Raw genomic sequence first — 281,805 nt, 5'->3', positions numbered from 1 at the left:
CACAGATGTCAAATTGTTTTGTTCATCTTCCATAAGGATGAAAAACACTTTTGTCTATAAAATGGGCTTATACAAATTCATGTTGAATAGTCTATACCGGTGGAAATGATTTTGTTTCAGGCCAAGATTTTGAATTGGACATCAAATGGTAGCCAACACAATTTTAAATAAAGTGTTTATTGTACAAATATAAACAAAAACATCCTTATAAATCAAAAACATAACTGTATTAATATTACATCTTGAATCATTAACACATTCTGAAAAGAAAAATTGGTTTTTAAAATGTTGGTTTCTGAATGTCTCTTAAATGTCTCTTGGGAAGTCTCTTGGGAAATGTCTCTTAAATGTCTCTTGGGAAGTCGTGGCCTAATGGTTAGAGAGTTGGACTCGTGATCCAAAGGTTGCGGGTTCGAGTCTCCGGCCGGCAGGGATTGTAGGTGGGGGGAGTGAATGTCCAGCGCTCTCTCCACCCTCAATACCACGACTGAGGTGCCCTTGAGCAAGGCACCGAACCCCCAACTGCTCCCCGGGCGCCGCAGCATGGCTGCCCACTGCTCCGGGTGTGTGTTCACGGTGTGTGTGTGTTCACTGCTGTGTGTGTGCCAAGTGGGTTAAATGCAGAGCACGAATTCCGAGTATGGGTCACCATACTTGGCTGAATGTCACTTCACTTCACTTCACTTCACTTCAAATTCTTGAAAATTGATGGTTTTATAAGTTGGCGATTTTGTATAAATTCATATGATTTGCTTCAAACTAAAATGGATGTTTTTAAAGAGAAAACTAAGCATGACAGACTAAGCATGCTTGGCTTATTTAAATTTGAATTAGCCACAATTTTGCCAAAACATAAAGCAGTTATGAATTTCTATGTGAATGTGTTGTTGTGGTGCAAACTATTACTTGGAAATCCAACTATTAAAGGAAGAGTACCCCCAAAATGAAAATTTGCTTAAAATGTATTCATTATTGTGAATTATTGTGGTGTTTATTTATCTGCTGTTTGGACTTCCTTCTGACGGAACCCATTCACTACAGAAGATCCATTGATGAGCAAGTGATGTAATGCTAAATTTCTCCAAATTTGTTCAGATGAAGAAAAACTCATATACATGGATGATGAGTAAATTTTCAGCAAATTTTCATTTTTGGGTGAAATACAAATGGCCTTTGAGCTTGCTGCTCAACATTTAAATACTTGGCTAGTGTTTGCTGTAGCAGTAGCTGCGCACTTCAAAAACCCTCCACCTTCCCCAGCTCCACCTGTATAGATCTGCTACGGAGTAATTATGTATGCTATGGTGGTTATGTTAAATGTGCAGCAGCAATATTTCTTACATGCTCACAGCAGCATGTTATGGATGTATTGGCAGTAGCAAGTCTCGGTTCTTGCTCTGCCGCAGCAGCAGCGTAGCAGACCTATTCCTCCAAAGACCAAATACTTTAACATTGTCATGTACATTACCATGCAAATCACAAGAGAGTTGTCATGACAGAACTACTCAATTAAGCATGGTGCTACATTTCTAGAGAAATGAAGTAACACCAGCTGACTATTTATTTGTATTTTTGTAAAGGCCAGGCTCATTGCAAAATTATATTACAAATGTGCTTCATGCAAGTTTAGCGAGTGTTGCTAAAAGTACATTCAATTTTATCTTAAACAAGTAAAAGTGAATCAGGCAATGTTTTATATTGTTGTTTGTAGTATGTTTCGTGGCAGTTTGGAAATGAAATGTCCATTAAGTGGCTCTAGAAGGTTAATGCTTGTTTTTTCACATGATGATGTTACAAAGTACACATGGGCATATTAGGATTATGGGACTCCTCCCACAAATGACTTAAACCTTAAAGTTTTTATCACCAGTTTTCATCTACACATCCCTGTCACACAGGTTTATTTAGGACTAAATGCTGAAGTAATTAGTATGATCTTAAGGGCTCTTTAATCATGTATGAATGAGTCAGCTGAGAATGATGGTTACAATATTATGCTATGCATTAGTATTTTAAAAAACATTAATCCTCAGTCTTGTATGAAGGGCATAGACCATTATGGAATCCAAGCTTTTCTGAGCGACTCCTGTTATGGAAGCAAGAAAAACTCATCGTAACTCATCTGTCTGGATTGTGGCCAGACATTAAGCTGCAAGACAGGGCTGTGAGGGTTTTAGCGAGAGAAGCAAATAATATTATGCTCAAATTCTGTGGTTAGGTATACAGATAAATACAAAGGTTTGTTTGATAAAGCAAAACTGACTGTAAAGTTTTGATTATGAACTATGAACTTTCCGGTTATGGGTTAAAATATATGCTGTTTAAAATGAAATGATAAATATTGTTATGCATGCTATTTAACACTAAAACACAAAGCTGATTTTAATCCTTGACACTGAATTCCTTTTGAACACTGCTTAAAAAGCTGTGATGGAGATAATGAAGCCAGACAGTTATGTAACTCTGTATATAAAAATGTATTTGCTTACATGTGTGGGAACATTTGAATTTTGCTGCCACCCTGCTATTTCAAAATCTTCCCTTACATAAAGCAATTGTAAAATGACTGGTGTATATATATAAAATACATTCAGATGTATATTAATGATTCCCCAGAGAACCATTAATTTACTAGAGGATCTACATATGCCTCATATGGTATTTTACTGCAAGATTCTATTGTTTGTCCTCATGTCTTATTCCCATGGACTTTTCAGAAGTGGAAAATTTTTTATTTTGAACTTTTAAAATTCTATAGATATTCACTACTGTTTAAAAGGTCAGGGTTAAATCATATTTAAAATATATTCAAATAGAAAACTGTTATTTTAAATTGTAATAATATTTCACTATTTTCACTGTATTTTTGGTATCAGATCATTTCTGCCTTGTGAGAATAAAAATCTTTTTTCAAAAACATAAAAAATTGTTATACTGACTTCAAACTTTTGAACGGTAGTGTAGATTTAATATTAAATCTTTTATTTAATTTAATCTTTTTTCCAGTATAGGCTTATAGGCTTTCGCTGGAGTCAGCAGTCAAATATATGGCAAATAGCTATTTTGTAAGATTAATGAGGATACCTTAAAAAATGCTATTGCTCTTGACGCCTGTGGAATATTCGAATCTGAGCCTTATTTTAAGACACTGGTTTGGAAATATCAGTCCCACAGGCAGAAGCGAATAATGCCAAGAGTTAATCATGGGACACAAGCCATCAGTGCATGAGATGTATCTTAGTATTAATATCCTGAATGTTATGATGATAGCATCTTCTACCTTTGCTTTTGTGCTTCACATGTTAGCGTTGGAACACAAAGTACCAGACATCTGTATAATTTGCCCATTACAGAAGCGGCTCCTTTTGAATTCTGTAGATATTAGATAGTTAGTGAAAATACAATCAAATGACTATCATATAACTGGACCTTTTGTTGGTTGCTTTACGTAACAAGCTTTATCTAAAAGTAATGCATAAAATTATCATAAACTGCAAAATTTGATTTCTATGGGAAAATATTCATAGGTTATATATTGATGTTAACGTTTTTATTTTTATTTTTTTTCTACCTGCATTTCAGTACCTGTTTCCTCTTCCTGCTTTGGGAAATGTACTCCATTATAATGTGGAACAGAATGGGACAGAAGTAGATGCACGAAATCATACAAGGGTAATATTTCCTTGATAAAGGAAAAACTCCAGAAATGTAATATCACAGTCATGAATACATATTCTTTACACTCATTACATCCGCAGTAGTGGAAAAAGGTCTTCTAAAGATCAAATTAACAGAGAAGAGTCAATAGGACCCATTTACTCAGATCTGCAATGCATTATACGTAATTACACAGCAGACACTTTTACCTTGAAAATCACAAGCAATCACATGCAATTTCATGTAATCCAGATATGCCGGACTGTGAAAAGCTGAGAAAAAGGTGAAAGTAAAGAAAGACATGCCTTTATTTAATATTAGATTTATATTTGTCTATGCAAATTAAATGAGTAGGATGCTCATTGACATTCTCTGTGCAGTTTATTGATTCAATGCCATGTCAATGTATTGATGTCCACTGATGCATCTGTGTTCAATAAACAAAAGAGTGAACAATGAGAGTGAAAGAAAAGCTCTTTGACTTAGATGTTTAAAAGCAAAATAGCAGCTTTACTGAATAATCACATAGCAGATCTGGCAATAAAACACATGATTTGTAGTTTATTGTTCATTAAGGGGTGCCAGTTTTTCTCTTTGTGTTTAGCAATGAAGAAACTAATAAGACATTGTTTTATATTGGTAGCACCTGGTGTGTTTTTCTTCCTGCTATTATAACTGGAGATTTCTGCTGCATTAATGACGTCCAAACACTCGATCCACTTTAAATAACCATCTCCCTCGTAAATAATAATGACTACTATTTACTTTCTGTTAACATCTGACCTGACCCTTAGCCCTTTGTCCGCATTGCAGCAGCTGGTTTTGCAGTGCTGTCCTCTCTTGCGCTCAAAAAGAGAACCACAAAAATCCGGACGGCAGTCCAACTCTGGCTGCAGTTTGTTATTGTTTACTATGTAGTCTTTTGGTTATTATTATGAAGCACATTCAATTTCATAAGCTAAAAATAGTTTATTTTGCTGCTTGTCGTGGCGGAATTTTTTAAAAGACTTTGTTAAGTTCTCAAGTTGCATTTTAAAATATAGTGAAGGAATGCACACCTGCGTGTCATTCATATTTAATCCACAAATTCCCAGGTAATTTTGATAAATGTATCCCGAAATAGATGGTACGAAGTTTAAGTAACTTCAGTATATGACCCGCAGGGACCGTAGAAGATTCGCCATGCTTCCGAGTTTAAATGAGTTTTGCACATTTTCTCAGCTCCTGTGAGACTTTCTGGAAAAACAGCAACATTTCCCAGTCTGCGGCCCTGAAAAGATGTGATTTCACAGTGATTTAGGGTTCTCAGTTTGTATTGCTCAGCAGGTCTCTGTTGTCACTAGACTGGAATGAATGACGCTGGATGTACGTTGGAGCTTGAGGGTCAGCGAGCATCTCCAGTAAATGCAGAGTTGAGTTTCGTCACAGCCTGATGTCCAAAAAAGACAATCTATCAAAATCTGAAGCTTCGATTGGGTTGCATGAAAGCTGCTAACAGCACAATCATTTAAAATGAAATCTCTCCCTGAATGGATAGGTCTGGCCAAAAGACATGGAAAAGAGTTAAAATGATGGGCCTTAAAGCTCTCTCGCTGGAATCAACAGTCATAGCGCACTCTTTTTAGGCAGCCTAAAGCTTTCAAGCTTAATTTAACCTTGCTTTGGGCCAAACTCTACTTAAGAGACTGTTTTACAGTCAATACTGCATGGCCCAAAATAACACACTTTCATCCATAGCTTACAGTGTATATATTTAAAAATATTGGTTAGTTTAGTCAATTATATAATATATATATATATATATAAAATTAAAATAATAATAATAAAATAAATTAAATAAAAACTTTTTTTATAAATGCAAAATATTTTTGGAATAGATTTCTAAATTCTTGATTTAAAACTCAAAAAAGTCCAATGCTATTATTTCATACTATGTATAGTTTAAATCTATAAGCATATTTACTGACATACCGCTCGATATTTACTGATATAAAAATTATTATTAAACTTTATTTGGAGTACTAATTGTGCACAATGCCTATTTCTTAATATTTAGCCGAAAATGTGTTTTAATGTCACTATTGATGAGGATTGTATGATTTTTTAAAAATATCAGTCTTTAAAAGAAAGCTATTTAAAGTGTAGCTGAAATATATTTGCAATAGTTCCACTTCAGCTCAATCAAATATACTTCAGTGTATCTTTTGTTGGACTTCGGCACTACAAAATTATATGTTCCAATTTAGCAGACGTTAAGTATACCAGTTTAGTATACTAAAAGTACAATTGCAGGGTATTTTTTATTAAGTACACAAATATGTAATGTATTTGTAGTATACTTAGCATGAAATAAATGTATTTCGAATACATTTTAGTATATTTATTTTTCACTAGAGATTGCATAGTTCAGCTCATAAAAACCTATTTTGATTCTTAATGGTTTTACTATATAATCTACTACACTATCTGGGAGGACATTCTTTGGTAATTTCCCCGCAATGATAAAGTAAGGAATGCTGGAGCTATACAATGAAAAACAACCAAATCATATTCCAGGAATGAGATCAAATTCAATTTGGGCATTTGTAAATAAATCAGACGTTACAAAAATAGGCTGGCTAATTTTGTGCCGTGTTGCATCCACGTGTTCTCTCCAAGACAAGAGATCAGAGGGACATTCTACAAGCCACTGTTTTAATGGCCCTGTTTATTTTGCTCATATATTATCTTGTTATATCACTAGAAGATGAATGCAGTGAAGTCTGGAGATCATGAGACCAGCTTGTGATTGAACAGTTCTGTGTGGCTGCATTCTGATTGTTTTCGGTTTGTTTGAGCGGAGTAGCAGCTGTTCCTCTGTACATTGGACACCTCATGATTTGAGGGATAAAAACATAGCATTATTGTTGCGCTGTAATGTAAACCCACAGAAGAAAATCAATGCTGTCTTAAAGGCTTTCAGAGTTTTATATGAGGAGACACTGACTGTTTTTTATTATTATTATTATTTAGACAAATGGGTATTATTCAGAATAATGGGGATTATAGACCTTAAAGTGATACTCCACCCAAAAATTTAAATGCAGTAAAATAATTTATTCCCTCTCATGGCATCCCAGATGTATATGACTTTCCTACTTCAAAATAAGCACAAAGATTTTTAGAAAAATAATCCATCTTTGCGAATTCATATAATGCAAGCGTATGACAGTTGGCCAGATGCAATGGCTTTTATTGTTAAAAATAATGTATAGTTTTTTTTTTTACACACATCTATCGTTTTGCTTCAGAAGACATTTATTTATCAACTGGGGTCGTGTGCATTATATGGATTCACAGAGATGGGTTATTTCTTTAAAAATATTTGTGTTCCTCTGAAGAAAGAAAGTCATCATACATCTTGAATGGCATGAAGGTGAGTAAATGATGAGAGAATTTTTATTTTTGGATGAGATATCCCTTTAATGATGTAAAAATGTAAGAATACAATATGTATAAAAACTGAATGCAAAGCATTTGCACATTTTTACCTATGAACTATTTTTCTTTATTTATAATATTATTAACTTGTTTGCCAAAAACAAAATATAAAATGAAATAAAATGGTCTGTATGTGTGGTGCATTTGGCCTACTTTTTTTTTTACTTTACTTTTAATATTTCTGAGGTTTCCTTGTTTAAAATATAAACCACTTCTTCATGCAAATGTTGCTTCAGAGTGGAATTTTAAAGAGAGTTAAAAAGTCAGTACACCTACAAACCTTTGAAAACCTCAGTTTCATTGAAAGCAGAACTCTAATTTTACTACAATATTCTTTGCCATGATTAATAATATTTCATTACATCTCTGCTCAATTCACTCAGCACAGCTTGGCGCAAACACCATAATGGTGCTGTGTCTGGCATGACTAATTTACGGTGAAACAAATGACAGAACTCCATTGATTCTAACCGTCTGCATTACCAGACAGGCACGGCTTATAGCTGTGTAGCTGAAGGGGTTCAGGAGTGACTTTGGGGCAGGGACAGAGATCAAGCCGAGACAATTAAGGGTTAATCTCCTGAGGATGTTAGACTGATCACACCATACTTCCCTCACTACCCGCGGCTTTAAACTCTGTGAATAGTCTCTCTTTTCCAACATCACCTGTTACCACAGTGTTGAATTGTGGTAACGGTGTTATCATCAGAAAATCGATAGTGACTGCTATAGGCGAGTAAACAAGGTCAGACTGAACCACGTCTGATTCATCCGGGTCCATTGATAGTCCAAAATGGACTTACTGGAAAATTATAAGGGCTGGGTTTTAGTTGGGTTAATAAGCTTAATTCGTCCACGCTATGACCTGGAAGAACTGGTGACGACAATAGTATGATCTGTTCAGGCTGCTGCTTTAACACATTGGTTGCTTTATAAAAAATGAACTGATTCATGTACTTGTTTGAATAAAAATCTAAAGATAATTGGGAAGATGAGATGCACGCAGTGCGCTGGGGAGGATTAACAACTCTTATCAATGGTTGCATTCGAAATGCATGTAAGATGACTAATTGAATGAATGAACCATGAGGGCTAATGAATATGCATGGGGCATAAGAATTACCCCTTAATTAGTCCTGGATGCTGAACAGCGAAGTCTGAAGTCTTTTTACAAGCTCTCAAAGCTCTACATGAAATGACTACTTACGTAGCCTTCTGTATTCATAAATATCAGGACTCAATTCAAATATAAATTAAATATATATAGCAAAGTTGAATAATAATACCAATAATAAATTATTTTTTAAAATGTTTTAAATTTAGTCTTGATGTTTATCATCATCATTATTGTAATATAGTGCAAGTGACCAAGGGACAAAGACAATTGCTTTAAAAAAAATCTTGTAATTATTAATAATTTAAAAATGTAAAAATAAGACTATAAATAATGAACTTACTTAGATATATTCTTTTGAAATCAATATACATCTTTAACAATTTACATCTTTACTACTTTGTTAGCTCATATTAGCTCAAATCCATTAAATAATATTACAATTAATAAAATTAATTTCATGTTAGTTCATGTTGTTACCAATATTTTTTAACAAGACAAAAATACAGCTTTTTTGTTTTTGTTTTTGCATAATGGATAATCCTATACGGTGGGAAAACGCAAAATAATGCTACTACAGTAGCCTACAAGTCTACATGCAAATATGGATGGAATAGCCTAGAGATCAAAACTAGATTTATAATGATTCATCAATGTTTAATTATTTTAATATAATTTTTCAAATGTGTTATATGTTCACGTGTTATAGAGAACAAAAAGTCTTTCTTCAAATGTTATGTGAATGTATTTTCTAACATTTCAATAAATTTTTAAATGCTTTATGTGTGTGTATGTATATATATATATATATATATATACATATATATACATGTATTTTTTAAATATATTTTCAGCAATATGCAAAAAATGGCCAAAAATATATTAGTTGAAAATATATCAATCAAAATATATTTAAAAACATATTTTTTCCCGTATGAGATATGCAAGTAATACATAGACATAGTATGCTTTTTTTTTACTCTCCCACAAATAACATTTAGAGATATTTCAAGGCTTAACAATAAATAAAACAGAGGCTTAGCAGAGGGAAAAAACGGAGTGTTTCATGAGTGCTGACAGCTCTGCATACACTGCGCGGTTGTTATGAGCTAGTTTTTCATCAAAGGGATCATCCCACGTGAACTGGATGTGTCCTCTGTCAAGAGCAGCAGATATGGATCAACTACTAAGAGGAACATTCAGATGCTGTGCTTCCATGAGAATCAGGCCAGCAAGACCACGTCTTCCCACCGAAACATCTCCCCTCTGAGCTCCAGCAGGCAGAAGCAGCTACTAATTCCCATGAGATAAACCACATCATGGCTCACGGCCAGGTGGAACCACGACCGACTGTATGGAAAACACAATTCCTAATTACTCTGTTTACATTATCAATGAGCTTTTTAGCTTGGTTCAACCCATAAATACACTTTCCATTACTGTTGCTAAGGACAGATAAGAGTATAGTGCACTGTTTGGTTTAATTTATTTTAAAGACAGAGTGTCCTCATTCACATTCAGACAGCACTTTCATGGGAAATCTTTGGGAATCATGATGATTAAATCCTTTTAAAATAAATAAGTGGTCTCAAATTAAATGTCTGAGCTTGGAGGATTACGTTTTTAAATTTGAATAATATGAAAACTAAAAGAATTTCAAATCACATGAGCCAATATTTTATTCACAATAGAACATAGATAACATAACAAATGTTTAAACTGAGAAATTTTACAATTTTATACACAAAATGAGCTCATTTCAAATTTGATGCCTGCCACAGGTCTCAAAATAGTTGGGACGGGGGCATGTTTATCATGGTGTAGCATGATAAACATTCTTCTTTTCAAAACAGTTTGAAGATGTCTGGGCATCAAGGTTATGAGTTTCTGGAGTTTTGGTGTTGTAATTTGGCTCCATTCTTGCCTGATATAGGTTTCCAGCTGCTGAAGAGTTTGTGGTTGTCTTTGACAAATTTTTCCTTTAATAATGTGCCAAATGTTCTCTATAGGTGAAAGATCTGGACTGCAGGCAGGCCAATTCAGCACCCAGACTCTTCTACTATGAAGCCATACTGTTGTAATAGCTGCAGTATGTGGTTTTGCATTGTCCTGCTGAAATACACAAGGCCTTCCCTGAAATAGACATCATCTGGAGGGGAGCATATGTTGCTCTAAAACCTTTATATACCTTTCAGCATTCATAGTGCCTTCCAAAACATGCAAGCTGCCCATACTGTATTCACTTATGCAACCCCATACAATCAGAGATGCTGGCTTTTGAACTGAATGCTGATAACACGCTGGAAGGTCTCCCTCCTCTTTAGCCCGGAGGACACGGCGTCCGTGATTTCCAACAAGAATGTCAAATTTGGACTCGTCTATCCATAGAACACTTTTCCACTTTGAAACAGTCCATTTTAAATGAGCCTTGGTCCACAGGACCTGACGGCGCTTCTAGACCATGTTCACATACGGCTTCCTTTTTGCATGATAGAGCTTTAGTTGCCATCTGCAGATGGCACGATGGATTGTGTTTACCGACAGTGGTTTTTGGAAGTATTCTTGGGCCTAGGGCTGGGAGATAATTCGATAATGATAATTATCGCGATATAATTTTCCTCGATAAAATGATATTAAGAGCTCGATAAATGTTTGATATAATATTTATGCACCAAAAGTGGAACGAAACAGCGTGACTCATTTAAATCGTGCCACACTGACCGTTTAGCCCCTCGGATCAAAGTTCAACCTGCCGCACGGCGCAAGCTCGGAGCTCACTAGAGTAGATGAGATCTAGTGTGAAGCGCTTGAATTCAGAGAAGTACACAAACGACTCTGTGATAGTTTAAAGTTTAAAGCCAAACAGGAGAAACACTGTGTGCAACGAGACAGTCAGAAGGCTTTTCAATCTACACATCGCTATTATTTACCATGGATTTAGTAACACTCACTGCACCATGGTATTGTGACAGAAATGTGTGATTTTCACATTTAATTTTATTATAGGAGTAATGGTATATAATTATAGTATATACATGTGGTTAAGCTATAGCATGTGTGCATTTATACTGAATGTTTTTAGACTACTGTTTTTCATACAAATAGGCTAACGACGTTACCTAAGAACCAGTTATATGTTTTTCCATGGTATTGAGGTGCTATATGTGTGGTTTTAACTTCTTATCATGATTTAAATGTATGCTACCATGGAAGACCAATGCTTAATAGGTCGGGGGAAGTCGTGGCCTAATGGTTAGAGAGTCGGACTCGTAATCGAAAGGTTGCGGGTTCGAGTCCCCGGCCGGCAGGGATTGTAGGTGGGGGGAGTGAATGTACAGCGCTCTCTCCACCCTCAATACCACGACTGAGGTGCCCTTGAGCAAGGCACCGAACCCCCAATTCTCCCCGGGCGCCGCAGCATGGCTGCCCACTGCTCCGGGTGTGTGTTCACGGTGTGTGTGTGTGTGTGTGCATTTGTTCACTACTCACTGCTGTGTGTGTACACTTGGATGGGTTAAACGCAGAGCACCAATTGCGAGTATGGGTCACCATACTTGACAATACGTCACGACTGACTTAATAAAAAAAATAATAAAAAAATAAATTTAACCATATAAAACCGAGGTTGCTAAATTTTTTACAGATGATTTACTGATTTTGATTATGAACAAAGATTTACCTCTGCATCCTAACTCAAGCTACTATAAAATGTGCATTTCTAAGAGACAAAAAGTGATTATTATTAATATTATCAGGCAGCTCAAACCTGTTTCTTGATTTGAAACAATGTCACTCATTAGAACACGCAAACTAAGAAATTAATTTTTCTATTTAGATATTTATTTTGTTAAGGAAAATTAATGGTCTGATTTGTACAACTTTCACTTTGGAGCAAAAATCTGGCTTTAAACTTGAAAGCAATAAAGATTTGACATTTATCATGATAATTATCGATATTGACTGACATGAAAAAAATTATCATGATATATATTATATATATATTATCGTGATAATTTTTTGGGCCATATCACCCAGCCCTACCTGGGCCCATTTAGTAATGTCAATGACAGAATCATACCGATGAGTGATGCAGTGTCGTCTGAGGGCCCGAAGACCACGGGCATCCAACAAAGGATTTTCGGCCTTATCCCTTGCGCACAGAGATTTCTCCTGTTTCTCTGAATCTTTTGATGATGTTATGCACTGTAGATGATGAGATTTGCAAAGCCTTTGAACGTTGTTTTTAAAGTATTCCAAATGAATGATGCATTTATATAGCGCTTTTATTGTGTATTGTGTACTCTTTACGAGAAGCGTCATGGGATTTTTAGTGACCACAGAGAGTCAGGACCTCGGTTTAACGTCTCATCTGAAAGATGGTGCTTTTTACAGTATAGTGTCCCCGTCACTTTACTGGGGCGTTAGGACCCACACAGACCACAGGGTGAGCACCCCCTGCTGGCCTCACTAACACCTCTTCCAACAGCAACCTAGTTTCCCCAGGTCTCCCATCCAGGTACTGACCAGGCTTAACCCTGCTTAGCTTCAGTGGGCAACCAGTCTTGGGCTGCAGGGTAATATGGCTGTGGCTTTACACACGCTTTCACAGATTGGAGAGCCTCTGCCCATCTTTACTTCTGAGAGACCCTTTTATAGATAATCATGTTATAGACCTGATGTCAATTAACTTAATTAGTTGCTAGATATTCTCCCAGCTGAATCTTTTCAAAATGTCTTGCTTTTTCAGCCCTTTGTTGCCCCCGTGCCAACGTTTTTGAGACCTGTAGCAAGCATCAAATTTGAACTGAGCTCATACAGGGGATAAAAGTGTAAAATGTCTCTGTTTAAACATTTGTTATGTTCTCTATGTTCTATTGTGAATAAAGTAGTGGCTCATGTGATTTGAAATTCTTTTAGTTTTCATTTTATTCAAACACTATTGTCAAAAGCTTGGGCTATTTTTGTTAACATTAGTTAACTACTTTAGTTAACATGAACAAACAATTAAAATAATTTTAAGGTCATTCCAGAATTTACTTATTCATTATTAAAAGCAAAAGTCATGTCTGTTTTGTTTAAATATTATTTAATGGTCCTGAGCTGACATGAACTGTGAGTTTATGTATTTTCATTAACTAAAAATAACAAAGACTGAAAAATAATGTAACATAGTACTTATTGATGGACCAAATATAGCTAAACATATTTTTTTGAAATGATATTACAATTTAAAATAACTGTTTTCTAAAAAATAACTGATATTCTAAAAATATATCATTATATCAAAAGTATCATTACTCCAGTCTTCAGTGTCACATGATCCTTCAGAAATCATTCTAATATGCTGATTTGCTGCTAAAGAAACATTTCTCATTATTATAAATGTTAAAAACAGTTGTGCTGCATAGTATTCTGGAAGCTGTGATACATTTTCTTCATGATTCTTTGATGAATAGAACATTTGAAAGAACAAGTGTTTTTATTTATTTATTTGTTTATTTATTTTTTATTTTATATTTAAGTAACATTTACACTTCCCTGTACTTAAAATGTACTTACCTAAGAAAGTACTGGGGAAAATAGAAGGTAATTACATGGATAGGTTCCAGGATAGTACCTATATTACACAATTATTGTAACTACTAGATCAAGTACATAGTATGAACTTGATTTTGTACCTACATAGGCTATTCTGATTCTGATTCTGAAGTACATATGTGCATGCAGAACAATGTTTGTAAAGTGCTACTGGAAATGTACTCTAACATTATAAATGTCTTTACTGTTGCTTTTGTAACATCAGAAATGTCATGAGTGGACATAAACATATTGACATAGCTTTGCTCTTTTATTTTTTTTTATTTTTTTTTATGTAACATAATAACATTTTTAGACCAGACTGTTCATGTTTCTGTTTGCTCAGCTTTACTTTTAAGCCCAGTAAACCAATTAGAGAGACCACACTGAAACCCTCTGCCCACTGCATTATCTACATGAACCTATGAAGCACGACTCACTGAAACGGACTTGAGTTCAGCTCAATTCAACAGATGGAGCCGTTGTGTAACAGGATAGCCATGTCATTTTATCTTCAGCGGTCATTAAAAGAAATCTTCAAAAGAACTTTTTTAAATATCATGGCCTCTTTTAGCACTTACACTTTACTCATCACCTACATTGAATGCTATTTTTTAAAGTGTTTATTTGAATTAGAGAGTCTAGATATAACAGTGGTGTTTAAAAAACAATGTTTCAAAATACACAAAGACAAATCTCCACTCGAATCTCAATAAGCCTCAGAGTCTCCTGTGTAAATATTAGCCTTGATCTGATCTGCTCTGTTAGGACTGTAATTACTTTGTTTGAATATCAGCATTGATATGCAGGTTTGTGTTATGGGGTTTGGGGCCACGGCCCCGAGAGCATTCATGCTCTTCGTCAAACGTGGTGATTTCGGCGAGAGAAGCCGTGATCCTGCAGTATCATAGTAACTCACGGCACGCGGGGGACTGAATCAGCACTCCCCGCTGCCAGCTTGGCTCCATCCGCACTTTTTTCTTCCCACTCGGGATAATTTACTTTCATAAGAGGTGTAAAAATCCTAATCGCTGAAGATTGGTTTTATAGACAGCAGGGTATGCCACCCCCATGTTGTTCTGGGTTTGCCTGCTGGCTCAGTATCTTTCTGTCAGCATTCACACATGAACAGACTTTTACATAATCAACAGAAGTGTGGAAATATTCATTCGATTTATTAATTTATTTAATCATTTCGATCCAATTATCAAATCGAGTAAATATAATTATTTTGCTGGCTAAAATAGCTTGGAGACAGCAAAATCTAAAAGTTTTGTATAGTAAGTAGCTTTGTTCAGGGTTAAACTTCAGTGATTTACTGTGGTAGCCTGATAAAAATAATGCGCAATAGCAGTAAAGAGAAACATTAAGTCGATATGACACACGAACTGTTGATACATGAATTGAAATAAAAATAATACATGCATTTGAAAGAGAAGAATAAATATATATATATATATACAGTATATACAGTCATGGCCAAAAATATCGGCACCCTTGGTAAATATGATCAAAGAAGGCTGGGAAAATTAATCTGCATTGTTAATCCTTTTGATCTTTTATTTTAAAAATTCACAAAAATCTAACCTTTCATTGCATAATAAGAATTTAAAATGGGGGGAAATATCATTATGAAATAAATGTTTTGTTGGACACAATTATTGGCACCCCTAGAAAGTATATTCCCATTCATATTCACAATTTTGAGCACTCCAGAGTGATTATGAACATGATATTATCCAGCCATGGCTTCCTGTTTCACAGAAATATAAATAAGAGGGAAAACAAAGCCCAAATTCCCTTAATCATCCATCGCAATGAGAAAAACCAAAGAATATATTTCTGATATGTAGCAAAAGATAATTGAGCTTCACAAATTAGTGAAGTGGCTTTAAGAAAAGAGCTAGAGAAGTGAAAATTCCCATTTCCACCATCAGGGCAATAATTAAGAATTTCCAATCAACAAAAAATGTTATGAATATGCCTGGAAGAGGACGTGTGTTTATATCGTCCTAATGCACTGTGAGAAGGAGAGTTTGAGTGGCTAAAGACTCTCCAAGGACCACAGCTGGAGAATTGCAGAAAATAGTTGAGTCTCTGTGTCAGAAAACCTTAAAAAACAAATTGTCAAACAGCACCTACACCACAGCACCACACGTTCGGGAGGGTTTCAAGAAAAATTCTCCTAGCTCATCCAAAAACAAACTCCAGCATATTCAGTTATCAGACACGACTGGAACTTCAAATGGGACTGGCTTCTATGGTCAGATGAAACTAAAAAATAAGCTTTTTAGCAGCAAACACTCAAGATGGGTTTGGTGAACACAGGGATAAAAAGTACCCCATATGTACAATGAAATATACTGCTGTATTTTTGATGTTGTGGGCCTATATTTCTGCTGGAGGTCCTGGACATCTTGTTTAGACACATGGCATCATGGATTCTATCAAACACCAACAGATAAAAAATCAATAAGTGACTGACTCTGTTAGAAATCTTATAATGGGCCATGTTTGGATCTTCCAACCATACAATAATCCAAACACAAACCTCAAAAACAACACAAAAATGGGTCACTGGGCACAAAACCAAGCTTCTGCTATGGCCATTCCAGTCCTCTGACCTGAACCCTGTAGAAAATGAGTGAGGTGAACTGAAGAGAAGAAGCACTGTCATGGAGCTGGGAATCTAAAGGGTCTGGAGTGATTCTGGATGAAGGAATGGTCTCTGATCTCTTGTCAGGTGTTCTCTAACCTCATCAGGCATTATAGGAGAAAATGTAGAGCTGTTAAACTGGCAAATGGAGGTTTCAGAAAGTATTGAATAAAAGGGTGCCGATAATTGTGGCCAATGTGTAGTAGAGAAAAACATTATTTCATAATGATACCCCCCCCCCCCCCCCCCTCCATTTTAATTTCTTATTGAAAGGTTAGATTTTTGTCAATTTTTTAAATAAAAGATCAAAATGATTAACAATGCAGATTAATTTTCACAGCCTTATTTGATCATATTTACCAAGGGTGCTGATATTTTTGACCATGACTGTAAGGACAAAATGGCAGGAATATGCAATTTACTGTTACTGGCTCTTTTAATGTGACATTTTGTATTATTATTTTTAAATGTTTTATTACCATTATCATTAAATATTATTTTACTCTTTTTTTTTACAACTTTCTCCTTTGAGGTTGACTTATATAAGTTAAGTTATATTTAATTAAAATTTTTAATGACCATTTACCACCTTCTCTCTGACCTTTAAAAATTAAATGGGCTTTTTTTTTTTTCTGCTGCTGTGCCCTTTTAAGAAATGACCCCTTTACATGTGAAATGAGCAACGGCTAAGACACAAGACACAGGGTTGCTATAGCTTTTAACTGCCCCATCCTTCAATAACAGCCTCTTTGCAAAGCTTGTATCACATTGTGACAGATTCGTAAAACAATCAAAGTTGAAAAGGAAAATTTGATTTCTTACAATAATGACCCCGTAAAACATTCATTTCTTGACAGCTGGTCCTTATTCAGTTTCATCAAGCAAATACTTTGAAATGACTGCAGTAAGTCTTGGGTTTTACCTCAGTTATTATGAATTTATGATGTTATATCTGACGATGTTCTGTTCATGCAAGAATGATATCGGTCTCACAGTCTATTTTTTTTGTGTTTTGACATTTATACAACCAGTGCACGTTGTTAATTCCCTACAATGCTCACAATGTTGAGACTGAATGTAATGGTACTTCAGAACACTATTTTGTGTAGCAACATTGCTTAAAATTCTAAATCTAATTAGTGAAAAGAGTAATACATCTCAAAACTATACTTAGCACCTAAAAAAGTAACAAAAAGTGCTGTGTAATTTATTGAAAGGAACCATTTAAAGTGAAGGCCATTTCCAATCCTTGTTTCAGACCTAAAACATTAGCCTGCAAATGAAGGAGACAGGAGGTGAATTGTACATGGCTTTAAATAATAAGGAGTTCTTAGGATGAATTAATTTCACAGACTGAGATTCAAGCTAAACAAATTTATAAATAAAGGCCACTGATGAAAAACTTTGCACTGCCATGAACGTGGAAGAAAGTAAATAAGCTTAATACTAAATTAATTTAATTTCCCTGTGATTGAAGTATTGTGGTTCATCTCCTACAGGATCTCTCACAGCCAAAGGGAGATAAATCCGTGAAATGTAGATGGAATGTCATCTCCTCGCGTGTGATGAAACGAGTCACGTGTTCTGCTCCGATGGAGACCTCTAGCCACCGACTCATGATGAATGACTTTTTGTGAGTCTGGCAGAGGCTTGTTGAGCATACAAAGACTGCAAAAAAACAACTCAGCAATCAGCAGCAAATCACTACGAGCCGTCAAATACATGCTATAAATATCCCTGGGTCTGAAGATGGAGCCCAATCTGTAATCACACCGCTCAGTGACATCACAGGAATGACCGCTTATTGATTTCCACCACACAGGAGGCTCTGAAATAATTTGGTCATAACGTTCATATATTTCTGTCATATAAATGTCAGTCTGTCTTCTAAGAATATATAGGCTACTTACAAGGTGCTGTATCTAAGCTTTTGACTAAGCATAAAAATACCATAATATGTTTGCAGATATGTAAGAAACATGCTAAATTAACATACTTGTTTATCTGAAAAACAATGCTACAGTCAGTTATTCTCCTTTGAAAATGTGCATTCTGTGTCGGAATGTCTGTCTCTGTTTTGTCGCCCACTGCCAGTTTACCCAATTGTATTTCGGCACCCCGGGTTGCCAGTTGGTGGAAAACACAGCGTATTTCATTTCAGTCATGGAAGCTGCCAAGGAAGGTGCGCTTGTTCCTGTTGGTGTCTTCAATCTGGAAACCTGGGTGTCTGAGGAGGAGGGGGCAAGTGAAAAAAACCCTCTCCAATATTTAGAATTTGGACTGTGATACCTAGTTCAATCACTGGATGTCAATCCTTCATACAGCACCTTTAAACAAACAAAGCGTCTCTTACAACTTACTCTCCACAGGGGTGCCGCTATGGATTCTGGGCCCCCTGGACAGCATATTCACTCGGGCCCCCGCATTCCAGGGTGGGGGTTGGGTGGTGGATGTTGTCCCCTCCGTACAGATTGCGTTCCGTGTTCCTCTCGAGAAATCACGTTCAGGGGAATCCCCCTCGGTAGAAATCGCAGGCCCTTAGAACCCCCCCCCCCCTTTATAATTTCTTGATTCTCCCTAATTCCTCTTTTTCATCTTTTAAATTTTCCTTTCTAAAATAGCTACCGCTTATATACACTCGGAAATTCTTGCAGTGTTGTGAATATTAACAGAGATCAGTCATTATTCAGGTGGCTACACAGCATTTGACCACTGGGTTTAAAAAAATAATAATAATTTCAGGTTTAAGAAGTGTTTTAACATTGCCTCCACTACAGATGAACACATTCATTTTTATTTGAATTATCACTCGGTCGGTTCTTTAACCATGCATTACTATGTCTTTGGAAGGCTTTTGTCTTTCAAACACAGGGCATGCTCAAATTCACGTTATTTCTTATTTACATGCAGGCATTCTCAAACTTTTTTGTCATCTGAACCCCTTTCACCTAATATATTTACTTGAAGTATCTCCTGAGATTTTAAAATAAATATGTTAATATTCATATAAATATGTCAATAACCACTGTCATTGGTTAATGATCACATGACATGCAGGTAAACAAATAAATTCCATTTGTGTTTTACTTTGATTGATGTTATTTTAAAATGACATTTTAATTTGAAATGTTTATGATTTAATTAGCTTTTCATTAAACTCACGATCCCCCTGCTGTTCCTTTACGAACCCCAGTTTGGGAAACCTTGACATAATATAATGTTTAATAAACTTCATGATGTTAATAACATTTATTCATTTAGCTGACGCTTTTATCCAAAGCGACTTACAATTGCTATATATGTCAGAGGTCGCACGCCTCTGGAGCAACTAGGGGTTAAGTGTCTTGCTCAGGGACACATTGGTGTCTCACAGTGGATTCGAACCCGGGTCTCTCACACCAAAGGCATGTGTCTTTTCCACTGCGCCATCACCACCCAATAACAACAAATATAATATATTTCCTTTCTCTTGATATATTTATATCAATATGGTACAAGATTATCCTATTTAAATCAATTAGATAATTTAACAAGTTCAAAAGTAATCAAAAAGTAGTCTGAATATATTACCTAAAATGTGTAATGTAATGGATTACGTTACTAGCTACAATTTTTGTCATGTAATTTGAAATCAGCAATGGACTACAATTTGAAAGTAATCTAGCCAGCAATATATAAATTCAACCATTTTAATATCAGTCTGGATCCCTAATACCAATATATTTATTATCTTACATTCTTAAACTAAAGGTTGCAAAGAGATTTTTTTTTTTTTTTTGGAGCGATCCCAATAAAATAAAAAATTTTTGGTTGGCAAAAGAACCTTTCAGTGAAAAGTTCTTTAAAAAAATGTCTGTGTGAAGAACATTTATTCATTTATTCATTTAAAGTACTTATTTCCACTATAAAGAACCTTTTGTGCAAAGGAAAGGTTCCATGGATTGGAAGCATCAATGCCTTTATTTTTTATTAAAGTATAAAATCTTTTTAGAAAATAATAATGTACAATATTGATACAGTATTTGCAAGATATATGCCCAAAAACTTGTATCACAATTGTGCATCTAAAAAAAAAGTACATTTATATATGTTTTCAGATCTCTTTTGTTGGTGCCAACTGTACGGCCCACCCTGAGAGACTTACACAGATAACACACCTGCAGCGGCGCATTTTTTATCTACCGTCTCTCCTCTTCATCCCGTTCCCTTCTCAACACCCACCTCTCAAGGGTTTATGTGTTTGTCCCTCGCTAAACTGTTTCCCCTGTGCGTGGGGACAAGTCTTTTGCACGTGGTCATATCTCCAGCAAGAGCCTGCAGACAGAACCTCTCTCCACTCTCCTGTCATGCTGGGCTGATAAAGGAGGTGGCTTGCAGCCCTGGGTGATCTGATTGTTCCACCTCAATGAAGCTATTAGAAGTGTCCTTAACGGTGCTAATGCATCTAGAACATTCTCTACTGTAGGAGAACTCCTATTATTCTCCTTTTAAGCTCTCTCTGGCTGAGATTAAACACAGACCGTCATCTAGGATCGAAATATGGAGTGTCTTATGTTATTTCAGACAACCTACTGATTTGGAGATGCTCTTTTGTGTTTTTTCCTCTTCTTTTTCCTGTGATCTCTCAATGGCATTGTACAAAACGACAACAGAATGTATCTTTTTCAAACACGTCCAACAAGTAAACAGATTTATGGCTAGATTCATATTCTCTCAATAACTGTCAAAGCAGGTTTTCTGCAGCAGCTGTGAGTCTGTTATCAGCCTGGTCCAGGTTGTCCATGTGTCCAAGTTCAGCCGCAGCCAGTTGTCCATAGAGACATTACAAAACGTGCAGGAAGTGACAATTGGCTCTTTTTTTATGCAAATGCTGGTCACACTTTCAAGCGCATAAATCTAGGCTCCAGAATGTAAAAAGAAATGCCAGCATAAAAAGCATACCACTGATTTAATAGTATTTCAGCATAAAATCTGCATTGTATTTACTACCTACAATCAAGTAAAATCAGGTACTAAACACAACAGAAGACAAGACCTTTATCACTAGACAAGTGGATGGTGGGAAATGGGGGAAAAAATAACTAAATGTAACTAACCATATATTACAAGGGTTTTTTTAAGGGTCTAAGAAGCCCTTAGAATGAATGAATACTTGAAGTTCCCCTGATATTTTAAGTTAATAATTCATAACAAGTAGTAATTTCAGTAATATCAGTTTGCACATGTACTTCCACATTATTATGCGTATTATTATTAGTAGCAGTAGTTTTAATTAATTATAAAAATAAAGTCAGAAATATAATTATGTTTCAAATTATAATTGTATAATAAAAAATAAAAAAGGAATATTTGATAATTACATATTGCGTACTTCACTCTAAAATAAAATATGAGTATCATGCATCCCAATTATTTATTTGAATTTTATGTTCAGTATGGTTAATTATTGATTTTCATCAACTCACTGAACCCCTATTTGGGAAACCCTGGTGTATAGGATGTTAAAATAAGTAGGCCTATAAATGTTTTGAAAAATTAAGAAAAAGTGTTTTCATCAAATGTTGCTTTTCTTAGCAAAATCCACAGTATTTTGGCACAAATGTATCTACCACTTGGTAGAAGCTAGTCATACTTCATGAAGCATACAGACAGTTTCACTTGGAACAAGGATTATGTGATTTGTGCCAAAAACAATGTGTCTTTAGTTTGTGGTGCAACATAGTCTTATTATATACACAATTATTTATAATATATTCATTATTACATATGAAAGACTGTTTCCATAGAGTAAAAATAAAAATAGTAAATAGTAAATTAAGTCACTTTATGAGATTAAGTCAAAATTGTAACATTTTTGTATGATAAACTTTTTTTTTCCTGTGTTGAGTCTCACAAATCCAATATCAAATTGGGGCGCTGAAACAAAACCAAACAAGAACCACTGGCTATATCATCCCTCCAGGCTGTGAATAGTAAATTAAATTATGAGGTCATGTTAAGAAATCAGAAATGTTCGGAGCAATAAGTCCCAGGCAGATTAGAGCACATGTTATATGTTAAATTAACAACGTTTTATTTGTCACATATGCATTCAGTTCAATAGCAGCAAAAAGCCTTCTCCTACAAGTCTTAACGGAGACTATAAGAAAACAAACAACAGGCTGGAGTCACAAAAGGTCAAAATTTGTAGCGAGCAAATCTAAAGTCTAAAAAAAGATTGTACACAAAGTTGCACAAGTAGGAAGTGAAACCGATGGTGGAGAGTTCAAAATGTGTTGCTGTATCAGATGTCTTTTTGCCCTTAAATGTGTCTCTAACGAGGCTTTTTGAAACAAATCAATGGATAAACTACTTCAGCGCCACATGGTACTGCTCCTCTGGCAAAACACACTGAGAGTTAATTCCCAGGAACAACATAATTAATTCAAGAGCATGGCAGCATTTAGGAATACACAATGTTCACGATTAAGCACAAGAACAGCCTGTTAAATTGAGTTCAGTGTTTCATTTAGGATTCTGTTTGGTGAAGCATACAAGACACAAGTGTACAACAACAGGTCTGTTTCAACCAAAATAATTTCTCACATTGAGCATATATTTTTTTGGCAAGAATCAGAAATGGGTCTGTTAAATGAAAAACACAAATGTCTCCTTGGTCACCTCCTGTAGTTAAATATATCCATGGGGGAAAAAAAAATGTGGCACAGTTTCAATTAATATTAAACGCCAATCTGTGCTGTTAAATATGGACGTCCATGTGTGACATTCACACAAGGTGCTGACAGTGTGCAGATCGCTGTAAGCTTTAAACCAATCCCCCCTTAATTTCCCATCTGATGAACTAGGTGAAAGTATGCAAATCTAGATCAACATTATCTGCCACTTTGATATTAATAAAGTTCAAATTCCACTGAAGTCTTGTTGGTCTGTCAGCAGATTGCATAACATAGAGCTCATTACCGGCTTAAACAACATTAATACTACGGTAATACAATTGTGTATCCCACTAATGTATTAAACCCATTGGGCTCTTAATGCAGAGCTAAGTTATTGCTTAGGCATTGTTTAATCAACAAAAGAAATGTAGATGAGGTCAGCTCACACTGACTGCTATTGATCCATTTAAGCATCCATAAGGCTAATTGACATAGATTAGAGAAGTGCTTTAGTAAGTTAAAATGCACCATGTCCTGCAGGACAAACTGCATTTAATGGGTTTGCTTTGTAATATGTTTTCACACAGAAATCTATAGAAAAACTTTCCTCTGTGACACTTAAAGCTGATGTGGCCATTGCAACCCTGCTTAAAACTGCAGTATATTTCAGTCACTCTGCTGTAAATACCCCTATAATATTCAGCTACTAATTAGCCAAAATGTTTTTTTTTTTTTTAGTGATTGATTCTTAAAAATCAATACTATGAAAAAATTTAAATTTAATGTAAAACAGAACAACTCTGCTGTTGCTATATATATATATATATATATATATATATGTTACATACGCTGTTACGTACGTAAGGTGCGTAAAGTTTGCGTGTAGTCTGTTTTGTCTGTGTTCCAGACTCCATTGGTCCACCAGCCTGTCAATCTTCGTCATGGAGGATGACGCCCCGGTTCACGTTGTCCAATCATCTCACGCCACCTGGTTTAAATGTCCGTTACTGTCCCGCGTGCGGCAGCTTCTCGCTCACTTCTGCTCTACTTTGATGTTACGCTCATATGCTTTTTGTGACCTGTATAATAACTGTTATTTTCCCTGTATATTGTGTGTTAAAATACGTCTCAAGAGTCCTTAGTCCATATAGTGTTTGTTCGGTGTACAGTTTTTGTTTATTGCTCCGTCTTTGTTAGTTTCCTACTGTGCATATAAGGTTGGGAAGGCGTGAGCAGGTAAGTTTGTCGCGCGACATACATTGTACAACACGTAGGTCAACTTTGATGTATTAGACACACCAGGTTAGGAGGGAGTGCCACTCGCTGTACGTTTTGTTTTTCCTCTTAGAGTAGTTTAGTTAGGGCGTTGTAACGCCGAAGACTTTTTTTTCTACATTTGCTTTTTGGTAGTTGGCTTAGACCATAAAACTGGCTAGCTGTGTTTTGTTTTGTTTAATTTCTTTTATTTGGCACCTCTCGTGCTCCTCCTTCCCATCTTCTTGTTGTTTTGTTGACGTTTTGTGGTACCCTGTTTTTCTTGTAAATACTGTAAATACTGTCTCTCCAAGTTTGCACTGAGTACTGCACAATAAATTGTATTCGTAGAGTTTTGGCAAAAATCTTGCTCTTTATTTCGCCTACCAGCATTCTAGCACATGTATACACACACATCTAAATGTTGCTTCCCCATTTTCCCCTAGTCCAGCTAATTCTAAACGCGTAAAGGACGCAACATTTTATGGGGGCTCGTCCGGGATCCAAACGATTTCAATCCTGGTTGTTAATTTTGTGTGTGTGCGTATGCCTGTGTGTTGGTTTGTGCGGTAATAGAGAAGAAACGCTCGTGTACAGTACTATCGGATATAGTGAAAGCGGCATAACAGAAAATATGAATATCTTTGATTTACAGTCATTTATTGATAATCCAACATTAGATAAATTCGACAGGTATAGGAAGGATGATTTGTTGAAAATTGCTGACCATTACGGGATCTCTGTGGTGAGGCAAGCATTAAAGAAAATAATTAAAGGTGTTGTTTTGCAGAAGCTGGTTGAACTAAATGTGCTTGTGTTGCCATATGCGGATGATGGCGAGGCCGCCCAGTCGGCTGGAGATACGCGCCCAAGCAGCCCTGTTGCGTCGGAGAAGGTGCTGAGCGAGGCTACCGAGGTAGAGGTGGAGTCCGATGCCAAGGCCGCCTTGCCGCCCTTTTACCCTTTCTCTCCGCCTTCTGTTGGGTCTGAGAGCGATGTGCGGCTTAAGGTCCGACTCGCCCGTATGCAGATGGAAGTGCAGGAGCGGGCTCAAACGCGTCAGGCCGAGATGGAGCTGCGCCTCAAGGTCCGCAGGTTAGAAATTGAGGCTGAAAAACAGGTGAAATTGAGACAAATTGAGTTGGAGGCGACGAAGGTTACCTCTAGCACAATTGTGCAGTCCAGCCCTGTGCCTTTTGTGAATGTTGCAAGCGATAGTTCAACAGCTGCCTTTGATAACTTTGATATTAGTAAGCACATTGCTTTAGTGCCTCACTTCAGAGAAGCCGAGGTGGACACTTACTTTACCGCTTTTGAGCGTATAGCATCCGCGCTTCGTTGGCCAAAAGAGGTATGGCCTCTTTTGTTGCAATGTAAACTTATCGGGAAAGCTCAGGAAGTTTGCTCCGCGCTACCGTTAGAGGAAAGTTTGCAGTATGAGTCTATGAAGAGCGCTATTCTCCGCGCTTATGAACTGGTACCCGAAGCCTATAGACAGCGTTTCAGAAATCATAAAAAGACAGTGCAACAAACATTCGTTGAGTTTGCCAGGGAGAAGGGAATTCTTTTTGATAAGTGGCTAGCGGCAAGTAAGGTGCAAGATTTTAATTCTTTAAAAGATTTGATGCTTCTGGAGGATTTTAAAGGCTGCTTGTCTGAACGAGTGGTCACATATTTAAACGAACAAAAAGTCACGTCTCTGTCACAGGCCACCGTTCTTGCAGATGAATTTGTTTTAACACACAAGAGTGTATTTGTCTCTGCTCGATCCGACAAGATGTTGGCCCTGCCTTCATCGCAGAACTTTAGTCCCCGTGTTAAAGTTAGTCCCCCACCACAATCTAAAGAGACAAGAGAGTGTTTTTATTGCCATAAAACAGGGCATATAATTGCTGATTGTTTGTCTTTAAAACGAAAACAACAAGGGCAGCCAAAGCCAGTTGGTTTCGTAAAAACTGTGCCCGTGTTTTCTGATAACGTGCAGAAAACTGACGAGGTTGACAAAAATTTTAAACCGTTTGTGATGAAAGGTTTACTGTCAATAAGTGGTAGACCTGATGACCAAACAGAGGTCCAGATTTTGAGAGATACTGGTGCAAACCAGTCCTTCATTGTATCTGATGTTATTCCGCTATCAGAACAGACATCTTGTGGTTCGAGTGTGCTAATTCAGGGCATTGAGATGGGCGTTGTAAAAGTACCGCTTCACCGCGTACATTTACAGTGCCAGTTGCTCACAGGATTTGTTAAGGTTGGGGTACGATCTTCATTTCCTGTGAAAGGAGTTGCTTTCATCCTTGGTAATGATTTGGCAGGAGGAAAGGTAATGCCAGTAGTAGAGGTGGTTGATAAGCCTGATTGCTTTATTGGTGCGGATGACATAGCTGATAAGTATCCGGATATATTTGTAGCCAATGTTGTGACTCGCGCACAATCGCAAAGAATAGGTAATGATATTACACTGAATGATTCATTTATAGCGCCGCTCTTTGCTGAGGAAAGTATTTTGTCCGAGCCACAAGTTGAGGAAAAGGGTGAAAAGTCTGGTAGTTTGGTGAAAAACGCAGTGTTTACTGTACCTGTTACACGTAGCCGATTGGTCACCGAGCAGCGAAATGATCCCTCTTTGGTAAAGTGCTTTTCGGCTGCTGAACATCCAAAACCTGTGAAAGACAACAAAGCTGAGTATGTGTTAGATAACGAACTACTCTTACGTAAATGGAGGCCCGTTATAGGGATGAGTAGTGATTGGGATCTGACCTGCCAAATTGTGTTGCCGGTCGCATACAGACAGCAAGTGTTATGTCTGGCTCACGATCATGATCTGTCTGGTCATTTGGGGATTACAAAAACATATAACCGAATTTTGAGGCATTTTTTCTGGCCTGGCCTGAAAAAAGATGTATGTAATTATTGTCATACTTGTCATGTTTGTCAAATAACGGGGAAGCCAAATCAGAAGATCCCTCCTGCCCCGTTGATTCCGATCCCCGTAATTGGTGAGCCCTTCGAGCATGTCATTTTGGACTGTGTGGGCCCTTTACCCAAAGCAAAATCAGGAAATCAGTTCTTGCTAACAATCATGTGCTCTGCAACTCGATTCCCAGAAGCAATTCCCCTGAGAAAAATTACGTCTTCTGCTATTGTTAAGTCGCTGATCAAATTCTTTTCCACATTTGGACTGCCTAAAATTGTGCAGACAGACCAGGGAACGAATTCTCTCTCAAAGCTGTTCCCGCAGGTGTTGAAAACTTTGGGAATAACGCACAGGGTTTCCAGTGCGTATCATCCCGAAAGCTAGGGAGCAATCGAGCGTTTTCATCAAACATTGAAATCAATGTTACGCAAATACTGCCTGAGTTCTGGTAAAGACTGGGATGAAGGAGTCCCCTTAGTTTTATTTGGCATTCGTGAAACTGTTCAAGAATCTCTTGGTTTTAGCCTGGCAGATTTGGTGTTTGGGCATGCAGTGCATGGCCCGCTCAAAATTTTAAAAGAGGGAATGTTGAGTGAAGAGACGTCACCAAAAGAAAACATACTAGATTATGTTAGTCGTTTTAGGGAGCGATTACACACTGCTTGTACGTTCGCGAAAGAATCATTGGGTGAAGCTCAGAAGAGCATGAAAAAACGCTTCGATAAAAAATCTGTCACTCGTGTAATCAAACCTGGAGATGAGGTTTTGGTACTTTTGCCAGTTCCTGGTTCCGCTCTGTCAGCCCGCTTTGTTGGTCCATATGTGATATCTAAAAAAACTAAGCGACACGGATTATGTAGAGCATACTCCTGATCGTAAACGGAAATTTCGAACCTGTCATGTTAATATGTTGAAAATGTATAGTTCTAGAGAATCACCTAATAGAGTTGCCGAGGAGATGGTTGGTGCGAATGCTGGCTCACTTACGGCATCTGCTGTGATTGTTTCCAGCACCACTACCGAGAATGACGAGGTAGCGTTGTTTTCCGCTGGTGAGTCACTTGCCAGCGATGGTATTTTTCTTCGAAATGCCCAGATGAGCCCTAGGCTTTCTAATTCTGAAATATTGCAGACCCTGCCAGTTTTTCTTACTAACCTAACTGAGACACAGAGACAGGACATTATTAAAAGGATTAATGATTTTCCCATGCTGTTTGGTGATATTCCAGCTCAAACGAATGTGTTACAACATGACATTAAGATCACTTGTGATTTTTTAATTAAACAGCATGCCTATCGTGTAAATAATACAAAACGATCGGTAATGAAAGCGGAAGTAGAATACTTATTAGAAAATGGACTAGCTGAACCCAGCTTTAGCCCGTGGAGTTCTCCGTGTCTCCTTGTCCCAAAACCCGATGGTACATTTCGGTTCTGTACCGACTATCGGAAAGTAAATTCTGTTACAGTTCCAGACAGTTATCCCCTGCCAAGAATGGAAGACTGTATAGACAATTTAGGTTGTGCAAAATTTGTAACTAAATTAGATTTATTAAAAGGGTATTGGCAAGTTCCTCTTACCTCTCGTGCTGCTGAAATCTCCGTCTTCGTAACGCCGGATGATTTCCTACAATATAAGGTCATGGCATTCGGATTACGAAACGCTCCGGCAACTTTTCAACGTCTTGTCAATACTGTGTTATCAGGAGTACCAAACTGCAACGCTTACCTTGATGATTTGGTGATTTATTCCTCTAATTGGCAAGAACATTTGACCCTACTTAGGACAGTGTTTGAACGATTAGTCAATGCCTCTTTAACTATTAATCTTGCAAAATGTGAGTTTGGAAAGGCCACCATTATATACCTGGGTAAGATAGTCGGTCAAGGTCAAGTCCGGCCTGTCAGTGCAAATGTTTCTGCTATTGCTGATTTTCCGGTGCCTACTACACGACGAGAATTACGTCGCTTTTTAGGCATGGCCGGATATTATCGTAGTTTTTGCCGAAATTTTTCAACCATTGTACATCCTCTTACCAATTTGTTAAGTCCTGCGGTTGATTTTGTGTGGTCTGAGTCTTGCCAGCATGCTTTTGAGAGTGTGAAGAACCTACTAATCAGCGAACCGGTACTTAAAGCGCCAAATTTCTCCCGGCCTTTCAAACTTGAAGTTGATGCTTGTGCCTTAGGTGCTGGCGCCGTACTCCTTCAGGTGGATGATGCTGGTCTAGATCACCCTGTTTGTTATTTTTCGCGGAAATTTAACAAACATCAGATCAATTATTCAACCATTGAAAAAGAAGCATTGGGACTTCTTTTAGCATTACAATTCTTTGAAGTTTATGTTGGTTCGTCTCCGCTACCTGTGACTGTATATACCGATCACAACCCATTAGTTTTCTTGTCAAGAATGTGCAATCATAACCAGCGGCTCATGCGATGGTCACTGATTGTTCAAAGTTATAACTTAAATATAAAACATAAAAAGGGTTCTGAAAATGTGGTTGCAGATACGTTATCTAGAGCTTAAATCTGTGGGATATCTGATGTGCTTTATTTTTATTGTTTATGATTTATATTTAAGTCTTTAAGGGGGGAAGTGTTATGTACGCTGTTACGTACGTAAGGTGCGTAAAGTTTGCGTGTAGTCTGTTTTGTCTGTGTTCCAGATTCCATTGGTCCACCAACCTGTCACTCTTCGTCATGGAGGATGACGCCCCGGTTCACGTTGTCCAATCATCTCACGCCATCTGGTTTAAATGTCCGTTACTGTCCCGCGTGCGGCAGCTTCTCGCTCACTTCTGCTCTACTTTGATGTTACGCTCATATGCTTTTTGTGACCTGTATAATAACTGTTATTTTCCCTGTATATTGTGTGTTAAAATACGTCTCAAGAGTCCTTAGTCCATATAGTGTTTGTTCGGTGTACAGTTTTTGTTTATTGCTCCGTCTTTGTTAGTTTCCTACTGTGCATATAAGGTTGGGAAGGCGTGAGCAGGTAAGTTTGTCGCGCGACATACATTGTACAACACGTAGGTCAACTTTGATGTATTAGACACACCAGGTTAGGAGGGAGTGCCACTCGCTGTACGTTTTGTTTTTCCTCTTAGAGTAGTTTAGTTAGGGCGTTGTAACGCTGAAGACTTTTTTTTCTACATTTGCTTTTTGGTAGTTGGCTTAGACCATAAAACTGGCTAGCTGTGTTTTGTTTTGTTTAATTTCTTTTATTTGGCACCTCTCGTGCTCCTCCTTCCCATCTTCTTGTTGTTTTGTTGACGTTTTGTGGTACCCTGTTTTTCTTGTAAATACTGTAAATACTGTCTCTCCAAGTTTGCACTGAGTACTGCACAATAAATTGTATTCGTAGAGTTTTGGCAAAAATCTTGATCTTTATTTCGCCTACCAGCATTCTGGCACATGTATACACACACATCTAAATGTTGCTTCCCCATTTTCCCCTAGTCCAGCTAATTCTAAACGCGTAAAGGACGTAACAATATATATATATATATATACATATATAATACTTGTAGTGATTATTTGTATACATATTTAGTGAAGTGAAGTGACATACTGCCAAGTATGGTGACCCATACTCAGAATTCGTGCTCTGCATTTAACCCATCCAAAGTGCACACACACAGCAGTGAACACACACACACCGTGAACACACACCCGGAGCAGTGGGCAGCCATTTTATGCTGCAGCGCCCGGGGAGCAGTTGGGGGTTCGGTGCCTTGCTCAAGGGCACCTCAGTCGTGGTATTGAGGGTGGAGAGAGCGCTGGACATTCACTCCCCCCACCTACAATCCCTGCCGGCCCGAGACTCGAACCCGCAACCTTTGGATTACGAGTCCAACTCTCCAACTCTCACAATAAAGCTGACTTGACTTGACTAACCATGAGGCCACGACTGCCCCACAGGTACAAGTAGCCTATGAAATTTACCTAACATTACTGAGAGTAAAAATAGGTTCTCATATATTTCATATTTTAGTGTCTGACAAATTACAATAAATGTTATTTGTTTATTTATTTAATTGTTTATTTACTTATTTTTTTAACCTGATAACCTCTTGAATAATTGGTTATATGGAGGCCCGTCTCCACCACATAAACAAAAACACAGAAAAGAAGAAGAGAGATGTTTTAAAATATAAATTAAATCAAAATTGTGACAACACTGTGAGATATTGCTATGATATTATGCCAAAATGCAAGATACATAGTCACAAATTCACAAATGAGCAAATGATGCCTCTCGCTATTATTAAGATAAAAAATAATACATGTAAAACGAGTCATATATGCTTACATGAAAGAGAAAGAGAGATGCCTGCAGCCTTGTCCAGCACATGTGCCAGCGCATGCCCCTCATAAGCTTTTATATTGCATTTACGTGTGTTTACAGCCTCAAATAAACCTTCTGTCCTGTCTTCGGAATGTTCGTCTGGAAAAGTGCAATTATCCTGCAGGTTTGTGTCATTCTGGATGGTGGTCAACCTGCAGTGAACTCAGATAAGCGGTGATCTGAAATTGAATCACACACAAGAGTGTGCCTGCATTGGAGATTTCCACAGACATATTGACTAGGTTGTTTTCTTAGAGGAAAGCAGAAGGTGCATGAAGCATTCAATGTCTATAAGATTAGAAATAAACCTGTTTACTTGAATCTGTCATTAAATTAAACAATTACAACATGCTGCACACAGTATATGTGTTTGGGTCTCTTGGCACTCGGAGGTTCAAACTATGCCACTGAGTACAATAGTTCCACTGATTATGACCGGTTTATCATGTTAGCACTTGCTGGCAATTACAGAAAATTAAAAGAGAGCTCTTAAATGACTGGGGGTTATGCAAAATAATTCCTAGGGCCGTGAAAAATTATTATGATGAATGCCCGCTTGGACCACCACATGTTTGCCCTTCCAGCTGTCACAGTTAAACAGCTGTTTAAGGGCCTTTTTGATTATCTATTTAGATTGTTTTGACCTCCAGCCAGGTGAATGGCCAAACTGGCAGTATCGTTTAGGTAAATTGTCTCCCAAGTAAAATAAAATGAGTAAGTAGTGCCATTATGGTATTGCTCTGAAAGAGACACTCTGTAAACTCTGAGACAACCAACTGAATGAGACTGCCAACTAAACCATAAGCAGGACAGCAAGTAATTAGATTTTGCGAATGAGCATAGATGATGTCTCTGTTCAAAGGGGAGTTTCAGTATTTGTCTTCTTTTGAAAACTGGATTTGATTTGCAGAGTTAAAGAGGATTTTTTTTTTCTGTCAGAGAGCCAGCAGTATGGAAATCTTTGAACACTAGCAACCTTGTGATAAAGCAGGACAAAAAACAGACAAGAAGAAGAAGAAAGGGAGTCTAGTAATTGTTGTAATTGATGTAAGTAATTGTGACCCCAGACTCATTTCTACTTCAAAAGAGCGGATGAGTACAAAACTCATAATTTGTCTTAACAATATTTAATAATGAAAAATTTTACTTGATTATTTAGCTGATACTTACAAAACTGCTTTTTTTCATTCAGCGGATGAATAAGAAAAAAAAAATATTCAATAAACATTTTATAAAATGTAGAGAAAAAAATTCTAATAAAATAAAAATAAATAACTTTTGTGTGAGTATGTAGTTTAAAAAACGCTTTCTGGATTAAAAAAGCAAATACTTAAGATTTTAGGATTGAATCAGTGAAACATGCCAAAAACTTGATTCAGTCCTAAAATCTAAAGTATTTTGCTTATTTAAATCTTTTTCTTTTTTTTCTTTTTGGCCATGCAGTGTGTGTGTGTATGTGTGTGTATACTGTATATATATGCATATATATATATATATATATATGCATATATATATATATATATATATATATATATATATATATATATATATATATATACACACACGTATACAGTGCCCTCCAAAAGTATTGGAACAGTAAAGACTAAATTGCTCTGTTGGCTGTGGAGTCAAGACATTTACAAATATGATTAAAAGATGAATATGAGACAAAACTACAGAATGTCACATTTTATTATTGGGTGATTCAACACAGATGTTTTACCAGCTAAGAAGTTCAGCACGTTTAGAGTTTCATCCCTCTATCTGATGTGAGCATAAGTATTGGATCAGTTGCCTCACAGGTCTTTCTAAGTGATCAGCTGTGTCCTGTTGCATTAATTCTTCAGATATTAAAAGCAGGAAATGTGTCGTATGAGTTATATCCATTACTTCTGTATTCTGAATCTTGCAATCGATGATGACACACACAAACCAGGATGAAGATGAGGGAGCTGACTTTGAGAGAAAAGCAAGTAATTTGGATGATAAAAGAAAATAGGAAATCTGTTAGAGCTCTAGCAAAAACAAAGGGCATGGAGAAATCAAGAGTTTGGAAACCACCAGCAACACCAGCAACCAACAACGACCAGATCGGCTGAGAAAACAACAGTTGATGATGACAGACAAATCATAAAAGCTGTGAAAATGAACCCTAAAACACGTCTGTAAAAATCACCAACAACTTCCAGAAAGCTGGGGTGATGCTCTGACTATTTCCTCAGGAGACTTTGACACAGAATTACAGATGCTACACAGCAAGATGCAAACCTCTGACCAGCACCAAAAATAGAAAGGCAAGATTAGAGTTTGCAAAAAAGAACAAAGGTGAGCCAGAAGAGTTTTGGAACTGTGTTTATGGACCGATGAGACAAAGATGAACCTTTATCTAAATGATGGGAAAACAAAAATGTGGAGAAAAAAAGGGAACTGCAATGATCCCAAGCATACAGCCTCATCTGTAAAGCATGGTGGAGGTGGTGTCATGGCATGGGCATGCATGGCTGTCTCTGGAACAGGCCCTCTCAACTTTACTGATGACTTAATGTATGATGACAGTAGCAGAATTAATTTGGAAGGGTACAAAACCATCTTGCCTACCAATATTCAAGAAAATGCCACCAGATTCATTGGGAAGTGCTTCATATTGCATCAGGACAATGACCCAAAACACTCTGCCAGTTCAGTCAAGGAATTTATAAGGGCAATGAAATGGAAAGTCTTAGATTTCCCAAGTCAATCTCCAGATTTAAATCCGATCGAACATGAATTTCACCAGCTGAAGAGGAGAGTAAAGGCAGAAACTCCCCAAAACAAGCAACAATTGGAATTGGCTGCAATAAAGGCTGGGAAAAGTATTTCAAAGGATGAGACCAAGAGTCTGGTGATGTCTATGGGTCACAGACTCACTGCTGTGATTGTGTGCAAGGGATCTGCTACTAAATAATAATTTTTAATCTTTTATACCTGCCTTATGTTCAACTGTGCCAATACTTATGTAAAACATGTATGTGTTGAAAAGGCTAATAATAAAATGTGACATTCTGTAGTTTTGTCTCATATTCATCTTTTAATCATATTTGCAAATGTCTTGACTCCACAGCCAACAGAGCATTTTTGTCTTTACTGTTCCAATACTTATGGTGGGCACTGTATATATATATACAGTGCCCACCATAAGTATAGTGTGTGTATATATATACACACACTATACACACACACACACACTGCATTGGCAAAAAAAAAAATATATATATATATATATATATATAAAGAACCGAATCAAACAATAGACATTTATTCATTGAGAAAAATGATCTAGTGTTTCATATCTGTGCGTGGCAAAAGTTTGTGAATATTTGCTTTCAGTATCTGGTGTGACCCCCTTTTGCTGCAGTAACTGAAGGTAAAGTTTCTTGTAAATGCTGATCAGATAACATGTAGGAGTTTTAGCCCATTCCTTAGTGCAGAACCACTTAAACTGTGATATTGGTGGGTTTCCTCCTATGAACTGCTTGCTTGGGTCCTTTCACAACATTTTAATTGGATTAAGGTCTTTGGCAAATTCCAAAACATTAACTTTGTTCATCTTTAACCAGTCTTTGGTAGAATGACTTGTGTATTTGGGGTTGATGTCTTGCTGCATGACCAGCGTTCTCTTGAGACCGTTAAGTTCTTAAACGGATGCCCTGACTTTTCCTTTAGAATTTGCTGGTATAATTCAGAATTCATTGTTCCAGCAGGCTGCCCAAGCCATGATACTACCACCACCATGTTTCACAGATGGGGTAAGATTCTTAAACTGGAATGCAGTGTGTTCTTTTCTCTGAAAATAATAGCTTCTCATTTAAACCAATAAGTTTTATTTTGGTTTCATCCATATATTAAACCTTTCTCCAATAGTCCTGGCTTGTCCACATGATCTTTAGCAAGCAAATTTCTTTTTGGAGAACAGTGGCTTTCTTCTTGCAGCTCTGTCATGCACACCACGTTGCTCAGTGTTCTCCTGGTGGTGGGCTCATGAACATTAACATTAGCCAATGTGAGAGAGGCCTTTAGTTGCTAAGAAATTATCCTGGGAACTTTTGCAACCTCGCACACTATTACACGTTCTGCTTTGGAGTGATCTTTGTTGGTCGACCAATTCTCGGGAAGGTAACAGTGGTCTTGAATTTCCTCCATTTGTACACGATCTGTCTGACTGTGGATTTGTGGAGTCCAAACTCTTTAGAGATGGTTTTGTAAACTTTTCTAGCCTGATGAGCAACATCAACTCTTTTTCTGAGGTCCTCAGTAATCTCCTTTGTTCATGACATGATTCACTTCCACAAACATGATCAGACTTTGAAAGATTCCTGTTCTTTGAATAAAACAGGTCACGTACTGACAATAGGAACTGCACTGACTGAAAACAACTGCATAGATGGACTCTAATTTCACCTTTAAATTAACTGCTAATCCAAGAGATTCACATACTTTTGCCACTCACAGATATGCAATATTGGATAATTTTCCTGTATAAATAAATGACAAAGAAAATATTTTTGTCTCATGTGTTTGATTCGGTTCTCTTTGTCTACTTTCAGGACTTGTATAAACATCTGATGATGTTTTGGGTCATATTTATGCACAAATATAGAAAATTCTAAAGGGTTCACAAACTTTCAAGCAGCACTGTATATTGTAAAATAAATAAATATAGATAATAATAAATATATATTGCTTTTCAGGGTGATATTAAAAAAATAGTTCACCCCAAATGAACCCTGTCATTTACTCATCCTTGTGTCAGTCCAAACCCATAGAACTTTATACTTCCTACAGGGGTGAAGGACGTAACTGCAAGCTAAAAAAAAAACACATAATAGTACTCTATATGGTTTGTTTGCTAGTTATTTAAACGCTTTGTGTGAAAGACTGACTGAAATTCAAATCGTTATTCATGCAAAAACAGGAGAATGTCTATTTTTTATATACAGTACCCTCCAAAAGTATTGGAACAGTAAGGCCAATTCCTTTATTTTTGCTGTAGACTGTAAACATTTGGGTTTGACATCAAAAGATGAATATGAGATGAAAGATTAACATTACAGGTATTTTCATCTGGATCTGATACACAACTTAGGAGATAGCACCTTTTGTTTGAACCCACCCATTTTCATGTAACCAAAAGTATTGGAACATGTGACTGACAGGTGTGTTTTGTTGCCCTCGTGTGTCCTATTAATTGATTATTCAAACATTAAATAACACTGAATGGCTGCGCTCAGTTTCAGATCCGTGCAGACTGCATTTATAGTTAGTTAGATGTGTAATCAACATGAAAACCAAAGAGGTGTCTATAGGTGAAAAACGAGCAATTGTGAAGCTGAGAGAAGATGAAAAATCAATCAAACCATTGCACAAACACTGGCAATAGCAAGTACAACCATTTGGAATCTCCTGAGGAAGAAAGAAACCACTGGTGTACTAAGTAACACACCTCAAACGGGTAGATCAAGGAAAACATCTGCAGTTGATGACAGAAACATTGTGACAGCTGTAAAGAAAGACCCTAAAACAACTGTTAGTGACATCAGCAACAACCTCCAGAGGGCAGGAGTGAAGGTATCACAATCTACTGTTCGCAGAAGACTTCATGAACAAAAGTACAGAGGCTACACCAGAAGATACAAACCACTCATTAGCAAGAAGAATAGGAGACGAGCCTCAAAAATTCTGGGACAAGGTTTTATGGACTGATTTTATGGACCAAAGTAATGGAAAGGCTAAAGTTTGGAGAAAGAAAGGATCTGCTCATGATCCCAAACATACAAGCTCATCTGAAACACAGTGTACACAGGTGTACATTATAGTACACATTACACAAGTAATGCAATGGCTTGGGCTTTCATCGCTTCTTCTGGGACAGGCTCATTAATCTTCATTAATGATGTAACACACGATGGCAGCAGCAAAATTAACTCAGAAGTCTACAGAAATATTTTGTCTGACAATTTACAGAAAGATGAAACCAAACTGATTGGGAGATCCTTCATCATGCAGCAAGATAATGACACAAAACATAGTGCCAAAACAACAAAGGAGTTCATCAGGGGCAAGAAGTGGAAGGTTTTAGACTGGCCAAGTCAATCTCCACACTTAAACCCTGTAGAGTATGCATTTTACCTGCTAAAGAAGAGACTGAAGGGAGTAACCCCCCAAAACTGAAAGAGGCTGCGGTGAAAGCCTGCAAAAGCATTACAAAAGAAGAATGCAAAAGTTTGGTGATGTCAATGGGTCACAGGCTTGATGCAGTTATTGAAAGCAAAGGATTTGCAACTAATTATTAAGTCTTTTTCACTTTAATCTGTTAATTCTATCTGTTCCAATACTTTTGGTTACATGAAAAACAAAAGGTGCTATCTCCTAAGTTGTGTATCAGATCCAGATGAAAATATCTGTAAATAAAAGCTGAAATGTTAATCTCTCATCTCATATTCATCTTTTGATGTCAAACCCAAATGTTTTCAGTCTACAGTTTTCAGTCAGTTTGGTCTTACTGTTCCAATACTTTTGGAGGGCACTGTAAGTGCTTACAAGTGAGAACGGAAAACAACATATAAGTAGAAGGAGAACAAATTGCTCACAAATCTCATTGGTTGACTCGTTTTAATATGTAAAAAGCGAGATTTGCAAATTAGGAAAATCACTAGAGCCTCCTTTAAGGACCAACCAAAAACAATAATGGTAAAGTGTGTAATAATTAGTACTAATGACTCACATTTTTATTATTGTAGTGTTTGCAGTTCTGTTTGGTGATGCTAGGGCCACAGAAATGACAAACTTCACCAACGTCACCAGATTTATGCTGTATAAATTCAAAGCACATGTATGTGAATTCAATTTCATATGTGACACAACCAATAATCAAACATATAAATCAATATCCTTAAAATTTTATCAGCAACACTTGAAATGAAGTGCAAATGAGCCTAACAAATTTAATTAAACAGCTAATAAACTAAACTAAGCAGCTAATAAACTTGTATATCCAGTCTCTGTAAAAACATATTACTTCGCGGTTACATGTTTGAATCCGATTGACAATATGTTATTCTTTAGGTCACTGCATTTGGCTTAGTATAAATAGTACCAGGGAGAAATACAAAAAGATAAACATCAGAAATGTTTCAAGAGAATAGGACAGCTGCTCCGCATTTGCTCTTGTATTTGTAGCAGAATTGTTTCTTATGGAAATGTATCTGGACTGTATATGGATGCGACATGTAGTCACACTGATACTGAAAGAAGAAAACCTGATTGAGTGCAATAGAGGTTATATTTTTACCAGAACATTACGTCACCTTTGTTCAAACCGATCCTCCAGTCTCAAGGAAATATGGCTGTCTAGACTTGAAACGGCCTCTCAGGATCTGTAGTGTCAGCAATGGTAAATGGGGGGTAAAAAAATTACCCTAAAAAGAGGGAAGTTGAGCAGGATGATTTTGTGGCTATGTGTGGCATTTCTTTTTAATTTTGCTGAATTAGATATTGATTACCACAGGGAAATTCTGGGACCTTTTTTTACAGAACAATTCTGCTTTCATGGAAATCTCATTTAAATCGAATGATTTTGCATATTATACGAGTATTGGCAGCTATAACCACTAATTAATTAATCATATTATACATGATTTTCATGCATGTACACAAACTACTGTATGACACATGGGAAAAGCATATTATATTATGTTTATTATATTATATTACAGGGGTTCTCAACTCTGGTCCTCAAGGTCCACTTTCCTGCAGAGTTTCACTCCAATAATAATCAAACACACCTGAACAAGCTAATCAAGGTCTTCAGGACTGCTAGCTACAGGCAGGTGAGTATGATCAAGGTTGGAGCGAAACTCTGCTGGAAAGTGGATATCGACGGCCAGATTACATTATATTACAAGTCAAGTCAAATTAAGTCAATATTATTTGTATAGCGGGTGGCTTTATATCAGCTGTACAGTATTTAGACGGGGAAATAGTTTGTCGAAATAGTGTCATTCTCCTCTGGCCAGACAAAATCAGCCGTTTAAATCTAGGCTAAAGCAGAATCAGATTGTGCAAAGGACTCATCTGGTTCCTGTGGTCTTGTCCCGATGGCCGTCTTGGAGACAGGGTCTTCACTGGGGATCAGTCTCTGTGGCTTGTGTCCTGGCTCTAGAGGTCATCTCTAGGTGCTGATCCACCATCTGATCTGGATACAGTCTGGATCTGGGTGGCTACGGTGACCTCGGAATAAGAAAGAAACAGACTAATATTAGCGTAGATGCCATTCTTCTAACAATGTAACAAGTACATCAGGTGTTTTGGGAAGTGTTCCCAGTTCCGGATGACCTAATTAATGCAGCCTAACAATCCTTTTGAATTATAGAAATGTGATAGTGTATTATGTGTTAGCCAGGTTAAAGAGATGGGTCTTTAATCTAGATTTAAACTGACAGCGTTTGTCTGCTTCCCGAACAGTGTTAGGTATATTATATTATATTATATTATATTATATTATATTATATTATATTATATTATATTATATTATATTATATTATATTATATTATATTATATTATATTATTAAACCAAGAAATTATTATTATCATTCCCCAATTTTGCTCTCATACTATTCAAAGTTTAAGGTCAGTAAGATTTAACTTTTTTTATGTTTCTTTATTTGATCAATTACTCAAGTAAAAACTGGTAATATTGTGAAATATTTGGACCATTTAAAATAATTGATTTTATTAATAATATTTATAGTTTTTGTGACAACTGTGATACGTGTGACATGATAATATGTGATTTTCAGGATTACCTGAAATATAGAAAGTTCAAAAGAACAGCATAAATGTCTGTAGAATAAAAGAGTAAGAAAACAGCCAGACACCAAACTTGTATAAAATACATGAAATAAAAAAAAATACAGGGATACAAATTCTCTGGCTGGCTGTGGAACCAATAGCATGTTTAAGTTATTCCTATTGGCGAACAGCCTTCACGAAAAGAGAAGTCGTATTTTTAGCATATGAGACATTTAGACATGAATTAGTGACTTAGTAAGTGTACAACAGCCAGGAAAATGATTGTTTTTCTCTTTGTTGTCTCATCAAATATACGTGTAACAAGTAAGTACAAATACTTTTTCATTCAGCAGTGCAATATTGTAAAATATTATGTACTATATTTCAAACCTGTACAGTTGAAAAAAAATTTTTTTTTTGTGTGTGTGTGTATGCTGTACTTGTCTTCTTCCAATTATTTTCTTATTTATGCATAACTCTAGCAAAATTTAGAAATGTATTGTCTATGAAGGTACTTTACAAAGTACTTTAAATGTATCTCATTTTAAGGATGTTAAAGATAAAAAATATTAAGATTTTTTTTTTTACATGCTATAATGAATACTGTTCTATGTATTGTTGTGTTTCTTGTGCTTCTCTTATAGGCCAATGGGGCGGAAAATGCACCTTTTTCTTTCTGTTATCATTCACTTTATATTATTTGATTAGTTAAATAGTCCATTGTGAAAGCGGTCTGTATGAAAGAATGTGGAAAAATGTGTAAACAAATGAGAAATCTAATAATTTGGTGCCTTATGAATGATCAAACTAACTAGTGTTCTCTCTGTTTATGAGCTGTAGCCTGCAGCGAATCATCAAAACTGGTGGTTGGACAGGTTGGGGATACAATTACTCTTCCATGCAAATATGACATTATCACTAATGACCAGTTGAACATTTGCTGGGGGAGACATCTGTCATGGTTCAGCTGTGAGAACACTGTTATCTCTTCCGATGGCTTGCAAGTGACCTACAGAGAGTCATGTAGATTCAGTTTGGCCAGTGGACTGGAGCGAGGGGATGTTTCACTTACCATCAAGGCTGCTCAAAAGAGTGATGCTGGGATGTACGTGTGCCGTATCGAGATCCCTGGACTTTTCAATGACATTAGTTACAATGTCTATCTGTTTATTAGCAATGGTAAGTAACTGCTCGGTTTGATATCAATGTTGTTGTGCTGACACTGTGATGATGTGCAATACTCCTGTTCTTCCATAAAAGGACTGGATCCAAAGAGAGTCATCTCAGAAACACAAATGATTTTTGCAACGGCAAATCAGGAAAAGCAAGGTATGAATGTCCTTATTTTTGCAGAAGTGCTTCTCAAGTGGTCTGTAAGACTTTTGTTGCTGATGTTAAAAGTCATACATCCAAGGACATGGAAAACATAGACAACAAAGATGCTTTATAGAGATTTGTCACTTAAAATGGAAATTCTGTCATTTACTCACCCTTAAGTTGTTCCAAACCTGTATGAGTTTCTTTCTTCTGTTGAACATTGAAGAAGTTATTTTGAAGAATGTGTGTAACCAAACAGTCGCTGGTAGCCATTGACTTCTATAGTATGGGAAAAAAAATCTAAGTGCAAATAGCTGCCTTGTTGGCAAAGGCTATTTATACTAACTCCGCCCACCAACGTGTGATTCGGATAGTCAATACTGCAAAAAGAGCTTGTTCAATTTCGCTTTTAGTGGCTTAGATGGGAAGGCGCAAGCTTTTTGGCACGAACGACCCGAGTTCGAACCCGCCTTATGCCGAACATTTTTCTTTCTTTTCAAATCTCATATCGCATCGGAAAGGCATTGCCCAAAAAAATACTACGAAAGTCAACTGTTTGGTTACCAATATTTCTTTTGTGTACAACAGAAGAAAGACATTCATACAGCTTTGGAACGACATAATGATGACAAAATTTGAGTTCGTTTTTTTGTGAACTGTTCCTTTAAATTGATCAAAAGTGACATTAAAGACATTCATAATGTTCTATTTTAATTGAATGCTCTTCTTTTGAACATTCTGTTCATCAAATAACCCACAAAAATTTTAAGCAGCTGTTTTCAACAGTGATAATAATGTTTCTTGAGCATCAGATCAGCATATTAAAATGATTTCTTAAGAATCATGTGACACTGAGGACTGGAGTGATGACCGCTGAACAAATTAGAATTTAAAACTTTAAAACTGAAAACAGTTATTTTAAAATTCATAATATTTCTACTGTATTTTTTTAATAAATGCAGCTTTGTTTACAAAAACATAAAAACCAATAACCAACACACTTTTTGACTGCAGGTATGAATATAATCATGACCACATTTAATCAACACTGAAAGTGATTCAGCAATATAAGACAATACATGAAACGAGTAAATTTAAACGTAATGATTTATTTCAGAAGCTACTGACATCTACATGGAGGAAGCCGTTGCAATGGTCCATACTGCGGTATTGCACAGGCGCACACATTAGCAGTTCTGCATTTGCTGTCAATCTGTATTTTGTCTTGAATATGTTGTTGTAGGTAATTTATGTATGTATGTAAATGCATATTGATTTGATATGTTTTGGACCTGAAGAAGGTGTTACATGCGTGCTGTGTCTCATTCTAGGATACAATGCAAAAATGTGTCATAAATACTGTAAGAGTGGGGGCCATTGTCTTCATCCCGGGTTTAATCATTGCACTTCTGTTCAGTAAGTAAAGTAATTAAATTTAATGGTTTAGCTCTGGAGAAGTCTTAAATACTTAAGAAAGCTCATGAAATCTCTCAAGAACATGTACAGATCACATTTCATTCTAAACTCAAAAGAGAGTATATAAGAAATTATAATGAGCATAATAAAATGTTTTTTTTTTTGTTTTTTTTTGCAATGTGACATTTTTGATGAAGCATAATTTTGAAAATTACATTTTGTATTGTTGAATATTATGTTGTAACGGTCAATCTCATTGTCATGTATTTTTATTGGGTCATCTTCACTCAAATAAACCTCTGTATCCAACAATTATATACAGGGGGTGACATATGTGACCTTGTCAGGTTATCATGTTCGCATATGCCATATTCACCCAAATAAATCTCTGTACCCAACAATATATAGTTTGGAAAGTGTATTGAACATTTTATTTAATGCATGAACAAACACTTGCTCATTCCATATGGCTGTGTGGAAACTTCTGCAGATCCTTGTGCTGCATACAGCGTTAAATTTGGCTCTCAGAATGTGTCTCCATGGCTGAGTGGAAGTGAAAGAGGTGACTTGCGGCCCGTTTTGCTTACTGTGCATTAACACGTCTATCTGAACTCTTTGCCCTCAGGACTGCGGCGCTCCAGGGAACACACCAGCTGCATGAGAATATAAAATCTAACAGACTTCCCGGCCCAACAACCACACAAAGGATATGGTGTGGTAGTTCTGAGGTCACTATGACTGTGTAAAAACCCTATGCATGGTAACATGGAATTTTTTTTTTTTTTTTTTTGTTCTCAGTACCTAATATTTATAAAATAATTGATCAGATTCATCTAAATCTTAGATAACTTATTTACATTATTGTGTTGTTGTTCTTTATTTTTCACTGTACTAGGCTAGCCTATGAAATGTTTGTTACTTGTATCTTCATTTGTAACGTCTTTTTGTAAATAGCGTCCAAACTCTAATCTAATGGCATGCATCTCTTTCGCAGAAATCAATTAGTAAATGTCCAAACTCCACTTGGGATTAAAGTTTTGAGTGTTTGTTTGGAAACGCAATTTGATTTATCACACAATAGCGGCCTCTAGTGTTCAATGCAGTTGCATAAAAAATGTCAACCTAAAAGTTTTAATAATGTACAAAGACTTAAATCTTAATAAACAAAAGCAAAAAAAAAAAAAAATGGTTTTAATGTTAATATGTTTTCACACGTCTCTCTTTCGTTATTTGAATTTGACCACAGAGTAGCAGGTCACATATGGAAGTGAAACTCTAAAAAAGAAGTCTGATTGCACATTTAAGAAAAACTGAGAAGGTGTCATGTGCATGTTGACTTCCGCATAAAGGGTTATCATGTAAGAGAGATGAGGTTGTCTTGAGCATTACTTGCAGAGAGGGAGAAACCTTTTCATCATGACTGATCTTCACAGCTGGTTCTTTTCATCCTGGGTTCTCTGTTATCTCACAAGTGAGTTTCAGATTTATATTGAAATGTGGTTACAATCAGTAATTTGTGACAGTGAGGAAAAAGTCAAATTAATATTTTAAAATGTTTTATTTATGTAGCATTTAATTATGCAGTAACCCCTAAAATCATTTTATGCAAACAAGGCACATTATCTAGAATTTTCTAGGCTATGTTAACTTCATAAATGTTTGATATAGATTAAATTTTATGATCTAAATATAAAATTCAAGGTTAGTAAAAGAAAACAAACTCTGTCTCTTTTTTTATTTTTATTAACAAACAAATTACATGTATATAACAAACATTATACATGATGTAAACAATTATACACTAGAGGGGCTGTTTACTAATACAGATTTATACAAAAATATTAAAGCGTTTACAAACTTTCAACGTTTTAATTGCCTTTTGTTTCATAGAAAATCGTATAGTATCAATATAATGCTCCATTTCCTTCCTAAAAGAAAAAAAACTAGTTTTTTTGCTGGAGAACTTACATTTGTGAATATGAAATTTTGCATATAAAAGAATAAGATTTATTATGTAAACGTGATTGTGCTTTTCTCTGCTACTCTCTGAGATACCAAATAATACATATTTCCAAAACAAAATAACTGTCAATGTTTTGTACAATAAAATCACAGATATTTTGCCAAAATGTTTTTACAAAGGGGCAATGCCAAAACAAATGTGCCACAGTTTCATGGCAACTGACACAAAGAGCAACTAAAATCAATATCAGATTAAAATTTTACCAAATAATATTTGGCTGGGTAAATCCTGTGTATAATTTTAAATGATACTTCCTTTACCTTGTTCGTAATTAAATAATGATTAGGTATTAACCAAACCTTTTTCCAAATAATATTTTCTGTCAAGTGATTGCAATATGAATAAACATAAGGAAAAAGCACAATGTCTCGTTGAAATAAAGCTCTTACGGAACTGTTGTGTGACTTAAGAGAAAAACAAATGTTACCTATATAAGAACTTATTATATTAGGCAGAGACCACTGTTGGATGTTAATTCTTGTCTGATGTTTAAATAACATACACACTTCAGGAGAAATAGCCCCAAAAACTTTGGCATAGTCCCCTGGTATCACAGGAATCTTATAATGTTCCAAAAATTCACCATAAGTAAAAAGAAAACCATTTATATTAAATAAATGATCCACCAACATGATGCTATTATCAAACCAGTGCTTCAGAAAAATCAATTTGTGTTTATATAATATATCCTTATTGTTCCATATATAGTACCTATGAGGTGAAAAATTATGTTTGCGGATCAAAGACCATGATAAAAAGGCCTGACGGTGAAATTCTGCTAGTTTCGCTGGTATTTTATCAATATTATAACTACAGCTAAGAAAAAAATTTATACCACCAAATTTTGAGAGAATATGGGAGGGAATAAAACACCAAATGGAATTAGGATTTCTTACAATTTGTTTAAGCCAGTTAACCTTACATGTATTATTTAATGTTGCAAAGTCTAACACATTTAGGCCACCATTTAACAATCTCTGTCTCTCTCTCTCAGTTTCAAAATGCAGCGACGTCATTGTACAGAGTTTCGAGGGTGAGAGTGTCATTTTGCCATGCAAATATGACAGCAAATATCATGGAAAATGTCATATATGCTGGGTGATAGGAGACATTCCCACTATGGGTTGTGGTAATGAAATTATTGCAAGTGATGGAGATAAAGTGGTGAGGAAAATATCCTCCAAATTCGAGCTGGCGGGAGAAATACAGCATGGAGACGTGTCCCTGACAATCCTAAACATTGAAAAATCAGACTCTGGCAAATATGGATGCCGCATACATGTGCCTGGACTTTTTAATGATGAGATGTATTACGTCCACTTGATTGTTAATGACGGTAAGTGCCAAAACACTTGAAATTACTAGTGATCCCAGTGATTTAATTGTTTATAACAATCATTCTGCTAGTGTACTACTCCTATTGTATTTTATTATTAATTTATTTTTACATTTTGGGAAAAAAACAACTTTTTTTTCCGCAAGGATTAATTAAATTGATCAAACCTGACAAATTTATATGATGACTGCTGCTAAAACAACCAGCTGGAATAAATTACATTTAAAACTGAATTTTATTAAATTAGAAAAAAAAATTGTTATTGTATTTTTGATCAAATAAATTTTCTTACTAACCCCAGACTTGTGAATGGTACAGTGTAGATGTAGAAAACCTTAAAAAAAAAAAAGATTTAGAAAAAGGTCGTAGCCTACAGTTTTACAGTGAAATACACTTTCTTCAAAGCACTTATTCCAACAACATGGGAAACTACATTCATGTCGTGCAGCACATCTGAGCATGATACTACAGGAGTTTTCAGCCCAGCCATGACTTGTGTACTTTATATATGAATATGTGATTTTATACTGTCTTTGTGAATCTGTCATGGCTGAATGATGAAAACATCACACAAAAACAAGTCTTAAATAATGAATAGATTAATAACGACGTTATCTGCCATCATTCCGTCATCACAGAGTAGATCAGTGCTGTGTCAAGTCAGTCCTGTCAGCAATTTTGTTGCTCATGTGAGAGTGTGAACTTTTAAAAAGGAACATTGTACATCCTGTTTCAAAGCACCTGGTCCAACCACACCAGAGCCTTTGGTAACCACTATGTCTGGGCTTATATCCTCTGAATCACAGACCACTGAAACTTCAGGAGGTATTATGATTTTAACCCTGGCAGTGAATCTATAATGACTGAAGAAAAGGTTTCATTTCTGAATAACTAATTCAGTTCTCATTATTATGAATAATGATCAATTTTGGCGAGTCAGAAGTATGCACTTGCATGTTGTACAAATATTTAGTCATTAAAGATCTCTGCTTTTTAAAAAACATTTAAATTGGTAGTTTAAAGAACATTATGTAACATTATCCTTTTATGTAGTACAAACGAACACAACACAAGAGAGTTCTTCATTCGCCTTTTCAACAAATCCTGCAGAGAGCAGCACTTTTGGACTGTGGTTCTCCGACACAACATACGGTATAAGACAGCAAATAATTTTATGATATTTATAATTGTGTGTAACAATTGAGTGCATTTGTGAATATGCTGATTGACCATTGTTTTTCATATAAAAAGAAACCTCATTTGATCATCATGAATCGTCCCCCGTGGAAAAAAAAGATAGTGTGAGTATTTCACTACAATAGAAAGCCTTAGATGTTTTTGAAACATATTTGAAAGAATGCTCATTTGATATCTTTATACTGATTTGTGTTTTAAGGTAAATACATCTGCGGTGATTGTGCCTGTTATCCTGTTACTGCTGGCTTTGATAGTCATTGGTGTCATTCTGATATGTGAGTCCAAAGTGCATTCGGTCAATGCACATTTTTCAATTTCACAGCGATATTCGTTGAGTTTGTTCATTAGAAAATGAAACTGTGCTTCTATTTTCAGTGAAACAAAAGAAGAAAACCAGAGCTGCGGTAGACATGTAAGTCAATCCTGGAAGTGCTAATTATACTGAATTTAGAATGATTCAAAACATTAACTCCAAAAGTTATTTTGATTAAAAATGATGAAAGCAAATGGGAATTTACTGTTGGCATGATACTGCTAAAATACAACCACTCGTCACTTTACACGTACTACCGTTCAAGTGTTAGGGGTCAGCTTTGCCATCACTGGAATAAATTACAATTGAAATTATATTGCAATAGAAAACTGTTATTTTAAATTCAAATAATATCTAAAAATATTGCTGCTTTTACTGTATTTGTTATCAAATAAATGCAGCCTTGCATTTAAAATACATTTTAAAAAATCTTACTTACCCCGGTCTTTTTAAACAGTAGACGTCTTATAATCTTGAAATTATTTAGGCAATAATATTGTGCATATTATCATTAAAAACTAAATTAAGTGATGGGTGAAATGCATAACAGCATCAAAGCAAGTACAGTATGAGGTCACCTTATGTGAACTTACATGTCATGCACTGTTGAGCCAACTTAAAATTTTAAGGCAACCAACCTCAGCAGATTTTTGAGTTTTCTCAACTTGTTGTTTTAAGTTTAAACAACAAAAAGTTGAGAATAACCTACAAAAATAAATTGAGAGAATTAAAAAATCTGCTGAAGCTGGTTGCCTTAAAATTTTAAGTTGGCTAAACTTTTTTTTTTTTACAGTGTGGCCATTGCTGGTCATTAAACAAAATGTTCCTCATACTTTTTCTCCCTCAGAACCCAGAACTCAGAGAACTCTGTCATCTACAGTAACTCCGGCAGCAGCGTGGGCCTGTACAACAGAGAGATGGCTGTGGAAAACATCTATCAAATACAACCTGAAAATGAATATGAACAGTGGCATTAATTCACATTTACTGTTTACCTTTAAGTTGATCAGTGTGGACTTGTTGTCTTCTGTTGTATTTACACTGTGTTTATAATAATGTGACAGCTATTGCTGATCAGAGAAATTATTGCTCTGGACTAACCTTACTCTGACGTCTAGCGGATAACATACTGCAACACTATATTATTATTAAAACTTATCTAAGTTAACTAATCTAAGTTTGAATGTTTCACTGTGTTTCACAGAGTTTACACCAATTAGGGGCTGCCAAAGTGTTGACGCGGGTTCAGGGAAGTGATTAAACCGAATACAACACAAACTAAATATGGTAAAGAAGGTCATCAACATTCAATAAGTTGACAAAAACAGTCAGATCAGTGTTGATACTATATTTTCCATTGATAGTGACAGATAAAAATGTCTTTGTGATTCATATTTGCCAAAAATCATCATGCTGGATCACACCTCTTATAACACTCATAGTTCACACCCAGAAAACTTCCTTCCACCATAACAAACCAAAAACTTTGTATTAACTACAATGCAATTTTTCAGAAGTATGTTCCGCAATGTGTGTACATACAGAGTAAAGGATTTGTGCAAATCAGTACATTTTAACAGATTTGATCATACATTATTACTGTTTAAAAGTTTGGGGTTAGTCAGATTTTGTCATGTATTTTTGAAAGAAGTCTCTTATGCTCAAGAGGCTGTATTTATTTGATCAAAAATGCAGTAATATTGTTAAATATTATTACGATTTAAAACAATAAGGGTTTTCTATTTGAATATATTTTCAAATGTCATTTATTTTACTCCAGTCGTCAGTGTCAAAGGATCCTTCAGAAATCATTCTGCTGATTTGCTGCCCAAGAAACATTAATTGGTATCAGCGCTGAAAACATTTATGCTTCTTATAATTTTAGTGGATTATTTTTTTATTATTGAATTTCACATTAGATTTTTTTCACAATACATTGAAAGTACAAAATTATTTTTTGTAACATTACTGATGTCTTTACTTTCACTTATGATCAATTTTAATGTGTCATGGCATTATGAAAAAGTATGAATTCATTTTTTTTTCATGTAGCAGAAATAGTATGAGTAGTTTGCTTGTTTAAATTCGGTGAATACATTTCAGCATTTACTAAAGGATTCGACAGACTGATTCGTGAATCATGAATCTTTTCACAGGAATCAAACCGAAGTCGTGCTGTAGGCTATATTTTTTGTCAGCTTCATACGCGAGGACAATTGAACAGAAAGACGTGTTTTCGTGATTTTATTTCTATCTCACCTTATTCAGTTCTGGTCAGGATTCACAACTCTGGTCAAAATCAGATACGATTCTTTCTTGCTGTCATGCTTATTGCTGTATTCAGTCAAAACAATAAATAAAAACTTATCCATTCCAGGGAATTTACATTGATTCAATAGAGGTATTGTAGCTCATTTGAGAAACTATTTAATACTATTTAAGCGTTCTAGATCGTTTAGCCTTAGCTGTATCTGCATTGCCACACAATCATTGTCACTATTCAGGCTCAAAATACCTGAACAGTCTTTAGCTGTTCTAGCTGAATAGTCTCACTCTGTCAGTGTTTGTTCAATATTTAGTCAATTCCTTGAGTCTGATGAAGAATTAGCTGGTTTATCCTAAGATCCAGCTGTGACTGCATGAACATTTGTGGCACTTTGTTTACCAACAATAGCAAACACACGTGCCACCATGGACATGGCTGTGCTGTGTGCAGGCCCACTGAATCATTCATGGAGCCTGTTTACTGCCACATAGCTAAGATATCCAGATAAAACTCCATCACACAATGGCCCTGTTCTTTGCCCGCACGACTCCGCCTCCAGACGAGGACTGCAGATGGGTCAGTGGCCCTGTCCTTCTTGGAGATGTCACAGGCGCAGAGCTGGAGAACACAGCCACTCTTTCACATGCGCTCCTCTGCATAACCCTGGTGCCTCCCAGCACGAGGCAGTGTCGCCTGAACTCCACACACTGCTCGGAATGGCTGCTCCTCCCTGGTTATCAGTACTACGCTGGATCCTCCTCCTCACCATTACAGGCAAGAAATGCACTATAAACCTTATAATATTTACCTTATAACAGAAGTAACAGAAATTCAAAATACACTGCAAATAATAATAATAATTTTCATAGCTTGTTTTCCAGTACAAATATTGATGTATACTGTAAACAAACTTATAAAACAGCATAAGATGTGATTGTTTTCAGAAAAAATAAACATATATATATAAAACTTACATTTATTTTTATACCCCAGTGTATAACCCAGTTCTTATTTTAAGCATAATCAGAAAATAAACTTAATTTAGGATAGGCTATATTTATAAAAAAATAATTAGGCATACACTGCAATTTTACTTATTTATTTTAAATTTTGTTTTGATTTTTTTTCATGCTTTCATAAGTAAAACATATTAGAAAATTAAAGAAAAATTATAAACAAAACAGAAAGATTTGGCAAGATGGTTAAAATTCACACACACAGACAGACATGGGATAACAGGATACTTGTAACATCGCTGTTACAAAAATAACAGCGATGACAGCAAACAGTCATGACAATCTGAATAATAGTAGTAGTATTTAAGTAATATTAACATGCATAAAAATAATAATAATAATAATGAAAATACTAAAGATGGTGATGATAACAATATTCTGTGATGACGGCAACAGTAATATCAATAGAGATAAAAGTAATAATAATAGTAACAATAGTAACAATAATGTAATAATGGCATATACCCAACACATACCACACCTATTTTAACTTCTGTGTTAGTGTATTTTTATTTATTTATTTTTTTTTTATATATATATATATTTTTTTTTTTTCTTCCTTCTCTCCTCCCATTCACGATGAGATAACTATATGTATATATGTCTAAGCTGAGGTGGTGCATTAAAAGAAGTGGTGTGGTGCATTAAAATCAGCATGCGGTGCATTAAAAACGTATGGTATATGTTGGGGGCAAATCTGATTTAGTTATATTTATATATTTTAAGTATATTTAGTGTTATGATCTTCATTAAACCGTTACCGTCCTCATACAAAACATCATTCCATCAACAGCTCAATGTTTCTAAGATATTAATAATAATAATAATGAAAATAATAGTAGTAATGAAAATACTTGTAGTATTACTAAAACCTTGTATAAATATGTATAATAATATGCGGGTAAGTAAATAATCAGAATCAGCGTGTCACATTTGTAAAAGTTGAAAGAGGTCTGATCTGGAGTGTTGTGGTTCCGAAGTATTGTAAGGAGGTGAAAAATATTCTAGGGAGCAAATTTTTCCAGTGTGCTATGTGAATAGTGTTTCGGGATTTCCAGTTCAAGAAGATAGTTTTCTTGGCGATGGCTAAAGCTACAAGGAGTGTCCTTTTGTTTGTTATTTCCTGATTGAGAGTTGATAAATCACCTAGTAGACAGAGTAATGGGGATAATGGGATGCGGCAGCCCAGGAGGCAGGATAGGGATTCAGTGACATATTTCCAAAAGCGTTTAATGGGTGGGCAATGCCATGTGGCATGGATATATGTGTCCGGACAATTTTGTGAGCAGTGCGAGCAAGTTTCTGATGTGAATCCCATTTTAGACAGCCTTTCCCCCGTATAGTGTGTTCTGTGAAGAGTTTTATACTGTATATTTGTGTGTGTGTATTTAAAAAAAAACATAATTTTTCATAAGTGACTCATTCTATGTGAAGGGAAGTTTAACTTTTTTATTGTTATATATATATTGTTTCATTAATTCATTATATAAACTAATGCAATGTATCCACATTCATATCTAAAGAAACCTCTCTTTTTTTCTCAGGTGAATTCAGGTAAATTGGGACATTTTTTGCCACTGAGATGACTTGGAAAAATGGTCCTAATTAACCTGAATTCACCCCCCTGTTTTTTTTAATTATTATTACTATTCATTACATGAACTAATACAATGTATCCACATTCATGTCCAAAGGAACTTCTGAAATGTTGTTCAACTTTTTCCATGCAGCTCATGGGTCCTCCGTGTTGGCATTTCTCGTGACGGAGGGCAGCACAGTGATTCTGTCGTGTCATTACTCAGTGAAGCACCACGGCTTGAGCCACGTCTGCTGGGGACGGGATTGTGGAACGTTCTGGTGCAACGACATCATCGTACAAACAGATGAGTATGGCGTCATCTCCAAAGTCTCAGACAGGTACAAGCTCATCGGAGACGTCCTGTCAGGACAAATGGACCTGGGGATCCAAAAAATACAGAAGACAGACAGCGGACCGTACTGCTGTAGAGTGGACATAGAAGGGTTTTTCAATGATAAGAAGGTGTCATACACGCTGAGGGTTATGAAAGGCAAGTAATGCAGATGCTTTAAAGTTGGATAAGATTTGAAGAGCTTTGTATTTTAATAAATCTTCATGCATTTTCATTTTTGAAGCTCCAACAACTGTGCCTCCAACAACCACAACCCCTATAATTACAGAACCACTGGAGACACAGACAGGTGAAGTCCATTAAGGCAATTGTTTTATAAGCTATTTCAAAAGTTGTTGAAATATATGCATATGCATTTCCAGAACAGTAATCTAAACATTGTTCAATATAGATGGTCCAGAATATAGAGTTTGGTGTATGTAAGTGAAGACTTTTTCTTTTAGAGCAACAGAAAAGCTAAATTTGAAAACAGTATATTTAAAAATGTATTGTATTGAGTTCAGTCTGAAAGAACACAAGTTATGTGAGCAAAATAGCCCAGATCTCAAAATTGAAAAATAATGGTTTTGCCTACAGTGTCATGCCTTAGAAATAATTTCTGCTAACTGCTTTAACAGCTAATTCCTTTATACGTGATGATTTGCATCAGTGTCATGTAAGTTTTTTTCCTAGACCCTTGGTTTTACCATTCAGTCAAACCACAATATATGATGAATCACCAGTTGCATTTCAGTTGCACCTGTACAGAGTCTTACCGTGTCATGAGAGACCACATATAGCAATGACTCACATTTTAGAGACCCTTGTGGGTAGAGATAATGGTTCTCACGCATCAACCGGTATGAGTTGCAAAAGCGATTTCCTGAGTTTCGCTCTGAATTTCCTAGTGTCTTCACTATCAGATCAGTCCAGAGGAGCAGACTCATCATTCTCTGACATTTCCTGGCAGAATGTCACCCATGTGCATTCTGGGGCTATGGTGAGTTACTGGTGCTTGTACAAAGTATAAGGAAAATGAACATATCACTGTTAAGATTCTAATGGAACTTCCTCTATACGCAATTATCATTTTAGACTAGTCAATGTGATTATCAATTACAGTAATCAATTCAATAATAAATACTGCTGTTTAAAAATCACTATCCATGTTAAAAAAATGAATTATTATACATAATAAAGAATATTGTGAGTAATATTATGAGCAACCTTATGAGTCATTGTATCTTGCAACATATAACTGCCAGCATGCTGTATAAAGTTTGTTACATCTCACTTATCTATTACTTATATACAAACAATTTTGGGATCAGTAAGATTTTTTTTTAAAGAATGTAGTACTTTTATTCAGGATGCATTAAATTGACCAAAATGTGCAGTAAAGACAATGTTACAGACAATTTCTTTCAAATAAATGCTGTTCTTTTGAACTTTCTATTCATCAAACAACCCTGAGAAAATGTATCATAGCTTCCACAAAAAATTTAAGCAGCAAAACATTGATTTTTAACATTGATAATAATAAGAAATTGTTATTATCGATGATTTCTCATTTGATCATGTGTCACTGAAGACTGGAGTAATGACTGCTGAAAATTCTGATTTACATCATAAACATTGCTATTTTAAATAGTAATAATATTTCACAATTTACTGTATTTTTTTGTTTTTTTAATCAAATAAATACAGTCAAATTAAAGGGTTTCCATATAAATAGCAGGGTGGAAGTAACATTTAAATCATTTTGCTGAGGAACTGAGACTTTTTATGACATCTGTTTATATAACAGATTTTTATAGCACTTAAAATGACAAAACTCTTTGTGATTTAAAGATGGAGGAGCCGATCTCTAGGATCACGCTGCAGATAAACATCCCGGTTCTGTCTCTATCTCTCAGTCTGCTACTGCTACTCTTGGGAGCACTGGCCCTTTTGACCTTCAAACGTACGTATAGCACTCAGTTATGAATCTACTGGACGTTTGTTTAATGAAAATGCTGTTATAAGTAAGTTGAGAACATACATGTATCTTTACTGAAATTAGTGTATATTCTTCTTCAGGTGGCTTTTATGGGAAGGCCTTTGACAATGGGTGGTAAGTGCGTGTGATTCACTTTGAGAATACCACAGTGCCCTTTGTATTATCATAATGACTGCTGTGTTTTGAACCTCAGTTTCTCAAAGGAGCCCCGACACATTATTTATGAAATACGCACAAGAAGACCAGTGGAGGAGAACATCTACACCCTGGAATAGACACAAAAACCACCAGTTTTTTTCCTTAAGACATACACAGAAATGGCCACCCAAAAATGGATGGAACTAGGGCTAACATATTCCAAAAAGGTTTATTTTATAAGTAGACAAAGACAGACTTTTCATTTTTGTGTGAAGTATCCCTTTAAGTGTGACGACTTCTGTATTTGTTATTGTAAATATATGTCCTACAAATTTTTCTTGTTTGTTTTCTTATTTACATTAAACATTTTATAATATTTGCTATTGATTTTGTTAATTTGTCCAGCCAAACACAAATAATGCACAAATCTGAGCACTTCTCACCACCATATCCATCCGACTGGCTGTTTGATCCATTAATGTATTGGTCAACAGAACACTTTAAGTATCTGATCTTCAATTTTAGCAGTCAGGGTTCCTGAGTTGAATTAGAGATGATAGCAAGAAAATGCAGATGGTACCACGTGAAGAACCTTAGTCACTGGAGACAGTAAATTTCAAGTGTAAACATCAAGATACAGAGGAAATGGAGAGAGCAGCTGGTGCCATCTAGGGGATGTCATAAAATATAGGAAAGAAATGTGAAATGGATTTATCAAAAAACACATAAAACTTCTGAAATGAAAACTGAATTTAAACACATATAAGCCTGTCTCTGAAAACACAGACAATATCCAATAGGGACAGAGAACTGTGTGGTAATGTTAATAAGACTCGTGGCAGCTGCTCTGGATCCAGAGCAGGTCCTGTAACGTCCTTGACATGTGTTTCTGCCCTGTGCACACTGCAGCACGTGAAAATATGATTCATTACTTTATAGAATTTCTTCAGACACTTAATATTTCCACCAGAAACTTGTGTCTGTGTGCTTATTAGGTTTTAATCAAATGACTATATTTGAAATATTGTCTTTATTTTTGTCATTTTGTAAAACATTGATGTGTTTTGCATCTATTTAAGTGTCAGTGTCATCCTGTGATCTGCTGTTCTGTCAAGTTTTACTCAATTTGTGACCAAGTCTGTCATCAAATCAAACTCCTGCCTTTTGCTTCTTCCAGTGATGTTAATAGAACATTTGTTTATTTAGTTTCATAGTTTTAGTTATGTTGGCCTTTCCACCATTTGTAGTTGTTCATGGTGGTAAAGGTGCAGTAGCTTTGGATAATACATCAGGCCCACACGTATAAATTCAACAGGATTCATTAAGACAGGAAATCAGAGTTATACAAAAACACACAATCAACAATATAATTTTTTTTTTCCTTCACTCTCAAACAAAAAGGTACAAAGCTGTAACTGAGCGGTACCCTACAGTATATGCAGAAGCTAAAGTTATATTACACATTAGTACCTTAAAGGTACTAGGTACCTATTTTGTACCTATTGTTGAGATTGTTAACATTTATTTAATAGGAGATGTGGTATTTGATTAACTTATTGCTTTTAAAATATTGTTATATTGTAAATTATTTGAATTGCACTATGATTAGTAATGTAAACATTTAAATAATAATTTTGCCCAAATAATTTTGTTGAATTTTTTAGATGTGCAAATGATGAAACGATCTACAGTATACAGTAGCACCTGTTTGACATCTCTAATCTTACTCTTTTTTTAATGTGGAAGTGGTTTCACTATATCACAACATTTGAAAGACACACACAGGATAAGTTTGGACAAAATTTAAGCTGGAGAGACAATAAGCAAATCTATCAATCAATCTATCAAAAACCTATCAAGCACAGTGACACACAATATTTCAACCAAACAATAATGATCATTCATGTAGGCTACTTAAACAAACAAAAAACAGAGAAAAATTGAGCTCCCACCCACCTGCTCAATGTTCAGTGGATCACTGCAGATATCTTCAAACAGCCCTGATGATCAATGATTAATCTATTCTTAGAGTGTTCCTTAAAACATATTAAAACCGCTAAAGTAGAAACTTGCTCGGTTCAGTGCAGTATACAAATTGTCTAATAGTGCTTTATGGTGTAAAATTAATTACCAGAATCCCCCAGTATTTAGGGTTTTCCGGTGACACAGGTGACCAGCATGTTTAGAAGAAAGAGCAGTTCCAGATAGAATATTATAATAATAATTAGTATTATTATTATTAATTTGTAACATTACAAATAAATAAATAAAGGAAATTGACATTTCCCAGTATGTTTGGCTATATTTTGTAATAGCTTTTCAGTAAATACATCCTGGACTACATTGAGTCAAGAGTCAACATTGTGCTTACATGCCTCAAAAAGTGTTTAGACATTTTAGCCAATTAAAATGAATGTCATTGCATTAGATAAAATCAAATCAAGTGGAATCTGCAAACAAATGATGCTAGAGCTTTACTCAGAACCAACACTGTGCTATTCTTACAATTAGCCTACTTTTAAACAACTACGAATGTCAGGATCACGCAGGTTCAGTTGTAGCGCATCACATTACATTAAATTTAAAAAATAAATAAACAACAATAATAATTACATGAACAGTTGAGTGCTGTTAAATGGTTGTTAAAATGAAGTTATCTAATAATAGTAATAATAATATTTTTTAGTTTTTTGTAAAAGTTTAATAAAAAAAAAAAAGCTTATATTGTTTTAGTGCTCGTGAGAATCTCCTGCTCTCAGCTAATGAGCGCTTATGATATCATAGAGGAGTTTTAGAATGTTGCGCGGGACTATATAAAGCGCGAGACTCACCTGCTCACTTTGTGGCGAGTAAGGAGTATTGTTAACAGTGTTTACAGTGTGTATTCAGTTGTTGATAGCGTTTTATTTTGTCGAGTATGAGACAGCGACAATCTCGCAGAGAGAAAGCGAAGGGTGGCGAGTGTGTGCACGGGGTCAATCCCGGTAAATCACTTACACTCACCGACCACAATGCGGAGGTCCATCCTCGTTCCGACGAGAAGCCTGTGTGTCGGCCAGGAGAGACAGGAGAAAGAGAGGGAGACGAGACGAGACGAAGAAGAAGAGGAAGAAAAAGAGGTTTCGGAGGTTTGCCTCAGTCTTCTTTGACAAAATGTATGTCTCGTCCCAAATCCACCAGAGCTCAGGTGGAGCAGGTGGAGCAGGGTGAGGTGCAAGACACTGACGAGGCCCCACCAGGAGGTGTAACGTTACTGATGGTAAATGACAAGCTCTGAACATCAAAAAGTCTCTTAATCATTTACACACAATGTAAACATCACAATCACACATGATAAAAATGCAGACCAATTACTTTATTCCACAACACGTGATAAAAGTTTAAATATAAAAAGCAATATTTTGAAGAAGTTAATATTTCAAGATTTCAAGTAGTCAAATGTTCCTCTAAATGAATATTTTATTGATACCATTTAATTAAATCAAGCATTTGGTTGATATTCCCCTCTTTAGATCAGACTTCTCTACAGGACGTCATCTGTTCTGTAGAGGACAATGATCATCAGGAGCCTCCTGCCAGTGCTCCTGAAGTCCTTCCCGCTGCCGAGGACCAGCAAATGACCAGCCTCAAGATCAGGACAGTCCAGTCAGTCCGTCAGCAGACGAGAGTGCACCACATCTGCTGAGACAACTGGACTGTGATGAGATCGTGAGGGTTGAGGGTGAGTTTACTGTCATTATCCAAAATATAACTCACACATGCTATTCTTACAATGTATTATTTTAGGTGTATGTGTATAAAAGAAAGTATATCAATGAATATACAAGTATAGTGATTATATAGAGTATAGTGAAGTATAGAGAATTACAAACAATGTTAAAAAAGGTTTACAATAAGTATGGCTTGCCTATAACTATAACTATATTTCAATAGACCACATTTGCTGGAAATACATCATCGGCAAGAAGATGGGGAAAGGAACATGGCTGTGTATATGAAGCGACCCACTGTGAGGATGGCCTTCAGGTGGCTGTGAAATTCCCAGCAAAAATAGAGAACGAGCTGTACATCAGACTTGTAAGTGAACTGTGCTCTCTTTGTCATCTCCTGTCAGTCATTGTTTGCTGTTTATAACATTTTGGATTAGTGTGAATCACAGTGTTCAAATAATCAATATTTCAAACAGACTGAGCAAAATCCTCATTTGAGAAATGATTTCCATCTAACCATCACAACAACTCTTTCTTCCAGCCTAACCATCCTAGATCAGTGCCTCTGGAGGTGGCCCTGACAGTCTTGGCCAATCAAGGCCCCAGCTGTTGCCACATTATAGAGTTAGGCCCTCACCCTGCATGGACATGTACAATTTTTGGCTGCATTATGACGGGCTCTTCAGTGAGGGGATGGCCCGTCATTTCATGCAGCAGGTTATCGACGCTGCTGCCGTGTGCTGTTCCCGGGGGGTCCTCCATCGCAATATCAAGATGCCGAACCTCCTGGTTAACATAGATACCCTGGAGGTGAAGCTGATTGATTTCGGCTGTGGGGACATCCTGAAAAGCACATTGTACAAAACCTACAGTGGTATGTATTATTTTTCAAACATGCAGTTTGGGACTTATAGTATACTCTAATGAATGAACTAAAAACTAACTCTTTCCTCCAGGAGCAGCAAGGTTCTGCCCTCCTGAATATTTTGAGAGGGGCGAGTACTATGGGAAACAGGCAACGGTGTGGTCACTGGGAGTGCTCCTGTTCCGCATGATCACCAGCTTTTTCCCCAAGAGCAGCGATATCAGTCTGATGGACACTGATATCTGGTCCCAGCCAGGCTTCTCCAATGGTGAGATCTTCATTTCAACAATTTGTATTTAGACAAAACGGCTTTATAAAAGAAGTCCTTGTGGATAATACAGGAATCTTTCTCATCTTACAGCTTAGAAAGTGTAAAGTTAAAGGTAATAATCAGACATCTCTCTATTTTTCTGCACAGAATGCTGCCGTTTTATCCTAGGATGTGTGAAGAGCGACCCGGAGAAGAGGCTTCATTTGGAGGAGATGCTCTTCCATTACTGGTTCAAGGTACTGCGTCAAAGACAAGCTAAAATTATTTTAAAGATATAGTGTTTGTTTAGTTTTTGGCTTTTTGATGGTTTAGTTTGATTGTCTTAATATGGACATCAGCTAACTTTCAATATTTGCAGTAACTCATATAGGCCTAGTCAATCCTCATACACTGCATGGATAATAAGCTGTTTTACCTAAAGAAATAGGTTTGTCTAATTTGTATAAGTTGTAATTGTATAATTGGTAATTGTGTTTCAGGCCCCCCTGTAAGTCATGGAGGAAAGGGTCTGCCTCACGTCTGGCGGGCTGACATGGGTTACCCCTCCATCCCTCCAGCCTTCGCAGTCTTGCAGGGCTGGCAGGCCTTGGTAGCGTCTGACGCCTTGGCCTGAGGCAGTAGTTTTAGCGTCTTGCGGAACTACTTTCCTAGGGATGTGTAATTATTGTAAATAGTTAGTGTAGTTTTAGTTAGTTAAGTTAGCTCTCCATCCCTCCAGCCTTAGTGTCTTGCGGGGCTGGCAGGCCTTGGTAGCGTCTGGCGCCTTGGCTTGAGGCAGCAGTTTTAGTGTCTTGCGGAACTACTCGCCTAGGGTTGTGTATTGTAAGTAGTTCATTTAGTTTTAGTTAGTTTAGTATTTCACCATCCAATCATATTTCTAAAAATGGAGTCACCTAGAGCTTCCCAGAGCTCCCTGTCAAGCCTGTCCCACAAGTTCCTGGCATTGCTGCCATAGAGGTTCCTGCCACTCACATGAAGAAAGAGCCCAGTTTCTCAGCCACCTTGAGCCCAATGATCCTGTCAGGGCCGCTGCAGAAATCCTTGTGAAGGCCACTGTCACTGCCTCTCCAAAACCTGCAGAGGTCAGAGAGAACCGAATCAAAGGCACCGCGAGGTTACGCGACATGGTACCCTTTCAGAGCTGCCCTGGTCCCACAGCTTCTTGCTTCTTCTTGTGCTGCAACTCCAGAACCTGCAATGGTTTCAGAGCTCTGTCTCATAACAGCTGAATTTGGAAAGCTTCCTGTCATGTGTGCCATGAAGGTTCCTCCCATGATGGTGTTGAGATTCATGCCACGGCTGCCAAAAAAACTCCAGCCAAGCAGCCTCAATCTTTCTTGGCATAGCCTCAGCCAGAGTTAAAGCTGCTCCAGTCCCAGAGCTCCTCTCTCAACCTCCCTGGTCCCTGAGGTTCCTGCTAAAGCTGCTCTGGCCCTAGTCAGAGCAGAGGATCCTCAGAGGATCCTCTCATGCCCCAAGTGTTTCACTGGTGTGATTCCTCCATAAATATTTTACAACTGTGTGTCAAATTAAAACACATTTTTGAGAATAAACAAAAATGTGTTATTTTATTAGGAAAACATGATAATCTGGAAATATTTACAATTTCCAATTATGCTTCAATTCTAGAGAGGTTAAGCCTCTCGTTTTACCAGTTTTTATTAAATAATAAATTTTATCATGGTGAATGTTTGATAAACTCACCAGGTAAGTAATGTCCGGTAAGTAACATCTCAATAAAGCAATAAGCCCCAAGAAGCCGTGGTTTACAGTGAATTTATAACAGCTAAGGGCAAGTTTTCACAAAATAAAACAAAGCAAATAAAATGTAATATTAATAAAAACATTATTCTTCCACCAAACAATGTAGTTCCTCAGAAACAGTTGTTGTTGCAACAAAGTGGTTACTGAGATGCAAAAACATGAGCAATTCAAATGAAACATATACAAAACGTGTCACTCAGTGGGACATTTACCATCAAAAGACTTGTGACACTTCATTTCATAATGCTTATGAGATCGCAGATAGTCATAATGCAAAAATTAATTATTTTAACTCTGTAGCCTGTAATATTGATACTATGAAAATAAACAGCAGATGGCAATAAAATGATTTCGACAAAGGAAATTAGAAACAAGTCTGACAGGATCAAGTCACTCATTTGTTTCATTTCATTATTCCAGTTTTAGGCAACTCATTGAGTTAATATTTCAACTCGCAGTAATTTCAAATAAACTTTATTTTTACATAAACTGAGTCTGAATTTATCACATACAATAAAAAAAAAAATCTCTAAATGACAGAAATAGCCTGTCTCCAACCTTCAAGCTACCATCTTTACACAACTTATTTGAACAAATACTCGCTGTACAATACAGTATAACAATGTGCCTTCAGAATACAGTGGTTGCGTTCATTGTTTCTTTCTAAATGTCCCAAATACAGTGCATTAATAAATGTATACACATTTCAATTTTAGAGGAATGCACAGATTGTACAGAATTGTACAGATTAAAAAAAAAAAGAGAGAGACTGCAGAAAAAAAACAGCTACAGTACACAATTCATTTCCTTGAGGAATCTTTTGATTAAGAGGAAGAAAAAAAACAGGCATCTTAAGGCTTATGTTGAATTAGATGGGCCTTCGTCAGGAAGTATAAAGGTCTGCAGAGTAAATACTGCTATGTCATACTGCCCTTTTATATTTCAACTGAACAAAACACTGATATTTATAACCGTCATCCAAGAAAGTCTATTCTTACTATCAAAACAAGTCGAGAGGAAAGACAAGAAAAGAAAGAAGCGGGAAGCTGTTAGCCTCCAGTTCCATTCTGTCAGTTTGAACATGAATTCTAAGAGGACGTCCGATACACATAAAACTCCTTTTTGAAACATTTGCATCCTTCAGAATGTCTCAGCAACTCATTCTGGAATGTACAATGTTGATGGGTCAGCGTCTGTGACTGCCTGCATATGATAGTAGTCGGCATGTCTTCATTAATGGGCGTCTACGCCTGCGCGCCTCGTGTGAGGGCAGCAGGGTTCCTGAGAGGCCTGCCAGTGTAAGGTAGCAGGTGGTGCAGAGAGAGCTGAATGCTGGCGGTGGAGGTGAGGGGGGAAAGAAGATCTTCCCCGGATAACTTTCAGTTCTCCTCAATGAGGGTGATATCTAGCTCAGTACAATCCCTTTCGAACACGCTAGTTTGTCCCCCGTCACGCTCTTCGGGGTCCTCCTCCTCTCTCTCCTCCTCCTCATCACTTTCACTTAACGGCCCAATACTCGTCCTACCCAGGCCTTCAGCTGGTGAACATGAGCCTCTGAAGTCTCCAAAAAAAGGCTCAAGGCCCATACAGACATCCCCGCCGCAGGCCAGTCTGCCACGTTCCATGTAACTGAGAGGGTCTGTGCTTCGAGTCTGAAAACAAAGAGAGAAATAACTTCAGTAAACACTGGCAAAGCAACAATTTAAGAGACTTCCAAGCTACTTTTTGTAACACAAATCATATATTTGAAGAGTTTTGGTCACATAAAACAAGCAGAAGCCTCTGCGTCAAAGGGCTGTTTCTGCAGTGGACTGAACTAACATGTTAACGTTAAGCTACTTAGCTAGCACCCACTTACCTGCCTTTTTAACAAAGAATACTGGGCATATGCCAAAGCACCTAATTAATATTCAAGATCATTTTTATGCCCCATGAAAAAGTTTTCAAAGTGGAGTTGGCAAGATAAACATGACAAAAACACAAAGCTTTACAACTGTACAGATGCTACAACAACAGCACAGAGTTGCAAATTATAGGGAACTAAACATCTCAAACCAAATGTGATGAGAATTTTCATCAGTTTGTGATAAAGCAAAACACTGTAAATCTAGTATTCGTTTCATGAGATTTTTCAGTGGCCCTCCAGTGTTACACTTCTGAAATTAGTCATTTTCAAACCAAATTGAACATAATACACACATATTTTCTCTCGAACCTAAGAAGTAAACTATTTAATAAACATTTAAAGTTACATCAGAACATTCTAATTTTACCAAGATACTCTAGACAAAAGTGTCATGTGGTTGACTTTTGAAATACAAACATTTCCTTCTGGAAAATGAGTGTTTCTTGTCTAATTTAAATTAATTACCTAACTAATTGATTCTTCTAATTAGAAGTCAAAAAAGATGATTTATGTACAATAATTTTAATCGTTAAAATCACCAAATATCTTTCTTGTTAATGATTTTCAGTTTTGTTCAAGGTATAATATATAAACCGAGAATTTCAATCACTAAACTAATAACTAAACAAACTTTTATAACACATGCTGACATGTTCAATATAATTTATTAAGTTGGGTATCCACCTTATTCATCATATTTATAATAAAACAAATACGCTTAAAAATATAATCATATCATCAAATATAATTTTCACCTTTAAACAGTGTATGATGCTTTCAGAATCTTACAAATATATGAAATATTTCTATATATTTTTTTAAATGAACGTTTTAATTAAAGTGTTATAATAAAAGTAAATTAGTTGTCAAAAGAGAATATGGTACAAACTTTGCTACAGATATACAATTTTCCCTTTTTGTTAAAAATTCCCTTCACCACCTCATAGAGTGATATGATTCATTTTAAAAACAAACTAATTTTATGATCTTTCCCACAAAATGTGTTGTTCCAATGTTCAAAAAAAAGTACACTAACTACCCCCAACACTACAGTTTGTTTCTGTAATTATACAATATGGATTGCTTTATGTGAATTAGGGGTGTGCTCAAAATATCGATTCTTAGATACATACCGATATAATAAAAAAAGATACAGTATCGATATTCTAGCCCTTAGTATCGATACTCCGCCCAGCCATTAGGGGGCGCAGTGGCGCCCGCGAGTTTAAAAAAAAAACTCATGGAAAATGTTAAAGCAAGATGTAGCATTTAAAGGTGCCATAGAATGAAAAACTGTCTTTACCCTGGCATATTTAAATAATAACAGTTCTGTACATGGAAATGACATACAGTGAGCCTCAAACACCATAATTTTCTCCTTCATATGTAAATCTCGTGATTAAAAAAGACCACTGAAAAACAGGCGAATCAGAACATAACACCGACTGTGATGCAACAGTCGGGATCACTACGCCCCCAACATTTGCATAAACCCGCTCTTGTTCTAAGCCGGCCGAACCATCAGAAGCTCTGCAGGTATTGTAAATAAACAAGCGCGGACAACAGCGAAAATAACAAAATAAATTTTATGTTCCAGGCCGTGCAGGGGGTGTGAAGTGCAGGGATGGGTTGGTGTCTGTATTCAGAAAGGCACAGAAAGCAAATAACGCGAGCCACTAAAGGGACATGGTTAGCTCCTTGCTAGCGGTAGCCTGTGACAGTACATAAGATTTCACTCTCAGTAAGGAGAGATGAGGATGATGGCGAATGACTTACAGATCCTGAGCACCACTGACAAGCATCTGATCTTGTGAAATGTGTGGTAAGTACTGTTGCTCCATAATGTAAACATAGTTTGTGTGATCGCGTCTCTTGAAAGTGAACTATAACGCGATCGATGGATCGTTCAAAAGCAGTTTCAATGCCTCGCATATTAATAACGGCTCCCTGATGCCCGCGTTTTATATACAGTATAATTACCCGACGATATAACTGCGAGAGAAAGTATTTAAATATATATTTTCCTCCCTGTGCTTCCTTCTTTCTGATGAGCCGTACTGTGAAACAGCCAATCAGAGCAGAGCTCATTATTATTCATGACCCTGCCAAATAAGCCAATAACAGACCGTTTCATTCTAGGGAGAAATCCTAGGGTTGTAAATGGACATGTAAAATCGTTTCTGGAGATTTTTTGCCCTTACCTAAGCCACATACCTTCTGTGTAGATATCAGAGAACAATTTAAAATACTGTATCAATGCATTCTATGGCACCTTTAAGTGATTTCATAGTGAAATGTGTTATGGCAGTACATGGTGTCACAAAAAAAGAATTATAAGAAGATTTAATAAGAAGTTAAGAATAATAAGAAGAAGATTTTGTGCTTGTGTGAGCTCAGACTGTACCCTTGGAAAGTTAAATGTTGACTTGTGGTAATTTCCAGATTAATACAATTTGTGTACAATTAATCAGAGCACTTAAAGTTGCAAATATTTAAGCAAAATGCACTTTGATATAATGCACTTTTGTCTTCATTAAATTGAAGAAAAATGCAGAGTTCTGTTTGTTGAGTAAATGTGTTCAGCATTAACTAATTGGCTCTGGCCCATGTATTTTTATTGAATCGTATCGAATCGTGTCACATTGTATCAAATCGTATCGAGACAGCTCTGTGTCGAGGTAAGTATCGAATCGTGACCTGTGTATCGAGGTATGTATCGTATCGCCAGGTTCTCCAAGGTATACAGCTAGGGGTGTGCGATATGACGATTTTTGATCGTGGACGATAAAAATGTCTCCACGATCTGCTTTTTAAGAAATATCGTAGTATCGTGCTACCGCGCACATTGTCAAATACAGTTCTGGCGCCGCCGTCTCTATATACTGTACAACACGACATACAGCAGTAGAGTTACTCAGACAGGACACTGCACTTATTCGCGATCGCAAAAGTACATTATTTGCATACAAGCCTTGCTGGTTAAATGTTTAATTCGCGCGCTGGTCTGACGTGCGCTTGTTCTGAGCACATACACCTGAAGCACGCGCACTAAAAGCCTGTCTAACAGCACCTGATTACTCAACTAAGTTATATTTTGCGCTAATACTGTCAAAACACACAAGGTTTACATACAGACTGAGTTGGTTATCTCTAAAATGAAAGTAAATAGTTAAGAGAGAAACGGATGCATGCCTGTACTGTATATTAGATGCGTGCAGCTCTTAAAGGGACAGGACACTAAACATGCTGTCGACTGTCATTAAAGGGATAGTTCACCCTAAAATTGAATTTCTGTCATTATTTACTCAGTGGAAAACCAAACAGTTGCTGGTCTACATTGACTTTGATAGTAGGAAAGAAAAATCCTATGGAAGTCACTGAGGACCAGCAACTGTTTGGTTTTCCACCTTCTTCAAAATGGCATTTATAAATGTTCAGCAGAAGAAAGAAACTCATTCCGGTTTAAAACAACTTTTGAGTAAATGATGATTGTATAAAAATACAACATTATGACAGAATTGACAGACAGATGACAGAATATAAATTTTTGGGGGAACTATTCATTTAACGTTAACAAAACAACAAAACACAGAAAAATCACTCACTATTCTTGACTGAAAAACTTTAATACAGTTGCTTTAGGAATCAGTCTATCTAGTGTTTTATTTTTATATTTGTTCATTCAATTTCATTGAATGCTCTGCTAAATACACCTATTGTACCTGGAAATAAAGCACTGTTTGTTTTATTTGTATATTATGTGTATTTGTAATGTGTATCTTTGTTCTTATTTTTTAATAAGAAAAATAAAATAATGACAAAGATTTTTTATCTTCACCCACTTTGGCCTAAATATCTGCCATGCATCTTTGTCTTTCTAGTTTGGCTGTAATGCTCAGACAACTTGTAAAACCAAAATAGTAAAACTAACAAAGAATCGGGATAAAAATCGTGAATCGTGATATTTCTATAAAAAATCGTGATATGATATTTTTCCCATATCGCCCACCCCTATATACAGCCCTAATGTGAATGTACCCTATATGTATGCAGCTAAAGTTAGATGAAAGTTTGAACTGAATCAAATTGAATAGAATCAGGAAATTTGTATCAATACCCAGCCCTACTTTAAACAATGCCATCCATCCATCCATCCATCCATCCATCCATCTTCTTCCACTTTATCCGGGGCCGGGCCGGGCTACTTTAAACAATGCCATATTTTATAATTTCTCTTTTTCTATTTTGTACTGTAAGCTGCCTCCTTTTTTCCTAACGGAAAAAACAGTTCTATCAGATGTGCCAAATGCTCCTGCTTTCCAAATAACCTAACACCAGCTGTATCTTCAGAATGGTAAGGAACAGCATACCTGTGTCATTTTGATGAAATCTAGCACAGGCCGTGCACATGGTCTGTCTGGGTCCCTGCGGCGCTTCAGGCCTGGTTTGAGCAGGAGCAGATCGCAGGGCTGAGAATGGCACCGTGGAAGTTGAGGAGGAAGAGCACGGCGCACTGAAGACGGAGTGCTGCAGGCGGATGAGGGTGAGGCGGGCACCGCCGGAGGGTGAGACGTGATTTGCGGGGGCACCGGAGGTGGCGGCAAGAACTGGGTGGCAGCTTCGCGGATGAGCACGGGAGAGAGAGAGAAGCGCCTCTGCGGAGGAGGTGGCGGGTGGAGCGGCGAGGGAGAGGAGGAGCATGAGGACGGCGAGGGGAAGAAGCAGCAGCAGGCACCGCCTCCGGCACCGTCACTCGGGTCCCAGGGGAACGTCCATGGAAGCGGGGAATCTGGGGAAAGGGCCAGACTGAAAAAGGTGGGGCTGGAAGAAGAATGCAGTGAGGAGTTGAGCGAGGAGCTGGGGGCACGCAGTGGACATGGCCCCCCCGCGCCCCCTCCACTGTGGCATCGGCGGTTCACTGGTGTCCAGACCTTGGAGGCGCTCGGCCGCCAGGTGTACCGGCAGCGTGAAAGGTCCTCTGGTACAGACAGCGAACGACAGTGGCGTTTGGGGGGTGGCGGGGGGGGGAGGGGGAGGCCCGGGAAAAGACAGGTCCGTCACAGAGGTGCTAGGGGCGAGCGGACGGTTCAGGGCATCCCCCTCCGGCAGGTGGCTTTCTGGAGGACCCAGGGGCACAGGGCCGGGGGGGAAGCTGGAGCTGAGCACCCCCTGCAGGCTGGCCTTCGAAGGAGGGCAGAGCTGCCAGTAACTGCTCTCTGAAAAAGGACAGACTGAGTTTTAGGAGATAATCATTCATTGATTCATTAAGACATGAGAAGACATTAGAGGCGAGCGTATTATGGATTTTTGTAGGCCCAAACCCAGAAACAAGCATTCTAGCACTTGCGGTTTCATAATTCTGAAGTCAGTGGGTTTTTCGAATGAGTTTTTGGTTAAACGGTTGAAATAGAGGTTTTCAAAAGCTAAAAATATTTTTACATTTTATTCTACGACAAGCTTTCCCTGGTAAAAAAGTAATATATTTAAAATGCATTTATTTCATACTAAGTATAGTTCAAATTTATGAACATATTTACTGAATGCTCGAGACCTACTGAAATAAAAATGATAATTACACTTTATTTGGAGTACTACTGCAAAAATGTCCAATTCTTAATATTAAGCCTAAAATGTGTTTTAATGTCACTATTGATGAGGATTGTATCATATGACCTTTGAATAATATCGGTCTTTAAATGCAAGATGCAAGTGTACCTGAAGTATATGTGACCCGTTCTGGCGAAATGAGTCGGAAGTCACACGGGCTAATTTTGAGCTATAGGCAAAAGAAGTGAAAAATTTCAGTTTTGGTCGAATTTGAGATTTTCACATAAATGAGTTCATTAAGCCCTCTTCTAGCGATTCCAATGCTCCAAATAGTAATTAAACATCTAAAATGATCTTTAATTGTACGTTTTCGTACCTTTTTCTCTGTGCACTTCTGGACGACAGTTACTGCTTCTCACCACAAGTTGTAAGTCTATTGTTGCAAAGCGCAGCATTCCAGCTTTGTTAATATTCAAATCTAATTCTCGATGACAGGAGTCCAAACCAGTGAAATATGATTTTCAAACCCATGCTGATGACGATCGTGCTGACTGACATTTGTAAAGCATAAGTGCATTTGCCTTTCCACGAGCACCCGATCTCCCTTATAAAGTACATTATTGCGAAATATGTATTGGCGAGATTCACATCATAATCTGTTATGACTGACATGAACGTTTAGTTAATATTTGGGGGAAAATCTGATTTGTTACATTATATTTGATCCATGCATTACAGTAGGTCTTAATATAGATCTGTCTCAATGCTACCTTAAAAGAAAGGACGGAATCACTCGCTGCTCTTGATTAAATACTGTTTATTTGCATCTTTGTTCTTGTTTTAATAACAAAGATAAAATAAAAATAGCTGTATTGTGATTAATAATATAGTAATTAATATTTAGAAAAGAATTGGAGGAAAATATGCAATATTCAGACCTGCAAACTCATCAGAGAAAAAAAGGTGACAGTGTTTTGGGGGGGTGGGGGTGCAGAATGGGCGACGCCGACACTGTGAACGCATTAGCCTTGCACGTTCGCCAGATTCTAAATAGACATTGTTTACAAGTAATGCGGCGCATCCAATGCAACAAGACGTCAAATTGCTTTGTTACACTGTATTACTCTCGCATCAGCTGTTGTCTAAACAGTTTAGACGTATTGTCAAGTATGGTGACCCATACTCGAAATTGGTGCTCTGCGTTTAACCCATCCAAGTGCACACACACAGCAGTGAGTAGTGAACAAATGTACACACACACACACACACACACCGTGAACACACACCCGGAGCAGTGGGCAGCCATTTATGCTGCGGCGCCCGGGGAGCAGTTGGGGGTTCGGTGCCTTGCTCAAGGGCACCTCAGTCGTGGTATTGAGGGTGGAGAGAGCGCTGGACATTCACTCCCCCCACCTACAATCCCTGCCGGCCGGGGACTCGAACCCGCAACCTTTGGATTACGAGTCCAATTCTCTAACCATTAGGCCACGACTTCCCCGCATCAAAAACGCGTTAAAAGTAGGGCTACATCCAGCTGACTTGAATGACTGCTGCGCACACGACAACCTCCATAACGTGTCGTTAATCAGGGTAGCTCAGAATTGGAGTAGTAGCCAGAACTCAGGGCAGAGCACCTGGCTTAAGTTAGGGGCTAATGATAAGGTTGCAACCTATCTGAAATACTATATACTTACGTAGCAAGCTAAATGGTTAACTTTAGTTAGCAAGACGGTCAGACAATGCAGGAATTAACATTACAACTAGCTAACAATGTTAGATGGCTAGAAAATTTGCTAATCTTACTAACGGAAATTCCAGCATTGGATCCGCTTGTATTGCTTGCTATTAAGCATTTTGCTCGAAGCATAGGCTAACTGTATGAAAAAAAAACGCTAACTTAGCTGACGTTATTTGACTTAAGCAAACAAATATCTGTTGTTTCGCTCCAAAAAGACTGATTTACCTTGAATTCAATTTCCATCAGAGTTTCCACATTAGGTCAGGTGTCTCTTGACAGGCGCGAACACAGATGGCAGTGTGTTTCAAGATCCTGAACCAAGCGCTGAGATTCCGATTGGTCCAGAAAAAATGTAATTTATAAGAATTGTCCAATAATGGCCTACATGGCACGCAAGCCCACCCCCACCTCCCTCTCTTGACAGGCGCGAGCTCAGTAGAGATTCCGATCGGCCCAGATGTCAATTAACGCAAGACCCCCCCCCCCCCCCCCCCCCCTCTAAAAAAACCTCTCCGGTTCTACACGATTAACGTGAATGACCCAATTGACAATAAAAGCGGCGATTGTCGCCAAAAAGCGACAAGTTTGCAGGTATGAATATTGCTTGGTGATTTTTCTCAAAATCAGATCTGCTGCTTCTATTGCCTTCAAACGGCTGTAGCTCAGTCATTTTTTATCCAATTCCAACAAGTCATATATCATTTTGAAGATATTTTAAGAGAATGTGAAAATAAAAAGAACTCATTTTTGAAAATTTGCACATTCCGACTCACTTTGCCAGCACCGCTCACATATTTGCAATAGCTCCAGTTTAGCACAATCAAATATACTTCAGTTTATTTTTAGATTTCAGCGTTACTTCCGCACAATTAAAGTGCATTAAGTAGAATATATAAACATAACATTTTTCTTAAATATATACATGCATATGTTTGTATTTATATATACACATAATAAATATATACAGTGCACACACGTATATTATGTAAACAAAAACTTCATTTGGATGCAATTATTCGCGATTAATCGTTTGACAGCACTATAATGTAAATATATTTGCAGAATATTTACCTTGAAATAAATATATTTCAAATACATTTAGATATATTTATTTTTTACTAGGGTTTACTTGCTAACAAGTGGGACTACAGAGGTTGTCGGGGACATTAAATGTCATCAAAACAAAGAGGTTAACGCTTACGCGCTATTCTAATTCAAACTATTAGGGATTTTTTTTTAATAAAGACAGCTGTCAGAAGATTAAAGGTGGTGATGTCAAAGTCATGTGACACTGGTGTAGTTTGTTTATGGCCTTCAATATTCATAAATGTTGTGTTAATTTGTGAAGATTATCATGATAAAATGCACAAGAGTCATACTTTTGTTGATGATAGAGTTTATTTTCGCCAATAATCCAAAAATCTATGGAAAAGTCCTTTTGGGTTTTTGTCGAGGGTACGAGGCTAATTTCTGGGTTGGCATACAAAAACACGTCATCACTGCAGCAATCTATTTTGAATTTGCACACAAACCAAAAATATGACTTATTATTACAAATGATAAATTGCAAGAAATTATATTCCATATGATAGCGTTCTACGGAGCGACTAAAGGGACATGGTTAGCCGCTTGCTAGCGGTAGCCTGTTGCACTACCGTACATAACATTTCACTTACCACATAAACAGAGTAGGGATGTAACGATTCACTCAACTCATGAGTCGATACGATTCGATTCGCAATTATTATTATTATTTTACAAAATGAGATTTAAGACAAATTATAAATTAAATGTGTCCTTTTATTATTGCTTGGACAAAATACTGCACGTTTCTTTGTGAAATTGAAATATAACACTATAATAAATAATATACTAACATATTATTGCTCTTTTGTTGGTTTTGATTGCTTCTATTCTCCTCATTTGTAAGTCGCTTTGGATAAAAGTGTCTGCTAAATAACAAAATGTAGATATAATGTAAATGTAAATAACAAAACTAAATTGACATTTTAAAACAAACCCCCAAATCAAATAAATAAATAACACAAATAAAAGAAATCTCCTCATATGAACAAAATATATCATATAAAGGCTTTGTCTGTGCTCTTTCCATTTAAAATCAGAGGCAACCACTGCATTTGAATCATGATCCAAGCAAAGATGCTAAAATAAGACTGTATTATTTCGAAATTTGAAGCAAAAACAGAATGGTCTGACTTCAGTTTTGTGAAACTATACATAAAAAACATCTGCATGAAACAGAAACAGCAAACGAGCTGAATGAGATGCAGATTCACTCTCTGTCAGCAGGTGAGAGAAAAAAATACCATCAAAACTTTAGTAAAGACAGTAAGTTACCCTCAGACATACATTCATAAAAACGCCTACCCCTGATTGTATCACAATTTGTTTAGCATCTCAACTGATTTGAATCGTGGTTAATCGTTAACTTACATCCCTAAAACAGAGTAAGGAGAGATGACTGATAGGATGATGGCGAATAATTTGCAGATCCTGAGCTCCACTGACAAACATCTAATCTTGTAAAATGTGTGGTAAGTACTGCAGAGTAAAAAACAAGCACGCGTCCATAAGCGATATTAATAACGGCTCCCTGATGCCTGCAGTTTATATACAGTATAATTACCCAACTATATAATCGCAGCAGAAGATATTGAAGTATATTTTTCCTCGCATCTCGTATCTAGTCCCTTTAGGGGTTCCATTTTTTTAAATGGAAATGTCCTAGCCTTATGAGCATTTGATTATGCTAATTGACGAACTGTTAATATTATGTTTATTATATTAATATGTTTTAGCACATTACAATGATTATATGGCTTGAGTTAAGGTAGCTTATCTTCTGAATTAAACAGTTGTCTGTATGATAATACAGATTGAAAGCGTGAATCCCGTCTCTCTCTGTTTATGGGTGTTTGTGCATGCATGTGGGGGAGGGGTGCGATTTTCAAATAATATATTTGCTTGGAATGCCCACGTTCACATTACTCCATGTTTCTTCGCTTTCAAGTGTAATTAACATAAAGCAGTCCTGCCCACTGATAGTTGCTCAAATATATCTCACCGCATATTTGTAAGCAAAATCTATACCATTTGACATTTCTAATGCAGCATGGTATATATATATATATATATATATTATGTTCAGGAATATTATATAACATATATGGAATACATACAATGTACATATTTGCATACTACTGTTCAAAAGTTTGGTCTGCAGTTATTTGATCAAAAATACAGTAATACTGTGAAATAGAACAATTTAGAAAAACATTCACACAAGTAAGTTTCTGTTACATGGTTCACCTTGATTGTGTTTTAACTAGCAGCTATTATTTAGAAAACCAATGAGGTTGTAGGGCTTATGGGAGTTTTTACATTTGTTCTAAAAAGATTAATGGCATTATGCTCCATACTTAATTATTTTACACTCAACTCAAACTAAGGAGCTAAAGACTTTCAGATACTCAAGAGATAGGTTACATACCAGGCATCAATCCATCTGTGGGCCGGCAGGTTTCGGGGCTCTGGCGATGAAGTAGAGACTGAAAGAAGTTTTTTAAAAATTATTGCTTTAAGAGACAGATAAATGGTAAAAATAGTGAAAAATATCTGTGCTGAGATCTAAAACACAAGCTTTACCAGTTTGCTGTCCAGAGGTTGTTGTTGATGCTGGGACAACGTTGTTGTTTAAGATTTAACGAAACCATGGCATGGCAAATTTGAGGAGAAAGGAAAGGTAGGAAAGAGACTGATGTGAACTAGATAAAGCTGAAGCACTGTCCACCAAACATCCAGGACACGCTGCTCGCTCGATCTCACTTGGGAACCATGATGATGTCCTCACCTGGGACACAGAAGAAGTCAAATAAAGTATTAGATACAAAATAGGTTGGATTATTTCTTAAGATATAAACATCAATTTTTTGTTCTTCATCTCTTTTGGTCTTTAGATGGTCTTTTTCGACTTGTTTTTGAGTCACAGTATGTTATCATGAATGCTCAAAGGATCAAGAAAATTTAGATTTCTCATGATGAAACCCCTTTAAATAAATGTATGTGAATACTAAATGACTTGTTCTAAATTCAGGACAATACAAAATGGTGGAACAAAACAAAACAAAAAATGTTTAACAATAGCACTTTCTCATGCAAATCTCTGGAGTTACTTAGCTGCTGAAATTGTAAAACTAAATAAATAAATAATACAATTACCAAAACTGCAAAGTATTCCTGATCTGCACCAACATAAAATGCTTTTTAATTTCCTGTCCGATTCAAAAAGTTGCAGCCACTCACATATAAGACTTGTCATGTTTACAAGAAAGAGTATAAATTCTTGATAAGAGTCCTTCCTGTGTAACTATACTTTGCAAGAAAATGCACAGAATTATTTTTTTTTTTGCTTAATTCTTTTAGGTTGTATTTATGAATTTTTGCCCGGCTAGATACATTTAAAAGACTATACCAAATGCAAAAGATACTAAAAGGAAGAATCAAACAGCACTCGCCATCTCCATTCTGAAAAATCATTAAACACTAGGGATGCACGATATTATCGGAATCGGCCGATAATGGCTTTAAATGTAAATATCTGCATTGGCCTGACATGAAAAATAAAGATTCACTGATTTATATCACTGCACTTAATCTGTAAAAGCACGTACAGAATGACGCGTTCGGTGTATAAACAGTAATAGCACATGCAGTGGCAGAAGCGCAGCCTCCCCCGGGGTCCTAACGCCCAGTCGGTAAGGAGATTTAATCTGTAGGGGGCGCTGCTGGCCTACTTCTAATTAAATTAAAAGTAAAATAGCCTATACAAATAACATTTAGACTGTGTTTCTGATTAAACAAAGCAGTAATTGATGTCATAAAATAATGAGTATGTTTTGATTTAATGGTCAGAAGCTATATCTTAAATGAAAAAAAAAATCACAAACATGACACGTTTAAATTAAATAATTTTATATTTACTCATTTATTCACTGATGTGTAATATGTTTTATTTTTTAAACAAATCATGAGCTCTAAAAGATTTTCAGAATTTTTTCAACTCTTTTGTTTTAGACCATCTACAAATGTCAAATCCTAAAAAAAATGTAAATGTTGTAAATGGACATGTAAAATCGTTTCTGGAGATTTTTTGCCCTTACCTAAGCCACATACTTTCTGTGTAGATATCAGAGAACAATTTAAAATACTGTATCAATGCATTCTATGGCACCTTTAAGTGATTTCATAGTGAAATATGTTATGGCAGTACATGGTGTCACAAAAAAGAATTATAAGAAGATTTAATAAGAAGTTAAGAATAATAAGAAGAAGATTTTGTGCTTGTGTGAGCTCAGACTGTACCCTTGGAAAGTTAAATGTTGACTTGTGGTAATTTCCAGATTAATACAATTTGTGTACAATTAATCAGAGCACTTAAAGTTGCAAATATTTAAGCAAAATGCACTTTGTTATAATGCACTTTTGTCTTCATTAAATTGAAGAAAAATGCAGAGTTCTGTTTGTTGAGTAAATGTGTTCAGCATTAACTAATTGGCTCTGGCCCATGTATTTTTATTGAATCGTATCGAATCGTGTCACATTGTATCAAATCGTATCGAGACAGCTCTGTGTCGAGGTACATATCGAATCGTGACCTGTGTATCGAGGTATGTATCGTATCGCCAGGTTCTCCAAGGTATACAGCCCAACAATGTACTGTCAAAAAACCTTCATTATCTTTTATTTAATTCTATGAAATAAGTTTTTGTTAAAAACTAACCAAAATATGATCGGATATTGGAAAAATCCAATATCGTGCATCCCTATTAAACACACCATGAGTCCAGCATGAAGCAGGAAAAAAAAACTATAATTTCTCCTCCATTACTTTCATACTACAAACAATACTCTCTATAAAGCAGACACGACAGCAGTCTTTATTAACTACGCACTGCCTACAGCAAACATATACAATTCCCTTTGATTAATGAGTGCTATACTCCTAAACTGCTGACTTCACACTGAAACAAACCAGGAATTTCAGGTGACTGCCTTGCATGTATTCAAAGTACCTTCAAAACAACACGGAAAAATAGGCTCGCGAACCAACCAAATACACAAAAAAAGAAATTACAAAAATTTATTTTTCTTCCCATATTTCAAGAAACAGGCCAAATCTGGCAATTCATTTATTATAATCAGGTTAATGTGTTTGTGATCTTACATGAACAGAATGTGACCAATTCGAATTAATATTTAAATATTCTTGTGCTTTAAACTCAGTAATTCTTTATTTCTCTTTTGAAGTATCCTCAGATTATGGTTTAATTAGAGAAGGCGACTGAAGTTCACGCTTTCCAAACCCCGCTAAGGACTGTAACCCTGCAGGGCACAGGCCCAGTCTGCTAGCGCTCTCCCATTACAGCACACATGAATAGAGACTGCTTGGTGACAGGTGTCTGGGAAAGCTGCACAGTCAAGGAACCGGCTGTTCCGCTGGCCTGATGCCACTGTGGGAACTCCTACAAACACATCCTTCCCTGTCTGTGTTCACGGACACACAGAGCATTAAAACCACTAAATCATCCGACATGACTGTCCTGGGTGCACGTTATTTAAATCAGGGGTTTACAGGGGGCCATACAAGAGTGCTGGGGTCAGTGGAAAATGTAGAGAAAAACAATTAATTAAAAAGATTAGATTAAAATAAGTAGAAAAACAACTAAATAATAGTAACTAAATGACATTTGGTAGAATTTGAGGGTCCCTTGAACGAGATGGATGAACAAATATAGAGGTCCGTGGTCTCTCATAGATTGAAAACCTACGATTCTGTCAATAAAGTGCACACCAACTCATTGATTTAAGTTAAGAAAGAGCTTTAAAACCACATCGCCCAATGTGACTGTATTAAAGGGTTAGTTTACCCAGAAATGAAAATTCTGTCATAATTGCGTAATCCGCATTGTTTACGTTCAGTAGACAGCGTGCGCATGCTGAACGTAAACAACGTTGTTTATGTTCTGGGGTACTCTCCAAACTGGCAGAATTACTGAATAAATTATGTTATTATTGTTTTCTTTGCGTACAAAAAGTATTCTCGTAGCTTTGTATAATTACTGTTGAACCCCTGATGTCATATGGACTATTTTACTGATTTCTGTGCGTTGATTGTGGTAATATCCTTGCTGCCAATGAGAGGGTCAGAGAGCTCTCGGATTCCATTCAAAATATCTTAATTTGTGTTCTGAATTTGATCGAAGGTCTTACGGCTTTAGAACGACATGAGGGTGCGTAATTAATGACAGAATTTTCATTTTTGGGTGAACTATCTCTTTAATATGCTAGTGCACTTCATTTAAATCAGGGGCTTACAGGGGGCCACAAGAGTGCTGGGGTCCATGGAAATTTTTGAGAAAAACAATAAAAGATTAAATAAACTTTAAAAAAAAATTAAACATGAAAATTAGTAGAAATGCAACTAAATAATAGTAACTAAAATAGTTATAACTGACATTTGGAGGATTTGGGGGTCCCTCGAATAAGGTGCCTGAACAAATATTAAGGTCTGTGGTATCTAAAGATTGAAAACCTACAATTTAATCAAAGTCAAGGCCAACTCATTGAACCGTCGGTAGTAATGACGTGTCGTGGCGGTCACGAGCAGATTCGGGTTCGGTTCCTCCGTTGTCTTGGTAACGCGCTGAGCGGTCGCGCCTGATGGAGGCGATGTCGGGGGGAGGGGAGCCTGCTGCCTGTCATCTCCATTATAAGCACATTAAGCGTGACATGTAGCACAACATACCCTTCGTCTACAATTCAAATCATTTGCTGAGATAAAAATATATACATTTCCCGATCGCACCGACGCCTATAAATCAAATCAAATCGCGCTGAAGGTCGGTGTAGGCCACTGGGTTACATTTCTGAAGCGAGCGCGTACGGTTTGCACGGGACATTAGCCAAATTTAGCCATTCTGAGCATGCATACACATTAAGAATATATTGATTTTTGCACGCCGAAGGCAAGCGAATGAATTGAGACTATAAATAAGCATCGGTCGACATTAGGAAGCAGAAAGCGGTTTCACATCGCGTGCACCGGTTGTACACTATTTGCATTTTGCTCGATTTTGCAGATTACGCTAGGATATAACACACCTAAACCAAAAACTCTAATTCTGTATTTAACATATAAATCGCGATTCATTTCATGACAAATAAAAATAAAAGACTATATGACAAGCCAATCAGGAACAGCCGACCCGGGCTATAGCTAACGCGGTGCTGTAACGTAAACAGGCCTATTAAAGAAATAACGATTTAAGATGTCTTTCCGTCACATACAGTGCGTTCCGTTCACCAGTCTGCAAAAGCGAATTACTGCATCCCTGCCATGTGCTGCAGATTTGTTTACACGCGTTCATGAAATGCAATTCTGCCCCACGAACCGATTTCTAGCCGTGCACAATGAGCCTGACTGCAGCGAAACTAGATATTATATGAATAACACCGCATTTAAACGAAGATGCACTGGTGATTTTCGACGATAATGGCTTACCTTGAATCAAACGAGAGTGGTCGATAAAACCCCAGGCCTTGAATGTGACTCTCAACTGAGATTCAGCCGACTCGGTAACGTTACAACAAGCTAAAGCAGGTCGGCTTGCGGTCTAATACACTGCCCTCGCCTCGGCCTGGAAATACATCTGTATACAATCCCCGACTGCTCTGCTTTACAACAAACATACCTTTGAAATAACACGCTGGACCGAAACAGACGATTCAAAGGATCGTGTAAAATTGAGGATTGGTTTGCAATTGCACGCTTGGTCGATACAGACAGTCTTCTCAACGTCGCCCACTAGGGAAAAATAAGTGCTTGCCTTCTATGGAGGAATCTGTAAATAACATTCAGGGCATATACGGACTCAGGTTCATCTTACAACCCGCGGAAGGTGTACGGGAATTGGTAGATGAGAGCAAATCTTATGAGGTGAATAAATGAACGCAATTAAGCTCGGAGAAGTCAAACAATACAGTTCAGTGAGGGAACTTGACTGAGCCGATCCCGAGATAACACGACACTCAGAATCATGGGAACTGTAGTGATTTCTCAAGGTTTTTTCGTATTTTTGTGAATAGCTCTAAATTTAAGAGTTTGTTTCCAGGATTAATTTACATTTAAGACCAAATTATTCTTAACGTGGCAAACAATTGTATACAACTCTAGAAATTAACATACCTAATGAACTTCAGTTCTTTGACTTAATAAAAGCAGAAAGATACTACGTTATTCGTTTAATAACGCATTAGGTGAGATCTAATGGGTAAAAGCATACAAAGAAATTGTAGCAAAACAATTTGACATCTGCAGAGTCAGCTAGCCAGTCCATATCTTTATTAGTTTCCCCCCCCCCCATTCATAGAGGTCCACACACACAAAATAAAAATAAAACTTCTGAACTTCCTGTTTTTAGAAAAACAGTGACGTGACAAACAGGAGGAAAAGATAGTGTTAGGAACACAGAACAAGAAATAGAACCAGTGCTTTAGAAGGGAAAGGAACTTGGAGGAAACCAGAAAGTGAGGAACAAAGTAGCAATAACAGGTACGTGAACAATATTGAAACCTTCATCTGGAGAGGATGCCTTGATTACAAAATACATAAAGTGCAGAGCATACTGAACTAGGAGACGGTGATTCAAGTGTAATTGAAACATGGCTGTAGAACAAGCTTTGCACCTGATCTGTGCAGAACATTGGCATGATTTGACGAGACACTACGTAAATCTCCAGAAAGGCTCTTCATGCAGCAAAGGCGCCTGGTTTCGGTTGTGGTCAGTCTCGAGGAGAAATCGCAACCATCCTAGGACGTTCTCCTGTGCTGTTAGGCAACTGCTAAAGGTGTAGCCCAATCCGGGCTGAGAGGTTTGGCTCTGGTGGCATGGGACTCCAACCTGAACAGAAGAATCTCAATTAGCACTGAAACCATGCATTGTATTTTACAAGAGAACTCCATTGACCATTTAAGTCTGACCTGAGTAGCATTAGAATACAGCCAAGGACCATCGGATGATAATTCAGAAGGTTGTGAAACAATGGACGACATGGTATCCGGCTCCATTTCCCACTTGGTGCACTCCTTTTCACCACCGTCGCACAGCTCTGTATTCATCTGCTCAAGCAAACTCTGCCTAAGAGGGTTTAATTTCGCAAATTAATAGAATTACTGCAAAGTTTAAATCCGTCTTTGAAGACTTACAATTGATCAACAGGGTCTTGTCCCTCCGTGTCTTTCTGGGAAGCAGATGGTGGGTCCCATGCATGAAGCGCTCTCCGCCAGAGACGGACTTGCATATCCCAAGATCTGCGGCTATATTTGCGGTATTTGTTTGGAGTGGACGGGTGAATCCCAGGAACACGCAGACACCTGAACGGTTAGGAAATAGAATAACCAGGAGTCTTTCAATACAATCAGGAGAACATTCAGCAAGAAAAAAAAAGGTTAAAGTTGTTAGCGTCTTAATTTCACCAATTCTCACTTTGTAACCTGCTGAGCATAGTTCTGGTAGCCACAGGTGTTCTTTCCATACTGAATCTGTTTTTGTCTACGCTTCAAAACTGCCTCATTGGTCTCGAATTGTGCCGGGTCAGCATTGTTGGGGCACCACTGTCGCCCTGATGGTGACCTACAAAACAAGTTATTTAATCAGCTGGCCCAAGAAGGTTACTTATTTTTTAATAAAAGCAATAAACATACACTTTATGCACATATACCTATATATACACACACACAATTTTATTTAAAATGTATCACTTAAAAGTAGAATTTCATGTGTACACACCATTTATTAAAAATGTTACTTTTAATGGAAGTATTGGTCTAAAAATATTACATTACATTTTGAATTTTGTATGCATGTATACAAATTGTATCAATTCATAAATACTATTCATTTATTTTCAATAACCATATTAAGAGACCTGTTGATCCCATCGATGTCTTCTGTTCCAACAGCAACACTAGCTGTAGACATCTTCAGGATGCAGCGCTCAAGAATAGATGACCTGAACAGAGAATCAGCCACTTAAATGGTTAAAAACCTCTTTAAATTAGTTGTCTTCTGACTGGTCTCATACAAAGCTTTTAAACCAAAACGTCAGATATACAACCAAAGATCATTGAATAAAACAGACCTGCGAGGCTTCTGAACAGCAAAAGTCTTTTCTCCATTATGTGAAGCTGACTGTGGGGTTTTAGAGCAGCTGGGAGGGGGATTCACAAGTCAGTCTCGAATTTGCACTTTATGGCCAAAACAAAAACGGGGATATTTACCTGACAAGACTGTCATACACTGAACTGCAGCCTGGTAGAAGCCAAGGTTCTGGGCTACATGGGAGAGAGTGTGTTTTAGTCTTGAAGTCTTGGGCAACGTCTGTTGACCACAAATGAAGAGGCAGACCTCTAAAATACAAACAAAAGACAAGCTTCAGCAACACATAACGATATTTTAAATGCGCAAACTGAATTTTAAACATACAACCGCGACTCAAAGGGGCTTTGAAGAAGGCTCTCTATGCGCGTTGTCATGATTTTGGCTACAGCCACACAACACGTTTGCGTTTGACAAAGCTTTTATCAGCGGCAGGTGTAACGGGGGCGGGGCTCTACAAATGAGACAGGTTAGGCCACCAATCGATCAAAAAGAATCAAAACAATTTATAAATAAAATAATAAATATCGGCATAACGATTTCACGTGGAAGGAAATAATTGCGCTTTTATTTTGAACTGAAAATGTCTAGCCTACAGTGTTTGATCGCTGCCACGGAGAAAAAGATGTAACGTTAGCTGTCAAAAACAAAGATGTAGCTGTCAGATTTTACAGTATATATTTCACTTGTTTGGACACATACCTTAGTCTCGGCAACAAAATAACTGGCAGATAACATGGTTATGCTAGGCCTATACTATATAACGTTAGGTGTAATATGTCACTAAACAGCCTATTTTATTTATTCAGCAAAATGTAAACAATAAAACAGCTATGAAACACAAAACTATTCGTGTAAATCACGTTAAACGTAACAATATAAAACGTGTTTCGTCCAGTTAATATTGTGTTTAAAGTTGTTGTTGTTTTCCATGATCAGCGACAGCAATTTGATGATCAGACATCGGCTTGAAATAGAACGGCACTTGTTTACGACAGCCACACACTTTACGGCATCACGATAGCAAAATGGCGTCTGGCAGTGGGGTGAGAATTTTGTTAAGACTTGTTTAGATTTCCTTCTTTGTTTAGCATTTTAATCTATCCGCTTTCTTTGTCCATTGTTTATGAACTAAATCTGTTCTTAATTTCGACTTTTAAAAAGTGTAGCTGTGAAAAATGAAAGCTGGTTGAGGGTTGCGTCGCCTGATGGTTTTGTTGTTTTGTTATCGTTTAGAAAAACAAGAACATTGATTTATTTATCTATGAGACGTTTTGCAATCTGGTATCTCTAGTATTGCTGGCCGACAGCCTTGTTTAACTCTCGATATGATCAGATGGGTTTTTAAATGTTCGATCTTGTGCACATGCTTTCTATGCATTTTCAGCAGATTTCTGAATGTAGCTGACGTGATTCCTTTGTTTAACATGTTTATAATAGCATCTGTTTGTTTTTTGTAGTCCAAGAATGATTTTCGTCGTAAATGGGACAAAGATGAATATGAAGACCTGGCCCAGAAACGACTCACAGAAGAGAGAGAGAAAAAAGATGGTAAGCAAAACAATGTTGTAACCTTTCATTTATTTATATATATATTTATTTATTTATTTATTTATTTATTTTTCCCTGTGTATAAGCTTTAAAGAATGCATTTTATTACATTTTATGTTAGATTGTCACGTATAGGGTCAAATAAAATTGGATCAGATGACAATAGTTAAAATAGAAAATAATTTCTAGCAGTATTTCTTATGTTATCCGTCTTTTCCCTTCTCCAGGCAAGCCTGTGCCCCCCGTCAAGCGGGAGCTTCTCCGCCACAGAGATTATAAAGTGGATCTGGAGTCAAAATTGGGGAAGACAATCGTCATCACAAAGACCACAGCACAGGCTGAGATGGGAGGGTGGGTATCTGCTATACGATGACTGTACTAATACTACAACAGTATGAGTTTATGAACGTGAGTGGGCTGTGCAATTAATCAAAATCATAATCATATCATGATGTGAACACGTGTCATTTCTAAACTGCAGAAAGCACTATTTATGCAAAGATATGGTGCCCGCAAATATTGTCAATAAAGCCGCAACAACTACTTCAGCTAATCAACATCTCTTTTGATAAGGCTTTCCTGGTTTCCTTTTGAAAAATGTTTCAAATTTAAATTCATAAAACCAAAATGCATTTATAAATGTAAATTGTCAGGAAATATTATGTCAAAATGGTGATTAAAAGTCAAAATGAAATATAATAGTGATTAGTGTTTTATTTTTTTTATGTATTGTTGAAACATGTTATCCAGATTCTTTTCATTGGCTGACAATATTTCAGGGTTTTGTGCTATTTCTGTTGATCTAATCATGCATTTCCTTCCTCTCAGGTACTACTGCAATGTCTGTGATTGTGTAGTAAAAGATTCCATAAATTTCTTGGATCATATCAATGGTAAAAAACGTAAGTATTGCAGTCTTTGTTCGTTTCTTGTATTTTATGCAAAGTATTCATATTACATATTATATATATATGTAACCCATGTAGCATGTGTTTAAATTTTTACTCACTATATGTACAAATCCTAATGTGTGATATTTAAATGAATTTGTATACTATCTGTACGTAACAGCTCTATGTATAAATGTGATCCTGGACCACAAAACCAGTCATAAGTAGCACTGGTATAGTTGTAGCAATAGCCAAAAATACATTGTATGGGTCAAAATGATCAATTTTTCTTTAATGCCATAAATCATTAGGACATGTTCCTTGAAAATATTTTGTAAATTTCTTACCGTAAATATCAAAACTTAATTTTTGATTAGTAATATGCATTGCTAAGAACTTAATTTGGACAACAGTAAAGATGATTTTCTCAATACTTAGATTTTTTTTTTTTGCACCCTCAGATTCCAGATTTTCAAATAGTTGTATATCGGCCAAATATTGTCCTATATATCCTAATAAACCATACATCAATGAAAAGCTTATTTATTCAGATAAGCATGATCTTATTCTTTCAGATGATGTATAAATCTCAATTTCAAAAAAATTACCCTTATGATTGGTTTTGTGGTCCAGGGTCACACATACTTTAAAAAAGTTTTTAGTAATAATTTTATTATCCTGCACTTGTTACTTTTATAATTAGTTGATAGCTGTTGTGTTTCTGTAGAAAAGTCAAATATTTTGTAAGCACGTATTTTCTCAATACATTTATTTTGCCATTACACAGATCAGAGAAACCTGGGAATGTCCATGCGAGTAGAGCGCTCTTCATTGGACCAAGTTAAAAAACGTTTTGAAGTAAACAAGAAAAAGCTGGAGGAAAAGCAGAAGGAGTACGATTTTGAGGAACGAATGAAGGAGTTGCGAGAGGAGGTCAGTGTTAAAATGGAGGTTCATTTACGTATAGGTGCCATGCGGATATATGTCTTGAAGACCAGTGCATCTTAACTCACAATTGTGAATAAAAAATATAATTTTTGGGATGTCCAGTGCATGCTTTCTGTAACATGGTAGGTACTGTTGTGGCACGCCGGGGTTGTTCTCGTCTGTTTCTCAGTCAGCGAAGTCAGAAAGGCTCAAAACAGCAGAGTTTCAGGTGTCAAAGGAAGACTTTATTAACAAAGTAACAAAGCCGAAGAGTCAGCCGCCACATCCACTGTCTCTCTGGTCTTTGTTTGTTCAGATGCTCCATTTTATACACTCTGACAATGTATTGACCTTGGTTCTTTCAATTTTTTACTTGCCATATCTTTTTTGGCTCGCCACCAATATTTTGCCGTCTCCTCCATCCTTTATCTAATGGTGGAATATTGCGGAAACTCCCTTTTTATATATAGGGCCTCCCCTTGTCTGGAGGTCATTTCATCCTCTTTGATGTCTGGTGGCCTTCCCTGCACCTGGCATCATGTAAACTCACAATGAACTAGCATGTGAACTCACAATGACCCACAGTCTATGCTACTTTAACATATTATTCAATACTTTGATATTACATTCTCTTTTCAGTAATATTAATAAGATAATAACATTTCTGTATTTTACTACTGAATTACACAATAGTACTTGTCTGAAAAAAACCTAAATCTTAAAGTCACACACAAATGAAGATTTTCTATTAATTTACTCCCCATCGGGTCATCCAAGATGTAGGTGGCTTTTCTTCAGTAGAACAGTAAATAATTTTTTTTAACCATGGTCCAGCAGCTATTGGCACTTGAGATTAAAAAAACAACTATATATTGATGTTAGTCTGTGCATGGAACATTATTCCCTGTAATTCATAGCCTCAGGCAAGCAGTGTGGAGTGATGTCCGTTCAGTGAATGAATCATTCTTTTGAACTGGTTCTTTTTGGACTGGATAAACCAGTTCACTAAATTGGCCTGAACTGTCACTGCTTAATTGTGTAAACAAACTGGTGAATCGGTAATTTGAACCAGTTCTTTGAAATGAAATGTCCGAAAGAACCAGTTTGCTGAAAAGAATCAGGCTTCCCCATTTGCCTGAGGTTATGGATTAAAGATAACAATGCTGTAAATAATGTTAAGTTTCTTGCACAGACCAGTCACTTTGCTTCAATGTATCAAAATGTCAAAATATCATCAGGACTCAGGAGCTATAGGTATTAATTTTGTCTTGCCTGTCAATGCCTTTTTATAACTTAAGTGCCGGTAGCTTTTGACTTGCATTTATGAATCACAAAGGACCACGGTTTCAGCTAAAAATCTTCTTTACTATTCTGAGGGTGTGTAAATTAACAGCATACTATAATTTTTTTGGTGAACTATCCCTTTAAGAATATTTTTTTTCTATTTATCAATATCCAGAGTTGATAATCTATTCTTATTTTTTCTTGCTCTTGTTAAGGAGGAGAAAGCAAAAGCCTACAGAAAAGAAAAGCAAAAGGAAAAGAAAAGAAAGGCAGAAGACGATCTCAACTTTGAAGATGATGATGAAATGGCTGCTGTGATGGGATTCTCAGGTTTTGGATCCTCCAAAAAAGGCCACTGATTACTCCTTATAATGTTTGCTCACCAAGGCCTTCTCTGAATAGGTATCTCTAAACTGTATGAAAATTTGGAAGAACTTCATTATTGCTTTACAGGACCACACAGCTTTTTATCGCACATTCTGTTAAATACTTCCGATTCTACATGTGTGGGTAACCTGTTTTTGGCCCTTGATCGTAGAACATCAGCATAATTTCGTCAATCTACACCGAACTCCTTGTTATAATGAAGTTTTTGTTATAACATCATTGTGTAAATAGGGCTTCATTTGCATAAATGTTTTATGAGTTGTGTCTGAAGTTACCCTCTTATACTTTCCACACAATGAAACAAAAAAGGTTCAAATAAAAACATGACCTCTTTTGAAGACAAAACTTGATGCTTCTATTCCCTAACGTCTTGGTAGATGTGGGGCATTCAAGGGAATAAAAAAAAAATGTTAATTGTGTAATTGTAGAGGGTTTTTTTTATTATAAGGAGACTGATAGATTGTAATTTGTGGTTATTTTACATTAAAAACATTATCTAACATCCTTTCAGAGTTTTCTACTATATTAAAGTACAAAACAATACTAGCTACAGCCGTGTGTGTACACTACACACACTGCCTATTGCAAAAGTATTCATACCCCTCCATTTAAAAAAAAAAAAAGTTTCATTTTATTTTGCTGCCTTGTTAAACTGCTTTAAATTATTTTTTTCCTACATCAATCTACACTCCATACACCATATTGACAAAGCAAAAACAGAATTGTCACAACTTCATAAAAGTATTAAAAATAAAAAAAACTGAGATGAGTACATTGCATAAGTATTCATACCCTTAACTAAATATTTAGCTGAAGCACCTTTACAGTCTCGAGACTTTTTTGTTTGACGCGACAAGCTTTGATCATCAGCATTTGGCAATTATCTGCCATTCTTCTCACCTCTTCACCTCTCAAGCTCTTTCAGGTTGGATGGGGGCATATGCACATTTTCAGGTTTCTCCAGAAATATTTGTTTCGGTTCAAGCCCAAGCTCTGGTTGGGCCACTCAAGGACATTCACAGAGTTGTCAATAAACCACTCTTGCTGTGTGTTTAGGGTCATTGTCCTGTTGGAAGGTGAACCTTCTGCCCGTCTGAGGTTCTGAATGCTCTGGACTGGGTTTTCATTAAGGCTATCTCAATATTTATCTCAATATTTTGGTATATTGAGCTTTTCTTCTACTCTGACGAGTCTCTCAGTCCCTGCCACTGAAAAATAGCCCCACAGCATGAGGCTGCTACCAGCACACTTTACTTTTGGGATGGTACTCTGTATGTGATGAGCAGAGTTGGTTTCCTTCAAACATTATTCTTACAATTGAGGTTCATCAGACCAGAGAATCTTGTTTCTCAGAGTCTGAGGGTCATTTAGGTGCTTTTTTTTGCAAATTCCAAGTATGTTTTCATATGTCTACACTGAAGAGAGAATTGAGTCTTGCACACCGCCATAAAGCCCAGATTGATGGAGTGTTGCAGTGATGTTTGTCCTTCTGTAGATTTCTCCAAATCTCCAAATATGATCATGGAGCTCAACTAGTGTGACCATCAGGTTCATCATCACCACTCTAACCAAAGCCCTTCTCCGTCAGTTGCTCAGTTTGGCCAGGAGGCCAGCTCTAAGAAGAATCCTGGTTGTTTCAAACTTCTTCCAATAAGGGTAACAGAGACTACATGCTTCTGTGAACCTTCAATGCAGCAGAATTTTTATGTGAACTCTTTCCCCAGATGTGTGGCTTGGCGCAAACTTGTTTTTGAGCTCTCCAGGCAGTTCTTTTAACCTCAGTTCTTTTGGGCTTGGTTTTTGCTCTGATATGCATTATCAGCTGTTAGATCTTTTATTAAGAAGTGCCTTTCCAAATCATACCCATTCAATTGAATTTGCCACAGGTTAACTTCATTCGAAGTGTTGCAGCATCTACAAGCAATATGAATTCTCCTGAGCTAGTCCCAGATAAGGGTATGAATACTTATGCAATGGAATGATATAAGTTTTTTTATTTTAATAAATTTGCAAAGATGTTAAAAACCTGTTTTTTGCTTTACCATTATGGTGTGTGGAGTGTAGATTGATGTGGGAAAAAAACAATCTAAAGCAGTTTAACATAAGGCAGCAACATAACAAAAAATGAAGGGGTATGAATACTTTCGCAAGGCACTGTATGTATGTGTATATATATATATATATATATATATATACATACATACAGTCATGGCCAAAAATATCGACACCCTTGCAATTCTGTCTGAAAATGCAACACTTCTCTCAGAAAATTGTTCCAGTTGCAAATGCTTTGGTATTCACGTGCTTATTGTTTTTGTTTGCACTGCAACAACACAAAAAATTACTCAAAAATGGACTGGACAAACTTATTGGTACCTTGTCAAAATTGTAAGAAATAATTGCTTTTCAAGCATGTGATGCTCCTGTAATTTGTATTTAGACACACCTGTGGCAAGTAACAGGTGTGTGGGCAATATAGTAATCACACTTGCAACCAGTTAAAATGGAGAAAAGTTGACTCAACCTTTGTGTTGTGTGTCACACTGAGCATGGAGAAAAGAAAGAAGTGTAAAGAGTTGTCTGTGGATTTGAGAGAAAAAAATGTGGAAAAGCATGGACCATCTCAAGGCTACAAGTCCATCTCCAGAGATCTTAATGTTCCTGTGTCCACTGTGTGCAATATCATCAAGAGGTTTACAGCCCATGGCACTGTAGCTAACCTCCCTGGACTTGGACGGAAGAGCAAAATTAATGAAAAATTCCAACAAAGAATTGTTCGAATGGTGGATAAAGAACCCTGATTAACTTCCAAACAAATTCAAGCTGATCTGCAGACACAGGGTACGACAGTGTCAGCTCGCACTATCCGTCACCATCTGAATGAAAAGGGACGATATGGTAGGAGACCCAGGAGGACACCACTGCTGACACAAAGGCATAAAAAAAGCAAGACTGGAATTATCCAAAACTTGTGACAAAACCACAATCCTTCTGGGAGAACATACTGTGGACAGATGAGACAAAAGTAGAGCTTTTTGGTAAAAGACATCATGGCTTTGTTACAGAAAAAGAAATGAGGCCTTCAAAAAAAAAAAAAAAGAAAGTCCCTACAGTCAAACATAGTGGAGGTTCAAAGATGTTTTGGGGTTGCTTTGCTGCTTCTGGTACTGGATGCCTTGACTGTGTGAACGGTCATGAAATCTGATGATTACCAAAGAATTTTGGGGTTCAACGTAGTGGCCAGTGTCAGAAAGCTGCGTCTCCACCAGAGGTCATGGTCTTCTAGCAGGACAATTACCCGAAACACACTTCAAAAAGAAATGGTTACAAACAAAGTGCTGGAGAGTTCTGAAATGGCCAGCAATTAGTCCGGATCTGAATCCCATGTGGAGAGATCTCAAAACAGCAGTTGGGAGAAGGCATCCTTCAAATCTGAATGACCTGGAGCAGTTTGCAAAAGAAGAGTGGTCCAAAATTCCAGTAGATAAGAAACTCATTCATGGGTACAGGAAGCGATTGATTTCAGTTATTTTTTCCAAAGGGGGTGCTACCAAATATTAAGTTAAGGATGCCAATAATTTTTTCCAGTGCATTTTTTTGGGTTCTGTGTGGAATTGTATCAGATTTGACGACTTCTGTTTTTTGTGTGTGTGTGTGTGTGTGTTCCAAAGCAATAATAAAAAAACATGAGTACCAAAACATTTGCAACTGCAACAATTTTCTGAGAGAAGGGTTGCATTTTCTGACAGAATTTTAAGGGTGCAGATATTTTTGGCCATGACTGTGTGTGTGTGTATGTAAAAAGATACTTTAAAGAGGTACATACCATAGATACTTAGTTCATTTTATAACAGTTTTAATTACATTAGTTACAGAATTATTTACTTTACTAAAATTCATACAACACATATAATAAAACTTTCTAACTTGACTAATTACCAAAACTTAAATAAAGGAAAAGTTTTAGCAGCCAATGATTTTTATAGTACATCACCACCAGGTTGTACTATTGGCTTGCATACATTTACTGGCAAATGAACATGTATATCTGGCAAAATAATCAATAACAAAGAATAAATCAAATTCAGAATATATTTTGAATACATTAATGCCAGTTCACAACATAAATATTCCAACAAAAGACCAGCCAAAAAGTTAATCCATAAAGGGAAGCAGCTCACCTCTTCAGACTGCACAGACACATAAGGTGCCAGTCGGTTCTGTCCTTTCATTAGCCTACAATACCATTGCCATTGTGCATAGATAAAGAAGAAATATAATGTGTCTGCTGTAGCAAAAATAAGGAAAAACTGAGCATCAATGACTGGTTTGTGATCTCCAAAAACAAACGTGTAGCCATTGAGACTGTAACATTGAGTTCTTAACAATCTTAAGCATTGGTCACAAAATGCTCAAGTGATTGAATTTAAAATTAGCAATAAAAAAAGGAAAATATTTTTTTAAAGAGCCACTCCAAAAATGTACAATGTAACAATAGTTTCCACTAAAATAGACAAAAAGTGTTGCAACAGAATTCAGCGTGGGAGCTCCTTAAAACATTATTGACATGTATAAACAACAGGATGACATTACTCTGAATCAAGACCGCTGACTTTACCCTAAAAACAGATTTTAATACACCCACTGAACCACCTCCTATTTCGAAAGCAGCCAGGAAATGGAAATAATTGTGTGACAAGTTAGGGGCGTTGTATGTGTTTTGTTGCATGACATCAAGTACATGTAATATGATAATCATATCTGAACATCCGTTTTCAGGTTTGTGAAGCAAATACACTTTACAGCTACATCAAAGTGGATATTCAGTGATGGAAGCACATTTACCGAGATATTTCCATGAACTAACCTCTAGAACAGGAGCAACTGAAAGCTTGAAGCTCATAGTTTCCAGTTGTGGGTGTTAAATGCGAACAGTTCAGGGACTGAACCAGTCGTCCATGTTGCAGATCACGAGCCACATAATCATTTACACCATCTGACTTTTTGTTAGTTTCTTTTGCAAATGTGGTTCTTAGATGGTAAATAGCAGCACCATTCCCATAGTACAATAATGTGGCTGCTAGTTTTAAAATAAAGCTACAAAAATTCCACAATTAACCAGTTTTGTTTTTTCTTAAAAAAAAAAAAAAAAAAAAATTAAAATGATAAAATACAGGTGCATCTCAATAAATTAGAATGTCGTGGAAAAGTTCATTTATTACAGTAATTCAACTCAAATTGTGTATTAAATCAATTCAATGCACACAGACTGAAGTAATGTAAGTCATTGGTTCTTTTAATTGTGATGATTTAGGCTCACATTTAACAAAAACCCACCAATTCACACACATCTCAACAAATTAGAATACTTCATAAGACCAATAAAAAAAACATTTTTAGTGAATTGTTGGCCTTCTGGAAAGTATGTTCATTTACTGTATATGTACTCAATACTTGGTAGGGGCTCCTTTTGCTTTAATTACTGCCTCAATTCGGCGTGGCATGGAGGTGATCAGTTTGTGGCACTGCTGAGGTGGTATGGAAGCCCAGGTTGCTTTTATAGCGGCCTTCAGGTCATCTGCATTGTTGGGTCTGGTGTCTCTCATCTCAGATTCTATGGGGTTCAGGTCGGGTGAGTTTGCTGGCCAATCAAACACAGTTATACCATAGTCATTGAACCAGCTTTTGGTACCTTTGTCAGTGTGGGCAGGTGCCAAGTCCTGCTGGAAAATGAAATCAGCATCTCCATAAAGCTTGTCAGCAGAAGGAAGCATGAAGTGCTCTAAAATTTCCTGGTAGATGGCTGCGTTGACTGTGGACTTCAGAAAACACAGTGGACCAACACCAGCAGATGACATGGCAGCCCAAATCATCACTGACTGTGGAAACTTCACACTGGACTTCAAGCAACATGGATTCTGTGCCTCTCCACTCTTCCTCCAGACTCTGGGACCTTGATTTCCAAATGAAATGCAAAATTTACTTTCATCTGAAAAGAGGACTTTGGACCACTGAGCAACAGTCCAGTTATTTTTCTCCACAGCCCAGGTAAGACGCTTCTGACATTGTCTCTGGTTCAGAAGTGGCTTGGTAGCCCTTTTCCTGAAGACGTCTGAGTGTGGTGACTCTTGATGCACTGACTCCAGCTTCAGTCCACTCCTTGTGAAGCTCTCCCAAGTGTTTGAATCAGCTTTGCTTGACAGTATTCTCAAGTTTGCAGTCATCCCCGTTGCTTGTGCACCTTTTCCTACCCAAATTCTTCCTTCCAGTCAACTTTGCATTTAATATGCTTTGATACAGCACTCTGTAAACAGCCACCCCTTTCAGGAATGACCCTCTGTCACTTACCCTCTTTGTGGAGGGCGTCAATGTTCGTCTTCTGGATCATTGCCAAGTCAGCAGTCTCCCCCATTATTGTGGTTTCAAAGAACAAGAGATACCCGGAATTTATTCTGTAGAGATGGTCATTAATTGAAACTCAAATGTAAATATTCAAATTTTTTGAGATACTGATTTTTGACTTTCATGAGCTGTAAACTCTAATCATCAAAATTAAAACAAAAAACTTTTGAAATGTTTTACTTTACATGCAATGAATGTAAAATATATGAAAGTTTCACTTTTTTAAATAACTTACAAGAAAAAAATTAACTTTTTCACGACATTCTAATTTATTGAGATGTACCTGTAGTTGTTAATTATCAGTCTGAAAGTTAAATTCAAATTTAAATGTTAAATGTATATTTAAATTATAAGTTAAATATTTAACCCCAGAAGCATCAACTAATGGCGAATGAAGCTCTGAACTAAAAGATGAAAATAAAAAGTGACTAATGAAAAAACAAAAAAGATTTGTTTTGTAAACTTCTAAACTTTATCAGTTCAGAAATCAGTCATGAAGTACTGCTCGTACATTTACTTTGCTTGTGTTATGTAACTAGGAAAGGTTCATTTGCACTTAATGGCTCTTAAGTCATTTATCAACATTGAAAACCAAAATTTAAGAATCACATGACATGTGGAACTGGCAAGATATAGATAATGAGGCAGATAATCAAAACATAATAATGTAGTTTTAAACTTGCATTGTGTGTCTAGGATCTCACCGAAGATTAAAATGAACATCAGATTGAGTCCAGTAGTTCATAATGTCCAGTGCTTATAGTCTGAGGGGTCGAAGATGAATTATAATAAATTAAGAAATAGACTCTTTTTTTCATGAAGGGGCTGTACTTCCCCTGTTTGTCACAACAATCATTAACAGGAAGTCTATGGGGAAGTGGATAATCATTCTTTCTTTTCATACTGTGCTCAGGCAAATCCGGGGTGTTGGGCTTTTTAGTTATTTTTGAAAATGTTGGTCGAATTTTGAGAGATTCTCCCGCTTCCACAACTGGGTGATTCTGTCACTGAAGTATTATCTCTTGATTTCTTTTCTTCTTTGATTTTCTTTTTTGATTTTGCACCAGTCTCCTTGTGTTGTCAGTAGACATAGTGTCAGGCACAGTGTGAACACAGTGAGAGTGGCAACATTTTTTTTTTTTTTTCAATGCTTGTTGATATCTGGGATTTGATATTCGTGAGTAAGTGTAGCGCGTTTGGAATAATGAGTTCTGATAGTATTCCATCCAAATCAGAGGTTCTGAGCTGGGATTCACAACGGTTAGCAGACTTTCTGAAGAAAGTAAGTTGCTTTCTCTTTCTATGTTTCAATGTAAAATATGAAGTGAAATTGAAAACCTATCTGTTGTAATTCATGTATTATTAAACCGTTTCTTTTATAGATCAGCACACATACTATGAATTTGATACATTTGTTATGCATCAGTGAATCTTGAATAGAGTTGAATGTACTTCTACAGACCTATATTTGATATTTAATATTACATTGTGTTGGAGATTTATGTCTTTGAGTTATGTCTTTGAGCATGTACATTCAGCTGACATCATTTCTTTTTCTTTATCTTTAGCGGAATCTAACCGGGTGTGATAAGGTCGTGACACGGTGTAACATCAATGGACAAAGGTTCCTGGTATGTATGTCTTAAAAATTCTAGCAGTTTTGGAATGTCACAACCCAAAACTGTCACAGGTCTGTTCTGATAGCAGACAGCTGCGGGAAATTAATTAAATTCAAGAGGCATTTAGAAATCAGAATTGACCATTTTCAGCATATGTAATCATCATTTTATATGTCATGATAATTTAGTATAGGCCTAATTTTGGCCCTGTGCAGTTTGTGGTATTGTGAATGAAATGTGTTTGATTTTAAGGATGTTTTTGTTTGCATTTGTAAAAAAAAAAAAATAAATAAATAAATTACATTTTCTTAACTATTTATATTCATTATGGAGCACAGATAAAAATTTCCCTTTACAAAACAGATGTCTGTGGTCTGACTCAATGTGGTATCATTGTTTCCCTTGGTCCAGCAATTCAGGAAGTGCTGTTATTAGAAACTAACTACCAAGTAAACTGTTAACCTCTAAAAACTCCCTCAAGATCTATTTGCAACAACCAATTCCTAATCAGTCATAAATAAGTTCTAAGTTCTAAATGTGTTTGTGTGTTTATATCTATGTTCAAATGATCCCTCAAATGATTTTGAATCATTATAACAGTGAATATGTTTTTAACCCGAACTGATGCAGTGTATAGCATTTATTGCTTAAACAACCATGTCGGAAGATGTACCCATGTACCTAATCCAGGATGACAGTGCCAAGATTGTGGCTCAAATTGTGAAAGATTGGCCACCACAGAGTCCTGATATTAAAATCATTGAAAGTCTTTGGGATGTGCTAGAGTCAGCTTGTCCAAAAAAACACACTCTAATATTCCATTGGACAGCCTTTAGCTTTGATAACATTGTGCGTTCGTTATGGAATTGATTCGATGATGTTATGTACTGTCACAACATTAATTTCTGGCTCAGATGTTGTATTAACAATGGGAGAGTCTCTGTGACCACTCTATAAAGTCAACTCCAGGTCAGAACAATGAAATACATACATGAAAATTGTTCCTCATGTTAACTGAACCGTTATTTCACGGTTTGGGCCCTATGACATTGTCATTCTGGAATATGGACCTGTACATCTTCCAACATGGTTGTTTAAGAAATTAAAAACTGCACACTGCATCAGTCAGAGTTAAAATAATTGTTACAAAACATGCCAGAAATATATTAATCAATGCAATAATGATCCAACCATAGACTCTTCAGAATTTTGCTCATTTAAATCCAAATGGTACATATGTATATATATATATATACACTACCAGTCAAAAAAAGTTTAACAGTAAGATTTTTTATGTTTTTTTAAAGCAGTCTCTTCTGCTCATCAAGCAATTTTTACTATTTAAAATAAACAGTTTTCTATTTGAATATATGTTAAAATGTAATTTATTCCTGTGATTTCAAAGCTGAATTTTCAGCATCATTACTCCAGTCACATGATCCTTCATAAATCATTCTAATATTCTGATTTGCTCCTCAAAAAACATTTATTATTATCATTATGTTGAAAACAGCTTAGGTTTTTTTTTTTCAGGTTTCTTTGATAAATAGAAAGTTCAGACGAACAGTGTTTATCTGAAATAGAAATCCTTTGTAACATTATGAATATCTTTATCATCACTTTATCATCAATTTAAAGCACGCTTGCTAAATAAAAATATTCATATCTATAATTTCTATATATCTATACCCCCCGCCCCCCAATAAATAAATAAATTATACTGACTACAAGGTTTTGGAAGGTAGAATGTATAATGTTACAAAAGCTTTTTTATTTCAGATAAATGCTGATCTTTAGATCTTTATATTCATCAAAGAATGCTGAAAATTTACTCAACTGTTTTTAATATTAATAATAATAATAAATGTCTCTTGAACAGCAAATCAGCATATTAGAATGATTTCTGAAGGATCATCGAAGACTGGAGTAATGATGCTGAAAATTTAGCTTTGATCACAGGAATAAATTACATTTTAAAATATATTCAGTTAGAAAGCAGTTATTTTAAATAGTAAAAATATTTCACAATATTACTGCTTTTGCTGTATTTTGGATCAAATAAATGCAGGCTTGGTGAGCAGAAGAGAATTCTTTAAAAACCATTAAAAACTGTTCAAAAACTTTTGACTGGTCTATATACACACACGCACACACATACAGCCAGTTTGATCCATTTAAAATCAGTCTGTATATATTTTTTCAGAGTATGTCTGACAACGACCTTCAAAAGTTCCCTAAGCTTCATGCGCCGTAAGTACTGGTTGTATTTTTTGTGCTTATTTTGCATATTTGGTGTTCTATACTGGGTGAATAGCAATTATATTTGCCATAAATTATAGAATAATATATCATATCCAGAGTATTCAAATACATACTTTTTATTTGTTTATTTTAAATCTTTTTAAAGCAACTGTAGGTCATTATTTTGCCATATTATTTCACAGTATAAAAGTGTACATCAGGTAGAAATGTGCAAGAACACCATCGATGACATAGTGACATTAAGAGGAAATACTGCACAGGAAATACAAACTAGAGAAGCAGATGTGACAGGAACCATTGCATTGATGCAGAAATTGTTTTGCAGAGCATGTTCGGTGTGAAATAGTTGAAAACAACCACACCTCGATAACACTTAAACAAGCAGATGTTATTGATTTTTCCCCAAAAGAGTATTTGGATTTAGGTGAAAGACAGTGACTTCATGGTAAAGTGATTTTTGTTAGTTTATTAAGCATTGTCAGGTGCACAGAAATGAGGACAGAAAATTACCACATCCTGCTTGAGCTGAAACCTCAACCAGTACTTAAAGCAATAATTGCATTCGGTTATTTCTCTTACAATGCCTATAATCAATAATGTGCCAGTAATGGAAGTTAAACTTTGAGGATGTGAAACTGGTGCTCTCTAATACTTTTAGGCTCATCTCCAAGATTTGTCAGGAAATCACCAAACAGAAGAAGAAGGGGTTATTTCCACCAATTCCAACAATAAGGCCAGTACATCTCTCCCATCACAAATATTGTGTTATGTATGAAATAACCATTCAAAGTTTGGGGTCAGTAAGCTTTTTTAATGTTTTTGAAAGAAGTACCTTATGCTTACCAATGCTGCAGTTATTGGTTAACTTCAAAATAACTCTTTTCTATTCAAATATATTTTAAAATGTAATTTATTCATGTGAAGCAAAGTTGAATTTTCAGCAGCATTACTCCAGTCTTCAGTGTGACATGATCCTTCAGAAATCATTCTAATATGCTGATTTGCTGCTCAAGAAACATTTCTTATTATTAATAATGTTGGAAATGGTTGTGCTACTTACTATTTTTTGGGGAACGTTTCTTAAAAAGTTAAAGAACAGCATTTATTCGAAACAGAAACATTTTGTGTCATTATAAATGTCTCTACTGTCACTTTTGATCAGTTGCATATTATAAGTGTTAAACTACTGACCCCAGACGTGTAAAGGTTAGTGTGTACTATATGACTCTATAAGTATGCGCTTACACAGACAATAAGGCTGTGTTCTTGCTGAACCTTTAAAGGTTTGTTGTCCCAGATATTAACATCCTGTCATCATTTACTCGCTCTCATTTTGTTCCAAGTGTGGAAAACTTACTTTCTTCAACACTATCATTTTACAAGATATTTTGAAAAATGTCTTTTGAGGAACTTTTTTTTTTTTGTCTATTGAAAATCTTTTGACCCAACTGTCCATCAATATTGAACCCAATTTGCTTTCATTGTATTGACCAAAAAAAAAAAAAAAAAAAGGATTATCTTTTTAGTTCCACAGAAGAAGAAACTTCACACAGGTTCGAAACGACATGAGGGCGAGTAAATTTAATGATTCATTATATAACCACCATATATAGTACATCTATCGTCAGCAGACACCTAATTATCCTTAGTGTTTTGTAACAGGCCATCACCAGTTCCCAGCTTCCCACAACCACCAGGTATGATATAAAGTGCCATATATTCAATGCTACAAATAACACTTTTAAGATAGTGTCTAGAAGAAATCTGCTCTGACTATTTTCAGTTGAGCACCATGAAGATCAACCGTGGGACTCTGAGGAGTTTGTAAGTCTCGTATTTGTGTTTAAAACAGTTTTAAAGTGATCAGCATCACATCTTACCGGCAGAACACATGTATTCTTTCATCCTTAAGGAGAGTGATGATGACTACGAGAATCCTGATTCGAATGATGAAGGTGAAGCTAGCGGTGGAGACTATGAGTCCCCAGAGTCAGACAGTGATAACAGCTATGAGCCTCCACCAACCGAGCCTAAGGAAGACTCGGCCCAGATTTGTCCCGCAAAACCCATGGAAAACAGCGATTATATTGGTATGTAGAACTGGACACTCTTCCATCCTAATGTTGTCTCAGTCTTTGGAAAATTCATGATAGGATTCCTCGTTTTATCAGATAATAACCGCACACGTGGAGTGAGCAGAAGTCAACCGCCTGTCCCTCCAGAGCGCCCGGGCCCTGGACCCGCTCTCCCTCCTGTAGAGCGGCCAAGTGTGAGTCCTTCATATTTCCAAACAGTATGCGTCCCTCTTCATCTCTGGTTTTCATTTTTTGAGACTTCTGTGCTATAAACTCAATTTTATGATTGATAGGTTGGACTACCTATGAGAGAAGAGCGGCCCCTAAAAAGACCCCCAGGTAGGGAAGTATTCTTATTTTCAGTGAAAGATAAACTGGGTGTGATGTTGTTGAACTTATCCACCTTTTCTATATGTGGTTTCTACCCTCCTGTGCTCTAATAGCACCTGCTGTGGACCGCAGTAAAAAGCCAGGAGCTCTGGACAGAGGCCAACCTCCAGCTGTAGCAGGTCAATTTTAGCAAATAATAATTGAGAAATAATGCAATTCAGATTACCTTGATATGACCTCATGTCAAAGCCATCAATAAAGATAATGTTGGCAGCGTCTGAAGGGAAGGCTTTGATTCTAAACTGTATTGTAATTACAGGTTGTGTGTTTTAACAACCCTAAAACTTTGTTTCTTCACAGGTGGAAGAGGCACATGCTCGCTTGACAGAGTAAGTTTGTTAAGTTGTCCTACCTTGAAATATAATTTGCCACTATGTGTGTGTGTGATTTTTCACTTATTTTTTTACATCACCAAGTTGCGTTTATAGTACATTAGTTAATTAATTATATATTATTAAATGTAGTATAAGTATAAATCACTGTGTGGGTGTGTGTGTGTGTGTGTGTGTGTGTGTGTGTGTGTGTGTGTGTGTGTATAAATAATATTTATGACTTGTTATTATTATTACCACGAACATACTAATAACTTCATTTAACCTCTTGTGTGTGTATACTTTTTCCTAATATTTTGTCTTTTCATTTTTTTTTGTATATAGTAGACCATAATAACTTTATATTTCAATGGTTCTGTAAAATGCTATTTCTTTAATCATTTATTTTTTTCCTGTAGGCTGTCCAACCACCAAGAAGGTACAGTGGCTTCCTTTAATTTCCTCTCTTATAGATAAAACAGAAATAACTGCACATGCCGCTTCAGTATGATAATATTTAGTAATTTACTATTAAAAACGGTTGACATTCTCTTGTACGTCTGTGTACATAGAATCCACTATTTATAGCTGCTGCAAATTACTGTAAAACTCTTTGTTTTAGGGGGGGAATTTGTCATTTTTCGGGATGTTTTCATTTGCTTTTATTTCATTTGCTTCAGACTCCCTGCAGTGGAGCCACCAGGAGACCCAATGAGAATTTCCAAACCCTCACTTCCTCCATCAGGGGTGCGCAGAAGCACCTCCTCTGTTACAACAGGCTACTCTCAAAACAGGTCAGATTCATAAAAAAGAAATTAACTTTACACCGCACCATTCTTTTCACAAAGAAAAAGACTGTAACCTGTACTTTGCTTGTCCAACAGACAACCTGACCACAGAAAAGAGGTAATCACATTAAGCACACACACACAAATATATATAGCGAGAGAGTAGATAGATAGATAGATAGATAGATAGATAGATAGATAGATAGATAGATAGATAGATATGTTTGTGCAATTTACATAATATTCAGTCACTCACACTTCATTTTAATGTTTTTTCTTCAACAGTTTCATGACGACAGTAAGTAACTTTATCACGTTTTGTGTGTTTTCGTATTTTGATGAGATGGTTATAAGCTTTATTATCATCAGTAAAGAAAAAAATCTTAAAACCCTAATTAAGTTTAAGTTTCAATTCTTACAGCTGGCAGGCACAACTCCAACACATTCCCACTGCACACCAGGAACCCTTCACCAAGACCGCCAGGAACCCATGGACAGTCCTATCAAACAGACAAGTATGCATTCAAATGAGAACAAACTGTAGGCGGTCAGATTTCACACTATTCAAGAAGCTATTGTTGAATATTAGTCACTCCGTTATATTTAACTAGTTTTCGGTCACATTTCACAGTGTTCACCCCAGTCGATCACTACCAGCAAAACTGCAGGAGGGTGAGCATGCATTGCATTAGTTTGATTAATCTTACTATACATTTAATGAAGATAACTAATTAAATTCTTTATTTTTGTCGAATGAAAGCAATGAGCGATCACCAGAGAAGTGCAAGAGCACCACCTCCTCAAATAGACATGGGGGGCAAGCAGGTACAGTAGGTTGAAATGCTTGAGCTTGACACATCAACCAGCAGATGGCGCCTTTGTATTGCATTTAATTTCCTTCTAGCTGCTACAGGAGTCTTCTTTCTAGTACAAGTTAAAAACAGTTCACCCAAAAAATACAATTTGGTGAAAATGTACTCACCCCCAGGACATCCATGATGTAGATGAGTTTGTTTCTTCATCAGAACTGATTTGGAGAAATTTAACATTGCATCACTTGCTCACCATTGGATCCCTTGGAGTGAATGGGTGCCGTCAGAGTGAGAGTCCAAACAGCTGATAAAAACATCACAATGATCGACATGACTCTAGTCCATCAATTAACATCTTATGAAGCTGCGTGTTTGTAAGACACAAATCCATCATTAAGGCTTTTTAACTTTAAACCATTACTTTTGACAAAAATAGGAGTCCATAATAATGCTTCCTCCAGTAAAAAAAAAAAAAGTACATCTCTTGTTGTTCTGTCACATCAAAATCCACCAACATATTTGTTTAAAACTGCTTTGGCCCGTTTTTGTTTAAAAATAGTGCTTGATATGTACATATTTCGCTCCTGATTTAGACGAGATGTCTTTTTAACTGGAGACAGCAATATTATGGAAATTTAAGATATGGTTTGAAGTTAAAAATGTCTTGATGAATTTGTTTATTACAAACACAGCTTTGCACTTCAGTAGACATTAATTGATGGATCGGAGTTGTGTGAATTACTTGTGAATTATTATGTTTCTATTAGTCTGTTTATTAGTCTCTTATTTTGACGGCACCCATTCACCGCAAAGTGATGCAATGCTAAATTTCTCCAAATCTGTCCCGATAAAGAATACCATGTTCTAAGACAAATTTTGTTTATATCACTATTATGTCTTTGTAAAATATGTGGATTTAATAAATCATTATTTTCTCGGATAAGAAAAAAAAAACAGACAAACATTGCTCATTAATCATTGTCAGCCCTAATAATATTATTTCTCCATTTATAGGACATGGATCCAGCTTGGTATGTGGGTCAGGTCACCCGAGGTGAAGCAGAGAGCTACTTGAAAAGAGTTAACAGGGTGAGACCTTTGTGTATATGGCATTTAAAAGTTTGCATTCTTACATTCTTCTCAACATTAGGAAATATAAATGTCACTCTTGATATCAGGTTAACAAAGTTAATCTGTTGAAATGTGCCCTCTTTCAGGATGGGACGTTCCTTGTGCGAGACAGTTCAAATCGATCTTCAAACCAGCCCTACACGCTCGTGGTCCTGTACCAGGATAAAGTTTTCAACATTCAGATCCGCAGATATCAAGATGGCTTTTTGCTAGGCACTGGTCTGAAATCCTCAGAGGTATGAAAACTTGTTTTTTTTATGTTCTTAATCATAGCTACATGCACAATGACTAATGTTTGAAACACTATTGTTTTTGGCAGACTTTTGAGCGGGTCAGCGACATTATCAGCCAGCACAAACACACGCCACTCCTTCTTATTGATGCTAAGAACCGAGAAGCAAGCCAACAGAACCAGTGTGCTCTGATCTATCCAGCTAGATATTAAACATTTATTCTACATGAGACTAACTTACAGTTAGTTTCAGTTATTACATTTCATTCAGTTTGTTTTTCTCAAATAACACCTTTCATAACTGTCAAAAGGTCTGTAAAAGTATGACTCTGATAGTCTGTACATTATATAGGCCTACGTGTTTGAATGCATAGCTGCACATTCCATAGTACTGTATATGTGTTCATATTAAAAACAAAATGATAAATCAGTACTTTATCAATATTAGGACAGTTTTCGTTATCAAATGTCTTTGTCTATTATTTCAATTGTTCCACGATTTTAAGTTTATTTGTGTGATTATGAAATATGAACTGTAGCCTATATTGACATGGCAATAAAGATTATATAATTCTACAAGAGCGTGTGGCGTGATGAACTGATTGAGAATCACATTGCTTTAACTATCAACAAGGATTTGTGTTTTGTTGCTTATTTCTGTGAAATCATTCTGTCTGCCCATTAATAATTTGAGGACTCCCTTTCTAGAGGAAAAACGCAGGTCACCGTTTCCCTAATGCTCTCTATCAAACTGCTTAGCCTCGATGTACTCAAGAAAGAGGATTCGGTTTCATGACTTTTGGAATACGACGTCGAAGCAACAAGCTGCAAAAAAAAAAAAACCGCATAGACTACATAGAATGTTCGTTCCTGAAAATGTGTCATGCTAATATTGTGTCTGATATATATTTGTTATATGGTTTCTAAATATTTAACTACACTTCGACTAAACATTAAAACCGATTTACAGAAGGCTAGTATCGTACCCAGTTTATTCAGGATTGTTGCTAAATCTACTAAAACAAACCGAAAATGACTACTTGTTTATTTAAAAAATAATAATAAAAAAATACAAATGGATATGAGAAGTGGTTAATTTAATTGATCATTCTTATTAACACGAATCTGAGCAGAAAAAAACTATCTAAAAACAATAATTACAATAATAACAATAAAAAAGAAAGCGGACATGGTAGCACTCCTCCATGATACAAGAATTAGCTTACTCATAAATGTAAAATATTTATTTAAATCTTCATTTTCCCTCCAAAATCATGTGCTTTGAGAGATTTAAGATACACATCTGTCCATTGCTGCAGTTGAAGGTAAGGGTAGCCTACATAGGTCTATTTACGATCTGGATGTGATGGGAATATTTCTTTGGCAAACTAAATCCATATCGTAGCGATATAACACTGTTCACACAAAGTCACTTTCACACCAAGCAGCTTTGGTACAGTCAATGAAGCGATTCACGTGACCGAAATCTGTGTGGGGAACTTTTTCGTCCTCACGAAAATATTGAATGGTTTGACTAAAATTCGCTGAACAATGCTAAATGTGAGCGCACCTTAAAGGTGGTTTGGATTTGTTTAAAAATAGCTTTTAATTGACACCATGCACCAGATGGCTAAGGTTAAATCAAAACAGGCTACGCCTCCGAGACAGTAGAGGATTCGCTTGATCGGCGCGCGGAGGAATGGGTGGCGCGCGCGCTCTGTTTTAGAATGTAAATTACGATCGAGACACGCATGGCTCAAATTGAATTCGCATTATCTCAAGTGAAAGAGCGGGGGGGTGAAACGAGGGGCACATTATCCCCAAATGCTTCAAGGGATCTTAAAAAGTAAACAATTAACTAGCCAACTGCATAGTGCATCTTTAAAAGGCCTATGTTCATTTCACTGAAACCTGCACGTGAGTATCAACTTAAAATTACATAAATTTGTCAGCACATTGAACATTAATTGTTTCACAGTCCAATTTCAACATTTAATCTATCTATCTATCTATCTATCTATCTATCTATCTATCTATCTATCTATCTATCTATCTATCTATCTATCTATCACTCATTTCACTGTAATATCTCATTAATAGGTTTAAACACAATAATCTACTTTTATAGTGTGAAATATTCAGGTAAATTGTGCTACTTTTAACTGCCAAAACTGTTTCATTTTACCTACATTCAACATATGTGACAAAGGCCAACAAAATGTTCTGTTGTGTAATGATATGAATGTTAAGAACTATTTATATTTTCATGTAATATAAGACTATTTTAATTTAGGAATTTAACCAAGTTAATCCACCCAAGTCACTCATGACCCCCCCCCCACACACACACACACACACACACCACCCCTCAAACAAATGAGGGCTGAGGTGTGACCGTAACAGCCAATCAGAGCAAAGAGGGTGTTACAAAACTTGTATAAATAGTTCAGGTGAGACAGGTGTCAGGCTGTGATGCACCTGACCAATCCACCTGTATTAGACAGAGGCAGCAGAGCAGGAGGTGTTTTCTCGGTGAACGACAGAACAAAAATAGGAGGAAAGCATGACGTCATTTGTCTCTCAAGCCCTTTCACCCCAGTTCCACAGCATGGGGCAGGAGTCCCAGGAGTTCAGCCTGTACAGTGACAACTTCTACAGCACTCAGCCTGTGCCTAGTCCACAGCAAACCCTGCCATCCGCTTACGATTTCGGAGAATACGCCGGCCAGACCTCCAACCCTTACCTGTGGTTCAACGGACCTGGGCTCAATCCAGCTCCGTGTCTCAGCGGAGGGCCTCAGCACTACGGGATGACGAAGCCTTACGTGGCCGCAGGTGGAATCGGGGGCTCGGACGGTGGTTTCAGCTGGTTCTCCCTGCCCTCTCAAGAAGATCTGATGAAACTCGTGAGACCTCCTTACTCTTACTCAGCACTTATTGCGATGGCAATACACGGAGCCCCAAACCGTCGCCTCACTCTCAGCCAGATCTATCAGTATGTAGCTGACAACTTCCCCTTCTACAACAAGAGCAAAGCCAGCTGGCAGAACTCAATCCGGCATAATCTCTCGCTCAACGACTGCTTCATGAAAGTGCCCAGAGATGACAGCGATCCAGGTCAGAACATGTTTAAACTTCTTCTGTGACTGGTTTTAGTTTAGTTCTAGATAATTTTTCAACTGGGACAAATAACAAAGTTTCTTTATTTAACAGGTAAAGGAAACTACTGGACCCTTGACCCAAACTGTGAGAAGATGTTCGATAATGGCAACTTCCGTCGCAAGAGGAAGAGAAAGTCTGACTCTCTGGCTGAAGAGGAGGGAAAAGGCTGTTCTGGACCGGACTCAGCTCTATCGAGTCCTAAAGAGCCTAGCGACACCTCAGAGAGAGGAAACTCTCCGATCTCCACAGATCCGACTCCGTGTCTCAATGGCTTTCTAAGTCAAATGGGTGATGTGGCTTCAGGTTCGAGAGAGGCTCTTCTCCCATCTCCTCTAGCTTTGCCTTTGAGCCAAAGATCTTCTCCACCTGGAGCATATGGCTCGTACTCGCCGAGCGCTACCGTGTCGCAATGGGAAACCCACATCCCTCATCCCGTCCCATCCAACGTCTCCACTTCGCTAACTTCATACACAGACAGCTATAGTGACTCTATGCTCAACCAGTACACCAGCCAGCTCTATCCAGTGTTGGGCTCCTCTGACTTGCTGTACTCGCGGGAGGGAACAGAGGTGTAGCATGGGACATAGCACCGTCAGGTATGAACTGTGGCCGCAGGCACTTGAGGGAGCGGTCGGCCTGCATTGTGAGCCAAGTTCCTGAGTCAGCAGGTCCGAGTGGATGCAGAGGAAATTCCCTCTATCAGACAGTTATGTGAATGCCCTCACACGCTCTTCTCAGACTCACCTGCTGAGATCAACTAATTCATGTTGCAGCTGAAAGACAACAGTAATTGCCTCGGGCTACTGCTCCCAGTCCCTTTTTTATGTTGTGGTTTTTGTTATGTTTTTGCAATTCTGTTAAACTGAAGCCTGGAACATATGTAAATACACAGATTTTTGACATTAATATGAATTTGTCCATTTTTCTATATTTTGTAATTGTATTGTTCACTTTAGATATTTTGTGATTGTAATATATACTGTATTTGCCAAAATAAACATGCATATTCGCAAATTCTACCGTGCTGTTATATATTTATGGTTAAAGGGATAGTTCAACCAAACAGTGTTGTTTGGTTAAGTAACAAACTATCACAAATGGTTTTTGTTCCTAGAAATTAATCTGAAGTAAAACAAGAAATAAATATAAGAGGAAAACCTTCAACTTAAAAAATAGATATGTTGCCTTCACTCTTAAAAATAAAGGTGCTTCAAGAGGTTCTTCAAGTGATGTCATAGAAGAACCATTTTTGGTTCCACAAAAAAACATTCAGTCAAAGGTTCTTTAAAGAACCATCTCTTCCTTACCTTTTTATAATCTGAAGAACCTTCTTTCACCACAAAGAACCTTTTGTGAAACAGAAAGGTTCTTCAGATATTAAAGGTTCTTTATGGAACCATTTAGACAAAAAGGTTCTTCTATGGCATCGTGAAGCACCTTTATTTTTTAAGAGTGTTGAAAACTAATATAAGTTGAAGTACTAAAATGACTAAACCTGAAATAAAGATAAAATAGAACAAAACTAATAAAATGACAAAAGCACATAACAAAATTAACTTAAAATGAAACGTAAACTTAAAATGAAACCTAAGTGAAAAATAAAAGCTATTTTAAATTTTAACAAATATATAATTGTATACAATTAAATGTTAAAATAACACTGTGCCGTTAAAATTCTGTCATCATCTATTCACATTCAGGTTATTCCAAATCTGCATGATTTATTTCTGTTGAGCTCACAAAATATTTTGAAAAATTTTAAATATTTTCTATTGTTGTTATTGCATACAGGCTTAAAACAACACAAAGATGAGTAAATGATAAAAGAATTTAAATTTTTGGATGAATTGTCTCTAATATTTAGTACTATTGTGGTTTCTATTGTGTTTTTTCTGGATTAAACTTCATACAGAAAAGTAATTGTCCACTACAAATTAAAGACTGAAGCACTGTATAAGTCATGTATTCATTTACTTAAAAGCTAAATTAAAACCATGAAATGAAAAAACCCAATGAATGAATTTGATGAATGTTCACTGAGATGCAACGTACATTCTTAAAAACCATTGGATCTTTTCATTCCACAAAAAGTTCTTTAAAGTTGAAAAAAAAGGTTCTTTAGATTATTAAAATGTTTTTCACACTAAGAAAAAAAATAATTTAAGAACTGTTCACTGAAACTAAACTAGTTTTTCTATGGCATCGCTGTAAAAAAAAAAAAAAAAAAACTTTTGGAACATTTATTTTTAAGAGTGCATCACAAAACTTTCACCCGTATTTAAATCAGATTTATCACGCTTATCAAAATGTGAACGTCAACACTTGTGGCTCAGTTAAAGTGACAGAATACCTGCTCTCTGCCAATAGAGTCAGTGATCCATCCCACACTAAAGGAGACGTGAGGAGGAAGATCACCAAAGGAACCGTTAAACACGCCTTAAACACAGGAAGAAACAGCCATCATTAGCAGCAAGAGAGCAAGTTGTAATTATCAGTGCTTTTGGCTGACTTAAGCCCCGTCACACTAAAGAGGAGGTCAGGCAGGAGAAAAGACTGTGATAGGGCCAATAATCACAAATGCCTAATGTGTAAAAAGCCAAGAACACCTAATGAGACCAATATGAGATTGTCACTTCAGTTGTCAACACTACCTGCAATCTGTCATTACAGCCACTGACCCACAGTAAAAGAAAGGTGAGGGGAATACAGCTGAAGGAACCGTTAAACAACAAACCCTAATCGAGAGGGAACGACTGGTTTGACAGCCAGAGGGACAAAAAAAAAAAAGATATATGAAACAAAAGCATGTTCCTCAGGGTCTCGAAGTCTATGGTTGCAAACAGCTACTCAGATGAAAGACACATATTCCTTGCAAGACTACAGATCTTTGTTGGAATCAGCCGAGCTGTAATGTAACATTCTATAATTCAGAGTATTTCTTTCTTTATAAACATATCTGGTAACATGCGAAAAGAACTCAATAAAATACTCCGGGCTCTATACAAGTTAAAGGGATAGTTCTCCCGAAAATGAAAATTCTGTCATCATTTACTCACCCTCCACTTCTTCCAAACCTGCATGATAAGATTTTCTGAAGGATTTTGAGAAGCAAACAGTTGAGGATAGCCAATGACTTTCATAGTGTTTATTATTATTATATTTTTTTTTTCAGTGAAAGAAATGGAGAATTTAAAAGGAGATATGTGAAGCTTATAATTTTATAAAAGCACTTAAATTTTTTTGTGTATAACAGTGGTCTAGGATTTACCATTTTCATTCAGAAATTGCAAGTAAATTTCACAAATAATTACAAAGATATGGCAATCAATGGCTGGATATCTAAGTGGTGCCCGCAGACTAACATAGGTTTCATAGACAATTGGAAGAATATTTGGGGCACACTATAGAGACTGTGTCTGTTCCCCGAACTAGAAAATACAGAAAACATCCAAACCAAAGTAAGAGTAACAATTTAATTGATGTTCAACAAATAAAAAACAGATATAATACAGACAAACAAATGATAAAGCTCGCGGCTTATTGAATATTAGATCCCTTTCTACTAAAGCACTTTTTGTAAATGATATGATCACTGACCATAAACTAGATGTGCTTTGTTTGAGAGAAACCTGGCTAAAACCAGATGACTACATTACTTTAAACGAGTCTACCCCCCAAGATTACAGTTACAAACATGAACCGTGTCCAAAAGGTAAAGGGAGAGGTGTTGCCACAATTTATAGCAATATTTGCAGTATTTCTCAGAGGTCGGGTTTCAAGTATAATTTGGTCGAATTAATGGTGCTTCATATAACGTTATCCAAAGAAACAAGTGTTAATGATAAATCCCCTGCGATGTTTGTACTGGCTACTGTATGGAGGCCACCAGGGCACCATATAGACTTTATTAAAGAATTTGCTGATTTTCTATCTGAGGTAGTGCTGGCTGCAGATAAAGTCCTAATTGCTGGTGATTTTAATATCCATGTTGATAATGAAAGTGATTCGTTGGGATCAGCATTTATAGAAATTCTAAACTCCATTGATGTTAAACAAACACGTTTCAGGACCTACTCATTGTCGAAATCATACTCTAGATTTAATACTGTCATATGGAATTGATGTCAGTGAAATATTGCAGCAGAGATATCTCAGATCATTATCTAGTTTCGTGTATATTCCATATAGCTACAGCTGTAAAGCCAACTCATTGTTACAAATATGGTAGAACCATCACTTCTACCACAAAAGACTACTTTATAAATAATCTTCCTGACTTATCTCAATTCCTCAGCATATCCAGTAGCTCAGAACAACTTGATGATGTAACAGAAACTATTGACTCTCACTTTTCTAGCACTTTAGATACGGTTGCTCCTTTACGCTTAAGGAAGATTAAGGAAAAGAGTCCAACACTGTGGTATAATGAGCACACTCGGGCCCTAAAGAGAGCAGCCTGGAAAATGCAGCTGGAGAAAAACTAAATTAAAGGTATTTCGTATTGCTTGGCGGGAAAGTACCCTATCCCACAGAAAAGCATTAAAAACTGCTAGATCTGCTTACTTTACGTCTCTTTTAGAAGAAAACAAACACAACCCCAATTATTTATTTAATACAGTGGCTAAATTAACAAAAAATATGACATCAACAGGTGCAGACATTACCCAGCAGCACAGTAGTAATGACTTTATGAACTACTTTACTTCCAAGATCGTCATTAGGATATGTCCCAAAAACCTTCAATCTGGCTGTTATTAAGCCTCTCATTAAAAAAACACAACTTCTCAAATCTCCCTTTTCTGTCAAAGATATTAGAAAAGGTAGTATCATCACAACTATGTTCCTTCTTAGCGAAAAATGATGTATGTGAGGATTTCCAGTCAGGATTTAGACCGTATAATAGTACTGAGACTGCTCTCATTAGAGTTACAAACGACCTGCTTTTATCATCTGATTGTGGTTGTATCTCTCTATTAGTGCTACTGGATCTTAGCGCCGCGTTTGACACAATCGACCACAACATTCTTTTAAATAGACTAGAAAATTATGTTGGCATTAGAGGAAGTGCACTAGCATGGTTCAAATCGTACTTATCTGACCGCCATCAATTTGTGGCAGTAAATGAAGAGGTATCATACCAATCACAAGTGCAGTATGGAGTACCTCAAGGCTCAGTACTTGGCCCCTTACTTTTCACGCTTTACATGTTACCCTTGGGAGATATCATTAGGAAACATGGTGTTAGCTTTCACTGTTATGCTGATGATACCCAGCTCTATATTTCTTCGCGACCTGATGAAACTTATCAATTTGCAAAACTAACAGAATGTATAGCTGATATCAAAAACTGGATGACTAGCAATTTCTTACTGCTAAATTCTGAAAAAGCAGAGGTGTTAATTATTGGACCAAAAACTTTTGCATGTAATAACCTAGATCACTGTCTAATACTTGATGGCTGCTCTGTAAATTCTTCGTTATCAGTTAGGAATCTAGGCATACTTTTTGATAGCAATCTTTCCTTCGAAAAAACACGTTTCTACCATTTGTAAAACTGCATTTTTCCATCTTAAAAATATATCTAAATTACGACCTATGCTCTCAATGTCAAATGCAGAAACATTAATTCATGCATTCATGACCTCGAGGCTAGATTATTACAATGCTTTATTTGGTGGTTGCTCTGCACGTTTAATAAACAAACTCCAGCTGGTTCAAAATGCAGCAGCAAGAGTTCTTACTAGAACCAGGAAGTATGACCACATTAGCCCGGCTCTATCAACACTGCACTGGCTCCCTATTAAACATCGTATACATTTTAAGATCTTGCTAATTACCTATAAAGCCCTGAATGGTTTGGCACCTCAGTATTTGAGTGAGCTCATCGCATTATAGTCCTTCACGTCCCCTGCAATCTCAAAACTCTGGCCATTTGATAATACCTAGATTATCAAAATCAACTGCGGGCGGGAGATTGTTTTCCTATTTAGCGCCCAAACTCTGGAACTATCTACCTAACACTGTTCGGGAAGCAGACACACTCTGTCAGTTTAAATCTAGATTAAAGACCCATCTCTTTAACCTGGTTTACACATAATACACTATCACATTTCTATCATTCAGATCCGTTAAATGATTGTTAGGTTGCATTAATTAGGTCAACTGGAACCGGGAACACTTCCCAAAACACCTGATGTACTTGTTACATTGTTAGAAGAATGGCATCTACGCTAATATTAGTCTGTTTCTTTCTTATTCCGAGGTCACCGTAGCCACCCAGATCCAGACTGTATCCAGATCAGATGGTGGATCAGCACCTAGAGATGACCTCTACTGCATGGACACTTAGATGAGCCCCAGAGACTGATCCCCAGTGAAGACCCCATCTCCAAGACGGCCATCGGGACAAGACTACAGGAACCAGATGAGTCCTTTGCACAATCTGATTCTGCTTTAGCCTAGATTTAAACGGCTGATTTTGTCTGGCCAGAGGAGAATGACACTATTTCGACAAACTATTTCCCTGTCTTAACGCTGTAAAGCTGATATAAAGCCACCCAGCTTTATATCAAGCCAATGTAAAGCTGCTTTGACACAATTTGCATTGTTAACCCTCTGGGGTCTGAGGTGATTTTGGGGCCCTTGAGATGTTTTGACATGCCCTGATATTTGTGCTTATTTCAGCTACTTATAACATACTATTGACCAACATGTATGTTTTTTTTGTATTCAGCACAAACTGTGCTACAGTAATATGTGACCAAGATGGATGTACATATTTCCATTTTTTAGAAAAAAAATATTATGCGTGGTTATTAGTTTTGGGGAAAAACATGGAGCTGAAATAATGCCATAAAACCCACACTACATAGTCCTGAATAAGACTTTTGAGTAATCAGTCTTGTAGGCTAGAATATTTACTTCACAATTATGTGAAAATCATTCTGCTTAATCATTCACAGAAAAGAATATATTAATTTAAATTTTTAAAGACATGTTTTGTGATCGAAAGCCAATATGCGAGGGAGTGGTTATGACCTTGAATATTAAGTGATTTTCACCTGAGAGACAAAGTGCCCTCCCCTAAAGGCTGCTAATGGGCCATCAGTGTGACTGTGACTGAGGCAGGTAAGAGAGTGTGAGGAGACTGAAAAAATGTTGTTTTTTTATTATTTGTATTTTATTTACAAAACAGTATAATTAAAACACACATAATGAAGGTCAAAGACACACTGATCTAACCACAGAGATGTGAAGAGACTTTGACTCATTTCTGCAACAGATTCTGTTCAACAAGTGAAAAAGTACCTGACATTTACTTATGTCCATGGATTCAAGAAGGGAAAAAAAACAATCAGTAGTCAAGGATCTTGTTCTACCATAGAATATCCGTGTAGTTGAACATCAAACTGTGTTCCTCTGAGAGCACTGTACCAACATCAGAAGAAAGTCATCAGCATTCATCTGTGGTTCAGGTACCTGATTCAATAAAATACAAACACCCAAAAACCAAAAATATTTGTGAGCATGTTAAAAGCACTATACAAATAAAATTGACTTGACTTGACCTAACTCGTTTGTTCCCTCAGGGAGTGAATCTGCATTCACTGAATAGTAGGATACAGATCCGATAGAATATGTGACATGCTGCTTGGTGGTTCTTTTATGATTGTGTGTCAAGACTTGGGAGTGCAGATACTGTAAAAAGAAAGAAAATTTGAATAGTAAATTGAAGGCCGATTCAACAAGCTGATAATTTGGACCAGTTGGTTTACATAAGTATTCTGTCCTCGGTGGTCATGAAAGAAGTCAAATAAGCAGAGAAATGCTGAGGAGGAGACCTGCTGACTAATCCCTCCCGTGGGAATCGTCTCTCAGCCCCTCTCCCTCTGACCGAACGAACGGAGGGAAACTGCCTCGTGCACGGCTTCCACCGTCTCATTTGGATGAGGAATTTGTAGGTAAGATGGAAAGTAAAGCACTGATGTAAAATAGGAAGATTAGAGAAGAGTGAGTCAGCTGTTATTGACTGGTTTCAACAGGGTTTCACCTTTCAGTTCCCTAAACCGGATCCCTCCAACCTTCCCCTACACAATACAGAGGGGTTAAAAGTCTTAAATTTGATATAAAATGTACAGTGTTTGACAAATGTAAGTTCTACTGAAGATTCTGCACTACTTCTAATAGGTCACTAATCACTAAACCTTTGCAACAGATTCTAAAATTAATGTTGATATATCAATTTGCAGTTATTTTTCTAATTAACTTGACTCAAATATTTAATGCTGATAATACAATATGTAATGGAAAAACACATTAAGTTAATAAAATGCTGAATAGATTGTTAAAGTGTATAAAACTTAATAAAAATAAATATATAACTAAATAAACACAATTAAATAGATAAATAAATAACTGCTTAAATAGTAAGGCTTTACTGTATACGTAAAGATAAAAATGCCTTCTTACATTTGTACAAAAAGTTCAGATATTCTTCTTTCCATTTAGTTCATTCTAAATATCCATGTTAATGTTTCTGCTTATTTTTGTAATTAACTTTTGACTTAAATTGTTGTGCTGCTAATATAATTTGTAATGAAAAAAGCATTAAGTTAAAAATGCTCAATAAAGCATTTTTACTAGTTACATATTATGAACCCTTGACTTTGCTTTTATTAAAATGGGGGGGGGACTTTTTTCTACTTTTCGTTACATTTATTCAGTTAGTCTAAACCAGTTCAGATTCAATGTAAAATTTTGAAGAATGAATGTGCTTCTGCATGCAGCAGGACACAAGTCTATAACATTAGGAGTTTGAAATGTATTTATATTTAAATGACATTTTATGTTATATCTAAGCTACCTCACTCTATCTAATAATGAACCATAATAATGCTGCCTACTGGAGTAAATACCCTACTGGAGTTTTACCAGGGTGAATGGTGAAGATTTAAGGCCCAGCGGCAGCGCATGACAACTGTAAGACAGTCAGCCCAGTCAGAGCTGATATACTGATATGACAATCATCTCTGCCTGTAACATCCAGAGTCCCTCCCTCCCTCCAGCTCTTGATTCCTCAGGTGTTTATTGTCAAAACACACGATTCACTGTCTCCTCACAACAAACTGACTCTACATTTAGATGTGTCACTTTGATCTAATCGATTGAATCTCACAGCATAGAGAGTGTGCCGTGTGTTTACAGCCAGGTGCCTCAGCTGCTGTCTCCTGCTCTCATCTAGATTGGATTCATGCCTGTGGCCTAATGTATATGTGATACTGTAAAAACAAATGCTGTATATGTTGCTTAGAGTTCAATAAACCAATAAAAATGTCACTGGTGAGGGTTTATTTACCACATTTGGTGAGGGTTATTGGGGTTTTACTTTTCAGCTAACCATTTTTAGTTCACAGAGTGTTGTAAATGTAAAAATAAAACCTAAAAAAACATTAGAGAACATTCTATAGGTTCACTTTAGGTTGTTGTTGTTGTTGTTTTTGTTGTTCTGGAAAATTTAGCTTCGGTTACAAAACCTACAGAGAAAGCTTCTGGAAATCAACCACTAACTAACTAATGAATTAACTAACTAACTAAATAAATAAATGCAATTTGTGATACCTAAGTGATTGTTTATTCATGTATTTTGTGGCTGATATAGAATTTTCTGATTCTGATTCTGATTCTGATATAGAATTTATTCCTGTGATGGCAAAGCTGATTTGGTCAAATAAATAAATAAATTAACCAAATGGCAACTATATGTTAATGTTAGAGGAATGCTTTGTGTTTGCTGGGACTGGATCTGGTGACTGCAGTGACCATCTGATCTGGATACAGACTAGATCTGGTGACTGCAGTGACCATCTGGGCTGGATACGGACCGGATCGGGTGGCTACGGTGACTGGGAATATGTCCCCGGGGCTCAACCAGGTATCCGGCCTCTGCCGACGATCAGACCAGATCTCTGTATCTGATCTGGATACTGTATACGTATATAATAAGAAATAAGAATAAGAAAGAAACAAACTAATATTAGCGTAGATGCCATTCTTCTTATGATGTAACAAGTACACCATGTGTTATGGGGAGTGTTCCCGGTTCCAGTTGATCGAATTAATGCAGCCTAACAATCCTTTAACGTATTTGAATAATAGAAGTGTATTAGTGTGTTATGTCTAAGCCAGGTTAAAGAAATGTGTCTTTAATCTAGATTTAAACTGACAGAGTGTGTCTGCCTCCCGAACAGTGTTAGGTAGATTGTTCCAGAGTTTGGGTGCTAAATAGGAAAAGGATCTGCCGCCCGCAGTTGATTTTGATATTCTAGGTATTATCAAATGGCCAGAGTTTTTAAAACGCAGCAGACGTGGAGGACTATAATGTGATAAGAGCTCGCTCAAGTACTGAGGAGCTAAGCCATTCAGGGCTTTATAGGTAATTAACAAGATTTTAAAATCTATACGATGTTTGATGGGGAGCCAATGCAGTGTTGATTGATTGATCTTGATTGATCTTTTATTTGACATGGACATACAATGACATAGGACAAACCATATGTATTAGTATGAGTGTTATAGCACACATGCTAATTTTCAACACCTGTCCACGGGAGGCTTTTGTCAGTCCTTGTCTTGTGTTTCCCCTCCTCTCGTGTCCCTATTTGGCCATCCTCGTTCCTTTAATTAGTAGTTAATGTGTCCCCAGCCCTGCATGTGATTGCCCCACACCTGTTTCTGTTCTTCCTTGCCAATTTCCCAGTGTTTATAAGCCCTGTGTTTCCTAGCCCCTGTGTCCGGTCTTAACGTCATTTGATGTTCGTCTCTCCCCAAGCTCCTCGTCTCACGGTGTGTTCAATAAAAGGGATTATTGAAACTTCCGCGTCTCCGCACCTCCTTGTATCCCGAGAGGGAACGTGACAGCTTTTAACAAAAGAATACAATATCAGATATACAATACAAGAGAAAGAAAGAAGAAAAAAAAAAACATCAGAATCAAAGACTATTAATAGTAGGCAATTCATGTGAGCACTGTTGCTTTACTTTTAGCCATTGCTTAAGTCCTCTTTTAAAAACATTTCCGTTGGTCTCTAGTTTTAAATCAGTGGGTAAAGCATTCCAGAGATTTGGCCCCTTTACTGAGAAAGCAGACTGACCAAACGAGGTCTTACACTTCGGGACTAGACAGTCACCTCTAACAGTGGCTCGTGTGTTCGCCCGATAAGTGCTTTGACGCCTACTTACCAGTTTAGAAAATGATGGTGAGACATGATTATTTAAACATTTGTAAACCAATGTAATGTAATTAAAATCAATAAAACTTTCAAAGCCCAAAAGCTTATGCTTTCTCAGAACATCACAATGATGCCATCTCATGGGTTTCTTGTCCATAATTTTTATTACCTGTTTGTAAATTGAGAAAATTGGTTTTAATTTAGATTTTTAGATTTTGACAGAACCAGGCTAATATGGTCGTACTTCCTGGTTCTAGTAAGGACTCTAGTGCTGTATTTTGGACCAACTGTAATTTGTTGATCAAGCATGCAGAACAAAGATTGATATCAAACAGCACACCTAGGTTCCTAACTGATGAAGAAGAATTGACAGAGCAGCCGTCAAGTGTTAGATAGTGTTCTAGGTTATTACATGTGGGGTTTTTAGGTCTGATAATTAACGCCTCTGTTTTTTTCAGAATTTAGCAGTAAGAAGTTACTCGTCATCCAGTTTTTTATATCGACTATGCATTCCGTTAGTTTCTCAATTTGGTGTGTTTCACTGGGGCCGCGAAGAAATATAGAGCTGAGTATCATCAGCATAACAGTGAAAACTAACACCATGTCTCCTGATAATATCTCCCAAGGGTAACATGTAAAGCGTGAAAAGTAACAACCCTAGTACTGAGCCTTGAGGTACTCCGTACTGCACTTGTGATCGATACGATACCTCTTCATTCACTGCTACGAACTGATGGCGTTCAGATAAGTATGATTTGAACCATGCTAATGCACTTAATCCACTAATGCCAACAAAGTGTTCTAGTCTATTTAAAAGAATGTTGTGGTCGATAGTGTCGAACGCAGCGCTAAGATCCAGTAGAACTAATAAAGAGATACAACCACGATCAGATGATAGAAGCAGGTCATTTGTAACTCTAATGAGAGCAGTCTCAGTACTATTATACGGTCTAAATCCTGACTGGAATTCCTCACAAATACTATTTTTCTCTAAGAAGGAATATAATGATACTACCTTTTCTAGTATATTTGACAGAAAAGGGAGATTTGAGATCGGTCTGTAATTAACTAAATCTTTGGGGTCAAGTTGTGGTTTTTTAATGAGAGGCTTAATAACAGCCAATTTGAAGGTTTTGGGGACATATCCTAATGACAGTGATGAATTAATAATAGCCAAAAGAGGATCTATGACTTCTGGAAGCAGCTTTTTTAGTAGTTTAGATGGAATAGGGTCTAACATACATGTTGTTGGTTTAGATGATTTAACAAATTTATACAATTCTTCCTCTCCTATAGTGCGATAGTGTATCTGATGCGATACTGTAGCTGACGGCTGCATGGTTGCAATTTTATCTCTGATAGAATCGATCTTGGAAGTAAAGTAGTTCATAAAGTCATTACTGCTGTGCTTTTGGGAAATGCCAACACCTGTTGATGCTTTATTTTTCGTTAATTTAGTGACTGTATTGAATAAATACTGGGGGTTATGTTTGTTTTCTGATTACGAAAAGTAATCAGATCTAGCAGTTTTTAATGCTTTTCTGTAGGATAGGGTATTTTCCCGCCAGGCTATACGAAATACCTCTAGTTTTATTTTCCTCCATCTGCGCTCCATTTTCCGGGCTGCTCTCTTTAAGGTGCGAGTGTGCTCATTATACCACGGAGTCGGACTGTTTTCTTTGAACTTCCTTAAGCGTAAAGGAGCAACTGTATCTAAAGTGCTAGAAAAGAGAGAGTCCATAGTTTCTGTTACATCATCAAGTTTTTCTGCGCTGTTGGATATGCTGAGGAATTGAGATAAATCAGGAAGATTACTTACAAAGCAGTCTTTTGTGGTAGAGGTGATGGCTCTACCATACTTGTAACAAGGTGTAGAATTTACAGTTTTAGCTATATGGAGTTTACACAAGACTAGACAATGATCTGAGATGCCATTGCTTTGCTGCAGAATTTCAACACCCCTAACATCAACTCCATGTGACAGTATTAAATCTAGAGTATGATTTCGACAATGAGTAGGTCCGGAAACGTGTTGTCTAACCCCAATAGTGTTCAGTTGTCTATGAATGCTGATCCTAATGCATCTTTTTCATTATCGACATGGATATTAAAATCGCCAACAATTAAGACTTAATCTGCAGCCAGTACTAACTCAGATAGAAAATCAGCAAATTCTTTAATAAAGTCTGTGTGGTGCCCTGGTGGCCTGTATACAGTAGCCAGTACAAACATCACAGGGGATTTATCACTAACACGTGTTTCTCTAGATAATGTTATACACAACATCATAACTTCAAACGAGTTATACTTAAAGCCTGCCGTCCGAGAAGTACTGAGAATATTGCTATAAATTGTAGCAACACCTCCCCCTTTACCTTTTGGACATGACTCATTTTTATATCAGTAATCTTGGGGGGTGGACTCATTTTAAAGTAATGTATTCATCTGGTTTTAACCATGTTTCTGTCAAACAGAGCAAATCTATTTTCATCATTTTCATCATTTTATCATTGATCAAATCATTTACAAAAAGTGCTTTTGTAGAAAGGGACCTGATATTCAGTAAGCCAAGCTTTATCAATTGTTTTTCTGTATTGTAAACATTTTTTATTTGTTAAACATCAATTAAATTGTTACTCATAGATGTTTTCTGTATTTTCTAGTTCGGGGAACAAACACAGTCTCTATAGTGTGATATCTGAGTGAAGGAGTCTCTATGTGCTGAGAATTAACTGACTTCTGTGACGTGAGGCGGCTAGCAGACGGTCGGTTTAGCCAGTCTGTCTGCTTCCTGACGGAGCGAGAAAAAACAAAATAATAGGCACGAATAGAAACGCTAATGGTTTTAAAAGGCGAACGATCAAATTAGTTAGATTAGTTTGATAGATAATACCAGAAATATGGTGGGAATTAAGTTATATATTATCACTTTAAACAACAGAGAGTGAAAGTAAGGTAAAGATTCAATAAAAAGGCAGAGCTACAAACGCAAACCTCTCAGCAACACAACAGACAGGGACATACTGAAGCAATCGATCCCAGTGTCATACACACGTTCCTTCATCTCCATTCACACACAATAGCTCCAGTGCTGTCTGGCCTTGTTGAGGTGGCTATTGAGATCCGATGAGCTGTCTCTTATCCAACGATGCTGTAAGTGTGCCTTCTGTTTACTGAAAAATGCCACATCAATGGGCTAGTGTTGTTTGTAAACACAAGGCCCGATGGGGAGATAGATGGGGACAACTTGATTAAAGACGCCCCATGGCCCCGTCAAGTGCAGGTGTGGAGAAAACCTGTTGCATCCATCTGAGCAGATGTTTCTGAGGAGATGTTCATGGTCAATGTAATAAATGACAACAGTGAAAAGTGAAGGTGAATGTTCTGCAGCTGTAAGAATGAAGCAAAGGGCTTTTATATGCTGTATGATAAATCTGGAAAGTGCATGAATTGAAGAAGGATAACATTATCAAATGAATTCATTTTAAACAAATGACATTGTGATATTAGTTGAAAGTTGTATTCAGTTGTCCAGGCCTTTATTTACAAATAAGAAATGATAGAACGAGAGACGGTTAAAGTGTTTATTCTACGTGAATAATTTACTAAATACTAAAGAAATTAACACTGTCCATATTACTTTTGATCAGTGTAATGCATCCTTGCTGAATAAAAGTATGTCTTTCAAAAAAAAAAAAAATTACTGACCCCAAAAAAATGTTTGAACAGTATACATAATAAAATAAAATAATAAGAATTAAATCACTTTAAAACAAAATACATGATTAAGATTACATAATACATTATTTCATTATTATCTGAGTAAGTCTAAGTTCCATTATGGTATTCAGTGTTTTGAGTAGGCTATTTGTGAATGAATGTGGGGTTGGACTGTACATATTCAGTGAGCTTTTCTGGTTTCTATTGCTTGTGTAAATGGTTTCTGTCACATCAGCACGGTTGCATGTTGTTCCTTATTCTGAGCAAAATCGCAGAAACCCCCCAGTAATTCTTGGTAAATGTCATGTTTATTGATGATCAAGATTTGGTTACAGCTCATCATGTCTGTGCAAAACTGTTACATTCACCATGACGGTATTCACGTGTCATAGCAAATCAATGCATGCGTTGCCTAGGACACTGTGCTGTGTGTGTGTGTGTGTGTGTGTGTTTGATTTAATATCTCGGATTGGCAGTTCTCACAGATATAAACTTTGTTTGACATGACTAGTTTTCCAGATTCTGCTATACAATAATTACAATGGCAAATTGCATGAAAATATGGAGGGAAAATTGGTGCTGGAATGAAACCAGGAATGGGGATTTATGATCTTAATTGTCTGTATGGCTTTACTAAACTCCTGCCAAAAAAGAAAACATTCTCGTGATTAAGACGACCCGAAGGAAATTCGTTTAAAAGAGAGAATACACATGGCATTTGTGCAAACAGATTATATTAAATAATACAACTATTTTTTAAAACTCGAAAATTAAAAAGCACAAAACTAAATTAAATTTTAAATAAGTTAAATATTCAAATAACGTACATATTAAAAATAAACCGTAATCTGCATTCATTAATTTCATAAGTGTAGCCTTATGGCACAAATGGCAGTCTTGCTTTTGAAGAATTTCCTTTATGTTGCCTTGTTGTTTTTTATTTTGCAGAGAAGATATGTAATAAAACAAGTTCCATGTGGTAGCTTTTTATTTTCGCCTTTTATATGTTGAACACATTTATTTATTTATCTATCAATCAAACAATAACTATTTATCAAGACACAATTTTCATTTATATTGTTAATTTTTATCGGATTTATACCATGAACATTCCTAAAAAATCTTTACAAATAATAATATATCATAGCAAAACCATAAAATACAAAACCAAAAAAAGTAAAACCTGAAGTAAATGTTTTACACGATTTTCTTAAATGTAAAAACCATTTAGCCTCATAAGGGTTTCTAAAATGAGGAACAAGCCATCGTTATATGTGAATTTAACATAAAACTACATCTTCTAAAGCTGTGGTCAGTCAAGTCAAGTCACCTTTATTTATATAGAGCTTTTAACAATGTAAATTGTGTCAAAGCAACGGCACAATATCAAAAAGGAAAATAGTGTGTCAATAAGGTAAAATTAAAAGATTTAAAAAGAAAGATTTTCAGTTGAAGGCATTTCATTATTGAATTCAGTGATGTCATCATCCAGCTCAGTTTAGTCCCAAGAACATTCAAGGAAGGAAAAGTGCAAGCGAAACTATACAGAGTGTTCTTTCTTAGCGCAGATCATTGTGTAGGCAGTGAATTGAACATCAGTCCTAGATTACATTAGATATGAATAATCCTCTGACTGTGGCACATGTCCTGCCCCAGCATGCCTCATTTTCGTTGATTGCTTGTCGTACCCCTATAACCCAGCTCTCTACCCCTATAGAGAAGCACCAGTCCCACGGGTTTCCTTCAGGACACCTGAGAAAGGTCGGGTACAAAAAACAACACAAACTCTCACACCTTCAGACGCTTTTGGCGACAGAATCCCGGCTTGTCGTCGCCTGGCCAGAGGATTAGTTTTACTGAGTGTCAACAGATTTGTCTCACTACCAATAAATATTCACACCCAAACATCGTAATCAGAAAAATCAGGCAGGAAGAATTATGCAAAATCACTCTGTTGAAGCGCAAGGATTATTATTCAGATCTCCAAACTGTCTATGAAATGTGACACTGGAATATGTGGTAGGGAAGGCCAGAGAAACTTCTTTTCAAGCACCAGTCCACATGATTCCTAACTGGGGTCTTTACAAGTCTGTGCAGGTGGACATGCAAACGTCTCATTTCCATATGTTCAGATCTTCAAGTCATAAAGTACATCAAGAACTTGCATGGAGTTACAGCTAAACTAGATCTCAGACATGCATCTACATTACGTTAATGCTGTTTTTCCCTCTTAATGGAGGACTGGGGTCTTCTGTTGAAGCCTGTGGCTACAGACGCAAGAGTGTGATAAATCAGAGTATCACTTTCTCTACCCGTCTGTCATTCGCAAGCACCGCCAACACGGCTGGCCACATGCCATTTGCCTAACTTCCAAAACCATAAAACTCTATAAAAGTCATGCCGTTTAATTTTTAAAAGAGGGGAGCTGTGCTTTGCATGTCTGTGTGAAGTATCTCCATAAAACCCCACTCATTTATGAGAGGAGTAGCTTGAAAGTTTTATAAAGACCCAGTTATGAGGGTGTTAAAATAGAATGACATGAATTTGTTTTCCATCGCTCTTGGGACATTCCGTATCGTACATGGAGCTTCTGCACGTGTCGCACAGATGCTTGTCACTTGCGGTTTCTCATTTGTCACCGGTGGCTTTCTCTTGTTCGACCCGTTAGATTTGAACGCGGATCTCCAAATGGGCGTGGATGGTGCACTCAAGTGTGAACTGGATGACAGGACTGACAGGAGTTTATGAACTGCAAAGCTGTCAGAGGTGGAGAACATGCCCCCACAAGCCCCCGGTTGCCCCAAGGCTGTCCTGATGGCACACTGACACCCCAATAACCCGATGCACACACACACACACACACACTCACACTCACTCAAGCAAAGGCTTTGGAACACGAGCAAAAATGTCACTGTTATGCAAATGGAGGTCAAGCGGCTGCTTTTTATGAAGATCTTAAAGAGTTGGTGATCTTAAGCCTGACGTGACATCTTGGTGCTCTAAACGATACGCTTCAAACCGCTCAAGCTTTATAATTCACTGCCCTCTGATCTTCCTATTATATGTCCATCTCTCTTCTCTTTTCATGTACACATTTTGGCCTCTACAATGAGCAATTAAGCATAACAGATAACCCTTTAATTGTTTTCTACGCAAACACTATGTCTTAGACTGAGCAGTTAGACCTTTTTCACAAAACCCATATGACCAAAGTTTTTTACTTGGAAAAGTCCTTGAGATATTTGATGTTAACTTTTGATTCACTTTAGTATCGCTAAATTGTAACACTGTTCTTTTATATTTTTTCTTTTCTTTTTTTCTTTTAATACTACTAAGCGTTAAAATTATATATAAAATAAATTAAATATAAATACATTTTAATATTTTACAGTATTATGTATATACTTATACTTTTGTTACATAATATATAAATTAAAATTAAAATTAAAACTCCATATCAAATTCTACATAACATACATAATATAATTGATATTAAATCTGTTGGAAATGTTTATATAGATACATATAAAATGTACTTGATATATTTTAATTTATTATGTATATATAATAATATTCAATAATAATTTGTATTAATATATAATATAATTATATTTTGTATTATATTTTTGTATTTTATAAGATAGATATTTCTGCATATTAAAATGTACTGACTATGCACTGTTCAAAAGATTGAGCTTAGTAAAAATTTTTACTTTTAAGTAGAATACTTTCATTAATATTCAACGTAGTGTCAGAGACATTGTTTCTAGAGAAATAAATGTTAATATTTTACAGTATAATGTATATTATTTACAGTACCTCACAGAAGTGAGTACACCCCTCACATTTTTGTAAATATTTTATTATATCTTTTCATGTGACAACACTGAAGAAATGACACTTTGCTACAATGTAAAGTAGTGAGTGTACAGCTTGTATTACAGTGTAAATTTGCTGTCCCCTAAGTGAAAATGTCCAAAGTGGGCCCAATTAGCCATTTTCTCTCCCCGGTGTCATGTGGCTCGTTATTGTTACAAGGTCTCAGGTGTGAATGGGGAGCAGGTGTGTTCAATTTGGTGTCATCGCTCTCACTCTCTCATACTGGTCACTGGAAGTTCAACATGGCACCTCATGGCAAACAACTCTCTGAGGATCTGAAAAAAAGAATTTTTGCTCTACGTAAAGATGGCGTAGGCTGCAGCACGGTGCACTGTAAAAAAAATCTGTCAAATTTACGGTAAAAAACTGGCAGCTGTGGTTGCCAGAATTCTACCGTAAAAAATATGGTAGCAACGTTTTAGGTTTTAACTTAAATTTACAGTTAAATACCATAATTTCTTTAACTGATATAATCTTAATATACCAACCTATTAAAGTACTGAAATCTGTTTTGTTCCTTTGAAATACACTGATAACCACCAAATGCAGGTGATGATGAGAAAGTCACACGATGAGCCAAAGCCCATCACAAGCAACTTTTAAACAATAGAATATACAGAAGGTGCACAGTGTCATTCACACAAGCACTAAACACCATCATGGTGAGACTCCTTAAACTGAAATATGCTATAAACATTAATTTAACAACATTAGATGTAACATACAACCCTAATAAACATAACTGATAAGAAAAAACTAAGAAGAAACATAGTTATTTCAAAGAAAAAACGTCAAATTCAAAGAGAATTTGAAATGGAACGCAGGGAATTCTGGGAACGTCAGTTTACGTTTTTTCCCTGTAAATTTCACAGGAACTTTCCGTTAACCATGTAACAGGTTTTTACCGTAGCATTTTCACAGTTTTTTACCGTTAAAATCACGATCATTTTTTACAGTGTGGCCAAGACCATACAGCGGTTTAACAGGACAGGTTCCACTCAGAACAGGCCTCGCCATGGTCGACCAAAGAAGTTGAGAGCACGTGCTCAGCGTCATATCCAGAGGTTGTGTTTGGGAAATATACGTATGAGTCCTGTAGACGACCACTGCCTTGCAAAAGAAGCTGAGGGTAAAGGTGATGGACTGGCAAAGCATGTCTCCAGACCTAAACCCTATTGAGCATCTGTGGGGCATCCTCAAACGGAAGGTGGAGGAGCGCAAGGTCTATAACATCCACCAGCTCTGGGATGTCGTCATGGAGGAGTGGAAGAGGACTCCAGTGGCAACCTGTGAAGCTCTGGTGAACTCCATGCCCAAGAGGGTTAAGGCAGTGCTGGAAAATAATGGTGGCCACACAAAATATTGACACTTTGGGCCCAATTTGGACATTTTCACTTAGTGGTGTACTCCCTTTTGTGGCCAGAGGTTTAGACATTAATGGCTGTGTGTTGAGTTATTTTGAGGGGACAGCAAATTTACACTGTTATACAAGCTGTATACTCACTACTTTACATTGTAGCAAAGTGTCATTTCTTCAGTGTTGTCACATGAAAAGATATAATAAAATATTTACAAAAATGTGAGGGGTGTACTCACTTCTGTGAGATATTGTTATATAATATATAAATAAAGGGTAATACTTATGAAAACTCCATATCTGTAACAGCACGGCCAGGCTCTCCGCCCAGCCAATTACCACAATCCACGTCACCTGAGTTCTGATCACACGCTCCTGCACCCCATCACCATCATCACCCAGAATCACACAACAAAAGCACTCACCTCCAGTCACTCTGTGTCCGATCTCGTTAATCCAACGTGGACTCCATTCCTGCAAGCCAAACTCGATGAGTATTACCTCCTATACATTACCTGTTGTACTTACCTCCTGTTCTCCGTCCCGTTGTCTCCCTGTGTCCAGATTGTTCCTCTCCGTGGTCAGTTTCTCAGTCGCCCCGATCCTCATCGGATGCTCTGCTCCTCGCTCCTGGAAAGCACAAAGACAACACTCAGTTCCTTCCCCATTGGCATCCCAAGCCTCTTCTAAGCAGACTCTCACCTCTCATCCCCAGCCGCACTCATCCACTGCACGATCTCTGCAAATAAATTCACTGTGTGTTACACTTACCTCTGTGTCCGGCTGCGTCCTTAATATCAAATTCTACATATTTAACATATTAATAGAATGTATATTAAATATGTTGGAAATATGTGTTTTACATTATATATTTTAATTTATAATATAATATAATGTTTGTATTGTATTTTGTATTTTTTTTATATTTATTTCATATTATTAATACTGTATATTAAATATATAAGTTAAAACTTATACACTGTTCAAAAGTTACATTTTTATTTTTAAAAGAAATTAATACTTTCTACAAACTGATCAAAAGTGAGAGGACATGGCCATGATTTCCACAAAGAAATTGTCAACAAAGAAATGATTCTATAGCACCAAATCTGCATATTAGATTTCTGAATTCCTGATGCAAATTAGGCTTTGCCATCACAAAATATTACAATAGAAAATATTTCATAATATTACTGATTTTAATTTATTTTTAACAAATGAATGCAGCTTTAATGAGTGTCAGAGAAAATCTTAACAATTACAAAAATCTGAAAGGTAGTGTAAATAGAATATCATTTGGAAACTAAATATTAAACATAATTGAAACTGTAAATGGAATTTCTATCCCAAGACAGGAAAATGCATGAAGTTTCTCCTCTCTCTCTCTCTCTGCGGTGGGACATAACTGTTGTCTGTCACTCCTGGGTGGAAGGAATCAGCGGGTGCAGGAGGTCGGAGGGTTTACCTGCCTCATGCCCCAGGCTCAGAATTATTGCTCAACAGAATACGGTGAAATCAGTAAATCTCCTGCTACACCTGCTTAATCACCAGCACCTGTCTAGAATAGAAACTGTCCCAGACTTTAGAGAGAGGGGAAGGAAAGACGGGCCACACAAGAACATGCTCAGAACTATAGTTCCAGTAATGCTACAGTTGTACACACAGCATGAGTCCGACGTGTTGATGAATAAGAATGATATAAGACGTAAACCGGTTATAGCTGGCAGGGTGAAGCAAGGTGAAGTGGGTGAGAGGTGAGGGGGTGTCACGGCGGCGCGTGCTGGTGTTCGAGCGGGGATGGCAGGCAGCAGGTGCATTATTGATACCCAAAACATGTGCAAGGACAGTGCCAAGCCCTGGAAAAGGCATTTCAGCTAAGATACTCAGAAAAGTAGATGAGCCGGGACCTGCATCTTCCTGCATTTCCATCTCAAACAGCCAACTTTGTACGTTAAACATGTCAACAAAGAAATAATAAAAGGAAAAAAAAAGAAAAAGAAAATGTGTGGAGATTTGGGAGATAAAGAAAAATAAATGATAGACAAGGGTATGGAAGAAAGCCAACTGTACTTTGGTTTTCTCCATCTTTCAGTTATTGCAGTCTCACAAGAGGCCTAAAATCACAATGTCTTTTTTCTGTGCTGTGTAATAGCTTGACATTAGAACAAGTGCTAAATTAACCTAAAAATCTAGAACTAAATACATAATCGTGCGAACTTCTTTTTGTATAACTAAATTTCCATTGTGCAAAATGTACCTATAATGCTGTTGTGTTGTGGGTAGCTCAAGGCTGTCGCTATGGGTTGCTAAGTTGTTCGGAGTGGGTTTTAGCTTATTACCATGTGGTTGCTAGGGTGTTTTGGTTGGTTGCTATGTGGTTTAAGCTGGTCTTTCAACCTGTCCAGCTAACAGGTGCCTAAAATCCCTCTAAAACCAGCTAATGAAGATCGATTAAAACTTTAAAACAGTTTTTGTTTTGTTTTGTTTTCCAGCAGAGTGCTCCAAATCTTAATGATGTTTTGTGTTTTGTTTAGTGTCGTTTCATTCTTCAATCAGGGTGTTTCATATTTAAAGTCTCAATGATATTCTGTTCTTTGTTTGTTTTGTCCTTTTCCAGCTACTATGTGCTGCAAATCTCAATGATGTTTTTGTTTTGTTTTAAAGTTTAAATGACATTCAGTTTTTTGTTTTGTTTTTTCCAGCAGGTTGCTCCACATCTAAAATCTTAATTATGTTTTTTGTTTTGTTTTGTTTGGTTCTTCCAGCAGTGCGTTCCACATTTAAAGTCTCAATGATATTCAGTTTTTTTTTTGTTTGTTTTTGTTATTTTCCAGCTATGTGCTACAAATTTAAAATCCCAATTATGTTTTTGTTTTGTTTTAAAGTTACGATGACGTTCAGTTTTTTGTTTTGTTTTTCCAGCAGGGTGCTCTACATCTTAAGACCGAAGTTACATTTTTTGTTTGTTTGTTTGTTTGTTTTTTATTTTCCAACAGGGCGCTCCAAATCTAAAACCCTAATGATATTTCATTTAATTTTGTTTTGTTTTGTTTCGTTTCATTCTTCCAGCAGGGTATTCCAAATTTAAAGTCTCAATGATAATCTGGGGGGGTTATAAAAAAATGTGTTACAAATCTATAATCTCAATGACATTTTTGTTTTGTTTTAAAGTTTGTGACATTCAGTTTTTTATTTTGTTTTGTTTTTCAGTTGTTTGCTCCAAATCTAAAGTCTCAATGATATTTTGCCTAGATATGACTCAAGTTAAAACATTTTTTTATTGTCTTGAGTGTCCTCTGCATGAAAATTGTAAATATGATTACATAGATAGAAATGTAACAGCTCACCTCTCCTCACATGACTTGAGGAATCGTTTGTGCCCGTTATACAATGGAGCCCCGTTTACACTAATGCGTTTTCGTTTTAAAACGGCGTTTTAGAACGATCTCCGTTTACACTACACAACCGAAAACGCGTGTCACATGACCATTCATGCAGGTACATTCATAGATTCGTATAGTTAGATTCCCTATTATTTAGATGGCTTCAAAAGTCTCAGTTTTCGCCGGAGTAGTGTAAACGATAGGCGTAACTGTAGCAAAAGTTGTGTGTTTTAAAACGAAAACGCACTAGTTTATAAGGGGCCTGAGTTTTGTGCTGAAGTTTAATACTTATGCCTTAGGGATTATTCAAACAGCAATAGTGATGCTTACCTTTGCAAGAACCCCTAATTTGTGGTGTTACAATGCAGGCAAACAATATCACATCTCTGTAACTAAAATAATGAATTACTTGAATTTATATTTTTCCATTCCTTTTGGTTGTTTATCCTCCAGCACCCATATTAAACACTGGCCACACTTTGAAGTGTGTACACTAAAACATGGCTGAACTTTAAAGCTTGTTTGGTAAACTCATGGCACTGGCTGCGTCACCATCCCCCTGGACACAGGTGACTCACATCAGAACCCGTCCCGCTGTTGGGAGTAAATAGGCAAACACATGACTTGGAATGTGGCTCACAGGAAGGACATATGCATGTCCTTGTCACATTTTTTCTCTATGCATTAGTACAGTATCTTTGCCGCCAAGATCTTTCTCCATTAAGAACGAATATGCAGTTCAGTAGCCAATGCCTGACGCCGATTACACAATTTTGATAAACATCAATGTGTATCTCAGGCACCAAAACACCAAACATTTCTCAAAATCCAATCAGAATTCATTTGCATTTCCCACAATGGCTTTGAAAGACAAAAATCAGCATTGTTCATCATTGTTGTTCTTTCAGCACATACGTTCCTCCAAGTACCTCCTCAGACCTGGCGGACTACCTGTGCTCCTGGTCCCTCAAAAGACAAGAAAAACATGTATAATCCAGTACAATTATGAAATGTGAAGCAGAAGAAGCTGTAATATCCATGTCTTCCATGCGTGGTGTATTTATATGTCTTTATCATGGAAGCAGTGGCAGTAATACGAAGCACCATCCAGTTCTCAGGTTTTGACAAACTGAGGGACTAAAAACCCCTCTCTTGTGCTTTTATACATGATTAGGGAGTAATATGTGCCAAAAAACAACAAACATCATGGGACTAAGAGCATTTCAGTATTAAATATTTAAGATGTCAACACAGCCCGAACAAGCACCAGGAATCTGGGCCTAGAGAGACGAAAGAGACAAGCAGTGGAGTTATCAGTTTCAACACCTAACACACACTGTGTGTTGCTTCAGCAAACAAAGACACCCTACTCTACTTATGGTCATATTCTATTACAGTCATGAGTTTTATATGAGCATGATGAGGGATCTATCATGTCTCGATACAATTTAGAGCATAAAAAAAGCAATGAACTTCAGTTCAGTGATGAGTGTGTAAAATGGTTGGGGGTTACTAGAAGTAACCTCGAATTGAAGGACTGTTTCTGGAATAAAATACTGCCACCATGTGGACTGTTGGTAAAACCACTGTTATGTAGAGCCTCCTCTTAAATTGGTTTGCCAAACTTTGTTTCAGACCATTATACCGCCGACTTTATGTACTACTTTATGGGCAGATTATTCTATGTTTTTATAACTACAATACAAAGTACACTCTAAAAATGCTGGGTTAAATACAACCCATTGCTGGGTAAATATGGGACAGAACACATGCTGGGGTTTTTTTTTCAAACCAGTTGGGTTAAATTACCTGTTTTATTCAAAGAACAGGAATCTTTCCAAGTCTGATCATGTTTGTGGAAGTGAAAAAGAGTTGATGTTGCTCACCAGGCTAGAAAAGTTTACAAAACCATCTCTAAAGATTTTGGACTCCACAAATCCACAGTCAGACAGATTGTGTACAAATGGAGCAAATTCAAGACCACTGTTACCTTCCTGAGAATCGGTCGACCAACAAAGATCACTCCAAAGCAGAATGTGTAATAGCCTGAGTGGTTGCAAAAGTGCCCAGGGTAACTTCTAAGCAACTAAAGGCCTCTCTCACATTGGCTAATGTTAATGTTCATGAGCCCAGTCAGCCCACCACCAGGAGAACACTGAGCAACGTGGTGTGCATGGCAGAGCTGCAAGAAGAAAACCACTGTTCTCCAAAAAAGAAAATTGCTTGCTAAAGATCATGTGGACAAGCCAGGACTATTGGAGAAAGGTTTAATATATGGATGAAACAAAATAAAACTTATTGGTTTAAATGAGAAGCTATTATTTTCAGAGAAAAGACCACACTGCATTCCAGTTTAAGAATCTTACCCCATCTGTGAAACATGGTGGTGGTAGTATCATGGCATGGGCAGCCTGCTGGAACAATGAATTCTGAATTATACCAGCAAATTCTAAAGGAAAAGTCAGGGCATCCGTTTAAGAACTTAACGGTCTCAAGAGAACGCTGGTCATGCAGCAAGACATCAACCCCAAATACACAAGTCATTCTACCAAAGAATGGTTAAAGATGAACAAAGTTAATGTTTTGGAATGGCCAAAGACCTTAATCCAATTAAAATGTTGTGAAAGGACCTAAGCAAGCAGTTCATAGGAGGAAACCCACCAATATCACAGAGTTTAAGTGGTTCTGCACTAAGGAATGGGCTAAAACTCCTACATGTTATCTGATCAGCATTTACAAGAAACTTTACCTTCAGTTACTGCAGCAAAAGGGGGTCACACCAGATACTGAAAGCAAATATTCACATACTTTTGCAACGCACAGATATGAAACACTAGATCATTTTTCTCAAATAAATGCCAAAGAATATTTTGGGTCATATTTATGCAGAAATATAGAGAATTCTAAAGTGTTCACACATACATACAAAAACATTTTAATGTGATTTAAAAATAATAATGTATGAGGCCAGTAACTATGCATGGCATTCTATGCAGAATGCATTCCATTTTGATTTTTTTTTTCCAAGTTCATAGCACTGCATTTTAAAATGAAACATGCCAACTTTTATGAATAAAAATGGCAAAACCAGTTAAATCAAGATCAAAGAAACAAGATCATGTGAAACAGAACAAAAAAGAGAAAGTTTATTTTGACATCTCTTGGAGCTCTCTGGGGTCCACTCTCCCAAAGCAGTTATGAATGACGAAAAACAAACCAATCAATACATCAAACATAACAGAGATCAAGAGTGTCAAGCATTGAGAAACACAACAGGCTAAACAACAGCTCCATCCACTGTCCGGATACATGAACTTCACACAAATCACATTAACTGCCATCATACATTTGTGCTTCTTTCTGCAAATGAAGAAGTCCCCAAAGAATCCAGAATTGGTTTCAGTCTCTAAATGACTTGACCGATGCACTGGTGAACACTCGACAGTCACTCCATTCTAATTTGATCTGATATTTAAAAAAAATCAAAATAAAACATCCTCAGATTGGTTTGGGCAAAGACGTGACCTCCTCCAGACACTCATCATAGGCTTCTTTATATTCATCATGTGGTTTGACCATGATAACACAGGTGGGACGCTTCGATCCAGCTGATGAGCCCAAATCCTGCAGAAAGAGGAAAACAAACACATGAGTATTGTAACTCTGTACTGTGTATTTTGATTGAGAAATATTGTACAGCGTTCTGATGAACTTACAACTTTAGATGGCACATAAGCATAGGGCAGGTTTCTGTCTTCACACATGATTGGTAAGTGGCAATACACCTCTATGGGAAGAGTGTCTCCAGCAAGCACCACAATACTACAAGATGACAGAAAATGTGTTAAAATAAAGATTACTGTGGACTAAATGATGCTGAAACATGAGGAAAAGAAACCTCGCCTTACCCCTTCTCTCCTTTGTTGATAAACTTCTGTACTTCTTTTACTCCTCGCCGGATCTGTTTGATTTTAGCCGCTTTGTAAAATAATGAAGAACATGTATATGAATACCCGACTGCAACCACGTGGCGGTCTCTTTAACGATAAACTATACGTTACACAGCCATATTTAACACATTTTATTCAGATAAAAAAATGCTATAGCTTAAATGGGGAAAAAAAGTTTCAAAACACATTTTTACCTTTTTTGACGCACTTGTAGAGCTTTTTGCTTAGTTTACGCGACGCAAGCGGGTTTGCGATTGGGTTTACATTAGCTATTAATTCTTGATAGGATTTCTCTGTTCCCCCGGTCTCCTCTTCGACAGTTTTTTCCTTCTTTACCTTTGTCATGTTTCGCTACAACAAGAGAAACACACGAGAGCTTAACTTGAGGACGATTTTTCTGTTGCTGGACAACACACGTGTTCTTCCGGTGTTTTTTTCCACACGCAATGCGGTTTTTCGCGGCACGTACTGAGAGTAACATTTGTAAACACTGACCCCTAGTGCACAGAATGAACAAATGTTGAGATTTTATTCAGTCAAAACATGTCTCGCACACATACACTCAAAACTAATCGTCTGCAAAATTTACAAAGAATACTTCTGAAAAAAACGTAGTTTAAAGAAAATAGCTTACAGTTTTTCTTCTCAGCTACAAAAAAAAAAAAAAACTATTACAAACAAAATAAATACATCTAAATACTTTTTATGTTCATTTTATCTCCCAAATAACATTCAGTTCAGTTCCACTTTGGATACATGTATATCTTGCATGTATATGTGCATTTCTCCCCTCAAAAAGAAAAATCTTTTAGCATTTGGTTTGGGTACTGGTGGCCTATAACACTTACTTGACAAGTTTCACAACAGACAGACTTTCTGGTAACATTAAAATAACATTCTATGCATTAACATTAGTTTAATGTTAAAACTAATATAAAGTAGAATGAACAGTATATTCTTAAACTAATATCAATCAAGATCAGTGAATGCTGTAAACATGGCTGTTCACTGTTAACTTGTGAAACCTACTTCATTAAACATATAGAATCTTATTATAAAGTGTTATTTTCTTATAAAAGTCATTACTGCTTTATCCCTTAAGCTCCAAAACTACTAATCACTTACATAAACCACCATGACAAGGGTGTAAAGTGCATTTTCCAGGTCTATTTAACACTACGATTCTTATTACACTACAAATGTATTCAACACACAAAAGATAATCATGAATTTTTCCAAACATTAAATGGGCATTGGACATTCTGTAAATTGGGGGTTCAAAACTAAACAAAAAAAATTACAAAAAAAAGCTTGATCAATCTGTGTAGATTACACGTTAGGAAAAAAAAGATAAATACATATAAATAACCATTACTTCAAAGAGTAAGTCAGACATGTAGTTGCCTAGAGATGTAAGAACAATGGTATCGTACGTACTAAGAAAGAGTGCGTTTAAAAAAACCTAAGCAGGAGAGGACTGTCACTGCTCCTGTGTCTTCACAGCTATACCCACATGGGCATGGCGAATGGTACGTCCATGCAGCATGTAACCGTCTTGCTTCACCACAGCTATGGTGCCGAGCTCCACTCCCTCTGCTGGAGTATGACAGACTATTTCATGCTGATATGGGTCGTAGGTGGATCCCACAGGGCTCATCTTCTCCAGTCCATGCTTGGTGAAGATGTCCTGCAGCCGTCCCTGTATGTGTGCCATGTATTGTGTCAGCTGCTGCACTCCATCTCCCTCCTCAACCTTCTCCAACAGGTCTGCAACCTCCACAATGTCACGGCAGAAACTTTGAATCCCTATGGGAGAGCGTAATGTTTAATGTAATGCTGCTTTAATAATGCAATGTGAACAGCTATAATGTGTAGCTAAATTAAAGTAGGTTACCGAATATTTTGGCAGCCTCAACAAATTTCTGTGTTCTTCTTCTGACATTGTCAGAGTCAGCTAGGGCTCGTTTGTATCTCTCCTGTGAAAAGCACAAAGTTAATAATTACCAAAAGAAAAAACAACCAAATTACAAATGAAACACTGATTAAAACTAATGGCCATTATAATTTAATTACAGGAATTAAAGTAATTAATACTGTGTAATTACAAAGTATGCGTGTACGATGCATACTTAATATTCACTAAAAATGGCGTATTATCAATAAATCAATGAAACTGACCATTGAAAATGCTCTCAAAATGACCAAATACTGACCGGGTCAATGTAGCAGTTGATAATTATCCCTTATTAATGTTGCATTTACTCCAGAACACCATTTAAATATATATTAGTATATAAATTAGTGTTGTTGTTTTTTTAAATGAATATGATTGGTTTCTTACAAAGCTAAAATAGTTTACAAATACCTTTTTTCCACCAGAATGGTTCACGATCTGAAGCCAGAGACTGTTCTTGGCTTGAGGAATGAATGATGATGCAATGCTGGTACGTGTTGTTTACCTGATTATAACCAGGCAAAAAAACAAACCGTGCTTGTCCTGCTGGTTGTGCGGGCAGTTCAGCACATCTATTTGGTGTTCACAGTACTTGAAGTGATTCTAGCATACTGGCAGATTGCATAAACTTCTGGTACTCTTATCTGTTCTTTTTGAGGATAAATTGAAACTGAAGGTATAAATTAATTTGCTCTTTCGCACATCTCGCACAGAGTGAAATCATTATCACATTGCTCAACAAGAATGCCACAGGCAGTATCAGCATTTCTCAACCCACCAGCAAATTTTTAGGGCTTGAGTTGAACTGATCTTTCCAGCCCAGAACCCCCCTTTTTGCAGTGGAAATGCACAGAGTGGTTTGAGAACAGATACAGGCTGGAAACCCACAGTGGAACCATGTTGGGGATGAACAAGGGGTAAAACAGTGCCGAATGTGAACTTACTGTGAGGTCGTGAACCTGTCCTTCCAGTTTTCTAGTTCTCGTCTCTAAGGTCCTGACATGTGTCACAGAGTGACTGTGGTCATCATCTCCATCGTCACCATGGCAGTCATCACCAGCACTACGATGTTCTGCTGCAGTGCTGAAGAGGCCCTCGACGGACCTGGAGGAAAGAAAGAAAAAACTCAAAGTTGTCAAATGCTCAGCGTGATCTCCACTTCAAAATGTGCATAATCCCATCAATGGGATTATCAAACAGATGATAAAAATGTTACAATAATCCACAAGTAATTTACATAACTCAGTTCAATAATTAGCATTTTGTGAAGTAAAAATTAAGAAACTAATACATCATTAAGGTGTTTTACCTTTAAACCTTTCGGCCAAAATACAAGTCTGATAAAAATGTAAAAACTGTAACTTGAATGCAATGTAAATCGCTTTGGATAAAAGCGTCTGCTAAACGCATAAATGCAAGTCTATAATCCTTAATAAATGCATTCTCCAATGAAAGTTAATCCCCTTTTGTCCTCTCACATCAAAATCCACCAATAAACTGTTTTTAGATGTAAACAGTGCTTAATCTGTGCACACTTCACTCGACATTGGAGAAAGCAATATTATGGATAATTGACTGATTTTTGCCAGAACCAAGGGTTTTGAGTTAAAAAGGTGGATTGTGGATGAATTCTTCTCTTTTTTGTTTTACATGTATCTTTTTGCTTCACAACTGATCAATAGGAGTCATGTGGATTATGTTTTTATCAGCTGTCTGGACACTCATTCTGATGGCACCCATTGGGGCTGTCGTGCCTAATGGATAGAGAGTTGGACTTGTAACTCGAAGGTCGTGGGTTCGATTCTCAGGTCCGGCAGGGATTGTAGGTGGGGGAGTGAATAACCAACACTCTTTCCACCCTCAATACCACGACTGAGGTGAGACCATTGAGCAAGGCACCAAACCCCCAACTGCTCCCCGGGCGCCGCATCAATGGCTGCCCACTGCTCCGGGTGTTTGTTCACTACTGTGTGTACACTTGGATGGGTTAAATGCAGAGCACAAATCCACACACCACTTCCCCTCCCCCCTTCACTGCAGAGGATCTATTAGTGAGCTAGTGGTAAACTAAAAAAAAAATTTTTTTAAATTTTGTTAAATTTCTCCAAATCTGTTCTGATGAAGAAACACACTCATCAAGATCTTGGATGGCCTGAAGATGAGCAACTTTTGTTTATTTTGGTTATTTACACTTACAGGATTGTGGTATTTAGCTTTGTGCCTAGCATAATTATAACATTTTCTGCTTCAAAAGATCTGATTGACATAATAATATTACATGAAACCAGTAACGTTACAAAAAAAAAATCTGATTTGATCCCAAAATATTTTTTATATTTTCAGAGCTTTAGTCATTCCCATTTGCTGTTCTTTATGGTAGGATTCAATAGATATAAAGGCTGATCAAGCCAAAACCCACTTGGATCACATGATATCTGATACTGTTTTACTACAGGTTGTAATAGTATTGTTACATTTAATAGCTCGTAACTAAGAAAAGACGAAACGTTAAAGCAAGACACAGATATTAGATATTAGAGCTGACAGATGTGATTGATGGACAATCTTGCTAAAAAATTAAACATGATATAAACTACCAAACGACCCACGGTCGACGTGTTCGTCGTTTCTGAACATATTTAAACTCGTCTGGGTTGTATTTATTGGTTAGATTGAGGTTTGAGTCCCGCTAAACCGCTAACTCACTCGTTAGCCAGTTAACGTTAGCAGTGACGCTAACCCCACAACACTTTAAACGGTTAAAATGGCGATAATATTAACAAAATCCTGTTTTTCTCGTGTTATTAGCACATTTGTCTGAATATTACGCTATAAATCATGCTTTACCTGTTGACTGCACTTGGTGTTAACCTGCACAAATCGATGGAATATCTTCTAGTTACGGACAGAAAGCGCACGGCCATTTCTTCAGTAGCTTGTTGTGTGTATGTGTGTGTGTGTGTGTGTGTGTGGTCGGGTGCGCGTGACCTGCTCGACGAGTCAGTAGGTGCGTTCGACTTGAAGCACGGCTACAGACGGTGGTCAACGAGAGTAGCCGCTTGCAGTCAGGGACGGAGTTGAAAACGGAGTCGTCAAGTCGGACACTTGGAGATTGAGGTCTCTGCAGAGTAAAAGAGGGCGTTTCTGAATTTGTGGGTGTTTTCAAACTGCTGGGAGTTTCTCAATCATACAAACAAAATGATCCCCCTTACCTAACCCCACCCCTAAACCTACCATCACTATGACGTCAGCCAATCAGGACACATGGTCTAAAAACGCCCTGATCTGGTAACTCCCATTACTTTGCTGCAGAGACCTAGGCTGCGTCCGAAATCGCATACTTCTCTACTATATAGTATGCGAAAAACAGTATGCGAGGCGAGTAGTATGTCCGAATTCATAGTATTCGAAAAACAGTAGGCGAGAATTACCCGGATGACCTACTACTTCCGCCCGAATTCTGTAGTAGGCATACGATGGACACTTTACTATCCCATGATGCCACGGGAGAGGAGGCGTCATATTCGAAAAATGGCGGAAAGCGGCGACGCGGCTGTTTTCAAGTGCAAGTACCTCATGAAAAACGTTGTTCATTGTGGTTAAATTGCACTTATTTAAAATAATCAAAGTAAACGGCTGACTTATTAAAGTTTAAACGTTGTAAATCGATGAGATGACTTCATGAACATGGCGGATGTAGTACGTCCGAATTCCATTCATACTACCCTCATTCATACTATATAGAACGTACTTTTTTAACGGTCGAGAAGTACGTTTGAATTCAAATGTAGTACCTACACAAGTAGTATGCGATTTCGGACGCAGCCCTATACTTGGCTGAGTCAGCCGGCTGCTCTCGAAACGCTATCGCGGTACTTTGATGCCACACGTGACAGTGACGTGTGGTCGGCGCCGGTTCAAGTCGGACTAAATTTCTAACCGTCTATTGGACTACTCATATTTACTCTCAAAAGAAAGTTTTATTTTATTTTTAGACTACTATAAAGCATTTGACACATTAGAACATGAGTTTTTATTTCAAGCACTAAATAGAATTGGTTTTGGTGACTCCTTCTGTAATATGCTCAAAATGCTGTATATGAACAGTAGTAGCGCCATTAAATTGAGTAACGGTACCTCTCCCAGATTCTTCTTAAACCGTGGTGTTAGACAGGGATGTCCAGTATCTCCCTATCTTTTCTTAATTGCGACACAATTTCTTAGTTTACACATCAAAGCAAGCCATCTAAAAGGCATCAATATTGGCAATACGGAGATAATTATTAATCAGTTAGCGGATGATACTGCTCTGTTCTTAGAAGACTCTCTGCAAATACCAGCAGCCTTACGTACTCTTCATCTCTTTTCTAAAGCCTCTGGCCTACATCTAAATCTTAATAAATGTGAACTACTTACGATAAAAAACAGTATGTTCTCTTCAATTTGTGGCATTGCTGTTAAAAACTGTGTTACATATTTGGGTATACAAATAACAAAAGATAACTCTAGATGCTCTGCTAATCTGGACCCAATTATTATAAAAACAATGAAACGCCTGAACTGCTGGCTGCAGAGAGACCTTTCTTTGAAAGGCAGAGGTTTGCTTGTTAAAGCAGAAGGTTTGTCTCGCCTTACTTATGCTGCTCAGTCACTGTACATTGATAAGCACACGTGTAAAATTATTGATGGAATCTTAGTTAAATTTTTATGGAAAAACAAACCCCATTATTTGAAAAAGTCAGTGATACTGAATTCTCAAAAAAATGGTGGCTTAAACTTCATTGATTTTAGTGTACTAAATAACACAATTAAAATAAATTGGCTTAATCGATTCCTTAAAAATCCCTCTTCTATTTGGAATATTTTCCCTCAACTTGTCTTCTCGAAAATTGGTGGTGCAGAGTTTGCTATAATGTGTAATTATGATATTTATAAACTCCCTGTCAAGCTATCTAACTTTCATCTACAAGTTCTTTTGGCATGGACTCTCATATACAAACACAATTTTTCTCCTCATCGGTGTTACATATGGAACAATAGGAGTATTTTATTTAAAAATAAATCTTTGTTTTATAATCATTGGTTTAGTAATGGCATATTTCATGTTAGACAGCTTTTTAATAACGAAGGTCTACTTTTTAGGTATGCAGAATTTCTTTCAGAATATAATATACCTGTAACTCCCAAAGAGTTTGCCACAGTTATGGATGCTATTCCATCTGGCATACTCATGCTTTTCAAAAATAACACTCTTTCTTTGGGTTCATTATCTTTCCTTGAACCTGTCAACACTCCTATTGGTGAGACATGTTTCACTGAAAATGGAAGAAATGAAAAAGGAAGAAATTATAAAGTGAGAGTTCTATTCCTTGAGAACATTATTTCTGCCCCTCCTGGAATCTCATATTGGAATGGTCTTTTTTATAATTTAGATTGGAAAAATATATGGTCCGTGCAACAAAGATTTCTCCTCAAACAAAGTAAAAGAAATATCCTTTAAATTAATTCATAATATTTACCCAGTCAAAAATTTCTTTAAAAAAAAATTCAATTTTGATTTTGACACTAATTGCTCTTTCTGTCAGAATGACACTGAAACTATTCTTCATTTGTTTTGGTCATGCAGTTACACTTTGCAACTTTGGAGAGATATTAGTTGGTTTATCTCAAGCAATATTTTGCAAAATTTCTCTATGAATCCCAAAACTGTTATTTTTGGCTTTTTTCATGTGGATTCAAATGCCTGCTTTATAATAAATTTAATTATTTTCCTATGTAGATTTTATATTCACAAATGTAAGTTTTCAAAGTGTAAACCAATTTTTTTGGTATTCTTACAAGAGATAAAACATTATTTGATTACAATTTCTTCCTCTCTTAACCCAAAAGCACTCAGAACACACTCAAAAAAAAGATTCTCCAACACTGTTCAGTTTATTTAAAAAAATAATTTTCATTTAACACGATTATGTTAGGTTTCCCATTTATACAATTGCATTGTGTTAAAGTGACTTGAAACAGTTGCATTTTGGCTCAACGCAATATTTTCATTTGGAAAGAATATAAATTATTTTATTTGTGTAACTAGGAATTGGATTTCCTCTTCCCATCATGCTTTGCACAGGGCTGGATAAGGAGAGTAAATCTTGAAATAAAATGTTATTTTAGACATTTAGATGATAAAATTGGGGGACTTGTTAGTTTAATGCTCTTTTATGTTTGTATTTAAAAGAGTTTCTGGTATGTTAGTGTTTTGGGGGGTTACCATTGTGGTAAAGTGTAGAGCATGTGTTTGGGTTGAGGACCTGCTAACATGAAGCAAAGTTGTTTTAATAATACGAAAACAACTATGGGCATGCAATGGATGTAACAATACCATCTTATGCTATGCCTAACAAGTCGGCTAATGCCTAATGTTGCGTAAATCCAATGTATCATTTTGTTTGAGTGTAGAAGGATGTCTGCCTAATAATTTACTTTCCAGTTAAATGTTTTAGTTTGAGTTCAACAAGCATAAAAAAAAATAACTTCACCAATGTATCGATTTCATTTAAACTATATTTTGATCAAATTGAGTTGGCCCAACTCAATTACATTTCATCGCATGAATTAGTTTTTTATGAGTTGGGGCTACACATATTTATTGGATGGAAATCCTGCCCTCAATTAAATTGAGTTCATCCAATGAATAATTTTTTTGAGTGCATGTATGATTTGCAAGACATACAAACTTTTTTCCTTACTAAATGTTTAGATATCTTTTCTTTTAAGTAATGCCCTCTGTCTTTCTCTTTTGTCTTATTTTTCTTTTATTTTATTTACATCACTATCTAACTTTTTTGTTTTGTGCGTTGATATTGTTGAAGTGTGTTCTTTCATTATTGTAATATTTTTGTTATTTGTAATAATTATTGTTGTGTTCTTAGTTTATTATTTTACATTGTAAACTGAATGTTCAAATAAAGCATTAAAAAAAAAAAAAACTAAATTTCTAACCGGCATGCACTGCTTCAAGTCAGCCGCCGATCGGTCTGCTAAGTGCTGCATGAAGTCGAACGCACCTACTGTTTAGAATCACTGAGTCGATTCACTAAAACGACTCTGAATCTCGCCTTCCTGCACCTGCAAAGAATTAAAATACTGCAATGTATTTTTTATTATAAAATCGTAAGTGCAGACGGGTGTTTTTGTTCTTCTGTACTGTATTTGACAAATTTAATGTTTTATAAACACGATAATCTGCTTCGGGGGGGCTGTAAACCTTTGTGCCTCAGGCAAGGACCACCCACCTAGACTCCCAGCCTGCTTAAAGACCCCCTAATAGAGAATGGGAATCTATCTTTGTTCTGCAGTGAGGGGCCACTGTTGGATTCCGCCATGTTTTACGAAACGCTCAGGAGCACTCAATGTAAACACACAAATCACCACAGAAAAAGCCGACCGTTTACTATTAATATTTTTTTTTTTTGAAAACTATCTTACATACTCTTAGAATTAAACGGACTAATATGTAAATCTCTTTAAATAAAAAGAAAAATCGCTCTGTGGTTTGTCTGAGAGGCTGCAAATACTCATTAGCACAACCATGGCTAGATCTCAAACTGCATCATTTATCATTGTTATATATCTTTATATTTCCCAGTAAAACTGCTCAGTGTTAAGAATTAAGCCATTATAGAGGTAGCAGAACTTACTAGAAGCTGCTTTGAAATGTGACCCGCATGAACCCATAGGGCCCTGCTGAAAAAAGACAATAGAATCCTGCCCAAAACACAATAGAAAATGTAATGATTTAATGGTTATAATGGGAATTGTATTGGTTTTAATGGAAACTATAATGTTGTCTACTGGTTTGTGATGAATTCTATTAGTGGGATGTTACATCCTATTGGGAAAATGCCCAAAACACACTACAAAAAGGAATTATGTATGGTTTTACTTGAAAAAGCTAATGGTTCATAATGGTATTTTAATGGAAACCATTGAAATTTCTGTGATGGTTTCTATTGGGCGTCTATTGTTTTTTTTTAGCAGTCTATGGACCCCCGTTTAATACCCTAGATCTGCTTGATATAACATTGATGATTATATGCTAATTAATGCTGGTAAGTCGATTTCTTTTTCCCCAGTTCACAGTTTTTAGAAGCAAGCCAATTTAGTTGACATTATTGCAGTGAAATCCACAATTAAATTGAAAAAAACATTTGCTTAAATAAACAGAACTCCAACAAAGCCGTTTTGAACACACTTTTTATTAAGAACAATTACCTAGATGTTGCAAAGAAAAAACAATGATTTATTTTCTTTTGACTGGTTTTATGTACAAAATAGAAATAAATAAATCTGGTAAATTAAGTGCCCTAGTGTTAACAAAAGGGAAAAAAGAGAGAGACATTAACACTGTATATTAAAACAGCACAAATAAATCAGCAGGAAGGCCACATAAGTATCCTGTGGCATTATACAGTAAGATGTGAAAAGACATAACAAAACAGTTTTTATATAATTCAGCCGCCTATTTTAACTCTTGTATTAAACAAACAGGTCTTTATAAAACACTTTTGATTCCTGAACATTCCCTTATCCTTGCCATATTCATGCAATTTTTTATTTGACAGACTACCTTCAAATACGGTCAACTGTCCTGTGCATAAGTGCAGTGTAGTGGACAGACAGGATGATCACAGATGCAATCTCTTCTTTGCTTAAAAGGAATAGTTTAACCAAAAATTAAAACTCTTGAAAATGGACTCATGATGTTAATTGATGGACTGCAGTCGTAGGGCTTACTTGTGGATTATTGTGATGTTTTTATCAGCTGTTTGGTGGAAACCATTCACTGCAGAGCATCCATTGGTGAGCAAGTGATGTAAAGCTAAATTTCCTCAAATTTGTTATGATCAAGAAACAAACTCATCTACATCTTGGATGGTCTGGGAGTAAAAGTTTAGCATATTTTTATTTTTGGGGTGAACTATTCCTTTAAAACTCCAACCAAAGCCACAGATCCTCAGACTCTTCTGATGACAATGTTATCATTACTTCACTTTCTTTGACTCCCATTCCTAATAGAAAATAAAACAGAAAGAACAGAATAAAAAAAGATTAAAATAACACATTAGAACAGAATAAAGAATAGGTTTTTTAAAGTCATTCTTGCTTATTAGTATGGTTGATTTGGATCATATAAGGTCAGTAGCAAAGATACTGGTTAATAAAATGGGATTAAAAACATTAAGGATATTTTTCATTTAGTGCAGGTTCACATCATATTCTGAGTTTGCATTTCATTGTTTTTATTCATTTTTAGTAATACTGAATCTGTGTTTGTGCAGGTGAGATGAGTAAATGCATGTTCACATTTTGAACATTTTAAACACGCCTCCCAATTTCTCTCAACATGGAGCTGTCAGTCAATACATGGGAAAACAAATTAACCGGTATTTGAAAAAGTAACTTGGATATTTTTTTGTAAATGCATTACTTTAGTAGTTACTTGAAAAAAATTAATCTGATTACATAACTCGCATTACTTGTAATGTGTTACACCAAACACTGGTTTTGAATATTTCATTGAATAATTTATGCAACCATATACCTTGGCTTTCTGCATGACATTTCCTTTGGTGGATGCATATATCGATGGGGGGCGTTTCTTTATTTCAGATGCACAATTAACCGGCACAGTGGCACCATTGTAAATATCTTCCTTTTTTTTTCCTGGAACCTACAGGCATTAAGATATGAATGAATTGTACTGTAAAATCAGGTTCATCTGAGGGAAAAGCATATGCAGCAACAATGAAGGTACCTTAATGGTGGGTTTGCTTTCCACAGGCGCCCCCAGGATTCCTCCAGTCAGAGACTTCTTCAGTTTCTCCTTGACCTCCGTGAGTCGCAGCTCCAGGTCCACTCGCTCAGCTTCCCTCTGACGGCAGCTTTCCTCCAGCTGGGTCAGATGCTGTTCCATGGCTTTCTGCTGTTTATCTGATGCACACATGTACAAAACATTTCACATTAAATGAACAGCTCCCATAACTGAGGATATAGTCAGCAGGTGGCGCCAAATACTGCAAAAATTGTGACAAACCACCTTGCATGTTATTAATTAACACTTAATTCAATTCTCTCACCAGTCGCCTTTTTCAGCTCTTCTTTCACCACCCTCTTTTCTGAGCGCAGTGACAGCAGACTCTTCCTGATTACTTCTTTTTCTTTCTCAAGCTGCTCTTTCTCATTGAGATACCGTCGTGCATCTTCTTCTGCCCTCGTCTTTCCATATTTACCGTAGTGATTCACAGCTACAACACAAAAGTAAGATAGGTCAAAAATGGCAACTTATAATAATTTAATCAGTAAAGCTATGATTGATTGTATATATAGATTAATTTTCCAGTGGAAACAACTTACAGGAACCATGTCGCTTCACTGTGATCTGTGTGTCACCCTTGGCTGTGTCCACACTGGACATAGAGGAATAACGCTTCAGTTTAGACTGACATTCATCTACCTGCGGGTGGAAGAGAGACAGAGTAGAGGGAAAAGATGAGGAGTTATTACAGTTTGTGTGGAAACACAAACACAATGCTTTCGGTAAACTCTTGCCTTCCAGTATGATAGTATTTACTTCAGCATTACACAATGTGCTTATTTAAGGATTTCCTGAAAAGTACCTTTTTATAAAGGAACATGCTTGCTGTGACAGAACATTGTAGCTGACTAGACATAACAAAGACAGTTGCACAACTTAACCTCCCAACAGATAAATTAATGTATTAGGAATACGTGATGTGGAGGAATACATATGTGATGCATTTTTAACTTAACACCTTACCAACACGCTTTCATAGGGAACTTCATCATAAGTCCGTGGATCTGTGGAGGTGCTGCTAGAAGAGGTCGCCCACCTATGGCATTTAATAAAACAAGAATTAACATGAAAATACGACAAATCTGAGTGAACTTCTTTACACATCTCAACTGGAACAAGCTAAATATCCTCATCCCTACTCACAGAAAAGAGTGCCGTGCTGCGCTCTGGATGCTGCTGATGGTGTCCACATCCACATAGTCATAATGCAATGCCTCAGGGGTGGTAGCACTTCCCGCTTCAGCCAACAAAACCCCCAGCCAGCGGCCCATCTCCACAGAACAGCTCGCCTGAGGTTGATTATATTACAAAATTACACTTTTTTTAATGAAAGATCTTCCAATGTAACAAAGATCCATTTTATTACCTCCAGGGCGGCTATTTCTGTGCTCGCTCGCATGATGCGGAAGGCAAAAGGATGTTTGGGTCCAAGACCGGGTAAGACATCTACACCATTGAGGGCTAACGCACTAACGTGGGTGTGAATGTCCCCTCTGTCCTTATGAAGATACAGAGTCCCATTTCTTACACAACACCAGCGCTCCTTCCAACACTGGTTAACCAGGACATTCAAGTATCCTAGCAAGAGATAAGAAACTATCAGCGACTTGAAGAAAGATCAACAGCTGCTCGAGAAGGGAAAGTAGATTCGTGTCCCCTCACCACAACGGGGATTGTCATCCAGGTGGGAAAGCGTGTTGGTTTCGCCCGGCAGGGGCGGCTTCTTCTTGGAGAAACTGATGATGCGGTTGATTTTTTTGCCAGCGGCTCGACTCATAGATCCAGTCAGCTCAGAGAATGTCCCTTTTTTGCCCTTCCCTACAGGAAGAAGCACAGGAAGCATCATAAGAGGATGCATAAAGTGCAAGGACAAGACACGAAACAAATGTTTGGATTCTATTAACGAAGATGCCTTTGACTTCCTTTGTTTGAAACGTTGAGGAAAAAACAGCATACTTAAGTCTATAGCTGTTTCTTGCAATAATTGTTCAAATGTTTTTATGCATAGTTTAAATCAAGATCCATCTGTAACACTTGAAAAGAGAACTTGACGAAACTAGGGATGTGTGCTATTGAAATCCAGAATTTTAAAAGCCCCCATCCTTAGTTTTAAAATTAAATCATTTAAAAACCTTTGGATGATACCAATAAGCCAATAATTATTTTAACGTGTTGGCTGATAACCACTAAATGGCTGAATGGTTCATTCTATACTATTTTATCCAAATAAGTCATTATTAAACATTGAAAAAATATTTAAAAAATAAAATCAATCATTTGAAATATTACAAGTGAATTTAGGGATCAAGACAGTAGTACTGCATAAAAAAAAACATTTCCATACTTTTGATGTGAATGAGTTTCCATGACTTTTTCTATCATTTACAAACACTAAGTTACTAATAAAACTTTTTTTTAGTGCTGCCAAATGATTAATCGCGAATAATCACATCCAAAATAAAAGTAAGAGAGTCATACAGCTTAGGAAGTTGTGGCCTAATGGTTAGAGAGTCGGACTCGTAATCCAAAGGTTGCGAGTTTGAGTCTCAGGTCCGGCAGGAATTGTAGGTGGTGGGAGTGAATGTACAGCGCTTTCTCCACCACAAATACCACGACTGAGGTGCCCTTGAGCAAGGCACCGAACCCCCAACTGCTCCCCGGGCGCCGCAGCATAAATGGCTGCCCACTGCTCCGGGTGTGTGTTCACTGCTGTGTGTGTGCACTTTGGATGGGTTAAATGCAGAGCACAAATTCTGAGTATGGGTCACCATACTTGGCTGTATGTCACGTCACTTTCACTTAAATTTTTTTATTTACATAATATATCTGTGTGTACTGTGTATATTTATTATGTATATATAAATACACACACATACAGTATATATTTTGAAAATACTTACATGTACAGTGATGTAAAAAAGTGTTGGCCCCCTTCCTGATTTTTATTTTTTTTGCATGTTTGTCACACTTTAATGTTTCAGATCATTAAACAAATTTAAATATTAATCAAAGATAACACAAGTAAACACAACATGCAGTTTTTTCTTATGAAGGGAAAACAAAATCCAAACCCACATGGCCCTGTGTGAAAAAGTGCTTGCCCCCTAAACCTAATAACTGGTTGAGCCACCCTTAGCAGCAATAACTGCAATCACGCGTTTGCGATAACTTGCAATGAGTCTGTTACAGCGCTGTGGAGGAATTTTGGCCCACTCATCTTGGCAGAATTGTTGTAATTCAGAGGGCATGAACTGCCTTTTTAAGGTCATGCCACAGCATCTCAATAGGATTCAGGTCAGGACTTTGACTAGGCCACTCCAAAGTCTTCATTTTGTTTTTCTTCAGCCATCCAGAGGTGGATTTGCTGGTGTGTTTTGGATCATTGTCCTGCTGCAGAACCCAAGTTCGCTTCAGCTTGAGGTCACGAACAGATGGCCGGACATTGTCCTTCAGGATTTTTTGGTAGACAGCTGAATTCATGGTTCCTTTTATCACAGCAAGTCTTCCAGGTCCTGAAGCAGCAAAACAGCCCCAGACCATCACACTACCACCACCATATTTTACTGTTGGTATGCTGTTCTTTTTCTGAAATGCTGTGTTACTTTTACGCCAGATATAATGGGACACATACCTTCCAAAAAGTTAAACTTTTGTCTCGTCAGTCCACAGAGTATTTTCCCAAAAGTCTTGGGGATCATCAAGATGTTTTCTGGCAAAACTGAGACGAGCCCTTATGTTCTTTTTGCTCAGCAAAAAGTATTTGGTATTTCGTCATGACTCTGCCATGCAGGACATTTGGGTTGGGGGGGGGGGGGGGGGGGGGCACTTTTTCACACAGGGCCATGTGGGTTTGTATTTTGTTTTCCCTTCATTTAAAAACTGCATGTTATGTTTACTTGTGTTATCTTTGATTAATATTTAAATTTGTTTAATGATCTGAAACATTAAAGTGTGACAAATATGCAACAAAATAAAAAATCAGGAAGGGGGCCAACACTTTTTCACACCACTGTATTTACATGTATATACTTATATTCATAGACTTTATATTTTATATAAATATATTTAATATATAAACGTGACATATTAAATATATACATGCATGGGTGTGTATTTAAATATACATAATAAATATACACAGTACACACACATATACTATGTGAACAAAAAATTTATTTTGGATGAGATTAATCACGATTAATCGTTTGACAGTTGTAATTTTTTTATTCATTTCATTTTTTGAACTTAACAAAACTAGGGGTGCACACTATTAAAAATCTAGATGATATCAATAAACTGATAACTATTTTCATGTTTTAGGCGAAAACTAGTAAAAACTATAATACTATAATATTTATACTCTATAGTGGCTATAAACCTAAAATCAATTTATTTAAATGCAACTGAATTTAGGCATCACAACATTATAATGTACAGAATGGAAAATGTATAATCATTTAGAGATCTGCTAAAAAAAATAACATTTAACAGTTTTAATGAATTATTAATATTTTTAACTTTAAGTGAGTTTTCGATGCAGATACATTTTCAATATTTGTCTAATAATGATAAATAAAAACTATTTCTAACATGTTACATAAAACTACCAATTTGATATGTATGCCAATACAAAACCTAAAAAAAAGAAAAGAAGGATTTGACATACCAAAAGGGACAAACTTTAACCTCATCAAAGACACAGGAAGTACAGAGGAGCTACATCCTTCCTGAGTTCGTAATGCCATTGTTTCAGCATGACATCACAGAACTAACAAGAGGAAACGCTCTACACCTGGAAAACAGACTCTGACCCCAAAAGCATTCGCTTAGCAAAGAAGCTGATCGATTGTGTCCATACCGTTCTCACAGATCTCACGGGTGATGTCTCCATTGGCTGCGCTGTCAGAATCAGAAGTATGTTTATCTGCTGACATCATCTGCAATGACCAAGAAACAGACAGAGCATTTATAGCTTTCACCACGCTATGTTCATGTCAACATTGTAATCAGTAGGTTAGCCATTTAGTGTACTCTGGGCTTCAGGATGCTAGTAATCTGTTCAGCCTTACCTTGTCCAGCTCTAGTTTTCGCAGTATCATCGGAGAGGGTGAACTCTCTTTTCCATTAATGCTGTTAGCCAGGTTACTTACTTCCTGAATGGCCTACATAGTGTTAACAGAAGAGAGTCATACAGCTAATAAAATAAAATAAAATCTGTCAGACCCAGAATTATTCTGATACCATGATACTATGAAAACAGTCAAAACATTAAAATGAATAAGTTTACAAGAATGACTGCTATACAGTGATCAGTTTTAGTGTGATTAATCCTCGATCCTGATTGGTTTTGCATAATGAGCCCTAAACGCTGTATAATTGTCAGAGGAAAATGACTTCTAGAGTACCTACAGTTTTCGACTAATTAATTTCCACTTTTCTGTCATTTTTGATAACCAACTTGCTAATAAATTTTTAAAAAATATATAATTTCATAGATAATGTACTGTCAAATATCAATCTCTCGACAAATAAATATTTCAGTTGAGCACCAGTGTTGTAATTGCCAACCAAAACTAAACTTATTAAAATATTTTTCATTAATTGACATAAAGCTAAAATAAAATCAAATTTAAACATTAAACTTGTAGCAAACTAACTGAAAAATTGGCAGCTAGAAGTTGACAACTAACTGAAATTTAAGTATTAAAATAACTAAAACGAAAACTTTGTCATTTATATATATATATATATATATATATATATATACACAAAATTACTACAACATCAACTAAAATTTAAATGAAAGCTGAATGAAAATATATAAATAAAAGCTAAATAAAACATTAATAAATGGTATAATAGTATATAAACATTTCTAAAATAACACTGTTGAGCATTACATTCACTATAAAATTTCCTTGACTTTTAAGATTGTATTAATTTCAATTAATTTTTCAGGCCTGAAAATCACTATTTTTTACATTTCTGATATTTCCAAGTTTTCCACAATCAATTTCATACATAACTGCACTGAAAAAAAAGATTCATTGAATTTACTAATATGTTTAAGGTAAGTGGTTGCAATTAATTTATTTTAGCTATATTTAAATAAACAAATTTAGGTGACTAACTTTTAACATTCTTTTATTTATATGTAGCAAAAATAAATTGTTTGCAACCACTTATCTTAAAGCAATTTTGTATAATAATTTTTTTTTTCAATTTAGTATAATTTTTTCCAGTGTGTGCATGACATTCATCTCTTTCTTCTCACATAAAACAATTTAAACTCATTCCTTTAGTTTGCAAATAGGCGTTATATTATGTCATATATTGCAATGAAGCACCTTGAGCCAGCTCTCAGCCTGTTCTTTGCTCTGTACAGCCAGCACTAGCGCCTCTCCTCCCGGCATGGAGAAACGAAGCTCGTGCTTCTTGCGGCGTCCATCTTTAGGCACATAGATGACATTGCAGAGATTCAGGGGGAGGTCAACATGTGGAGAACGATCTTTGGGATTCTTGAAGCACTGTGGAGAACAAATTCTATGTTTAGAGCTTGCCGACTTGTTAGATTGTCTCCCTTTTTTAACAGTTCCAGTGCGATTCACCTGGAGTCTGTTCTCGCGAATGATTGTTAGCTGCTTAGCCCATTGACCGAAGCGTTTCTTGCGAAGCAGGAAAGCGCATTTGCGGCAGTCTTTCATTTGACCATCTGGACTCTCCTCTGAAGGCCACTGGTGCGTCCTCTCTCTGCCTTTAGCTTCCTCATCCTCTTCATCGTAGGACTCATAAGAACTGCTGAGTGCATCTGAATCATTGTCTGTTGACATCAACTGATATTAAAACTAATGTAGCACATTTTGATAGGCATAAGCATAACAAACAGCACAGGTTCCTTACAGGAGTTTTTGCTGGCCCCGTTCAGACGAGTTGTTGGGTAATTGTTGTCAGCATCTTCATAATAAGCATCCTCTATTGAGTTTGGAGGGCTGGAGTTACCTGATAAATAAGCACACTGTGTTAGGTTTCATAAATGGCTGTTATTGTGCCTTCTTAGGCTTGAATGTTTGCACTTACTGCGAGTAGTTATATACTGGGGCGTTGTGCCCGGTCCGAGCGGGACGGCTTCTTCATAGTAATCATCAGGAGGAGGTGTGGTAGGAAGGGAAGGAGGTGTGTCTGTGGGACTCTGACAAAACAAAAACAATTATTATTAAATTCAAATTTGCATGCTTTAAAATAAAATGATTTTTCTGTCTAAAAGACCATTATAATTTTTAACATTTGCATTTTAAAGATTGTAAGATTTTTTAACATTTGCATTTTAAAGATTGCATTTGTTTGATCAAAAATACAGTAACAAGTTGTGAAATAATTGTTTTTAATATTTTAAAATGTAATTTATACCAGCAAGCCATGACTATAGTCTTCTGTGTCACATGAAAATCATCATCATTTGATGCTCAAGAAACATTTCTTCAGGATACTTTGATGAACAGAACAATCTGTTCATCAAATCTTTTGTAAAATTACAAATGTCACTTTTGATCAATTGAATGCATCCTCGCTGAATAAAATTACTATTTTTTATGTAGTTGTATTTCATATATATTCTTGTACCGATTTTGTGGGTGGGTGCTTGGATGCCTCCTCATGCTCCACATCTTTCATCTCTTCAGGTGAGTCCCTAAGATCCTGCAGGTCACAGTCTGAGAACAAACATCAAACCTGACCAATTACAACACATGCAATTCATATGACATCCTGGAAATATGATTATAAGAAAAGCTACCATTCTTTCTGCTATTTTTAGCAGCACCTACTGCAAGTATTTATGTATTACAAAGTTTTAGGCACTGTTTCACAAAACTAAATTCAGAAAAAGATAATTATTTGCACTAATGAACTTTTGAGTAAACAGCAATAAACTCACCAAATTCTTCAAACAATGATTCAACAAAGCTGGTACCATTTCCATAGAGAGATGTGTTCATGTATATAAAGTCAGATCCATTCACTGTGAAATAAATAAACAATTTAATTAATTTGCAATATTACAAGTGTGATTCACCCTTCATACATAAATTCTTACATGAAATACAACACAGAATGTCAATCATAACATACACTTTATTCCTATAACTTTTTGGAGTAACAATTTTAGGCACTCTTTTTTTAATTAGTCCTTTTGCTCACAGTAACTGTGCTGTCTGAAATAATTTGACGTTGCTATAGTTATTAATGCGTGAATCTCTTGAGCGGGGCCTTGGGTCCAGCTGTTATGTATTTGCTGCTCAATCTCACCGGATGGCTGCAGCTGTTTGACCAAGTTTCTGACCACACTCATCTTCTCTGCCGTGGCTGAACTCACACTCTCGTTCTCCAACAGCTTGAGAAGCAAACTCAGCTCCTTCACCAGGTGCTCCATACCTGCACAGAGATTCAAGACAATGACAGGATCAGTGATCAGAAACATGTTTGCAGACAATTGCATAGGAAAATCACTAGACTGTTGCATTTATATACATCAGATGATCTAAATACAAGCAACTTTTATATGAACTTTTATTTATTTTCTAATCGTGTAACTAGGAGTGACTGGGCATTTCCATTCAGCTAATTTGACCTTTTTTAAATCTGTCATGAGGAAAGCCTCAGCTGTTGGACATCTGATTTCTTTGGCTGTTTGTTGAGGAAACCCTGCCAAAATTCCAAACATGATATCCCGAAGGTTTAATGCAATAAACAAGCAAAGATAAGGGTATGACCTGAATTGATTTATTATGGTAGTGCTCTTCCAAATCTGTGCATGGTGAACAATAGCTGCACTGTTATGAATGGCCTAACAAACACAGGAAGCAAGAAACCCCCTAAAGAGAAACAACATTTTTAGAAAGTCCTGGAATAAGCATTCATGTATATAGAGCTAGTCAACAATGCACCAACATTTATAATGGTTATCTGTAGGTGTGGACATATCTCATTATTCATTTTAGGAAGGAAACCCGAGGAAAAGTAGCTTGAATTTCTGGCCCTGAAAAACAAAAGATGCTGGTTTTAAAATGCTGAAATAGTCAAGTCAAGTCACCTTTATTTATATAGTACTTTTAACAATACAGATTGTGTCAAAGCAGCTTTACAGTATCAAACAGGAAAATAGTGTGTCAATTATTCAAAAGGACAATAGTAAACACTCAAAGTTCAATTAAAGGCAGTTCATCATTGAATTCAGTGATGTCATCTTCCAGCTCAGTTCAGTTTAAATAGTATCTGTGCACTCAAGTCGACGATATCTCTGGAAATGAAGTGTCCCCAACTAAGCAAGCCAGAGGCGACAGCAGCAAGGAACCAAAACTCCATCGGTGACAGAATGGAGAAATAAACCTTGGGAGAAACCAGGTTCAGTCGGGGCCAGTTCTATTCTGGCCAGACAAACCAGCAGTTTGTTCCATGCTGCAGCAAAGTCAGATTGTGCAGAGGACTCATCTGGTTCCCGTGGTCTTGTCCCGATAGCCGTCTAAGTGACGAGGTCTTCAATGGGGATCTGTCACTGGGGCTCATCTAGCTGTCCTGGTCTCCGCTGACATTCAGGGCTTATAATGTTATGAGAACCGATGATAAATAAAATTTCACCTTGATAATATGCAATAACAATTCCAAAAAAGAAAAAGAAAAACGGAGGGTCTCAAAGCACCAAGGTTGAAAAAGGAAAATAATATCAAATATTTATTTATTTACATTTAAATTTAGTCATTTAGCAGATGCTTTTTTCCAAAGCGACTTACAAATGAGGACAATGGAAGCAATCAAAATCAACAAAAGAGCAATGATACGCAAGTGCTATAACAAGTCTTTATAACGTCATTTAAAAAATAATGTATTTCAGCAATAATTATTTCAATATGTTATTTTTAAAAAACAGTATATAAGTTTATTCTTGGCAGTTATCATAGCCAGATATAACCTGAATTTTTGCTATTTCTGCGCTCATTTTAAAATGACTTCCCGTTATTTTCAATACATTTTTATCTTCAAAGTGAGTAAATAATTGTTTACTGCTTGTTGGCAATCAATTTCAGTTTTTATCCTCATGATACATCTGCTCATTCTCAGTCTTCTCTTGCCAGTTGCATTCTGGGAAACCCAGTTCAATCGAAGTCACCTGAAGCAATTTCAGTAAACTGTGACATACACAAGACTCACTCTCTGATATAATCATATGACACTGATTCCATTTAATTGCACTTTGAGAATGATGAATGCATCTTTTTAATCATCCTAATATTACTTTTTGAATGGTCACTGAACCTTCTGAAACTAATAAGTAGTAATATAAAAAAAAAAAAAAATCATCCAATGATCATTCAACTAAAATGTTCAAAAAAAGTTCCATAAACAATCTATAAATATTTTTTTTGAGTTAACGTTCTGAGAACGTTATTAAAGACCAGATAACTTTGAACAAAGGTTCTATTAAGAAGTTTGTTCATAACTTTAAGAAAACTTTGCCAGAACATTAGCCAAAGTTCTAAGAACGTTCCCTGTTAGCTGGGAAACAGATTAAAGAGATCACACATATTTCAAGTTAGGGAATAAAAACCAGGGGTAAGTACCTGACAACTCGTTTCTTTCATACAGAAACACATGTAAGCACTTCACACCACACCCGGACTCTGCTCAAGAGAGAGGGATGGGAAAGGAAAAGCCCCTTTTCAAGGCTACCTGCCACACATTTGGCTTTGCTGATCTAGGAATTATTATTCTTGGCCACAAGTAATTACTGCAATATGTGACCTTCCTTTTGCATTTGCCCTGACAGCGTTTTTTTCTATCTGTCTGGACCAGATCAAAAAACCTGTTGCATAGCTCATGATGTTTCTTTTTTGGACCCTCACCGCTCCAAAAACAAACACTGCTTTGAAGCAGAGATCGCAAACCGCTAAGCAAACATGGGGAATTCAAAATAAAGGATCTTTTCTGAGCTTGCACTTCTATTTTGAGGATCATCCTGTTCATTTAATATTTCTTGGCATGCAAATGTGCGACCTACAGTACATGTAATAGAGTCCGTGTTAAACATATTAATGATAATATAAATAGTAACTGAAAATAGTGCTTAGTACGGTGGCCGAGAAGTGCAAAACAAATCACGATTCTGAAAACAAAATAACAAATTACAAACGCAAATCTAAAAAACAAAATAACAATTCAGAAAACACAACAACAATTCCGAAAACAAAATAACAAGTCAGAAAACACAACGACAAATCAGACAAACCGGAAAAGAGGTAGGTATAGTTTGAGACAGCGCCATTGGTTTGGGAATAGATTACTCATCGCTGACTGGACGAGACATCTGTCAATCAAGGTGTACAGGAAGAACCAGAAGAAGAACAGTAAAGTCAACTTAAGCATCAGCTCCAGTGATGTAGATGATAGATTGTGTGTCATCATGTTTTTTGACGTGATCGACTCGGGTTCGATCCCGCCTTTTGCCAAACTTTTTTTTTCTCCCTTTTCAAATCTCGTATCGCATTGGAAAGGCATTTATTTTCAATAAAAATTAAGGAAATAATCCAAAAATTGAAAATAAAGTACCGGGTAGGGTTAGGGTAGGTGTAGGGAGGGCTTTATTGTAATAAGGTGGCATCAATTTAAATTAAAATTATAATTTACACTCAGTACGTTATTATTGCATACTGTTCTTTTTTTTTTACTACAATACTGAGGTGCAGTAATTGCCACTATTTGCAACAAGTAGTATAAATAGCACAAAACCTGCTATTTTAACCTGGTATTTTTTTAGTATAAATAGGTATTTGCACTTAGTGGATTACAACTTTTGTTTTCTGACTTGTCATTTTGTTTTCGGATTTGTCATTGTGTTTTCTTACTTGTTATAATGTTTTCTGAATTGTTGTTGTGTTTTCTGAATTGTTATTTAGTTTTTTAGATTTGCATTTGCGTTTGTAATTTGTTATTTTGTTTTCAGAATCGTGATTTGTTTTGCACTTCTCGGCCACCGTAGCTTAGTAATAATTAGGCTAATTATTAAGCAATATAGTACATTAAACATTACATTTTAGCATTTCTCATTACTTATAAACAGCGAGGATCAATGAAACAGTGAAGAATGTAAGAAAACTTGTGTCAGCATATTTACTTAGAGGGCTGTAAAAATATGCTCTTTAACAAAAAAAAACTATCCTGTGTAAGATGATGCAAGATAAACAGTGGAATGAGGCCACAAATGTGAACACTTCAGTGGCTGAAATAAAACTGAAAACAACACCACTGATTTCTATAACTAGGTGACTGTGTTGTGTCATTTTTAAGGAATGCTATATTTCACCCAAAAATGAAAATTTGCTGAAAATTGACTTAGGATATCCAAGATGTAAATGTGTTTATTTCTTCATCTGGAGAACACCAATGGATCCTTTGAATTAAATGATGGCTTTATTTCTTACAAACACGCTGCTTTTCACTTCACAAGACTTTAATTGTTTATTGTGGATTATTGTGATGTTTTTTATCAGCTGTTTGGACTCTCATTCTGACGGCACCCATTCACTGCAGAGGATCCCTTCGGTGAGCAACTAATGTAATGCTAAATTTCTCCAAATCTGTTCTGATGAAGAAACAAAAGTTGCATCCCAATTTATGCACAATTCTACGCCATTTTTTAGTGTGATTAGTGTGATCGCACTGAACATTTCAGCAAGAAAAAGTACATTTCAAATGCCCAGATGATGCAATTAAATACCTGAAAAAAGTGTGGAAGACTCTGATGTTGGATGATAAAATAACCTTATATAATAAGTACATAGTGCATCATTTGGGACACAACTAAACTCATCTACATTAACAAAAATTTTAATCATAGTAAGTCTAATCACTTTTAAAACAACAACAACGAAACTCCACAAATCTGATAATTATAGAATAATTCCCAAATAAACATCCAAGTGTATATTATTTAAAACATGCATTCCAAAAGATTAAGTGGCTCAATCAATGAAATATAATATTACTCTAGGACTGGAACCTTCCTGGTTGTTTGTCAACAAAGGAGAAAGCATATAATTCACAATGCAGATTTCTAAAGCCTTTGCAGTTCTGTCAGCAGAACACAAACACAGAGCTGACAGAGATAAAGAAAGTAAACCAATTAATTGCTCACCGGTCTCAACGGCTGAACGAGATGAGAAACCCACCATTTTCAGACAAAACCAAAACTGAGCTGTGGTGTGCTGTGGAGGATTTTTGTGAGCTCTTTACTCTCTCAGTTCATCCTCATTTTGGTGTGATTCCTGTGGGGACGTCTGCACTGGATCAACCCTCTCTCACTCACTCTCATTTTCTCTCTTCTACGTCCACCACATTACTCTCTACAGTCTATAGCTAAAAAATATAAATTGTAAAATGAAATAATTTTTTTTATTAAAAATAGAAATACATTTTAAATACTTTTAAAAAAAATTCACAAATTCTTTTTTATTTTTTTACAGTTTAAGCTACCATGGGAACTTTTTCTGAGTAATTAACTTCCATATTAAACGTGGGGTGGGCGATATACCGGTAGACATGATTAACTGGTAGAAATTTGTCAACTGGTAGAGATTTAGGACTATTGTCTCTATTGCAGTTACATGCTCACATGATGTTGCTGTGCTACGTGGTCACGAAAACGCACACGTTTTGTCAGCATTGCTGTTTAAAAAACAAGTGATTTTAAGACATTGAAACACAATCAGCAGCAAAAGAAAACTTATTTCACTATATGCACACGCTGTCTGAGAGACTGTTTCTGGGCGTTGTCAAAGAGGCGCACGCATGTGAAGAGTGAGAAATTACCAGTACACCTAGAAATTCTTATGAGTAAAATATATCTGAAATATATTCCCATTCATATTCGCAATTTTGAGCAAACCAGCATGATTATGAACATGAAATTATCCAGCCATGGCTTCCTGTTTCACAGAAATATAAATAGGATGGAAAACAAAGCCCAAATTCCAAATTATTCATCCATCGCAATGAGAAAAACCAAAGAATATATTTCTGATATGTAGCAAAAGATAATTGAGCTTCACAAATTAGTGAAGTGGCTTTATGAAAAGAGCTAGAGCAGGGAAAATTCCCATTTTCACCATCAGGGCAATAATTAAGAATTTCCAATCAACAACAAATGTTATGAATCTGCCTGGAAGAGGACGTGTGTCTCTATATCATCCTAATGCACTGTGAGAAGGAGAGTTTGAGTGGCTAAAGACTCTCCAAGGACCACAGCTGGAGAATTTCAGAAAATAGTTGAGTCTCGGGGTCAGAAAACCTAAAAAAAAAAAAAATCAAACAGCACCTACATCACCACATGTTGTTTGAGAGGGCTTCAAGAAAACAAATCAAGAAAAGAAATCTCCATATTTAGTTGTCAGACACGACTGGAACTTCAAATGGGACTGGCTTCTATGGTCAGATGTAACAAAAAAAAGAGCTTTTTAGCAGCAAACACTCAAGATGGGTTTGGTGAACACAGGGATAAAAAGTACCCCATATGTACAATGAAATATACTGCTGTATTTTTGATGTTGTGGGCCTATTTTTCTGCTGGAGGTCCTGGACATCTTGTTTATACACATGGCATCACTGATTCTATCAAATACCAACAGATAAAAAAATCTGAAATCTGTTAGAAATCTTATAATGGGCCATGTTTGTATCTTCCAACCAGAAAATAATACAAAAACAAACCTTAAAAAAAACAACACAAAAATGGGTCTCTGAGCACAAAACCAAGCTTCTGCTATGGCCATTCCAGTCCTCTGACCTGAACCCTGTAGAAAATGAGTGAGGTGAACTGGAGTGATTCTGGATGAAGGAATGGTCTCTGGTCTCTTGTCAGGTGTTCTCTAACCTCATCAGGCATTATAGGAGAAAACTCCTATACTATTTTGGCAAATGGAGATTTCAAAAAGTATTGAATAAAAGGGTACCATTAATTGTGTCCAATGTGTATTAGAGAAAAACATTTATTTCATAATGACATTTCCCCCCATTTTATTATCTAATGAAAGGTTAGATTTTTGTGAATTTTGTTCTGACCACGTGTGTATGTGTGTGTACTGTGTATACTGTATGTGTGCGTATTTATATATACATAATAAATATACACAGAACACACACATATATTATGCAAACAAAAACATTTAGTTTGGATGCGATTTATCGCGATTAATCGTTTGACAGCACTATTTTATACATTTGATTACTTTATACAATGTATAATTTTATTTATATTTCTACTAGTTTTTTGTCTGTAGTTTTTTATTTAAAGCAAAAATAACTCGTAAAAATAAAAATCGTTACTATGAAATAAAATTACTCATAATACTCATTTAAGATTGTGGTCATATCGCCCACCCCTACAGTTGTGAATTTGTGATCCTTCTTCCTCAAATTCAAAACAAACTAAATTTCACTTTCAAATCTTAAAGAGTGCAAGATCTCCAAAAGGCATCACTCTAAATCACACAGCCAATGATAAGCTATCTTTCAGTTGTCTTTCACTGAGTTTGCTTAATTGCTAGTAAACTCCTCCTAAGAGTTTTCCTCTGTCTCAGAGAGCAGGAAACGTGAATGTGTGTGTGTCTGTTAGGGGAAACAAGAAAAAGAGGGGGGCGGAAGAAGAGTAGGAGGCGGAAACTCAGAGAGCAGAGAGTAGGATGACTTTGTTATTACTGAGAGCGGCGCAATCACAACTCCAGGGCCGCAGCTCTCCAGAGGGCCATTGTCTGGGTGTGCACTCGCTGACATGGGCGAGGGAGCGACCCGTCCCTTTTCCAAGCAACTCAAGTTCCCACACAGCACCCTCTGTGACTCTGTGTCTTCTGCTGACCACGTTTCTCTCTGGAAACTGGGTCAAGTTTGTGGAACTAAGCACAGTCAGCTCGGTTACAGCTATTCAGAAGGCTCGTGTGTAATGTGTGGGAATGTGAGACTGCTGAACCTCATCTAACTGCTTCAGTGGCTCTTTTAATGCGTCTGTGCTGTCTGCTGGCTCTCACAAACCAAAGACACGTTGTTTTTAAGTTAAAAGTGACAAAAGACAAAACAGCTGAAAATAAAGACTTCTCTCGTCAACACTTGTATGAGTCATATACGCATGTAATGAAGAAGATTAAGTGATCCAACTAGAGATAATTAGCTTGACCAGTTTCTACAGATAAAAACTTTTCTAATCAGTAATTTGTTATAAAACCCAACACTGCCATTACACAACTACGCATTCAGGTAGAAACAATTCATATACAGATGTCGTTCGCATAAATTCATTATAATTATGTCTATAAATAACTTTTTACTTTGTCGGGTGAGAAACGCACAGCATTTTAAACTTAACAGTTCGACACAAATACCTATTAAATACCAAGTAAACGAATGGGACTATAGTTCACAAAACATCTTAAAGATGATTCATGTTTATATTTAATTAATTAAATTTTAAAAAACTTAAATTTTTTCATGATTTTCAATAATTTTTTAAATGATAAATCATTACAAATATAAATAAATGTATTAAAATAAAAAAATAATTATCTATTATTATTAATTATTAGATTATTTCGAATTAACTAGAACTAACTATTAATTATTTATAGTTACATATAAAACGTGTGTGTGTGTGTGCATGCATATATATAGATAGACTAGACTTAGACTACATTTCCCATGTGCCATTTCACTAATCACACGCTCACCTGCAGCCAATTACATACACTATATAACACCCACTCAGATCCTTCTCAAATTACCGAGTATTGTTAGCGCTTATCGCTATGCCAGTGATAGCTACATTACAGAGTCTGTAACCTAGCCCCAGCCCAGCCTAGCCTAGTCTAGTCTAGTCTAGACTTATTTATGTGAGGAGAATCAACGACTGGCAGATGACCTGAATGAGTTCTATTGCACTGATCGGCCTCATACAGGAAGGTGACGAGTCTGCTTACAGACAGGAGGTTAAGGAGCTGGCTGTCTGGTGCAGTCTTAACAACCTGGAGCTCAACACACTCAAAACTGTGGAGATGGTCATGGACTTCAAGAGAAACCCCCCTGCTCTCCCCTCACTCACCATCATGAACAGCACTGTGACTGCAGTGGAGTCATTCGGATTCCTGGGCACCACAGCTTCTCAGGACCTGAAGTGGGACAATCACATTGAGTCCATTGTTGTACTTCCTTCGCCAGCAGAGGACGTTTAACCTGCCACAGGAGCTGCTGAAACAGTTCTACCCCGCCATCATTGAATCTGTCCTCTGCACTTCAATAACTGTCTGGTTCAGCTCAGCTACCAAATCTGACCTCAGAAGACTACGGAGGGTAGTCCGGACTGCTGAGCGAATCATTGGTACAACCCTCCCCACTCTCCAAGTGCTGTACTTATCCAGAGTGAGCAAAAGGGCTGGTAAAATCACTCTGCACCCCTCACATCCAGCACACTCCCTCTTTGAACTGTTACCGTCTGGCCGATGCTACAGAGCTCTGAGCACCAGAACGACCAGACACAGGAACAGTTTCTTCCCTCAGGCAATCCATCTCATGAACACTTGACATTAAACGTGGAACACACACTTTTATACATTGTTTATTCATTTCAAATTTGCACATATCAGACCTGTACACACATAGTTGTCTATATTATATATTGTGTTTTTGCTATTTTGTACATTGCCTATTTGTATATTATTCTTTTATTATCTGTGTCCTGTCCTGTTGCTGTAGAGCTTCTGTCACTAAAACAAATTCCTTGTATGTGTAAACATACCTGGCCAATAAAGCTCATTCTGATCTGATTCTTATTTATACACTTATTTCATTTATGGTAGTAAATTTAAATATTTTTATTTGTTTTACTGTTTCAAATCAATTATAATTGTAATATTATAATCAGAATCCTCAAAAAACAAAACAGTATCTGTCAACTGACAGATCAAACAACCAAATTGCTTTTTTATCTGGGGAATCCACAATACAGCAATTTACATTCAATCAAAAATCTGAAAAAAGAACTTGCTTTGTATAGACTGGGCACATTCCAACTGATCTTTCATTGAGTGGCTAGGCAAAGTAGCTAGACAATGTGGCATTGTTAGGTCCAAAATTACACGATGACATCACCTTTGAGGAAAAGAGGACAATGCAGCACATAGCATTCAGAAATGCAGTGCAAACATTCATTCACCCAAATACATCACGGAACACAATCACAAATACACTAACACTTACAAAACAAATTCTAGGGAAAGCAGCTGTGCGGTCTTGAGGCAAGGGCATTGTGGGTAAGGGTATATGTCCTGCAGCTGTAGCTTCCTATCTGGGCTGACGACAGCAGTTTCTATCATCCCTAACCTTCTGCTTCCTATTCCTCTCCTCCACACATCCCCAAAAATGACATACCATCAGTCCTCTGTTAACTAGCACGCTCTCTCTCAGCTCCGGACCCTCCCATCTGGACCGCTTCCAACAAAACACTACAAAAATCATAAAACACATCATATCTACAACACACACCATCTGTGCCTGTTTAGTGGTCATATCCACAGACCATGCAGTGTTTCTCCTGTATCAGTGAGGAATGAGGGTTCAGATCCTACAAGCTTCATATGCCGAATACCGCGACCACACAATCCTTAAAAAAGCTTATCAGCTGTCTGATTCAGGGTGGGTGGAGGGTGTCACGTGTAGCTATACAGGACACACAAGCAGGGCTGATACATAAAGGCAGCTTTGATGAACACCAGTCAAGTTCACATGGAGGCCACATGGACAAAAGTGTGAGATGGCTATAATTTAATGCTCAGTATTTTAGTGGATAACAGCTCGATGGGTGGGGTCAATTACAGAGGAACAACAGGCCATATAATTGAAAGGGAAGGGATGAAGGCTTTGAGGATGACAACATGGTTATTGATGGCTTTATGAGCTTGGGAAAAAATCCTTCTGCAACAAGTTGCAGTACATTGTGTTTGTCTGAACACATGCTGAATGAGGTTGTGTACCATTTAGAATTAAATTCCAATTAAAATAAATTTATCAACTGCAGTTTTAACCAAAGGGTGTGTGCTCACTGTGAGACAGCAGAGATCGAGACAGAGACGCACTTCCTGCTTCACTGTCATAAATACATATCCATAAGAAACCTCTATTTAAACAAATTCCCCAACTTAATAAAGAACTTTACAGTCATTAGTGGAACAGAACAAATAAAGATACTATTAGGAGAGGGACAGACAGCAGCACTAGCTGCGAGATACATGTGGATGTGCCACAGCCTGAGAGACAGCAGGTGAATGTGAATTGTGTCTGACCTGACCTGTGTGTTGCCCTACTGTCCACCACAGTGACCCTTAGTATGTAAGTTATTTCTGTGTAAGTTAAAGACTGTGGTATCAAATGTTCACACATTCTAATTTGTTACAGTTTAATACTTCTAAGAGGATAATGCTAACATTTCAGATTCTGTAAACCACAGGGATGACAGTTTTATTCATTGGCATTCACACTCACACTTTCTCTCACATAAAAAATTTGGAGGATTGAGTGTCTCTTTGAGATTTGCAACCAAGTATTATGCAGTTGCATATTATGATACTCTGCAACCAATCAGAAAATAAACGGCAGTCAAGAGACACTAACACTAACCTGCTCATCAGCACAAAGTACATCAAAACATCAAACACGAATATGACAATTCCAAAACTGTCAGCTCATTTCCAGGTGGGATTTATAGTGAAGGAGCAGAGCAGCCTTTTGCTATATCTTTTCCAATCTTCTCTGTTTCTGCACTGCAGTCATAAGACTTCAGGCACGCAGTCATGAGAGTTGCATTTGTACATTATACACAATAACAAACCCGGCTGTAAAATCTTTTATTTTCATTTCAGTGTTAGTAATTTTGTTATGTACTTTTGCCATTTTTCTGTTTAGCTTTAAGTTATATTTAATTCAGTTTTAGGTCTAGTAACTTAATTATTTATTACATATAAATAAATATTTATTTATTTATTTAACATATATATTATGTTAAATATAATATTTATTTATTACACATAAACTTGCCAATGCAAAATTTAAGAAATTTACTCAGTTAAGGTTTTTCCATCTAATTTCTATTTTTCAGCTTTATTTCAAATTTTAATAGTTTTAATAGTTTTAATTTTAGTTAATAACAACACTGATCTAGCAGGTGGAAGATTGGACAGTTTGAAAGTGTCCTTCAATCACTGATGATGACTTTTTGTTTTTTCTTAAAGAGACAGTTCACCCAAAAATGTATATACTGTCATCATTTCTGTCCATTATTTTGCTCCAAATCTGTATGACTTTCTTTATACTGTGGAACACAGTGTTTTTATGTCCACACAATCAAAGTCAGTGGAATCTGATGTTGTTTTGGACTTTCAATGTATAGACAAAAACAGTTGAGACACCTTTAGAAAGACTCAGAAAGCTAAAACATATATGCAAATCTTTCTTGAAATTCTAATCATTCAGTTATAATAATTGCTGCTCCTGCCCATATCTTGGTTGCAACTTTGCATGACTAATGAGATTGAGGAAGGTTTATTAGGAAAATTTCTTCCAGCGTTATCCCAGGTCTCAGTATCGGACCTTCTTTCATTAAGGAGTTAATACATTGGTCATCCACAGCAAGCCCCTATGATGACTGCCTTTGATTTCCACTCTTTGAGGACACGAGTGTGAAAGGGCCTACAGGCTCGCACACAAGGACCTTTCCGGCCCCTGTGTATCGTAATAACTCTCTGTGATTTCTCTTCAGACAAGAGCCGCCCTTGACGGCTGCGCTTGGGCCGAGGAATGCTGGAGTGAGAGACAGTGTCTGGCCTGTGCGGACCCATCAGGCTCACAAGCTGCAGAAGAGAGAAGCCTTTGTCTCTTTGGCCATGAGTATTTATAGATGTAAGCCATGTGCATAAGTGCTGGAGGAATCAGTGCAATTCAGACCCCCCCCACCCCACCTTTCACAGACTGCATGAAGTCTTGCATCAAAGGAATTAAGCATATTGTCATGTCTAGAATTGCTGTTAACCAATTAATCAGTTAATTAAATATCAGTTGGGGTAAACATTAATTTAATGAAAATGGCATGATTTTACAAGACTGTTCAAAAGTTTGGGGTCAGTAAGATCTTTAAAAAAAAGAATACTCAGCAAGGATGCATTTAAATTGATAAAGTGACAGTAAAACATTCATAATGTTTCCATAAAAACATCAATCAACACAACCGCTTTCAACAAATTATTCTAGAGAAGCAAATCAGCCTATTAGAATGATTTCTGAAGGATCATGGTACCCTGAAAACTGGAGTAATGATGCTGAAATTTCAGCTTTGCATCACAGGAATAAATTACACATTAAATTATATTTAAATACAAAAGCTTTTGTAAATTGTAATAATAATAATTCATAATACTACAGGTTTTACTGTATTTCTGATCAATTTAATGCAGCCTTGTACAAGAGACTTCAATAAAAAACATTTTAAAATAAATAATAATAATAATATCACCAATAATTCATAGAGCACACAGACCCTACAGTTTTCATAGTTTAAAGGTGTAAGGTTCACCACTAATGCTCCTCACAAGAAGCAAGCAAACACCTAAACGGGCATTTCCAAAAATCCCCCCATAACTAAAAACAGCAATAGCTGATGGGCTGTTTTTTCCTGGCATCCATGCAAACAAACTCAGAGTTGAACACATTCTCAAGCGGATTTCCTGCATGAGGGGCAAGGAAGTCTTCTTTCAGATCATAGCCATCATGCTGAACTGGCCTTCAACCAGCTCAGAACAGCAGGATGAAGGAGCTGATAGCTGGCTCAGTGGAAAATGAAGGACATGGAGAATACAGGATGAGAGGATGAAATATTTTTGTATATTTTATAGCAATAATGCACAATTTGCCAGCATGGCTGAGAAAGCTCTTGCTTTTTTCAATATAACGAGGAGGTGTATTAATATAACAAGAGTTTACTGTTATTATTCTTGATAAACAGTTTCCCTGTTTTTCTTGCATTAGACATATTCATTTGGGCCCTTGACAAATCATTTTGAGATAAACAAAAGAAATGAGAAGAACAATATGTAGTCAATACAAGCAGCCTTTTGATTTTAAAAAGGTGAATTTTAAGTCTATTTATTAAAGCTTTTATATGTGATAGATTTAAAGTATGCATTTAAGATCAAATAAATTTTAGATTTTATTTACTGTAGAAAATCGTGACAACAGGGTTGACTATTCACGATTGTCCCCTACTTGAAGGGTTCACATGCTGAAAGGGTGATGATGTAATTATGATGTCATTATGTTTTTTTTAAGGAATTGTATATCTTTCCATAAGGGGTGTTATGATGCTAACAAAATTGGCATTACATAGATATATATATATATATATATATATATATATATATATATATATATATATATATCCATTATACACACACACACACACACACACACTAAACTTTATAAAGATAGTAATTAATGAAATAATTATTTACACTTATGTTCATAAGGGAAACAAAAACCCATCCTTTTCGTGAAATTACCCTAGTCTGACACAGATGACATGTTTTATTCATCCATTAAGATATTAACAATCTATTGCATCACTAACAGAACTGTGCAACTGTGTAGTGATAAGATTTCCTTTTATCCCCAAAAATATTATTGTGTAATAACATCAGATTCACCTTTTAGCACAGGTACACAGAAAAGGTGCGACTGACTTACTATTAATAATGATAAAAGGCTAAAATAATGCATTTTACTTATTTCGAGGACGACGAGGTTTCATATAAAACACATATAATACTTACAAGTGGAATCGGTGATCTCCATGTCGAAGAGAGTAGTTTTCTTGAGTACTCCGTAACAGACTTCAGCAGTCCCTCACTGTAATGCACACCAGCATCTTGTGCAGCGCGCGTGTGGCCAACACTACACTTTTGACAGGGGCGCGTGCAGACCACTCCACATCTCTGATCATCTGGGTCCTAGTGCTCGTCAGTCAGTAGAAGTCCCTAGAGAAAAACAATGTCATGGTGCTGGTCTGTTTAACCATCAGATGCATGAATTATCATTTATTCCAAAATAGAGTATTTGGTAGAGTTACTCATCTGTCCACTGCAAGGCTGCAGTAAATAGGCCTGCATGGCGTATCAGCATTTGCATTTGAATTTATCCTGTCATTCAAAAAAAAAAACATACACAGAAGATAAAGTCCACACATCAGTGAGGCAGTCACACTTATGGGTCGGGGTCAAAGGTGATCATTCAAGATGGTTTGATTTAACACAGTCTATGATTAAAGATCAACATGGTTTTTGATGCTAAAGTTTGGCACCCTCCAGAGGTAGAGGAATGACAAGGTCTTTATACAGTTATGAAATATCAAATCACTAAATATAGCCTACATTAGTGAAGCAACCAAAATGGATAATCTTTTCATAAAAAGAAAAATGCAGCACAGATAGGCCTGATATTAGATAGATATCACTATCTAATTTACAATAGTAGAACGTTTTGTAAAAAAAAAAATATGCTTTTGGCTTTAATTATTTTTTGTGTGATTGATCATAACCCAAAATGTGCCACAAAACAAAATAATGGGGAACAATTTATATTTCATTAAAACTAAAGTTTCTGAATACAAGTTTATGGCAATAATCAATTAAAACTACAACTACAACCACAAAACCTGTTTGTTACTTACATTAAATAAAATAAAATACTCCAAGCCTTTAAACATATTGTATTTCAGCTAGTTTTCAAGGAAACATTTCACATTTTTAATTTGTTGTACTATAACTAAAGCTAAAACTAAAACTATATAGACAAAAAAAACTAATAAAAATAAATAAATGTAATAAAATTAAATGAGCTATTAAAATGTCAAAACATACAACACAATGACTAAAAAGTTAACTAAAATTAAAATAAAACAGAAACAAAAAGTAAAAATAAAACTAATTCAAAAGAGTAGGCTATAGTAAACTATAAAATAACACTGGTTTATGTTCTTCTATGCATTATTTTGGTACGTTTGCGTGTTTTAAAGCAGGTCGTTTAATCACTTTGGTTTAATAGCCATATAATTACTAAACATTTTTTTTTAAAAATGACAATCTAAGAGAAAAAAAAAAGACATTTCTGGTCTTTCCAATCCATACCTTTCCAGTCTCTCTCCTTCAGTTAAGAAATTTAATGGAACCCCGAAGAGCCCACCCCCTTCGCGGTCTTCTAAAATCTCATAGGTCAATTACCTGTCATTCATCATAAAACAGAACGCCTATTGGCTAGCTGGGCGGGCGGGGGAATAGGTGGTTCATAAAACACGTCTCAAACTGCTGCACATATCATCGCATCGGGGGTGCGGGAAGCGCAGGATTTCCTGTGGTGTTGCTGAACTGGACACATCCAAGTTTTAGATTCGCAGAAGTACCTAGCTCATTTTAACTTCCATCGATTTAATGTCTTAATCAAAACCTTTTCATCTGTACGTGCCCTAGACTACACCTCGCCGTAGTTAGTCTGAAGTAAGTCATCAAAGATGTCCGAACCCACGGTGGCCGATACTCGCCGGTTAAACTCTAAACCGCAGGACCTGACGGACGCCTACGGCCCTCCCAGCAACTTTCTGGAAATCGACGTGTACGACCCGCAGACTATAGGAGTCGGCCGCAATCGCTTCACCACTTACGAAGTCCGGATGAGGGTAGGCTGGGCCAGGGAATGAATGTGATTGTGTGTTTGTGTCAGAGAAGCTGCGGCTCGGTTCGGCCTAGCTAACGTTAGCCTGCGCGCTAATGCTAACAAACACCTCACTCGACGAGAAAGAATCTCATTCTTCGCAAAGCTTCTAAAAACGGGACTTTATAGTATGAACTGCTAGTTTAAATCGTTTTTCTATGCGAGCAAGTTTGATTTAACCAGTTTTGGCTGAGAGAGGTTGAGCTAACGATAATTTAGCTGTTGTTACTCTGTCAACCATCAACAACCTCTAGTCAGTTGCATCTAAGCTATTAAGAAACATTTGGATGCGTTACTGTTCCAAATGCATCATTTTGTAGGTTTAATAATATCTGTTTGTGATGGATGAATTCGAGAACATTCTGCATCGTGTACTCCGCAAAGATATGTAACGTTAGACATTATTTAATAATCATGTGACTTATTCTGCTTTCTCCGCTGAAATCTAGACAAATCTTCCCATTTTTAAACTGAAGGAGTCGTGTGTTAGACGAAGATACAGCGACTTCGAGTGGTTGAAGAATGAGCTGGAAAGAGACAGCAAGGTATCACATCCTGGAGACCTTGCAGGAAACATCTTGTATCACAAAATACTTGTTGAACATATGGGTGTCTTTGCAGAAAAATGTTTTACTTATTAACAATGGCTGTACGAAACTCTGTAAAGCCTGACATATGAACTAATAGTCTGAAAATGTTTTTTTTTTTTTTTTAGAAATAGGAAAGCTTTAGCTAAAATGTATAAAGTCAAAATGCATGTTGTTTTTTTCTATCATACTTGATACATCAGGCCTTGGTTTTGGCCTATGGTCTGATATAGTGAGAATATAGCGCTCAGACTAAAAGAGAAGGGGAAAAGTCACCTCAAACTGGGTAAAAATATGCAATGTAGTGCAGTTATTGGTATTTAATTTGAGAGAATAATTTAAGATTCTATAATGTATTTATGTAAATCAATGATTTTTACAACAATATAGCAGATGTACATGAAATGCATGTAAATATCAGTTGTCAGTCTATATATCCCAATAATATGTCTTAGTATGGGGTGCCCAACCCTGTTCCTGGTGATCGACTGTCCTGCAAAGTTCAGCTCCAACTCTAATCAAACACACCTGAAGCAACTAATTAAGGTCTTCAGGATCGCGTGAAAATTAAAGGCAGGTGTGTTTGATAGAGTTGGAGCTAAACTTTGCAGGACAGTCGATCACCAGGAACCGGGCTGGGCACCCCTGTCTTAGCAAGATTTAATTTAAATGCTTAGTTTTATGATAAATGTTTTGTGGTTTTTATTTTGGGGTGTGAGAAATGATCAAATGCAATGAAAAGATGATTGACAGACTTTTCTCTGTCATTTCATTTTTATATTTACGTTTTTAGAATTATCCTAATAAACGTACTGAAAGTCAAATCTATCAGTCAGGTGAAAGAAGGCATGTCGTAGATTGTGCTCAACAGGTTTTTCAAGATTTTGTTGATCGTTTAGAAGCCTTACAAATTCCTCGATCAAATATGATGCTTTATAGGGTTAAAATAGTCTTTAAAATGTGTGCAAATATTTTCTAGATTGTTGTGCCTCCATTGCCTGGAAAGGCATTGAAGAGACAGCTTCCCTTCCGTGGGGATGAGGGCATTTTTGAGGAGTCCTTCATTGAGGAGAGACGAGCTGGGCTTGAACAGTTCATCAACAGGTTAGCCATCGAAATGATACCTGATGGACAATTCTAAATATAAATGAAGTGCAAGACAATCAAGCAAATTATTAATGTGTGAGGGCCTGAAATGATTGCACGCACATTGTGAACTTTCAACATTTACTATCAAAAAGACTTAAATTTGTCCAGATTTCATGGATTGCATACATAAATGTTTCTCATTCTTTTACAGAATTGCAGGTCATCCTTTGGCCCAGAACGAACGCTGTCTTCACATGTTCCTGCAGGATGAAAGTATTGACCGGAACTACATTCCCGGAAAAGTACGGCAGTAGGGTTTTCCAAACTGGGACAAGGGAGGGTCTTCTTTCTTCGGTTGTCAGCTTCTATTCCCATTCATCTGCATACAAAGTGCAGAGTAACATTTATTTTTACACCGAGCAAATTCTAGATACTTATTGAACCGCGCAGGACTTGGTTTTATTTAACAGATCATGTTTTGTACATGTGTCTGAGAGTTTCTCTTTACACACACATTGTATTTCTTATCTCTACAGTGTACTTGTTAGTGTGTTATATAACTTTACATTAAGCTGTAGCACTGTAAAGCTAAGAGGGTTGGCTCATATCTTTGTCCTCTCTCACGTTTGTTGAAAGAACATGTGCTTTTCGAGTTCAAGAGTTGAGGTGTATTGCATGTCATTCCAAACAGAGCAAATGCTTAACAAAACATTTAGAGAGCAATGAAGAGCTAGATTTGCAGCCGATTAGAAAAATGCTCATAAATGTAAAGCATCACAATGTTAGACACAGAAGCAAGCCGAAAAATTTTCCTGGGCTGTGTTTCAGGCATATATTTGGAAAATGTACTTGTTTTTGTAGTCACGTGACCATCGGCAAGACTGTAAAATTCTAGCCAGTATTCATAATCACAAACTCAACTTTGTGTATAGTGTTGCCTGTTGCTGCGTTAACTACTGAAGCTTGTTTCCTCCAAAATAAAAAAGGTAATTGCAACTTTCATCTCATAATTCAGATTATTTTTTTTTACCCCCTGCAATTCTGAATTTATATAATAATTCTGTCTTGTGACTCTGAGAAGAATAAAAAGTCATAATTTTGATAAACTCAAGCGAGTTGTTAACTTGCATTTCTGAGAAAAAAGGTTTGTGGGGGGGGTCCCAATTCATTTTATTTATTTTTTTTAACTCAAAGATTGTTACCCGTTTTTGTTTTTTATTCCTGGCAGAAACAAGCTTCCATACTTAACTGTTCAATACGTAATTTGAAAGTATCATGTTACAAAAATATGAATGTTGCATTTCAGTCTGATTAACACATATTGGATTATGAAGAGATTAGAGCCTTTTAGTTCCAATTTTTCTGTGAAAAGCTATGGTTCTGAGATTATGTTGGAAGATTCATGCTAATCTGTGTTCGCAAACAAACCACTTCTATCAAAAATAAAGTATATATCAGGGCTGTTTAGAATGTATTACCCAATAATAGGCATCGAGTAGTTGTAAGGTATGTTCTAAAAACTGATATTAGGGTTGAAGTGCTGTAATGTCCTTTTGTCAAGCACTATGGAGTTTTCCAGAGTAATTAAACGCATGTACCTATTTTTGGTATGAAATAAGTGCGCGAGACCTGCGTTGTATGCGAGTCCAAGTTAAACTCTAGAAGTCGACCGTGCGAAAAACCGCTCCCTAGGAGGACAAAATATGTGCCAACTGTGGAAAGGTGGTCCTGCCAAAGTTCAGTCATTTTCCTCAGAATGACTCCATATTTATGTTATCTCCTGTGTTCATCGATTTGTGCCTGTGACATCTGTAAATAAAGTAAAACAAAATAGAGCACTGGCTGGAGATTTTATGATATCAGAACTTTTTTTCTTATTCTGTTTATTCTCTCTTCCATTTTAGGTGTGAATGAAGTAAGTTTTGTTTTTTACTCTCAGTATGTTGTAACTGATGTGGGGAAACAATGTCTGCATGAATGCTAATAATTCAAATCAATTATATGGGGGAAATGCCGTCTTATGGTCATACTTACAAAACTCCTTTTAATAATGTCTTGCATCCTGTTGCTTTGCTAATTTTTATTTTGCATCTGCTTGTCATGTCCCTTACAGTCAACGTGTACTTGTTTTTTTTTTTAATTACTGCCAGCTGCATGTCTTGATTTGCGTGCTTCATGTTGTATCTCTTTTTTTTTGTTTTTGTTTTTTAGGAATAGTTAACCCAAAAATTAAAATATGCTGTAAATGTACACTCCCTCCGGCCATCCAAGATGTAGAGGTGTTTTCTTCATCGGAAAAGATTTGGAGAAACTTAGCATTACATCGCTTGCTCACCAACGGATCTTCTGCAGTGAATGGGTGCCGTTAGAAGCCGAGTTCAAACAGCTGATAAAAACAAAACAATAATCCACAAGTCCATCAGTTAATTTCTTGTGAAGCAAAAATCTGCATGTTTCTAAGAAATAAATCTAGCATGAAGACGTTTTTAACTTCAAACCATTGCTTCCGGCTGAAGTTCTCTATGCTTTCTCCAGTGAAAGTCATCTTGTCTGAACCATTAGAGAAATATGCACGTATCAAGCACTGTTCACAAGGCAGAATAGCTCTAAACAAATACGTCAGTGGATTTTGATGTAAGAGGACAACAGAGGATTCACTTTTTCACTGGATTAAAGGGTTACTCCACCCCAAAATGAAATATTTTGTCATTAATCACTTGCCCTCATGTCGTTCCAAACTCATCTTCGGAACACAATTTAAGATATTTTGGATGAAAACCGGGAGGCTTTTGACTGTCCCATTGACTGCCAAATAAATAACACTGTCAAGGCCCAGAAAATACATTGTCAAAGTAGTCCATCTGCCATCAGTGGTTCAATCTGAATTTTATGAAGCTACGAGAATACTTTTTGTATGCAAAGAATACAAAGATAACGACTTTATTCAACAATTCGTCTCCTCTGCGTCACCGTAGTGCCATTTTAGAGAATATCTGCTGGACGCAAACGGTGTACGCTGTTCTGTGTCAGCTGCGCCACACGGATACGTCCTCTGTTTATTTATGCTTTGATTTGAACGAAAACAGCGTATATGTGAGGTGTGGCTGACGCAGAATAGCGTACGCAGTATTCTCCGAAATGGCACTACGGTGACGCTGAGGAGACGAATTTGTTGAAGTCGTTACTTTTGTTTTCTTTGCATACAAAAAGTATTCTCGTCACTTCATAAAATTCAGATTGAACCACTGATGGCAGATGGATTATTTTGATGATGTCTTTCATACTTTTCTGGGCCTTGACAGTGTTATTTACTTGGCAGTCAATGGGACAGTCAAAAGCCTCCCGGTTTTCATCCAAAATATCTTAAATTGTGTTCCGATGATGAACAAAGCTATTACGGATTTGTAACGACATGGGGGTAACTGATTAATGACAACATTTTCATTTTGGGGTGGAGTAACCCTTTAAGTGTTATTATGGATTCTGGACTTGTACTGGCCAGAAGCAATGATTTTAAGCTAAAACATCTTAATGACTGATTATTTACTTACACACACACACACACACACACTGCTTTTCACTTCACAAGATGTTCACTGATGGACTGGAGTCATGTGGATTACTTGTGGATCATTGTGATGTTTTTATCAGCCGTTCTGACAGCACCCATTCACTGCAGAGGATCCATTGATAAGCAAGTGATGCTAAATTTCTTCAAATCTGTTACAATTAAGAAATAAACTAATCTAAATCTTGGGTGGCCTGTGGGTGAGTACATTTCAGCATTTCTTTTTTTATTTTTGGGGGAACTCGCTTAATGGAATAGTTAATTTCACATGATACTCAGATTGTTATTATCACTATCCAATCAAGTTTTTCCCCCCTAAACTAAAATGTAATAATGGAGGCAGCATAGTTTGCCCTGACTGCATTAGTACTGTCTAGATCTTTAACCGTTTTGTTTCATGTCTCCTGGCCTGTGATCCAAAGGTTTTGGTAAACCCCCCTCCTTGTCCTGGACCCATCTGCTCTACCAGCTCTTTTCTGCACATCAGTCAAAGCCTTTCACAGCTGCTGTCCATGATATTCTGTATATATTTCTGTTCTCTAATAGAACTACAACACCTATTTCACCCTGAGGATGAACTCATCTTAATGCTGTATTTATACCTCATGCACTCTTTGTGGAAAGACGCATTCTTTTTTGCTGATCTTTAAGCAAATATTCCTTTCTCTAAAAACAGTGCTTTCTGTGTTTATTCTGGTTAAAATCTTTCAGGCAACACACAGATGTTTCTCCAAAAATATGTATATTATAAAGAGAATTTGATCAGGCCACATGACATTCCTCAGTGTATTCCTGATTTAAAGTTTGTAATTAGATTTAAAGCAACATGCTTCCCAAAGTGAAAAATAAATATAATTAAATGCATTTGAAATACATTTATTTCATGCCAAGTACACTACAAATACATTTACATATTGATAAACATAAAATATACAGTGCAGTTGCACCTTTAGTATAATAAAGTCTGCAGTGCTAAATTGGAACAGCTGTACTAAGGCACTTTAACTGTGTGGAAGTAGTCCTGAAGATATACTGAAGTAGGCCTATGTTTGATTGTGCTCAAGTAGAACTATAGCAAGTATACTTTAGGTACACTATATCTCGGATTTAAAGAACGATATTATTCAAAGATCATACAATCCACATCAATAGTGACAATAAAACACATTTTCGACGTAATATTATGAAATGTGTGTCGTGCACTATTTCAGAAAAAGTTTAATTACAATTTTTATATCAGTAAGTCTTAAGCGGTGTGTCAGTAAATATGTTCATAGATTTGAACTATACTTGGTATGAAATAAATACATTTTACTAGAGTCACGAAAAGCGATATCATCTCAAAAATGTATGAAGTCACAATACAAAACCAGAGAACAGTTTTTATCAAGATAACACCAACTCACCAAATGTAGCACTTCAGAAGCTAAAACTAGGAATGCCTCTCGACAACGTCTTCCTTTACATTCCATATTTCATTTGGATCTATTTGACTTTGACTAAATATGTTAAAACAAGGCTTTTGCAACCATGTTTAAATGTATTTTGGTTTGTTTAGTGTCCGTGTATAAGTAAAGCTTCGGGAATGTACATATTCAATCACTGTGAAAAACTGAATTCCATTATGACAAAATGTGTCACATTTGCTGTTGTTTCTATATGCCATCTCTTAAAATGAGTTATGTTCTTTTCTGGCTCTCTCTATTCTGGTTATTTTCAGGACTGTGTGTAAAGAAAAGGGCACTCTTTGATTTTTAAATAGCCATCCTTTCTACCCATGAATAAACCCTCTCTGTCTCCTTCGATGTATTTTCTCATTTTGTTCTATGAGACCATACATTACATAGTTAAGCGAATCCTGACAAAGAAGGCAGTTTTCTTGAATGTAGCCAGGAGGTGGCAGCGCTGCAGAAACTTTGTTATTTCATGCAAAGAAACCTGCAAGTTAACCCTATAGTGGGGGTTAATACACAATAAACGTGAGGTTTTTATATATTATATTCTAGGCCTACTGTTCAAAATTGTGGAATAATTAGGATGTTTTGGAAGACGATTCTGTGCTCGGCAAGGGTCTATTTGACCAACAACAAAAAAATACAGTAAAATCAGGCTAATACTGTGAAAAATTATTACAATTTCAATTAACTTCTCATTTTTTGATGGTTTGTATTAATGTTTTTATTGTTATTGTAATTTATTCTGTGACGACAAAGCTGTATTTTCAGCATCATTACTCCAGTCTTCCATGTCTGCTTAATATTTCTGCGCAAACGGTTCCATTTTTTCAGGATACTTTCATGAATAGAAAGGTCACAAACAGCATTTATTTCCACAACAATATTAAGCAGCAAAAGCAGTTTTCAACATAGATTTTCCTAAGAAATTCTTGAGCAGCAAAACATCTTATTGGAATGATTTCTGAAGATCATATGACACTAAAGACTGGAGTAATGGCTTTGTCATCACAGGAATAAATTACATTTTTAAATATATTAGAATAGAAAACAGTAAATTGTAATAGCATTTCACAATATTACTATTTTATACTGGGTTTTTTTGTTTGTTTTTTATTTATTTAAAAATGTAAGCATAAGATTTTTTTCCCTCAACTACAACATGTTGATTTATCCAAACTTCTGACTGGTAGTGTAAATTGTATATTATTGTGCTTATGAACTACTAAATCACAAATCTGGATGTGCCCAGTTTATTTTAAGACCATTTTATTGAATACAACTGTGTTTTCAGGCCACTTGCCCTTGTGTGAATTGCTGTGGATTAAACATGGGGGAGAGAAAGCGTTGGCGGGCAGGTAAAGTCTACCTGAATGAGCCTGTCTTGTAAGCTGTGTTTAGCGCTGCTTGAATGTGGATAAACTGACACCATTATTTCTTACAACTGCAAGAAGAGGCCTGTTAAGAGGATTAATATTTTCCTCATTTAGATCCCGGATACTTTTGGATATATTAATAGTCAAGTCTAATCGGCAGTGTGCGAGTCACATGGACAAACAAGCTCAAAAGTGATTTTATTTTCACTGTACCCTTTTGATTATTTTGATCATGTTTCCACAGATTCACAAGGTGTAAAATGAGAGCTTGCCCTTATCACCCATACTCACAAACATTACAGAGAAGAATAGGGATAAATATTCATTAAGTAACACTTGCCATTCACTTCAAAAGTCTTCATCTGACTAGCAGTAGATTGTAAATGAGTTTGCGCATAACGCATGATTGCAACATTAGTCCATGAAGTGGAAGCTAAATGGGATATTTTTGATGCCTACACAAACTGACACAACATATCCACCGATGTCAAAGACCACAAGGCTTTCTTTGGTGCACAGACTTTAACCCTCCTATGAAAACATGCTAAAAGATGCAGCCAAATGGACAGACGTGAGATTACTTGTGCTTTGTTAACTCTGAAACTGCAGTGGATGAAATCACAGAATGCAAGGCTGTGACCTGGTTTCCACTGGTTACCATTGTTTTATGATGTTTCAGTCAACTTGACGGGATGGAAAAAGATTAAACAAGAATTGAGGATATGCACCAGACTTTTTGTCTGGACAGGAACCAACAAAACTAACTGTACACTCCAAAAAATTAAGTTTCTTTGCCATTGATGGTTCCATGAAAAACCTTTGTTATTTGATTGTTATAGTGGAGGTTTACCTAAACATTACTTGAAAAAAACTAAAATAACCTAGTTCTTCATTCTTAAAAATAAAGGCTCCAAACAGGGTTTTTGCAGTGATGCCTTTTAGAAGAACTATTTTTGAGGCTCCTCAAAGAACCTCACAGTAAACAGTTCTTAAAAGAATCATTATTTTCTTTTAATAATCTAAAGAACCTTTTGTTGAATGGAAAGGTTCCATGGATTTTAAAACTTCTTCATGGGACCATCAATGCCAAAGAAAGAACCTTTATTTTTAAGAGTATCTATGGCATTGCTGCAAAAACCATCTTTTGGAAATTATTTTAAGAGAGTATGTATTAAAACCTGACAATGTTTATTATGTTACATTGAATACAAAGTAGATTTAAATCTTTCCTTAGTTTGTTGACGCTCGTCCAAGTTCATTTCTTGGAAAAGTTTCAGATTAAGTCTATGTTTCTGCGGATAATGGGCCCCCTGCTTGGGAGAGCGATCTGAACTTTACCAAGGCCGATGGGAGATTTATTTTATTACACCAGCAGATCCTCCCTTACACTACACCTCAGAAAGAGCCGGTGGGTATGAATCCCACGTTAAAAGTTTATTTTATTTCTCAGCAAAGCTGAAGCAGATATCATACTAAACCTGCTGGGCTTGGACAGTATCAACAGTGCGAAAATGTTGAAAATGATCGGTAAGCCACTTTTCCCTCCTTCTGGATCTCTGCCCAATACTTCTTTACCCACATAAATAAGACACTGTGACTTCTAACTGATAAGAATAACTCTTCACATGGGATCACCTGATGCCTCTTTAAGACCTTCTGATTTACTCCATAAGTAAATATAATTCCCGAAAATAGACAGTTATACATGTATACAGGTGCATCTCAAAAATTTGAATATGGTGAAAAAGTTCATTTTTTTCTTGTAACTTATTTCAAAAAGGGAAACTTTTATATTTTAAATTCATTAAAATTCCTGTTTTTGTTTTAATTTTGATGATTAGAGTTTACAGCTCATGAAAGTCAAAAATCAGCATCTCAAAATATTAGAATATTTCCTAACATCAATCAAAAAAAGGATTTGCAAAACAGAAAAGTTCAAGTTCTTTAAAGTATGTTCATTTATGCACTCAATTCTTGCTCAGGGCTCTTTTAGCACAAACTCCAGCATCAGTGAGGTGTGGCATGGAAGCGATCAGTCTGTGGCACTGCTGAGGCACTATTGGGCCTTCAGCTCATCTGTATTGTTGGATCGACTGCTTCTCATCTTTCTCTTGGAAATATCCCATAGATTCCATACGGGGTTCAGGTCAGGCATGTTGGCTGGCCAATCAAGCACAGTAATAATATTGTGGTCAGAAAACCACTTTGAAGTGGTTTTGGCACTGTGTGCAGGTGCTAAAGTCCTGCTGGAAAAGGAAATGAGCATCTCCATAAAGCTTGTCAGCAGAAGGAAGCATAAAGTACTCCAAAATCTCCTGGTAGACTGCTGCATTGACTTCAAGCAGCTTGGGTTCTGTGCCTCTCCAGTCTTCCTCCAGACTCCAGACCTTGATTTCCAAATGAAATGCAAAATTTACTTTTATCTGAAAAGAGGACTGTGGACCACTGAGCAACAGTCCAGATCTTTTTCTCTTTAGCCCAGGTAAGACGCTTCTGACGTTGTCTCTGGTTCAGACGTGGCTTGGTAGCCCTTTTCCTGAAGACGTCTGAGCGTGGTGACTCTTGATGCACTGACTCCAGCTTCAGTCCACTCCTTGTGAAGCTCTTCCAAGTGTTTGAATCAGCTTTGCTTGACAGTATTCTCAAGCTTGCAGTCATCTCTGTTGCTTGTGCACCTTTTCCTACCCAAATTCTTCCTTCCAGTCAACTTTGAATTTAATATGCTTTGATACAGCACTCTGTGAACCGCCACACCTTTCAGTAATGACCCTCTGTGACTTACCCTCTTTGTGGAGGGCGTCAATGTTCATCTTCTGGATCATTGCCAAGTCAGCAGTCTTCTCCATTATTGTGGTTTCGAAGAACAAGAGATACCCGGACTTCTGTAGGGATGGTCATTAATTGAAACTCAAATTCAAATATATTGAGATACTGGATTTTGGACTTTCATGAGCTGTAAGCTCTAATCATCGAAATTAAAACAAAAAAACTTTTGAAATGTTTTACTTTACATGTAATGAATCTAGAAAATATGAAAGTTTCACTTTTTGAAATAAGTTACCAAAACAAATTCTAATTTTTAAAAATCTCTTTTTTAGATGCACCTGTAATAGTGCATACAAGGTTGGTTTCTAATGCATGCGCTTTCAGTTTTGAACATTAACAATACGGTCATGTAATAAAGTATCTTTTTGGTAGTTTACACAGTCTGTAAATACCTATTCACTGTTAAAATCAGTTTAGGTTCAACTTTATTGTCATTGTGCAGTGAACACAGAGCCACTGACTGCACAATGACAAGTGTAATATAATCTGAATGTAATGTAATATAAATAAATATATATATTTTACACATTATAACGTTATATTTTTCACAGTATTTGAACCTTTAAACATGAAAATATATAGCTATCTTTTAAATTTTAGGATGGAGTTCCCAGCACTTTTCGTCAATTCAATGTGTGGAAACTGATAGGCTACGTTTAATTTTAATACCCATGCTTTAAAAAAATCTATTATTTTAAAGCATGGGTATTAAAGCACTTTTTACACCTCTGGTTATGTTTTTTATTTACCAGTTGGATTTGTTGAGATGGTTTTGCGTAGAATGGTTGATATGAAAATAAATCATTTATCGAAATACTATACTATAGACGTCACCTTTCACGTTGACTGGAAATGCCCTCGAAGCTGATTGGTTTAATCCCGCGGATGGGCGGGGAAATGGGTGTGTCATAGTTTGTTTATACTACGTCACCTACCACTTCAGCGTCTAAACGTAGGCGCACGAGCCGCTGCTGAGTACTCAACAGACTTAAGACATCGGCGCCTTCACTTTCAGAAACCAAGAGGTAACTTTTCACTATTTTAAATGTATTAAACATCGTTTTTTGTTTTTGATAACTAAGAAGATAGTTTTATATTAGTCCACCGTGATTCTGTGATACAGCCTGGATCCATTATTGCACTAGCGCTATAGGGTTATCTGATGCAATCGAGCCCGTGCATGTAATTATCTTGTCAAATTAACTTACAACCACGACATTAACTATATTACATAAAATTATATTTTGATGCATGCATTAGCCGTGCAATGATAAAAAAAAAATTAAACGTAACGTTACATTAGATTACTGCACTCTTGTCAACAAACAATTATGTACACATGCATCCATTGTGAATATAATAAATACGAAATAAATGTCATTGTTTACACGTAACGTTAATACTGTTGCAAAGATCCGTCTATCCTGTGCATATTATTTATCTTAATTTGTTACATGTCTAATTATAAAAGAACACCTTCAGTGTTGTCGATCTCATCTATTCGTCGTTCTGTTATTCTGGAGGATTATTTATCAGTGAGATGAATCCTGTGGCGAGCGTGAACGAACATGTGATTAAATAGGCTATAATTCAAGTGTCTGTTTACATTTTTGTTCCTCACATTTGCAGTGTATATTTAAGATTTCCACAAAACGTGCCGGTTTTAGGTTTAGGCGCGTTTCATTCATTGAAGCGAGTTTCCGCTCATCACGGGCACATTTGGACATTGCAACCGGAAGTTGTATCTATTGTAACAGTTGCATCAGCCCAGAACTGGCCAGATCTCACACCTATCCCTGTAACAAATGACGCTGTTTTAATATTACAACAGAGGGGTACCTGATTCATCCCGTGACGCTCGTTATATTTTGTTTGTGTTGCCAAATATTTGACCTTCTAAATATTCCATTTTAAGATAATTTGCTGTGTTTTGGCACATGCTGATCGGTTTTTGCTGGTTTAATTGACATCAGACCCAACACGGTGCTGTTTTTAGTAGAGACCAACCACCAATGTTTAAATGCTTTTTATAACCAACATTTAGAACTGATTAATAACAGTAATTTCTATAATAAAAAATTATCATTACTACATATTTGCCACTTGAGAATTAATGATTGAAAAACTATTATGCAAATAAATTAACAAATTATTTAAATATAAATATCAATACATTATTATTGAATAAATTAAATGGGATATTTTTCCTGTGAACACCATATGGCATCTGGGTGCTATTCTTTAAAGACCAACATCAGTAGTTCTGATATTAAAGAACCGATAAACCGTTAAGTAGATACTGGTAAAACATTGGTTAAACAGATTTTCAATCTCAACCTTTTCATATTTTTCAATCTCAGATTAAGGGGAAAACATTTACATTTAGTCATTTGGCAGACGCTTTTATCCAAAGCGACTTACAATTGGAGAATACAAAAAGCGATTCATCTTGAAGAGGCAATCAGACAGAGGAAGTGCTCGTAACGCCAAGTCTCAGTCATTATTCAAATAAGTACAAGCTAGTAAGGGAGGGAGAGAAAGATAGAGGGAAAGAGTTTTTTTTTTTTTTGGAGTTTAGGATGAAGTCAAGTACTTGAAGATTGACAGGGATCCGGCGTTCCGGATAGGGGTGGGTAGAAAACAGTGGTAGATGATACTGTTGCTGGGGTCGACAATATAATTGGCCCGGTGGCCCGGACGTACTTTTAAAACCGTCAGGGCCACCAGATCGCTCCAACCACTAGCCCGGTGGGGCCAGTAAAAATAATGCCTCGATTAAAAAAAGTCTAATTTCACATTAATTACCTGTGGTTCTGTGTTTTGATTTCTGTTCAATCGTCTCGGTAACCACCGCTAACACGTTACGTGATCCCGACAGTTTCAGATGCAGCGGTTTATGCGCTCCGTGACGTCTGCACCGCCTTGCTCGCTCCCACGGTTACGCGCGCAAACTGCACACTGCTGCTCAGCACCTACCTATAGCTATTAAGCTAGGCTACATGTTTCTGAAACCCCCATCAGAAGGCAAGGAAGAGAAAATCACCAGAGGAATTGAGGGAAAGCGAAAGGGAATACGAAAAGAAAAGGCAGAGAAAGTTTCAGCCCCAGTGGCGAGACCGCTGGAATTAGCTGGGCTTAGGGTGTGCGATATGACGATTTTTGATCGTGGACGATCTGCTTTTGAAGAAATATCGTAGTATCGTGCTACAGCGACATTATGTCAAATACAGTTCTGGTCTCCGTCTCTATATACTGTACAACACGACATACAGCAGTAGAGTTACTCTGACAGGACACTGCACTTATTCGCGATCGCAAAAGTACATTATTTGCATACAAGCCTTGCTGGTTAAATGTTTAATTCGCGCGCTGGTCTGACGTGCACTCATACACCTGAAGCACGCGCACTAAAAAGTCTGTCTAACAGCGCCTGATTACTCAACGAACTTATTTTTTGCGCTAATACTGTCAAAACACACAAGGTTTACATACAGACTGAGTTGGTTATCTCTAAAATGAAAGTAAATAGTTAAGAGAGAAACAGATGCGTGCCTGTACTGTATATTAGATGCGTGCAGCTCTTAAAGGGACAGGACACTAAACATGCTGTCGACTGTCATTAAAGGGATAGTTCACCCTAAAATTTAATTTCTGTCATTATTTACTCACTCACATGTTGTCCCAAACCACTATTAATTTCTTGTGCTGAACCCAAAATAAGATATTTTGAAGAATGAGGGTAACCAAACAGCAACTGTTTGGTTTTCCACCTTCTTCAAAATAGCATTTATGTTCAGCAGAAGAAAGAAACTCATTCAGGTTTAAAACAACTTTTGAGTAAATGATGGTATAAAAATAAAACATTATGACAGAATTGACATACAGATGACAATATTTATTTTTGGGGGAACTATTAATTTAACGTTAACAAAACAACAAAACACAAAGAGAAAAATCACTCACTATTCTTGACTGAAAAACTTGAATACAGTTGCTTTAGGAATCAGTCTATCTAGTGTTTTATTTTTATATTTGTTCATTCAATTTCATTGAATGCTCTGCTAAATACACCTATTGTACCTGAAAATAAAGCACCGTTTTTTTTATTTGTATATTATGTGTATTTGTAATGTGTATCTTTGTTCTTATTTTTTAATAAGAAAGATAGAATGATGACACACATTTTTATCTTCGCCCACTTTGGCCTAAATATCTGCCATGTGTTTTTTTTTGTTTTTTGTTATCTTGAAAGGCTTTGTCTTTCTAGTTTGGCTGTAATGCTCAGACAGCTTGTAAAACCAACATGACAAAGAATCGTGATAAAATCGTGAATCGTGATATCACGATTTTTTTTTTTTTAGAAATGATATTTTTCCCAAATCGCCCACCCCTAGCTGGGCTACGATCAAGAAAAAAAGAGGTTTACTGTGAGCTCTGCAGATCAATGCCCACATATGCAGACAAGTAAGTTAGAGAAAAGTTAACGTGTATGAAACCTATGGTATGAACATAATATAATGAATTGCTGTGTGACTACGGAGAATGAATCCTATGCAATAGGTTTATTTGCACTTGTTTCATGTTTTTGCACAGTTTTGCTGCACTTTGCAATAAACCTACCTTAAAAAAAATAAATGTTATTCATGTTGTTCAAGCAAACTGTTCTTTTTCGTGATTATTGGGATCAATATCCGACGCGTTGACCTGGGCCAGTGAACTTCAAAAGACACTGGCCCGGAGGGCCAGTGGCAAATTTCCCTTATTGTCTACCCCTGTGTTGGCTTGCTGTAAGAACTTATACATTTAGCTCTCTTTACTTGTTTATTGTACTTTTTATAAACTTTAATATTTTATGCAATAGCATAGGTTGAACAAATTCACAGTTGTCAGTTAATCCCTCAAGTTTATTCAATTTGAAGGATCTCTGGCTGGTATTTTGCACAATCTGTGGAGCCCTGTTAAGGGGGCTGTGTGATGTCATTAAGCCAGCTATTTGAGCGGTGGCCAGGCTCATTCACAGCAGTATGTGCCACCCTGAGGCCTGAATGAGTCCATTTCATAACCATGAATAGTTAAGTTCTTGAGGAATGAAGCTCTCATGCTGGTTTCTGCTTGTAATGTGGCACCCTTGGCCAGTGGAACCTGTGGATCCCTAAACAGTTTTGTAGTATCTCCTTCTCTACGGCATTTCTCGTTGTTTGGTATAAGAAATATATATTCCCGTGCTGTGTTTATATGCACTGCATGTAGACTATTAAATGTCCATTTACCCACAGATATCACTTCATACTTGTGTAGCTTTATCAGTGCTAAATCAGCTATAAGGGTTATTGGAAGTATCAAGAAGTAATACTGATCCTGATTTATTAAGAAGCAGAGCCTGGGAATGATTGTTCCTAGCAAATCCTGTCAAGAGGAGTAACTTTATTAAGACTGGATATGCCTATAATGTTTCTAAATGGGTCAAATGTATCATTTTTCATGTCACATATGGTTTATTACATTATGTAATCACCCAATGTCATAGTTCCAGGGAAATTGTACTTATTAAACATTGAATAAGGGGGTTGTAGTGTTTGTTTTGAAATTTTAGATGTTGAGCTAACACATTTACTGAGTTGTAATAATACAAAATCCATTCTGCAGAAAAGCAAACCAAAACAAAAACAGCACCTAATGTAAACCAATGGAGTCCTCGCTCTCCTGTTAAGAAGGTTAACCAGTTGGCGGGTCTTTATGTAAACCTCTTAGAATCCATTGAGGTATTTATTTTGAGAAAAGCCCAGTGAGTCACTTTAAAACACTAACATCTCACACTCATGTATGGGTTAATTGAACCATAGACATGATGAGTCCTGTAAGAGTATAGATACTGTAGTGTGTGTGTGTGTGTGTGTGTGTGTGTGTGTGTGTGTGTGTGTACTTCAACGTTCCTTCACGTCTAAGCCTGTGCATTCATTGATCATCGTTGTTGCTACTAGCCTGCACATCTAGTGTTTGATAAATAATAAGTGGGTCAATGATATTCCTTTTTTTGGCCCAACTAATAATTTATTTAAAATGCTTAAATGTAAAGGAAATTTCTGAAAAGGAAAAATTATCTAGCGTAATCTTATTGTTTTTCAGAAACAGAAGTATTTTAACAATGCCTTATTCAAATTTGAAAAACCTAATTATTGGCACATGGTGCAACTTAATATTTATAAATGGAAAAACTCATGATACTAAACTATAAAACAAAATTTATACAATTTTATATAAACTTTAAAATTGCTAAAACTATAATGAAAGAAAAGTATAATAAAGAATAACAACTGAAAATATAAAAATAAAAGTAATTGATAAATAGCTGCTATTGCCATATATTAATAATGATAATATAACTGTGGTAATATAAGTATATTGTTTTTTTTAACTTGATGGTTGCACCACATGACATTGCGTTTCAATGTTTCTTGAAAATGGTATGAAAGTTTTGCAAAACCATATGAAACCAACATGAATATAAAGATAATGTTTCTTGCCACATGTGTTTTAGACTAGATTTTGAGAAGATCCTTATTTCATTCACCCAAGTTTAGCCAAATTGGAGAGTTACACTAAAATGTGTAGGTCTCGTTGGTGTGCCAGTTTCCACGGGATAACCGATGTCATGGCATTCATGAATTTCTCACGGCCAGATCAAAAGCCTTACAGAATTAATTTTGCCTACGTGTCACTCAGCCATCCTCGTGGAGACCACAAGAAAAAGATTAGTGCTGCCGCCCTCGCTGTGGCCTATCATAGATGTGTGTACAGTACGGCCCAAAAAGAAACTCCTGGTAGGGAACATTTTCAAGGCAACTGATATGGGTGCACTCCATAACCTCCACGACAGGTCAAGGCTCCAACCTGGTAAAAATGGAGACATAATTCCGGACTTTCTCAACTGCTAGATATTTCAGTGCCACATTTAATATGTCGTATATGTGTATTAATTTCACGACAATGAAAAGCAGAGTAGTGAAAGAAAGCAGCTATTGTATGCATTGTGTAAGACCACAACAGTGGCTTAAAGTTCTGAGCTCTTGCCCGGACTGAGCTCGATTCAAACCGCTAAGAATCTTGCCAGCTGCTGTGCCAAGTGAAACAGACCACCTTACAGATAAAAAGAGTCTATTTCAGCCCCTCCATTGTACGGTGAATAACAGGGATGTTTTTGTTTTTCCCCCCTCCTCTGTCCTCTTTGTCAAACCTGACTTTGATCCGGCACATGGGGTTCTTTGCGAGCATTTCCACAACTTTCATGAATCCATTTTTAGCGATTTCATTGTTCTAGTTTTGTTGTTTTTGTGACAAGTTTTATTTATAAGTATTAAATTATTGATCTCTGTCATGGGCCGGGAAGGTGAATCGTCACGGCGGTTTGTGAGAAATGTAAGAAGACAGAGTGCTCCATGCTCCAACTTTTCTTCACTGTCGTTGCATCAGTGTTTATGTGGTTTTAATAGCTGTTGCTGCAACTCAAGGTTCAATCGTGTCCTCATTTGCACGTGTTTCCAAATCATTTCTGTTTGGCATCGCTGTAAACGTCACCAGTAAGAATGATGAGCTAGGTAAAGAACTGTCTGTCAACATCAGTGTACTACTGCTTGCTCTGACATAAACATGACCATGTAACCTGATTAGCTAGCAGGAGTGTTTTGGAATCAGACAGCTCCGATAAGGAGTCAAGCAAGGCAATAAGATACTGAAACATTCACACAGAACAATGTGGAGATTGTTGGTAGAGTGCAACAGTCAGTACATTTACATCAGCAGTTATAATTTCGCTACAGAAAGTTTGGCGAAATATGCCTGAGACAATGGGTAAATGAATATTTGAAGGATTTCTTTCAGACGTGCAAGATCTTTTCAGACGTGTTAGTATGTTTTACTATGATTTAGAAATTATAGTCTTTAAGAATTATGAATATGAAAGCAGATTATGTTGCAGTCACATTAGCAGATTTTTGGCGAAATCTTTGTTTGGATTCCTGTTGAAATGACTGGGATTTTTGCATACATTTTTTTCCATAGGAATTTCAAAAATATCCATGATAAAAATGTTCTATGCTAAATCACAGCAGTACTTTTTCGCAGATCTTCATGTGATTGGGAATTGGGAGTTCACTGCTCATGGTTCTCGTTTCTGTGGTAACATTGACTTATCTAATTGGTAGATCCAAGCCAGTGTAGTTCTTCTTGTTTTTGTTTTTTTTAATTCACCCTGTTTTGTGGCTTTTATGGAAGCTATTATCATTGCACTAAAACCTCAGATCTCATTGTAAGTCTGTATTGACAAGTTTATACCTTATCATTCAAAAGTTTGGGGTCAGTAATTTAAAAATAAATAAATTAATACCCTTATTTAGCAAGTTGCCTTAAAATAACAGTAAAGGCAGTTTATAATATTACAAAATATTTCAAATAAATGCTGTTTTTTTTTTTTTTTTCACAAAATGTTAAGCAGCACAACAGTTTTCAACATTGATAATGTTTCTGAATTACTGTTACTTCTTTCTTTTCTTTTTTAAATAAGTGCAGACTTGGTGAGCACTTTAAAAACATTAGAATCTTACTGACCCTACATTTTTCAACAGTTTTGGTTGTGAGCAGCACAAAACTGAAATTTCACATTCATGTCATTTAAGTTGTTGCCTGACTTTTCCTCTGGGAATATTACTTTACTGGATCAGTGTGTAATTGATTCCATTTTTATATCAAGCCCTAACCGACTATTTAATTAGAGGGCAGAAATCTGAAGATTTGGGACAAATCCTTCTTCCAAAGAACCTCTTATACTCTGGGAATACTTTGTAATTCCTTACGCACTAGGAATTCTGAGAATCACAAAATGATGCATTCACTGAAATTTGGCAGTGAGGTGTGATGAACATGAAGTAAAATTAGACATGTCCTGACTAAACCAGTTAGATCAAACCTTAGTGTACTGCCTTGGGTAACTGACTCGCACACCCAAATATGTCTAATTCTTCCTTCCTCTTCTGTGTGCTCTTCTAGGCGTATAAGTAACGGAGAGCTCCTAAGAACAAGCACAACCAAGAACTAGTCACCTCATTTCGCATTAATCATGGTGGACAAATTGGCCTCTTTTGGACATGCGCTGCTGCGCCGTCGTGCGCTGGACTGCTCTGGGGAGGAAACGCGGTTCGCTCGGTGTCTGTCCACTCTAGATCTGGTGGCGCTCGGCGTGGGCTCCACACTTGGCGCTGGAGTGTATGTGCTGGCTGGGGAGGTTGCGAGAGAGAAGGCAGGTCCTGCTATCATCTTATGCTTCCTTGTGGCCGCACTTTCCTCCATGCTGGCCGGACTGTGCTATGCAGAGTTCGGCGCACGAGTCCCTAAGACTGGGTCTGCGTACTTGTACAGCTATGTGACCGTGGGAGAAATCTGGGCCTTCATCACTGGTTGGAACCTCATCCTCTCTTACGTTATAGGTAAGTGTGTCCAGTTCCAGTTGATAATGATTTTAAAGAAATCTATTGTAGCTATAACTGCAATAAAAAGCTGGTTCTTGTTTTCAGGTACAGCTAGTGTGGCAAGAGCATGGAGCTCTACGTTCGATAACCTGATTGAGCAGAAGATCTCGAACTTCTTCAGGGCTTCTATGGCCATGAAGGTTCCTGGGAAAGTTCTTGCAGAATATCCGGACCTGTTTGCCCTCGTTCTCATCCTGCTACTGACTGGTGAGGAAATTAAAAATAGAAATTATAATTTAAATATGGTATCCAAAGATTTACAGCTTAGATGTTTCATTAATTAATAACAAGAAATGTAGAGATGAACAGAACAACCACTTGGTAAACACTAAAATATATATTTTTTAAAAATTAATATGTTAATATAAAACATATTTTATAAATAAATATGATTAAGGATCCACCGATATTAAAATTCTAGCTAAATCGATTTTTAGTTTTTTTTTTTAAGAGTTGATAACTATAATTTAATAAACTTAAAAATGTAAGTTCTATATTTGTGTAAATAAGTAATAAATAAAAATCAACCATGTTACAAGTTGTTACAAGTAAATTTAGGCATCACAACAATATTCATAATTCATTTGGATATTAGCTAAAGCTTCATTTACATTGTTCATTAAATTACAGATTCAAAAGATTAAAGTGTTAAATATTAACTTTAAGTGACGATTAGATGATGAAAAAGATGACGCAGATGCAAAAACGGGAAATGAGCATTCATAATTAAATATTTGATGTTGGCCGATGCAGATAAATAAATAAAAAAACTAATATCGACATCTAAACGGTGTGGTACCTATATATTGTGCATATCAAGTAATACATTTATGTAGTAAAAATTTAATTTAAATTAAAAAATAAAATAATAATTGTGACCTTATGAACATTTATCCTCAAGTATAAAGTTTAAATGGCATAATCAGTACACTTGCACTCTGTATACATTTAAGTAAAAAACAAATGTTTTTAATGTTTTAATTATCATTATTAAAAAACAAACTGATTTAATAAATACAAGATTTGTGATTTCCTCCTCAGGACTGCTAGCTTTTGGTGTAAGTGAGTCTGCTCTGGTGAACAAGATCTTCACTGGGATCAACCTGATAGTGCTGGGCTTTGTCATCATCTCTGGCTTCGTCAAAGGCAACACCGCCAACTGGAACCTCACATATGAGGACTTTGTCAATGATACGAATATCACCGACCCAGAGTAAGTTTGACATGAAAGAATCCTGCCCATCGTTTCAGCAACAAGCTGCTATTGAACTGGTGCAAATGAGGATCTCTTACAGTTGTGTGGTGGATAATGTGATTTCGTGCACAAAATACATGCAAGAGATTTGACAAATCCATTTGTTCTCACAGATTGGTTGAAAGCACATTTGGAAGCGGAGGTTTCGCGCCATTCGGCTTCAGTGGCATCTTATCTGGCGCAGCCACCTGTTTCTACGCCTTTGTGGGTTTTGATTGCATTGCTACAACAAGTAAGTCTTTTAAATGTCGTAATTATAGAGCACGAATACTGAATGCTGAACATTTTGTTTTTGTTTCTTCTGAAACTTTCTGCAGGGTGAGTCAGAAATGTATGTGGTTCATTTTAACTTTATTTCTTCCTGTAGGTGAGGAAGCCAAAAACCCCATGCGCTCCATCCCTGTGGGCATTGTGGCCTCTCTGCTCATTTGCTTCTTTGCTTACTTTGGTGTGTCGGCTGCTCTTACGCTCATGATGCCCTACTACAAACTCAACACCCAGAGCCCCCTGCCCGAGGCCTTCAGTTACGTGGGCTGGGCGCCAGCACGCTATATCGTATCCGTTGGTTCACTCTGTGCCCTTTCGACAAGGTAACTCTTTTGACCTTTTAATGTTTCCATTCATGCGTTTTCCATTTATCTGAATCTGTGTTTAATTTTTATCGTAGCTTGTTAGGCTCCATGTTCCCCATGCCTCGAGTGATCTACGCTATGGCAGAGGACGGGCTGCTCTTCCGTTCCCTCTCTAAGATGAACAAGAAAACCAAAACTCCACTGCTGGCGACTATTGCGTCTGGAATAGTGGCAGGTGAGAGACGTTTTCTGTTTGTGTTACAACATGTCCTAACTATGCAGGTGTTGCTTTAATTTTTGTTCACACTGAAAATGAGGCAGCCAGTCAGAACATACTTGTTTGTTTAATATACAGTTATGTGGGTTTTGGACCGATGAGATTTCACTGTGGGCGGAGCTACCCAGTGCAGTGCTGCAGAAATGGAAACAAATGTTTGTTTTTGTGGCAGCTACTGATAAAAATGTATATTTACACGGTAGCAGTAGCTTTTATCATTACGTTTCTGGATAAGACGTGCTGTTTAACCTTTTAAAGGTGGTGATGTTATGTAAGATTTGATATGGATGGATTTTCAGACATGTTTGTTTGTTTTTTTTAGCTCTCATGGCATTTCTGTTTGATTTGGCTGCTTTGGTTGATCTCATGTCCATTGGGACATTGCTTGCGTACTCTCTGGTGGCCGTGTGCGTTCTCATCCTCAGGTAGGTTAAAACATCACAAACACCATGAAATGGGTCTGCTACTATCAACTACCTAAATCGTTAAGAGAGGCTATATTGTACATGTTTTTCCATGAACGTATGATGTTAAATCACCGTTTGTTGCCCCAAAAAGCAGTCATAATTTAATATTACAAGACCATTTCCATTTAAAATCTGTTTTTGCTATGGTACCTTTAAGACTCTTACGTGTAAATTATTACAAAAGTTTGGAGTCTGTTAGAAGTCTCTCTCACTAAGACTGTGTTTATTTGATCAAAAATGTAGTAAAATGGTATTATTGTTCAAATATTACAATTTAAAGTAACTGATTTGCATTTAAATATATTTTAAAATGTAGTTTATTGCTGCTCAAGAAGCATTTCGTGTCATCAATTTTGAAAAGTTGTGCTGCTTAATGTTTTGGTAGAAACCGCGATACATTTCTTTCATGAATAGAAAATCAAAAAGAATAGGATTTATTTGAAATAGAAATATTTTGTAATATTATAAATGTAAAGTTATAAATTATATTATTAATTGATCAATTTTATGTATTCTTTCTGATTAAAAGTATTTCTTTAAAAAAAGACTTTCTGCCCCTGTATTTTTGACTGTTACTTTATGTAAAATGATTAACAATGCTGCATGTCATGTATGCACTTGGTTTGACTCAACCGATCTTTGTGTCTAGATATCAGCCAGGCAACCTGAGCTCTTCCAGTCAGACTGAGAAACTGGTGGAGTTGGTCGGTGGGGAGAAAGTGGCTGTATGTGGAGATAGTGGAGATGAATATGGCATAGACCTGGATGACAATCCCCGCAAAGAGAAATTCTCCCCAAAACTCTTCATGGTTCCTTCCAAGGACTCGCCAACTGAAATGTCAGGAACTATTGTCTACGGCACAACCGCTTTTATCTGTAAGTAAAGATTTGCTTGATTGTCTTGATGAATGAAAGAGACATTTAAAGAGATAGCTGACCCCCCCCAAAAAAAAGACCAAATAAATGCTTGGTGAGCACAAAAGCCTAAAAAAAGCCTCAACTTTTGATTGGTACTGCAGTGTATGTATAGACCCAGTTATTTGTATTTATTTCATTGTGATTCAGTGATATAGTTGGCAATGATTTGGCTCATCCTGAATCTGTTAAATATTGACTAATTCTAATATCCTCTTGTCTGTGTAGCTGTGCTGATCACTGTGCTGTGCATGGTTTTGGCTTTGCGTCTGGACGCCATCATGAATCTGGAGATCATGTGGGTGATGGCGTCTGTCATTCTGGTCCTGCTGTGCATCCTGTGTGTCATTGTGATCTGTAGGCAGCCTGAGAGCAAGGAAGCTCTCACCTTCAAGGTACCAGATGTCCTCGTTATTGATTTTGCCTTTTATTATGCTATAAATCTTTGCCTCGGGCTTGAACGTAAGCACTGAATGATGTAAAAGGAAATGCGCTATTAGAACACGGATACTCATAGACTTAAAGGGACAGTTCAACCAAAAATGAAAGTTCTGTCAGCTTTAACTCGCCCTCATGTTGTCCCAAACCTGTATGAAAAAATCAAATGGAATTTGTGGAGAGGAAAAAAACACCTCCAAACTATGATTCCATCCAGTCTGAGGATTTCAAACATGTTTAATATTTTGAGTTGATTTTAGATTTTAAATTGATTTTAAAAACAATAAAAGATTTCATAGGGTCTTATAAATGTCATTTTTGTTCAACTTTTAATAAATTGTTAAATTGTAAAAGTTTCATAAATTGATTAGACATGTTTTTTAATACCAAAATTTTATTTAACCATTAAAATGGAATCCAGAAAATATGGAATGGGAAAACAAAAAAGGAATTTGGGGGAAACAAGACAATGCCTCCAAGCTATGATTCCATCCAGTCTGAAGATTTCAAACATGCTTGATATTTTAAGTTGATTTTAGCAAACAGTTTTCATTTGTCATGTGTCCCATGCAACAAGGTGCACATTTCTGCACGAGTTTGTGTTTAGAACGACCTGAAAGTAGTGTATGATGCTCATTTTTGCTCTGTAACCATTTACAAAACCAACAAGTCTGTGATGCCTGGTATTTTAAAATAGAATCAGAATCAGAATGAGCTTTATTGGCCAAGTATGTTTACACATACAAGGAATTTGTTGTAGTGACAGAAGCTCCATAGTGCAACAGAAAGACAGCAACAGGACAGGACACAGATAATAAAAGAATAATATACAAATATCCAAATAGGCAATGTACAAAGCAGCTAAAACACAATATATAATATAGACAACTATGCTACAATATGCTTATATTTTAAAAGTCATACATTGTTCTGACCTTAAATCAAAATCTTCCTGTGTGCAGGTGCCTCTGTTGCCCTGGCTGCCTTTGTTCAGTATCTTTGTCAACATCTATCTCATGATGCAGCTGGACATGGCCACCTGGTGCCGCTTCACAGTGTGGATGGGTATCGGTGAGTACATCTGTTCATTTAGCTTCTGCCTGCGATAGCGTCCTGTTTGTTTCCTTCATTCCAAACCACCCACTTCTTTTCTCATGTCCGTTCCCAGGTTTCGCAATCTACTTCGGCTACGGCATCTGGAACAGCACCGAAGCCATGAACCGCTCCCTTCGAAAATACGAGCCGGCCCTTCAGAACAAAAGCCCCATATACCTAGGCGGTGAGGAGCGTGAGGTGGAGGGCATTGCTCATTGATAGGGATGGAACGACGGGCATGTTGCCCTACGCATTTTCATTGAAGTTACAGATTTATTGTGAAAACGTGGCTCATTTATTGTAGAAACTGCCCCAAACATCTCAATTGCTAAAAGATTCTTTAAAGAAACCCAAGTGTTTTCCGTTAGAGGTTGTTGTGCAGCCTTGGCCCTCCAGTGCTGTAAATGCTGGTAAATGTCCTGCTGCAATCGCTAGTACTGTAATGGCCATATTGTCTGGCAGACAATGAGCTGACTGTGTACAGAGTATTTTATTGTCAGGATCGAGCTCCAAGCGCGTTGTTTGTGCACCTTTGGGTCCAAAATGGTCTCCTTCCTCCACCTGGTTTCCCAGAATGAGGTTGTGAAGTATAACATCGACCCCTAGTGTTCAGAATTTGAAAATGGCAATACCGTTGGACAGTATTTGTGGTAATTGGTTACTCTTAGACAGAAGAATTGAAGAAGTGAAACTGAAAAAAAACTGACTGAATGCTTTTAGACATTTTAATAAAATCTCATGAGTTTGAGAGTTGTCCAAAGAGTGTATGGATTGAAAAATGGCTTTTATTATCTATGACGGTGTGTTATTAGCACTGCTGTATGTTGGAATATTGTTATTGGCCAATGTGGTATAAAATGCTAGTATTTTAAAGTGTGTGTGAGAGAGAGAGAGAGAGAGAGAGAGTTTTGAATGGATTATATAAGGTTGCGCCAGAATCTGTTCCAATATTTCCAATAATTTAGTCAATACTAAATTATTTTTGGAAAAAACTATTTTATATGGACATGTATAGTTTACCCATCCAACTCCTTAAACTTGATGATTTTACTTTGGCATACTGTATCACAGTGTTTCTAGACAACTTTTATGGAAGGTTGCCTTAGTAACTATTGTTTCTGCTAAAACGACTTCACTACCGTTCAAAAGTTTTTTGTTTTTGTTTTTTTTAAGAATTTAATACTCTTATTCTGGAAGGATGCCTTCAATTTAAAAGTGACAGTAAAGGCATGTATAATATTTAAAGATTTTTATTCCAAATAATTGCCATCAAAGAATCTTGAAAAACAAAGTAATTATAATAAAATTATATTAAACTTGCAAAGTATTAAAATATTAAAAGGTGGCATTTTAAAATAGAAAATGGTTATTTAGAGTTATAATATTATTTCATAATTTTACTGTTTTTTTTTTGTTTTTTTTTGTTTTACAAATAAATGTAGCCTTGATGATCATTAATCTTCTATCAAAAGCATTTACTTTTGAACGGTAGAGTATCTACGGTTATCTGTACCAACTGGTAATTTGATAGTACTTGAAAGATTCTGAAAGCTTCTTCTATTGTTTGAAGGAAATATCCCATAATAATCTTTGATTTTTAACAGTATTAACTGTAATCTTTGAGCAGAAACTATAGTTACTGTGCTGACTTACTGTAATAACTAGCTCACAGGTCAAGGGTGAAACCTAAACTTGACTGAAGACGTAAAGAAGCAAGCTTTCAGCTGCCTTTCTTTCATATCTGAAGGTTGATACTTGAGAACAAAAAGTGTCACTATTTTTGACCAGAATGTTTTTTTGTTTTAGTTTTCTATTGAAACTTGTTCTTGGCAGCTTGGCTGTTGAGCTCATGTACATTTTTCTATTTCATTGTTTATTGTAGAGAATTTGTAATGTAGTGGAATACTAGTTTACTGTTGCTCAATCAAACTTATCTTGTGCTCTCATCATACCTTTTTGATATTTTATGGTATGAATATTTAAGCCCTTCAGGATGCTGTTTTGTTTTGTTGTTTTTTTTGTTCAGATAATCGGAGAGCAACAGAGGTTTGTCTGTGCAACAGAATAGCGTAGAAGTTGTTTAAAACCACTATTTTCTAACCCATTTTGTCTTTAATATATTAACATTGACTTCATTAGAAACATATTTTGTATAGCTTTCTCTATTATATGTGTTTCACAATCAGCTAAAAATGGTTTTGTTTACATGTTCCAGAAATGTAAAGTTTAGGATGTAAACGTGTCTGCTGACGCATTGTTGTCTGATCCAAGGTATTACAAAGTTTTGATTCAGTTTGGAGATGTATGTCTCCTGTAGATTAGTGCCTGATGTTTCAAATGTACCTCAAAGATGATTGGTAGATTTCAATACATAAGTCATATGCATTTGAGATACACTTATACATGTGTTTATCAGTATATAAATATATATTTTGTTTGTCTTTGGGTTTTTCAAATTGTAAATATTCATGCCATGTACAAAGAAAATGAGTTGTATTATAAAAATTCTGTTCATGTTTTTCCTTTTTTTTTAAATAAAATGTTTTCCAAAACATCAGAGGCTGTTTGTTGTGCAAAATATGAAGAAATCATTTTTAGACAAAATCTTTTGTCACACATTTTATTGATAGTTCATCTCGTCTCTCACACAAGATAATTAAATACACCGTTAATAGTCATTTCAGTCGGTTAAATGACATTGTATTAGTCTGTAAGTCAAAAAATGTACATCTCCGCAGCTAACCTCAAGTGACAGGCAACAGTTATGAAAGAGTGAACTTTATTAAGAAGAACCAAACCAGAAAAATCAGGGACATGATTTAACAGTGCTTTACAAATAGGTATGTTGCTAAAGTCTCTGGAAAAGTGTCTTTAGTGAAATCATGACCATTTTGAATGAGGAAAAAGCGGGAAACTCAAATGTGGCTCATAACTGAGCATTTTCTGAGAGATTTGCATGTAGTGATTTAAAATGCATTTTATTTAGTATGTATTGGATCATATCAACAATTTAACAATCATGAGGGTGCATCCTGAAGAAAAAACTGACTTCTCATATTCTGTATTATCAGAATGACGAAATGTGTCATCATCTCCTCATGAGGCGATGAGGTTTGACCGTAAGGAACGGAATTTCTCCCCCTACTGTTGAATTATTTTAATCAGAGGTCCCAGCATATAAATAATCAACATTCAAAACATTGGAGTTGGTAAGATTTTTTAATGTTTCGAATGAAGTCTATTATTCTCACCAAAGCTGCATTTATTCGATCCAAAATACAGTAAAAATGCCAATATTGTGTACAGTTTGAATGTTTTCCACTTTAATATATTCCTGTAATAGCATAGTCACTACTCCATTCTTCAGTATCTCATGGTGCTTCCGAAATCCTTCTAATATGTTTATTTGGTACCCAAGAAACACTTCTTATAATTATCGATGGTAAAAACAGTTGTGCTGCTTAATATCATTGAGGAAACCATTTTTCAGGAGAAAGTTGAAAGAAGCGAATATATTTAAACCTCTGTAATAATATTGAAGTTTTTACTGTCACCTTTTATCAATTGATTGCATCCTTGCTGAATAAAACTTGGAACTTCATTCAAAAAGAAATGACAGAATATTATTATTAATGAGCATCGTAAGTGAACACATTAGGGGCTATTGAGTCCAATGGGACGTTTGGATTGGTGTGGTCCTCCTGTACATGCTCTCAAATGATCCATCATTTCTAGGTGAACTTTTGGTTTAAACTTCAGATCACTCTTTGCTCCAAAGGATCAGTGTTTCTGCATTTTTTTACTTAAACGGTTCCCACAACTCAGTTCTCCAGGTTCCATCCTGCCAGACTTGCCAAAGCTCCAGGAAATTCACATTTGCTGATATTTAGGTCATTATCTGAATTGGCTTTGAAGAGAATAGGAACTTTATTTGAAGTAACTATGAAAGCAGGAAACATTGATCGAGGGGACGAGAGTATTTGTGGGTTGTCAAGCTAAGGGAGAACGACAGCACTGGTTTTGCAGTGAAGGAGCATGATACAGAAGTCACTTGATCAACAGAGGCAGCGGCGGTCGCTCTTGGTCACCTCCTCAGATGAGTGCACCACGTTGGGCACGAAACCGCTCTTAACACCCTCCCAGCCCTCCTGGATGGTGATCTCACCACTTTTGACTAGATCGTAGATATCGCGCGTCAGCTCCGTGAAGGCCTTCTCTACGTTTATGGCGTCGCGTGCCGAGGTCTCCACGTAGCGCATGCCATAAGCGGCTGCCAGTTTCTCGGCCTCCTGCTGGCTCACCTGCCGCTGCTGCTCCAGGTCACACTTGTGGCCCACCAGTAAGAAGACAATGCTGTGCGGCTGCACGTGACTGCGCGCTTCCTCTAGCCATTCGTGGACATTCTGGAAGGAGCGGCGGTTGGTGATGTCAAAAAGCAAAAGGCCACCCACTGAATTACGATAATAAGCCCTTGTGATAGATCTAGATCACATACAGAGGAGAAGAGCAGACGAAATCAGACAGGTGGTCAAATCATATAAATTAACGGCTCTGGATGAGCAGTATTTTATATTAAAAAGGATGAATTCATTTGTATTAAATAATCGATTAATCGCATCCAAAATAAAAGTTTTTGTTTACATAATATATGTGTGTGTGTTCTGTGTATATTTATTATGTATATATAAATACACACACATGCATGTATATACAGTGCCCTCCATAAGTATTGGAACAGTAAAGACAAAATTGCTCTGTTGGCTGTGGAGTCAAGACATTTGCAAATATGATTAAAAGATGAATATGAGACAAAACTACAGAATGTCACATTTTATTATTAGCCGTATCAACACACATGTTTTACCAAATAAAAAGAACAGCACTTTTAGAGTTCATCCCACTCATTGATGTGAGCATAAGTATTGGGACAGTTGAACATAAGGCAGATATTAAAAGCTATTATTTATTTGCAGATCCCTTGCACACAATCACAGCAGTGAGTCTGTGACCCATAGACATCACCAGACTCTTGGTCTCATCCTTTGAAATACTTTCCCAGCCTTTATTGCAGCCAATTCCTATTGTTGCTTGTTTTGGGGAATTTCTGCCTTTACTCTCCTCTTCAGCTGGTGAAATTCATGTTCAAACAGATTTAAATCTAGGCGAGGCAAGATGATTTTGTACCCTTCCAAATTCATTCTGATACTGTCATCATACATTAAGTCATCAGTAAAGTTGAGAGGGCCTGTTCCAGAGGCAGCCATGCATGCCCATGCCATGACACCACCTCCACCATGCTTTACAGATGAGGCTGTATGCTTGGGATCATTGCAGTTCCCTTTTTTTCTCCACATTTTTGCTTTCCCATCACTTAGATAAAGGTTCATCTTTGTCTCATCGGTCCATAAACACAGTTCCAAAACTCTTCTGGCTCACCTTTGTGCTTTTTTGCAAACTCTACTCTTGCCTTTCTATTTTTGGTGCTGGTCAGAGGTTTGCATCTTGCTGTGTAGCATCTGTAATTCTGTGTCAAAGTCTCCTGAGGAAATAGTCAGAGCATCACCCCAGCTTTCTGGAAGTTCTTGGTGATTTTACAGACACGTCTTCTAGGATTCATTTTCACAGCTTTTATGATTTGTCTGTCATCATCAACTGTTGTTTTCTCAGCCGATTAGGTCGTTGGTTGCTGGTGTCGCTGGTGGTTTCCAAACTCTTGATTTCTCCATGCCCTTTGTTTTTGCTAGAGCTCTAACTGACTTCCTCTTTTCTTTTATCATCCAAATTGCTTGCTTTTCTCTCAAAGTCAGCTCCCTCATCTTCATCCTGGTTTGTGTGTGTCATCATCGAATGCAAGATTCAGAATGTAGAAGTAATGGATATAACTGATACGACACATTCCCTGCTTTTAATATCTGAAGAATTAATGCAACAGGACACAGCTGATCACTTAGAAAGACCTGTGAGGCAACCGTTCCAATACTTATGCTCACATCAGATAGAGGGATGAAACTCTAAAAGTGCTTTTTAGCTTCTTAGCTGGTAAAACATCTATGTGTTGAATCACCCAATAATAAAATGTGACATTCTGTAGTTTTGTCTCATATTCATCTTTTAATCATATTTGTAAATGTCTTGACTCTACAGCCAACAGAGCAATTTTGTCTTTACTGTTCCAGTACTTTTGGAGGGCACTATTACTATTAAATTTATCTTTCTAATCTTCCACTGAGACCGGATCTAGTATAGGAATTTTAAAAACTCAAATAGGAAATTCTATATAAAAAATAGGTTTAAGAAAAGAAAAGTATTGAAAGTTTGAAGTATAAAAATATCCAGATTGGGAACCAGATTACTTGTGAGGAAAATGTCATGGTCTTTGTGTATATAGTTACAATAATGTGTAATAAGAAGCATTTGGTACTAAGACAAACTTAACTAGTAAGTGTTATTTACACAAATATGCACTTAACTTGTAAAATAAAAAATTGTAAATTATGAAGAAAAACAAAGATTTTTGGAGTACATTTTACAAGATAATACTATTCAAGATATTCTACTTTAAAATTTATTTCATGATTTCATGTTTAATTCAGTGTAATTTGCCATTTCTTTTTTATTAGTGAAATTTAATTTCTGAGTGAAAACTGTTTTTACACCAATTTTTTGTGTAATAAGTGCACAGTAATATTTCTTCTGTCAGTGTATTAAAATGTTTTATTTGTGTTTAATGTCTGAGAATGCATGTATTGTCCTCTTATAAGGAAATGTTGAAATCAAATCAATGAAACTTACTTATTAAAAACTAAAATGTAAGGCCATTCCAACATTTTGGGGGGGGGGGGGGGGGGGGTTAATAATAAAAAAAAAATCAATAAATAAAATCATAAAATTAACTTCCTGCACGATGAAGTCATTAAGCAACTGTGTTAATGTGTTTAGTTAGCTTAAGTAGCAGCAGGGAAAGGGACGTTCTCATTTAGAGAGCATTTGATTGGTCAAAAAATCTGTGTAGTGAAGGATGAGGCATCAATATTTAGCCTTGTTTTTCTGGAAGAGAAAGACTATACATTTGGAATGCATTTATCTGCCAAATAAATTATTTTGCCCATGTTTAGGTGTATGCTAGCATACAGATAGTCTCAAAGCTAAGAAACATAGACTAAAAGCCACAAATCTCCTATTCTGAATTGTTTAAACAATTAGAGAATGCAGGTAGCTGTGATAGCAACATGTAAATGTCATCAAATACCACCAGATGTACCTGAATCTCTCTTGGCCTGCCGTGTCCCAGATCTGAAGCTTGATGCGTTTGCCTGGTTCAATCTCAACCAGACGAGAGAAGAAGTCTACGCCAACAGTAGGATCAGACACCTGTGCAAAACGTCCTTCTGTGAAGCGTCTGATCAAACAAGACTTCCCCACAGTCGAGTCGCCAATGACAATCAGCCGGAACTGGTACAGCCATATAGCTTCCATATCTTATTTGATCTGTCAATGAATAACAGTGTTTTGATATTAGATTACACAGTAATAAATGTTTTCTGAGTATGTAGTTTAATAGTTAAAAAACATTATGTAAACATTTACTTATCCTTAATTTTTTTTTGTGTGTAGGCTATTATTCAATTATTATTATGAAATTAATTTTTAAGGATCAGATCATGTAAATTATCAACTGAGCCTCGTTCTGTAAATGGACGACTATCATTCAAATAGGTTTTAGTATATTACCTTAATCCATATATGATGCGAGACCTTTAATTTGCATGGCAGTCCAAATTATACATTTATACTGATGTTGCAAATTGTTATAACTGTGATCAAATTTTCCAAAATGTGTCAATAAAATCCTTTTTGAGTAGGCCCATGTGAATCTCAGTGCTTGTATCAGACTTGAATTTTTATGTTATAATGTAATATAATTTATATGATTTCATAAACGTTTGACACGACCTCTTTAGTATCCGAACGATAGTGAATTTTATAACAACTTAGCATCTCTCGATATACGAGTTTCTAAAGCTAAGTTAGCTAAAGCATAGTAGGCCTATGAGTCGAGCATTGCACTTGTTTAAAGAAATCGCTCTCTGAACACATATTATTGTATATTTCGTGTAAGTATTACCTTGGTTATGCTTCTCAGTGTCTGAGGATGGCAAGCCCCATATTCTTCGCTGTCTTTTAGTCAGAAAGCGTACAGTACCGTGGCGTTCCCAGGCAAGGCATCCGAGCACACCCGAATGTTTTTGAGGATAAATGTGCAACTAGTCCCGCTTTGAATATGCACTAACTGACCAAACGAATGAACATAATCGACTGGGGCGTTTGCATTAAGCCCCGTTAGTTTCAGAATGCCCATAAATTCTTTGTAAATTCATATTGTCAATCGCATGATTAGGGATAAAGAGATGTTTGTGAAAATGTGCTGATGAAATGGCAGTATCATGAGCATCATATAGCCTGACTCATCCCTCATCAGTACCATTACCGTAATAACTGATAGAGCGACGCACTACTGGCGGTGTCGCAAATCTCTGCTCCCTCGTTCAGCAGCACTTCCAGGAGGCGTTATACTGTATGTTTATACTGGCAGCTACTGTTGAGCCCGACCACTGATGCTTATCATTAGTGACTTTCAAATTTACTTTTTCAAAATACACGAATGTGTGAATGTGACCTGGACCACAAAATCAGTCATAAGGGTCAATTTTTTTTTAATTGAGATTTATACATCATCTGAAAGCTGAATAAATAAGCATTCCATTGATGTAGGCCTATGCTTTGTTTGGACAGGACAATATTTGGACGAGATACAACAATTTGAAAATCTGGAATCTGAGGGTGCAAAAAAAATAACCCAATCAAAATATTGAGAAAATCGCCTTTAAAGTTGTCCAAATAAAGTTCTTAGCAATACATATTACTAATAAAAAAATAAAAAAATATATATTTACAGTAGGAAATTTACAAAATATTTTCATGGAACATGATCTTTACTTAATATCATAATGATTTTTGGCATAAAAGAAAAATCAATACTTTTGACCCCAAAAAATATATTGTTGGCTATTGCTACAAATATACCCATGCTACTTATAACTGGTTTTGTCTTCCAGGGTCACATATGCCAGCTCTCATCACCACCCTTAATTTTGAGCATTTTAATTCAAATGATTATTTTTGTATTTAAACATCAAATAGAGTGGAAACTAAATAGCCTACAGAACAAATGCATAAACCATAGTTTGAATTTAGGCTAGATATATAGACATTTATTTTACAATTGTTACACAAACACAATAAATTAAAGAAACATGCACTGAAACAAACAAACAAACAAGTAAAGCAAAGCATACCATAGGCTAAATCAAATAAAACTTAATCAAATATTCAGCTGCTTTAAGTATTGAAATAAAATTCAAATAATTTTTAAAAGCTACAAAACTCGGAGGAGCTTTAACAAATCTTTATTTGTGTAAATAACACTTACATATAATCAAAATATTACTGTTAGACCAATCTGACAAATGTAAACAGTTTTATGGGTACATTGGGAGGTGCTGCAAACCCCACTTTTGGTGATATTAAATAAATATAAAATATTTATAACGTATAAAAGTACATTATTATTACTTCTCTTCCCACAATGTTATCTAGTTATCTTTTTACAAATGTACCAAACATGATATTCTTATATCAATCTTATAACAAATATAACAAATAATCAATCAGATGGGGCGTGGCTATGTGTGTTAATGGGCGTGGCGTTCGTGAAATCCATCATTCATCACTTCTACTTGACAGTAAGATGAAGAAGAAACGTTCATCCGTGGCTTTTACCATTTGTGTTCTTTAAAGAAAAGACTTTAAAATACACTTTTTTTCTTTCTTTCTTCTTTCTCAAGTGGAGCAAATGGGAAGGTATAGCTTGTAACACAATCTGCGCTTGTATTTAGTAAGGAGGACGAGCAAGTACCATCGGTTTGACCTAACTTTCAGCATTTTATAAACATTTTAAGAGCGCGTGCATCTCACAAACTGTAATCCTACAACAATGATCAATGGATAAGCTGTGAAACATAAGAGCACTCATGTGCTACAAACTGTTCAAAAAGTAGGTCAGTGCGTTTATGATCCGGCTGTTTATTTGCTATTTTTTAAGTCGTCATGCAGAAAGAATATTTATTCAAAGTTCTTGTCATCGGAGACCTCGGAGTGGGAAAAACATCGATAATCAAACGATACGTTCATCAGATATTTTCTCAACATTATCGCTCAACCATTGGAGTGGATTTTGCTCTTAAAGTCCTTCACTGGGACAGCCAGACGGTGATCCGGTTGCAGTTATGGGACATAGCAGGTACGTCCTCTTATTAAAATGTTTAATATTTTATGTAGGCTAGATGTTAAACATATCCATCTAGCTTTGTTTTATTTTACTTTACAAGATGCTGAATTCACATTATTTAGTGCTAGTCCAAAGGCAATTAAAGTAACAACAAGATACATTAGACAGCATTTGTATAGTCTTGGTGGTTCGTATAATATTATATATATTTGTAAGTATGCTATTGCCTCTCTGAAATCTCCTCCTGCTGAGTTTCCTTGTGTGAATGTGAAGGAATGTGTCTTGTGTTAATCTCAGCTGGTCTCATACTCGTGCTAAAGTCACATGAGAGTTTGAGGTAAAGTCCATAAACACACACACACACAAACACACACACACACACACACACACACAGAGAGAGAGACAGACAGACAGTGTAGATCAACACAGTGTTATAGGATTTATTATTAAGAATAACATTAAAAACATGATGCTATGTATGTCTGACCTCCAATTTGCCATCCCACATTCGTCATAGGACAAGAGCGCTATGGGAACATGACACGGGTTTACTATCGGGAGGCCGTGGGAGCCTTCATAGTATTTGACGTGACCAGAGCCTCCACTTTTGATGCAGTGCTGAAATGGAAAGACGACCTGGACTTAAAGGTCACTCTCAGCAACGGCAAACCTGTCCCAGCTGTACTTCTGGCCAACAAGTCTGACCAGTCACGTGAAGGTCTGCGTTCCCAGATTCCAAAGCTTGATACGTTCTGCAAAGAGAATGGATTTGTGGGCTGGTTTGAGACCTCTGCAAAGGTGAGAGGTTTATTTTGTGACCCTGAGCAGTATCTGACCATACTAATATGAACTACTTAGTAGATTCATGGCTGTTCATGATCATTCATTGGTTCTGCTCTATTTTCACAAATACAGAATCAGGATCTATGTATGTGTTTGTGTAGCTGTTTGCATGTTTGCATTTAGCAAGAATGCATTGTGCTAATTAGCAGGAAGGCCATTGTTTACCATCTACAGCCCCACTTTAATGAGTTACACAGTTGTGTGTGAAAGGGTATAAAGTGGATCCTCAAATAAATGACATGACACCATACTGTCTGAAATATTTTAACTCTGGATCACCTTTATCACTTTATGATTGTGCTCTTTTTATATACTTTCTTTTTAACTTTTTAATACAATTTAAAATTCCACCAGGCAGTTTACAGCTGCCACTATACATTTTCAACCATAATGTAGGGTAGAGTTGCATCAAACGTTAAGCCATACAACTGTTGCATTCATCCTCGGGTAAATGTCACATGATCTGAGCTGTATAGACAGTGCTTTCTTTACATGCGGACTGGGCAATAAAATGTGCACGTTATAATATGAGTTATGTATGCATTAGAATAATATTTGACATGCAATTGGGAATTATGTGTGTGATAAAATTATTATAAATGATATACAAGTGTATGTATACGCTTTTGTTCAAACGTTTGTGGTCAATAAGATTTTTTATGAGGTATTTAATACTTTTATTCAGCAAGAATGCATTAAATTAATCAAAAGTGACAGTAAAGACATAATCTTTGTAAAAAATATATTTAAAATAAATGATCTTTTGAATTTTATATTATTCAAAGAATCTTGAAAACTTTATCATCGTTTCCACAAAACGTTTATCATCGTTTTATCATCGTTTCCGCAGATCATATGTTTTCAACATTGATAATCATAAGAAATGTTTATTAAGCACCAAATCAGCCTCTAGAATGATTTGTGATATTAATATTAAAAAGATGAATATTAGAACGATTTCTGAAGGATCACGTGACACTGAAGACTAAAGTAATAATTCAGATGTGCCATCAAAGGAACAAAATATATCATTAAATATATTAAAATGAAAAAATAGTTTAAATATTTTATAATATTACAATTTTTACTGTATTTTTGATCAAATAAATGTAGCCTTGGTGAGCATAAGAGACTTTAATGTGCATATTCTTGATGTTTAATGTTCAAAAACATGTAATATAGGGCTTTGTGAAATTATTGTCTGAATGACTCCCATGTTCTTTGTGTTTTATTTCACGCCCACTGAAGGAGAACACAAACATCGAGGCAGCAGCTAAATGTCTGGTGGATCACATTTTAGCCCATGAGGAGAACATCACCAGCAACACAGACCCAGATGTGGTGGCCATCCCCGGGTACAACAACAACACCAAAGAACGGGTCCGAGCCAGATGCACGGCGTGTTCCAAATTTTGAATATACAGGAGGATGAAAGTCAGTGAGAAAAAAAGAAAATATGTAGCAGTTTGTTATAGATTTAAGGGGATTCAGCCATTTAACGGTGATCCCAAAACAATGAGATTCATCTTCAAGACACAAGAAATGCAACAAAATGGCGGGGACTGTGAAGAAGGATTGTGCTGATTATATGTATAGCGTGAAATCTCACATCATTATATACACTGTGTTGGTGGCACTTCGATTTTCAAGGATTTCACTCATCAGTGTTCTGTTTACAGATGAATGCTCTGCTATTTAAGCCAGGTACCAAGTATTTTATGACACAAGTCTAGGTCAAATATGCATTTCTTGCTGTTTTGTGTGGGGAATCTTTGAGCATGTAATATTTATTAAAAGTGGCCTCTAATTCAGTTAGCCTAAAAACTATGATATGCACACAAAAATGCCTTAATACTTGCACAGCCACAGTATCTAGGAATGTTATCCTGCAACCTCTTGCATTAAAAAATAAAGCATACAGTATTTTCCCTCTTGTAAGCTCTTGAATATGATATTGTAGTCCTGCGCAATTCAGGGTTGTGCAATGAAAAGAGGCAAGATGCACCATTAAAACTCTGAAATGGCCGTCTGATGCATTCTTATGTATGTACAGAGGGGGTTTAAACCAGTGCGGAAATTCCACCTTAAAGTGCCCACCCCAGATATTCTGACACAGGCCAATCGCCCTCCTCTCCAGTCACCTGATTCTGATACTGCCATTTTGCGCGGAGCGTCCGACTGTTAACTATAGGAAATTGGAATTGTTGCTCCATCAAAGATGTCATCGACGAGATGCTGAATTTTCACATTTAGGACCACTGCTGCAACTGTGCGACTGGGATAATATCCACATAATATTTCGTATTCTCAGTAGCGCATGCATTTACTATATAACGCGTAAGGGCGCTGAAGGAATTTGGAAAATGATGCTTCGTATCAAATTCCGTGATGCACCGACTCCGCGCATGCAATGAAGCAGGGCGAGATTTTCGGCTAGACGTCGAGAACGCTCCGATTTTCATTTTCGTTCGCCGAGATCGTAGTTAGCATCGTTCAAACAGCAATTACATGGTTAACCGGCAACACCGGAGGATAGCGAGTAACATAGTGTCCTTTTTTTGCGCGTGCTGAACGGGTAGGCCTATTTAAATAACGATCGGTCATTATATTATCATCATTTCAGCGCGCGGTGATTGCCGTTATCTGAATGTCAGAGCATCCTCGCCCGTGTATCAGGGTAGCGCTCTCCGCAAGACCGACTAAGCCCACGGAGTGGGCTACCACACACCCCTGCAGCGAATAGATCTGATTGAGAGACGATTTATTGAAAATCGTAATATGTCAGGACAGTCCATCACGGACCGGATCGCCGCGGCTCAGCACAGCATGACCGGATCTGCCATCAGCAAAGCCGTGTGCAAGGCCACGACGCACGAAGTCAGCGCGCCCAAGAAGAAGCACCTTGATTGTAGGTTAAAGCAGAAAAAACGCTGCGAAATGTCACCCGTTGTGTTTTGCAGTGTGCTTCGGCTGTCATATAGGCTACATTCACTCTTCGCCGGCCGCTTTGCTGCTATTTACAACCTAATCGAGGACATTCCAATGATTATAGTAGATGATGATTTCTGGACAGCCATTATAGAGTTCATTTCATCAATTAACTGAAGGTCACCGTGGCACGTTCACGGTCCCCTACGGACGTAATGCAAATTAGAATGCGTGATTGACACACTGACCAATTTGCATAAGACCGGGACCTCTTAACCATTTCACATGACGTTATTTATTTATTAATTCGAAATGCATGCCACATCGGCGATATCACAACTAGATGTTTATTAAATAATTATGCAGATTCCTGTGTAGACAGCGTGTTCATGGCTAAATCCTATAGGAAATATGCAATGTCAAGGGCATAGCATGATGCACTCTAGCTTGCTTACTCTGTGCAAGGTGCAGATTGCTCGTGATTTGTACCTTAATATCTGTTTTCAATGTTGGTGTTGCTGTTTGTTTTTCTCCATTGTTGACTTGCACAGTTTGCTATCCTAGTCTGAGTCATTGAAGGTGACAGCAGTATAATGCAGTGGTGTTTGTAACTTAGGTGTTTCATATTGGATCACCTTAACCTTAATCTGGTTTATTTGAGCATATATGCTACGTTGCATTTGTTAAATGAGCCATTTGTTTTTTATTTGTTAGGTTAATGCAAGAAGCATAGCTATATATGTACATTTTTAAAAAATCCTGTTTAGTGATATGAGTCACAATAACAGAGAAAGATTTGATTCTGAAATCGAAATGCCATCACTGTCTTGGCAAGGTGATCGCTGTGACCGATATTTGTATTTGCGGTTGGAGTTTTTTTTTTATCCCACCGTTGTATGAGTCAGAATGGACACCTAACACAAGACTTGAAGGTGCACCTTTCTTTAAACATCGAAATGAGTTTTTCTTCAATTCACTAATAATAACTAAGCGTAGCTGATTAATGAAGCGGGTTATCAATTAAACTGTCAGTTAATGAGACCGGAGCAGATGTCCTGTGGGGGACATAAAGAAAGCAGCCTGCAGATCTAATAAACTGCCAGGCTCATTCAAAGTAATAAAGGTAGCAGGTGTTCTCTGAATATGTGCTAGCATTCACTGACACAGGTTCTATGATCAGTTAATTAGAGAGAAATCAAGTGTAACTTTTGAGTAACCGCTATTCAAGCAATGTCATGTTAGATAACAGACCAGCATCAGTACGGATTGTTCTATTACAGTGAAACATCACATCTCTGGCAGTTTACCTTATAATTATGAACCAATGAAGTAGACAACAGATAAATATTACATAGAATGTCATTAGAATTATTTGTTGGCCGATTTGTACAAAGCTATGGAACGACATCTAGATTAACTATACAGTTTTAACAACTTTGTGACTGAAAGAATGTAGACACCTGATCAAAACAACCTGATTTTTGGACATTTGATTTCAAAACCATTGGCATTATCAGTTAGTCCTTCCTAACCGCTCCCATTCTCCTGGGAAGGCTTTCCTAGATGTTGGAACATGGATTCAGGGATGCATTCCTGTACACAAAGAAGCGCATCTCTGGCTTGTAGTCAGCTTTCCGATTCATTCGAAAGGTGTTCAGGTCTGGGCTATTCACCAGACTCACTCATTAATCATTTCTTTATGTAATTCTCATTTATGGACCCCCAAAGGGGTTTTGGTACACTCGTTTCTACTAAAACGTTTAAGTAAAGTGGACGACTTTGTTCTTGATTTAGTGATGGGTATAGCTGAAATAGCTAACCTTGTTCATTATAACCTGTTCGTTGGTCATGTAATTTTTCAAATGCGTAAAACATTTATTTTTCTTTTAACAAATATACTGTTCAAAATGTTGGGGTTTGTAATTATTTGAAAGAAGTCTTGTATTCTCACAAAGGCTGCATTTATTTGATTAAAAATTAAGTGCAACAGTAATATGGTGAAATATTATTACAATTTAAAAGAGCTGTTTTCTGTTTTAATGCATTCTAAAATGTTATTTATTCCTGTGATGGCAAAGCTGAATTTTTTGTAGCCATTACTCCAGTCTTCAGTGTCACATGATTATAATAACATTTCTTATTATGATGATATTAATGTTGAAAACAGTTGTGTTGTGTAATATTTTTATGGAAACGTGATACATTTTTTCAGGATTCTTTAATGAATAGAAGATTCAGAAGAATTCAGATCAATTACATTGTAAATGCCGTTACTTTTGATAAATTTAAAGGGATAGTTCACCCAAAAATGAAAATTCTGTCATTTACTCAGTCTTTTTTTTGCGTTCAGCAGAAGAATGAAACTCATACAGGTTTGGAACAACTTCAGGGTGCGTAAATGATGACAGAATTTTCATTTTTGGGTGAACTATCCCTTTAATGCAATCCTTGTTGAATAAAATTATTAATTTCTATAAAAAATATCCTTCTGACCCCAGACTTTTGAACAGTATTCAACTAATAAGTAGATCCACAGATTTTTTCAGCTACAATACAAACGTCCTGGATCTTGTTCAGTCATTGTTTCTGCTCTGTTTTGCTCACCATCCGCAGATCTAATGCACTGCACCAATGAGCTGAACGTGAATATACCTCACTTGGCTGACACATTGTTTGAGAGGACAGCAAATCAAAGCTGGGTGGTGGTCTTTAAAGCTCTCATTACTACACACCACCTCATGATGTACGGCAATGAGGTTAGAGTCACTGCTTGAATTCTTGTTGTTCTCGTCAGTTTCTCAATAATATGTTGTGTGTCACAAAATCAATGAAAAAGTACTTACCAGGACCGTTCTGACAGATTTTTAAAGTATTAAATCTTTCATGTGGCTGTGAAACATAATATTTCTTGTTTTTATGTGTTTCAGTAACTCTTTATTGTTGTTATTCTGCTATGTTTGCTCTACCGATAACCCTGCACTTGCTTTTTATCATCCAGAGGTTTATCCAGTACCTTGCATCAAGAAGCACACTCTTTAACTTGAATAATTTCGTAGATAAAGGCGCATTACAAGGTATGTTTTATGGTTAATAATACTTCATAAACATTGTGTTTGTGAACCTACTCATCAGATTTATGCTGTATGTGAAGCTTTAAGTGGCCTAAAGCACTGTATCATTGAACATCTCTTCTAGGTTATGATATGTCCATCTACATTAGACGTTACAGCAGGTATCTGACCGAGAGGGCTCTGTCCTACAGACTCGTTGCAGCTGATTTCACCAAGATGAAGAGAGGGTGAGGCGTCTGCTCTGGGGAAATATTCCTTAATGAGCCCAATAAGACAAATGACAGCATTACTGCAAAAAGAACGGCAGCTTTTGAAGGTGTACAGTTGTGGTCACACCTGTCAGTTTCAGCAATGTGTAACCTCGCACCATTAATATGTTCTGCGCAGGACGGATGGAGTGATGCGCAGTATGAGCATAGAAAAGCTGATGAAGACTCTACCTATCATTCAGAATCAGCTGGACGCCCTTCTGGACTTTGAGGTAAAGGATATAAAATATCTCAGATTCCAAAGCCAAAATTTTGTGTGAATAAAACAAATAAAATGAATGATTTTTATTGGTATAATTATTTCACATCTGCTCTTCCATCTGGGCAGTTTTACACAACACTGCATGTCACCGACTTTTCTTTTCTTTTTTTTTATTACATATCATGCATTATTTAATACATGTGGATCCAATAGCAGGGAATGTTGTCAAAGTATAGACCAATTTCTGTGTTTTTGTGGGCGGAGCCTCTCTGGTGGCAGAAAATGTCAGTTTTAAAGTTGCAGTCTATGGAAGCCATGGAATAAAAGAATTTTATTCCAAGAAAAAGGTCATTTTTAGTTAATATTTCAAATTTCTTTCTTGCAAATCCGAGATTATGTCACAATACTGATAAGAAAAATCAATTCGTCATTTTCTCTTTTCCCCTCGGCTCAGAATCATGAGTTTATATCCCACACTTCTGGCTTTTTTCCTCAGAATTGACAAACTCGCAGTTGTTGAGTTAAATGGAGTTATAAAGTCTGAACTAGGAGATATGAACTTGCATTTGCGAGAAATAAAAGTCAGAATTGTGAGATAAAATAGGTAAATGTTATGTAAAATGTTATAGGTTTAAATAGTATTTCATGCTGTAACTGTAAATAAAATATGTCCCCTATGAACTGCGAATGTGAATATTATGTAGACCTATTGTTTAAATCAAATTTATGCTTTTAAAATAGAGTAATCACAGCAGGTTTCATTCATAGCCTGTCCGTTTAAACGTCTGCGTTGAGTTTCAAATGGCGTCTTTGACAACAGTATTCTATAAAAATAGAAGGCAGAATCTCTTATCTTATTCTCTTATTCTCACATTCTCTTATTCCATGGAGTTTACCCCTACTTGTTACCAGTGTTTTTCTGCCACCACAATGTGCTGTAAGTGACATAAAATTGGTCTATATAGGGTAAGTTGCTTTATATCAACATGAGTTTGATTTGGCTGTAGGAATTCACAGACATACTGATATATAGTGATATCACATGGCTACTCATGTGATATTGCATTTATACAAAATTTAAACAGCACAAGTAAGTAAATAAAAATGAGTTGAAAAAATGACTTGCTTTTTTATATTATTATAACACATTAATGGTGTATGTGTAATGCAGTATATATATATGAGGAGTTCATTTGCAAAAACAGATAACTCCGTTTTTAACAATTCTCAGAAATCATGTTTTTTCCTTGTGCATTCCAGTTAATCTCAATCAAACTGCAGTTGGGTTATTTTGACTTGGTTAAAAAATAACTAAAAAAAACCCCAGTTGACTAACAAAATAAAACACAATAAAAACATGATAACATAATAAAAAACATGATTTTTGAAAATGTTTAAAAACTAAGTTATCTGTTTTTGCAAATAAACTATTAATTATATATATATAAATACAAACACATGCATGTATATATTTAAGAAAAATATGTTTTGTTTATATATTAAATATACTTATATAATATCAAATAAAAGAATATAAATATATATACATGTAAATATTTTCAAATTACATACATGCATGTGTTTGTATATATATATATATATACACATAATAAATATACACAGTTCACATACATATATTATGTAAACAAAAACTTTTATTTTGGATGTGATTAATCGCGATTAATCGTTTGACAGCACTAAATATATATATATATATATATATATATATATATATAAATAACATTATATACATGACAATAAATTATACAGATGTAAATATGTAGTATAGATAATATAAATTGTATTTATAGTTTTATATTTATAAAACTACAGCAAAGTATAAAATATATGATATAAGAATAAAATAATTGATATGGATATTAAGGATATAATAACTGTTGTTTTGGATTAAACAATTAAAAATAATGTAAATTATAAAATGTAAAACACACAAAACAAAAACTTTCAGTCTTCCCCTACCTAAAATTTCTCAAAAATCTTGTAAACATCGTTGAACCTTTTACTTAACCATACTGAGACACAACCCTTGTAACAACTCACCCCTCTATGGCACTTCAGATGTGGCTTCCACAGAAGGAGAAGTTTGGAAGCTTGGTATTGCTTGATGATTTATAGATGCCTAGTAGGAATGCAGAAATACCGATATTTAAATGTTTTATTACATTTGTGACTTTTTGCTTCCCTGTAGGCCAGCTCTAATGAACTGACCAATGGGGTGATCAATTGTGCCTTCACGCTGCTCTTCAAGGACTCTATCCGCATCTTTGCTGCTTACAATGAGGGTGTCATTAATCTGCTAGGTAATGCATTCACCTCAGAGCAAAGATCCGTGTAATTTCAGTAATTCAGTAGTTTGTGTACGCATATGAATGCGGGGTGCAAAAGTTGTTGGTCACAGCAACTTTTATATATGAATATATTATATGTCTTAAAAATATCTTGTGTTAACTTGCTAAATGGACTTTTTTCTTCACTTCAAAGAGAAATATTTTAATATGAAGAAGAATCAATGCAAAGAGGCGCTGGAAATATACAAGAGGTTTCTTATCAGGATGACCAAGCTCTCAGAGTTTCTCAAGGTGGCAGAGGTAAAACGTCTCCATATATAATCCATGCATGGGATGGTTGGGCTCATCTTATTCAGGCCCTTTTTTGCTAAGTGTCCCTCTTGCCTTTTGGTCCAAGAACCTATATCAGAGGTCCCCCCCTCATGCTGCCTGTTCTGGTGCCTGCACTGCATGCCTTAGCAGAAAGTCTCTCTATCTATCTGTCCCTCTCAACAACCGCAAGACCAGAGCTATGACACGACTGCAGTGACAGTCCTTTAATGTGCAAACGATGAGTTGAACCTTTGTTTTGCAGTTTGGATGCAGGCACAGTTGTCAATTTGGATCTATTGGATGAATAATTGCTTTAATGACAATATAAGATACGCTGCAAAGATAAAGCTTTGATTCTGTATAGATGAATGAACACCGGGCACCTTGACAAAGGACATGATATTTTTGACAACTGTGCCAGTGTGATGGTTGGAATTTAGCTGTTTACTTTTGTCTGTAAAGCCCATTATTTTGATGTGTATGGAGGCATATATTGGGAAAAATGCTAAGCACATCCTTCTTGAGTTTTTTGTTTAGTTTCTTCTCTTCTCTCTTTGGTTTTTCTCCTTTTCTTTTTTGCTTTCTGGCTGAATAATATGACTTTAGGAAAAGGGTGAAGTGCTATCCAAAAACTGACTAAAGTTGACTTTAAGAGCACATTTCTTTCTTTGTATAACAATGTGTGTATGCCATTTGTTTTTCTTGTCTTTTTTCCAAAGTCAACATTAGTTGTGTGTTTCTTTTGGATGTTTCTCACCTAGTCATGTAAATATCTCACCATTGACCTACAAGTGTCTTCTCACTCACCATCTCCGCCACCTCCAGAACCTCAGTGTCTGTGTGTGTCCATTCATCCAGTCGTCCATGCTTTCATTTTTGGTTTTCATACACTGCATGGAGTAATGGCTCTTTTTCTTAATTCTTCTTTCTCCCTTCTCCACGTGCCTCGGTTTTTCTCTTTTTACCGTTTGGTTTCACGTTTTGTTTTCCGTTCTCCCTCCCTTCCTTTTCTTTTGTGTCACAGCAAGTTGGAATTGATCAGGTTGACATCCCAGATCTCTCACAGGTTAGTGGTGCATTTCATCTCAGTTTCTCTCATGTGGCTTCACCCTGATCTCTCATTCACGTCTCACCCCATAGACCATCATCCCCAGCCCTGATTTCTTTTGATTTCCCCCTCATCTATCAGACTTTTAGGATAGGGGCCTCAAGAAACTTACTCCATACCCGCGCACTCCCAAGGAATCAGATGTGCTGTTTTGCATTTTCTGTTGTCGCCAGAGGTAAATGGGTACCAAAGCTAGTCTATGTGAATTTTTACAGGTGCTATCTCTGATAGCCGTTGCCTTGATTATAACCACATTTGATTAGCAATGAAAAGTCAATTAAGGTCTCATTAAAGCTTAGTGCTTGCCCCTCGAGCCACTATTTCTTACTGGCACATACCCATGAGAAATTTGACTGCTTGTAATTCGAAAGCCGCGTCTTCGCCGTCTCCAACACTCGTGTGCGACTGTCAGATGATCGCATTTACCCTCCGCGTACTCACCAAGAATAAAGAATGAATTCATATTTATTCACAAATGGCAGTTGGAGAAAAATATATATTATGAGTGTAAATAATTGTTTTAATAATCATTAAATGACTTTTTTGGATTTGTGTTTATTTAAGATGAAAGTTTTAGCAAAACAAATATGGCGAAACGTTGCACTCATGATTCATAGATTGGAGTGCACAACATCTGTCGCATGTGGTCTGGTCACAGAAGTTGAAATATTTCAAGTCCAGTCCACAACTCCAGTCCGCAAATTAGCGATTCTCCATTGGAAAGGAGCGACTTCTAGTTGGTCGTTTGTCGGAGACAGCGAAAAGGCGGCTTTACACGGACTGATATATGGCTAAATGGTGCTTGTGCGACGATCTCTGCCACGCTGTACGTGGCCAGTCTGACGTTGTGGGCACAGCTTCGCTAAATAAAGAGCTCTCCTAACCTGTACGCACTCACCTTTGCCATATATCTCTGTACTGGTAGGGTATTCTGCTTGGATAGCTTCTTGAGAAGAACAGTGAATGTGCACTAAACTAAAAGAATGCCTTAAAACTGGAGCTGGGGACTAAATTTTGCCTGGCACCTCATGAAGTTTTATAGTCAGCAGTCTGCCTGGGTGCCAGGCATTGACGTCCCCCTTCAGTTTGCACCATTTGGCATATTTGACATTTTCATTTACATTGGACAGGGACTCCTGAAGGTGTTGGGCTGGCACACTACAGAGTGGTACTTCAACCATGTCAACAAAACATTTTATTGGAAGGAGTGCCTTGTTTTCTTAAGCTGAAGCAGTATTCAGAAGGCCTGCGTTCTATTCTCAAGTACTGTAGCATTAGCACCATTGATTAGGCTTATTTCATGAGTCCTATTTAAGTGCCTTTTCTTGTCTGTAAGCTAGATATTCATCACGGCCTTTTGTATACTCCTGCTCCTGTAGTACCCTTGTCTTAACTTCTCTTCCTTGTTTATCTCTCCTTTAATAGTGTGTTGTTTCGTTGCATATGTTTCAGATTTCTCAGTAGAATGCTCCCTCTATTGTCTTCCTTAAAATTACACGTCTGAGAAATCTGCTCTTTTGTTATTCATGAAATTTCCTCCTCTGAATTGGCATGCACACCGGACACAGCTCGTGGCCCAAAGGCAAACGTTGTATAGGAGCGGACGCACGTGCCCGTGTGCCGAAACCTTTCGGCCGGCGTTTCGATTCAATTGACGTTGCTCCTTTTGAACGGAAGTGCAATACGTGCATAAAATACTGGCGGCGTGGGCTCACTCAATGTTTGCCTTTCTTTGGTTAACCTGCTTTGGCTTCCAAGTGTTTTGGGAATCTATCAAAATGGCGATGCAGACATTACAATCAGGCCGAAAAGCAGCACCGCTACAATTTTACTCCTGATTTATTTCCAAGTGGAATCCAAAGATTAGCAGGTTCTACTGTGGCTTTTGATACCTGTGCAGTATGTGCGTTTATATCCTGTGCATGATTAGAAAACCCCCCTTGTAGGTCAGTCTGCTTTCTGTTTTTCATGGTTTTAATTCTTCTCGAGTGATCTCAGTTGACCTCGCAGGTCTTAAACGGCCTGTCGGAGAACTTGCATGGGAAACAGATATTGTTTTGCATGTGTAGCTTTTAAGCTTAAGTCCTTTCCACTTGAATTACTTCTGTTGTGTTTTCCCTTTGTTTTCAGAATCTCATAACCACTATTAGGTTATCTTAGTTACGCAGCCTTTGTGTGTGTGAAGGTATGAGTGTGTGAGAGAAAGAATAAAAAGGATAGAATTTAAATATATGTAGTTTTTGCATAAATTTCTTATTTTATGATTCATAGATAGAATTGCAAATGTTTGTGTGTTTGGGTATGTATGTGTGTTTTGATCATTTGCTGCTGCTGCTTTTAACCATTTTGTGTTGTGTTGCCTAAAACCTGTGTTGCCTCATCCCTTCTCGACCTCACCACCAGGCTCCCAGCAGTCTCTTAGAAGCTCTGGAACAACATCTGGCTTCCCTGGAGGGCAAGAAAATTAAAGAAGCCTCTACTGTCAGCAGGTACTTGAAATTATACCAGAATTCTGGATGCAGGTCAATGACAAATACAAATGTCAAGCCTGATGAATAGAAAAAAAAATTATGATAATCTAGTTTATAAACATCTAACAAGTTTTTGGAATTTCCCTTTTCCCCCCTCAACATTATTATTATTTTTTAAATGTTTTAATGTAAATGTAATATTTATGTAAAAATGTAATATAAATGTAGTGTGATGTAAAAAAAATAATAATGAATTAATAAAATTGATTTAAATTTATGAATTTATATCATATAAAGTTATATAATTTAGATTTAATAAAATGTATTAAAATTTAAATAAATAATAATTCAATCATTTCAAGTCATCTTGAGGCCCCCTTTGAAGTGGTTGAGAGCCACCGCTTTTAATATAAGTTGTGTAAAAATACTCCCCTTTATTTTGAGTTTACACATCTAAATCTTTTTAATTATTTAATTTTATTTATTAATTGTTAATATTGGGGTACTCTATTTGACTTGAACCAAACTTGCCTTTTCATAAAGATCTAAAAATATCTCATAGTTTTAAAAACATACATACTTTCATGAGTGTCAAAGAGGGTCTAATTTCTATTATATGATTTTCTTGTCACATGACTTTTTTTTAAAGAAATAATAATAATAAAAAATTTATATAATTAAAATGTAATTATAAAATCTAAATAAATATTTATTATATTTATATTCTCTTCATCACAAATAATAATAATAATAATAAAATAGAAATACTGATTAAATCTCCAGTCAGTTATGCCATTTAGACATTGTAGACTTCCCACAAAAAAAATAAAAATTCTCAACATTTTTTTTTTAATCCGAAATTGAAGATTTCTTCAATTCTGCCACAGCATTTTAGACATGCTTTTTATTACCTGGAATAATCATGCTGCTTTATCAAAAGTTCAAATACTTTTTTTTCTGGAAGCTGCATTCAAAATCCACTTGGCCCAAAATTAGGTACCAGTTTGAATGGTCATTACAGTTCAGCTCATAATCATGTTGTCATGGTGATTCTGGTTCCCACAGTAAGGTTTTCACAGATCCTTATAATGAACACACTGAAACTTGCCTAAATAGCGCAATTGATTTGTTTATGTATCCGCTGCTATCAGACGTTCCAGTAAATCATTCTGTTTTTGCATTCATAGGGAGGTGGAGGGCGACAGACTACAGCCTGCAAAGGTGAGAAATCTAATTCATTTATCGCTTCATATTTCTGTCAAATTGCTAATGTGTGCCGACTTCACAACAGCATGAAACATATTTTCAAAGTCCTTCCCTTGTACATATTTTTATCCAGACAATTACGTGTTCTCTGAAACATTTGACATCAATGTCATCAAGTTCTGCTGTTATTTCTGTTCTGCAGGCTGTTCAGCTCAAAGACATTGGCATGCAGACCCCAACAATATCCCCCAGCGGCCAGTCTGTGGGCAGTGCCAACAGTAGCTGCACCAGCAGCGGTGCCACCGAGCTTCTGTCCAGTCCACCTGATCTTACCATCACAAACGGGTACATGAGGCATGTTGCTAGCGTAGTGGCACTTTATTATGAAATAACATTACTCTGTATTACTATATTTGCATTTATTCGCTTAGCAAAAACATTTATCCAATGACAAGCGAGACCAAAGTTGCAGAAGTGCTTGTGTTTCCATTACAAGATTTAATTGTATTTTCCTGACAATCCCAAACAGTGTGCACAACTTCACCAATGACCATTTTGATCTCCAACACAATTCCAGCACCCCTGCTCAGACAACCACCCTACCAGCCAGTAACAACAGCTGGGGAGGTAATTGAACTGGCACAAAGCTGTCTCTGTTCGTTTTCTATTTTCTGAGTGTTGTGGCACTTTCTTTAATACAATGTTAATTTTGCTTTTTCTTAATTTCTTTATGGCACATTCTCTACTCAATCGGGTGAGTGTTTTGCATATTTTTATAAGTTTAATGGCTTTTAAAAGGGAAGTGTGTAATTTTTAGAACGAATGCAAACATGTTATTTTTCAAACAGGTTCCCCTCCATCTTCCATTAGTCAGACAAACAGATAATTCATATTCAAAAACACAACAGTGCTTTTATGAACCAGTTTGTTATTTAGTAAATGAAAAACAACTTGACCAGTGTAGCCCGATTCATGAAGGAATGACTCTTATGAACCAGTTATTTTTAGTAAATCAGAAACATGCAGCACTACTAGTATAGTCCGATATATAAACAAATGACCCTGAAGAAGATTTTTTTTGCAAATCAAAACTATACAGCGTGACCAGTGTAGTCTGATTCAAGCAAATGACTCTTATGAACAGTTATTTTTAGAGAATCAAAAACATACAGCACAACTAGTGTAGTCAGATTCATGAGCAAACAACTCTTAGGAACCAGTTATTTTTAATAAATCAAAACATACAGCATGAGCATTGTTGTCTGACTCAGGAACAAATTGCTCTTATGAACCAATTATTCTGAGCGAATCAAAAACATTAGCATGACCATTGTAGTCTGATTCACAAAAATGAACTCTTATGAGCTAGTTATTTTTATTAAATCAATAACATACAGCAAAACCATACAGTGTGAACGGTATAGTCTGATTCAAACAAATGACTTTTATGAAAAGTTATTTTTAGAGAATCAAAAACATATAGCACAACCAGTGTAGTCAGATTCACGAGGAAACAACTCTCATGAACCAGATCTGTTTAGTGAATCAAAAACCTACAGCACAACCAGAGTAGTCTGATTCAGGAACAAATGACTCTAATGAACCAGTTGTAGTTGAAACAGACGAGTTACCAGTTTGAACGAGTCTGAGAAACCACGCTGTATTGCATTAAATCAAATTGAAATCTGACTTCAGTTGAAGCGAGAAATTGATATGCAAGACTTTATGTTTGTCTCTGCATATTGAGCTGGGAATAAAAATAATTGACTTGTTTTGTCTTATTTCATTTTCCAGATTGGTTTTCACATAGGAGCTCTTTTGAAACCCACCCTGTCCTCGCAGGTCCAAAGTCAAGGCACACAGTTCTACAGTGGAGGAAAATTACTTACTAATGATCTGGACTCATCCTTGGCCAATCTCGTGGGCAGTGAGTCTCTCAGCCATCTCATTTATTTTGTTTCTATGGCAATTTAACATAACACTACAGACTGTAATACCAGCAATGTTAATGTAAATGTTGCATTTGTCATAGATTTACATTTTGGAGGACCCCCAGCCAAAAAGTAAGGTTTTTAGCATGTAAAGCTACTGGTATTTTAGGTTTATTAACATAAACAATTGTTGTTGCTATATGAAGTACATCTGTAAGAGTCTGACGTTGGAATCCTTTCTTTTCAGGCCAGAAGTTCAGTGGACTCATTTGGAGAAGAAATCGTCTGGAGGTTCCCACTGGCAGTCTAAAGCCATGAATGGCACGGCACCCTGGAGCCACACACACCTGGCCCCTGCTCCCATACCGATGCCACAGATGGTATGGAAATTGACTCATTGCTCAATGCATGCTTCCATTAGGAAATTTCAATCTGCTTCTTTGGTTCGATATGTTTAAATACAATATGTTTGCAAATCAAAATCGGAGAAACTTGGCCTGAGCACTACACAGAAAACTAAATAAGTTCTTGGTTTTGTGTGATTATCAGTAATGTCTTTGTCTTTCTCTCTTCTGCATGTTTTTGTAATGATACAGAATGGAATGATTTATACTGGCTATGTAAGTCCTGCTCGTACATAAACATGATTGAATCAGCTAAATTCAAAGAACTATCAAAATAAACCAGTTACAATTATTTCTATACACTTAATTCTTACTTTTTCAATATTTGTCTTTCTCAGGCACCAGCTCCGGTTGCATTTCCAATGACAACCCCCCAAGTGCCTGTGTATGGGATGGTAGGTGTTTCTTGACATGTCAAATTGATCATTTTGACATCTTAATAATATTCAGGGTTCAATATACATGTATATGAACTGTTTTATACATTACGGTTCAGAAGTGTGACGTCACCAGCTGTATATATTTTAATGTTTTATTTAATCTATATATTTTATAATATTTTTAACAGAAGGCTGCATTTATTTGATCAAAAATACAGTAAAAACAGTAATATTGTGAAATAGTATTACAATTTAAAATAACTGTTTTCTATTTTATTATCTTTTAAAAAGTCATTTATTCATGGCACGGCAAAGCTGAATTTTCAGCAGCCATTACTCCAGTCTTCAGTGTCACATGATTCCTCAGAAATCATTCTAAAAAGCTTATTTGGTGCTCAGGAAACATTTCTTTTAAATATGCAGAAACCATGGTACACTTTTGATTGATGTAATACATCATTAATGAATGCAAGTATTGTTTTATTCAAAATAAAATAAAATTTCTTGTATGGTTCGTTCAAGTAATGTTGGAAAGAATGGATTTACTTATCGAACACACAAATGTTCTCACAAAGTCGTAATTACCAGTCGGAAACTTTGGATATTCTTAAAGCCCAGAGTTTCCAAGTTGGAGGTGGGTCAGAAAACATGTATGTATTAATGGTAAATTTATTAAATAATTGTTTTCATTTACAGTAAATCTAAGTTGCATGTACAAAATACCATTGTATTGTACAATTACACTAGAATATATAAAAATTTAATTTAGGGAACCTTCATAAAAACAAATGCACTTTTTTTATTCATCATTTTGTAGATTTTAAATTCTGTTGATTTTACGAAAAGGTACATCATCTTGCGCCAACCATAGTTATGCGAACGCACTTGATTCGTAATTTCGCCTTTCCGATTATTCAAAATATCTTAAAGGGTTAGTTCACACAAAAAATGAATATTAGCCCATGTTTTACTCGCCCTCAAAGCATCCTACGTCTATATAACTTTCTTCTTTCAGACGAATCCGATCGGAGTCATATTAAAAAATTTTCCTTGCTCTTTCAAGCTTTAGAATGGGAGTAAGCGGGTGTTTTTTTCAACAGTCCAAAAGTTGTCAAATAAAGTGCATCCATCCATATTAAAATGTGCCTCACACGGCTCCGGAGGTTGTATAAAGGGTGATTAAAGGTCTTTTGGACTGTTGAAAAAAAACACCTGCCTACTCCCATTCTAGGATGCCTTGAGTGTGAGTAAAACATGGGCTAATTTTCATTTTTGGGTGAACTAACCCTTTAAGAACTTCTGAACAGGACTTGAACCCACAAGTACAACGCTCACGCTGAACTTTTCATTGCTCTGTAGATTCCTCCTCCTATGGGCCAGATGGGGTCAATGCCCTTAATGGCTCCCCAGCCTGTGATATATAACCAGCCCATCCTGCGCACGACCAATCCTTTCACCCCAATCCCTGGAGCTCAGGTATTCCTGCTAAAGAGCGTCCTTAAGATTATATTGATGGCTGTTCTTCAATACGTACCTGTACTTTTAACCTGTGATAAAACGATCCCTTTTTTCCAGATGCACTTCATGTAGCACTGAGGAGCATGATGAACTGACACATACGCCCGAGGAAAAACATCAACCAATCCAAAACCAAAAATGGCAAGGCAGACATGAGAAACGGTTCAACTGGCTCAAAGAGACTGAAGATGTTCATGTGGCATTTCCCCCTTTAGCCCGTGTGTTTGTAACATACCCCCTCCATCCAGCGACATAACAGTCCTCTGTCATTTTACATGTTACCTTTCATTTCTAAGTGTCAAAATCTAGTGTTTTTAGGCAGCCCTCTTTGATGATGTCACTGGCTGATGCAAGTGGAATGACAGTGTACAGTGAATTGCAGTGGAATGAAAAGTTGTCATGATGTCAAGCCCCTCCCCCGTCCCCTCCCGTTTGGAAAAGTGATTGTTGTAATTGTGCACACTTGAATCAATGTTTATAATGTCTAAACCAAGCCACGGTTTTGTATGCACATTGCCTGAATAGTGTTTCGAATCAACCACTGTCAATGTTGATTGTGCCACAGCGGCTGGCATCTCAATTTCTTGAGTCTTGGAGAAATGTGTACAGGTCACTTTTCGTACATTTGTCTCGTCCCCAAACATTTTGGATTTTGGTTTTGTTTCTACATGACTTGTAATGGCTCATTCAGGTATGGTAAGGTATGGCTGTTTGGATTAAAGTAAAATACAGCAGTTTGTTTCTGTATGGATATTATACAATTTCTTGCATATCTGGTGAAAAGTGTACAACAGATAACAATACGCTGACTACGACTGTGTCTGAAAGCGCTCCCCATACCCATGATGCACCTCAATAATGAGTGTACAACCGACGCACACTCAACAACTAGCCGCTAACAAATAGCCCCACACTGTTAACGTCACTCTGAAAGAATTCTTTCTTCTCCGTTTATGAATCAGTAGATTATATTAGAGGAGTAATGTAGGGAATAGTAAATGAGACTATAGAGTGCTGCAGGGATAATGTATTTTTTTAGGCCAAAACCCGGAAACAACTAGCAAAGCCGGCTCCATCGTCCCAATGTAATGTTTTTTGAATGGGTTTTTGGTTAAATGCCTGATTAAGACAAGCTCAAGCTTAAATAATGAGTTGTCGGAAGCTTAATAGTGGTGAAGTTTAAGTTTATTGCATAACTTTAGTTTTTACTTCTGGCGATTGTATTTAAGTTTTAAAATTCATAAACATTGTACTTATTCATGAAGATTATTCTTAATGAAAATGTGTTAGATTCATAAACATTTGTTAGTCACAGAGCTGATTTTCTGTACAAAAGCCAATGAAAAAAATATTATTGAGCCAGAGTGATGATAACTAGGGTTGGCCTATAAAAATACATCACTGCAGCACTCTATAGGGGGCACTATTCAGCTTCAGCTTAAACCATCAAAATACACAGTAACTTTTGAATAGCCAACAATCGAGAAAGATGCTTTTTGGCTAATTCGCTAATGCTAAACAACTGACCACTCGGTGCAGAACAACATCTCATGTTGTGTGTTTGGAGCAGGACTGCTTGACCGACCAAAGCCATTTTTGGTGAAGCCAGCGGAGCCAAAGTAACACACTTCACATTTAACTTGCTTTGTTCATAATTACTTAAGACAACATTTTTACTTTTTCACACACATATCTACAGAGATGATTAATACTACCTACACTACATTTAAAATGTGATACTTAAGTTTGGAGCTTCACTGAAGGGCACAAGCTCCACTGGGAAGGAAGTCCTCAACATAGCTAGCCACTGCTTTAGAAAGGTAGGTCATGCTGCCAAAACGGCCACTGGGTGCACTGTCATACATCAGCATGCAGATCCCAGTCATGTGATCTCTCTCAAGGAGACTCTCATCAGCTCCCAGTTCTTTCTGCAGAAACAGAATTCGGTTATTAGTGCTACTGACTCAATGACAAATGCGTGCCGGAGAACGGAAAAGTTTAGTTGGAAGGTACATGTGAACATCTGCGGAGAGGTTAAAATAAAATCATGAATTATTTCTGAGCATTTGCAAAGGTGACTGTTCTCTGAACAGCGTCAAAATGACCATCTAAAAACTCACTGTGTATATTGAGCTCTCTGAATTTATGCACCAGAGACACCATCTCCCGAGTCTTTTTGGCTGCTGCCCTGAATCGGCTGAGGCCTCCTTTAGTGGCACTAATGGGACTCTGCTGATGAACTGCCAGCAGCTGGTCCAGATACACAGCCAGGTCATCCACCTCTCACACACACACACACACACACACACACAATTAAATAAAAACCTCAGCGGATTGAGCACGTTTTCGGTCACTTTTGAGAAGCAATTGAGTATTTCACCACATGTGTCAATATATAAAACTGTCACAGCAGTTACTGCTCCATCACAAAAAATGCCCCTCAAGCCTGCATCCGCCCATGCAGCTACGCAAACTGTCTGACAGAGTGACTGTCAACTGCAGGCCACACATTTCAACAAAAAATGTCATGCAGAAAAGGGGAAAACTGCAAGTTAACAGCCAACAAACTCCTGGCAACTGACTTTACAATCCATACAAAAATGTTTGTGGCTAACTGGCAAATAAAATAAGAAAATGATTCAACTTTAAAATGAAAGTCATGCTGTTCTGAATCTTTATTACATTCTTGTGTGGAACACAAAAGATTATATATTTTTATATTTTGATAGTCAGCAGCAACAATGGACCCAATTGACTCAATGTATCTTTCAAAACATATTTTGTGCTCCACAGAAGAAAGTAATTTTTCTGGATGAACATTTTAGACTTTAAGAGAAAAGCTCATTATTCGTGCTGCTAGCTGGTGGCTCACTCACCACAGTCCATACATGTAAGATGGGCACAACAGGAGGTGTCAAGAAAAGCAGAAAATTTCCCAGTCTTAACCCTTGAAATGTAAAACTGATTTGATTTTAGCCTGCTGTATGTAAGTAACAAATATTGAATGGGCTAACCGCTTTAAATACGTTACCTTGCTCCTCCAAAATAACCATCCTGTAGTTTTTTCAAGGTTGCCAAAACAGCAGGATCAATTTGCTTGTGATCATCAGATCATCAGCGAATAATGTAGAATTTGGAAGTTCCCAGCACACCAATTCGCCGGTATGGCCGTCCAGTCAGTCCTAGCCTTTGGTTGCGCCCTGAAAAAAGATAACACAGTAAAATCTGTCAGTCTGTGTGTGTATTTTTGTATTTTGTTTCTCTCTCTCTTCATTCAAAAATTCAGTTCATCATGACACTGTATCCCTTCAAGATAATGAATGGGGATGGGGACCAGCTATAAAAACACCATAAAGGCATCAAACAAATAGTTCATAGTATTTGTGCAGTACAATACAAGTCTTCTGAAGCTATTTAATAACTTTTGTTAGAGGAACAGGCTGAAATTGTTTTTCATTGTTTGCTGAAAATCTTTGTGGTTGCCATTCACTTACTTTGTATGCAAATGAGGTCCTTTTTCTTCTGCAGAAGTTTAAAAACTAAATTGAATCAATCTTGAACTAACTTAAACTAAATAATGACACTGTTTCCTTCTGTATAGCTGTTTATGCCTGAATAGGGGTGGGCGATATGACCAAAATCTTTTATCACAATGAGTAATTTAATTTCACTATAATAATAATAATAATATACATCACAGCGTAGTTATTTTTGCTTTAAATGAGGTCTAATTATATCAAAATTGTTGATACCATAGACATTTCATAATTCTTGTCAGGAGTGTCAATATCAAAAATAATAATAATAATAATAATAATAATAATAATACTAGCCTAAATTAAAAAAAAAAAAAAAAAACAATCACTGAAGACAAGTAAACAGTCAGCGATTTAAAAAACAAAACAAATAAATAACAAATAAACAAGAAATGCTACTTGCATTGTATAAAGTAATCAAATGAATAAAAACATATGCATACTCTTCACTGTTTAAATAAAAAACATATTTCTTGTTATTAAAGTTACAAAAGTGATTTAGTCAAGAGCAGTGAGAGATTGTCTCTTTTATTGTTTGATTAACATGAATGTCACTTTAAGAGCTGCCTGGATCCAATATACAGGTTTTCTTTCTCAGCTGTTTGCTTTCACTAAAGACTTACTGTGTTTACAAGGGTACTTGCAAAGACGGTCACTGACACAAGTATGTGTATTTAACCGTTTAAGGCCTTGTGAGCAGCAAAAAAAAAAAAAAAGAAAAAAAAGTTAAATATGAGCAATATGAGTTCTATGAGCACCGCCTTCACATACAAATAGCGAAATAATGATTTATTTGCATTTCAATGGCTTACAATCCATCGTTTTTAAACCTCGATGCTTAGAAGCGTGTGCAAACGATGAGTTTGTGACCATGTAGTACAGTAACGTCATGTGAGCGCGTAATCGTGATAGAGAGAAAAGTCCAAGATCCCTACCAGTTGACAAATCTCTACCGGTTAATCGTGTCTACCAGTATATCGCCCACCCCAATACCTAAACTGAACTTGTTTCACAATAAACAAGCTTTTTACAGTTATTGAACTGAACTGAATCAACACTGAACTGACAAATGACACTATGCCTTTTATAGAAATGCTTGAAATCAGAATAATAAATTTTATATCATTGTTTTTTTATTTCTGTTTATAAGTTACTTTGATTTGCTATGTATAAAGTGCTATATGAATTAAGGCATTGGTCTCAATTCCTGGAGGGCTACAGCTCTGCACAGTTTAACTCTAACACTAATCAAACACACCTGATCCAGCTAATCAAGGTCTTCAGGATTACTAGAAACTTCCAAGCAGGTGTGAGTTGGAGCTGGCTGAAGCTAAACTCTGCAGAGCTGTGGCCCTCCAGGAACTGAGATTGAGACCACTGAATTAAGGTGACTTGAGTTTTTCCCTTGATTTCTACCCTGAGCTCACCTAGTCTGGCATAGATGTGACTGAGCACTCCGGAGGGCTGAACTCGGATTGGGTGAACGTCCTCCAGGGTTTCTGCGTCAATGCCATGGCTCTGCAGGAGCTGTTTAATCTCATCGTTTTCTGCCAGGAGAGACACTGAAAACACAAGAATGGAAAACGGCCAATGTAAATATGGTGAGATGGAATACTTATGTAATATGCAACATCAAACAGGTTTCTAAATTGAATCATCCAGATTAAGCTACTGTCAAACATAGGATTTACCTTGAACCACAACATCAGGCTTGGGAACAGGGCAGAGGCGTCTATTGAGAGGATCGATTTCTCCAGCTGCTAAAAACCCCTATAAAGAACAATCATTTATCAAAGCAACCTGCAAAATAAAATTCACAAATAATTCCACAATAAACAATATCTTCAAAAATCACGCTCCTTTCACAAACCATTGAAAAAAAATATTTATCAACATATAGGTTTTGAGTATGATCAATTTTAACTATATCAGACAGTGGCAAACAGGTATGGCAAGGGCAAGACAGAGCAATCCGTGGAGCAAGCGTGGGTCGACGATCAGCAAACAGTATCCAAAGGGGCAAGGCAGAGAGATAATCCAGAGACGAGAGCAATAATCCAAAGGGGGAGCAAACAGAGTCCAAACGGCAAGGCGAAGGGTTATTCCAGGAAACACGGGCAGGGTCAGACACGGCAAGATAAACAAGGCAAGACTAGGACTAGAACAATGGTTCTGTAGAGTTGCTATAGCTAGGTGAGTGATAAATGCAAACAATACTCGGCCTTGAGCAAGAGCAAGTCCCAGACTTAAATAGTGAGTGAGTGATTGTGAAATGATAATCAGGTGTGTGTGATGTGTGAATGGTGACAGCTGTGATCTGTGCAATGGATTGTGGGAACTGTAGTCCAGTGTGCTGTGTAGTGTAAGAGTCAATGTGGTGAGTGAGTGACATCTGGTGGCGAGTTGACGGAAGAGCATGGCCAGTATTCGTGACACCATTACTCCAGTCTTCAGTGTTACATGATTCCTCAGAAATCATTCTTTTATGATGATTTGACGCTCAAGGAACATTTCTTATTATTATCAATGTTGAAAACAGTTGTGCTGCTTAATATTTTTGGAGAAACCATGATTTTTTAGGATTCTTTGATAACTATAAACAACATTATTTATTTGAAATATTTTTAACATTATAAATGTCTTTACTGCCACTCTTGATCAATTTAATGCATCTCTACCGAATAAAAGCATTATTATATGTGACCCTGGACCACAAAACTAGTCTTAAGTCGCTGGGAAATATTTGTAGCAATAGCCAAATATCATTAGGACATTAAGTAAAGATCATGTTCCATGAAGATATTTTGTAAATTTCCTACTGTAAATATATCAAAACTTAATTTTTGATTATTAATATGCATTGCTAAGAACTCCATTTGGACCACTTTAAAGACGATTTTCTCAATATTTTGAGTTTTTTGCACCCTCAGATTCCAGATTTTCCAATAGTTGTATCTCAGCCAAATTTCGTCCTATCTCAGCAATCAATGGAAAGCTTATTTATTCAGCTTTCAGATGATGTATAAATCTCATTTTTTGAAAAACTGGCACTTATGACTGGTTTTGTGGTCCAGGGTCACATATATTATGTATTGTATTATATATAGTATTATAAAATTAGAATTGACCCTACTTGGATGGTTTTATAAACAAGCATACATATATACTGTATGTTGTGAAATGTTGTTGCATGGAATTCCCTGATTTAAATGATTGCATTGAACTGTACTGAAGCGATGAACAGGATGAATGAGTGGAAACGGGTGTATTTCATAAGAGAGACATAATGTGCAGCACGGCCTCCAGAAACAGATTGAGAAACACTGCCGTACAGCATTACCATAGAGCGATTTTTGTGAAATTTACTGTACCTCTGCCAGCAGGTTACCCAATATGTACAGAGACTGGCCCCATTTCAGTGGATACTTGCCTACTGGTACTCTCTCCACGGTGTGAGGATTCTTCATCAACCTAGTTGAAATGACACACACAGGATGAAAGTCCATTTCTCCTTTGGAATAACCCACAAAGAATCACTCAGCCAGGAATATGGTTTCATCAAAACAGTACAAAACCCAGTGCTTTGGTGTCAAGAGCAAAATAACTAAGTGTGTCCAGACTGTACCTTATCTGGAGGAACACCATAAAGCTCAGGGACCAATCGTAATCCATTATTCCCTCTGATGAGAATGCTGTCGAAAGCCTCTCTGTACTCCTGAACCTTAATGAGAGAGGAAAAAGCAAAGCATTGTTTTCTAAAGAATAATTGGTTATTTATTGAATTGTCTGTACCTGTTCTGGACTGTTGATAAAAACACCATCCAGGATGAGGTATGTCCAGAACAGTGGCCATTCACACTCTATGTTCTCGAAGAGCTTCAGCTCTGATGACTCGTACTACAATCGATTAGGGTCCTTAGAAAAGAATGATTGTGTGGAATAAGCTCCAAACGCCCATACAAAAGACAACCACACACATAGAAGTGACGTATTTTGTCTGACAAATTGTTCAAGCTTGGTTTTACCTCTCGGGGAGTTTTATGTCCATCTCTAAGAAAGCGACAGCATCCATATCTGCCCTATGAGACAATACAGGGGTAAATAAATGCTAAATAACTAACGTGTTTGTCAGACTTAATTTTTTTTTGTTTCTATAATTATAAATAAGTTGTACTTAAAATGTACATAAATTATATATAATGTTATCTTTATTTATTTTTATTTAATGCAAATTATTTTATTTTTAAAGTAAATGTCTTGAACTTTAAAGGTCAAGTTTTCATAAAAATTAGTAATCATTATACCTGTTTAGTTGAAAAAAATAATTTGTTTCAACAGTACAATGGCACATTTTGCCTGCATAGTTTTAATGCAGTATTACATGCTTCATGTCATGTTTTCTATGAAAAATGTACATGTCATGCAAAAATAACACGTGTGAAAATCTGATCGCAAGAGAATAGTTGATACCCAGATCTGAAGACACTGGTATTCACCTGAAGTTTTGAAATGATTTCTTCTTTGGTGATATTAACAATGTCAATGTCCTCGACTGCAAATGCTGGATAAGAGATGATGGACAGAACCCCAGCGTCTACTTCTTTGGATGTCGATGCCCTTGGCAGCATGCTGAGAATAGACTATTGTAAAGGTTTCAAAAAGAGAAAAACATTCTGTAACTTACGGGAGGCATGAAGGACGCTGTCCTCCCATGTGTGACATCATAAATGAGTTTCTTACTTGGTAGTGCTGAATGTCATCGGCTAAAGAGTGTACGACGGACTCTGGGCCGCCCTTGGCACTGAAAAGTTTCAGTTCATCCAAGGCCTCCAGAGCTGCCTGAATAAACATGCAGCAAGAGGTCATGTTATTTTATGACATGGAGATCATTATTTGACACTTGCTTGACATGTGAAACCAATTCTTAACTGATTATGCAATTTATCACTAAAAATTTAAATATTTTACCTTTGCCATTCCAATAGAGCTAGCATTTATCTCAGGGATCCCTTTATTCGTCTTGTCTCCTCGTTCCCACATTCCAAAATCCTGAGAATCATTTACAGTCTTAATATTCATGAAAACCACGTGAAATCTTTCTGTATCAGAACAGCATAATGGTGCTTACCGCCACTTTGTACACTGATTCAATGTAAAAGATCAGATTCTGGACAACATCGACCTCATCATGGCTATAAACAATTTTCAGCCCTGTTCCACACAAGAAAATGTTCAGACACTTCATTAAAAATGCACTCTGATTCCATAACACAATGCATTATGCTGCATGTGAGAAATTTTACTTTAAAAGTGAAAAGTTAAAGTCAACCTGATGCTGTCATTTGGGCAAGGAAGAGCAGGAAGATGGAGGTGGCATCCACCTGTAGATGACCCCATTCCTGATCACCAACAACAGTGGCACAAGTTCCTGTATGGTATTTAGCATGAAGGCAATCTTTGGTGCTTTTGCTGTACTTGAACTTCTCCACCTTATCAAGCTGAAAAATAAAAACAGACTCTGTAGTGTCACAGTTACTGTACAAAAAGTCTTTGTTTCTATGGCAAGGCCGGTTCACATGCAGCATCATCCTTGAACAGAACTGTAAACCAGGCAACATTTTGTAATTCTTGCTTTTTATAATAACTATGATAAATATACATATCTATATTTATATATAGGAACATGAGTGTGTATTTGTTCCATGCTTCACAATGCACTAATAAACAGTCACAATTTCAGTAACATGGAGCCCACATAACATCCTTCATCAATAGTGTGTATGTGTACATTAATCAGTTTCTTAGGTTTATGATTTAACTATTATATTTTTTTGTTTTTTTGAAGAAACACACACACACACAAATAATTATAAACAAGCTATCTCAAGATTTCGAAACAGTCTTCTGTACAATAGCTAACCACCGTAATGCACTCTAAACCTTAATAAGCTAATATACTCTGAGAGAAAATTAATTTCCACAAAGTAATTAAGTAATGTCCCACAACTATAATGGGGTTGCCATTTGGTGATGAGTGCAGACTGTGATTCAGATCAGAAACAAATTATATTTATTATACAAAACTGTTTAGAGAAAATTCTGACTATATTCGTTATGATGTTGCATTATTATATAATATGACCTGATTTAAAAAAAAGCACACAATGTCATTAAGGAAGAAATGTATATTTTTATAAATTTTATAAATTGATCATAATGGCATTTATAATTTTACAAAACATATTTCAAATAAATGTTGTTCTAGCTAACTTTGTTGACTGAATAATCCAGAAAAACTAAAGTAATGGCTGCTGAAATTTTTTAACATTTTAAAATGTATTAAAAGAGAAATATAATTTATTTTAAGTTGTTTTTATTTCACATTATTAAAAAATAAAGATTTTAAGAGGACAATGGACTTGACCCCAAACTTTTGATCGGTAGTGTATGTTCTTCTTCAAAGCAATTTCATTTGAAAAGATCACCATAATGATAACTCAGTATTTACAGCAAAGCATTATCTACACTGTATGTTTTAGATATGCTGAGCAAGATAAGCTGGGTTGCTCAGATTTAATCAGAATGTGTTCTGACAAGTTTGGAGAATTAACCAATAAGAAGTGTGGGAAAGCATTGACTTATTAATGATTTCTAAATATTTATTTGAATATACCAGAATGATGTTGTTTATCCATACCTGTCTCATCATGCACTGCAGTAATCCTCGCATTAGTTTGACACACTCTGCAGAATGAGAAGAGACACAGAACAAGAGAGAGAGAGATAGAGAGCAGTGAGCCTTGACCGTGACCTTAAACTCTCCATCTGCTATGACCATGAAAGAAATATGAGCCAAATGATTTGCCCTCTGGCATTTTACATGGTCTCCCAGACACACATTTAAAACAACCAAAGTCAACCAAAAATCTATGTCTGATTTTAAATCTTTATCATTTGTAATTGTACATTAGCACAATCCTGTTGCATGATGGAAATATCAAATAAAGAATTCCATAAAATATTCTCAAATGCTCAATAACCAAAGTCAAACTGTAAACTACTTTGAGAATAAGAAGTGTGCATAAATTGTATTAATGCGCACTTGTAGCGTACTTCAAATCCTAAAAATATATATTTTTTAAATGTACTTAATGTACAAAATTCACTTAAGATAATTTAGTTTGGAACACCTTCAGTGTGTGTAAATGATTTTATGAAAATGAAATTTTGACTTTTAAGTACATTTTAAATCACTGTTTTAATAATATTTTGTCATGCTTTGAAGAAGTACCCTTATTTTCTGAATAAAATATTAAAGCACACTTAAAACTTAAAATTACACTTAAAGTTAATATTTTTGAATTTACAAAATTGCAACTTCATCATTACAACAGTGTAATTATATATGTATTTAAATACATAACACAAGTTTCAATAAAAATGACATTGAAGTACATTTTAGTTTCCCATAAATGTTTGTCAGTATATTCGTCAGTACACTTTAATCATTTCAAAGATAGCAAAATTATAAAATTACATGCATTTAAGTCCTACTTAATTGGCTAAAAGCACTCTTAAATTCAACTAATTGTGTTTAAAATGAATATAAACTATATTAACATTACATTCAGTTTGCACTTTAAGTGTATTATTTGCTTACTTAAAAGTATGCTAAAGTGTAGGCCTTCTTCTTTTTAAAGCTGTTACACTGCCATTTCAATAAATGTCAACACAGCAAGTGTGTGTGTTTATGTTTGTGAACCAAGAGCAACACAACACGTGCTGTTCCCATACACTCACCTGATTCAAGATTCAAGATTTTTATTTGTCACATACACAATTATACAGGGTATAACCAGCAGTGAAATGTAGGTATGAGAAATGTACCTGAGATGATTGAGACTCACCTGGTGACAGAGGATTGTCTGTTGCAACATTCTGGCATAGTTGTCGAGTTTCACTCCGGAATTACTGCGACTTCTCATTATGGTTGGCAGTTTTCTGTAAGCAGTTTAGCTCTACAATCTCACAAGCAGTGTGTGCTTAGCTTAGCTGCCGGTGGTCAAGTATCAAGTGTGAGGTAGGCAAATGTCAAAGCCTTAAAAACGAGCTGTTCAGTAGTATCTGTTACATCAGATTAAGTAACTGGTGTTGAGGCGCACCTTTTTTATATTTACAACTGCAGTTTCCATCCAATATTGAAATAAAATCATTAGTATAAATTAAAATAAATTATTTCTTTCCCAAATTCCAGTTACTGCTCTAAAATATGAGACAGAGAAAGCAATGTTTCAGAAGTTTAGACACAGAATAGAACACCAGTAGCAGGCATCAAATTTGAAATGAGCTCAATGTCAGTCTAGTTACACACAAGCTGTGTTTGAATCAATTTGTTTGAACTAATCAAATGATGATTCAATGATTCTATCAAACATAGTCACTTGTTGCCACCTACTGGCAATGCAACACGGAAAAGCGTTTAAAGACTAAATATGATGAACTACCATACAGTACATATTTGCTTATGTTCACTGTAAAAATCATACATTTTGATGTGGACATTTTTTAGCCTATATTTGGGCACTACACATTTTCTAAATATAATATTTTATAAATATTATAAATCATTTTAAAAATGAAAATTGTTGCTTTAAAAAATGCATATTTAACCATGAACATATCAGAAATGGATACTGTACCACGAATACACAAATAAACAATGAACCGTAAATTGAAATAATGAAGCGTCACAGAAATACTGGTATTTTTAGTGTTTTATTTGACTAACTTAAACTTTGCTCTTGTATCAGGAAAAGAACATGCAATCTGGGTACATGTGGAGGTCGTTCACAGTACAATGACATCAGTCTGTTACAGTACATTCTAGTGCAAATACTCCTCTCCCTAACATGCGGATACTGAGTGACTTCAGGGCCCTTTGCCATTAGAACTGCGTTTCTCTGAACATAGAACATCCTGAGAAAGATATGTGCGGCTGTGCACGTTCTCTCACTAGCCCTGTGCCTAGTATAGATTTTAATCGACACTACTGAGGCCTTCTGTATGCCCTCATAGCTTATCTAATACAGTACTTTATATCACATATTACATGAATATAATTATTTCATACTTAAAATAGAAATTTTAGCCTCAATACTTTCAGCAAGTCTTCATTCTAAACAGTAACAAATGCACTTTTACGGCACTGTGATTCTTAATAATGCATTACATAAATTAAAAAATCATGCTCATACAGATTAATACAGTCTTTTAAGTATATTTACAATGCACTACAGTTTTTGTTAATTGTGTATTCAAGTCAAACACAAACCCCAAAATTCTTGTTTAACATCATTATGTTAATAACCAATAATTAATGTTTTTAAATGGCTTGAACAGAAATCATATACAGTGAAACCAATGTAACTTTTCAAGTCAGACTTCTCCACATGCTCTGCACAGTACATGTACAATGCTATATACAGTTCAGAAATTAAAGTGCTTGAAACATAGCCTATGGCCATAAACTATATATACTGGGTTGACTCATAAATGACTAGTTTTCAGGCTTCCACTCCACTAAGAATGAACAGGCTCATTAAACGAACAATGACCGTTCCTGTGGGTAGAAAATGTAATCAGTTTTCAGATTTCAGGACAGTTTTAGGACTTTCAGGGATAGGAAATGATGGCAGCGGTGACTTACCTGCATAAACTTGTAGTACACTCTATGTTGTCATGGCAATAGGCTCCATATGGTTTGAACCCCATGATTCGCCACAGAGGCGACATTCTTATCTTGCGGTGAAGTATATGTGATGATTGAAGATCTGATCGCACCTCAGGAGTCACTACTGGCATAGCAGATACCTAACATACATTTCTGAGTCAGTTGGGAACATATGCACGCTGTTAAGGATTTCTTAAGAATTTGAAGAAATGTGTTGAAATTAGCATCAACTAAGATTACATATTGTCCAGTATTAGCTCATGTTAACTAGCTAATGTTAACAAATACTGTGAAGTGTGACCTAGTAATATGATAAATGTAAAAGCATTTTTTTACAAAAGAAATATCGTGGTATCACGTGTTCTTGATACCATGTGAAAAAAAAGTTGTTGGAAAGAAATGTAAACTCACCTGGTGCATCAGCACTAGCAAGATTAATGTGCAAAATCCAAATTTTGCCAGGTTAAAGTGATGCAGAATCATTTTGGTCATGTTATTTCCCACAAAACTCCAGTATGGCAGTGTGTCCAGACGATTACTTAAGCTTTGCAATGACCATGTGTATTTATAACCCTCCAACATTGATCTTACCACCCCACCCTCTTTGTCTATCCGTCTCTTCTGCTCTCTTACTCTGCTCAAGGCCGTGGCCAAGATAAAATTGCGTGCTTGGTAAATATTTGAGAGTTTACGTAAGCCTAAACAGGCATTAATGTGCAGTCGTCAAGCTTCTGGGATCGATGGGAGTAAAACATCTCTCAGAAGTGCTGCCTTAAATGTTTTACAGATTTATAGTAGAATATTTTTACATCATGATTAGACTGTTTTGTATAAATAAATGAATTGTAAATCATTTTATAAATTAAACATAAAAGCTAACAGTTTATAGACAATGTGGGTGGTGCTGCATTATAAAAAAATTAAAACATTACATGCACCACACTGTTAAATAATAATAATAATAATAATAATACACGTACTACTTAAACATCTAAAACATTTTAAATGTACTGTAAAAATGTCAGCTGTGGTTATTAGAATTCTACCATTAAAATATGATAGAAATGTTTTAGGTTTATGGATTTAATTGACATTTATTGTTGTGTTTTGTACTTTCACCATAAAATCATAGACGTGATGATTAAGATCATTAGCTTTTCCACAAGATGAGGTAAATACTAAGATATAGGAGGTAAAATAATCAAATAAATATACATTTAACAACATACAATGTGACAACAAAATAACTAAGAGAAACATAATGATTAAAAAAAACATCAAATTTGAGCAGTCACAGGGAATTCTGGCTAAGTAAATGTATGTTTTTCCCCACTGACTTATTCTTGTGCGATGACTACTTGTTCTTCTCACTTGCAAAATCTGTACATTTAGCCGTATTTTACTTTAAAATGACATGAAATATCCCATTAAGTTTATCACAATTTTCACCATCTACAGTAATGGAACTTACACCTTTTAACAAGTAACCTTAGCATTTTATAGTGTTTTACTGTTAAAATTGCAATCATTTTTACAGTGCAGATTTAGGGGTTTTGCAGGAGAGGTTACTTGACAACAAATAATACAAAGATGTTGCTTATCTCTTCTTCAAAATTTGAAAATAATTTCAAAGAGAAAAGTATGTTCTCATCTCTCTAAATCAATAGGTTATTAAGTTCACTCAGATAGCATATGGCCTGTTCAGACTAAGAATCTTGCACGCCGTTGCATCAGTCACGTATTAATAAAATTAATATAATGAATATATTATGAATACAAAACATGGAACAGGCAGAATAATGTAACAGATACTATAAGACTGCAACCGTGTTTCGCTTGGTCTTGTAATTATTTGTTATGTATGCAGTTTTTATGCTATTTTTATTATTATTAATTACAAAGCAGGACCATTTCAAATGAACTTAATGGTGGGAAAATTAAAAGAATGGATTTTAAACATTCATATAGGCTACATTTTAAATTGAACTCTAAATGAATTGAATAATTGTAAAAACTCATGCCTCATACTGGTGAACTGTTAAAGTCCAGCATGTGCTCCAAATGACAGAACAGTGTGATCCAGTCCCACAATTTAATCGGCACAAATTGGGGAAAAAAAAATATTTGTTTTGAAAATCTGTGGACTATCATTATTTGTGATGTACTAATTAGGCTATATGATGTTTTTATAGGGAACGGTCTTGATGCGGTTTAAAGAGAAAAACAAAGTCCATACGGTTCATCACAACACAAAGTCCGTAAAGTTCAGCAACGCGTAATTGTGGTAACAAATGTAATCACACTGCATGATCACCAGTATGTACTTTAGGCTCAATGTGTCTGCACTGTCACTATAAATGACAACATTGAGCCACTCATTGATCGCCTGTGTGTGGAACTGATACAAAATATAGCCTGAAACTAATCAAACGTACACTTTTTTTTTTCTATTTCAATAAATAACCAGTAAAAGATGTGTTACTACTGATATGAGCTGTTTATTTTTTCTTATTTTATTTCCTAATGTTATTTTGCAAGGCTTAGTGAAATGTAGCCTAACTATATACAGTTGGTTAAATAAATCCTTGAATGATTTGTGTCATTTTTGCATTTGACATTTCTTGCAATGACCATCCCTTATGAAAATAAAGTATAGCATACTTAGCATACTTAAAAAACTGTGTTTATTAATGAAATAAAATAACTACTTAATGTAAAGGTGTAAACCCAGTTGTCATGAAGTACACTTAAGAGGTATTTTAGGTGTATTGTATCTGAAAATAGCCTAAGTTTTTAAAATATACTTTTGCAAAATACATTTTGGGATTAAATACATATCCAAATTAAATGACAAAATGTATAAAATCACGAAAAAAATAAAAGTACACAATAAAAAAAGAACTAAAGAAAGTTAGGAAGAATAATGGGTCTGAGGTAAATAAACATGTTGTATTTTGGACAGTATGCCAATGTGCATACTGTCCATCCTAAATTCTATGTGACATTAGTCATTTTCAATACTATTAAGGGCAGATAGGGTGGATAGTATGCACAGTGGGACACAGGGAATGACATACCAGCTGTGAGAGGCATTCTTAATCGAGTACTGAAGTCTAATCTTGTGTATCAGACCAGACATTTTAATGGAAATTATGCAAACATTATATAGAATTCAAATGATGGGGATTATAGTGGTGTTTTTTGTGGGTGCCTGCACATATTGGGGTGGAAGGAAATGAAATTGCAGATAAAGAAGCGAAGGAGACTGTTAAAAATAACGACATTAACCTAATTATCAATTTAAGTAAGAATGAAATCAAAAGTTTAATCAAAAAAAGACTGAAGGGAAGATGGCAAAAACAATGGGATAAGGAGAAAAAAGGAAGATGGTTCTATAAGATACAAGGGAAAGTGGGTGAAATAAGAAATGCAGGGAAAAATAGAAAAGATGAAATAATAATATCAAGATTGAGATTTGGGCATACAAGATTAAATAGCACACTTCATAAAATGGGTAAACATGAAACGGGGAGGTGTGAGTTTTGTGGACAGGAAGAGACAGTAGAACATGTCATACAGTATTGCCAGAAATATGACAATGAGAGGAGAATTTTAATGCAAGAATTAGGTAATAGGAAAATACAATTTATAATAAGATATATTTTACAAAATAATTCGAATAATGAATGTTTTAGTGTAGTTTTGCAGTTCCTTAAAAAAACTAAATTGTGGGATAGAATATAAATATACATTTAAATAAAAAGGGGGAGGGAGAAACTCACTTTGATTCACACTCCATACCAGTTGGTGGCGGAAATACACCATTAAGTTGTTTGTCAACCGCCAATAAAATCACACGAAGAAGAAGAAGAAGAATCTTGTGTATCGGCACTCGGCTACACATGTCTTCCGGAGATTGGACGTCGCTTGAGTGACACAAGATAGCAAACAAGGTAAATGTTTCACTTTGATCTGAGTATAGTCAGTGTACGGTATCTTAACATTATACATATGTTTTGTAACAGTTCCACTTGATGCCATTAAGCCACGTCTCCTAAGTTTATGAAAATGACAGTTGGTTAGCATGCAATCCTTTAGCGATCCTGCTAACCAGCTCCATGAGTATTTTTGTGAATTTGTCATAATAGCAACTTACATCTTTGCTGACAGCTTGAAGCATGTTAGGAGGAGTGTTACAGGCGCCTTTTCTATGCCATTTTGTCGCAATTCAATATATAGCTCATATTTTTGCAAGCTAATTGGCTAAGCTAAAATGACCCATATCTGAAGTTTGATGATGTCATTAGCTTTGGTTTAGTAGCTCAGATGGTAAACCATTCATCTTATCTGCTGCTTTTATTACCGAAATATAGTACACATAAATGTAATTACGGGGGAAAATATGTTTTTGTTTCAACAAGTTCAACAATACCTATAAACAAATTTAAAGAGTTATAAAATATTTAGTTTGTTTCAGAGTTTTTATTTAATTTCATTTATTTATTGTTTTTTTTTTTAAGTATCCAAATCTTTTCTCTGGCTGTATTTATAAATCTTTAAAACCAATCATAAAAAATAAAAATAAAAACTTTAATTATTTATATTACAAATTATTTTTCTGCTATTAATATTAAATTATTATTGTTACTGTTGCAAGTTCTGTATTTAAAGTTCATTTGCTTTATTTGTAATCCAGAATCATGCAGTTAAAAAGCCCTGGTGTAAATCATTGCTAGTTTAAACATTAATAGTTGGGTGGATCCTGTCAAGCTTTAACTCAAATGGAGGCTCTTGTGCTCAGGTCCAAGGACATTTCCATGTCCTCCACAATCTGGAGGAAAGATGGACAACACAGGCTATTGCAGCGAAAGCTTCAACAGCCTGCAGAGCGGAAGCAGCGATGAGGACATGGTGGAAATCGCAGGAGCCACACTGGACTTCTCCAGCACAGATGACGTGCCTCCTCTGGACCGGGACTATGGCTCAGGTGAGTGACAATGATGACGTGGAGAGGTGACAAGTCGTATTATTTCCCCAGTGTAGCTGCCTTATTCATTTGTGCGCTTTTCTTCATTTTTATTGTCATTCACAAGATTCCCATAGATTTTTTCCTTTCTCTCATCATACGATATAGGTTTGGGGGCAAATGTGTAATGTATAGGTCTCTAGTGTTTGTGTGTCTGTGAGAAAATAGCGGTGAGAATTCGCTAAGGTCACAACTTTGGTATTTGCCGCCCCTTAACAGAAATCATTTTATCACTGAGATCAAAGTGTCCCCTCTAGTTATTTCTATTGTAGCCAGTTTCATATTTTGAGCGGTGTCAGGTTTTCACATCCATCTGTTTCCCTTGAGCTTCCTTAGCGTTTGATTTCAGTTGCTTTGTATTTTGTTTGCTGTGTGATTTGATTCTTCCACACAGTATATGGGTTATTTTTCACTTAAATAGGAACATTTTGTGATGTTTTTTTTCATAAACATCCTTTTCACTATGCTTTGAATAATTATGAGCACTATATGTGGTCAATAAAATCTAGTAACTAATATATAATTAAAGTTGGTTTATAGAAGATGATAATTATTAACCATAGCTAGTTTTATTGCTGCTGTTTTGTGGTGTCATTTATTTCCTGTTCTTCATACTAGTAAAATCTTTCTTTGAAAGTCATGTGAAGAACTGTGACCACTGGAACAGGAGTGTGCGCTACCATGTGAATTGACAACCTTTATCCCATTTCCATTAAAAGCCCACAACAAGAATATATGCTGTGTTGAAATGTAATATATAATGCTTCTTATTTAATATTTAATGTTGCTATATATTTAATAATAATACAAATAAATTTAAATAGTAGCTTTAAATAAATAATAATTATTATTTATTAAAATATACAGTTAAAGTAAAGTGACTGGAGCCACTGTGCAATACTACATACATATTAAAACATTACTGTTCAAAAAATCTGTAAGATTTTTTTGAAGAAATTATGACACAAAAACAATAAAACCCATTATAAACGAGGCATTTGTTGCATCCAGTGGGGACATAATTACTGATTATAATGACTCATACTGTCTTTTTACGCATGGCGTTACATCGCGCCGCGTAAACATTATCATGTCTGCATTTGTGATCGGAGAAACGACAAACAACAAGTACTACTCTACACTGCTCAAGACTCGCATTTGAATAGTCAGTAGCAGAAACATACTTACAGGCTCTTTCATTTTATAGAAACAGCCTTTGTGCAAGCCAGCATTGTAGGTTACTCTTCCAACTTCAGGAAATAGTCCTCCGTAAAATGCGTTGCACACTCGAATATTTGCATTGAACAGTGTTGTAAATACAACTTAACCACTGATTTGTAGTTGTGTCCTCTTCTGGAAGCCCAAACAAAGTACTTAACGCTTTCACAACGAACCACAGCGTCTCCAGGACATGGCGCCGGCGGCAGCAACAATACTACTACGAGAATTATAGTTCTGCGTTCTTTCTTTGCATATACGTTTGGGAGGTGTTTTGCAAATTTCCCCACACCGTGACGTAGACATGTGGGGGCGTGTTTAATTGGGCCGTTTTAGGAGGGTGTGGCAGAGTCTTAACTTTTATAAAGAATATCTCTTTGGTTTTGAGACTTTAGTCTTTGTAACTTCAGGGATCTTATCTATGCACAAGCAGCTTGTAACACTCCAAAGAGAAAGGAAAACTTGAAATCACATCATATGACCCCTTTAAAATAAATGCAGCCTAAACATACAGCGCCATTGCACAACGGGCAATTTGTTCGAATCTGTTCGAACCCCGACTTTAGGACCTTTCCCGATCCCACCCCCTCCTCTCTCCCACTTTACTTCCTGTCAATTCTGATCTGTCCTGTCACAATAAAGGCTAAAACAAAATGCCAAAAAATAATAAATAAATGCAGCCTTGGTGAACATGATGCAAAAATTAAAAAAAAGTGGACCTCAATCTTCTGAACCGTAGTTCATTTGCAGTTGATTTTGATGACGTTATCCCACCCTTTGACTTTTGACATTAGGATTTCCTAGTTCAAGAAAAGCAAAGTTTAAAGTTTTGACTACTAGTTCAAATTCAGGTCTCTGGCCTTTTTGCTGGAAACGGTACTAGATTGGCCTCCAACATCCTGTCGGTGTAAAAAGGGCTCTTGTGATCAAGATTATTCCACCTGAGGCCTTTAACTGTCACATCCGGTTATTTATTTTGTACTTTTAACCTGCATGCATAATATATCTCTCTCTCTTATCTGTGCAGGTGGTTCATATGGAGTTGGTGATGGGCCTAATGGGGTTCCTAAACTGATGGATTTACTAGATGAACCAGTGCCTGGGGTTGGCACATATGAAGACTTCAACACCATCGACTGGGTCCGGGAGAAATCTAAGGACCGGGATCGCCACCGAGAGGTGACTGTACAATTGAATCTTGTTGAGTTTTAAACATCATCATCATGCATTCACTTCAGCTTGTGTTTATTTGTGATCCTTCATTTCTCTTCATGTTAGATTGCTTCCAAGAGTAAAGAGTCAACCTTGGCACTGATGAAGAGTATCAGTGATGCTTTCTCTGGCTGGCTTCTCATGCTGCTCGTGGGACTGATGGCAGGTTGGATTGTCTTTTATAATATTAAAGCATAAGTATCATGAAGAGTGATTATAGAGCACCAAGTTAAAGGGATAGTTCACCCAAAATTGAAAATTCTGTCATTAATTACTCATCCTCATGTCGTCATCTTCGGAACACAAATTAAGGAATTTTTGATGAAATCTGAGAGCTTTCTGAGCCTCCATTTTCGTAGCTTCATAAAATTACGGTTGAATCGCTGATGTCATATGGACTAATTAAACTATGTCCTCCTTACTACCTTTCTTGGCTTTGGACGTGGTAGTTGCATTGCTGTCTGTGCAGCATCAGAAAGCGCTCGGATTTCATCAAAAATATCTTAATTTGAGTTCCGAAGATGAAGGTCTTACGGGTTTGGAACGACTTTGAGGGTGTGTAATAACAGAATTTTCATTTTTGGATCTGGCCTCGCCATGATGTTTTATAGCATGTGCTGTTCTGTTTGATTTCAGGTGCCCTGGCTGGTGGCATCGACATCTCTGCCCATTGGATGACAGATCTGAAGGAGGGAGTGTGTCTGAACGGCTTCTGGTTTAATCATGAGCACTGCTGCTGGAACTCCAACGAGATGACCTTCCAGGAGAGAGACAAATGCCCTAACTGGAAAAGCTGGGCAGAGCTTATTGTCGGTACTAATGACGGTCCTTTTGCTTACATCATGAATTATCTGATGTATGTGTGCTGGGCGCTGCTTTTCTCCTTCCTGGCTGTGTCTTTAGTCAGGGCCTTTGCCCCATATGCTTGTGGCTCTGGAATACCTGAGGTAAGCAAAAGAATTTTAGTACCAGTATAATATTTAATCTTACGTTTTAACACACAGGTTGTTATATTGCTAAATAGGTGACTGTAATAATTCCCTAGTTCTTGTTTAACATTCTAGATCAAGACCATCCTGAGTGGGTTTATTATCAGAGGCTACTTGGGTAAATGGACTCTTATGATTAAAACCATCACCCTGGTGCTGGCTGTGTCATCTGGACTCAGTCTGGGCAAAGAAGGGCCACTGGTCCATGTTGCCTGTTGCTGTGGCAACATCCTATGCCACCTGTTCACCAAGTACCGTAGGAATGAGGCAAAGAGACGAGAGGTATGAGTAGATGAAAATGAGATGCTTGTTTACCCACCATAATTTCGTCCAATAATGTTGATACATTTTTGTGCACAAACATAAATCTAAATAACTATAAATATTTTTTTCACCCCTTCAACGGCTCTGAAAAAGAAACATTTGGCTTAAATAAACACGCTGGCCTGTCATATCCAATATACTTTCAACTCCCCTTATTCCTCTGTGCAATGAAAATTAGTTTTTGCTAAAAATTCAATTTAGCCACTTTCTCCTAACATTGGGAATGGGATCATTAAAATAAATAAACTATTCATCATGATTATCATTAGCACAAATACGCTGAAAAATAACAGTTAAACTACCATTGATTCCCATCTTTCTTTCTTTTCCTTTTTTTTTTTTTTTGAAAGAAATGAATACTTTTATTCACCAAGGGCACAATAAATTGATCAAAAGTGTTGATAAAGACTTTTATGAGAAACTATTTCTATTTCAAAATAATTGCTGTTGTTTTGAACATTCTATTCATAAAAGAATCTTGAAAATATTGTATCAGTTTCCACAAAATTAAGCAGCACAACCGTTTTGAACAGTGATAATAAGAAATATTTCTTGAGCACCAAATCAGCATATGAGAATGATTTCTAAAGAATCGAGCCACTGAAGGCTGCTGAAAATTCAGCTTGGCCGTCACAGGAATAAATTACATTTAGAAATCTTTTCAAATAGATAAGTTATTTAAAATCTTAATAATAGTTCAGAATATTACTGTTTTTGCTGTATTTTTTTCAAATAAATGCAGCCTTGGTGAACATCTTTCAAAAACATTCAAAATTCTTACCATGTGTTTTTAAGGAGCAAGGCACAGACTTCTATCTCCCATCTCTCTTTCTAAAAAAATACAGCGGCATTTGTTGTTACATTTTTGCGGCTTTACTCTAAGGACATTCTGGTGACCTGTTTCTGTGGTTTTATGTTTAAAACTTACTCATTGTGAGAATGTTTTTTTTATTGAGATCATGAAGATGAGACCAAACATAGAATCACGTTTTATTTTTACATTTGAGGCCTTTGTTGATCCAAGCCTGGTCTTTTGTCTCAGTTCTGTCTTTCTTCTGTTTGTATGTTGATTAGGTATTGTCTGCCGCAGCAGCTGTTGGTGTGTCAGTAGCTTTTGGTGCACCGATTGGTGGAGTTCTGTTCAGTCTGGAAGAGGCAAGCATATTCTTATCATACAGTACTTATGATTTCATTCACTCAACATTATCTAGTGTCATTTTAATAAGTAGAATCACTCTCACTTTATCTTGTAGGTGAGTTATTATTTCCCTCTGAAGACACTGTGGCGCTCTTTCTTTGCTGCATTGGTGGCGGCCTTCACCCTTCGGTCCATCAACCCGTTTGGTAACAGCAGGCTGGTGCTCTTCTACGTGGAGTTCCACTCCCCTTGGCACTTGCTGGAGCTCATACCCTTTGTCCTGTTGGGTATTTTTGGGGGAATCTGGGGAGCTTTCTTCATCCGTGCAAACATTGCATGGTGTCGCCGGCGTAAGACCACGCGGCTGGGTCACTACCCTGTTTTGGAGGTGCTGGTTGTTACGGCGGTCACGGCCCTGCTGGCGTTCCCCAACAGCTACACGCGTATGAGCACCAGCGAGCTGATCTCTGAACTGTTCAACGATTGTGGTCTGCTGGATTCCTCACAGCTGTGTAATTACGCCAATGTGAGCGTCACCAAGAGCAGCAGTGATGCTCTGCCTGATAGACCAGCAGGACAAGATGTCTACACCGCCATGTGGCAGCTCTCACTGGCCCTGGTCTTCAAGATGCTCATCACAGTGGTGACCTTCGGCATGAAGGTACAGGGTCAAAGCCCCATATTATCTTACTTTCTTTCTTTCATCCATCCATCCAGTCTTTCTTCCTTTCTTTCCTTTATCCACTCTTCCTCCCTTCTTTTCTGTTTTCCATCAATCCTTCTAATCTTTCTTTATTACATCCATCCATCCTCTCCTCCCTGCATCTATTCATGCTTTTATCCCTTCTTTCCATCTGTCCACCCATCATCCTTCCATCCTTTCATCCATTCTATCTTCCTTTATCTCATCCATTCATTCCTCCACCATCCATCTATTTATTCCTTTTTTCCATCATCCATCTTCCATTTATCTATCCAATCATTTTGTTCCTTTCTTCCATCCATCCACCTTTCCTTCCTGAAACTATCCATACTTCCATTCTTCTTTCCATCTATCCATCATCCATCCATCCAGCCATTCTATCTTCCTTTATTCCATCCATTCATCCTTCCACCATCCATCTACCATATATTCCCTTTTCAATCCATCAATCCTTTCTTCCAATTCTTCCATCCATATTTCAACTCAACTTACATTTACTCTCAAAATGTTCATACATTCATCCATCCATTTCATGTTCTTCTTTTTTCCATTCTAACTTCCTTTCATCATCCATCCATTTATCCACCCTTCTTTCTTTCCATTCTTCCTTTCTTTCATTCAGTCATCCATTCTATCTTTTCATCCTTAAATCCACTCATCCATTCACCTCTCCATTTCTGTTCCTATTTATTCCATTCTGCTTTCCTTTTATATCATGCATCATTCTTTGTTCATTTCTTTCTTTTTTCCATTCATCCTTCCTTTCTTCCTTCAATTTATCCATTCATCCTTTTTCATCAATCCATTCTATCTTCCTTTATTCAATCAACCATCCATCCTGTTATTTTCATCCATAAATACATTCATGCATCCATTTCATGTTCTTCTTTTTTCCATTCAAACTTCCTTTCATCATCCATCCATTTATCCACCCTTCTTTCTTTCTTTCTTTCTTTCTTTCTTTCTTTCTTTCTTTCTTTCTTTCTTTCTTTCTTTCTTTCTTTCTTTCTTTCTTTCTTTCTTTCTTTCCATTCTTCCTTTCTTTCATTCATTCAGTAATTCATTCAGTCATCCATTCTATCTTCTTTTCATCCTTAAATCCATTCATCCATCATCTATCTATTTCTGTTCATATTTTTTCCATTCTGCCTTCCTTTTATATCATGCATCATTCTTTGTTCACTTCTTTATTTTTATTTTTATTTATTTTCCATAATTTTTTTTCATCATCAGTCCATTCATTCATCCATTCTGTCTTCCTTTCTTCTATCTATCAATACATTATCTGACATTCTGTCCATTCTATCTGACTTTCCATCCCTCCTTCCATCTTAGAAAGACACAATTTCTTGACAAAATCTTGACAGTTTCTTTTTCAGAGAATTGAGTGTTTACATAGGCCATTTTCTACACTGTTGTGTCCTGTGTTCCTCCAGGTGCCCTCTGGCCTCTTCATCCCAAGTATGGCTGTGGGAGCGATAGCAGGCAGACTGCTTGGTGTGGGTATGGAGCAGCTGGCATATTACCACCATGACTGGGTAATCTTCAGAGGCTGGTGCTCACCTGGAGCGGACTGCATCACCCCCGGCCTCTATGCCATGGTGGGCGCCGCCGCCTGTCTAGGTAGGAGTCTATTCAAACTGTCTACTATTAAAAATGTGCCATTACTGGCTTGTCCAGGTACTTTTATCCAGGCCTGTCTTTCTTTCATAGGCGGTGTAACTCGTATGACAGTCTCTCTGGTGGTCATTATGTTTGAGCTAACGGGCGGCCTGGAATACATTGTGCCTCTCATGGTTGCCACTATGACTAGTAAATGGGTGGCAGATGCTCTAGGTCGAGAAGGTATTTATGAGGCTCACATCCGTCTCAACGGTTACCCCTTCCTGGAGCCTAAAGAGGAGTTCAGCCACAAGACGCTGGCCATGGATGTGATGCGACCCCGCCGTAGTGACCCCCCGCTCTCTGTGATCACACAGGACGGGATGAGCGTGGAGGAAGTTGAGTCGCTCATTGCTGAAACCTCATACAGCGGTTTCCCTGTGGTGGTCTCACATGAGTCTCAGAGACTTGTGGGCTTTGTGCAGCGCAGGGATCTGGTCATCTCTATTGGTAAGAGATTACAACTCTAGGTGGACATTTTTTATGTGCATCTTTCTTAGATCTTGGACTATGATTACTGCTGATGAATATTTCGGTGGACTGAAGAAGTAGCTCAGCCAAAAATGAAAATTCTTATCTCATGTCATTTAAAATCTGCTTGACTCTGTCTTTTGTCCATACAATAAAAGTTAATGGAGTTCAAAGGTACTTTAGACCCCATTGACTTTAATTGTATGGACAAAGCAGTTTAAACATTCCTTCTTATAGGGATCATGTGAATTATACTGTAGGTCAATCATGAGAAGGTTTATTATTCTCCGTTTCCCTCTGGCAGAAAATGCTCGTCAGCGTCAGGAAGGTGTGGTTAGTGCCTCCCGAATCTTCTTCACTGAATACACACCTCCACAGCCACCCAACAGTCCTTCTCCATTGAAGCTTCGTGGTATCATGGATCTCAGCCCATTTACTGTTACCGACCACACTGCCATGGACATTGTGGTGGACATCTTCCGCAAGCTGGGTCTGCGCCAGTGTCTTGTCACTCACAATGGGTAAAACCTTGGTTTGCTTAGCTTAGCCTGTCAGTTTAAAGTTCTCAACTAGTATATTATTGGGTTTGTCCATCATTTACATATGTCAGAATTATTACACATCTCACATATATTTGGATAAGCTCAATATAATCTTGTTCCTGTTTTTCCACAGGCGTTTACTAGGCATCATCACCAAAAAGGACATTCTGAAACATATGGCCCAGATGGCCAACCGAGATCCTGACTCTATTCTCTTCAACTGAAGTGCCAAACTGGCTGTTTGGAAACACTAGTCAATTTGAAACCACCCACTGGGCAGAAAACACCAGTCTGGCCAAATGATTTGCACTACAGAACTGTCAGTACTGGGTTAGCGTCCATTCACACTGTGAATCCATTTGTAGAGCCTCATTGGCGCAGGCGCTATAACTGCAGGATGGAGGACCTCCAGCAGCATTCTATGCACTCTGGCAACTAGCTTAAAGGTGGGATTGAGTGCAACCAAGTGTTGGTGTTTGCAGGTAGTCAACCTATCATAACATATCAATGCATCAAAACATATCACACAGGCAAAACCGTAACATTTTGTAGCATAAATCTAAATATAGACGTTCACCTACCCGGCCTCTGTTGGACTGTATTACTCAAACCCAAAACACCACATCCTCATCTTTCAGATTTTAAGAGACATTCTTGTGTATGTCAAGAGGAAGTCACAAGCAATCGGTAGCAGATGTGCATTGCATATTTCCCTAGAGTTCTCCTGCCTTCCACTACAGAATGGATGTTAATCATAAGTTAAAACCATTATTTGTTGTTTACATGTTCATATACATTTTTAGTCTTTTTTTATTTACTCTGTTTAAATGAGCACTTGCAAGTATTCCGGCATCTGAAATCTCATGGGACGAATGTTATTTTGTTTTAGCTGAATCTTAATGCTTTATGAGTTATTTATGAGTTTGATGATTTACATTTTCCTAATTTTGTCACGTTTGTAACACGTTTCCAGACTTGTAATCAGTCATAAGCAGCACTGTGTAGTTTCTGCCAAGAAATGACACTTCAAAAGACTCATTCTCTATAGATTTTTCAGATTACATCCACTTTTTTAAAACTACAACTTCACTTTTACAGTACCATTCAAGTTTGGGGTCAACAACATTTATGTTTTTGGAATAAGTCTCTTATGCTCACCAAGGCTGGATTTATTTGATCAAAAACATAGTAAAACACTAAAAAATGGAATTCACTCTTGTGATGGCAAAAGCTGAATTTTCAGCATCATTACTCCAGTCTTCAGTGTCACATGAACCTTCAGAAATCATTGTAATATGCTGATTTGTTGAATATGAAGTTCAAAAGAACTGCATTTATTTGAAATAGAAATAAGATTACAAGTGTCTTTTCTGTCGCTTTCGATCAATTTAATGCATCCTTACTGAATAAATTAGAATATTAGTTACTTAAAAAAAGTCTTATTAACCCGAAACCTTTGATCAGTACATTATGTGGTTATCAAATGTTTTAATACCACCGTTAAAACTACACATTATGTAGCATTTCTCTATGCAAGTTGGGTTGGTATTATTTTTGGACAATATGTATGTCCAATCAATGCAAAATGGCATTACATTATACCGTTAATATAAGTCAGATTTTGCCTTTTAATTCTGAATAACTTCTCTTATCACAATCTCTAATTATCTTATAATTAACATTTTTCTGAAGCTTGGCTGAATGGTACACAAGTTTTCTCCATTAACAAATGCTGCTTGTATGCATTGCCTGTACCATTTATATGGTATCACATGCATGTCCAAATATAACCTGAGCATGCAATATGTAGTCATCTGAATCGTGTAATTTTATTATACGCATATCAACCCAGATGTTTCCATTTTAATGTTTAAGCCTGCATCTGTTTGGTCAATCTTTTTTAATAATTTGCATTTCTCTTATTAGCATACCACACCACTTCTATGTTTATGAAACTCACAGTGGGACACAGAGTGAATGTCCTTGAAGAAGATCCTTGTAAGCAGTGCTTAAAACTCCTCAAGTGGCACATTAGCTTGGTTGGTTCTCAGTCCTTAGCTAACTTTCACAGTATTTCCATATTTTGATAACTACAGGGCCACTTTATTAAAAACATCCATACTAATTATAGGTGAGAAAATTTGTAATGGTTGTGCACAAACTTTTTTTTTTTTTTTTGGTTCTTTATACTCGTTGTTTAAATTGTGTAAACTTTTTTATGTCAGCATTATCCATTAGTGTAAAATATGAATGTCTCATTATCATTGTAATTTATTTGTAAGCACTACATGAAATATAATAACATGTAACATGCTCTTTAGTGTTTCTTTTCAGTGTGATATTTGGTGATTAATGTAGTTCCTCATGTTTCTCAAAATTATTTCAAGATGTCTGTCCTGGAGCTTCAGGAAAATTGCTGTAACAGGAAAAAGGCATTCTTTTGAAAAATGTTAGTTTAACTTTGGATTGTTTGGATAAATTTGAGTCATATCTAACCCTATGTTTTGGCTCTAGATTATTTGCTAGATTTTACTTCAGACATAAGTGAATGACACAGGGTTGACTCATAATGCAGTATTTGTGGCATAGTGCTTCCCAACAAAACAACTTCCTTTAATTAACTGGAGACTTCAAGTCCATGACACCACTCCAGACAGTCTTTGTAGGAAAGAATGAACAATATAAACAGTATAACATCAAAAGAAAGTGGGAAACTATTAATGTTAACTATATATAATATAACTATTTACGTGCACAGATAGCAGTTTGCACAAAGTTTTGTGCATTTGTTGAAGGTGAAAGTCTTAATTTTAAGGAATTATTTTGGCTTTTTATGTGGTTAAATAGTGAAGGTCATAGTCCTCATTTTGAGAAACGTCTTTACAAAGACCTCACAGATATGCTCATGATCTGCCCATTCAGATGGGAGTTCAGAGTTTCTCACTCTACCAAATCTTAAAATTCAGCCTATGAAGGTCAAATGTTCCTTAGACCACAATAACTAGATGGTTAGAGAGTTGTTTGGTCTTTTGAACCCCTCAGATGCTGGAGTATCTGTGCTTCCCTCTCTTCACGGTTCCCATGTGGGGCCTTCCGACAGGAACGATTTCCTTTCCCTTAGAATGAGACCACAAGGCCCAACTGCATCCCTCAGATGTCAAACAGGAAGGCCCCAAAGTAACTGGAGGAGTCTTCTGCATACACAGCTGTGGGAGAAGACACGGAGATGAAGATCTCGTCGCCTGCACGAAGTTCAAACAGGCCCCCCTGGTAGATGGAGTGAAGGGCGTTCTCGCTATCTGGAGACCAACATTTGGTGCCCACACCCTTCAGGAGCTGAATAGGGCGGGCATAGGCGGTCTTCTTGTAGACGCACTGCACCACCTGGTGGCTGTCAGAGCCCGAGTGGTAATTGTCGATGGAGAGGGTGAGATAACGGAAGTAGACTTGGGCGTATAGGTAGTAGCGGCCTGCGCGAGGGATACGCAGACGTCCGTTGGACACGGTCATGTTGTACAGGTGGGAGCCGAAACTCTGGTTCCCCCAAGAACGCACAGGATGGCGACAAGACTGGTGAAGATCAGTCTGAGGGGTTAAGGATGTCGTACCTGGTATAACAAGGAAGGTGCAACAAAACTTGATCACCTCAGTGTACAGTTGCAGTTCTGCTTCAGTTCAGCCCTGCTCCAACACTCCTTCATATCATTAATTAATGTGAACCTGAAATCCTTAAAGGGTTAGTTCACCCAAAAATGAAAATTCTGTCATAAATTACTCAACCTCATGTCTTTCCAGTTCCTGTCTACTGAACGTAAACAACGTGGATTATGTTGATTCTGGGGTACTCTCCAAAATGTCAGAAGACGGTAAATCAAGGAATAAATTGTTGAATAAATTGTTATTATTGTTTTCTTTGCGCACAAAAAGTATTCTCGGTGCTTCGTAAAATTACAGTTGAACCCCTGATGTCACGTGGACTATTTTACCGATGTCCTTGCTATGTTTCTGGACCTGGGAACATTGCAGTTACATTGCTGTCAATGAGGGTCAGAGAGCTCTCAGATTTGATCATAAATATCTTAATTTGTGTTCTGAAGATGAACGAAGATCTTACAGGTTTGGAACGACATGAGAGTGAGCAATTAATGACATAATTTTTGGGTGAACTATCTCTTTAAATAGATTTTCAGGTTCATTCTGAGGAATTGTTGCCATTTGTTTCCCCATGACTTCCTACTGATTTACTGCAATAAACGTTCGTTTTTAATTAGTAATGCAAAAAAAACTTTTCAAATGGAAAAAAGAGATTAAAATACTGATGTTTATAATATTATAAATTAATAATTTAAAATTATATAAGAATTAAAATAAAATAATAATTATAAAATTAATGCAATTTAAAAATCAAATAAATTTTAATAAATCCCATTTATACATATTATGCATAGTAATAATAACTAGATAAAAAAGTTTGTCAAGACAAACTTTAGGTTTGCTTGATAAAGCCCAGCTTGAAAGTTTAAAGCAGTTGTAAAAGCCTGAAGTTTGAAAATGTAGATAGATTCAATAGATGTTGATAACATGTTTCTAGCATGATTAGCCTGTTGCTAGCATGATTAGCTAGTAACTAGCATGACTAGCATGTTTCTAGCATGATGCTAGCATGGTCAGCAAGTGGCTAGCATGACTAGCTAGTGACTAGCATGTCGCTAGCATGTTACTAGCATGATTAGCATGTTACTAGCATGTTGCTAGCATGACTAACAAATGACTCACATGTCGTTAACATGTTACTAGCATGATTAGCATGTTACTTGCATGTTGCTAGCATGACTAGCATTATTAGCATGATTAGCATGTTACTAGCATGTCGCTAGCATGATTAACAAGTGATTAGCATGTTGCTAGTATGACTAACAAGTTACTAACATGCTCGTTAGCATGATTAGCATGTTACTAGCATGTCGCTACCATGTTTCTAACATGATTAACATGTCGTTAGCATTATTAGCATTTTACAAGCATGTCGCTAACATGATTAAAATGTTACTAACATGTCGCTAGCATGTTTCTAGCATGATTAGCATGCTACTAGCATTTTGTTAGCATGATTAGCAAGTGATTAGCATTTTGCTAACATGTTTCTAACATGATTAGCATGTCGCTAGCATTATTAAAATGTTACTAACATGTCACTAGCATGTTTCTAGCATGATTAGCATGTTTCTAGCATGATTACCATGCTACTAGCATGTCATTATCGTGTTTTAACATGATTAACATGTCGTTAGCATTATTAGCATTTTACAAGCATGTCGCTAGCATGATTAAAATGTTACTAACATGTCGCTAGCATGTTTCTAGCATGATTAGCATGTTTCTAGCATGATTACCATGCTACTAGCATGTCGCTAGCATGTTTCTAACATGATTAACATGTCGTTAGCATTATTAGCATTTTACAAGCATGTCGCTAGCATGATTAAAATGTTACTAACATGTCGCTAGCATGTTTCTAGCATGATTAGCATGCTACTAGCATTTTGTTAGCATGATTAGTAAGTGATTAGCATGTTGCTAACATGATTAACATGTTGCTAACATGATTAACATGTCGCTAACATGATTAAATGTTACTAACATGTCGCTAGCATGTTTCCAGCATGATTAGCATGTTTCTAGCATGATTAACATGCTACTAGCATGTCGCTAGCATGATTAGGAAGTGATTAGCATGTTACTAGCATGTCGCTAGCATGATTACCAGGTGATTAGCATGAAGTCCGATCAGTCTGAAGAGATATAACAACCCGAGTCAGAGCAATCTGAAGAGCTGGGCTGAGTTTGGTGGTTCTAGCTTGAAAGCTCTAGGAGGAGATGCATTCAGAAATGTAGTCTCATAAGAATAATAATAAGAAGAAGCTTAAATAGCAGATCAGTAGGTTGGCTTTCTCAAGCCAACTTAATAATAATAAATTCATTCAATTTTGTAAAGTATTGTTCATTACAAAACAACAGGGGCCAAGAATGCTTCACTGGTCTCTTCACGTAATCACCGGTGCTCTTTGGATATTTGGAGGTGATCTCAAACTGAGAAGATGAAATACTCCAAGGCACTCGTATAGTAAAAATAAAAAGCCTTTAATTACCGGCTAAGTCATTAAAACAGTTAAAAGTGTAGATCTACGCATTTCGGCTACACAGCCTTCTTCAGGATATTGTTAGTTCATGTTAATGTAGTTCACTAATGTTAACACATCAAACCTTATTGGAGAGTGTTACCAATACATTTCATGGCATTATTTTAGTTTACTTTTATTGTTAAACCATGCAAACCTTGTTTTTCCATGACAAAACATAGTCCGTTAACTCTTTCACACGGCACTTTTTGGGAATGTGAGAATGTCTGCTGCGATTAGTTTGTGACCACAAACATTTGTCGAACTAGTTTTTTTTTGTTAGTGTTGCTGTTTTCATGTGAGATATCAGTTCAGGAAACAGTCAGAAATGTTTTGTTATGTTACTGAATTCCTAATGAAGTGTTTTGTTAAGATTTTTTGCTGACATGAGTACAGGCTTCTGTAATACACACACCCGAAGATGCTGGCAAACTCACCCTGCAGTCCACTGTCTCTGAGAGTAAGATGAGCTGATGGCCGTGGGCTGCCAGTGGTGAGTAATTTTGTACGTGGAGGGATAGCGACTCTTTCTGCCAAACACAGTAAAGAACATTGAACAAGTTAACAAAGCAAAAAAGAATAATCATTTAAAAATATAGATGTACTAAATTTTAAAAGAGACTGTAGGTTAGTTCAGGTAACAGCAGAAGGATTTTCCTCAATTTGAAGAGGAAGAAACACTTAGGTTACCTTGAAAGGTGTGTTTCGAGATTACGGTTTCTGTGACCTAAAAGAGAGCAAAAAATGTACTCAGATTTGTGAGAAACTTGGTTGAAAAAGTGTTGCACGCTTGAAACATATCAACATCACTAAGACATTTTACACAAGTCCATGTAAGAAAGACAATCCAAGCTCTTTTCTGGAACACCAGAGTGGAACAAAAACATTAAAGCCACAATTGAGAGAGAATAGGCTTCATTACATTTGATTTATTTGGAGCATTTTTTAGCGCAACAGGCCAAATCAAATATTTATTATATCCATCAGCCTGCAGATTTAACAGTCGCCTTGGACTTACACTTAGTGGTGTGGATGTAGCATTATGCAAAAGCAAAAAAATTCTAATTCAGCTACTGCTGCTACTGTAGAAATGTCTATTCACAGTCAGCCATGACTAATTTATTCAGTGAGCTATAGTGCCTAATACTAGAGAGATTAAAGAGATGAATAGTATTTTTCTGCTCATTTGATCTCAGTATGGCTGGGGATGTGCTCTGTGTAAAATAAAACCTTTTATTAGGTTTCTGATATGACTGGAGTCCTATCTTACATGTGTCACGTTTTTCAAACATACTATTAATTCTTAGTATTTTTGAGTAAAAATGACTGTTTTGCATCTGTTGTATGCAACCTAGTTTCCAGATCAGCGCTGAACGTTTTTGTGTGTTGAAGGTTTGCAGTGCTTTGTGGTTTTCTGTAGCTAGTCTCCCACTGGTCATGTGCATATCCAAACGGCACCAGGTCCAAATGCCAAGAGAAATGCCATAAACAGACTAATTCCCATGACTTGTGTGGTAAAAAGCACATGCTTTTGATGTACTTGCATATTTATTAAAAAATATGGCATGTCTTTACCTTGGAGATGTAGGCTTTGAGTCCTTCGGCCAGTTTAATGCACGGCTGACCAAAGAGCTGGACCAGGTCATCGGGTACATCCTGTTCTTTCTCCAGAGCGTTCAGAAGACCCAGACACCTCAGCTCCTCCACCACACCTTGTGTCCGAGCCTGTCAATGACACATTCACCAGTCCACTTAAAGATGTTTAAACATGTCCTCATGTGATGAAACATCCTAAAAAGCTTTCTTTTTTAGGAATACATGACAGAACTTTCATAACACAAAAATTAATTTAGCCTAGCTTGTTAGTTGTCTAATGTGTAGTTATAAATGAGCTAATTCAACTCAACTACACCCTTCTAACCCTTTTAAAGTTTTTCTGGTCTTTTTTGACTTTTTTAATTTTTGTCAGGTTTTTTTTTTATAAAATGGTTTCATGGTTGTGGTTCAAATGGTGGTCAGAAATTGCTGACTTTTTTTTAGATATGCAATCTCTACAAAGACCCACTGAGTCTAAGTGGTCATAAAAAAGTCAAACTCTGGCTGTCTGTGGTCAAAATTGCCCGACCATACAAAATGAATGGGAAAGACCCTAAAGTAAAACATTTTTAAAAAATGTGTTGAATGAAATCTATATATCAGCCACATTGCTGAACAACCACACAAAAATGAAGGAGTGAGACTGTAAAACACCCAAAGTACAAAAGACCCCATCCAACTTTCTAAGCATAAAATCTAGTTTGTTTGTAAAATCTTTTGTTTTTCACAATTTGGCAGCAATCTCGCCCAAATACATAAAAATTATCATATTTTCTTTGTTTCAACATACAGAATACTGTACTAAAGTTCCAAAACTTTGCATATTTGCTTATACAAATGATGCTGAAAGAGAAATTTTCACATAAATTAAAAATGACCCAAAAAATCACTTAAAAATGCTAAATTTCATTGTTACGTCATCAGGGAAGTTAGTGATGTGACAACATTCATTTAAACAAAAATTGACAACCAAACTGTGACACTTTTTATAAAAGAAAAAAGATTAGGAGCTTATGAAATAACATCAGAAAATTGCCTTTTCTGGTCAATATAATTTCTGCATAATTTTACTATATCCACACACACTAAAAAAAAAAACAGAGGCCTTTGGGGGTTGAATAAATAAATTCCCACAACGGAAAACTATTTTGACAGAGACCACAAGAATATATGATAAGGAAAAAAATATTTTTTGCTAAATGCCTACTAATCTGCCTGTTACTAGAAAAACAGACTAGACTATGTGAGTACAGATATCTGAACTAAGGCTTCTGTGGCTGATATTTTGGCACAGTATTACTGTTTTCAGGACCCCTTGTGTATTGTGTCTACTGGCCCAAACTGCAAAACCCCCTCTTCAAACCACTGACCTTGAGCATTCATAAAGCAGAGGATTTGAAAGTAATTAATATGTTAATTAAACCTGACAGGCTTCCTCTGGTTTAATTAAAGTTTGTATTTATGCTGGTAGAGAGCCCCAAATCTTTGTTTATCTTTGAGGGGAGTTTCCTAAACCACTTTCAGCCTTCTGAAAAGTCCTTGACCAATAATATTATTAAACTTTTTTTAATTTAACTTTTTGAAGAGATACTTAAAATGATGCATTTGTTTGTTTTAACAGCCACTGAAATAAAAAAAAAATGCTGAAACAATATCAACAATAACACACAAAATCATTACCATTCATTCCATTGTGCAGCTTGCCTCATGGGACATTTTCTGTCAAGAGTTTGACAACTTTCCCACAAAATACACAAATAAGGTGTCAGAATACAAAGGACACCATACAATAGCTCTTAGCAGAGATTAGATGAACACAATGCAAGCTTTAGTCAAGAATTTAGCAATTGTATGTGCAAAATTCATTGACCTGATTCATGGCATCAGAGCTGATTACTGACCCATGACCTAATTCTTGTGGCAGCTAAATAAATGCAGTAATCACCATCCCAAGACTACAGTCAAAGAAAAAGCATTGCTGACACAATGGAAACTAGTAAACTTGATACCAAGATGACAGCATGTCAGCCTGCAGCATAAGAAAAAGCTTTATTGCCATTTCTATATGATTTTACAAGAGCTCTAGTTCTGCAGGATGTTATGGGAACATAGGCTATACATTTTGGAAAAGTTCTGCAAATAATATAACGTTTAAAATGATATAGGCAGTGCATAATTGCTCCATAAATTACCCTTAACAACAATATTAGCAATGCAACTTTTTGTTCAATGCAATTTTACCTGTGCCACTGACATGTTCAAGTAGATGAAGAGTCCTGTGGTCGAGGCAACTTGAAGGACAATCACGATGACCACAACCGCTGTCACCCACAACCTGGATGGCACTTCGAGGCGATTTTTGGGCTGAACCATGATGAATGAGCTGGATTCGCTGCTAACAGACTGTAAATATTCGCAGTTGCCTTCGGATGCGGCGGCATTCCTCTCGAATGACTCCAGCGCGCTCTGAGGAGGGGCTGCAGAGTCCATCTCTGGGACTAACTAAAGAAGCCTGATTTTTACCTACCACCACGCACAAGAAGTCCGAGGAGATGAATAGGTTTGAATGACAAGAATATCATCTTATTGGCAAACTGAGGTTCCAGTTAGTCCTTCGAGTTTTAGCGACAATTGTCAGCGAAGTAGCTGTAAAAACACGCTGCTGAAAGAGTTTGGCGACACACTGCCATACAATATCATCCGCTCTCCATCCTGCCTTCTCCGCTTTCATTTGTCACCGCCTCATGCCTCCCATATTACCTGTTACATGTGCAATACACACTTTCACCTGCAAGCGCTCTGTAGTAATATAATATGAATAAATAATATAATTAGGCTGAATTAATCATAAAATATGGTAACGTAGCGTTACATCAGCGAGGGAGGGATAGTTAACCCCAAAAAGAAAATTCTGTCATAATTTCTTCACTCTCAATTTGTTCCAAACTTGTATGAGTTTCTTTTTCTATTATTCACAGGAGAAGATATTTTGAAGAGTGTTGGTAACCAAATAGTTGATGGTGGCCATTGACCTCTCTGCTATGGAATGGCTACTGTTTGGTTACCAACAGTCTTCAAAATATCTTCTTTTGTGCTCAACAGAAGAAAGAAACTAGGTTTGCAACTTGAGGGTGACTAAATGATGACACAATTTCCATTTTTGGGTGAACTTTCCCTTACATAAGCAGTTTTGGTATAAGTAGCCTACAAGTAACCTACAAGGAGTAGCCTACTGCAAAGTCGTTTTATAAATTTACATAAACATTTACATATTATACTTTGTGATGTAAATGTAAAATATCACATATTTTATGAATAGGCATATTGATTAGGTTAAATGGATTAATCCTGAGAAAATTCCTTGATATTCATAAAAAGTATGATATATGATTATTTAAATAATTATCATGTTTGTTTGTTACTTACTTGTCAGTGAGCATGCTGGTATTTTTATTCTTAGAGGTGTGTTTTGCTGCATTTCGTATGGCAGATGAATGTAACAGCTAGGCATACACACACTGCTATCTCAAATGCATTTTAATAACACATTTGCTTTTTAAATATGTGGTTATTCTGTGTTTTGCCTTCTCTTTAACTAAAACTGTTGTAAAGGCACATTCTTACAACATGTTTTAACTTCTAGGAAATAAGGGGAAAATGTATTAAAATTATTAAATGGATCATGTTTAAACTAAATTAGAAATAAAATCTCATTATACTCATTTGGTCTTACAGGAAAGCATAAAGACTAGAATTACTTGTTTACCAGTTGTTTCCTGCCTCGGTATCAGTAAGCTTGGTCTGAACATCACTCTTTATAGAAGATGCTTCTAAATCAGAGCTACAAACAACAGAAATGAAAGGGGAAGTTCATGCATAGATTGAGTTTATTTGATTTCCTCTTCATGGAGGATGATGGTATATCTCTGCAGTTTAGATGATTGGGATGGGAGACAGATGTTTTGATTACTGGAGAGCAGCCAGTGGGTTACGGCGGCCCCCTGATTCCCCACACCCACATGCAACAGATTCACAGGAGGCGCCGAGAACAGCTGGAGAAGGGAAAGTCACAATAACAACTCATTTGCAAATGTTCGAAAACATCATTTTACAGTAATTTCCTTCTCAATGCAATGGTCAACTAAAACCCAACCAGGTTTTATTTTCATTAATGTTTCTCTAAGATAACGTGCAGATATTTTATCATATAGTAAACATATTTTAACATGATACATTCTTCATGGAAAAATATAATTAGAAAAAAATATTTGACTTATGGTTTCTTCTGTTTTATTATTTAACATATTTTAAATGTGCAGCAAGAACAGCACAATCTCCCCTTTAAGGGTAGATATATGTCTGCAGCTGTCTTCAGCTTTTGCACAGGACAGCAAGGGGAATTCTGTTCTCTAGCTTACAGAACAGCTGGCATCAAAGCCAGGATGAGTTTACTTGACTGGAGCAAGAACTGGAAATATGATTAACTGCAGTGGAAAAACACATGACATGTAAAGTTATGAGTTCATACACCCTTATTATCCCTAAATACGATACAGAATATTTGTATGTGTATTTTTTATTAATTTAATATTAGCTTTTGCTTTTTGTCAGTGTAAATGTGCCTTTTCAAATTTTCATAACAATTGTTTTGAATTGTATATTATAATTTGCCATTTCTTACTGGTATTGTACACAATGTAGATGTTGAATAATATGCATTTGGGTTGGAATTGTGACCATCGTGCGCTCCTACACCCATATATTAAACAAAATAATTTCTAATTTCTTAATTTAGTACTGATCTATCATCAAACTGATTAAAATAATGTTAGAATAAAATCAAATTTACATCAATGAAAAATCATAAAATTTAACAACGTCATGTTGGAATAATTTAAACACTTTCTGTGTCATGATATAATTATAATACATTATGCATGGGCATGCAGTTAGTTTTGCCATTTACAGTCAGGTCCATAAATATTGGGACATCGACACAATTCTAACATTTTTGGCTCTATACACCACCACAATGGATTTCAAATGAAACGGACAAGATGTGCTTTAACTGCAGACTGTCAGCTTTAATTTGAGGGTATTTACATCCAAACCAGGTGAACGGTGTAGGAATTACAACAGTTTGCATATGTGCCTCCCACTTGTTAAGGGACCAAAAGTAATGGGACAATTGGCTTCTCAGCTGTTCCATGGCCAGGTGTGTGTTATTCCCTCATTATCCCAATTACAATGAGCAGATAAAAGGTCCAGAGTTCATTTCAAGTGTGCTATTTGCATTTGGAATCTGTTGCTGTCATCTGTCAAGATGAGATCCAAAGAGCTGTCACTATCAGTGAAGCAAGCCATCATTAGGCTGAAAAAACAAAACAAACCATCAGAGAGATCGCAAAAACATTAGGCGTGGCCAAAACAACTGTTTGGAACATTATTAAAAAGAAGGAACGCACCGGTGAGCTCAGCAACACCAAAAGACCCACTTATTTATGCTAATACTTATCAGTAGGGGAAAGTGGGGTGAGTTGTGCCAGTTTTTACTCAAAGTGACTTTAAAGTGAGGTCATGACAGTAATGCCTTCAACTTAAGAATGTACATATATTTCAGGATGTGGTGCATCCCTGAGAACAACAACTTTGGATCTGAAATAAATTGTTTCAGAAATATAGCTTTTGGGGAAAAAGTGGTCTTGTGGCACGACTTGCCCCTGGTGCGGGGTAAGTTGTGCCTTTGGGGAGAATACGTTGGGGTAAATTGTGCCAGTGATTTCTGAAGTAAAACAGAACATTTTAATGATATGAACTGTAATGCTATATGAAAGCAAGGCAAACTCAATACAAAATTACTTATTTAAGGTTTATTTAGATATTGTCACCCTATAAAACTGTTGGAATAAGTCATATTTTGTAGTTTTGGGGAAAACACAAAAAACTTAAATACACAATATTTGATATTTGTGAATCATTTCAGGCAAAAAGGCTTTGGCAATAGATGCCTGTTGACACATAGAACGCTGTCTGTCAATTATGTAACATAAGAATAAAGTAACTAGGCTAATTTCTAAACATCCTATTGTGACTTAAGCCACTTAAAAACTGAATAAAACTTCTCTTTAATAAAACAGTGCAAACTCAAAAATGAAATCCGTGTTAGCTAAATTAAACAAATGGCAGGTAAGTCAAACACTGATGAGGCATGCCCATCTCCTCACTTCTCCAGATTATCCCCTGTGGGTATGTAGGTCTAGGTGGTCTGGATCTGGCCTACTACTTAACATCCCACTTGTCAATGCTGCAGGGGAATATAAACATCTGCTCCCTTCTGGCTGTACCACCAAGTTTTTGGGGTGTTGGTAGTTTCTTGAGCACATCACCTCTAGGGATGACTGGCACAACTTAACCCAGGCCCTTTGGCACAAATCACCCCAGACCCACAAGTTTGAAAAACTAGCATGATCCAGGTGTTAAGAGCTAACATCATGCCAACTGTATAGACTCATTGTGTAGCCTGCTAAAGCACTAAAACATGTGAAATGTTTTCAAACTTATCTATAATTGTTCAGACACTACAATCAAAAAACCTTGATCATAGAAATTTTACTTTGAAAGGAAAAAAACAGGTTTTTGAGCTAAAATGTGTTTACGTCTCATCATGCCATGTGTCTCTCTTCTTTGGAGGATGAGTAAAATGGATGGCTTTTCAAAATGATGTGGTCACATGACCAAAATAGGGTGGTGATGGCGCAGTGGATAAGACACATGCCTTTGGTGTGAGAGACCTGGGTTCGAATCCACTGTGAGACACCAATGTGTCCCTGAGCAAGACACTTAACCCCTAGTTGCTCCAGAGGCGTGCGACCTCTGACATATATAGCAATTGTAAGTCGCTTTGGATAAAAGCGTCAGCTAAATGAATAAATGTAAATGTAAATTTCTTCTATGGTTTTCCAGAAACAAGGGGTGGAACTACTTCCCCCCCCTGGCACAAATCACCCCACTCTCCCCTATTTTGTTATATTATATTATAGTAAAGTTTAGAAAAATCAGCATTTTCTGAATTTTTTCTCGCCTACGGCACCAAAAGAGCCTGGGCCGGCCCTGATCTGTGTAATAAATATGTTAGTATTATTATTTTTTGACTAATAATAAAGGCCACGAGAGGATATCGTCTGATTTTTGCCTGCACCGGAAGAGGCGACTCTGTGGGAGGAGTTATCGAGTTTAGGCGGGAAAAACGAATACGTGATGACGCAAGACGTTCAATGGGTTATGTTTCTGCGATGGCTCCCATCAAAATAAAACATATCGTCTCGTTTACATCACAGGTAAATATCTGGTCGAAATGTCATGTTAACAGTTAGACAGTAATGAATAAATACTTGTAATATCTAACTCTTTCTCTATTCTCTATCTGACGCTAATTTGATAACTTTCATGAACAACATTACGTAATTATGTTTTAACTATTCTAGCAACTCTACAGTTAAAATATATAGTAAAAAATCTGAATAATTTTTTTTAACTATTTGAATGTGCATTACATAATGCTTAGCATGTTATTAAGTAGTGTAATAATGTTTCTAAATCTGATTAATGAAAGTCATTAAATGAACTTCTCTCTTGCATGACTGAATTACAGGATAGTAAGAATGGTGTGAATAATATGTGTGAAGACAGTGACAGCAGCAGACCGTGGTTGTGCAGCATCCAGGACCGCAGTGGAGTCCTCAGGATGGAATTACAGATGGAGCGAGCATCTGCTGTAGGATTCATTGATGTTGGTGTGTTGGTGTTAACATAAAAATCACCTACTATTTATTATCTGATATGTATTCTATTAATGTTCACGATATTCCTGTTTGTCTTTGTAAAGGCAACTGTGGCTCTGCGTTCATTCAGGTTGATGTCGGCCGCTCCTCCTGGTCATTAGACCATCCTTATGTCACCCTGCTGCCCACTGCAACGCTCATGAGTCCTGCGGACTCGAAACAAGGCATTGGCCGTCAAACTGTGCGCATGTTTAAAAAAGGTATAAAGCATGCAGATCCCTCACCTTTGCTACAAACTCAACCCTCTGCTATTCCTCACTTAGGGGTCGCATTTGTGATTCTCTATGGTCAAAACAGACCAAAGACATTTTTTTTAAAGGAATGTACTACATTTTATTTCAATAATATTTTTACTGTAATATTTTTTATTTTGAGTGGATTTTATAGTACTAAACAATATTCATTTCTAAATGATGCATCATTTATTTCTATATAAAATAATGTAAATACTAGAAAATATTTAATGTTAATTTAAGTTAATGCAACATTTAAGTTAAAAATAGGACAAATTTATGTAAAATCCAAACATGCAAGGCATTGGATGGATAGATAGATAGATAGATAGATAGATAGATAGATAGATAGATAGATAGATAGATAGATAGATAGATAGATAGATAGATATTTTCAAATACTACTGCATCAAGGCTGATTAATCAAAAAATTTTATTTTTGCATGTTTTTGTTTTTCCCATTCATTTCCTATCATTTTTGTGAAGATCACAACAAGTGTAACTGTTTTTTAAAGACCATTTAGCCTTTTCTAATCATGTCCTCCTTGTTTTGTTCGTAATACAAGTTCGTAAGATTTAATAGTGTTCATTGGCATTGAAAAACTGAGGTAATGATTTAAATGTGTCCATGTCCAGTTGATTTTCTCCCTCAGGCTGCTGAGGAGAGCTGGGACAGACTGCGAGTCACCTGCACTCAGCCTTTCAACAAACGGTCACAGTTTGGCCTGTCTTTTCTGTGCATCCGCACCATGGAAGACGAGGCTGAAGATTCCTCAGTGCAACATGAAGATATTGCTGCTGAAAATCTGGTGAGAGATTTGATGTTTTTTTTTGTTTTCAAATTGTTGTGTTTAAAACAATCTGCATTTACTTATATCATAAATCCAGCAGCAAAGCAACTGGTTTAATTGGGTTTAATTGTTAGGAATTGTTTCATAGAGCACACCAGAAAAGATGACTTCCGTGATGGAGTGGCTTTCCAGTCCAGCAATCCAAAACACATTTTTTGGACAAATCACAGGGTGTGTGTCTGACACTTAGTCTTTATTTCAAAGCTAGATTTGTTGTAGCAGAATATTCAGAAGGCACTCTCTACTCGCTTTCAGGAATGTCTCCTCCGATCGCCAAAGGAATGTTGGGAGTTTGAGTCGGGCAGAGCGTATGGTCAAAGCCGCCAACTCTAACAGACGCTCCTTGTCAACATCCCCCTGCAGTACTACATCTAGCACAACACCTCCGAGAGAAGATAAGTTGAAAACCCCACCAGGCAAGTTGTTATTTGGACATCACACAGGCAGAGTGGAAAAATGAATGCTGTTTATAATACTAATGTTGTTTCTGTCTTTATGGGCCGAATTAGGTGTATTTAGGATTTCCAGTGACCAAATAAAAGCCCCTCAAGAGCAAAGGAAGAAGTCAAAGGCACGGTATGAATTAAGAAAAAAAAGTCTGATTTGAAGGATAGACAGATTGAGGTCTGCAGAGTTTTGTTTTGGTTCTGACCACAAAAAGCACATTTGACATTTTTTAAACCTTTAAAATTACTTATATATTTGATATTGATATTTAATAAAAAAATAAAAATAAATGAAAACAGTAATATTATGAAATACTATAATTTAAATTTTCTAGTTTAATGTGTTTTAATTGTATTTAATGGCAAAGTTGAATTTTCAGCATCATTACTCCAGTGTTCAGTGTCACATGATCATCAGAAATCATTCTAATATGCTCATTTGCTGCTCAAGAAACGTTTCTTATTATTATCAATGTTGAAAACAGTTGTACTGCTTAATATTTTTATGGATACTGTAATACATATTTTTCAGGATTCTCAGATGAATAGAAAGTTCAGGAAAACCAGTGTCAGGATTTAAAAAAATAATTAAATTTATATTATATTAATTTGTTTAGACTAGAGTTATATTTAATGTAACAAAAACACGTTTTTACATTGGAGAACTTTTGAAACAATCCAAAATTATGATGCATAACGTCAGGTTTTACACAAATTTATAGAAGTTAGGCAGCTTGGGTGCGGATTTTATGAAAGCAAAAGACTGCTAAGAGAATGCTAAAAACTCAAATTGGTATGCTAATTCCATAATTTGTATCAAAATGTCTTAAATGAGAAAAGTGAAATACATTTTTTCACTAGTGGTCCCAGACTCTGTGGACTCTCTTATATATATTCTTCACTCTGTATAATATTTATAGACCTGTGTATTCTGTATTCAATGATGGTCATTCAGGCAGAGCCTTATAAACAGTGGCGCTCCACGGAAGAGATCCAGACCTACAGCATCCACACATGAGCGCAGCTCAACGAGCCCACACAGAAGTGCCCACCAGGCTCCACAGGGCTCTCCTGAGACGAGATGTCCCCTTTGTGGAGGTAATGTGATTGTGAGAGGATTTTTGCAAGCAAGTAGATCTGCAGCCCACTATGGGTAATAATTTACTGCTTACAAGCTCTTCTTCTATTCCTTTTGCTTTTTGTCCACATAGAATCCTTCGGTCCTGATTATCTGCCTTTCCATGCTTCCACCTGCCTGGATTCTGATTCAGCGGAGCTCATGGGAGTCAGGGAAACAGAGGTCATGAGCTCACAGTACTCTTCTGTTTTTGGCTCTGGCGCAGATGAGCATATGGTTCCATGTCCTCTTTGCTCCTTCCGATTCCCCCCAGACCGTATCCAGCAGCACGCCAGCACCTGTGGCGACACGGTAGAGCCAGGTACTGTGTGGCTGAACTGAGAGAAGAGCACTGTCGTCTCGGAAACCTTCTCAGAATAGCAACATACAAATAGAAATCAGGTATTCTCTTGGTTTGTAAGGCCTTGGACAAAACGCCGTTCAGTAAACATTGTGAATCCTACTGGCTTATGAATTTTGGAGAATACAGAAAAAGTTTTTAGAGTGAAAATTATGAAAATGTTTGACTGGCAAACATGTTTTGGTTGTAAATATGTTTGTTGTCTTATCTGCTTTTCACTCTCTTTGTGATATCAATTAGAATGTTGAATTAAACCATTGGTTGTAATTGATTACAACATATTGTCATAAATATAAAATATATTATGTAGAAAGTTCAGATTTGTCATTTTTCTCACTTGTTCAACAACAAAATAAGTACATCTTTGTGTTTTAAAAGTGAATATATATATATATATATATATATATATATATATATATATATATATATATATATATATATATATATATATACACACATTGAATATTTTCCTTTTTAAATAAAACAAATATGTTTTTATCATTTATTGTAATAATTTGTTATTGATTTTCAATTATAGCCTTATTGCTGAGGCCTGATGTTTACAGAGGTGTTGAAAGGAGGAAGTGCACTGATGGGGGAGTGGAAATTCAGAAGTCCTTAGTGAGCTCTAATGGGATCCAACAAAATGTTACAGTTGCGTTTTTAATTGGTCATATCCTTTGGGGAATTGTAGCTGTTATTTGGTTTGTTCAGAATGAAATCATTCACCCGTGTTTTGACTCCTCAGTGGACTCGCTTAACTAGTGTCTTAATCACTCTCCTCAGATCAGCATTACTGACTGGCTTTTGGAGCTGCTTTGTTTGCTTTTTGGATATAAAGTGAATATGTAGGACATCCATTGATACAATCTCTCTGTAATATTTATATCCTTGGTGTATCCGATGATGGAAAACCTCACGGTAAGAAATATGCTTTGTTCCTTTTGAAAAATTATTTTGTGAATTTATTTTTTAAGCATGTATCAAGTCTTTGGAATTGTGTAAAATTTTCTGACCTGATATTTAAGGCACTAACAAAATTAGCAGTGTATTTTCTAATTTATTACATTTTTTCCATTCTGTTATCAGAAATTTTATTATCAGCATAATATCTTGGGTAAAAAGTTACAGATTTCAGTAGTGTATTTCATTAGAGACATAAAATGACAAAACAATACCTTGCTACCTATACTGCGTTAGACTAACCTGGACTTGTCACAGCACTTACATGTTCTTTTGTTGGTTTTGATTGGCTTCTTTTGTCCTTATTTGTTTGTCTGCTAAATGACTAAATTTAAATATATGTATGTATCAACATATTTCTTGTAATTCTGGTTAAAGTACCAAATAAGTATCTTATTTGTATAAAGTAGTGGCAATATTAAATTAATAAAATTCCAGAAGTTTCAAAAACAATATTTTTCACGGTTTACATTTTTTATTAACAGTGAATGTACTTGTTTAGATAAAAAACAGATTAACTCAGAAATAGCCATTTCTACCTGATAAAATAACTAGAAAAAAATTTATTACTGCAATTTCCATGACGTTTTCAACATAGAAGTAAAAAATTCCTTCCTATATTTTAAGATCATGAGAATATCCTGTTTCTTAAATTAAAATGGCAGTTGTTATGCAACCTTGATTTTTAGCCGATTTGTCTTATTTCAAAAGCTTGTTTTCTCTCTCTTTTAAAATGATTTTAATTCATCTTGTGGCTCTCTTGGAGGTGTGTTGAGGCCCTCTAGTTCCCTACTTGATGTTGAATCCCAAATGTTTAATATGGAGTCTTCAACATTTGGACCACACATTTTTAAAAACATTTTTTTATTATTAATGTACTGTATGTATAATGTGTGGAAAATCAAACAGACTGTTTGAAGCACTGAAATGGTACAAGAAACAATCTGTGAGATGATATATAAGAGTTTATTTCAACAGATGCCTAGACCTCAGTGTTGTATTCCTGTGTTACAGATATTTTGATGTTGCTGTGTATTAAAATTATTTTTATCTCCCCTATGAATAGCCAGAACAATGGCGCGAGATTGTGAACAAGAAGTTTCGCTTCCCTCCGGAGCTCCTCGGAGCCATCCGAGAGGGCAACGTGAACATGGTCTCTTCGCTGCTGAAGACGGGTGACGGCATCATCCGCCAGCTGGACGACTCTGAGGACAGGCTATGGAGAGAAGCGCTGAACATGTCCATCCGACTGGGCAACGAGGACACTATGGACACCCTTCTCCAAGTGGTCAAGTTTGACTTCCGGCAGATTCACGAATCTCTTCTGGTGGCCGTGGACACCAACCAGCCTCGTGTGGTCAAGCGCCTCCTGGACCGGCTTGATCTAGAGAAGGGAAACAAGATGGATGTGCGCTCTTTTTCAATGGCAATTTTTGACCACTCCATTGATGATTCCCAGTTTGCGCCTGGAGTGACACCATTGACACTGGCCTGTCAGAAGGATCTGTATGACATTGTGACAATGCTCAATCAGAAAGGTCACGAAATTCCTTGGCCTCATAAAATCTCATGCATCTGTCTGGAGTGCAGGAATGGACGGCAATATGATTTGCTTAAGTTCTCATTGTCTCGTATCAACACCTACCGAGGAATTGCCAGCCGTGCTTACCTGTCCATCACCGCAGAAGATGCCATGCTCACTGCCTTTCGACTCAGCCGAGATCTTCGCAAGCTGTCTAAAAAGGAACCTGAATTTAAGGTTGAGTAAAGCCTCACTTCTTATTAATATTTGAAAATTAAATTCATGCAGTCCAAAAAACATTACTAAAATGTTTGAATCTCTTGCATATTTTTCTCAACCACTGTCTCCTTTCCTTCATTCAGCCTCAGTATCTTGCCCTGGAGCAGCTGTGCCAGGAGTTTGCCGTGGAGCTGCTTGGAATGTGCCGGAACCAAAGTGAGGTCACCACCATCCTGAACAGCCTTGGGGATCAGGATGAGGACAGCGAGGATGAGCTGGACCAGCAGGCATTTGAGGAGGGCATTCCAAACCTGGCTCGCTTAAGGCTTGCCGTCAACTGTAATCAAAAACAAGTAGGACCCCAAGCTTTAACCCCTCAAAACAAGGGAAAAAAAGCATTGCTTTTTATTGATTTAGCTAACCATTGTTGTGTACTTTAGTTTGTAGCTCATCCGATCTGCCAGCAAGTGCTCTCCTCCATCTGGTGTGGGACCCTTTCAGGCTGGAGGGGCAGCAGAACAACCTGGAAGCTCCTGGTGTCTTTTGGGATCTTCTTGACCATGCCTATCCTTTGCCTCATCTACTGGATTGCACCAAAGTCAAAGGTTTTTGCCAAATATATTTAAAATTCAAGCATTCTACACTGTAAAATTACCTGTTCATCACGGCAGAAGATGCCATGCTGCTTGGTTAATTTACTTATAGTTCACCTAGAATGCTGAAGATATATTCACTGAGGCCATCCTAGATGTAGATGAGTTTGTTTCTTCATTTCACATGACTCCTTCAATTAATATCTTGTGAAGCAAAAAGCTGCGTGTTTGTAAAATGTAAATCCATTTTTTTTTTCTTTTGATGTGAGAGGACAACAGGGGATGGATTTTTTCACTAGAGGAAGCATTATTATAGATTATGGGTTCACATTTTGACCAGAAGTGATGGTTTAAAGTTGATGGATTTTTTACAAACACACAGCTTTTCACTTCACAAGACATTAAATGATCAAACTTGGTCATGTGGATTACTTGTGGATTATTGTGATGTTTTTATCTGCTGTTTTTTGGACTCTCATTTTGTCGGCACCCATTCACTGTAGAGGATCCATTGGTGAGCAAGTGATATAATGCTAAATTTCTCCAAATCTGTTCCAGTAAACAAACAAACTCAACTGCATCTTGGATGGCCGGTAGAATGAGCATTTTTTCAACTATTCCTTTGATTAAAGTGAGTTAAAGCTACTGAATTGCTGAACATTTTGTTTCTATTTAACGCAATTGTGTCCAGTCTACTTATGTAAACTACTTAAATATGAAAAACTGAAGTTTACTTAATATTTTGAGTTGGAATTACCTAAATCTTTTTTTTTTTCAACTGAGCAGTGAATTTTTAGTTTCCATCATGCTTTGAATAGGGCTGGATCAGGAGATTAAATGTTGAAATGAAGTGTTATTTTATTTATTTTTATTTATTTAGCTTTACTAATGTCAGTGCAGTCGCAAGTAACTTCTTGCTTGTTCATTACAAACTATTTCTATGTTAACCACAGAAGCTTTTTAATCATACAAAAACAATGAAGAGTTCATACTATTCACTTTTTATGCATATAATTAGTTGTGTAAAGTATTGGCGTAGGTTGGGTAGACTTTACCAAATTTCTTTGTGTGTGCTATAGCTGTCTAATTTAGGCAGTCTTTGCTTAACACATTGGAAGAAATCTATCCAAAAATTTTTTAGTTTCCTCATTTTGTTTTGAGTCAATTCTATAGGTTTGTTTTTAGATTTTATGGTTTTAACTTAAATTTACATTTAAATACCGTAATTTCAAAAGATATAATGTTAATATACCAACCTATTGAAGTACTGAAATCTGTTTTGTACCTTTGTAATACACTGACAGCCACCAAAAGCAGGTGGTGATGAGAAAGTCACATGATGACCCAAAGCCCATCACAAGCAGATTTAAATATTAACATATATAGAAGGTGCAGTGTCATTCATAGAAACACTAAACACCATCATGGTAACACACGAAACTGAAATAATGCAGTAAACATTAATTTAACAACATTGATAAGAAAAAACATAGTTATCTCAACAACAAAAAAAACATAAAATTTGAAATGTAACACGGAATTCTGGAAATGTCAATTTACGGTTATTCACTGTAAATTATACATTCTTTTTCACTAATGTATTTCACTACCGTAAAAGTACATGTAATGCCCAATACAGTTTTTCACCGTATATAGTAGGGGAACTTACCGTTAACCATTTAACAGGTTTTTACTGTAGCATTTTTACAGTCTTTTACCATTAAATTCACAGTAATTTTTTACAGTGCAGGGAAACACCCTGGACAGATGGTCCACCACAGGACTATTCTAGCAGACATTTTCTACTAAAAAGTGAACCATCTGGGTTTTTTTTCTCAGTTGGGGAAGATTCTGAGGATCCCGGTGATTAAATTCCTTCTCCATTCGGCTTCATATATGTGGTTCCTGATCACACTTCTGGGAGAATCTATTGCCATGGAGGTGTATCGAGACAAATTTGCCTCTCGTGAGCAGACCATCCTGCACAACTCCTTCCACATGGTCTGGGTGGTTGGTAGGTCTCAAGAACCACATTTCATGAAAAATTGTTATGAGAAATTAGTAGGGAATCAGCTCTGCATTCATTTTGCTGCAAGATCTTCAACTTCAGGTCTGCATTTTTTTACATTACACATGAAACGGTTCAGTAATTCAGTGGTTATGAATCTTGTCAAACAGGTTTTTTCTGGTTCGAGTGTAAGGAAATTTGGATCGAGGGCTTGAGGAGTTATTTCCTAGACTGGTGGAACTGTCTGGATGTGATGGTTCTTAGCATGTACCTGGCTTCCTTCGCCCTGAGAGTGGTCATCATGCTGAAGGTCCACTTCCTCTGCCAGTTACCTGACAAACAGGAGGAGTGTGTCTACTTCAACGAGACTTGTGAGAAAAAATACTTCACTAACTGTCACAAATTAGCCCACAACCTGGCAGCTCATTGACTTACTACAGTAATGTATTTCTGGCTGTACAGTGCGTGATGAGTGGCATCAGGAGGATCCCCAGTTCATCGCTGAGGTGCTGTTTGCGGTGACTAGCATGCTTAGTTTCACTCGCCTGGCCTACATCCTACCAGCACACGAGTCTCTTGGTACCCTGCAGATCACCATTGGAAAGATGATTGACGACATGATGAGGTATTTAGCTGCGTCCTGTTGATTAGTCTTAATAGTATCTTGTAGGAACATTTGAGGAACACTTTGCTCAATATGCTTCTTTTTCTCTCCAGATTTATGTTCATTTTGGTGATCATTGGAACTGCCTTCCTATGTGGCGTCAACAATATCTATGTCCCATATATGATTTCCCCTAATCTTGGAAGGTATTTTGTGTTTTATCCATTCGATAAAAGCTGCAGAAATTTTATCAATGAGTTGAGTTTGAGATCATTTTCATAATGGAGCAACGCCACATCTGTTTACATTTACAGGTTAAATGAAACCTTCAGCTTCCTCTTCTGGACCATGTTTGGTATGGCTGATCAGAGATATGTAGACATGCCAGAGTTTGTTTTGGCTGAGTTTGTTGGCAGAATCCTTTATGGCATCTACACTCTGATCATTGTCATTGTACTTCTAAACATGCTCGTTGCCATGATCACCAACTCTTTTCAGAAGATTGAGGTAAGCTTGAGGAACTGACTCTGGTGTAACATATGTACAGTAACAATATAAGCTTGGTGTTTCACTCAAATTGTTCTTCCCTGTAGGATGATGCTGATGTAGAGTGGAAATTTGCCCGTTCTAAGCTCTACCTGAGTTACTTCAGAGAAGGACTGACTATGCCTGTCCCATTCAACATCATTCCCTCTCCAAAGGCCTTTTTCTATCTATTAAGGTCGCTTATTTGCAGCTCTTATTTGAGGGCAAAACAAACAATTAGCATATGGTAGCACTTTATTTTACAGTCCTGTTCCTCATGTACATACAATGTACTTATTGTAGTAATTATAATAACTAGGTACTAATCCTAAACCTACCCCTAAAGCTAACCCTACCCCATGTAGTTACCTCATATTACCAGTACTTTCTTGGGTAAGTACATGTAAGTACACGTACTGTAAAATAAAGTGCAACCTATTTTTTTTTTTTATGAATTGCATTAGAAATATTTATATTACTGTATTATATTATAGTTTTATAGATTTTATACATTTTACTATGATTATAAAAATGCACCGAATAAACTATTTCTATTTATAATAGAATAGTTCTATTTATGTATTATTTATCATCTATTTATTATTTATCAGTTTAAAAAGTGATGCATGAATTTGTTATTTCTTATTACATTTAACTAAATTTTAAATAAACTCAGCTGTTTATTTGTCAATATGAAAAGTGATTTATAACTTATTTTATAATATTAATTATAATTTATAATATTATTTATAAATACATTTAACTAAATTTAAAATAATAAAAAACAGCTATTTATTTGTCCATTTGATAAGTGATTATTATATTTAATATTAAAACATTAATTAAATAAAAGGCTGCTTAAATTTTGCTTTTTGTCAGTTTAACAAGTGTTTGATTTATTTACGTTTTAACTGATACATTTATAATTTAATCCATTCTAGTTTAAAGTGGCACTCAGTTTAGTTTAAACCAGTTGTAGAAGAGATCAAAAATGTAATTTTAGTGTGTGTTTTTTTTTCTGTATATTTTAGAGGAATTGTCAGACGGATCTGCTGCTGCTGCTTCAACTGTAACTCTGCTGCAGACTACCCTTCACTTGCATCTATGGTACACTTTTTCAGGATTACAGCTCACCTTAACTCTATACTAGATTTTGAGTGTCTACTTGCATACTTATACTGATGTGCTCAGTATTGTTGTTCACTGCTATTTCGATGAGAATTTATAATAAATGACTAAGTATCGCATGTTCATCAAAACCCATGTCTCCTATGTCTATTTTGGAAATACAACACAGAAGGATGACAGGGGTCAAGGGGAAAACCGTGTTTCCTACAGACAGCAGGTCATCCGCGCTCTGGTTCAGCGCTACATCGAATCAGCCAGGAGAGAGTTTGAAGAGGCAAAACGCAAAGGTAAAACTAAAAAGGTTTTCTTAATCTGTTCATCATGTTTTGTTAAAGACCCCATAAAATCTGATTGGACTACTTTAGTCTGATATTTGTTTAAATTTACTTTTAGCAGACATTTTAGCACACATTTGAAATATATCAGCTTCTTTTTCTTTCAATAATACATCTTGTCCCTAGGACTATGCACTTTTTTCATCTTAAATTAATGCTTATTAATGTAGTACTATATATATATATATATATATATTATATACTATACTTTTCATACTGTTAAGGGTTATAGATAATGTATTTTGTCTTGTATTCGAAAGGTCCATATCTTCTCCAGTTTTTTGTGATTTACTGATAAGGACTATTGAGCTACAAAAATATTATAAAAATGCCTATGGATGCCCATGACTTTTCCAGGTCTAGAAGTGATACTTTAAACACCACTTTTTTCTAGACTGGGGGAATTTAGGTTCTTCAAAAAAAAAAAAGTTGGTGGGTGAATTAAAATGAGAAATATCTTGATTTTTAGTTTGGAAGTTTGCTGAGCCCTCCTACATTGGGCTCCAGTCCCCTTTATACAGCGGAGTATATATATTCCTACTGTCATTTATACATGCAGTGAAAAATACTGAAATGATTCTTTCCTTCAGACGTTGGAAACAGGATCACAGAGCTGAGCAAAGTGATCGGCCAGCTACACACTGAAATGAAACACATTCAAACGAACCTGTTTGACCACTCAGACAACCCTAACGGAGACCCGTCAGGCGGATCTTCTTTCCTGGGGAAGTACATCCTTGGAGCCAAAAACAACTTCAAGGGCTTCAGCAATGAGAGAAAGACTGTTCCATTAAATGAGCCTATACTCCATGAAGAACCAGCAGAGGAGACTGTAGAAGAGGAAGATGAAGAGTCACCGCCAGCTGACACAGAGCCAGACAGGAAGTCAAACGAAGAGCAAAACAGTGAGGGAGAAACAGATAACGCTGTGGAAGACATGGATGAGACAGAGGGGGGAGAAGATGAGGGGGACGAGGAGACAGGAAATGATGATGTCATTGAGATGAGCATGGAGGGAGAGGAGGAGGACGGTGAAAAGAATACAGAAACAGAGAATACAACTGAGACAGTCATAGATATAGAGTCTAATACAGATGCTGAAAGTGAAGCTAGTGGGAAAACAGAAGATGAGATGATAGCAGAGGAAGCCAGTGATAATGTGGAGGAATTAAATACAGATGAGGCGACAGGAGGAGCGGATCTAAATGAAGCAGAGACAGAGGAAAACAGAGAGGTTGAGGAACGTAATGGAACGACAGATGATATAAATGAGGATGTAGTTGAAGTCATCGATGAAAATGCAGGTGAGGGAATCAAGATTGACCTGAATCAGACAAGCCTAGTGAGTTTCTTAGCAAAGAGGATAGAGGAAAAGCTAGAGAAGAATTTCACTTTCATTGGAAACCAAGCATCATCTCCAACCGGCAGCGACGACTCTCAAGACACCGGTTTTGGTTCTCAAGAATTTGATCTCTCAACTAGCAGTTCTTAAAAGTTCAGAATCGGTTAGTTTGAAATGACTAGCTTGTGAGAACCATGAACATAGCTGAGAGCATTTTTAGTGTTTTAAGGTAATAAAATGCTTTGTTACAGTGGCCTCAGAAAGTACTTGGACACTTTTGTCACACTGAAAATGTCTGAATGTCATTACAATTGAAAATAAATTAAACCAAGTCACACCTGAAAACAAATGATTGTAGAGCTTTTAGCTTTTCTCAAAAGTAACTTCATGTTCACAGAAGTGCAGTTTATTACATTAACTATAAACATACTGACATTGGAATACTGTTAAGTTTTGAACAATATAATTATTCTATTCATTTGAAATGTTTACTTGTTCTATATTCCTTGTAATAAATGGAAATTGGTTATCTTACATATTGCAGACAAACTACTGTTCAAAAGTTTTTTTGGAAATGAACACTTTTAGTAATACAAGGTGTTGCATTAACTTGATCAAATACAGAAAATACTTTTACATTGATTAGAAAATATTTTACAATGTTACTGTTTTGATGTATTTCTTACCAACCTCAAACCTTTGAACAGTGGTCTATTTTTAAGTGTGCCTTACGTGACAAAAGACTTTTTGGCACCATTGTATATACTGTATAACATACTTTGAGAGAAACATTCTGGTTATTTGGTCCTCTTAAACTGTAAATTAATTTGTAAATCATATAGATTAAATCATTGTAGAAGTCGTGTCATTAATAAAATCCATAGAGCACCATTTCACAATATTGTACTCAATAAATATGCAAAAAGTCATCATAATATAAATTAATTCCTATTAAAGCAGTAGTTTAATCATTTTAACTCTATAAGAACCCAGAATACATAGATGGAGAGATGGTTAAAGAAATGTATGCAGGCACATTTATCGCCCCAGAGACCATATGTACATGTTGCAGCTTGTTCAGCACCTGCTGTTTGTGATATAAACAATAGCCACTTTTCCCATGAGGCCTCCGTGACTGTTCATTAACCAATCACCTGCAGCCTCAGACCCTCCCCATGCACCTCTACTGGAACGTCACACCTGTTCCCATAACCGTAGTAATAAATGACCTGTCACTGCACACAGGGTAATGCTGGTGGGAATACATCAGACAATATATACACTCACCTAAAGGATTATTAGGAACACCTGTTCAATTTCTCATTAATGCAATTATCTAATCAACCAATCACATGGCAGTTGCTTCAATGCATTTAGGGGTGTGGTCCTGGTCAAGACAATCTCCTGAACTCCAAACTGAATGTCAGAATGGGAAAGAAAGGTGATTTAAGCAATTTTGAGCATGGCATGGTTGTTGGTCTGAGTATTTCACAATCTGCTGTTACTGGGATTTTCACGCACAACCATTAGGGTTTACAAAGAATGGTGTGAAAAGGGAAAAACATCCGGCAGTCCTGTGGGTGAAAATGCCTTGTTGATGCTAGAGGTCAGAGGATAACGGGCCGACTGATTCAAGCTCATAGAAGAGCAACTTTGACTGAAATAACCACTCGTTACAACGAGGTATGCAGCAAAGCATTTGTGAAGCCACAACACGCACAACCTTGAGGCGGATGGGCTACAACAGCAGAAGACCCCACCGGGTACCACTCATCTCCACTACAAATAGGAAAAA

The 281,805-nt window shown here is 36.5% G+C and overlaps 21 protein-coding genes and 1 pseudogene across 33 annotated transcripts; 13 read left to right on the top strand and 9 right to left on the bottom strand.

Annotated features, from left to right (window-relative positions):
- Window positions 1–40,724: 40,724 nt before the first annotated feature.
- LOC306855765 (T-cell immunoglobulin and mucin domain-containing protein 4-like) lies at window positions 40,725–44,421 on the top strand. 4 transcript variants are annotated; one of them, XR_013782959.1, is made up of 6 exons: window positions 40,725–40,813; window positions 41,330–41,668; window positions 41,750–41,818; window positions 42,924–43,045; window positions 43,138–43,222; window positions 43,848–44,380. XR_013782959.1 is itself a non-coding variant. In XM_079394626.1 (6 exons), exons 1-6 carry the CDS (start codon window positions 40,768–40,770, stop codon window positions 43,889–43,891), a joined length of 633 nt encoding a protein of 210 aa, XP_079250752.1. In that variant the 5' UTR covers window positions 40,725–40,767; the 3' UTR covers window positions 43,892–44,421. The 4 variants fall into 4 exon arrangements, 3 of the variants coding, with proteins under 3 accessions (XP_079250752.1, XP_079250751.1, XP_079250750.1); XM_079394626.1 differs by having other exon boundaries at window positions 42,924–42,973; window positions 43,848–44,421; XM_079394625.1 differs by having other exon boundaries at window positions 41,324–41,668; window positions 42,924–42,973; window positions 43,848–44,421.
- A 26-nt stretch (window positions 44,422–44,447) lies between these two features.
- On the top strand, window positions 44,448–50,475 carry LOC306855764 (uncharacterized protein). Of its 2 annotated transcripts, XM_079394622.1 has the most exons (8): window positions 44,448–44,693; window positions 46,240–46,581; window positions 47,320–47,406; window positions 47,635–47,733; window positions 47,833–47,882; window positions 47,978–48,053; window positions 48,154–48,190; window positions 48,939–50,475. In XM_079394622.1, exons 1-8 carry the CDS (start codon window positions 44,639–44,641, stop codon window positions 49,066–49,068), a joined length of 876 nt encoding a protein of 291 aa, XP_079250748.1. In that variant the 5' UTR covers window positions 44,448–44,638; the 3' UTR covers window positions 49,069–50,475. The 2 variants fall into 2 exon arrangements, with proteins under 2 accessions (XP_079250748.1, XP_079250749.1); XM_079394623.1 differs by lacking the exon at window positions 47,320–47,406 and having other exon boundaries at window positions 44,482–44,693; window positions 48,939–50,470.
- Window positions 50,476–50,960: 485 nt separating this feature from the next.
- LOC306855911 (T-cell immunoglobulin and mucin domain-containing protein 4-like) lies at window positions 50,961–55,799 on the top strand. Of its 2 annotated transcripts, none has more exons than XM_079394862.1 (7): window positions 50,961–51,131; window positions 53,104–53,442; window positions 53,528–53,593; window positions 54,192–54,283; window positions 55,135–55,246; window positions 55,363–55,396; window positions 55,476–55,799. In XM_079394862.1, the coding sequence occupies exons 1-7, from the start codon at window positions 51,074–51,076 to the stop codon at window positions 55,555–55,557; spliced, it is 783 nt and encodes a 260-aa protein (XP_079250988.1). In that variant the 5' UTR covers window positions 50,961–51,073; the 3' UTR covers window positions 55,558–55,799. The 2 variants fall into 2 exon arrangements, with proteins under 2 accessions (XP_079250988.1, XP_079250989.1); XM_079394863.1 differs by having other exon boundaries at window positions 50,970–51,131; window positions 54,207–54,283; window positions 55,476–55,797.
- Window positions 55,800–62,032: 6,233 nt separating this feature from the next.
- Window positions 62,033–80,097, bottom strand: LOC306856047 (protein FAM53C-like). Its single transcript, XM_079395016.1, is given in 6 exon segments — window positions 62,033–63,682; window positions 68,307–68,963; window positions 68,965–69,152; window positions 74,733–74,790; window positions 74,888–75,092; window positions 79,803–80,097. Coding segments are annotated over 4 exon segments (1,125 nt in total). The 5' UTR covers window positions 74,740–74,790; window positions 74,888–75,092; window positions 79,803–80,097; the 3' UTR covers window positions 62,033–63,409.
- Window positions 80,098–80,621: 524 nt separating this feature from the next.
- LOC306856045 (uncharacterized protein) lies at window positions 80,622–83,444 on the bottom strand. The gene is made up of 7 exons (XM_079395014.1): window positions 82,581–83,444; window positions 82,442–82,510; window positions 82,229–82,312; window positions 81,787–81,933; window positions 81,507–81,674; window positions 81,282–81,438; window positions 80,622–81,201 (listed from the first exon to the last, which is right to left on the bottom strand). The coding sequence occupies exons 1-7, from the start codon at window positions 82,781–82,783 to the stop codon at window positions 81,025–81,027; spliced, it is 1,005 nt and encodes a 334-aa protein (XP_079251140.1). The 5' UTR covers window positions 82,784–83,444; the 3' UTR covers window positions 80,622–81,024.
- Window positions 83,398–88,234, top strand: LOC306856046 (zinc finger matrin-type protein 2-like). The gene is made up of 6 exons (XM_079395015.1): window positions 83,398–83,504; window positions 83,919–84,009; window positions 84,237–84,360; window positions 84,838–84,911; window positions 85,687–85,832; window positions 87,326–88,234. The coding sequence occupies exons 1-6, from the start codon at window positions 83,487–83,489 to the stop codon at window positions 87,467–87,469; spliced, it is 597 nt and encodes a 198-aa protein (XP_079251141.1). The 5' UTR covers window positions 83,398–83,486; the 3' UTR covers window positions 87,470–88,234.
- A 6,544-nt stretch (window positions 88,235–94,778) lies between these two features.
- LOC306855539 (lymphocyte cytosolic protein 2-like) lies at window positions 94,779–104,096 on the top strand. The gene is made up of 21 exons (XM_079394297.1): window positions 94,779–95,181; window positions 95,468–95,530; window positions 97,722–97,768; window positions 98,439–98,513; window positions 99,443–99,477; window positions 99,564–99,604; window positions 99,693–99,870; window positions 99,952–100,049; window positions 100,149–100,194; window positions 100,299–100,364; window positions 100,546–100,574; window positions 100,976–100,995; window positions 101,237–101,350; window positions 101,441–101,462; window positions 101,630–101,642; window positions 101,766–101,859; window positions 101,976–102,016; window positions 102,105–102,169; window positions 103,171–103,245; window positions 103,374–103,523; window positions 103,607–104,096. Exons 1-21 carry the CDS (start codon window positions 95,047–95,049, stop codon window positions 103,730–103,732), a joined length of 1,533 nt encoding a protein of 510 aa, XP_079250423.1. The 5' UTR covers window positions 94,779–95,046; the 3' UTR covers window positions 103,733–104,096.
- A 1,892-nt stretch (window positions 104,097–105,988) lies between these two features.
- Window positions 105,989–107,809, top strand: LOC306856443 (forkhead box protein I3-A). Its single transcript, XM_079395738.1, has 2 exons — window positions 105,989–106,635; window positions 106,732–107,809. Exons 1-2 carry the CDS (start codon window positions 106,083–106,085, stop codon window positions 107,253–107,255), a joined length of 1,077 nt encoding a protein of 358 aa, XP_079251864.1. The 5' UTR covers window positions 105,989–106,082; the 3' UTR covers window positions 107,256–107,809.
- Window positions 107,810–133,368: 25,559 nt separating this feature from the next.
- LOC306856070 (H/ACA ribonucleoprotein complex subunit 2-like protein) lies at window positions 133,369–134,668 on the bottom strand. Its single transcript, XM_079395072.1, has 4 exons — window positions 134,392–134,668; window positions 134,156–134,225; window positions 133,964–134,069; window positions 133,369–133,871 (listed from the first exon to the last, which is right to left on the bottom strand). Exons 1-4 carry the CDS (start codon window positions 134,540–134,542, stop codon window positions 133,746–133,748), a joined length of 453 nt encoding a protein of 150 aa, XP_079251198.1. The 5' UTR covers window positions 134,543–134,668; the 3' UTR covers window positions 133,369–133,745.
- Window positions 134,669–134,707: 39 nt separating this feature from the next.
- LOC306856069 (grpE protein homolog 2, mitochondrial-like) lies at window positions 134,708–139,220 on the bottom strand. Its single transcript, XM_079395071.1, has 4 exons — window positions 138,999–139,220; window positions 137,096–137,255; window positions 136,092–136,173; window positions 134,708–136,003 (listed from the first exon to the last, which is right to left on the bottom strand). The coding sequence occupies exons 1-4, from the start codon at window positions 139,073–139,075 to the stop codon at window positions 135,678–135,680; spliced, it is 645 nt and encodes a 214-aa protein (XP_079251197.1). The 5' UTR covers window positions 139,076–139,220; the 3' UTR covers window positions 134,708–135,677.
- A 5,163-nt stretch (window positions 139,221–144,383) lies between these two features.
- Window positions 144,384–169,036, bottom strand: LOC306856019 (actin filament-associated protein 1-like 1). 2 transcript variants are annotated; one of them, XM_079394979.1, is made up of 20 exons: window positions 168,924–169,025; window positions 163,154–163,220; window positions 154,327–154,452; window positions 153,956–154,039; window positions 153,643–153,731; window positions 153,100–153,211; window positions 152,923–153,021; window positions 152,631–152,842; window positions 152,370–152,549; window positions 151,092–151,184; window positions 150,881–150,959; window positions 147,685–147,840; window positions 147,389–147,600; window positions 147,166–147,311; window positions 146,986–147,058; window positions 146,562–146,661; window positions 146,285–146,452; window positions 145,963–146,138; window positions 145,750–145,878; window positions 144,384–145,216 (listed from the first exon to the last, which is right to left on the bottom strand). In XM_079394979.1, the coding sequence occupies exons 3-20, from the start codon at window positions 154,448–154,450 to the stop codon at window positions 145,190–145,192; spliced, it is 2,259 nt and encodes a 752-aa protein (XP_079251105.1). In that variant the 5' UTR covers window positions 154,451–154,452; window positions 163,154–163,220; window positions 168,924–169,025; the 3' UTR covers window positions 144,384–145,189. The 2 variants fall into 2 exon arrangements, with proteins under 2 accessions (XP_079251105.1, XP_079251104.1); XM_079394978.1 differs by lacking the exon at window positions 163,154–163,220 and having other exon boundaries at window positions 168,924–169,036.
- A 1,416-nt stretch (window positions 169,037–170,452) lies between these two features.
- Window positions 170,453–177,902, top strand: LOC306856144 (sorting nexin-12; the record flags this gene model as incomplete). Of its 3 annotated transcripts, none has more annotated exons than XM_079395185.1 (5): window positions 170,453–170,821; window positions 171,306–171,401; window positions 172,423–172,547; window positions 172,744–172,842; window positions 176,523–177,902. In XM_079395185.1, the coding sequence occupies exons 1-5, from the start codon at window positions 170,657–170,659 to the stop codon at window positions 176,530–176,532; spliced, it is 495 nt and encodes a 164-aa protein (XP_079251311.1). In that variant the 5' UTR covers window positions 170,453–170,656. The 3 variants fall into 3 exon arrangements, with proteins under 3 accessions (XP_079251311.1, XP_079251312.1, XP_079251313.1); XM_079395187.1 differs by lacking the exon at window positions 176,523–177,902 and adding an exon at window positions 174,437–175,479 and having other exon boundaries at window positions 170,478–170,821; window positions 172,744–172,834; XM_079395186.1 differs by lacking the exon at window positions 176,523–177,902 and having other exon boundaries at window positions 172,744–172,846.
- A 4,787-nt stretch (window positions 177,903–182,689) lies between these two features.
- LOC306856352 (cationic amino acid transporter 3-like) lies at window positions 182,690–198,852 on the top strand. Its single transcript, XM_079395589.1, has 12 exons — window positions 182,690–182,781; window positions 190,799–191,235; window positions 191,323–191,484; window positions 192,319–192,490; window positions 192,646–192,764; window positions 192,900–193,122; window positions 193,200–193,339; window positions 193,704–193,806; window positions 194,498–194,724; window positions 194,992–195,158; window positions 196,164–196,272; window positions 196,370–198,852. The coding sequence occupies exons 2-12, from the start codon at window positions 190,869–190,871 to the stop codon at window positions 196,513–196,515; spliced, it is 1,935 nt and encodes a 644-aa protein (XP_079251715.1). The 5' UTR covers window positions 182,690–182,781; window positions 190,799–190,868; the 3' UTR covers window positions 196,516–198,852.
- On the bottom strand, window positions 198,321–204,763 carry LOC306856353 (ras-related protein Rab-39B). The gene is made up of 3 exons (XM_079395590.1): window positions 204,422–204,763; window positions 203,558–203,784; window positions 198,321–200,778 (listed from the first exon to the last, which is right to left on the bottom strand). Exons 2-3 carry the CDS (start codon window positions 203,770–203,772, stop codon window positions 200,352–200,354), a joined length of 642 nt encoding a protein of 213 aa, XP_079251716.1. The 5' UTR covers window positions 203,773–203,784; window positions 204,422–204,763; the 3' UTR covers window positions 198,321–200,351.
- Window positions 204,764–206,098: 1,335 nt separating this feature from the next.
- LOC306855790 (ras-related protein Rab-38-like) lies at window positions 206,099–209,422 on the top strand. The gene is made up of 3 exons (XM_079394666.1): window positions 206,099–206,656; window positions 207,162–207,442; window positions 208,736–209,422. Exons 1-3 carry the CDS (start codon window positions 206,464–206,466, stop codon window positions 208,901–208,903), a joined length of 642 nt encoding a protein of 213 aa, XP_079250792.1. The 5' UTR covers window positions 206,099–206,463; the 3' UTR covers window positions 208,904–209,422.
- A 212-nt stretch (window positions 209,423–209,634) lies between these two features.
- On the top strand, window positions 209,635–226,329 carry LOC306856426 (phosphatidylinositol-binding clathrin assembly protein-like). 4 transcript variants are annotated; one of them, XM_079395711.1, is made up of 19 exons: window positions 209,637–210,395; window positions 213,029–213,171; window positions 213,414–213,489; window positions 213,611–213,713; window positions 213,874–213,967; window positions 216,167–216,278; window positions 216,460–216,566; window positions 217,603–217,644; window positions 220,090–220,175; window positions 221,345–221,378; window positions 221,566–221,717; window positions 221,893–221,990; window positions 223,174–223,290; window positions 223,396–223,426; window positions 223,542–223,674; window positions 223,891–223,914; window positions 224,037–224,093; window positions 225,438–225,554; window positions 225,654–226,329. In XM_079395711.1, exons 1-19 carry the CDS (start codon window positions 210,266–210,268, stop codon window positions 225,666–225,668), a joined length of 1,671 nt encoding a protein of 556 aa, XP_079251837.1. In that variant the 5' UTR covers window positions 209,637–210,265; the 3' UTR covers window positions 225,669–226,329. The 4 variants fall into 4 exon arrangements, with proteins under 4 accessions (XP_079251839.1, XP_079251837.1, XP_079251840.1 ...); XM_079395712.1 differs by having other exon boundaries at window positions 209,664–210,395; window positions 221,566–221,708; XM_079395713.1 differs by lacking the exon at window positions 217,603–217,644 and having other exon boundaries at window positions 209,635–210,395.
- A 1,066-nt stretch (window positions 226,330–227,395) lies between these two features.
- Window positions 227,396–235,970, bottom strand: LOC306855612 (phosphorylase b kinase regulatory subunit alpha, skeletal muscle isoform-like; annotated as a pseudogene). Its single transcript has 16 exons — window positions 235,830–235,970; window positions 234,462–234,630; window positions 234,261–234,343; window positions 234,101–234,181; window positions 233,873–233,971; window positions 233,629–233,772; window positions 233,158–233,211; window positions 232,925–233,047; window positions 232,758–232,853; window positions 232,504–232,603; window positions 230,824–230,902; window positions 230,560–230,694; window positions 228,628–228,796; window positions 228,473–228,543; window positions 227,717–227,878; window positions 227,396–227,524 (listed from the first exon to the last, which is right to left on the bottom strand). The product of its transcript is annotated as a phosphorylase b kinase regulatory subunit alpha, skeletal muscle isoform-like (transcript).
- Window positions 235,971–237,934: 1,964 nt separating this feature from the next.
- Window positions 237,935–239,385, bottom strand: LOC306856351 (liver-expressed antimicrobial peptide 2-like). The gene is made up of 3 exons (XM_079395588.1): window positions 239,274–239,385; window positions 238,839–239,002; window positions 237,935–238,751 (listed from the first exon to the last, which is right to left on the bottom strand). The coding sequence occupies exons 1-3, from the start codon at window positions 239,352–239,354 to the stop codon at window positions 238,712–238,714; spliced, it is 285 nt and encodes a 94-aa protein (XP_079251714.1). The 5' UTR covers window positions 239,355–239,385; the 3' UTR covers window positions 237,935–238,711.
- A 3,335-nt stretch (window positions 239,386–242,720) lies between these two features.
- On the top strand, window positions 242,721–254,646 carry LOC306855636 (H(+)/Cl(-) exchange transporter 5-like). The gene is made up of 12 exons (XM_079394414.1): window positions 242,721–242,815; window positions 243,664–243,849; window positions 246,134–246,285; window positions 246,385–246,484; window positions 246,955–247,265; window positions 247,383–247,589; window positions 248,706–248,786; window positions 248,885–249,430; window positions 250,909–251,095; window positions 251,186–251,584; window positions 251,910–252,126; window positions 252,281–254,646. The coding sequence occupies exons 2-12, from the start codon at window positions 243,705–243,707 to the stop codon at window positions 252,369–252,371; spliced, it is 2,436 nt and encodes an 811-aa protein (XP_079250540.1). The 5' UTR covers window positions 242,721–242,815; window positions 243,664–243,704; the 3' UTR covers window positions 252,372–254,646.
- On the bottom strand, window positions 254,326–263,055 carry LOC306855637 (tumor necrosis factor ligand superfamily member 10-like). The gene is made up of 5 exons (XM_079394415.1): window positions 262,164–263,055; window positions 259,902–260,051; window positions 259,017–259,053; window positions 258,764–258,856; window positions 254,326–255,755 (listed from the first exon to the last, which is right to left on the bottom strand). The coding sequence occupies exons 1-5, from the start codon at window positions 262,410–262,412 to the stop codon at window positions 255,298–255,300; spliced, it is 987 nt and encodes a 328-aa protein (XP_079250541.1). The 5' UTR covers window positions 262,413–263,055; the 3' UTR covers window positions 254,326–255,297.
- Window positions 263,056–267,180: 4,125 nt separating this feature from the next.
- LOC306855759 (short transient receptor potential channel 2-like) lies at window positions 267,181–271,087 on the top strand. The gene is made up of 9 exons (XM_079394605.1): window positions 267,181–267,259; window positions 267,574–267,696; window positions 267,834–267,963; window positions 268,633–268,805; window positions 268,936–269,018; window positions 269,103–269,263; window positions 269,357–269,423; window positions 270,249–270,391; window positions 270,505–271,087. Exons 1-9 carry the CDS (start codon window positions 267,197–267,199, stop codon window positions 270,750–270,752), a joined length of 1,191 nt encoding a protein of 396 aa, XP_079250731.1. The 5' UTR covers window positions 267,181–267,196; the 3' UTR covers window positions 270,753–271,087.
- A 288-nt stretch (window positions 271,088–271,375) lies between these two features.
- Window positions 271,376–280,905, top strand: LOC306855635 (short transient receptor potential channel 2-like). Its single transcript, XM_079394413.1, has 13 exons — window positions 271,376–271,692; window positions 272,801–273,493; window positions 273,619–273,828; window positions 273,916–274,080; window positions 275,908–276,082; window positions 276,247–276,447; window positions 276,539–276,701; window positions 276,794–276,886; window positions 276,995–277,187; window positions 277,274–277,401; window positions 278,237–278,312; window positions 278,503–278,620; window positions 279,259–280,905. Exons 1-13 carry the CDS (start codon window positions 271,675–271,677, stop codon window positions 280,158–280,160), a joined length of 3,135 nt encoding a protein of 1,044 aa, XP_079250539.1. The 5' UTR covers window positions 271,376–271,674; the 3' UTR covers window positions 280,161–280,905.
- The last annotated feature ends 900 nt before the right edge of the window (window positions 280,906–281,805 follow it).

This window comes from Barbus barbus, assembly GCF_936440315.1.
Source record: "Barbus barbus genome assembly, chromosome: 36".
Classification (NCBI taxonomy): domain Eukaryota; kingdom Metazoa; phylum Chordata; class Actinopteri; order Cypriniformes; family Cyprinidae; genus Barbus; species Barbus barbus.
This window is presented reverse-complemented; position numbering and strand designations above follow the sequence as displayed.

Bases quoted from the DNA above. Each gene is read 5' to 3' on its own strand.
- LOC306856443 (XM_079395738.1), top strand. From the start codon at position 106,083: ATGACGTCATTTGTCTCTCAAGCCCTTTCACCCCAGTTCCACAGCATG. The intron at 106,636-106,731 runs GTCAGAACATGT...TTTATTTAACAG, and splicing joins CAGAGATGACAGCGATCCAG to GTAAAGGAAACTACTGGACC.
- LOC306856426 (XM_079395711.1), top strand. From the start codon at position 210,266: ATGTCAGGACAGTCCATCACGGACCGGATCGCCGCGGCTCAGCACAGC. The intron at 220,176-221,344 runs GTACTTGAAATT...TTGCATTCATAG, and splicing joins GAAGCCTCTACTGTCAGCAG to GGAGGTGGAGGGCGACAGAC. The intron at 223,675-223,890 runs GTATGGAAATTG...GTAATGATACAG, and splicing joins CCATACCGATGCCACAGATG to AATGGAATGATTTATACTGG.
- LOC306856352 (XM_079395589.1), top strand. From the start codon at position 190,869: ATGGTGGACAAATTGGCCTCTTTTGGACATGCGCTGCTGCGCCGTCGT. The intron at 192,491-192,645 runs GTAAGTTTGACA...TTGTTCTCACAG, and splicing joins ACGAATATCACCGACCCAGA to ATTGGTTGAAAGCACATTTG. The intron at 195,159-196,163 runs GTACCAGATGTC...TCCTGTGTGCAG, and splicing joins AGGAAGCTCTCACCTTCAAG to GTGCCTCTGTTGCCCTGGCT.
- LOC306856353 (XM_079395590.1), bottom strand. From the start codon at position 203,772: ATGGAAGCTATATGGCTGTACCAGTTCCGGCTGATTGTCATTGGCGAC. The intron at 200,779-203,557 runs GTACATCTGGTG...TATGTGATCTAG, and splicing joins GCAGGCCAAGAGAGATTCAG to ATCTATCACAAGGGCTTATT.
- LOC306856351 (XM_079395588.1), bottom strand. From the start codon at position 239,354: ATGACCAAAATGATTCTGCATCACTTTAACCTGGCAAAATTTGGATTT. The intron at 239,003-239,273 runs GTGAGTTTACAT...AATGTATGTTAG, and splicing joins TGCTAGTGCTGATGCACCAG to GTATCTGCTATGCCAGTAGT. The intron at 238,752-238,838 runs GTAAGTCACCGC...TTCTACCCACAG, and splicing joins TGTACTACAAGTTTATGCAG to GAACGGTCATTGTTCGTTTA.
- LOC306855790 (XM_079394666.1), top strand. From the start codon at position 206,464: ATGCAGAAAGAATATTTATTCAAAGTTCTTGTCATCGGAGACCTCGGA. The intron at 206,657-207,161 runs GTACGTCCTCTT...CATTCGTCATAG, and splicing joins GCAGTTATGGGACATAGCAG to GACAAGAGCGCTATGGGAAC. The intron at 207,443-208,735 runs GTGAGAGGTTTA...CGCCCACTGAAG, and splicing joins GGTTTGAGACCTCTGCAAAG to GAGAACACAAACATCGAGGC.
- LOC306856046 (XM_079395015.1), top strand. The intron at 84,912-85,686 runs GTAAGTATTGCA...GCCATTACACAG, and splicing joins TCATATCAATGGTAAAAAAC to ATCAGAGAAACCTGGGAATG. The intron at 85,833-87,325 runs GTCAGTGTTAAA...GCTCTTGTTAAG, and splicing joins TGAAGGAGTTGCGAGAGGAG to GAGGAGAAAGCAAAAGCCTA.
- LOC306855764 (XM_079394622.1), top strand. From the start codon at position 44,639: ATGACTGATCTTCACAGCTGGTTCTTTTCATCCTGGGTTCTCTGTTAT. The intron at 44,694-46,239 runs GTGAGTTTCAGA...TCTCTCTCTCAG, and splicing joins GGTTCTCTGTTATCTCACAA to TTTCAAAATGCAGCGACGTC. The intron at 48,054-48,153 runs GTGAGTCCAAAG...TTCTATTTTCAG, and splicing joins CATTGGTGTCATTCTGATAT to TGAAACAAAAGAAGAAAACC.
- LOC306855637 (XM_079394415.1), bottom strand. From the start codon at position 262,412: ATGGACTCTGCAGCCCCTCCTCAGAGCGCGCTGGAGTCATTCGAGAGG. The intron at 258,857-259,016 runs GTAACCTAAGTG...TGTGTTTGGCAG, and splicing joins CTCGAAACACACCTTTCAAG to AAAGAGTCGCTATCCCTCCA. The intron at 255,756-258,763 runs GTGAGTTTGCCA...TTGTTATACCAG, and splicing joins CAGAGACAGTGGACTGCAGG to GTACGACATCCTTAACCCCT.
- LOC306855635 (XM_079394413.1), top strand. The intron at 274,081-275,907 runs GTTTTTGCCAAA...TTTTTTTCTCAG, and splicing joins GGATTGCACCAAAGTCAAAG to TTGGGGAAGATTCTGAGGAT. The intron at 276,702-276,793 runs GTATTTAGCTGC...TTTTCTCTCCAG, and splicing joins ATGATTGACGACATGATGAG to ATTTATGTTCATTTTGGTGA.
- LOC306855539 (XM_079394297.1), top strand. From the start codon at position 95,047: ATGCTTGTTGATATCTGGGATTTGATATTCGTGAGTAAGTGTAGCGCG. The intron at 99,871-99,951 runs GTATGTAGAACT...TCGTTTTATCAG, and splicing joins GGAAAACAGCGATTATATTG to ATAATAACCGCACACGTGGA. The intron at 100,050-100,148 runs GTGAGTCCTTCA...TATGATTGATAG, and splicing joins CTCCTGTAGAGCGGCCAAGT to GTTGGACTACCTATGAGAGA.
- LOC306856019 (XM_079394978.1), bottom strand. From the start codon at position 168,945: ATGGAGATCACCGATTCCACTT. The intron at 151,185-152,369 runs GTGCTTCATTGC...AACACTATGTAG, and splicing joins AGGCTGAGAGCTGGCTCAAG to GCCATTCAGGAAGTAAGTAA. The intron at 145,217-145,749 runs GTATATGGTTGC...ATTTTCTATTAG, and splicing joins ATGTCATGCAGAAAGCCAAG to GAATGGGAGTCAAAGAAAGT.
- LOC306855911 (XM_079394862.1), top strand. From the start codon at position 51,074: ATGGCTGCTCCTCCCTGGTTATCAGTACTACGCTGGATCCTCCTCCTC. The intron at 53,443-53,527 runs GCAAGTAATGCA...TCATTTTTGAAG, and splicing joins CACGCTGAGGGTTATGAAAG to CTCCAACAACTGTGCCTCCA. The intron at 55,397-55,475 runs GTAAGTGCGTGT...TTTGAACCTCAG, and splicing joins AAGGCCTTTGACAATGGGTG to TTTCTCAAAGGAGCCCCGAC.
- LOC306856069 (XM_079395071.1), bottom strand. From the start codon at position 139,075: ATGGCCGTGCGCTTTCTGTCCGTAACTAGAAGATATTCCATCGATTTG. The intron at 136,174-137,095 runs GTAAGTTCACAT...TGCTTTTCACAG, and splicing joins GACAGGTTCACGACCTCACA to GAGAGATACAAACGAGCCCT. The intron at 136,004-136,091 runs GTAACCTACTTT...GCTCTCCCATAG, and splicing joins TGAGGCTGCCAAAATATTCG to GGATTCAAAGTTTCTGCCGT.
- LOC306856070 (XM_079395072.1), bottom strand. From the start codon at position 134,542: ATGACAAAGGTAAAGAAGGAAAAAACTGTCGAAGAGGAGACCGGGGGA. The intron at 134,226-134,391 runs GTAAAAATGTGT...TATTTTACAAAG, and splicing joins CTACAAGTGCGTCAAAAAAG to CGGCTAAAATCAAACAGATC. The intron at 133,872-133,963 runs GTAAGTTCATCA...CTCTTTCTGCAG, and splicing joins CTTATGTGCCATCTAAAGTT to GATTTGGGCTCATCAGCTGG.
- LOC306856045 (XM_079395014.1), bottom strand. From the start codon at position 82,783: ATGTTTAAAATTCAGTTTGCGCATTTAAAATATCGTTATGTGTTGCTG. The intron at 82,313-82,441 runs GTCTGTTTTATT...TTCTCTGTTCAG, and splicing joins GCTGTTCAGAAGCCTCGCAG to GTCATCTATTCTTGAGCGCT. The intron at 81,934-82,228 runs GTCTCTTAATAT...CTTGTTTTGTAG, and splicing joins GACATCGATGGGATCAACAG to GTCACCATCAGGGCGACAGT.
- LOC306855636 (XM_079394414.1), top strand. From the start codon at position 243,705: ATGGACAACACAGGCTATTGCAGCGAAAGCTTCAACAGCCTGCAGAGC. The intron at 246,286-246,384 runs GTGACTGTACAA...TCTTCATGTTAG, and splicing joins ACCGGGATCGCCACCGAGAG to ATTGCTTCCAAGAGTAAAGA. The intron at 248,787-248,884 runs GCAAGCATATTC...TTTATCTTGTAG, and splicing joins TTCTGTTCAGTCTGGAAGAG to GTGAGTTATTATTTCCCTCT.
- LOC306855759 (XM_079394605.1), top strand. From the start codon at position 267,197: ATGGGTTATGTTTCTGCGATGGCTCCCATCAAAATAAAACATATCGTC. The intron at 269,264-269,356 runs GCAAGTTGTTAT...GGGCCGAATTAG, and splicing joins TAAGTTGAAAACCCCACCAG to GTGTATTTAGGATTTCCAGT. The intron at 269,424-270,248 runs GTATGAATTAAG...ATGGTCATTCAG, and splicing joins AGGAAGAAGTCAAAGGCACG to GCAGAGCCTTATAAACAGTG.
- LOC306855765 (XM_079394624.1), top strand. From the start codon at position 40,768: ATGATTGTTTTTCTCTTTGTTGTCTCATCAAATATACGTGTAACAA. The intron at 41,669-41,749 runs GTAAGTAACTGC...CTTCCATAAAAG, and splicing joins CTATCTGTTTATTAGCAATG to GACTGGATCCAAAGAGAGTC. The intron at 43,223-43,847 runs GTAAGTAAAGTA...CTTTGCCCTCAG, and splicing joins AATCATTGCACTTCTGTTCA to GACTGCGGCGCTCCAGGGAA.